This window comes from Eschscholzia californica, unplaced genomic scaffold (genome assembly GCF_041429995.1).
Source record: "Eschscholzia californica isolate CP2 unplaced genomic scaffold, dmEscCali1.0.p SCAF_3, whole genome shotgun sequence".
In the NCBI taxonomy this organism is placed as follows: domain Eukaryota; kingdom Viridiplantae; phylum Streptophyta; class Magnoliopsida; order Ranunculales; family Papaveraceae; genus Eschscholzia; species Eschscholzia californica.
The window spans coordinates 63,100,600-63,343,617 of NW_028238420.1; the positions used below are offsets into that span (position 1 = coordinate 63,100,600).

General features: G+C 35.9%; 24 protein-coding genes, 6 long non-coding RNA genes, 7 other non-coding genes and 2 pseudogenes across 61 annotated transcripts in view; 20 read left to right on the forward strand and 19 right to left on the reverse strand.

The window, feature by feature from the left end:
• Positions 1-2,421, reverse strand: part of LOC147553108 (putative F-box protein At1g32420) — a 3,864-nt gene extending 1,443 nt beyond the window's left edge. The window contains exons 1-3 of one of the 2 annotated variants that reach the window (XM_086665615.1): positions 414-472; positions 273-329; positions 1-129 (exon numbers count right to left, since the gene is read on the reverse strand). The exon at positions 1-129 is cut by the window's left edge and continues 1,443 nt beyond it. In XM_086665615.1, the coding sequence (XP_086521741.1) occupies positions 1-65 (65 nt within the window). In that variant the 5' untranslated portion in view covers positions 66-129; positions 273-329; positions 414-472. Of the gene's footprint in view, positions 330-413 lie in introns of both variants that reach the window. The other variant, XM_086665614.1, reaches the window with a different exon arrangement.
• On the forward strand, positions 1,174-1,773 carry LOC147553109 (pentatricopeptide repeat-containing protein At1g74600, chloroplastic-like). The gene has a single exon (XM_086668681.1). The coding sequence runs from the start codon at positions 1,174-1,176 to the stop codon at positions 1,771-1,773; it is 600 nt and encodes a 199-aa protein (XP_086524807.1).
• Positions 2,422-8,588: 6,167 nt separating the features above from the next.
• Positions 8,589-12,656, forward strand: LOC147553110 (transcription regulator/ zinc ion binding protein). Its single transcript, XM_086665617.1, has 4 exons — positions 8,589-9,237; positions 10,935-11,579; positions 11,824-11,922; positions 12,162-12,656. Exons 1-4 carry the CDS (start codon positions 9,082-9,084, stop codon positions 12,516-12,518), a joined length of 1,257 nt encoding a protein of 418 aa, XP_086521743.1. The 5' UTR covers positions 8,589-9,081; the 3' UTR covers positions 12,519-12,656.
• Positions 12,657-18,591: 5,935 nt separating this feature from the next.
• LOC147553111 (uncharacterized) lies at positions 18,592-23,653 on the reverse strand. Of its 5 annotated transcripts, XM_086665622.1 has the most exons (6): positions 22,538-23,624; positions 21,920-22,297; positions 20,628-20,657; positions 20,505-20,537; positions 19,424-19,494; positions 19,277-19,386 (listed from the first exon to the last, which is right to left on the reverse strand). In XM_086665622.1, exons 2-5 carry the CDS (start codon positions 22,183-22,185, stop codon positions 19,467-19,469), a joined length of 357 nt encoding a protein of 118 aa, XP_086521748.1. In that variant the 5' UTR covers positions 22,186-22,297; positions 22,538-23,624; the 3' UTR covers positions 19,277-19,386; positions 19,424-19,466. The 5 variants fall into 5 exon arrangements, with proteins under 5 accessions (XP_086521744.1, XP_086521745.1, XP_086521747.1 ...); XM_086665618.1 differs by lacking the exons at positions 19,277-19,386; positions 19,424-19,494 and adding an exon at positions 18,592-19,038; XM_086665621.1 differs by having other exon boundaries at positions 18,698-19,494; positions 22,721-23,653.
• A 3,060-nt stretch (positions 23,654-26,713) lies between these two features.
• Positions 26,714-27,985, forward strand: LOC147553112 (uncharacterized). Its single transcript, XR_015236804.1, has 2 exons — positions 26,714-26,980; positions 27,470-27,985. It is a non-coding gene; the product is annotated as an uncharacterized LOC147553112 (long non-coding RNA).
• A 640-nt stretch (positions 27,986-28,625) lies between these two features.
• On the forward strand, positions 28,626-28,706 carry TRNAL-AAG (transfer RNA leucine (anticodon AAG)). Its single transcript has one exon. It is a non-coding gene; the product is annotated as a tRNA-Leu (tRNA).
• A 7,362-nt stretch (positions 28,707-36,068) lies between these two features.
• LOC147553114 (GDP-mannose transporter GONST3-like) lies at positions 36,069-40,105 on the reverse strand. Of its 4 annotated transcripts, none has more exons than XM_086668244.1 (4): positions 39,906-40,105; positions 38,529-38,791; positions 37,268-37,691; positions 36,069-37,018 (listed from the first exon to the last, which is right to left on the reverse strand). In XM_086668244.1, exons 3-4 carry the CDS (start codon positions 37,669-37,671, stop codon positions 36,292-36,294), a joined length of 1,131 nt encoding a protein of 376 aa, XP_086524370.1. In that variant the 5' UTR covers positions 37,672-37,691; positions 38,529-38,791; positions 39,906-40,105; the 3' UTR covers positions 36,069-36,291. The 4 variants fall into 4 exon arrangements, with proteins under 4 accessions (XP_086524370.1, XP_086524369.1, XP_086524372.1 ...); XM_086668243.1 differs by having other exon boundaries at positions 39,889-40,092; XM_086668246.1 differs by lacking the exon at positions 38,529-38,791 and having other exon boundaries at positions 39,889-39,910; positions 39,950-40,071.
• A 119-nt stretch (positions 40,106-40,224) lies between these two features.
• On the forward strand, positions 40,225-42,900 carry LOC147553115 (uncharacterized). The gene is made up of 8 exons (XM_086668247.1): positions 40,225-40,400; positions 40,529-40,604; positions 40,700-40,735; positions 40,847-40,984; positions 41,266-41,352; positions 41,718-41,765; positions 41,847-41,923; positions 42,469-42,900. Exons 2-8 carry the CDS (start codon positions 40,530-40,532, stop codon positions 42,614-42,616), a joined length of 609 nt encoding a protein of 202 aa, XP_086524373.1. The 5' UTR covers positions 40,225-40,400; position 40,529; the 3' UTR covers positions 42,617-42,900.
• Positions 42,901-49,506: 6,606 nt separating this feature from the next.
• Positions 49,507-51,367, forward strand: LOC147553116 (uncharacterized). Its single transcript, XM_086670478.1, has one exon. It carries the CDS (start codon positions 49,817-49,819, stop codon positions 51,116-51,118), a length of 1,302 nt encoding a protein of 433 aa, XP_086526604.1. The 5' UTR covers positions 49,507-49,816; the 3' UTR covers positions 51,119-51,367.
• A 3,478-nt stretch (positions 51,368-54,845) lies between these two features.
• On the forward strand, positions 54,846-62,286 carry LOC147553117 (PH, RCC1 and FYVE domains-containing protein 1-like). Of its 4 annotated transcripts, none has more exons than XM_086670475.1 (11): positions 54,905-55,182; positions 55,414-55,790; positions 55,868-55,922; positions 56,604-56,707; positions 56,940-57,029; positions 57,441-57,521; positions 57,746-57,934; positions 58,034-60,172; positions 60,642-60,788; positions 61,213-61,472; positions 61,788-62,286. In XM_086670475.1, the coding sequence occupies exons 2-11, from the start codon at positions 55,743-55,745 to the stop codon at positions 61,957-61,959; spliced, it is 3,285 nt and encodes a 1,094-aa protein (XP_086526601.1). In that variant the 5' UTR covers positions 54,905-55,182; positions 55,414-55,742; the 3' UTR covers positions 61,960-62,286. The 4 variants fall into 4 exon arrangements, with proteins under 4 accessions (XP_086526599.1, XP_086526603.1, XP_086526601.1 ...); XM_086670476.1 differs by having other exon boundaries at positions 54,925-55,182; positions 56,621-56,707; XM_086670473.1 differs by having other exon boundaries at positions 54,846-55,790.
• A 524-nt stretch (positions 62,287-62,810) lies between these two features.
• LOC147553118 (U2 spliceosomal RNA) lies at positions 62,811-63,050 on the forward strand (annotated as a pseudogene).
• An 856-nt stretch (positions 63,051-63,906) lies between these two features.
• LOC147553119 (U2 spliceosomal RNA) lies at positions 63,907-64,103 on the forward strand. The gene has a single exon (XR_015239124.1). It is a non-coding gene; the product is annotated as a U2 spliceosomal RNA (small nuclear RNA).
• Positions 64,104-65,768: 1,665 nt separating this feature from the next.
• Positions 65,769-65,965, forward strand: LOC147553120 (U2 spliceosomal RNA). The gene has a single exon (XR_015239128.1). It is a non-coding gene; the product is annotated as a U2 spliceosomal RNA (small nuclear RNA).
• Positions 65,966-67,190: 1,225 nt separating this feature from the next.
• Positions 67,191-67,387, forward strand: LOC147553121 (U2 spliceosomal RNA). Its single transcript, XR_015239125.1, has one exon. It is a non-coding gene; the product is annotated as a U2 spliceosomal RNA (small nuclear RNA).
• Positions 67,388-68,267: 880 nt separating this feature from the next.
• On the forward strand, positions 68,268-70,654 carry LOC147553122 (small ribosomal subunit protein uS4y-like). The gene is made up of 3 exons (XM_086670479.1): positions 68,268-68,411; positions 68,698-69,079; positions 70,270-70,654. The coding sequence occupies exons 1-3, from the start codon at positions 68,384-68,386 to the stop codon at positions 70,451-70,453; spliced, it is 594 nt and encodes a 197-aa protein (XP_086526605.1). The 5' UTR covers positions 68,268-68,383; the 3' UTR covers positions 70,454-70,654.
• A 12,458-nt stretch (positions 70,655-83,112) lies between these two features.
• LOC147553123 (uncharacterized) lies at positions 83,113-84,081 on the reverse strand. The gene has a single exon (XM_086670480.1). The coding sequence runs from the start codon at positions 83,918-83,920 to the stop codon at positions 83,351-83,353; it is 570 nt and encodes a 189-aa protein (XP_086526606.1). The 5' UTR covers positions 83,921-84,081; the 3' UTR covers positions 83,113-83,350.
• A 7,638-nt stretch (positions 84,082-91,719) lies between these two features.
• On the reverse strand, positions 91,720-94,471 carry LOC147553124 (F-box/kelch-repeat protein SKIP11-like). Its single transcript, XM_086670481.1, has one exon. It carries the CDS (start codon positions 93,496-93,498, stop codon positions 92,197-92,199), a length of 1,302 nt encoding a protein of 433 aa, XP_086526607.1. The 5' UTR covers positions 93,499-94,471; the 3' UTR covers positions 91,720-92,196.
• Positions 94,472-101,689: 7,218 nt separating this feature from the next.
• Positions 101,690-102,697, reverse strand: LOC147553125 (uncharacterized). The gene has a single exon (XM_086668682.1). The coding sequence runs from the start codon at positions 102,695-102,697 to the stop codon at positions 101,690-101,692; it is 1,008 nt and encodes a 335-aa protein (XP_086524808.1).
• Positions 102,698-103,173: 476 nt separating this feature from the next.
• LOC147553126 (uncharacterized) lies at positions 103,174-107,144 on the forward strand. 2 transcript variants are annotated; one of them, XR_015238072.1, is made up of 4 exons: positions 103,174-103,300; positions 103,426-103,527; positions 104,165-104,202; positions 107,027-107,144. It is a non-coding gene; the product is annotated as an uncharacterized LOC147553126 (long non-coding RNA). The 2 variants fall into 2 exon arrangements; XR_015238073.1 differs by lacking the exons at positions 104,165-104,202; positions 107,027-107,144 and adding an exon at positions 103,892-104,014.
• Positions 107,145-107,810: 666 nt separating this feature from the next.
• LOC147553127 (tubulin alpha chain) lies at positions 107,811-109,729 on the reverse strand. The gene is made up of 4 exons (XM_086670482.1): positions 109,515-109,729; positions 109,193-109,427; positions 108,728-109,098; positions 107,811-108,637 (listed from the first exon to the last, which is right to left on the reverse strand). Exons 1-4 carry the CDS (start codon positions 109,605-109,607, stop codon positions 107,984-107,986), a joined length of 1,353 nt encoding a protein of 450 aa, XP_086526608.1. The 5' UTR covers positions 109,608-109,729; the 3' UTR covers positions 107,811-107,983.
• Positions 109,730-116,969: 7,240 nt separating this feature from the next.
• Positions 116,970-123,896, forward strand: LOC147553128 (ABC transporter B family member 19-like). 3 transcript variants are annotated; one of them, XM_086670485.1, is made up of 11 exons: positions 116,970-117,193; positions 117,290-117,562; positions 117,692-117,746; positions 117,828-118,003; positions 118,209-118,409; positions 118,540-118,799; positions 118,896-119,212; positions 119,295-119,518; positions 119,914-120,733; positions 120,877-121,118; positions 122,348-123,896. In XM_086670485.1, exons 1-11 carry the CDS (start codon positions 117,188-117,190, stop codon positions 123,554-123,556), a joined length of 3,783 nt encoding a protein of 1,260 aa, XP_086526611.1. In that variant the 5' UTR covers positions 116,970-117,187; the 3' UTR covers positions 123,557-123,896. The 3 variants fall into 3 exon arrangements, with proteins under 3 accessions (XP_086526611.1, XP_086526612.1, XP_086526609.1); XM_086670486.1 differs by having other exon boundaries at positions 117,175-117,562; positions 122,348-122,595; positions 122,691-123,896; XM_086670483.1 differs by having other exon boundaries at positions 117,175-117,562.
• A 362-nt stretch (positions 123,897-124,258) lies between these two features.
• On the forward strand, positions 124,259-128,743 carry LOC147553129 (RNA-binding (RRM/RBD/RNP motifs) family protein). Of its 6 annotated transcripts, none has more exons than XM_086669933.1 (5): positions 124,259-124,457; positions 125,414-125,581; positions 127,026-127,101; positions 127,878-127,991; positions 128,104-128,743. In XM_086669933.1, exons 2-5 carry the CDS (start codon positions 125,466-125,468, stop codon positions 128,533-128,535), a joined length of 738 nt encoding a protein of 245 aa, XP_086526059.1. In that variant the 5' UTR covers positions 124,259-124,457; positions 125,414-125,465; the 3' UTR covers positions 128,536-128,743. The 6 variants fall into 6 exon arrangements, with proteins under 6 accessions (XP_086526059.1, XP_086526058.1, XP_086526063.1 ...); XM_086669932.1 differs by having other exon boundaries at positions 124,269-124,457; positions 125,454-125,581; XM_086669937.1 differs by having other exon boundaries at positions 124,286-124,457; positions 125,414-126,090; positions 126,126-127,101.
• A 1,858-nt stretch (positions 128,744-130,601) lies between these two features.
• Positions 130,602-132,875, reverse strand: LOC147553130 (uncharacterized protein At3g28850-like). Its single transcript, XM_086669931.1, has one exon. The coding sequence runs from the start codon at positions 132,100-132,102 to the stop codon at positions 130,786-130,788; it is 1,317 nt and encodes a 438-aa protein (XP_086526057.1). The 5' UTR covers positions 132,103-132,875; the 3' UTR covers positions 130,602-130,785.
• A 20,485-nt stretch (positions 132,876-153,360) lies between these two features.
• LOC147553131 (homeobox-leucine zipper protein ATHB-23-like) lies at positions 153,361-155,689 on the forward strand. The gene is made up of 2 exons (XM_086672478.1): positions 153,361-154,288; positions 154,870-155,689. The coding sequence occupies exons 1-2, from the start codon at positions 153,710-153,712 to the stop codon at positions 155,317-155,319; spliced, it is 1,029 nt and encodes a 342-aa protein (XP_086528604.1). The 5' UTR covers positions 153,361-153,709; the 3' UTR covers positions 155,320-155,689.
• A 6,060-nt stretch (positions 155,690-161,749) lies between these two features.
• On the reverse strand, positions 161,750-163,375 carry LOC147553132 (uncharacterized). The gene is made up of 3 exons (XR_015236598.1): positions 163,121-163,375; positions 162,372-162,500; positions 161,750-162,008 (listed from the first exon to the last, which is right to left on the reverse strand). It is a non-coding gene; the product is annotated as an uncharacterized LOC147553132 (long non-coding RNA).
• A 7,949-nt stretch (positions 163,376-171,324) lies between these two features.
• LOC147553133 (uncharacterized) lies at positions 171,325-172,752 on the forward strand. The gene is made up of 2 exons (XR_015238508.1): positions 171,325-171,579; positions 172,342-172,752. It is a non-coding gene; the product is annotated as an uncharacterized LOC147553133 (long non-coding RNA).
• A 2,593-nt stretch (positions 172,753-175,345) lies between these two features.
• LOC147553134 (transcription factor MYB124-like) lies at positions 175,346-180,362 on the forward strand. 2 transcript variants are annotated; one of them, XM_086672480.1, is made up of 12 exons: positions 175,346-176,331; positions 176,420-176,466; positions 176,557-176,613; positions 176,858-176,930; positions 177,184-177,239; positions 177,327-177,509; positions 177,598-177,767; positions 178,014-178,162; positions 178,633-178,775; positions 178,899-179,206; positions 179,314-179,462; positions 179,607-180,362. In XM_086672480.1, the coding sequence occupies exons 1-12, from the start codon at positions 176,251-176,253 to the stop codon at positions 179,706-179,708; spliced, it is 1,518 nt and encodes a 505-aa protein (XP_086528606.1). In that variant the 5' UTR covers positions 175,346-176,250; the 3' UTR covers positions 179,709-180,362. The 2 variants fall into 2 exon arrangements, with proteins under 2 accessions (XP_086528606.1, XP_086528605.1); XM_086672479.1 differs by having other exon boundaries at positions 175,368-176,331; positions 178,011-178,162.
• On the reverse strand, positions 177,378-178,962 carry LOC147553135 (uncharacterized). Its single transcript, XR_015238899.1, has 3 exons — positions 178,876-178,962; positions 177,994-178,105; positions 177,378-177,845 (listed from the first exon to the last, which is right to left on the reverse strand). It is a non-coding gene; the product is annotated as an uncharacterized LOC147553135 (long non-coding RNA).
• Positions 180,363-184,112: 3,750 nt separating the features above from the next.
• On the forward strand, positions 184,113-185,525 carry LOC147553136 (putative F-box protein At1g32420). The gene has a single exon (XM_086668683.1). It carries the CDS (start codon positions 184,113-184,115, stop codon positions 185,523-185,525), a length of 1,413 nt encoding a protein of 470 aa, XP_086524809.1.
• Positions 185,526-186,505: 980 nt separating this feature from the next.
• LOC147553137 (UDP-galactose/UDP-glucose transporter 3) lies at positions 186,506-190,181 on the reverse strand. Its single transcript, XM_086670491.1, has 7 exons — positions 189,980-190,181; positions 189,514-189,611; positions 189,265-189,395; positions 188,565-188,595; positions 187,899-188,002; positions 187,618-187,739; positions 186,506-187,136 (listed from the first exon to the last, which is right to left on the reverse strand). The coding sequence occupies exons 1-7, from the start codon at positions 190,081-190,083 to the stop codon at positions 186,737-186,739; spliced, it is 990 nt and encodes a 329-aa protein (XP_086526617.1). The 5' UTR covers positions 190,084-190,181; the 3' UTR covers positions 186,506-186,736.
• A 3,652-nt stretch (positions 190,182-193,833) lies between these two features.
• Positions 193,834-197,066, forward strand: LOC147553138 (putative serine/threonine-protein kinase PBL3). Its single transcript, XM_086670490.1, has 6 exons — positions 193,834-194,450; positions 195,086-195,384; positions 195,478-195,613; positions 195,926-196,062; positions 196,151-196,274; positions 196,376-197,066. The coding sequence occupies exons 1-6, from the start codon at positions 194,387-194,389 to the stop codon at positions 196,840-196,842; spliced, it is 1,227 nt and encodes a 408-aa protein (XP_086526616.1). The 5' UTR covers positions 193,834-194,386; the 3' UTR covers positions 196,843-197,066.
• Positions 197,067-197,458: 392 nt separating this feature from the next.
• LOC147553139 (ABC transporter A family member 7-like) lies at positions 197,459-205,863 on the reverse strand. 3 transcript variants are annotated; one of them, XM_086670489.1, is made up of 19 exons: positions 205,759-205,863; positions 204,057-204,151; positions 203,183-203,522; positions 203,006-203,085; positions 202,644-202,788; positions 202,447-202,566; positions 202,222-202,346; positions 201,326-201,484; positions 200,848-201,010; positions 200,640-200,765; positions 200,472-200,555; positions 199,974-200,338; positions 199,667-199,867; positions 199,448-199,557; positions 199,243-199,327; positions 198,825-198,953; positions 198,617-198,722; positions 198,324-198,412; positions 197,459-197,878 (listed from the first exon to the last, which is right to left on the reverse strand). In XM_086670489.1, the coding sequence occupies exons 2-19, from the start codon at positions 204,132-204,134 to the stop codon at positions 197,576-197,578; spliced, it is 2,808 nt and encodes a 935-aa protein (XP_086526615.1). In that variant the 5' UTR covers positions 204,135-204,151; positions 205,759-205,863; the 3' UTR covers positions 197,459-197,575. The 3 variants fall into 3 exon arrangements, with proteins under 3 accessions (XP_086526615.1, XP_086526614.1, XP_086526613.1); XM_086670488.1 differs by lacking the exon at positions 205,759-205,863 and having other exon boundaries at positions 204,057-204,447; XM_086670487.1 differs by lacking the exon at positions 205,759-205,863 and having other exon boundaries at positions 200,472-200,765; positions 204,057-204,300.
• On the reverse strand, positions 205,741-209,879 carry LOC147553140 (ABC transporter A family member 7-like; annotated as a pseudogene).
• Positions 209,880-211,597: 1,718 nt separating this feature from the next.
• LOC147553141 (protein IQ-DOMAIN 31-like) lies at positions 211,598-217,059 on the reverse strand. Of its 3 annotated transcripts, none has more exons than XM_086665744.1 (8): positions 216,205-217,059; positions 215,907-215,956; positions 215,578-215,709; positions 214,725-215,015; positions 213,643-213,846; positions 213,303-213,380; positions 212,244-213,222; positions 211,598-211,983 (listed from the first exon to the last, which is right to left on the reverse strand). In XM_086665744.1, the coding sequence occupies exons 3-8, from the start codon at positions 215,665-215,667 to the stop codon at positions 211,952-211,954; spliced, it is 1,674 nt and encodes a 557-aa protein (XP_086521870.1). In that variant the 5' UTR covers positions 215,668-215,709; positions 215,907-215,956; positions 216,205-217,059; the 3' UTR covers positions 211,598-211,951. The 3 variants fall into 3 exon arrangements, with proteins under 3 accessions (XP_086521870.1, XP_086521871.1, XP_086521872.1); XM_086665745.1 differs by having other exon boundaries at positions 216,172-216,451; XM_086665746.1 differs by lacking the exon at positions 215,907-215,956 and having other exon boundaries at positions 216,205-216,780.
• Positions 217,060-218,956: 1,897 nt separating this feature from the next.
• LOC147553142 (uncharacterized) lies at positions 218,957-221,407 on the reverse strand. Its single transcript, XR_015237936.1, has 2 exons — positions 220,039-221,407; positions 218,957-219,901 (listed from the first exon to the last, which is right to left on the reverse strand). It is a non-coding gene; the product is annotated as an uncharacterized LOC147553142 (long non-coding RNA).
• LOC147553143 (small nucleolar RNA snoR128) lies at positions 220,012-220,109 on the reverse strand. Its single transcript, XR_015239073.1, has one exon. It is a non-coding gene; the product is annotated as a small nucleolar RNA snoR128 (small nucleolar RNA).
• Positions 220,540-220,638, reverse strand: LOC147553144 (small nucleolar RNA snoR128). Its single transcript, XR_015239071.1, has one exon. It is a non-coding gene; the product is annotated as a small nucleolar RNA snoR128 (small nucleolar RNA).
• LOC147553145 (small nucleolar RNA snoR128) lies at positions 220,714-220,814 on the reverse strand. Its single transcript, XR_015239074.1, has one exon. It is a non-coding gene; the product is annotated as a small nucleolar RNA snoR128 (small nucleolar RNA).
• Positions 221,408-221,929: 522 nt separating the features above from the next.
• LOC147553146 (S-protein homolog 24-like) lies at positions 221,930-222,322 on the reverse strand. Its single transcript, XM_086668685.1, has one exon. It carries the CDS (start codon positions 222,320-222,322, stop codon positions 221,930-221,932), a length of 393 nt encoding a protein of 130 aa, XP_086524811.1.
• Between the last annotated feature and the right edge of the window lie 20,696 nt (positions 222,323-243,018).

A 243,018-nucleotide genomic window follows, 5' to 3' on the forward strand; every position in this document is an offset into this window, starting at 1 on the left:
AAAAAATTATCATCATGAGTAACAACACTATTACTACTAGTAGTAGTAGTGTTGGTATTCATCATGAAAATAGAGGGATCATAATCAATCGTTGGCTTATAAGTAATAGGGTTACCTCCTCTGTTGTTGCTGCTGCCATTCTTCTTCCAAGTGTGACTTGTTTTTTTTTTACTAGTAGTACCAGCAAAACAAGGAAACTTTGAATTCATGAAAGTATTCTTCTTCTTCTTCTTCTTCTTTATCACCTCCTTATTGGGATTAAGAACAGCAGCAGCTGATGCTTTCTTCCTAGTATTGAACCCTCCTTCCTTTCTGTTAGCCATTATTGCCTGATGGTTTTCAATAGTTAGTTAATTAAATACCCAATAAACCCTAGAGAGATCTGGAAAAAGGATGTACAGAAAATTAATCACCTTGAGAGATCGTTGGAGTTGCAGTTGCAGAGAGAGGGTTTGGGCTTTTATAGATGGTTTTCAACAGAGTTTGTGCCACCTCTACGCTTTCCAAACTAGGAGATCGTGTATCTAAGAAGATAACATCATTTCAACTTCTATAAGGAAAATATAGAATTTCTATTAAAATTAGGGTTCACAAAATACAGTCTCAGTCGAAGATGTCATTCTATCCCAACGAGAATGTGCTAACAGGTTCTATGATTGTCTATAGCTAAAAACAGAGCATAAACCAACTCGGACAGATAACCTTACTTAGTCCAATGTGTAGTATATTCACTATCTTGGCTCTATATCAAAGAAAAGTGAGCCTGGCTTCCCCAGTGGAAAGAGAACTCCTAATAGTTTTAATCGAGTTTTCATTTAATAGGAGAATCTATTTGTCTTCTATGGCAGGCTCGTCTTTGAGTTAGATAGTGTTATTTACAAGTCCTTGATATAATAATGTCAACCGATCCTACATTTTCGATTTATCGCCCAAACTGATAAAATATTAAGACGTAAGTAACAACAACCCATGAAGCTTGAAGTTTAACTATTGAACTTGTACTTCAAAGTCTAAACATAAATATAGACTCATTCACACTTTCGTCACTTCTTGGCATGTCTGCAATGTTATCCAAATCCGTAATGGGTATGCAGTTTAACTATTTAACTTGTACTCCAAAGTCTAAACATAAACATAAGTATAGACCTTTCTGTGCTTAGTTCTCTTATTACAATGTATTCAAAATGTGGGATCATTGACGAATTCCGAAAAGTGTTTGATCAAATAGATAACTCAGATGTGATCACGTGGACAGCAATGGTTGCCGGATATGCTCAACACGGGAAAGGTGGTGAGGCTCTCAAGGTTTACGAGCTTCTCAAAGAGAGAGGAATCAGACCCGATTCAGTAATTTTCTTTGCAGTATTATCTGCTTGTAGCCATAGTGGTTTAGTGGAAGAAGGCTATTTTCATCTGAACTCAATGACGAATGACTATGGAATTGAACCAGGACAACGTCACTATGCCTGTATGGTTGATCTACTTGGCCGATCAGGACGACTAAAAGAGGCTGAAAGTTTTATTAATAATATGCGTATTAAACTCGATTCCCTGGCGTGGGGAGCTTTGCTTGCAGCTTGTAAAACACATGGAGATGTTGATCTTGGAAAGCTGGCAGCAAAAAGGGTTCTTGAACCTTCGGATGCCGGAGCTTATGTTTCCTTATCAAACATCTTTGCTGATGTGGGTCAGTGGGAAGAAGTGTTGGATATCAGAAGTCGAATGAAAGATGCTGGACAAGGACCCAGGGTGGAATTCTATGTGAAACTATAGTTATGCCTTCTTTAAAAAATATCTACTACGTAATGGCGAGAGGATGATCCAATGATCCGATACCCGTCCCACCCAGTCCAAGATTCTTATAGCCACGGGTACCCTCCCAGCAGGTTCCCACCCTATGCCTACCATAGTAATTCTTGCTCAAAGAAATCAGTAAGACGATCTGCCAGAACGAATGCAACACAAAGGAATTCGGACTTCAGCAATGACTATCTTCGGGGATTACTACCATCAGCAATATTCAGGCAAATTATTTCATTCCTTTTGTTTTCTGAGTACAGATAACGGTTTATTTTACTGTATATTATACTTCTTGTACCAAATTATTGCATTATTCTTCCTTTGGTGATTTGATCCTGTAAAGATTTCAGGGATCATTTATCCTTCTTGGAGTTAAGCCTATTAATAAAGTTAAGAAAATAGTTCCGATATAACCAGTGGACTTGTTCGTAAGCACGGGTTAGATTACTGCCCCTTTGTTTGTGAGTTGTCTCTGTAATTTTTTGCTTCAGATAAGAAAAAGACTGATTATGGTTTTGTAAGAATAAGCTAAGATCTAACAAATAGATGTTCTCTCCCCGAAACGTGTATAGTTGGAATAAACACTTCTTCTCACATTAACTCAAACACATGTTAATATAAGCTTGGGAGTGGATGGTGCTTAGAAAGAATACAAGAATAACATAAACCAACTGGTTTTAAACCTTTATTAGAAGGGAATGAAGGGGAAATAACACGAGAAAAAATACGGGCATAGGGATGAACCGAACGCATGTGCCACATCACCCTTTATTTTTGTTCCTAAAAAACTAGAATGAAAAAACCTAAAAACATTTTTGAATCCTTTAAGAGCCTTTCCCGAGCATTTGTATAAACCATCTTTATTGGTTTCGTGAAGTACTAGCTTCCCCGTTCGACGATCCTGAACAAAAAATGATCACGATAAAAAATGATCCAACAATCATAATCTTTAGTTATATGGGAAACAGATAACAGATTTCTCGCAATTGATGGAACGTGAAAGATGTTCTTTAAGGTGAAGGAGGATAAAGGTTTTTTTTAAGAAACATTACCAACATGAGAAATGGGTAAGAGAGTACCATTTCTAGGGGTGGGAATCGGTTCGGGTTGGGCCGGCCGGGTTCATGTCATTCATCGGGTTAGGCCGGTCGGGCTTTGAAACTCTCTATCCATTCGGGATTTCAGGTTTAATCGGACGGGTTATTTAAAAAATTTTAGTGTCCAAAATCCGTCCAAGTCCGTCAAACTTTTTGGGTTTCTCAGGCATCTGGCGGTCGAGTATCGGGTTTTCACCAAAGTTTCAAAATATCTCGGTCGAAATGACCAAAATATTTCTATTCCGATGGTACCGAAATTTCTATTGAGACTAAAATTTAATAAAGTCTCTCTTAACAATGTTGTGTGAAGGACACTCCGCACTTAGACAACTATATATGTATATATATCTATATTATACACTTCAAATACTTGTAAAATATATCTATATGTATCTATATATATATTATACATGCATAAATAAATACATACAAGCAAACATACATATAATGTGTATAGGTATTATCGTATAAATGGATGACATTATTAAGCGGGTTATGTCGGGTAAAGATTATCGGACGGGCTCGGATGGGATGTCGGGTAGCACTTCAAAACTCGTACCTGACCCGTTGATTTCATCTGGTCGGTCGGACTATACCCGCCTTCGGATACCCACAGGCTCTAACAGACTCGGGTATCCGTGACAGGTTTCGGGTCTGCGGACTTTTTTCCCAGCCCTAACCATTTCCAATAGAAATCTGTTCGGAACCGTTAGATGGATTTTTGTTTACCATTGTCGTTGAATCACTTGTCATGTGGTTCGTTGCTCCTGAATCAACATAGTAACTTGGGTCAAAGGGCACGACATGTTGTTGATAAGCAGCAAAGGATTGTGAAACATCTTGTGGCTGAGAACCTTGAGCGTAATGATAACACTGCAAAGCAGAATGCCCAAAATGACCACAAATCTGACAAATAATGGGTTGTTGATTGGAAGGTGTTGGACTGCCGAGAAGAAATTTTTGTTGAGATTGGATTGGATTAAACCAACCATTATGAGAAGGCCAACCTGACCATCCTCGTCCACGTCCTCTTGCTCCAGATTTGCCAGCTCGACCACCTCCACGAGTTGCATAAGATTGAGTATTCTGACTTCTAAGTTGCTGATGAGGTTTATCTTGCTGGATTTTGGCTACTAAAGTTGTTGACAATGTAGGACTGGATTCAACTTCTTGTTATTTGAGCCGCATTTCTTTAGTAAATAGCAAGGGTTGTAGTTGATTGAATGGAGGCAAAGTTTCCCTCGTTTCAATAGCTGTAACAAAAGAGTAATGCGATCCAACAAAAGTAGAAAACTTAACTTGCAAATTCTTCCCCAAATCAAAAGGCAATGTAAAACTACAAGCTTCAACCCATCTTCTATTATTAATACAGGAACCAGATGACGTTCTATTCATCTCCTCCTCATCATCTTCATACACATACATCTTGAATAAATCACTGTTCGTTCTAATTATCATAGCTAAACGCCCATCAACTTCTAATAAACTAACCTTCTTATCATGTGTAGGTTTTCTAGAGAATAAGAGAAACTTAGAGCAGAAGCTATGATTTTATTATTATGAAAGTTGTACATGATTGAGTTCATAAGCTCTTATTTATACTCATCTCTTAGAGAGAGAGAGAGTGAGTTCTAAGTTCTGTTATAGAGAGAGAAGAAAAACAGTTATAACAGAAAAGCCAAGACAGTCAAAATAATCTCTTGATCGATTAAGTGGATTTTCTATTTTTGTGGGTGGGAGAGTTGACCAGAAAGGTGATTCTTTTTTTAAACCAAGTGAAACCATATTTCATTCATAAGTGATACAATCACAAAGTTACATGGATGATAATTGTTATTCCGCTGCAAGCTACATGAGAGTTACTGTAAAGTGCCTCATGAAGGGAGAGGAATTGAGTAGACACAGACTCAAAGAAAAGACCTTGAAGGTCGACACAAAAGGGATCCTGAAGATCAAAGATGAAAAGACCCTAAAGGTCAACAAAATAACTGATACTCTCTCAGTCCCAAAATGAATTACCTATTTTGAAAACTAAACTTATTAAGGAACCATCATTGATTGGTGTTTGACTTTCAAAAATAACATGGTTTCTCTAATTGTATCCTCATTAACTATTTTAATTTACAATGAAAAAGTTGAACTTACCTTTAAATAAAATTGTTATTAAATTTTTAGTAATGGGTATTATTGGAAAGAGCGAAAAGTTCCTTTCTTTATTTTTAGAAATAGGACACTAAAATGAGACAACCCAAAATAAAAATTAGGTCATTCATTTTGGGACGGAGGGAGTAATACTAATAATAGAGAAAATACTAATTTACATCCCTCTCGACTTCCATTGTTGTAGTAGATTGATCATCATTGGTAAAGTCGCAAACATAACACCACCACCATCTCTTCACACTACCACCACCTTCACGGAATCACAAATCCACCACCATCACTAATAGCCCATCCATCTTCTTCACTGGTCAATACCGCCACCACCACCGCCATTGATTTACCCAACCCGCCAACATCTGCACCGCCTCTAAAACCACTTAGCCCACCATATCCGAGTACCAACAACACCACTAATCACATCACCACAACCACATCTTGCCATTAAAATCGAACCCCACCACCACCATATCGAACCCCACCACCACTACCGTTAAATACCACTAAAACTCAACCAAATCCGACCACCAACACCACTACTAAACCACCCCCACAACCAGAATCTAATCACCAAAATCGAATCCACCACAAATCAAATCCACCACCATATCCAAATCCCACCACCACTACCACTCAACACCACTGAAACTCCACCAAAATTCAATCACACCACCACAAACTATTAAACGGTTAAAGAGAATGAGGAAAAGAGACGAAACTAGTTAACAGAAAAGAAAGAAAAAACAGTTATTCTAGAGAGAGATTTGTGGGAAAAGAGAAAAAACATGAATATATATTATACATATAAATATAATACAATGTGTACATTACTACAAGATACGAAAATATAAATTAAAGAATATATTTAATATTTAATTTAATATTTATAGTTGTGTACACATTGTAATATCTTTGATATATAAACTTATTATTTTTATAACAAGTTTACCATTGAAGACAAATGGTAAACTTATAAGAAGTTATATCTTTTTTAATATAATATATATATATTAATTATGTTAAATATATGCTTTATTTATATATGATATTTATATTAAATATTAAAGATAATTTAATATTTATAGTTGTGTAAACATTGTAATATCTTTAATATTGATATTTGCTTTTTAATATATTTTTTTATATATAATTTATATTAATTGTACATTATTGTTGTGTGAAGACAAACTCCACGACCTTCAATAAAGGTAGGTGAGGGTACATCCACAAGAAAGTCTATAGAGGGCTTTAAGGTTGATAAGCATACACTAAATGAGACGGCCCCTACACTGGGGGTTGATTAAGGCGATCCTCCACACACCCGTGGAGGACCCCTACACTGGGGGTTGATTAAGGCGATCCTCCACACACCCGTGGAGCACCCCTACACTGGGGGGTTGATTAAGGCGATCCTCCACACACCTGGTGTGGAGGATCATATCCTTACTAGTGTCGACAAGGAAGGTCGTCGCACAAATGGTATTAGCATTAAAGTAATAGATTGTGAGATTGAGCAAAGAAGCGACTTTGAGGTATATCTTTTTTTCTTTTTCTTTTTATATATTTTTTATATAATATATACATATATATATATATATAATCTATATTAATTATATTAAATTTATTAAGATGTAGAAATTGTAATAAATAAAAATAATAAATTTATATATCTTTTTAGTTTATATTTTTTTTATGAAATCTAAGCTAAGTTTATATATTTTTTTAATTTATATTTTGATATTTTAGTAATGTACACATTGTAATATATTTAATATTTATATTTATATTTGCTTTTTATTATAATATTATATTAAGTTTTAGAAGTTATAATAAATAAAAATAATAAGTTTATATATTTTTTAGTTTATATTTTTAGTTTATATTTTCGTATTTTGTAGTAATGTACGCATTGTGATATCTTTAATATTTTATATTTGCTTTTTAATATAATATTATATATAATATATAATATATATTAATTATATTATATTTGTATAATATATATTCATGTTTCCAATCACCTTTTTGGTCAAGTCTCCCACCCACAAAAATAGAAAATCTACTTAATTGATCAAAAGATAAATATATTATCACTGGAACACAAGGAAATTTTCATATAAACACGCCAAACCTGTCATTTGAAAATCGACAAAAACTAAAATCAATTGCTTAAACATCAAGTTGAAGTACTTTCAACAAAAAAAAAAAAAAAAGTTGAAGTACTCAAGTAGTTTTTCGAACACCTAAGACATAAATCGATAGTCAAATAAGAAAATATAGAATACAATCATTTCCTTTCTCTTTCTTTCTTCTAAGGAAATTCTAAACTACGACAACTCTGTACACTTCACATATTTGTAAATATTGTAGTTAGTATGCATGAATCCTATTACAAAGTATACCCCAACTCTACATGATATCGCCTTTCAACACCCTGTCGCGCCCAATGGATTCTACAACCCTAAACATGGTGCCTAGTCGTTGAAATCTTTGATGGAAATATATAAGTCATGTGGTTTCATTATGTATAAAAAATAATCGTCGTTTCATATTAAGAGTCCAACTTTGGAACTCCAACCTTTTTTCATATATTATGTTCATCACGAACATACCAGTCTGTTCGTGATGAACAGACCTCCGGCGAAGGGAAACCCCCTTCGCCAGAGTTTAAAGAGAGAGAGAGGAGAGAATTAAACAAAAAGAAGTTCTTTTTTAAAGAGAGAGAGAAAAAAAGTTTGAAGTACAGGTGAAGACGATGATGTGGCGTGCTGAAATGATGTGGTAGAGAGAGAAAATGAGATGGAGGAGAGAGAGTAACGGAAAGTTAAAGATAACAAAAAAAGGAGACCGTACGAGAATTTTTGATAAAGTTAGGGGCCAAGCAGGAAGCTGGTCACAAAGTTAGGGGCTATTTGGACCCTTTTAGTTTTCACGGGTTCCAATTTGATCTCTTGGTGTTCTAAGAAGCAGAGCACTGTGGCAAGATCGAGTATTGAGGCTGAGTACAAGGCATTAGCTGATGCAACTTCTGAGCTTATCTGGGTTCAATCCTTGTTTAGTGAATTAATCTGGCTCTAGTCTCATTCTTTGGTGTGATAATTTGGGAGCTACCTACTTAACTGTAAATCCAATCTTTCACAATCGAATGAAACATATTGAAATTGCATTTCACTTTGTGAGGGACATGGTTAAGCACCAAAAGCTTCAACTTCGACACATCTCCACTCATGATCAGCTAGCTGACATTTTAACAAAACCTTTATCCTATTCTCGATTTGCTATGCTTCGATCCAAACTCAACATTGTTCCACCCATATTGAGTTTGCAGAGGAATTTTAAGGATGATCATTATTCAGCTAATACGTAGATCTAATTAAGTTGATTAATGTATAGTCAGTTAAGAGAAGTGTATAGTTTGTTAGAGAAGAGTTAGTTAGAAAAGAGTTAGTTACAAGTTAGTTGAGTTGTTAGTTATAACAACCATTTTCTCTCTCTAAACTTTTATTCATATTCAATCTCATAATGTAAATTGATACGATTGAGTAATAAGAGATTATAAAATTTTCCATCTTCTTCTTCATTTCAACAACAGGAACTTCATCCCTAAGAAACCCTTTTTTTTCCTTTCCATTTTCTTCTAAGATCTCTCTCTCTCTCTCTCCCTTATCTGTCATGTCTGGGGAGAAAAAAATGATAAACTGTTTTAAGTAGAAGAACAGAATAAAAAGTGAAGAAGTGGAAGATAGAAGGGATGAGGGATTAGAATGAGCATCAATGAATCAGCAGGAAGAAGGGAGAAGGAGATGACGCTTACGGGCCAAAAACCAAAAATGCCAAATTTTGGATTAAAAAATGAATATGGCTCCTCAGTCAAAATTAGTTGACTTGAGTCTTTATTCCCCAAAGACATTCCGTTATGCGGTGCCCCAATATATGGACCCTCTCTAAAAGGGGACTACCGGACTAGGGAGTAGGACAGAGATAGAGAGAGAAATAGGGAGTTTTAGAGAGAGAGAGAGAGAGAATGGAATCGGCAGGAGGAACGGGAAAATGGCTGGAGGAGGCGTTACTGGAACTGTGTAGAAGAAAGGTAGAGATAGAGTTGGACGGTGATCTGATCTCCGGCCTTGTCTCCTTCTGTGAATTAGCTCCTCCCGAAGATGCAAAAGAATATCTCAACGTAATCCCTCTTTTTGCTATTTGCTTTATGAATGAAATTTTCTCTCAACTCTTTGTCTACCCATTATTTGTTATTATCATTCAATCTTTTGTTTTTTTAGATCTTACACTTTTTCTTATTGTTGAATTATCATGATTATACATACATAATAGAGTTGATGAAATGAAAGTTTTAACTTAGGTTTAGAAAACCTAGTAGTAGAACAAGGTGGTGAATTGTGGAATAACTTTCTATGAAATTGATTTTACAAGTAACAAACTAATGGAAGAAGTTGAATTAAATTTCAACTTGACTTTTGCCAAACTACCAATGTCTGATAGATTATGACACAAGTTAGTTTTTCATTACTAGTTAGATTAGATATTAGTTTATATTTGTAGTTCTTGGTAAGAATTATAAATGTAAATTTCATCCAGAACCCAGAGTTGTTTACTTGTTTCAAGTATCGTTTGAACCAAGTGTTGATGGACGAGGTGATACAATTCACGTCATCTTTTAATTTGGAAAATTTGTATTACTTTAATGAGGCTAGTGAATCCTTGTATTACCCAATGAACCTGTTTTAATACCAATAACATACTCAAGTTACTCCACTACCTCTTAACTCCCAAATTTCCTAACTTACCTCTCATACATGTGGAATTCCATGGAGAAAACCCCATTGATTGGAATGACTTTTACTAATGGTTTGAGCTCCGAGTGTAGTTATAGATATTAGACTGTTTTGAAATTAGAAAGGTAAATGTGCTGACATTAGATATTAATTGACTCCCATTCTCCTTTCGGTTGATTAAGTTAATAATTCTACTCCTCTATACTATTCCTAGATATGTCTTGCTATTACGTTGATGCTGCCAATGTTTTGTGGTCCTCTCAATTCTTTTGAAGTGGTAAACCAGAATACTATCATATGTCACATTTATAACACTACAAGCTTGAGCTTCATCTTTTTGCGTACATTCCAATCTCTTCTCTTTCCTTCCAACCCATGGGTACGATCTATTTGAGCAATATATGCTTTTTCCTCAACTGCTGCAGTTTCTGCAAGACATTGTAAAGGTCAGTACTACATAGACAGGGTATAGAATGGGCGTGGATTTCGTGGCTGTTGATGTGTTTAGTTCATGGAGTCATGTTAGAAAATTAATTTATTTTCTTTCTCAGCACTCATTTCTATCTTCTCATACAAATTTCATTGATTCTTATCGTACAAATGTTCTTAAACGTAAACTTGAAGATAGGCGTTTCTAACTTTCAATATTCCGTTATGGGAGGAGTAAGCCTTAGACATATAGCATAAGAAGTAGAACATGCAAAAGAAGAAGAACCAATTCTGTGCTTTTGCTTATAAAAAATGAATTGTTAGTTGGTAAAACTTAGACACAGAATAAAACTGAAGTTTTTAAGCTGGTAAAACTTAAAATTCAGCAACTCGCCCATCACCAACACATGAATGTACACGAATATTAACAATGAATGCATGAAACAATACATGCATAAACCTACTTTAAAGCCCTAGTGGTTGAGTTCCACATCCTAGAAGTTTTACATTTTTCACATGAGGCACAGGGTGTTTAGTTTAGCCTTTCATAGAAGGCTAATTTCTACTTATATTGGAACGCATTTTCAGAAACTTCTATATGATTTTGGTGGTTGTTCTTACTTTCAAAGTAGTTAATGTTTTCTTTGCTCTGCAGAATATTGTTGGCCATGAAGCTGGTCGAAGCGTGATAGAAGAATATTTGCAACGTAGGGGTTACGTTGATAGCAGCAACACCACATCAGATGTGGCAAACGCCAGTTTGCATGCTTATGTGAAACCACCTTCAGATAAAGGATCGGTGAGTGGAAGCAAAAAACAGGTTAAAGCAACCAAAGAGCAAGTGTCGATTAATCAAGAAAAGAAAGCTCAAATTGATGGCAATGAGAACCAGAGAACCAATGGAGCAAATCCTGGTGGTTCCAAAAAGAAAAAGGCTGGGAAGGTTATTTCACTTGCAGAGGCTGCAAAAGGGACTATCGTGTTCCAACAAGGGAAACCTTGCTCGTGCCAAGCCCGTCGACACAGATTGGTAAGCAATTGTTTATCTTGTGGCAAGATAGTCTGTGAGCAGGAAGGTGAGGGCCCCTGTAATTTCTGCGGAGCGCTTGTTCTGAGGGAAGGAAGCACCTATGCGGGTTTGGAAGAGTCTGTTGTTCCACTATCTGATGCGGAAGCAACAGCTGAAGCCTTCGCCAAGAGGCTCGTGGACTACGATCGAAATTCAGCTGCTCGTACAACAGTCATTGATGACCAAAGTGACTACTATGAACTTGAAGGGAATAGCTGGCTATCGAAAGAGGTAATTAGTATGTTGCACCATGTTTAATGTCTTGTAGATTTCATGTTAATGTAGTAATGTTTTGGAAGCTAGAAGGCATTTTAACACAAGACTTTTAAGGGTAAACTAATAAGTCCTTAGCATAACACAGGTTATGGTCGTCGGGCTGAAGGTTAAGTTAGAGTGGAAAAGAAAAACATGTTGCACAGTATGGTTCTTTTATTTCTGGCAACATTCTTACCTTTTCTAATGGTTCTTATCTTAGGAAAAAGAACTTCTAATGAAGAAACGACAGGAAATTGAAGACGCAGATCAAGCCCGGAGAAGTAAAGTGGTTGTCACATTTGACTTGGTTGGTCGTAAGGTTAGTTCTTAGATTCTTTTCCTTGATCACTCGAACATTTATTTTCACCCTTCAATCGAGTCAGCTATAATTATTTTGCACCACTTCTAATTATCGTTACCCTTCCATTTATCTCTGAATTTCATGTTTTTGGTCCAAAAAAGTTACTTTATTTTCTTCATTCTCCACCTTCGGCTCTCTTGTTTAGTTTGTCTTCTTTTCCTTAAAAAGCTCCCATTTTAACTGAGAAAATTTTGCAGGTGCTAATGAATACAGATGAACCATCCGAATCAGAATCAGATAATAGAATACTGCGTCGACCTGATGAGAGAGAAACAAACAGAATTAAACCGAACCCGACTTTGAAGGTACAACCAGTGTTTGTTGACCCCGGGCATGGTCGAAGTCCTGTTAAAACAAAGCAACAAAACAAGAGACAAACTAATGGCATGTGCTTGGAGATAAGTGGGAGAGTGCAACATGATGGCAATGAACTACGGCGTCTAGTGGTAGAGGGCTCACGTGAAGTTGCTTCAGAAGGAAATAGTTGGCAGGGACCGTCTGTAAATGGTGGTTTAAGTTCGAAACAAGAAGATTACGAGTGTTCCCTAGAATAATAACAAAGTATAAATTGATATTATCTACTACTCTACTAGTTACTTCTATGTTATCATAGATTTGATATGTTCATAACATTTCAACTCCTTTGGTGTCCAATGGCAAGTTTTACTTTTATAGAATATTCGTATTTCTTATATTTCATCACCCCTGACTCATTCTACCGTTGCTCTTATTATTTTCGAGATTTTATTTGTAGTTTTCCATGAACTATCAGTAAGAAATGGTTCGATAGCAGCACACTATTATGAATATTTATGCATACAAAGTCAGAAAGCCAACTATGAGTCTCGTACCGCAGGTGGCTTGTGGAGGAGGCATCCAGAGCCTCCATCATGTGGACTTGTGGAGCTTTAGCAAAAATAGTATTTGTACTGGTTGATGCCTGTGTTGTTACACCAAACCCTGGTTTCTTCCAGACAATCATCCAAATTTCTTGGAGTTCTAGCTTTTTGCTCAGATTTGATGTTGGTTGGTATTTAAATTTTTAAATCAAAATGAAAACTGAAAAAAAAAATTAGGTGGAAAAAACAATGATAATCCTGCAAAAAAAAAAAATTATTCTGGTTTTAGAGCTCATATATGCATTTGTCATCAACAATTCAGATAGAAATAAAAACCCTGTCCATATAATGCATTTCATATCATTGCTCAATGGAAGATGCTAGTCTAGGCATAGGTAAATGTTATATTTCAATGAATTGGTGAACATAAACTACTCTTTCAAGTTGAATTTCGTTTGTTTTTCCTCTTAGGGCCCGTTTGATATGTGGGAAAATGGGGTTGGGAAAGTCGTTTTCTTACGAAAGTGGAGTTTCTGGTGTTTGATTGGGTTAAAAAGGTGTGAAAGTCACTTTTTTACCGGAAAAAAGAAAAGAAAATAAGGCCATAAATTTTCCCACCCAAAAGGTGGGAAAACACAATTCTCACCCTCCAAATTAAAAACGCGTTCTTTCTCTCTTCTTTCTAAACCCGCTCCATCCCTCTTCCTTGTTCTTTCTCTAAACAATATATGTTCTTTGTCTTTCTCTCTTAAAAGTTCATGTGAAGTTTATAACTTTTTAAACTCTCAATCAATCCAGGTGAAAAATCAATTGATGAAGGGCCCAAATAGATCCAACCTCCAAAGAAATCCAATTGATGAAGAATCCATCGGGTTTTACTATCAGATTTCTTCATCAAAGATGAACACCAGAGAAGAAAACCAAATCGGCGTCATTGGGTTTTACTACAATTGTATGGCGAGCCCCTATGATCAAAACCTCACAAGTAGTAAAACGGGTGTGCCCGTCATCAGCATAACAACCGTAGAGACAAACCAATTTGTGTACATTACTAGCAGGATCATAACCAAATCGGTAGTATGTTTTTACAACTCGATATCTATATTTGAAGCAAGAACTGTCAAGCTCGTCGTATAATATCTGTTCTTTTTGGTGTAACAATTCGGAGTGAAACCATGGTGATAGTTGTCGAGTACTTACGTTGTATACACGAACAGAACATCTTAGTTGTGTCAATGAGACATATCAAGCTGTTGACAGGTTTTCAAATCACATGGTATAAGAGCGAACCTCCCTTCCTTATTGTGTCAACTACTAGTTTAAAGGTGATTTGTTTGTGTTGAAAAAACATATCAAGTTACGCGCTTCAAAAGTGACATTTTCTTGTCACATCAAGCTACATCTTACGATTGATTGCAATGTCAGTATTTGTGTAAGGTTGATGTTATTATGGTCATGAAAAGTAAAATTAAATAAGGTCACATCAACCCTAGACAAGGTCAGGATTACCTATTTGTCCAAGGTTGATGTTAAATGTTATTATTTCCAAATACCATCTTTAAAACTTCAACAAAAAAAAAATCATTTTAATATATTTTGGTTCTCCACATTCATCCGAAGTTTAGATGGTCGAGTTGGTTCTAATGTGCCAGATTAAGGTACTGGTCTTCTAGGGCATGAGTTCAAATCTCACTCTCCACACTCGTTTTGTTGTGTATTTCACCCACATTTTCTCTCCTCCATCTCATTTTCTCTCTCTGCCACATCATCATCTTCTCAGGTAGGTCGCCGGCCGGCCAAACTTCCGGCCGGCGACCTTCAAATTTTTTTTTTTTTTTTTTATTCTCACTCTTCTCTCTCTCCAAAAAAAAAAAAATTTTTTTTTTTTTTTTTTTTTTAACTCTCTCTCTCTCTATAGATCTAGAGAGAGAGAGAGAGTGCAGCCATTGAAGGTCTGCGAACAGACCTTCAAAAGGTCTGTTCGCATACCCATTAGAGGTCTGCGAACAGACCTTTTGAAGGTCTGTTCGCAGACCTCTAATGGGTCTGCGAGCAGATCTGGATCTGCTCTCTCTCTCTCTCTCTAGATCTCTAGAGAGAGAGAGAGTTAAAAAAAAAAAAAAAAAAAATTTTGGGAGAGAGAGAGAGAATAAAAAAAAAAAAAAAAATTTGAAGGTCGCCGGCCGGAAGTTTGGCCGGCCGGCGACCTACCGGAGAAGATGATGATGTGGCGTGGTCAACATCTCTGGTCTTGGGTTAAGTTTGACCTAACGGCGTTAACTTTGCCGTTAGGTCAAATATTGATGAAGGAGGTGCTCTTTTGTAGAGGGGGCCCTATAACCAAATGGGTTATAATGAGGGGCGCTTTTAGCGGGGAGGCCTTTTAACAAAAACGGGGGGGCCTTTTAAAATTTCCCGAAAAGAAAATTACATCCTATATTACAGGATAAAAAAAAATTATACGATACATTTTTTAACTTCAGTCCATTACTTCCCAACCCCAAAATTCCATGGGCTAGAACAAAAATGTTATATTTGAATGAATTGGTGAATATAAACTACTCTTTCAGGGTTCAATTTTGTTTGTTTTCCTCTTATTTGATTCATAAAACTTGTCATTGTTTTTCTGAAAGATTTTAGTCTATGATAATCTTGAACCAAAGCATTCTTTTTTAAGCTACAAACTCCACTCCCATCTCTTAAATTTGATTATTCAAAATGGTTTCTAAGGGTTATTAAAGAATTCTAAACTAATCAATATTTGTGTTGGAAGTCGTACTTATCACTAATGGAGACTTGTTAAAGCTAATAAATATTGATGGTGAAAGCTAAACAAGGTCTAAGAGCATCTCCAATGCAACATTCAACCTTAGAAACTCTGAGTGCCGCTTAGAATTTTTAGAGTTTTTTCTTAAAAATCCTCTCCAATGCAACACTCTATTTGGATCTCTAAGATGACGTGTCGAGGGTGGAGTAGAGATATCTCAAGAGGACACTCTATTTTCGGAGTGTCCTCTTAAGATATCTCTAATTGTCCAACTCATCAATATTTGATTTTCAACCAATAGAAATCAAGTCTTCTATATAATCTAAAATAACTAATTATTTATTTACTAAAATAACTATGTCACATAAGTAAATAAGATAAGTTTAGAGTTTTGCATTGGTGACGCAAAAAAATTGAAGATCTATATTACCGCCACCTAGAAGTGAGAATCTAAATTGAAACTTGACACATAGTATGAATAGAGATTTTTTTGAGTTTTGCATTGGAGATGCTCCAAGTAAAGTCTAGAAATAAGTAAACAACATTATTTTCTCTACCCAATTTAACGGAGGAAATTTTAGAAAAATATTGGGTTAATTTCGTTTTGCCCCCCAATTGTATCCGACAGTCCGTTTTGGCCCCAAACTTTCTATTTGGTCCCCAAACTTTTCCAACCTCCCAATTCTGTCCTCCTGACATTTTTGTAATTTATTTATTTTCTTTTTTCTTTGTCCACCTCATTAACAATTTCCACATCACCTTTGTCCACATAAGAAGTTGTCGGACTACAACTTTTTCCGGCGACCTCCATTTCTTTTTTATCTTGTTCTTCTCCAATCTTTCATGCCATTTATCTCTCTACCTCCTCCTCTCTTTCTCTCTCCCTCATCTTCTCTCTCTACCTCCTCTTTTCTTTCTCTCTCTCGTCTTCTCTCTCTACCTCCTCTTTCTCTCTCCCTCATCTTTTCTCTCTCTCAATCTTCTTTGTCCGGGAATCGTCAGGATCTGGGGGAAACCCCCAGATCCAGACTCCTCTTCGTCTAGAAGTTCCAACTTGAGTCGGATAAGATTGCATACGTCTTAGAAATTATTTCTCACAGCCGGCCTTATTACCAGACAAAAAGAACTTGAGTGAGGGAAAAAAACCTCCAAACTTGAGAAAGGATTTTGGTTGGCTCTTCATAAGATGAAAGACACACAGAGATAAAGATACTAACAGACAGATTGTTTATCTTTTGTTTTCATATATAAAGAATTTGAAGAGTAGTAATCAGTGTGGGTCGGTAATTTAGGTTGTTTGTTTTTTCACTTAATACGTGAATATCACTTCTAAGTGGTGTCGAAGTAAGTGCAAAAATGTAAGCTCCAATGTGGAATTAGAAAGGTAAATGTGCTGACATTAGATACTATTTGAGTCCAATTCTCCTTTCGGCTGATTAAATTAATAATCCTACTCCTCTATACTATCTTAGATATGAAACTGTTATCTTGCCAGTACGTTGATGTTGTCAACGTTTTGTGGTCCTTTCAATTGGTTTTTGGTAAAGGGACATGTCTCTAGTGTATTGGGACACGATTAGTAAAGGGACATTAGTCCTTTTAGTAAGTAGATATTTTTCTCAGAAAAACTAAATAAATCATCATATATTCACTTTCGAATGACAATATTGAGAATAATTTCATATTTCAAATTAACCACAAAAAGATAAAGTATTTTAATAGTCAAAATCTCTTTCTCTATCTAAAAGCACGGAACAAATGATGTAATAAAATTTGACAGAAAAATTTCGGACAAAATAATTAAAATATGACCAAAATTTCGACCAATATGGTCGAAATATGCGCAAAATTTCAACCACTATTATCGAAATATGAATATTGATCGAAATTTTTGGGCATATTTCAACCACTATGGTTGAAATATGTTTAATATTTTGACCACAGTGGCCGAAATTCTGACGACAAATAAAAATAAGTAAACATAGTAGCCGAAATATTTACTTTTTGAGAAATTTAATCAACATTATACACTAATAGGATTAAATAACAAATGTCTTACATAAGAAAGAAAGAGACGAGAACAACTTAAAAGTAAATAATAATATAGTGTTTATAGGTGATGGTTGTTTTATAGAATAGGTTGTTTGTAAATGATGGTTGTTTTTAGGTTAAAAATAGGATTTTGTTTTAAGATTTGTGGATCTAAGGAAGGACATGAAAATAAAAGAAAACTGGGATACTTTTATTGTTTTAATCTTAGTTTTTATCCAAATAAAAATTAATTTATTCGATTTAAATCTCTAAAAACAATGTCTATTTTCTAATTGGTAAAAGGACTTTAAATCTAAAAATATGATGTTTTGGCCATGTCCTTATACTATTTATCCATGTCCCTATACTAACCACCTCTCAATTCTTTTGAAGTGGTAAACCATGATACTATCACATGTCACATTTTTAACAGTACATTCCAACCTCTTCCCTTTCGTTCCAACCCATTGATACGACCTTCAACAAAAAAAAAACCCACAAATACGAACAATTTTGAGCAATATATGCTTTTACCTCAAACTCACCTGCTGTTTCTGCAAGACAATGTAAAGGTCAGTACCACATAGACAAGGTATAGAACGAACATGGATGACGTGGCTATTAATGTGTTTAGGTCATTGAGTCATGTTAGAAAATTAATATATTTTCTTTCTCGGCACTCATTTCCATCTTCTCATACAAATTTCATTGATTCTTGTTCTTAAATGTAAACTTGAAGACAGGCATTTCTAACTTTCAATATTCCATCATGGGAGAAGGGGAAAGCCTTAGAACATATAACATAAGAATTAGAACATTCAAAAGAAGAACCAAACTGTGCTTTTGCTGATAAAAAATGAATTTTAGGAAAAGTTATTGCCTATCATCTTAGGAAAAGGTATGGTTAATTTTATATGGGTGTCTGTATTTTAGAATAATTAATGTTATTAATCTTGAATATCTTATTGTCAATCAAGGGAAGCTTAACTCTTGAGGAAAGTAACAAAACTAAAAATTTTAAGCTGTTAAAACTAAAAATTCAGCAACTCGCTCATCACCAACATATGAATGAACACTAGTATCAACAATAAAGGCATGCAAAATTACGTCCATAAAATTACACCAAAGCCCTAGTCGTTGAGTTCCACGTGCTAGAAGTTTTACATTTTTCACGGGGCACAAGGTGTTTATTGAAGCCTTTTTATAGAAGGGTAATTTCTACTTGTACTGGAACACTGTTTAAGAAACTTCTCTACGGTTTGGTGGTTATTCATACTTTCAAAGTATTTGATCTTTTCTTTCTTCTGCAGAATATTGTTGGTCATGAAGCTGGTCGAAGCGTGATAGAAGAATATTTGCAACGTAGGGGTTACGTTGGTAGCAGCAACAACACACCAGATGTAACAAACGCCAGTTTGCATGCTTACATGAAAACACCTTCAGAAAAAGAATTGGTAAGTGACTAAGTGGAAGCAAGAAACAGGTTAAGAGAAGCCAAGAACAAGTGTTGATTAATCAAGAGAAGAAAGCTCAAATTGATGGCAACAAGAACAGGAGAACCAACGGATCAAATCCTGGTGGTTCCAAAAAGAAAAAGGCTGGGAAGGTTATTTCACTTGCAGAAGCTGCAAAATGGACAATTGCCTTATATGATATATCTAGACCACTATCATGATTTTCAAAATTTGAAACTTCCAACTTCATTCACTTTTGAGGTCAACAATGAAACCAAAACAAAACAAATTCGAGCAGTCAAGATCATCGGGTCAACACACTTGGTCTAATAAAGAAACCATGAAATGTCTGAAAAAATAAATTTGCGAAAGGTTCATAGCACATATTGTCAGAAGAAAACAAGTATCTTATCATTTCTTCTCTAAAACACCAACAGACCTGCACAAAGAAGCAATCTAGCAATTAGTAGAGAATTCTAACGGATTTAGTGATATTAATTGAATGAACAGATTTCAAAATCGAGAGGTTTTAGAATTTAGAACAGGGAGTTAAATCCCTCGAAACCTATAACTTTTCCAGTCAGTACTAAAGCAATATGTAAGTCAATATTTCGAACACAGGAACTAAAAATGATTTAGTGATATTAAACTGAAGCTTAATAATGTCAAAAGCATATGTAAGTCAATATTTCGAACACAGGAACTAAAAATGCAGAAATAAACTAAAACATGAACCAATATATCACTATAGCAATAGAATTCATATCAATATCAAAACTTTTTCTCACTAGAAATGATACAGACATTTGAGTTACTCGACTTACACAGTAGTTTCTTGTTCACTAAACATAAAGTCTATAATATGACCTGGTACGTGCATTCTCTATAAACTGTATTCCACTGGTAAACTATGTCTGAGTCATCTTTACGATCACACTGTAGAAACGAAAACTAACAACCCCCCATAAGTTGCCCACTATAGAATGCTAATATGGAAATCTAATAATATCAACACAACCACCCCCATGACCAAAAACATATGATAGACCCAGATTTCATCAAAGTTAATGATGATAATGTCATAATCATTCATGACAAAGAAGAAGAATAGTAGCAGCTATTTAACAATTCATCACAACAAGATGAGGATGGTTTGGTGGGTCAAAGCAAAATCAAATATTGTTATAGACGGAATCAAAGTATGAAAGCATATATATTGTTCATTGTTTTATAACCAAGACAATCAAATATTGTTATGGACAGAATCGAAGTATAAAGTACTCCAAATAATTAAGGTGCTTATGCAATATCCGAGAAGAGAAGATTTGTGTGAGGTAGTATCTATTTTCGGCTAAAATACAAGACAAAACAAACTCTAGCTGTAACTGTTATTCAAAAAGATGTTTATCAAACACAAAACATAAAAGAAAATATAGTCGAGATACACACCTAAGTTTCGAGACAGAAAGACTCAAACTACTCCTGGAAAAAAACAAAGGAAATAAGATGGGATTCAAAAGGTATCGTGAAAGTATGAATATGAAAAGTAAGAAACCTATGAAGAAAGTGTACCTCAATACTCTCATGCAAAGAAGCAATAACCTGAAAATATCAGTTCACTCGTAATAAGTCCCATTAGCATGAAGTCTGTTTTTTCTTTTAATGTTTCCAACAATTTCAAAACAACTAAAGAAGGAACATTATGCATTCAATATCACAATGAAACTCAAAATAAATAGAAACTCAAGAATAGCAAAACAAACCATATGGTGTTCAGTGACATACTAAGTTAATATCTTTAAACGAATGCGTGGAGGATTACCATGGTGTTCAGTGACATACCAAGTTAATTACGCTAAGTTCTTTGATAAAAGGTTTAGATCGAATATCCATAAAATTAAAACAGCAAATCAGAACAGATAAATGATATATTGCTATTGAGGCCATTTTGAGCTAAGTAGCCGATTTAGATCGAATATCCATCAAATACTTGATGATATACCAAAACAGAAAAGATAGATGATATTGCTGACAATACAACTGCACTTGGCGTATGTGGCCTGGTAACCAAAATTTACTACCTAGTTTAGGATATCTCTTTTCATATCGCCTATAGCCCTTTGAACACCGTCCTAATATATGAGACGCCTTAACCATAAAATGCATCAGCTAACAACACCTCTTGAATCTAAACTTAAACTTCAATAATTAAACCTGGACCAACAAAGGCTGAAACGTTCTATTCAATATTCCAGCACAATCTTTCAATTCCCAACCACAATTTAGGTATCTAACCTGCACCCAAACCATAGTGCCAAATGCAGGTCTCTGAATTACAGGAATTCCATTATCTTGTACAAAATAAATTAAAAGACTTGGCTTCACTGTTTATATCAAATCCTGTTTCTTGGGCATTCCCTAATTTGATCATATTACTACTCTACAATGCTAAGACAAGAACTTTAAAGCTCAAACCATCAAAACAACCTAATCTCATAAGTTGGATAGTTGAATGATAGCAACAAAAAGAAATCATTTTCCATGGAATGAATTATAGGAAAAGTTACAATAACATTAAGCAGTCACTCATGAAGCCCCCAATCTCTATTTGCTAAATATCGTTACTTTATACAAATCTCATGTCTTGTTAACAGATACTGCAATTAAACAAACAACCATCAGCAATAATGTCAAGCTCTACAGAAACTGCTCTAACTTATTTAATGGAAGTATTATTATTATCATTAGAATTTGAAGGAAGATTGAAATTGGGTATAACAATGATAAGCTATAAACCATAAATCATCTAGCACTAGAAAAAACTAGAAAACTGTCAATATGAACAAACCACCAAAAAGATGTACCTCATTTTTTTCTTTTTTTGATCAGCCTTCCTCTTTTTCTCATTACCCTTCTTTTTCTCATTACCCTCGTCACGCTTAATCTTTTTGTCCAATTCACGCTTAATATCGTAAATATAAATTTCATCGTAAATATAAATTCCATCTGTTCGACGACGTTGCTTATCGACCGTAAAAAGGAGGTGATCCTCCCCAGCAGAAGTGTGGAGGATTGCCTTAATCAATCCTCCAGTTTCAAGTTCTTCTTCACTGGCTTCGTACATGGCCATCTTGATGACCTCAGCAACAGTTTCGATAGGTGTATATGAGACAGTGGAACTTTTTGCAGAAATATTGCACGAATACACAATACACTAAAGGGCAGAAACGTGGTACATTTAACTCAATAATTATTGGTGGGTTTGATGGTACAAATGCCGTGTTGTACCATCAAACCCACCAACAATTATTGAGTTAAATGTACCACGTTTCTGCCCTTTAGTGTATTCGTGCAATATTTCGGCAAAAAGTTCCACTGTCTCATATGCCGTGTTGTATGGTGGTTCCATGGGGCTCTGATTCCATACCAACTACAAAAAACAACTCATATCAAAAGCTAAACAACGGAAAAAAAACAATAACCCCATTAGATTTAAGTTATATAATGATACTCACCAAGAAACAATGCATATTTATTTTATATCTTCTCTATTATTTATAGAAACAGAGAAGAAATAACCCCATAGAAAGTTGATAATATAACCTCAAAGTGGTTATTGAGGTATTCATATCATTATATTTATCTTCTCTATTATTTATCTAAACAGAGATTTAAGTTGATAATATAACCTCAAAGTGGAACTACCTAATAAAAAATTAAAGAGGTAATAAAGAAAGAGGGAGAAAGAGAGAGATATTTACCAGACAGAGAGAGACACACACAGAGAGAGAGAGACCTGGTAGCAACCTTCTTCTTCGCCAATTGCTCCGAGCATTACTATCTTCATACCCAAATAAATAAATAAACCCTAGATGGATGATGACAATGGGCGGGCTCTTACCCAGCCGAGCTCCCGCCGTTAGACAACTATTATTAATTGGGCTTGGGGGCGACGAAAGATTTTTCATGCCGCCAACCCCAAGCCCAATTAATAATAATGGGAAGGCGCCCCCTGAAAAAGCTTACCAAGACGATTAGACTATCTTTCATCGCCCCAAAGCCCAATAACTAATAACAGTGGGCTGGCTCGGATGAAAAAACTTACCCACCGGAGCTCCCGCCCTTAGACTATCTTTCGGCCAGATATTCATTAATATTACATTCCATCTCTTATGTTAAAAATAAAAATTGCAAAAAAAGAGTAGGAAACCCTAAATTTATTAATAAGAAAATAGGGTAAATTGAATATATATCCCTACCATCAGGAATAACTAAGTTAATCAACTTAACAATTGAATCAAAAACAATTTTAGGCCAGTATCTCACAAAGAAATGTAAAATTTTGATGATTTTAAAATTTACAAAAAGAAAACATAAAAGTGTGAAAGAACAGATCTAGTGAGAGAGGCATAGATAGATAGATAGATAGATTTTTATACACTAAAAAAAAAAGAAAAAGAAAAAAATATGAAAGTGGGATGGATAGAACAAATCTATAAGAGGGAGAAGGAGGCAGATGAAAGTGGGATGGATAGAACAGGGGAGATCTATTAAGAGGGAGAAAGAGGCGGAGAGAGAGAGAGATTTTCCTCTCTGACAAATAGTACTTCCTTGTATCTCCTTTTATAGTGAGCTTGGAAATAAATCATATGGCTCTAGATCTAGCCCTAATATCTAACGGCTATACAACACAACATACAAACCCTAAATTGCTACCCGGACCCGTCCGGAAGGAACCGTTTAAAACCCCCCAATTGATATATAGGGTCCGTTTTGATGTGAAAGTCATTTTTTTTTCCTCTTGGGAAAGAAAACCGTAATTTATTTTGTTGTCGAAAGTCATCTTTTTTGTGTTTGACACGCAATTAGAAAATTTGAGGGCCAATATCTAACATTAATTAATAGACACTTTTTAAAAAAAAAAAAAAAACATGAGGGGGCGATGCTAATGTTTTTTACCAAAAGTCATCTTTTTGTATTTGACATGCAATTAGAAAATTTGAGTTAGTTTTTTTTCGACATGAAGGGGACGATTAGTGCAACAACGGTGGGCGTGTTTTTAAGTTCTGAAAATTTCTCTCTTATCTCCATCTTTTTTTTATGATCTCTCGTCTATCTCCATCTTTCTCATTTATCTCTCTCGTCTATCTCCCCAAATCAACCAACAAGCAACCAACCATTAATCTGATATTCAAGCAAAACCTTTACTTGGTTCTCATACTATTTAACTAAAACAAAAGGATGGGAAATTGAATCCCTAAATAAAAAAGACGTTGGAATAACCCGAAAATTATTTTACCACATAATAAATAGGTGGTAAAATGTTTTCTACCCATCACAAAACATGAACATGCTTAAATTACGTACTCTTTCTATCAACTTAAACTCTCGATCATCTTCTCTCTCTCTCGATCTACTTGAAAATACTTAATGTGAACATCTACTTGAATAATAGAGTGTCATACTTGGACAGGCGATGTAGTGGTCGTCAAAAAGAGACCAACTAGCAACAATTATGTGGGAGTAGTATCGTCGGCTACGTCATACATAGATTTCCTTTTAGTCCATTTGTGTTGTTGTTTAATTTTTGATTTCTGAATGACATGTTTATACAAATTACTTGAGTATTAATATTAGTGTGATAGACTGTGATATCTATTTTATTATTGTCTTAGTTCCATTTATTGTAGGTTAGATTCAGACTGACGCTCTTGCGTCTGCATGATCTGACTTCTATGACTTGTAGGAGTATAAAATATAAAAATACATTTATTTTGCTTCCCCTTCCCTCCCACCTGTGGGTTTCTTTAGTAGTTAGATCTATAGAAATTCACGATAATGTGATAATTGGAGATAGATGAACAAAAATAAAGGGCACCATATTTAACGAGGTTCAGTCGAACATTCACGACCTACATCCTCAGGGAAAGCCATAATGACTACATACTTAGTTAACCACAATTGAGGTGATTCGTTATAATGATTGATTAGTAATCGAATGATTTAATCCTTAGAACCCTTTCTTATTTATAGAAAAATTAGGGGTCAGGGTTTCCTAGTTTCTCCTAACTAAACTAAGAAACAATATAAAATATATCTAATAAGAATATTAGATACATTACAGGAAATATTCTAAATATATGAAACTGAATATTCTTGATCTTCACATATCTTGGAATAGTCTTGATCACCGGATCTCCTCATCTCGATTCGTCTCTTATATCACGTGTTTACACACGTATCTCAACAAGATCGAGTATCCGAGTCTGCGTACGCTCGTTAGTGGTCATTCTTCCTACGTGCCTTTGAGCAACTAGTATTGAGCAGAAGCAGATGATAAGAGGAGCATATGTTCTTCTGTTTTCTCTTCTTCCCTCTCCTTTCGAGGAATTCTTCCTCAGGTATTTAGTTTGTTCCCCGCAACCTGACCACATACCATTTACAAAATCAATCCATGTCCCATGATATTTAAAGAGAGAAAGTATTTTATTAACAACCGAGAGGAGATAAGACCCACCCCTGAAAAATGTAATTTTTTCGTCTGAAGATGAAAATGTAAATTTGAATATTCAAATAATTCATTAACAATAATATATTAATTTTTGTTATGTGTGCAGGTAGATATTTGGTTATATGGTAATTTGACTACCTTCAACAAAAAAAATAAAAAATAAAATTGGACTACAAGAAAATGTTGCAAATGACTAGGATCCTTGTCATTGAGATGTCGTATTTAACTTTTTTTTTAAGCACGATGTCCTAACCATCTTAGCTATCATACTACCAACGGAGATGAAAACCTTTGATTCCAAAGTATGATTTATGTTACCTTAATTGCAAAATCTATATTTCCTAAGAAGTTGTGGTCAATTTTGTATAACCCAAACTTGTAATTTAGATTGAAGCAAAAATCAATTGATTCCAAATATGGATCTGGAATCCCTCTCTCTCTCGATCTTCGGATGCTAGGGTAGAGAAGAAGATGAGATTAAGGTGCTGTTTGTTTTTTTATTTTTTTCAGTTCTGAAATCCGAAATGAAACTCAATTTAGATTTCAAATGTTTGTTTTTTAATTTAAAAAAATCTAAAAATGTAGCTGAATTAGATTGTGGTCTGAATGAGCTGAAAAAAAAAAAATCACATATTTCAGACTTCAAAACAAGTCTGAAAAAGAGACTCAAATGCTGAAATAGGTCAAATGACCTTCATACCCCTTTTGATTGACAAATATTCTCATCCAAATATTTTTCAACACCCCATTCAAACCAGGACCAGTTAGACCACCACCACCACCAAAGTCAAACCATGACCAAAGTCAGACCACCACCACCACCACCACCACCACCATCACTAAAGTCAGACCACCACCACTAAAATCAAAAATAATAACAGGGATATAAATGTTAAAATTGGAATTCAGATTTGATAATTTAGATTTAGAAAACAAACATACTAACTTCCAAAATAATTCAGATTAAGCCAATTCAATTCAGCGAAGTTTAGATTCAGAAAACAAAAAAAAACAAAAAACAGCACCTAAGGCCAAAACTACCAAGGGCCACATAAAAGCTAATTCTTATATCGTTTTTTAGAGGCACTCTTCTTTTTCCTACATTCTCATCAAACACCTAAAAGTTAATTTCACATAAGAAAATCCTGACTTTCTTACTCATCAGAAAAAGTTGGATTTTCATCAAACGGACCCTAAAGTCTAAAGGAGGGAGGGACTAGGGAGAAAGGAGGGAGCTTATTAGAGAGAAAGAGGGAGAATGGAATCCGCAGGAGGATCGGGAGAATGGCTACAGGAGGCGTTACTGGAACTGTGTAGAAGAAAGGTAGAGATAGAGTTGGACGGTGATCTGATCTCCGGCCTTGTCTCATTCTGTGAATTAGCTCCTCCCGAAGATGCCAAAGAATATCTCAACGTAATCCCTCTTTTTCTATCTCAAGTCATTCATTCATCTTCTTCTATTTTCTTTACCTTATCTTATTATTAATCAAATTTTCTTAAGTCTTTGTTTACTCATTATTATCTTATAAGTTATTCAACCTTTTGTATTTTTAGATCTTACCCTTTTCTTATTTTTGAATTCTGATGATTATACATAGAGATAAAGTTGATGATTGGTGAAATGACAGTTTTGATTTAGGACATACTTTAGAAAACCTAGTAGAAGAACAAGTTGTGAATTGTGGAAGAACTTTCTTGGAATTGATTTTACAAGTAACAAACTAATGGAAGAAGTTGAGTTGAACCTCGACATGACACGGATAAAGTTCATGATTGGTGAAATGACAGTTCTTCTATAGATAATTCATCTATTAGATTAGATATTAGTCTATATTTGTAGTTCTTGGTAAGAATTATTAACATAAAATTTCATCTAAATCCCGAGTTGTTTACTTGTTTCAAGTATCGATCGAACCAAGTGTTTGATGGATTAGGTGATACAATTCACTGTCATCTTGTTTCAAGTATCGATCCGAATCAGAATCAGATAACAGAATACTGCGTCGACCTGATGAGAGAGAAACAAACAGAATTAAACCGAACCCAACTTAGAAGGTACAACCAGTGTTCGTTGACCCCGGGCATGGTCGAAGTCCTGTTAAAACAAAGCAACAAAACAAGAGACAAACTAATGGCATGTGCTTGGAGATAAGTGGGAGAGTGCAACATGATGGCAATGAACTACGGCGTCTAGTGGTAGAGGGCTCACGTGAAGTTGCTTCCGAAGGAAATAGTTGGCAGGGACCGTCTGTAAATGGTGCTTCAAGTTCGAAACAAGAAGAGTACGAGTGTTCCCTAGAATAATAACTAAGTATAAATTGATATTATCTACTAGTTACTTTTATGTTATCATAGATTTGATATGTTCATAACTTTTCAACTCATATGGTGTCTAATGGCAAGTTTTACTTTTATCGAATATTTGTTTTTCTTATATTTCATCACCCCTGGCTCATTCTACCGTTGCTCTTCCTATTTTCGAGATTTTATTTGTAGTTTTCCATGAAATATCAGTAAGAATCGGTTAGATAGCAGCACTATTATGAAAATTCATGCATACCAAGTCAAAAACCAACTACAAGTCTCATACGACAGGAGGCTTGAGGAGGGGGCATCCACAGCCTCCATCATGTAGACTTGTGGAGCAGACTTGTGGAGCTTTCGCTAGAACCAAAACTTATATGTTGCAAAAGCGGAAACAATATTGGTACTGGTTGCTGCTGGTGTTGTTACACCAAACCCTGGTTTCTTCGAGACAATCATCGAATTTTAACTTTTTGCCCAGATTTGACATTGGTCGGTAATTTTTAAACCAGGATGAAAAAAACTCTTATACTGGTTTTGGAGCTCATATATGCATTTATCATCAATAATTCATTCAGATAGAAATGGAAACCCTGTTCATATAATGCATTTCATATCATTGTTCAACGGAAGATTGTAGTCTAGGCAGAGGTAAATGTTATTATTTCCATAGTACTACCAATGTGGGACTTTGAACAAAAAAAACCTATAAAATTTGCTTATAAATAGAATGTGTTTCTCATTAGTTAGCACAAGTTGAGATGGCCGAGTTGGTCTAAGGCGCCAGATTAAGGTTCTGGTCCGAAAGGGCGTGGGTTCAAATCCCACTCTCAACATTTCATTTTTTTCAAAAAAAATTTCCATCATGACCCCATCCCATATCAACTTAACTCTTTTTATTTTATTGCACTTATCAACTGAACTCAATGTTTTGTTTCACAATTAGCTTATGATTGATGGATGAACAAGTTATAAAGATCTAATTTGTCATATTCTTTCGAAATTATCTGCACCTTATCGACATTTAATCAGTCAGGGGATGCCCTAAAGCTTGCAGTTTAAACATTTATGATGTTTATATGCTTCGAAACGATTAACGTTTTCACTCGTCTCTCTAAAGACATCGATAAAATTAGAATAATACAGAGAAAACAGTACGGCCACTGCACAAACACAACATAGCATAACATCAATAAATGATCAAACCTAATCCATAATTTCTACTCCAGAAATAAGATTCTTTTTTCACAAAATTTGATAAACAAGATTAAAGGAATTAAATATTCTTTTTGACCTAAAGAAAATTACATCTTATGTTTCTCATTTACCAGTTATACATTTTTTAACCTCAATCCACTACTTCCCAACCCCAAACCTTCCATGGGCTAGAACAAAAATGTTATACTATTTCAATGAATTGGAGAAACAAACCTTAAAAACCAAAAAGAGCAAAAAGAACATAATACATTTCCTCACTTTACTTCTGAACTAGCAACTTCTTTGCCACTTGTGTTGCTTTCTGCAACATTCACCCGCATTTCAAGAAGCTTTTCTTGCTTTTCCTCGTCGCCTTGTGCCTTAGCTTGTTCTTTCACATCTTCCGGTTTTTTACTAGTTGATTGCTGATACATAACTCCTCCACTCATACATATTAATAACCCGATAGTCCCAACCATTGTCGAGTGTTTATCCCATATAAAAAGATTAATTACAGCAGTTAAAAGTTTGTTCACTATACCAAGTACTGTAAATCCAGTTGCCGATATTGCTCTACGACAAGAAAACCCGAAGAAGGAAATGGCCAAACCAAACAAGCAAGATAATCCCACTGGGAGAATAACAAGTCATAATTAAGGGGCCAAATCTGAATCAATCCTTTGTAAGTTGTAACCTGTGTAACCCGTAAAGATGCCGACACGGGATTGGAGGAGGTGGGCCCTTTGGTACGTTGAAATAAGAAGCCAATTGTCTTCATTAAGGTTCCAATTTGGGTCGTCTTCTTTTATAGGCACCGTCCACTTTGAAGGTTAAATTGTTGTGGCCTAAAGTCTCTGGAAGTCCAATGTTGGATCCCAGTAGACGTAGAATCTTTGGGGTATTAAATTGAGTTATTATACCTTCATCAAAAAAAAAATTGAGTTATTATAGTATAAATAATGTAGTTGGATTTTAGGGTATAAGTTCTTGTTAAAATTTGGTTGTTATCGTGCTTATCACTTCGTTGATGTATCAACGTCATCGTAATGACTGTCGCACATCGTAGTCAATTTCCAAAAAAAATAAAAATTTAGCTTAGTTGGCGATGAATTTGCTCATGAATATCATACCTAAGGGCACACAACCCAGACCCATATTATGGCATAGCTATTCTAAAAGTCCTCTCCAATCTCTTTCTCTGTAAACAAAAGTAGAAAACTTAACTTGCAAATTCTTCCCCAAATCAAAAGGCGATGTGAAACTACAAGCTTCATTCCATCTTCTATTATTAGTACAGGAACCAGATGTCGTTTTATTCATCTCTTCCGCATCATCTTCATACACATACATCTTGAATAAATCACCGTTCGTTGTAATTATCATAGCTAAACGCCCATCAACTTCTAATAAACTAACCTTCTTATCATGTATAGGTTTTCTAGAGAAAAAGAGAAACTTGGAGCAAAAGTTATGATTTTATTATTATGAAAGTTGTACATAATTGGGCTCATGAGCTCTTATTTATACATCTCTTAGAGAGAGAGTTCTAAGTTATGTTACAGAGAGAAGAAAACCAGTTACAACATAAAAGTCAAGACAGTCAAAATAATCTCTTGATCGATTAAGTGGATTTTCTATTTTTGTGGGTGGTTGAAGTTATTAGTTATATTAAATTTATTAAGATATAGAATTTGTTATAAATAGAAATAATAAGTTTATACATTTTTTAGTTTATATTTTGATATTTTAGTAATGTACACATTGTAATATATTTAATATATATTTTCTTTTATTATAATATTATATGTAGAAGTTGTAATAAATAAAAATAATAAGTTTTTATATTTTGATATTTTAGTAATGTACACATTGTAATATATTTAATATTTATATTTTCTTTTTATTGTAATAATCTATTAAGTTTTAGAAGTTATAATAAATAAAAATAATAAGTTTATATATATTTTGGCTTATATTTTAGTTTATTATATTGAGTTTTAAAAGTTATAATAAATAAAAATAATAAGTTTTAGGAAAACATTTCTATTGTACTGCTTGTTATTTTTTATTAGGTTTTATTATGAATATGAAGTTATTTATTCATCATCTTGATGTACCAATGATGATCTACTTGTTTTATAAATGATTTGTAATTTGATAAAGGGATTTATGTCTTGGCATTCTTGTTTAGCTTGTTTGTATGGCACCTCGTCACGGAACTACTATGATGGGATTCATTGTTGGGTCAGGATATGTCCTGACCCATTATTGTCCTGGCCCATGATGGGTATTGTACGAAGGCGTATCGCAAACGAACCGAGATCACTAAGACACATGCAACGAAATATTTTCAGCTGTCACCGCCTCCTAATTCCATCAACGCCGTCATCTCTGACGACTCACAGTTGATGTCTTATTTGTATACTCAAGTCTTGGAGAAAAACAAAGAAAAATTGGAAATCCGCAAGGGCAAAAGAAGAGGAAGAGGCACCGTCTACAAGCTGAAGTATTAAAAAAACGAGGCAAAAGTGAAAACCCGCAAGGGAAAAGGAAGAGGCACCGTCTCGTAGTCCGATCGAGTTGGTTGCTAAAGTTATTAATTATATTAAATTTATTAAGATGTAGAAGTTGTAATAAATAAAAATAATAAGTTTATATATTTTTTAGTTTATAATTTTAATATTTTAGTAATGTACCTATTGTAATATATTTAATATATATTTACTTTTATTATAATATTGTATGTAGATATTATATTTATAAATATAATAAGTTTATATATTTTTTAGTTTATATTTTGATATTTTAGTAATGTACACATTGTAAAATATTTAATATTTATATTCGCTTTTTATTATAATATTATATTAAGTTGTAGAAGTATAATAAATAAAAATAATAAGTTTATATATATTTTAGCTTATATTTTTAGTTTATATTTTCGTATTTTGTAGTAATGTACGTATTATGATATCTTTAACATTTTATATTTACTTTTTAATATAATATTATATATATAATCTATATTAATTATATTATATATAATCTATATTAATAGTATATTATATTTACATGTATAATATATATTCATGTTTCCATTCACCTTTTTGGTCAACTCTCCCACCCACAAAAACAGAAAATCCATTTAATCGATCAAGAGATAAATATACAACCACTGAAACACGAGGAAATTGTCATATAAACACACCAAACCTGTAATTTGAAAATCGACAAAAATTAAAATCAATTACTTAAGACATCAAGGTTGAAGTACTCAAGTAGTTTTTCGAACATCTAAGACATGAATCGATGGTCAGATAAGAAAAAGATATAATACAATCATTTTCTTTCTCTTTCTTTCTTCTCAAGAAATTCTAAACTACGACAACTTTATACACTTCAGATATTTGTAAATATTATAATTAGTATGCATTAATCTTATTAAAAAGTACACACCAACTCTATTCATGATATCGCCTTTCAACACCTTGTGGCGCCCATTGGATTCTACAACCCTAAACATGGTGCCTGGTCGTTGAAATCCTTGATGCAAATATATAAAAGAAAGTGGAGCGTTAGTCATGTGGTTTCATTATGTATAAACAATAATCGCTGTTTATATTAAGAGTCCAACTTTGGAACTCCAACCTTTTTCATATATTTTGTTTTTCCATTATAAAAAAAATCCTAAATTGCTTTAGGCTGACGGTGAACCCAACCCCAAACAAGATTTTCACGTGAGAAGTGTCACTGACCCACCCTAACTCCCTAAGCAATTGATAAAAGGAAACCTACTTACCTATACCTAATTTCTCATTTTATTTTATTCACCTAAACCTAACTATATTTAATTAATTTCTATTTGCTTTCTCTCACTCTTTCACTGTGTTCTCTCTTTTCTCTTGTGTTTTTTCTTCTTTCTCTCCCGTCTAACACAGCCACATCCCACATGTGTGTTTCACTTCTATGCATGGGCGGATGTAAGTGGAGACTATCCCTGGCTGCAGCCAGGGATAGTATTTGCAAAATACCTCACAATGCTAAACAATTATTAAGGCAGCCAAGGATGGACAACTACCGTATGATAGCTTATTGGTAAAGCATTAAGCCTACACACATGTAGTCCAAGCTTCAAATCCCCCTCTAATCATTTTAGTTGGGTATTTTGTTTTCTCTTCTCAATACTTAGAGTGCATTGGTTAGTCAATTTTCGTTTTATCGTAAAGTTTGGCTTTATTTGTTCTCGGCGATATTGATTATTTTACGTCTTAATTAAAATTATAGGCATCTTATGAAATAAAGTTGTACTACCTTTACCATAAAATTATAAGGAAGACAAATAACATTACCGATAATCTCTGCAATTTAAATTATTGTTAAGAAATCCATTATTCTTATGGGTAATAAACGAAGTCTATTATTTTACGGCTAATAAAAGTTTAGCTTTCTAAATTGTTGAGTGCCTTTGAAGAAAAAAAACATTAAGGTACATGTTCGTCGGATAACATAGTTAACTAATTGTAAGTAAATTAAAATTCCGTTCCTAACAATAGTTCTATGGACAAATTTTTTTTTTCTACCATTTATTTTATTTAAACTTTAGGCTAGCCGGGTGTGATTTCAAATCTTGGCTCCGCCCTTGCTTCTATGCCAGATTTTATTGTCTTGTGCTCTCTCTCTCTTCTAGTCCTTCTCTCTTTCACTTTGAAGGTACAACCAGTGTTTGTTGACCCCGGGCATGGTCGAAGTCCTGTTAAAACAAAGCAACAAAACAAGAGACAAACTAATGGCATGTGCTTGGAGATAAGTGATAGAGTGCGACATGATGGCAATGAACTACGGCGTCTAGTGGTAGAGGGCTCACATGAAGTTGCTTCCGAAGGAAATAGTTGGCAGGGACCATCTGTAAATGGTGCTTCAAGTTCGAAACAAGAAGATTACGAGTGTTCCCTAGAATAATAACAAAGTATAAATTGATATTATCTACTAGTTACTTTTATGTTATCATAGATTTGATATGTTCATAACTTTTCAGCTCATATGGAGTATATTTTATCACCCCCCACTCATTTTACCGTTTGCTCTTTTACTATTTTCGAGATTTTATTTGTAGTTTTCCATGAAATATCAGTAAGAAATGGTTCGACAGCAGCATTATTATGAATATTTATGCATACAAAGTCAGAAAACCAACTATGCGTCTCATACGACAGGCGGCTTGAGGAGGGGGCATCCAGAGCCTCCATCATGTGCACTTGTAGAGCTTTCGCTAGAACCATAACTTATACGTTGCAAAAGCGGAAACAGTATCAGTACTGGTTGCTGTTGGTGTACGTTGATACACCAAACCCTGGTTTCTTCGAGACAATCATCAAATTTCATGGAGTTTTAGCTTTTGCCCAGATTTGATGTCGGTTGGTAATTTTTAAACCAGGATGAAAACTGAAAAAGTTTACGTGAAAAAAACAATGACTAATCCTGCAAATAAAAACTTATACTGGTTTTAGAGCTCATAGAGGTGCATTTATCATCAACAATTGAGAGAGAAATGGAAACCCTGTCCTTATAATACATTTCATATCATTGCTCAACGGGAGATTGTAGTCTAGGCATAGGTAAATGTTACATTATTTCCTTAGTACTACCAATGTGGGACTTTGAACAAAAAAACCCATAAAATGTTCTTATATATAGAATGTGTTTCTCATTAGTTAGCAGAAGTTGAGATGGCCGAGTTGGTCTAAGGTGTTGTTTGTTTTTATTTAATGTCTGAATCTGAATTGATTGAATCTGAATTAGCTGAACTGAATAGGCTAAATTGGAATTGGCTGAATTTTTTGTAAGTTAGCATGTTTGTTTTGCACATCTGAATATTTAAGTCTGAATAATAATTTTGACATATATACCCTTACTAACAAAAAACTCTAATTTTTCCCAATATCAAAAACCCTAATTTTTTCCCCATATGTACAAACACAGAAAACCCTAATCACTCTTATCCTTCCTTTTCCTGCCCACTCTCCCGATGGCTGCCTGGTAAGGGCTCATCTCTCTCTACATCTTTGTATTTCTTATTGAAGGAAGGAGAAGGTGGTGGTGGTGATTCTGTTTGGTGGTGGTTCTGATTGGCAGTGGTTCTGTTTGGTGGTGGTTGTTTGGTGGTGGTTTTGGTAGCTGTGGTGGTTTTGGTCGGTGTGGTGGTGGTGGTGTTGGTGATTTTGGTCGATGGTGGTGCTGTGGTGGTTCTGGTAGGTTGTGTAATAAGTTGGAAGAAAAGATTTAACAATTTTTGCAAGGGTATTCTCGTCTTTGGTTGATTTCAGATGGTGGATTCTCATTTCAGACTTGTTTTAAAGTCTGAAATGAGTGGGCATTTATTCAGCCCATTCAGATGTTAAAATAATGCAGTCAAGATTTCAGATTTTTGTAAACAAAAAAACAAACATTTGAAATCCGAATTGGACACCAATTCAGATTTCAGATCTGAAAAACTAAAAAAACAAACAACACCTAAGGCGCCAGATTAAGGTTCTGGTCCGAAAGGCGTGGGTTCAAATCCCACTCTCAACATTTCATTTTTTTCAAAAAAAATTTCCATCATGACCCCATCCCATATCAACTTAACTCTTTTTTTTTATTGCACTTATCAACTGAACTCAATGTTTTGTTTCACAATTAGCTTATGATTGATGGATGAACAAGTTATAAAGATCTAATTTGTCATATTCTTTTCGAAATTATCTACACCTTATCGACATTTAATCAGTCAGGGGATGCCCTACAGCTTGCAGTTTAAACATTTATGATGTTTATATGCTTCGAAACTATTAACGTTTTAACTCGTCTCTCTAAAGATATCGATAAAATTAGAATAATACAAAGAAAACAGTACGACCACTGCACAAACACAACATAGTATAACATCAATAAATGATCAAACCTAATCCATAATTTCTCCTCCAAAAGAAAGATTCTTTTTTCACAAAATTTGAAAAACAAGATTAAAGGGACTAAATATTCTTTTTGACCTACAGAAAATTACATCTTATGTTTCTCATTTACCAGATGAATTATAAACCAAAAATTATACATTTTTTAACCTCAGTCCACTACTTCCCAACCCCAAACCTTCCATGGGCTAGAACAAAAATGTTATACTATTTCAATGAATTGGAGAAACAACCCCTAAAAACCAAAAAGTGTAAAAGAACATAATACATTTCCTCACTTTACTTCTGAACTAGCAACTTCTTTTCCACTTGTGTTGCTTTCTGCTACATTTACCTGCATTTCAAGAAGCTTTTCTTGCTCTTCCTCGTTGCCTTGTGCCTTAGCTTGTTCTTTCACATCTTTCGGTTTTTTACTAGTTGATTGCTGATACATAACTCCTCCACTCATACATATTAATAACCCGATAGTCCCAACCATTGTCGAGTGTTTATCCCATATAAGAAGATTAATTACAACAGTTAAAAGTTTGTTCACTATACCAAGTACTGTAAATCCAGTTGCCGATATTGCTCTACGACAAGAAAACCCGAAGAAAGAAATGGCCAAACCAAACAAGCAAGATAATCCCACTGGGAGAATAACATTGAAAGACTGCCAATCTGATTCATCTGAGTCATGCTTTATCTTCTTCAACTCCCCCATTATAAGCAACTCCAAGGGGAAGAGGAGGAGGGCTTCGAGATTGTTATATAATACTAGACCCCATGTGTTAAGCCCAATTGTCATTACTACGTGTTTTATGTAGACGAAGTCTATAGACATGCTGATGAGATATGCAATAGCCCAGCTATAGGCCGTCAACGTGAATTGGTAATCTGTCAGAACGTAAAGCACGCTTCCTCCAAATATGGTGGCGAGGGAGAGCCAAGTTTTGATTGACGGCCATGGTTGATGCAAGTAAAGGGCCTCACCAACTGCAACAAAGATGGGAACAGCTGATCTGTAGACAACAAACATAAAATACAAATTAAATTTACATCAGGTTCAGGGAAGGTCTTGAATTAATCAATTTGGGCCAAGCGAATACCGGGTGAACCCGGTGGATTCAGTCCAATGAAATGCCTTCCTTGAGGACTGACTTAGGATTTCATTAGGTCCCTATAACATTGTTGTTATAGTTGCGGCAAGAATCGTGACAACAATCTCTGGAATGTAAGAAAAACTGAAAAGGTCATCTGGAGCAGCTGACCTGAAGACAATAAAGGTATCAACGTTGGCATGGAGAAGAAGTTCGCTGTTGGTGAAAAGAGAAAGATAGAATATCACTGCTGCAGGTAGAAATCGCCACATAGTCCAAAAGTCAAGGCGATCATGTTCCAAAAGCTTTAGTTGCCCGAAGAGAAGGACACCAGCAGCACTTGTGAAGTACTGCAGGGCAGTCAAAGCCCCAGGGTACGGGAATTTCATAACTGCCCATTTGTTGATGATTGAAAGAAGGGACGCCGAAATGCAGTATCCGGCAGCTATTCCATAGACAGATGCCTGCTTAACAAAGAACTCGTACCAGGTTGATTGAACCCCGATGCCGGGCAAAGGGGTTTCAATATTTTTCTGCGCCTCAGCGGGTGTAGGGTTTTCCTCGTCTTTCGACATTTGTGAGGTGGGGATGATTCCTAGCACATGGAAAAATAATCAGTAGACCGATTCATAAATACTAGTTTAAATACATTTAGGATTATTCTCCAACAGATCGGAATAGCATAAATTTCATCTAAGTCAGTGCAGCGATTTGGAACTCTAACCATACAATACTTAGAAGTAAAGAAGAAGTTATAGGAAAACGACATTGCGGACAAGAAACCATCCATCAAGAAAAAAGATAAGGACAAGTGGAAAACATAATTCTCAGTATATGAAGCAGTTGTGAATCAATTCACTTGGGGTTTGAAACCATTTTAAGTGTCATAATGTTATCTCGTATATAACTGTTGAAGAAACAATATTTCCCTGTAACACCAACTAAAAATCCAGACAACATTTTCAGAGAAACCCTACAAGTATTGGGAAGGACCGAAGAATAGAAAGGTGAACAAAGCCATACTGGAATACAAGAAAAAAAAAAGTTTTAATAGGACTTGACAATTATGCAGTGCAACGGAAGGAATAAACTCCATCAGTATGAACTAGGAAGTAAAATAGTATGCCTATCAAATATGAATGGGAAGTCGATAACCATGTCTTTTGCCCTGTTAAAATACATTACGCTTTCCAAACTAGGAGATCGTGCATCTAAGAAGATAACATCATTTCAACTTCTATAAGGAAAATATAGAATTTCTATTAAAATTAGGGTTCACAAAATACAGTCTCAGTCGAAGATGTCATTCTATCCCAATGAGAATGTGCTAACAGGTTCTATGATTGTCTATAGCTAAATAAAATGTTTTATGTTGTGTAAAAACCAGTAAAAACAGAGCATAAACCAACTCGGACAGATAACATTGACTCACCAAATAATTAAGTTGTTTAACTGTGGATTGTGATAACCTTACTTAGTCCAATGTGTAGTATATTCACTATCTTGGCTCTATATCAAAGAAAAGTGAGCCTGGCTTCCCCAGTGGAAAGAGAACTCCTAATAGTTTTTATTTTTGAAAACTAAGAACTCCTAATAGTTTTGATCGAGGTTTTTATTTTCTAGGAGAATCTATCTGTCTTCTATGGCAAGCTCGTCTTTGAGGTTGTATGTTTCCCTGAGAAACACTGAACATCCCTGTAGAAAAAAATTCAGGTTAGCAGTGTTCAAAATTAAATTCCAAATATTTTGTAAGATAAATGCCAATGATGAATTTTGTACGTTCAATGTAGTTAAAGTCCGAACCCGCAAAGGTCATTCTAGCGGAATTGCAGAACATCGGGAATTATAGGTTTATTAATAAATATATAGAAATCTACAATACACAACAATGTAAATCACATGAATAAATAAAATGTAGAATTATAAGATACTAAGACTAAACAAGTAAATATATCAACAAAGTAATAAATAAATAGTAAAGATCCAACATCACAAGAACAAAGTACATAGCGATAAAAAACCAAATGAATGAATTTAAAACTACTTGTAAACCTCGACTGTCTCCTACTGCCCCGAAAAGCTACAAAATAGACAAATACAACATTATTGTCAATAAATCACTATATCTTTTCAACTAGCCTTGAAGCATTGCCCCTTTACCAGTTTTTCTCCAAATTTTATTCGACCCATTGAACTAGTAGCCTTGCCGGTTAGTATCCTTACTAAAGTAATTTATTAAGACTAACAGGTAGGTACCTAAGAGTTCGATAGTGTTATTTACAAGTCCTTGATATAATAATGTCAACCGATCCTACATTTTCGCCCAAACTGACAAATATTAAGGCGTAATTAACAACAACAACAACAACACATGATGCTTGAAGTTTAACTATATAACTTCTACTCCAAAGTCTAAACATAAATTAACAAATGAATTGTGATTTACCCAAAAGTATGAAAAGGCAAAAAAAAATATTAGCATTTTTTACATATAGATATGGGAACTGGCAAGACACAATTAGGTTACAAGCTTGAACCAGTACTTGATAGGGTGAAAATGACTGGTTTCATTATCATCGACCCTTTATAATAACCCACATACAAATTTCTCTTATTAATTTGTATGTGTTTATTAGATACAACTATTTAACCTAAATGAACAATCTTTTAGTTTTCCAAATCAAGTATTCTTTTTTTTTTTTCTCATAACATAGCAAAATTTGAAAAATTTCAAGATCTATATTGACATAAGAAGATATTTTAAACATCATGAAAAAGAGTTTGAGGGTTACCTGTATAACTACTGCACTCAGGGAGATAACTACTGCACTCGGGGAGAGAGAGAGAGAGAGAGAGAGAGAGAGAGAGATCTGAAACTAAGAGTGATACTTATTATCAATTGATTTAGGGTTACTCAAGTGATGAAGGGAGAGATGCTGAGAGTTACCTTCTTTTTCTGTGTAATAAGAGTGAGTGAGAGAGAGAGAGAGAGAAGCAGCCCAAAACCCGATCACGGGTCCAACCCGATGATCAGGAGGCGGACTCACCCACCCACCAAGAGACCAGACCGGGGCAACGGTTTGTAATTCTGTTACATAGTTAGGGGTGATTTTGTAATTTCGTACCCCTAATTGAACGTGAGCGTTCTTACTACGCCAGTTGGATTGATTTTATAGCGTGCGTTCTAACTACGCCGGCCCGGGAGAGGTTTACCGACTGAATCAGTACGCGATCAAAACCTATAAAATTCCAAGGCCATCATACCCTTTTCTTCGACTTCAGATTTTATACCCTTCAAATTCAAGTAAGTACCCATATTCTTGAAACTTTATCTTTTGATAAATTATGTGTTTTTTTTATTACTGATTTTTAGATAGTAATTTAAGAACTACTAATAAGTTGTTTTCTTTGAATATACTTATTATGTACTAGTATGCAAGGAGATAACTGTGTTCAGAGATCACTATTTGGTGGTGCAATATCAACTACTTTCCCTCTTAGATTCGAGGTTATTATTGCTTTTTTTTAGTCTCTTAATTTTTTTAAATTTAGTTTGGGTTTGATTTAGAATGTTCATATTTTTTTCAACCCAATTTGTTTTAGGATGTGAGTAACGTGAGAGAAGTTCCTGATCATCAGGTTAGTTGAAGCTACTTTTTTGTTTTGTGAATTTGTGTAGTTCTAATAAGAGTTGTGATTTTTATGGCTTGGTTGAATATTGATAGTACTTTTTGTTTTATGGGGTTGAAGGAAGCTTTTGTAGATCCTGCACGCGACGAAAGCTTGATTATCGAGTTGTTGGATTTGAAGCATGATGTTGAAGATAATGGAAGTGCTACCTGGTTTCTTCAAGACCTTGCCAATGAACAAAGCGCTGAAGGAAGCACGGTGAGTTGTAAATTTGGGTCTTGAGTTTCATTGGTAATTACCCAACTTATGCCAGTGGTGGGGGGTTTTTATTAACCCTAAACTATGCATAAAGATAATGCAGCCAAGAATCTCTATGACTCATTACGATTTTAACCGTATCATGATGAGAATCACTCGAGCTTTTCTATTGATATTTGTTATTATGCGAGACAAAGATTGTTCACAATGTTGTAGTTTCATTCGGTGGACTTTTCTCCAAGCAATGATGCAACTAGGTCTTAACTTGTTCATATTTCCAGGTGCTTGAGCAGTCGGGAGTTTTCGAGGTAAATGGGTTACGGTTCCGTAACACGCCAGCAATTATGACAACTGCTGTTGGTCAGATGGTAATTAGCTTTTTTATCACATTTATGCTGCAATTTTGTCATTGTTGATTGAGGTTTTACTTATATTTGTTTACTCTGTAGACAGAGGGTTCTTGTTAAACATCTGATATTTCTCAAAGCAATTGTTAACCCGACGTATTTAAATAACGTTATACCTTTTTTTATATAATGGGTCTTTATTGGAACCAAATAATGGAGGATATCAGATTTATATCTTAGCCTTTAGGTCAGGCGAAAGATATAATATAGATAGAGTTCTTCCGCAACTCTAATTTATGTTGATGTACTTCAAATGCGTTTCCCTTTAAATGTTGATACCTAATGTATGTGAACTATCACTGACGTCTACGATATTTTTCCCTCAGGCGATCTCTAAGGGACGGCAAGGAAGAGAAGCACAAAACATTGTGAAGGTTAGTCTCTTTCGTGCTTTATGATTTTAGTACAAAATTATTAGAGATTACCCAGTCCCAAGTTATCAACTACTTTTGTAGGTTTATTTGGCAAATCTCCGCCTCAAGGAAGTCGGCACTGATGTTCTAATCACTGCCTATGAGCCGATTCTAATTAGGTAAGTTCTAACTAATGTGTAGATCTAAACTTCTAGAACTTTCAGATCTATGACTATTACAAACATGAAGGAGCATTTTCCTAGATATTTCTGTTATTGCTTATGTTTTTTGTTTTTGACTAACTTCATACCCGTGAACTACGTGAGGAAGAAAATCTAGTCGCTGTGATAAACTATTGCCAATGTAAAAGGTGACATACAGTTTGTACTTTGTATTGGCCTTCTCAAGTCTAGAGAATTACAAGATTTGCAGATAAACGAGGGTGGGGGAATATATCTTGTACATTTTACATTTCCTAGTAGTTTCCTTGAACCTAAGCGATATCAAATTTTTTCGGCTTCCTTGTTTGCTACAAGCTTTGCAGAAAAAGATATCCCAGACTCCCAGTTAAAAAAAAAAGAGTTATCACTTTGCTGGCTTCAACAACTACCCATTAAGAAACTGCAACGGAAAATTTTTTCCAACTACTTTTTTCCTTTCGTATACCATAAGATTCTTGTCACCCAATTTATACCCCTAATGAGTTTCTTGTTTGTGATTATAGTCCTTTCAGTGAAAGTGCTAGGAGTGTGGGAGCTGGCTTAGCTGTTCCTGCTGTGGAATCTGGGCGCATGCCGATGGCTGATATCTTCAAGCTTGCTGTCTCAAATTTCAAAGTTTATGACTGGAACCTTTTCGCCGGTGGAGCTTAATGACTAAAATTCATGGGTTAAAAAAAGTTCTCTTTTTGTCGTTTCTTAATTTCTATTAAGGTTCCATTTTAGAACGAAAACAGTTTGCAGTGGCAATAGGAATTGTAGTTTTCGCTAAGCAAGGACTCCCAAAGTATGGTATGGTCAAGAAATCACCTTGTGCGCTTCGTTCTTTATTAAATGTTGAATATCAGTGAGTCGAGTACTAAAAGACTGAATTTATCCAGTCAATGTCTGTGTTTTTAAGACTTGATTCATTAGAGTATATAAATCTGATTCATCCACATCTAATTCGTTCAGCGAAAAAAAGAAATACAAGTTTTGGTCACATATGTCATGATTCATAGTACGTCTTGTTTTATGTTAGAGCAAGGCAAGTAGATATCTTAAAGTCACGTAAAATGTAGTTTGTTCAAAAAACCAAGTCTCTAGTGTGAGCTTCAAAACCTCGAGCTCGACAAGTTAATTGTGTGGTAAAATCTGTTGTATTATAGGAGGGAAACGAAAGAGAAACAATAAAACATGAAAGCAATTTTGGAAGGTTAAAAGTAGTTTCTAACCCACATGGACAAAGCCGATGGGAAAGAAAGCCCAACACGAATTCACAAAAGAAGAACACAAGGGACCAAAAAGAAACTGGTAAATTGGGAAGGGGGCAAAAGGACCTAGACCTATTAATTATTACAAAAATAAATAATGATTTAAAAGAAAATCTTAAAATTAATAAATAAAAAAAATAATAAACAGTATATATGAAAAATAAAACAGTAGGAGTACAGAGACGTATCAAATCAGTGGAGAAAAGTAGTAGGGTCTATACAATAAAGAAGTCTACATCAAAGAGAGACAAGATGGTTCATTTATACATTAAAGGCTGTGACAATGTTGGCATTATTTTTAGGTTCATTATTATCCTAAAATGACTTTCTTCAAAGTGGAGGAAAGCTTCTCGTATTTAAAATAATGTTCCATTTAACAAAAAAAATAAGTAGTTTCAACTAGCATCTAATTCTTCAACAAAAAAAAAAAAAAAAACTAGCATCTAATTACATATAATATATACACACACACGAGGGTATAATTCATGTTCGATGGCTCGGTGGATACTGACAGTTATACAACCTCAATTTGAAAGGTGTAATTTTATCTCACTGGAAATAAATGTAAAAGATATAATCTCAACTTTTAAATATAAATTTTAGAAGGTGAACTACAGTCATTGAAACGAGATAATAATAGGTTATAAAATGGTTGGAGAGTTGATAAATCTTCTAATGGGTGGATTTGAAGTCCTATAATCCCAAAATAGTGAGAGAAAGTATGTACATGTAATGCGAGTGATGATCATACCTTCTAATAAAGGGCTACATAAACAATACTTATAAAGGATAATGAGGCCCGTCTGATTCAATCTTGTTCCGACCATCTTGTCTGAAAATGATCATTGCTAGCTAGCTTGATATTTGTTCATTGAGGCAATAATACTGTTAGATGCTCCAATCATTCATTTAATTAGAGGCACCAAAATATTTTTTTATCATTTTTGTTGTTTTTGCATACTAGAGGATATTACATAACGGTCGTCATCTTGGGTCACCATGTTTTGACACATAAAATGTTTCGAACTGTATTTTCAAGAGCATACGGAGAATTAAATTAGATATTGACTTGTGGGTCAGCCTTAAATTCTAGTTTGATTTATAAATCAGTCTCTTAAAATTGAGCATCTTAACGACTTAACGTAACATAACGTGCTAGTACGATTACATTGAATTATTTATGTAGGAATTGTGGACTACTTAAAATCAAAGTCAATGTTAAATTCCAACCATATATCATGTATCTCTAACATATAGTATATTAAACTTTTATAGAAGAATGCTTGTGATAGTCAGTAGTCGTATGATTGGAAACTTTTGATATATAAGTAATTGTTGAAGTTTGGTGTTGTTAGTTAATACAAGGAAAAAATGAAAAACGAGTTCAAACAGTACTATCTTACAGTGAAATGATTAGTTTACATCAGAAAAAAATTAAAATTAGTCGAAAAAATTATTGTGGGTATCAAAGGGTCATCTTCAGGTGGTTAAGGTGAGACTCAAACGTGAAAATATCACATTTCAGGGGCTAAAAAGTAAATAATATCATAAACGCGTAAATTTATGTCAGAGGCGCATATATGATATCAGATAATTTATGCACATTTTGAAGATGTTGTATACAACAGTGTTGTTTTCTACAATGACATGTATGCATTGTAAATGACCAACTTGAGTGTGTATGTTGTAAAATTGATAATGTTGAACGTATACTTCTTTTAACATTTTGGGGTATACAAGCGAAAATATGTTGTATACAAACTTTTGAACCTTTGGCTGCTCGGAAGTTGACTCTTTAGAAGTGCCCCTTCTTCCCCGTCTTGGACCTCACCCTTATTAACCTAATCCGTCAGACCTTTTGCGGAACCATTTAATATGGTTAATATGCCTAGCTCGCTTGGCGGAAATTGTACTTAGAATAATAACCATTTTTTCTCAACATCCACAATTTTCTTACGTCGCGACTTTAGGGAATAAAAAATAATCTCCGGAGAATAAATTCTCTAGAAAATTCATGTTTTTTTTTGTATATTTTCGGAAGCATATTTGTTTTAGTCCAAAAAATCACTTGATCAAACATTGCCCCCTAATCTTCATCCTTTTTATCACCTTCAATCCTTCACCACAACAACTTCCCACCACCACCATTCTGGACACTACCATTGCCACCTCTTCTCTTTCCTTTCATCTCCTCTTTAACTCATTGTTACCTCCTCTCTCTTGTTGCTTTCGTTCTTTCACTCTCTCGCTCTCATTGACCATCTCCCTGTCATTCTCATTCTCAATCTAGATCTTTTTCTCTCTCGTTCATTGTAGATCACTCTCATTATTTCTCTCGTTGTAGACATCTCTCTCTCTCTCTCATTATCTACATCTCTCTCGCAGTCTTTATCTCTCTTTCTCGCAATCTCTCTCTCTCCCCTCTCTATCTCTCGGTCTGTATATATCTCTTCGGGGAAATCACAGAGTTCGTGGCCACGAAATGGTCAGGGCTACAAATTGTTTAGTGGCCACGAAATTCTTGAGGAGGATTGACAAACAGGCAGAGATTAAGAGAGAAACAGTGAGAGATCGAAAAACATAGATAGTAAGAGCAATAGAGAGATAGTAAAATATAAACAGTGGGAAATCGAGTGAGAGAGAGAGAGACTGAGAGAAGAAGAGGGAAAGAATAAGAGATGGTGCGAAACAGTGGGACAGAGAGAGCAATAGGAGAGAGCGGTAGAGATAGATAGAGATAAGGAGAAACAAGATGAAGACGAGGGGGCAATGTTTGATCCAGTCAATTTTTTGACTAAAAAAAAATATGCCCTGAGTCAATATTTATTGACTAAAATCTTTATTCCCGGAGAATTTTTTTTGTTCTCCAAAACCGCGGTCCTTCCTTATTAGTACCTCACATTTTTCATGTCATTGTTAATACGATAAATTTAGCTCCATCTTTTCAAGTCGATGAACATGACTAATATTTGACGAAGTATTTTTTTTTAATAAAATAGCATTGGATAAATAATGAACCAAAATGTAAAACATTCTCTAGAAGTTTTAAAGATAGGCAAATCACATGACATATGGTTGAGAATTTGTATGATTAGGTTAGCTAGTCCCTGGAAGATAAAGAGGAAATTCAACAACCAGCACCCCGGAAATTTCTTTTCTTACAAAAACAAGAAAAGGCCTGTGAAAAGGTTGGGTAGTTAGTTTTCTTTTAAGCTTTTTAAAGAAAGTGAGGTTCAAGCAGACCTTCCTGGAAACGTTTTAGGATAGGATAGTATCTCGCTCATGTTTTAACAAATGTATTACAACTACATATTATAGAAATTAGTCGCAAAATTCCTTTCAGAGAAATAATTTATGTCATAAATCACTGTATTTGAAAATTTGTTGGGTACTTTGAGAAACTTTCAACATTTTGATTCAAAGTGGACAAAATGCTTATCTATTGTCATTTGGTAACGTATGATTCATATATATCACTACTTTTTTTCTAAATATTATAACTGACTAATTTAGAAGTTGTGATGAACATCAACTTTGTAACTCGAGTGGGCAGAATGATAAGAGAGCGAGAAAGGGACAAATGATAGGAGTCGAAGGATAAGAATAAGAGAAAGAAAGACAGACAGAGAGAAAATATGTAATCTAAATCGAAAAAAAAATAGAGAGAATATTGTGTAGTAAACGGGAAGAAACGAGTTCTCGAAAGTGGTATTTTAAGAAAACAAATTCTTTAAGGTTGTGTTTGATATCATGGAAATAAAAAAAAATTCATGGAAAGTCTTCCACGAAATTTATTCTGTGGAAATAAGAGTTTTTTCGTAATTTGGTAGTCATTTATTATTCTGTGGAATTACGAACTATGTTATTTGGTTAACAACTAACTTCTACGAATATAATATTAAGAGTTTTTATTTACTCTTTATGTAGTCAAAATGACACTTTTGCTTTTATGTTGTCAAAATTACATTTTCGTCCTTATGATGTCTAAATTACATTTTTACTCTTATGTTTCCAAAATTATATTTTTACTCATATGTTGTAAGATTATTAACCTTGTGTCACTTTGCTAATTTAAGTGTAAGAATGTCAAGCTATGAATAAAACAAGATAAAAATGTAATTTTGACAACGTATGGATAAAAAAGAGATTTTACTAATATAAAATGGTAAAACTGTCATTTTAATGTAACAATGTAGACATACCATTTTTACAAGATAAAGGTAAGAAAGTCATTCAGACCACATATAGGTAAAAATGTCACTTTGATATTATACGAGAGTAAAAATGTCATTTTGACAACATAAGGTTAAAGTATCGATTTAATATTATATAAAGGTAAAAATATAATTTTGGCTATATAAAGCCAAATATCATTTTGACAATTCCATAAACATGTCATTTGGTAAGAAGGACAAAAATGTCATTTTGCCCAATGTATAAGTAAAGTTTATTTTGCTAAAAATTTTGGGTAAAAATGTCATTTGAACATATATGGAGATAAATATTAAGTTTCAAGTATTCGAATGTATTAAAATATTTTTCTTTTTTGATTTTTCACGAAAATTAATACCTAGGAGATCAAGTAATTAAAAATAGAATATTTCACAAAAATAGATTTTCTAAGGAATTAAAGCTATAGAATTATACTTCGTATCAAATGGTGGAAAAAACTATTTCTATGGAACTAAGAAATGTCAAACACACCCTAAATACTTATATTACAAATCATCCGAAAGAATTTTTAAGAAAAAAAAAAAGTTCATGTGAGAGATTTTTTTTTTTATTTCTCTAAAGTACTTATAAATAAACAAATGATTTTTTATTTTATTTTTAGATGTAACAAAATTCTTTTTTTCTTCTTTGCTCCATTGATTTTTCTCTTTCTCTTTTTTTTTCATTATTTCTTGACTTTATTTAGTATTGGACCCACCTTTGCCATGACTGTCTATTATGTCGAATACTAAAGGGCATTGCACGTGGAGTCTGAACCAAGGGAGAATTACACTGTCACTCCACAATAAAAGGAAGAGTTAATTCTTATATGGCCCCCTACTTTGTGACTAGCTTCTTTTATGGCTCCCAAATTTTTGTAAATTCAAATATGGCCTCCTATTTTCATGGAAATGTCATAACTACCCTAAACCCTCTAAAAAAAATTCCGGCCGGCGACCTTCAATAGAACAGACCGGAAATGTCATAACTACCCCCAAATTTCCGACCCGCTAAATAATTTTTTTTTTTTTTAAGTTTGAAGGTCGCCGGCCGGAAAATTTTCCGCCCGGCGACCTTCATCGGAGAAGAGAGTGCTGACTTGGAGAGAGAGAGAGAGGTGAGTTGGAGAGAGAGATGAATGGTGGAGAGGGAAGTGAGGTGGAATTTAGGTTTTTGTTTTTAATTTTATTTTGAAAATATATTAATGAGAAGGGTAGTTATGACATTTCCATGAAAATAGGAGATCATATTTGAATTTACAGATATTTGGGGGCCATAAAGAAAGTTAATCATAAAGTAGGGGGCCATCTAGGAATTAACTCTAAAAGGAAAGCAAATTGCAAACAAGAATATTAAACAACACAAGAAAAAAAAGTTTAAGGGCTAATTTTTGTTTAGCACCCAAGTTATGACACTTGCCTATTTGAGTCCCTATTTTAACCAGCTTTATTTTTTACTCCGTTTTAACTAAAGTAAATGTTAGTTATGACTTCTTTTTTCCAATCGTACCCTATTAATTTTAATTAGTTTTAATTTTGGCTCCTTTTTAACCAACTTTATTTTTTTCTCCGTTATTGGTCCTAATTAGAATAAGGTAACCCTTTCGTCACAAAAGGAAAACAAAATATCGATCTCGCAGAGGCCTAACAAATTTCCTCTTCGTATCTTTCTTCAACTTTAAAATGTGCCAAAATATAAGACCAAAACAAAAAAGTAAATGGTTATTTATTTAGCTAGTGGTAAAGAAAAATGTGTGCCGTCAAATTATAAGGGACCAAACAGACCACTTGGTTCCTTCTCGAAGGGTAAACGACAATTACTCTTAAGTTAAATAAACGAAAATCATGTCAATCCCTCCATTTTGGTCCCTGCCTAGCCCTCCGCTGATGTGGCGACATATCACTGGAATATATTTTCTCATCATTCTCTCTCCAATTGCTCCACATTCAAGTGATATGTCGCCACATCAACGGAGGGTTAGTGGACGGACCAAAATGGAGGGACGAATAGAATTTCTCATAAATAAATAAGACTCATAAATTTAAAAAAAAAAATTGAAAAATAAAAAATGCTTTTAAAACTCACACCCATATATTTCCTACTCACTTTTGTTCTTGCTTTAAGCTTGTCGCCAATTCCCCATCCTCTCTTCTTATCCTCTCAATTCTCTCTCTGTCAATCAATATCTGTGTAAGGATTTGCTGGCGAAGGAAGATACCACCACCCACTTTCAGACTTGAGATATCTAGAGAGAGAGACCCACAAGTGATCATTGAATCAAGGGTTATCAGCTACTGTTATCTGAATTATCAATACTTGTTATACTTCTAAATTCTATCTCATCAGTTAGCTAAATTGGAGCTAGTTAGTTGTTCTATCAGCAGCAAACATGGCAGATAGAGCTGATCAAAGTAATATCAGTTGGCCTAATTTTCCCTTACAATTGTTAGAAAAGAAAGAAGATAATAATTCTCATGAAGATCATAAAGTTTTCAGCTCATCATCAAGATCTGGGTACCCATCTGCTGAAACAAGCTCAACTAGAACTGAATTAACAAATTCCACTACTACTACTACTACTCCATTAGTAAAGAAACCAGCACCTCCAAAGAGAGCTTCAACGAAAGATCGACACACTAAAGTAGACGGTCGTGGACGTCGTATACGTATGCCTGCTGCTTGTGCTGCTAGGGTTTTTCAGTTGACTAAAGAATTAGGTCACAAATCTGATGGTGAAACCATTGAATGGTTACTCCAACAAGCTGAACCATCTGTTATAGCCGCTACCGGTACTGGTACCATTCCGGCTAACTTTACTTCTTTAAACATTTCGCTTCGTACTTCTAGGTCTAGTCTTTCTGCCCCATCACAATCTAGAATGAACACATATTTTAGTCCAAATTTTTTTACACCTCAATTGAGAACTAGAAGTGAATGGGAAAGAAATATTTTCGACGACTCTTCATTGCACCAACGTCAACTATTATTCTCAATGGGTGGCGGTGGTAGTGGTGGAGGTGGTGGTGGTAGTGGTGGAGGTATTGGTGGTGGTGGTGGATATTCTTCCGAGAGCTCGTCATCTAATTTATTGAATTTCCACTCTAGCAATAATATAGTGATGAATAATTCCATTTTACATGATACTAAACAAGAGATGGATGATAATCAACCAAGCCAAGATATGTTATCAAATAGAGATGAAGGAAATATAGAGATGAGAAAGTTCATGACAACATCTCAACATCACCAAATAATGGGAAGTTACTTGTCAAGTTCCGGTCCAACGACACCATCTTCGAGTCATATTCCGGCAGCTTTATGGATGGTTTCTAACCCTAATAACCAAGTAATGGGTAGTCATCAAGAACATTCTATATGGAATAGTAATGTCACAACAATGCAAAGAGATCAGTCTGTGAATAATAGTACTAGTACAACTACTTCTACTGGATTACAATTTATGAACTTCCCAACTCCATTAGCTCTATTACCTAACCCACAATTTGGTATTGGTTTGGGCACTGGTACGGGTATCGGTGCGGGCACGGGTGAAACCCAATTGGGAATGTTCGCAGCGCTTAATGCCTACCGGCCGCTTCACTCGGCAGGTGGTTCCGATCATCATCCTCAAATAAGTGACAGGTATGGACATAATGAACATCAAGAGAATAGTAGTAATCACCACCCATAGATTGTTTATTCTAAACACAAGTATGGGTTGGTCTTCCTTTGATTTCTTTCTAATAGATTGCAAGTTGATTTTTTCATTTATTTATTGATGTTTTAGATTCAATTATTTTATGTTTGGTTAGTATATATATATGTATGATTTAGGGCTTGGAGTTTGAAGACTATAATCATTGGATGATTAATTTACGGTTTATACTGTTAAAATACAAGTAATTTATGTATGAATTGGAATCTCCTTGAGTTTATTATACATGTTGGTTAAATTAGGTTATTGGTTAGGGTTTTGCAAACAATGAAGTAATTGGAGTACAATATTGTACATGTTGATTGAGATTCCATAATATTAATGGCAGAGATCATGATATGCATATAAATCAATTTTTGTGTAGTTGAGTAATTATATTTTTATGATGGTTTAGTACTTCTATAGTTCTATGTCATGTATAATTAACATGTGTTTCATATTAATTAAAAGAATATAACTAGGGCTACTTAAAATGCATGTAGACCAATTAGAGCTAGCTTAAGATCTCTTAATTTCTTTGTTTCTCTCTAGATTGACCTTTCTCTTTGCCTAAAAACCTTATCCCCAACATTTTATGTAATCGGCCAAGGAAGCTAGCTTGGATAAAACTGTATATTCTCCACATATAAGATTTGGGTCAGGTGATATTTATCATATCATGTCATTCTATAAACAGATCATGGGGTTGTAGCCTGGGAACACCATTCCAATAATAGAATGTACAACCTATATATATATATATATATATATATATATATATAGTATGTAACAAAATTGATAGAAAATGCTAAAAACAAAAAACACATAAAAAAGTGAGAACGTTCCGTTTCGTTTAGGTCTAGGGTAAGCTTTACTTTCAACTTTTACGGTCATTCTTTTATATACTGTAGTCCATGTTGCATTAGTGTGGGTATTACTATTTTATCAGTGGAACGAGACACCATCTCAACATTGGTGTTTTCTGGGTGATCTCTGTCAAACTTCAAAATTAAACAAGAAAGAGGAGAAAAGGAGATTGAACCGGACGGGTTGGAATGGGTTACAAAATTGAGATTGATCGCCAAGTCACAATTGTGCTCATTAGCTAGGTTTGGGAAATTTAAACATGAGAAAGTGGTTGAAAAGGCTACACTCTAACATGTGTGGTGACAGGTGCGCAATATAATTTGCAAAATAGATATGTCTTGCGCAATCTTTATTCGTAAGCCGGTTTTTAAGGAGAGTTAGGGTGGATTCTAACATGATACCAAAACTAGTATCTGAGGGATGAGTTTGAACTTAGCAACTAAACCCTGAGTACAAGGAGAGTGGCGAGTGACTTCAACCCTGACATTAAACCGTTGAGAAGAGGTATTAGTATTTTCTCACATTGTCTCTATATTAGAATTTGCGAAGTAGATTAATTTTATACGATAATATTTTCCTTGCAAGCCCGTCAATTAGCTCTAACCTTGGGATGCTACCTGAAAAGCATTTCTTCTGTTTAATTCTAAAATATAATATTCTATGTATGCACACACACAGCATCTCTTAGAGCCTAAATTGAATAATTTAGTAGTAAGGTGGTGGGACACTCAGCTTATCAGTTTTCAGGTACTGCCTACTGGTACTGCTGTTCCCAGATGGTGAGTGACCTTTAATCCCACCTGCAACTAGCCATGCTCCCTCAGTCCCTTTGCCTTGCTTTGTCTATACAAAAACAACAACTCTACCTTTATATTTTAGAAACAATTATGCTAAATATAATACAAAAAACAAACAATTATGCTAAATAGCTGGAAAATTGGGTCTAATCAACGGACAAAAGGTGTTGTGACCAACCCCAATTGGTCTGGCCACGAGGAGAGAGAAATAGCCTGAACAATTGGAGCCGGCCACGTCACCTTTCGGTCTGTGGTCGTCCCCAATTTTCGGGCCTTGGCATTTTGGAAAGAAAAACGAAAGGTTAACTCTCTTGATGACGCTCTTAAGAACCTGTGAATGTTAGCCACCCAAATCAATTTCGGCTCCTGCTCTTTCTGAAATTTGGGTTGTTGTGTCAGCATTGTTATATTTTGTCCATCTTCCAAATTTATGCAGCCCAACTCGACTATTTCATCTCTTAGATTCTAGATATTAGCCATTTATTGTCTCAAAATTTATATTAAGATCCACAGATGCAATGGTGTATTTGAACTATATAAGGATGTACTGATAATCAACTAGATCGAAGTTGGGTTTGTTCATAAAAAAAAAAAATGTAAGTGTATTATACGTCTTATCTTATTTGAGAAACTTAAAGGATATCTGATTTGAGTGTACTTGGAGATTCAAAATGCTACTAATTAATGATCTAAAAGGGTTCATCTCCTAATTTACAAGTTTAAGTTCTTTTTTGTTGGAATAGTACAAGTTTAAGTTTATAGGGTTACCAATTTGTTGATAAACTTTTGCGTAGAGTTCTTTTGGAACAGTAAGATTCAAATTTTAATTTGTGAATGGAAAAGCCTAGATATTACTATTAACCAAGGGATTAGTCCAAGTGAGGTACTCTAATGCTAAGCAAAAAGAAAGAAATAAAAAGAGGATTTGGTTCATTATTGAGTGGGTAAATGAAATCAGAGGTTATGCCCATTTCATGTCAAAAGAGTACCATAAAAAGTCATGAAACCAGAACAGTGGTACAGTAATGGGGTCCAAAGTTTTTTTTTTCCTGAGCATGTATAGTTAGGGCTCTGAAAAATCTAAAACATATACTAGAATTTTAAAAATAACCTGCATGATTGAAAACCCGAGATTGGACCGCCCGAAATATTTAACGGACTTAGACGGCTTTTAGATACTAGAATTTTAAAAATAACCTACATGATTAAGTGCGAGGCCTGAATGGACAGAGAGTTCCAAAGCTCGACCGAGGCGACCTGGACCAATTCCCACTCCTATGTGCAGTAAAACTTGAACGAGAAGTTTAAAACCCCAATAAGTGCTAAATGCGTCTCCTTCACTCACATGCTCTCCACTAATTTTGCTCCGAGCGAGGCACCTTTGGAACTATCCAAACTTACAAGGGTAATTTTAAAGGCACCTCCCAAACTGTGTTATTGGAGCCCTCACCAAAGCAAATTTTGGAGGGAGAATATGAGAAGGGCAGCCAGTAACATTTTTCATAGTTACCCAAATTTAAATTTGGGTGCTAGCTACTTTGTGGATTACCCAAACATGAATTTGGGGGCTAACTATTTTGTGTACTAGACCTGTACAAAGAGAGATGCCAGCTTTATGCAGCATTTCAGCAAAGAAGGTTATATAGGCACTTTTTTTTTTTTGAACTGTTATATAGGCACTTTGTTGGACTAATATTTTGTTTGGAAATTGGCTACGATGACATTGATACATCAAAGATGTGATCACGTCTAACTCGACCTCTTACAACGTGTCTATAGCTCAACTAAACTATGGCTAAAGCCAAACAATATTATTTATATCTTAATAACTCAAATTCAATAAACTATGAAATCCACTTCATCTAAAAATCGAACCTCAAACCTCTAGAATTTAGAGTTTATGTCAACATTATCCACCGCCTGGACTATACCCAATCTCAATTAGAAATGGATTTCTCCTTCCTAATCAGGAGGATTCCACATACTTGACAAACAAAAATTTTCTATGCGGAGACTCTTTGGTGGACAAATATTAGGAATGCACCAATGTTTCACAAAAAGTACCAAAAAGGTATCATCCCCTCGTGTGTACAAAACAAACAGATTCAGTTGATGACGTGTAACTCAACAGAAAGAAATGGAATATGACGAAGAAAACAGTTAAAATAAGAGGAGGAGATACCAGAAGAGAGAGAAAGTATATACATAGAGAGAGAGAGGCGCACGTTAAGGCGCATGTTATTCCTTCGTTCTTCTTTTAAGGAACCTCCATTTTTTCTCAATCTTTTTTTTTATTGAATCGATTCTGTTTCCCAATTTCATTCAAATCATTAGACCTAATCACCATTGAATCTGTTCGACCAAACCCAGATCATTAACAACTTTATCGGGTACAAGGTAAACAATCACGACATTGTTCTATTTCTACAAGTTTCTAGGGTTTAAATAATGGCGCTTTGAGGGTTCGTTTGCCTGAATTTAATAATTTCAAGCTTTGAATGGAATATTTGAATCTCTAGGGTTTTTATTTCAGCGGTTTTAAGCTGTTTACCATCTATATATAAAAAAAAAAGTTGAAATTTGAAATAAGGGTTGTGGCAGTGATTATCTCTCTTTTGATGTTTTCAGCATTTCAAGTTTATTAAAGGAATCGAGGTTAGAGTTGCAAGATTTTGTGTTTAAGATCAATTTTTTATTTGAAATTGCATTGAGAGTTGAAGAAAGAGAATTTCTACTAAAGAGGAGTCCTTTTCAGTATTAGGGGTTTTATTTTTTGCATGAAGAAACCTTTTGTTATGGACTTCTACATTATCATGAGATGATAAATGGTAAATGATAAATGATAAATGAAGAACTTCGCGTGCCATATCTTAGCACGGAGCTGGCTAAGAGGTTTTTTATGGGGAGACAATATATTATGTGTTTTAAGTTAAATGGATTCGTGAGTTTGAACGTGAATGGCGGATCTTCCGAGGGGTATTCCAGGCGAAAGGGATGTTGAACAGGTATTTTGTTTATTTGAGCTCATTCGTGTTCTTATGAGGAAATGTGGGCAGTTTATGAGATTGGTTTATTTCTATAGGGTAAGCTCTGTGTTGGCAAAAAGATGGAAGTATTGGGAAATGCAACGTTACAATGTAAGAACTTATTGGGACTTTAGGATACCTAAAATTGCTAAAAACTCATAAGAACCATGATGTTGAACTACACAAATTCGACTTGGTTCAAAACAATAACACCCTCACCCTCAAAATCCAATACCTCTTTGCTCGTACTTTCTTGATTTTTTAGATGATGCATTGATGTTGTACTTGGAAATTACTACCTGTTTCCCTTCGCAGTATGATATTTCTTGAATGTGCTGAATGATGTCGATTTTTTTCGAATGAGATTGTGTGGGAAGAGGTGGTAGAGTTAAGCATAAGTGTCGATGATGGATTATAATTGGTTTTGTTCTATGAATGTTTCTTATATCCAAAAATGGTACAACACATGAGTAGAGATTCAACTAAAATGAAATTATGAAAGTTTTCTCTGTATTGTTTAACTAACGTTAATGTATTGATTGATGACAAAACTCAATTACAATTTGAGACAGAACAAACTTAATACATCGATTTTTTTCTCACTTGTGTGTCCTTCTGTATGTTTGAATAATCTGCAACATGGAATCAAGTAGTTAGTTAGATGGTACTGAATTTCCTAGGTACTTGTCGATTTATTTGGTTCTTTTGTATTAACAATATCAATGGAAGTCATAAGTTACATCATTAATGGTTTTGTTTTGCTTTACTAGTTTCTTAATTTTTATCCTTCAGATTTTTTGGATTTGCAGGCTATTGTAGCCCTTAAGAAAGGAGCATATCTGCTAAAGTATGGGCGCAGAGGGAAGCCGAAGTTCTGCCCGTTCAGGCTTGCCTCTGTAAGTTGCATTGTATAAGTACAAGCGTGTCTACATGTTACTTGCTTATATATTAATATTAGTAGTGTTTCAACATGTTACTTTTTACCGTTACATGAATGTGTGATCTCACAGTTTCAATTTACATTCTATCTCCATTTTATGTCATAAAAAATCGTTCTTGTTTCTTTAGTTCTTTATCAATTTTTTTTTCATAGTTTTAATATTTAGTTCGCTTGTCCATCATGTTCAGGATGAATCCATATTGATATGGTACTCCGGTAAGGAGGAAAAACAGCTCAAGCTACGTCATGTATCAAAGATCATACCTGGACAACGCACAGTTAGTATCATAACCATTCCCTCCTTTATTTTCGATACTCAAGCAAAATAACATTATTACCTATATTTGGCTTGAGAACCTAGGAACTAGGAAGCTAAGTACTTTTGTCGGGTCAGTCGAATTGGGGCTAGCAACTAGTCGGAGACCAGTTAAGAGTATCTGGGGACCCTACATCATAGCCTTAAAGTAGGTACACCTTGAACAAGGTCTCTGTATGGGTGCTGCCTGACAAGTTCTTGTGGAGAAGTTGCATTATTTTTCATTCTTGCGGTCTAATATTGTGCAATCATTAAATTCTCCTGTCCCCTTTTCCTACTATTTGTTCCTTTTCTCGTAAGATAATTATTTTATTCATCTAATGCTGCAATTTGAGGTGACGAAGAAAGAAGTAATATTTGCCCTCTATTTCAGGCCATATTTCATCGGTATCCACGGCCTGAGAAAGAATACCAGTCATTTTCTCTTCTATACAATGATAGATCGTTGGATTTGGTGAGTGCTTCTTGTTCTTCTAGCTTTCTGAAGAAAGATTTATAGGGGTAGAGTTTCAATCATTTCGATAAAGCTTTAGCACATGGAAAGATATGAAGTATGTTCTGGGCTTGTTTGGGTTTCCTCTTGTTTTCGTGCACTATTTCCAGTCTATACTCGAGATGGATTAATACCTATATCTTCAGTAAAGTGACGTGTTCGTTGCACAATGTTGCCATTTTCAGATATGTAAGGACAAAGATGAAGCTGAAGTATGGTTTGTTGGTCTGAAGGCATTAATTTCACGTTGCACGTACTGCGAGCTGAGATCGGAACCAAGAGCTGATAGAATTTCATCGGACGGTCCAAGCACCCACTCGCGAAGGCCATCTCCATCAATTGTACCATTTGGAAGTGGCGATATCTTGCAGAAGGTTTCTTATTGTGATGCTATACACCTAATTTAACCATTAACAATAAGTGTTCTTTCATTCAAACAGTTTTCTTCTCATTTTCTTTGATATGTATATCAGGATTTTGAAGATATCCAGCAAACTCCTCCTACTTTTGATAACCCTTCAAAAAATGGTATTGGAAAAGCGTTTTCTGATGTGGTTTTATATACCGCAGCCGCCAGGGCTTTCACGCAGTCAGTCTCAGGTTCAAATTCCCTCAGTTCATTGTCGTCTGCAATTGCAGATAATTCTAATGGTCGAAGCTCTGCAGCTGAGACTGTTCGAGTTAGTTTGTCTAGTGCGTTAAGCTCATCAAGTCAGGGATCTGGTAATGAAGATATTGATGCTTTAGGAGATGTTTTCATTTGGGGAGAAGGAGTTGGTGATGGAATGCTGTGCGGTGGTATGCATAGAGTAGGAAGTGTATCCCCTGCCAAGATTGATGCACTTCTGCCTAAGGCACTGGAATCAGCAGTTATGCTTGACGTCCAGAATATAGCTTGTGGAAAAAGGCATGCTACTTTAGTAACCAAACAAGGAGAAATATTTAGCTGGGGGGAGGAGTCAGGTGGTAGACTGGGGCACGGGGTAGAAACTGACGTTTCCCGCCCTAAGCTCATCGACACTCTCAGTGGCATGAGCATTGAGCTGATAGCATGTGGGGAATATCACACATGTGCTGTAACATTTTCAGGAGATCTTTACACATGGGGAGATGGTACTCACAACTCCGGTCTTCTTGGGCACGGGAATGAAGTTAGTCACTGGATCCCCAAAAAAGTAAGTGGTCAAATTGAAGGATTACGTGTTTCATCAATCTCTTGTGGCCCTTGGCATACAGCGGCTGTAACATCAGCTGGCCAGTTGTTTACATTCGGGGATGGAACTTTTGGTGCCCTAGGTCACGGCGACCGAAGCAACACAAGCACTCCCAGGGAAGTTGAATCTTTGAGAGGACTAAGAACAACGAAGGTTGCTTGTGGTGTTTGGCACACTGCCGCAGTTGTTGAAGTCACAGTTGGGTCTTCTAATTTGGAGAGCTCTTCATCTGGGAAACTTTTCACTTGGGGTGATGGAGATAAGGGTCGATTAGGACATGCCGATAAAGATATTAGACTAGTTCCTGCATGTGTAGCTTCTTTGGTTGATATAAGTTTTTCTCAAGTAGCTTGTGGATATAACATGACAATCGCTCTTACATCTTCTGGACAAGTATACTCAATGGGGAGCACTTCTTATGGACAGGTAGGGAGTTCTAAAGCTGATGGAAAGCTTCCAACTTGTGTTCAGGCTAAAATTAACAATTCTTTTGTAGAAGAGATAGCATGTGGTTCTCATCATGTTGCAGTTTTGACGTCAAAAGGAGAGGTTTATACTTGGGGGAAGGGCGCAAATGGTCGTTTGGGGCATGGAGATAATGATGACAGAAATACCCCAACCCTTGTTGATGCTTTGAGGGATAAACAAGTTAAGAGTGTAGTTTGTGGTTCAAATTTCACTGCTGCCATCTGTCTCCACAAATGGGTGTCCAATGCTGATAACTCCATGTGTTCTGGTTGTCGTAATCCATTTGGCTTCAGAAGAAAACGTCATAACTGTTATAACTGCGGATTAGTTTTTTGCAAAGGATGCAGCAGTAGAAAATCTCTAAAAGCTTCTTTAGCTCCAAATATGAACAAGCCTTATCGGGTTTGTGATGAATGTTTTAATAAGCTTAAGAAGACCATTGATTACGGACCTGGTTATCGATTCACCAAGAATCAAACTGTGAGTATGAGTCGTATTTCAAGCGAGATGGCAGAAAAAGATATCATGGATGCTAGATTACATAGACACCTATCCAGGCTCTCCTCTGCTGAGTCATTCAAGAATATTGAAAACAGATATTCCAAGCACACCAAGAAGCCGGACTCATACAACAGCCGGTCCCCTCCTCTTCAAGTAGGATTGATAGGAAATTCTCAATGGGGAAGCTTATACTCGTCGAAATTGCCAACTTCCTTATTTGTATCCTCAAAGAAAATAGGTTCTGCTTCTGTTCCTGGTTCTAGAACAGTGTCTCGAACATCATCTCCTGTATCTAGAAGGCCAAGTCCCACTCCTTCTGCAACTCCAAAGCCAATGGTTAATGTACGTATGTCTACTGAAGTTGATAATGGTGGTTCAAAGCGTATGAATAACAACCTCAGCCAAGAAGTTGTTTTGCTGCGAGCTCAGGTATTTCGTCTAAATTTTTGTAAGAAGAAAGAAGATTAGTAGCCCAAGTTGATAAACACCTTTTTCTTTCTAATTGAATGATATCATGTTCCGAGTTTCCAAAAGCTAGTTTAGCACTGATGTTTTGGAAGTTGAAAAATGGACATCCTGAAACAACAGAAGAGCAGTCATGGAAAAATGGACCAAAACTGTATATAAACAGAGTACAACGATACCGAAGAACAGATATTAGTAGTAAGATAGGATATTCTCTTCTTACTAATACTATTTTGTCTTAACCATTGTTGCACTCTGTTTACATTCCTTACAAAAATACTGGTTCCTTTCAGTCATCACTAAAACCCCAAATGAGATGTTGTCATTGGAACTGCTTAAAAGATATAATCTGTTTACATTCCTTACGTGATTACAAACTTCTTTTTGTAACAAATTGAGTCCTGAAGTGTATATTTGCTGGAATTGTTTATAGGTACTGGAGCTTACGCGCAAGTCTGAACTTTTAGAAGCCGAACTCAAAAGAACTTCAAAGCAATTGAAGGAAGCAAATGCAGTAGCAGGGGAGGAAACAGTGAAATCTAAGGCTGCAAAAGAAGTGATTAAATCTCTTACAGCACAGGTGAATTCTGTTCTTTATGAAAGTAACACAGCAGCTTTACTAATTTTTAACAAAACTGACAAATCCCCGGTCTACTGTTTCTTGCTCATCGCCTGCTAACGTCTCCAACTTTGGTTGATTAAACTTCATCAATTGCAAACTTTATTATATCCGCCTTTCTAGCTTCCAAAAAATTTACCATTTATAGTGGGGTATTTAAGATGGTATCTTTGTGAATACATTAGGAGCAAACCCAGTGGGGAAGGGGCGGGGCTCCAAATTATGTCTTTTTAACATTCCACACGTACAAACACAAATTAAGTTTGAGTTTGGAGCCCCTCACTTAGGAACCCTCGTTGGGTTTGCTCTAACTATTCATGGTGTAACAAGTGTGTGCTAGTAGTATAATTTCTAAAGCCCATTCTATTTTCACCTTTTTTGACAGTTGAAGGATATGGCTGAAAGAATGGCTCAAGAATCATCTGGGCAAAGGAATAGTCCGAATCTGGTTACTACGGAGAACCATTTGGACAACCACAGATTTCCAGAATCCGAGCCCGATGGGAACTCACAAACTTCGCCTTTGAATCGCCCCAAAGTGCGAAGTGAGCCAGCAGAGTGGGTTGTTCAAGATGAACCGGGTGTGTATATTACTGTTTCCTCATTGCCGGGGGGTGGTAAAGATTTGAGGCGTGTACGGTTCAGGTAAGCATATCTCTGACTTGTCTGAATCTGAATTGGGATAACATTTATTTCAATTTATTTCAGACAACGACTCTTAACTTAGATTTATTCTTCTCAGATACACTCATAATCAGACATGACACGAGTCAGATAAAAAAACAAACATTCTGAAATTCGATAACATAAGCCAATTTAGATCTCGAGTCAGATTTGAGATCTGAATTTGAAAAATCAAAACTCCACCTTAGTTCCTAGTATAATCTGGGTAAAATATTTTGAGCCATATTCTCGTGGGTTCTGCACATAATTTTCAATGACATTGATTTTTTTGTTCAGTCGAAGACGTTTCAATGAGAAACAAGCAGAGGCTTGGTGGGCAGAGAACAGAACAAAGGTCCACGAGAGACATGACATCCGAAGTGCAACAAGATCCGTCACTGCTAATTCCTCTATGCTGCCTCCACCACCACCACCACATCTGCCAAAGGACAATGATTCTAGCGACTGATGCAAACTCATACGCAGAACTTTCTCGTCCCGGAATTGTATAAAGAAATTTTGTTTGCTCGTCCAGCAAGGTTTTTATCACTCCAAGGATCATCGGTTGAAGACAGATCCAAAAGATATTGGAAAGGAAATTGTTATACGGTGAGGAATGTCTACGGTTGGGTGCTTTATTCTTTTTGGTGCAAATTTGTGACATTCCTTACGCTTTCATAGTATTATTAGGTTTTCCGGACCTTCCATTACTTTGGGAGGCTCCTATTTTACCCTTTCTTTAGTGGCAAGTAGCACAGCAAACTCCGACGAAAAATAAAAAGAAACAATTCGTATACCTCTTTTTTCACTTTCTTTAGTGGCAAGTGGCACAGTATAACTTCGACTAAAACTAGAAACGTGTTCGTATACAGCATTTCTTACTTTTCATTGAGGCCTAGGGAACAATGTTTCTCTTGTTTAGCCATCTTTCTAGGGCCCATAAAACTGTTGCAATATCCAGATGCCCAAAGCGGCTGCTTCGGCTGTTTGAGGTTTGGTCATATCCAGATGCCAATGAAGATTTTTTTCTTTGTTGCAGCCCAATGAAGATTGAATCTGCTAAATTTTAGCTCATTGGTTTGGTTCCGCCTTTAGTGTCTAAAATTACATTCTCGGGTGTCGTTTTGGGAAAAATCATCAAAGTGATATTGTTGTCGTAAAGCAACCACAATATGGGCAGTTTGATGTAGTTCAAAGGAAAATTCATCAACAAAGCAGTTTAGACTAGAGAAGAAGGTATATTAGAACCACATTGTCAACTAAGAGAAAGCGTGTTACGTGAATTAGATATAAAATAGAAAGAAAATCATTTTTAAAAGCATACCTTTCTCGGCCTCTTGGCTAAGATCAAGTGTAGTATGTGTTCTTATCAGTTTAATATCTAATATGTGAACCAAATATCTAATATGTGAACCATTGGCTCACACGATATTAAATTAATTTTTCTTTTGGGAAGATCCACAACAATGGCTTGCCATTGGGGTACAACAATGGCTTGCCATCGGGGTCTTTGAGTGTCGTTTGTGTGTTGCACTATTACCCGAACTTGGTACCCCCTTTCCATAACTTAAATCCTACTAAAGTTGTTACTTCTCATCATAGGTTGATTTCAAGATATGTTATGGAAAGAGTTTAGAATATGAAATGAGGGCTCCTGGGCTGGTGAGCAGGTCTCATAGTATATGCCAAGGAGGCCAATGGAAATCTGGCGGGGTAATGCCACATAGAAACGAAGGTAATACTAAAGTAATCGTCGATTGCTTGGAGAAGTAGACAAAAATATCCTATAGGATATGGAAACTCCTGTTTTACATGAACGCATTAGAAAAGATTAGTGATGATTGAAAGGATACACCGAATATTAACCAATTTCAGAAAAGATTGCTGCTGAGAGTTCTTGAGATTGCAGTCATTGATGCTTACCCGGGTACCCGATACATAGAATGAGTTATAATATATGCTTCTCTCTTCAATCAACTTATCAAAGTCCAATAAGAGTTAATTATCCTACATTTCCAATTAAGCCACAGTAAAGATTAAATAAGTAAGGCCTTCAGTTTACCATTTGAGCAACGACTTGAAAAGCATAATGTGGAAAAAGTTTCCATTTTGTCTTAATAATAAATGAGAGGAGTATGAATGTATGAGCCCTTAATTTTTTTCTTATCAAACTTGAAGCAAAACACTTAGTCCAAGGAAAGTCCATTAAACCAACCTCTTTTGATTGGATAATGAGATGATTCCAAGCCTTAATGGGGAAGAAAGTTGTTAGTTGTCTTAATAGTGATTTCGTTTTTTTGAATGTTAACGTTATTGAGTTATCAGTTTATGAAGAATATTAGCACCACATCTTCAAAGAAGAGAAATGATGTTAGTTGAATTAGATATAAATGGGAAAGAAACTCTGTTTGAAAGCATACCTTTCTCGGCCTTTTGGCTAAGATCAAGTGTAGTATCTGTTCTTATCAGTTTAATATCTGATATGTGAGCCATCGGCTCACACGATATTAAATTAATTTTTCTTTGGGAGAAGATCCACCACAATGGCTTGCCATTGGGGTCTTCAAGTGTCGCTTGTGTGTTGCACTATTGCACGAGCCTGGCACATCCCTTCCAAAACTACAATCATAATATTATGACAATCTTATGTTACCTAGTTTCTATCTCAATAATCTATGACAATCTTAAGATTGCCGTCATCGGTGCTTACCCGGGTACCCGATATATAATTATAATGATTCAATTACGTAGTTTTTGATATATAATGATTCAATTACGAAAGTTTCGGTCGAGATTGGAAACCTAGACTTGGAAATATGGACCTAGCCCATCCTTAATACATGTATATTATCTAATAGCAACTCTGTGTTAGAGTCCAATTAGAGTTAGTTATCCCACATTGCCTATTAAGCGATTCTAAAGTTTTAATAAGTAAAACTTCTTCAATATATAATTTGAGCAATGACTTAAGAAGCATAATGTGGAAAGGGTTCCCATAATTTCTCAATAATCTATGGTGAGAGTATGCACATATGAGCTCTTAATTTTTCTAATGTAATTTTTTTTTCTATCAAACTTGAAATAAAACACTACAATCCACATAATTGAGCTAGGATTCTGTGAAAATTACTTTAGAGTTCTTTGTGAAGTCTTCATATTGTGTACACAAAAATGGGCCTCCATGGAAACGACACTCTTAGTCGGACAATAGGGCTGTGGGTCTTTTGTCCATTTGTGGACGCCAAATAGATGGTTTGTTCACGCTTAAAAGTTAACAGTCGAGAGGTCCACACATGTGGAGCGTCTGAAGACACGGTACTAGGCACTTCAATAAGATAGATGAAATAAGCAGAACCAGAAAAATGAAACAATTTTGAGATCTCAAACAGATTGTTTTCGGTATATGTTATAAAAAGAGTATAGAATATCGATATAATGATCTTTGGTGAGATTTTTAACTATCATCTTGATAAATTATGGATAAAGTAGAGATAACGACCTTAGTTAACAACTAGTTTTGTGTTATTGACTGACCTAAAGGGTGATTCTTATACATGCACTTTACCTAATAGCTACCATAAGCATTAGTAATCCCACATTGCCTATTTGGCTAAACTATAGAGTAAATAAGTAACAACTTCTTCTATTAATCAAATAAGAGCAATGACTTAACAGGCATTATGTTGGAAAGGGTTCCCATGATCCTCACTATAAACTGAGGAATGTATGCATTTATGAGCTCTTTTTTTTTTCAAAAGAGAAATATGTGGAAATCTCTTCTCTTTTATCCCTATTATCCATATTAAAGTAGACTAATGGAGACTTTAATGTTATCGGTCAATCTTCATTTTGATATTAGTCTATAGTTTAGGTCATTAGTGGACTCATGATAAAATTTGAATTCTAATCGTTGATGACTACCATTGTCTGTTAGTTAGTTTTCTTCGAGAGAGTATTATTATCAAGACGATAACCTTGTATAAACCCAACCCACTTGGAAGCTTGGAGCAGATGGGACAGATGGGTTGACAAGTTCATTCATATCTTTTTTCCATATTAACTCAGAATATATCTTTCTTCTTATATAACTTAGCTTCTGGCTGACTTGTCGATATTGTCTCTGATTAACCGTGAGTGTGTGACCTATGAAAAACATGAGTGCATGACTATGAAAAGCGTGAGCATATGAGAAGGCATATATAGTACCACATCGTGAGAGAGGAGACATGATGTTAGGTGAATTAGATATAAAAGAGAAAGAAATTTATATTTCAAATCATACCTTTCTCGGCCTTTTGGCTAAGATCAAGTGTAGTATCTGTTCTTATCAGTTTAATATCTGATATGTGAGTCATTGACTCACACGATATTAAATTAATTTTTCTTTGAGGGAAGATCCACCACAATGGCTTGCCATTGGGATCTTCAAGTGTAGCTTGTGTGTTGCACTATTGCACGAGCCAGGCACACCCTTTCCAAAACTTTAAACCTAATTTTTTATTTTGGTGCAATAACATTTTCCCTAGTTTCTCTTATCAACTTATAGGAAAGAATATACAACGATTACAAAAAAAAAATGTTGTGAGAGTTTCAAGATTGCGTACCGATACCATGACTATATGCTCCTCTCTTATCAGAAAAAAAAAAGATTAGGTGTGGAATATGATTATAATGATCCCGTGTGGCCGTGTGCCTTTTCTAATACAGTAGCAAGTTCGTGTTAGAGTCCAATAAGAGTTAATTATCCCACATTGTCTATTAAACCCATCTAATGGGTTAAATAAGTAAAAATTTCTTTCAATTGTCATTTGAGCAATGATTTAAAAAGCATAATGTGGATAGGGTTCCCATAATTTCTCACTAATCTATGAGTAGAATATGCATTTATGAGCTCTTAAGTTCTCTAAGGAATTTCTCTTTTTATCGAACTTGAGCTAAAATACTATTTTTTCGTTGTTGAAAGAGCTAAAACACTATTTAGTTCACACACACTGAACTATAAGTCTCTCGAGATTAATTACACGTTTGACAGTTAGGTCTTGAGGTTTTCTTCCGTTTTTGGACGGCAACTAGATGGTTTGTTCAGACCTAAAACTTGGTAGTTGAGAGGTCCAAACTACACGATAGACTTATGGAGGGCAATTGTAACATTGAGGGCCAAAGCGACCGCTTTGACTTTTCCGAGTCTAGTCTAGTCTCACCTCGAAGCCCAATGAGATAAAATACATGAGTTGATGTCAAAGTTAGTTTTAGTTTGTTTTGCATTTGGTTTTGCTTTTAACATCTAAAGTTCCTTTCTCTATGTCCTTTGCCAAAAGAATATCCAAGTGATTTTGTTATTGTTATGGAAAAAAGAAAGTCTTTTGTTGTGGTTCAGTAATGACATAAACCAACCAAGATAAGTGCAGTTTGATGTAGTTGAAGGAAAATCCGTTAACCAACCTCTTTGGATTGGATAATAGAATGATTTCAGATACCGAACCGAAATGATGATAAAAAAAAAAAAACACTTGCACAACCTAACATGTACCTTGATGGGGGAGGAAGTTGTTACTTGTTTTAATAGCGATTTGGTTTGCTTGAATGTTACACGTTATTGAGTTATCGGTTCATGGAGAATATTAGCACCACATCGTCAAATAAGAAAAATGATATTAGGTGAATTAGATATAAAAGGGAAAGAAATTCATGTTTGAAAGCATACCTTTCTCGGCCTTTTGGCTAAGATCAAGTGTAGTATCTGTTCTTATCAGTTTAATATCTGATATGTGAGCCATTGGCTCACACGATATTAAATTAATTTTTCTTTGGGAGAAGATCCACCACAATGGCTTGCCATTGGGGTCTTCAAGTGTCGCTTGTGTCTTGCACTATTGCATGAGCCTGGCACATCCCTTCCAAAACTATAATCATAATATTATTATTTTCCCCAGATTATTTTGGACTAATTACATTTTTGGTTGATCTCCCTCTAAATAACATTTTACTTTTACCTAGTTTCTATCTCAATACTCTATGACAATCTTGTTGCAGTCATTGGTTCTTACCGGGTAGCCGATATATGAATATATTCAATTACGTAGGTTTTGATATATAATGATTCAATTAAGTTTTGATGGAGATTAGAAACCTAGACTTGGAAATATGGACCTAGCGGCCTAGTGCAACTCCTTGTTAGAGTTAGTTATCCCACATTGCCTATTAAGCGAGTCTAAATTTTAAATAAGTAACAAATTCTTCAATATATAATTTGAGCAATGACTTAAGAAGCATAATGTGGAAAGGGTTCCCATAATATTTCACTAATCTATGGTGAGAGTATGCATATATGAGCTCTTGATTTTTCTAATGTAATTTTTTTTCCTATCAAACTTGAATTAAAACACTATAATCCACATAAATTGAGCTAGAATTATGTGAAAATTACTTTGGAGTATTTTGTGAAGTCTTCATATTGTACACAAAAGTGGGTCTGTATCCATCGGAACGACATTCTTAGTCGGACAATCAGGCTGCGGGTCTTTGGTCCATTTGTGGACGCCGAATAGATGGTCCGTTCACACTTAAAAGTTGATTTTGTATTTAATTTTAAAGATGTTGAAAATAAGCATGGAAAGCTAATTCTCATAGGTTAAAGTAGGAAAGTGGGATAGCCCCCTACTTTATAACAAAAACCCAATTCTCAAAAAAAAAAAAAAATGTGTTAAAATTTTCCTATGAAGAAAATGGGCGCTTTTAGTACTCCATTACTTTCATAGCCCACTTATATATGGGCCTGAACCAGCCCAGCTCTTTGGGGTGTCACAGTGATTCAGTGAAATTAAGGGTTAGGGTTTTATAAGAACTTAAAACTTTCTCCGCTCTCTTGTTTCACATCAAGCAGAAAGAAAGCCATGGTTCACGTTAACTTTTACAGGAATTGTAAGCTCCTTCTCTCACTATATTTTTATCTGAATTTATTCTTAGATCATATGATTTTCGATTAATGGTGGGTAATTATTATATTTTTTTATCTGCCCTTTAGTTATGATCTTAGTTTCATTTCTTTTCATTGTTACAATATGGATTATCTCATTTAGAACTAGTTAAATCAAGCAAAAAGTTAGTACTTTTATGAAATCTTCCATTATAACAAACATAGATTTCATGTTTATTGCTATTTTGTTGTGGATATGAATTATGAACCCTAATGGATGGATAATTTTAGATGGAAAGACTTTCAAAAAGCCTCGTCGTCCATATGAGAAGGAGCGTCTCGATGCTGAACTGAAGCTCGTCGGAGAGTATGGACTCCGATGTAAAAGAGAACTCTGGAGGGTTCAGTATGCTCTTAGTCGCATCCGTAATGCTGCTAGAATGCTTCTAACCCTAGATGAGAAGAACCCACGTCGGATCTTCGAAGGTGAAGCTCTTCTTCGAAGAATGAATCGATATGGGCTTTTGGATGAGAGTCAGAACAAACTCGATTATGTTTTGGCCCTAACTGTCGAGAACTTCCTCGAGCGTCGACTCCAGACCTTAGTGTTCAAGTCTGGTATGGCGAAGTCTATCCACCATGCACGTGTTCTCATCAGGCAGAGGCACATCAGGTATAAATCTTGTAGCTTTTAACTGTTCATCATTTCTTAAATTTAGTACTATTTTGTTCTTGTTTTGTTCTTGCATTTGAATATCATTTGTTCTTGCATCTCTGATTCCGATGTTATTATCTTGCTAATGCTCGGGTAGGGAGTAAATCGGTTTGATGTCTAGTGCGAATTACTATTTTTTTTTACCAACTGTTGCTTCGTAAAACCTTTGATTCCATTAATTTGAACAGTCTAGTTGCTTATATAATGATATACGGAAACACATTTGTTATTTCAAATTCCTGGCATTTTCGAATTTATAAATTACAGGAACCTTATATTGCTTATTACTTTTCATTCGTTATTTAATATACCCTTAAGTTTTGGGGTATGCTTTATATTGTAGCTTAGATACTAGTTGGCCAACTAAAAACTATGATTAATGGAGGACCAGTATATCATATGGCGTGGATACATCAAGAGGATGGAATTACTTCATAAATTTCCATTGGAACAATGTGAACATTATGAATGACCTAAATGTCATAAACACTAACCCTAAAGGGCATCAAGAACTACATTTACTTTAGTTAGTATATACACACCTATAAATTACATGAGACAAATCTAGACGGTAAAATACGACCCTCGAGACTTGAACTTACAACCTCTTGGTATTTTAGAGGGATGCACAACCATTGGGTTATAAGCCCATGGGCAACGACCATATATTCTTGTAGGCTAATGGTGTGTACTCCTCTAATAATACCAAGAGGTCTTGGGTTCGAGCCTTGTGGAGCGCAACTTACTCTCAAGATTTATCACATGTAATTTATAGGTGCTTAAGAACTGAAGTTTAATTCTAGTTGCACTGCTTGTTTAGGGTTCTTTCTCATTGTCTTTAGGGCCGATATCAGTGTTTGTTGTTGTTTCATGACAGTTATGTACAATTCCGTTCCTATGATGTATCAATTTTCCAAGCCATATGATGTATTAAATCGTTAAAGAAATAGGAGGATAATATCTTTCGCCTTAGTCCTCCATCCACTCATACGAAACTATTTGAAGCCTACGAAATGGACTTGTAGAAAGCTAGAAATGTACAGATAGATTTTAATCCGTCACAACCTGGATCTGTTTTTGGTTGACGTTTCGGTTGTTCTTTTGTTTAGATCATTCCGATATGAAAACTTCTGGTTTGCTTGACACAGGGTTGGAAGGCAGGTGGTAAACATTCCATCTTTTATGGTGAGAGTCGACTCTCAGAAGCACATTGACTTCTCACTCACTAGTCCCCTTGGAGGCGGACGCGCAGGAAGAGTGAAAAGAAGGAACCAGAAGGCAGCTTCCAAGAAGGCTGGTGGTGGAGATGGCGACGAGGAAGATGAGGATTGATCTCTTAATTCACAGGTGTTTGAACATTAGAGTTGTATTAGTCTTGGACATGGTGGGTTTCTCTTCTACTGTTTAATTTTGTAGTGTTTTAACTTTTCTGATTTCTTTCTTCCAGAAGTTAGAAGTTATTTTGCTTGCTTTTATATCATTATACCTTGATTGTTAACTTTTATCTGTTAAGAATTTTATCCGTAGCTTCAATACTTCTTGGTTTGGTATACATGGCTTGGCCACTTTGGAAGCCCATTCTGAATTATTAAAATTCTGGAAGCACCTGCAGTTGAAGCCCGGTATGTATGGGATTTTGTCCATTAAGGTTGAGCAAACCCTTTCGCAATGCCACCAAATTGAGCTTGAGCATAAGCCTATAGCAGAGGCTTCTGACACTTCCAGGTCTTGGTAAAACAATAAAAAACTGTGTTGCTTATTGGACGGGAGAGAAGTCTGGTTATATCTTGTGGTGGCCTTTAAGTTGAGCCTGGCGGGCTAGTCTCGCCTGGACCGTTTTGGACAGAATTTCGTTGGGATTGGCCGCGTGGCCGCGTCTGGGCACATTGAGGGCGGGGGTTCTGACATTTTTTACCCCCAGCTAGCTGTTTTATATTTGTCAGGGGTAAAAATGTAATTCTATTTCTGCCTCTTACCTATTTGAGCTCGGGCTGGCCAGGCCTGGCCGAGGCGCGGCCTATCCGGTTCTCTCCCTTAGTCGCGCCTTTCCGCCCGGCCGGATAAACAACACTCTACCCCAACCCATGACCTGGTAATTTTCTCAAAATAATCCTCCTATTTTCATGGGAGCTATTCTCCCACCTCTAACAACCAAATCACTTGTGCCAAAGATAAGAACTAGTGGCATTTCTATTGATTGCCAATAGCATTATCCTCCAACTTGCACTAGACAAATAAAATGGTCCTTCTGAAAAAGATAGAATATACTTGGTTGAGAAGGAAAGCCTCTACTATTATTCCGTCTTAACCTTTTTCGTTTTTTTTTTTCAATTTCATTTGCCGTACACGCCTTAATTTTCTTTTCCTAAACGTCTCTCCTCTTTCTTTCTGTCTTACGATTGATTATACATAACTTAGTCAGCAGTGGATCAACTTGAGTTGAATTTGGTTCCCACTATAAGAGAAGATATACCAATAGAGGAATACAATTTGAGTGATGGTGATATGAATAAGTAACTATGAGTATAGTTGGACGACCTAGATGCCATTTAACTTTGGGTACCGACTGTTAGGCTATCATGATCAAATGTCGTAGTCAGAATCAGCTTTAACTCCACATACATTTCAAGTAATATTACCCTCTTTTGCTCTTGAGAATTCATTTTGGTCTTACCCATTATATAAAATGTAATAATTACCTTGAATATTAATGATACCAAACAAATGAAATAATTGAATGAAATCACCCACTCTTTCCTTTCCTAAGAGCATCTCCAACAGGGGCCTGGAGGGGCTATAAATTCCAGGTTGGAGGGGGTTGTAAATTTGAAATTTTTACAGTCCCTCCCCCCAGGTCTTATCCCAGCCGACCCTTAATTAAGGATCGGTTGAGGTCCCCAACGGTCTTGTTGAGGCCTTAATCGAGCCGTTGGATGTGATCCAACGGTCTAATTTTTTTTTTGACACAAATATTATTAAAAAAAGTTAGTTACTTCTTTTTAAAGATAGATTACTACTGATTAAAATACATTAATAATCCAACTTTTACATAGATAATACAACGATCCAAAATACATTTCTAATAATCGAGCGACCAAAATCTATTCATTGTCATTGTTCGATCTCGTATTCCACAAGTGTTCAACAAGATATGCCTTCAACTGGGTATGGATTTCCTGACTTCTAACTCGACCCATACGTTCAAGCAATTCGTCCGGTAAAGTTTCTCCACGATGTATCGGACTCATTTCACATCCCTCGACATTGGTTGTAGCATTTGGTCCTTCGATGATCATGTTATGCATTATGATACACTGCCTTCATAATATCACTCATTGTCTTTACCTCGCACCAACGTGACGGTCCCCGAGTAATTCCCCAACGAGCTTGCAGTACACCAAAAGTTCGTTCAACATCTTTTCGAACCGACTCTTGTCTTTTGACAAAGTATGTTTCTTTTAGTTCATAGGTATTAGAAATAGTTTTGACTAAGATACCTCATTGAGTTTGTAGAGGAATTTAATATGGTTGTTGGGTGGAGCATCAAATACAAATTTTAGGACCTCAAGATAGGCTGAGGTTATAGCTTAATTTTAGGGGCTGCGCTGAGGCTGTAAATTATGAGTGGAAAAATGATTTTAGGACCTGAGACAGACTGAAGTTGGAGATGCTCTAACTTTTTTTTTTTATGAGAAGAGACGCTCTAACTTGAAATGATATTCTATTTTTTCTTAAACAAATATGAAGTAATTGAACCACTTGAAATTTTGAAAACAAAACCGATTTTTTCTAAGGTGATGTCATTAGAGATCCAGAACATTTAAATCTGATACAAAAAGATTGTTTGTTGTTTCATTTAGAAGAGTGATACATCATTACGCGACTTAGATATTAAAAAGGAAGTATCGTCTGGTTCCGAAAATATCTTCTTGAGGCTGTCACGACACTAAACTACCATCGACTCATATGTCACATGTATGATGCCCTCATGGGCATTATAGAGAGATAGATGAGACATACTATTAATAAGTGACACTGATCTCTTCAACAGATATCAACATATACTAGTACTGCCTCTCTAGCAAGTTGTGTTTCTCAATTATTGGGCTCTTCGTACTCTGACAAATTGTCCGTCCCCTTCACTCTTTCCAATTTTACCCTTTCTTTTTTCTCTCTTCGTTGTTTCTAGGGTGGTCGGAATGCAGCAAGGCCCATGGATGACTGATTGCTATTGTCCTTGCAACAAATTGGGCTACTTTATTATCAAATTTGTTTTCGACAGTGTGGACTTCCCCCATGGCCCTTGATTTGATATGTTATAATCAGTCACGAGAGCCACGCCTAATGGAAATAATGTGCCCAATTATCTCTCTCATGGCCCATGGGTGGTCCACTGGATTTCCAAGTCTTATCTATGTAGATTTTCGGGGTCTCATTGTGTTCCTCGAGGTTTAGTCACTTTAACAAGTAATAGATGTTAGAATGTACCACTGTCTTTAGGGCAATGTGGGGAGTGGGGACTGTTTAGAGTATTGTGCCCTCTTTACTAGTGTCATTTTCTATAATGGAATATGGACCCCAGGCCCAAGATATCCTGCACAATAATTGAGGTACCTTATAAGTTAGTCTAAATCACCACGGTCGTAAATATATGCAGTCAAACTCGAGAGGGTAACAACATTTTCTTCGTAGGAAAAATAGACCCCCAATCCATGAAACTTCTTGAGACAAGTGTAACAATAAATGACATCGCCGGACTTCTTGAATGACTCAAGATTTTACCGTATATTTTTAGTTTAAAATTTGGAAGAGTTTTCCCTTTAGTTGGATGAAAATCCCTATCAGTGATATTCTCGACTAAGGATAGAAGAGAGTAGAATAAAGAAGATGAGGGAGAGAGAAAAAATAAAAGAAAAAGAGAAAACAAAAGTTTGATAAGGGAGGACGGAATTAGAGGAATGAAAAAACAAGGTTAATCTGGGACCCAAAACCGCAAGTTGGTCACAATTTGATATCAAACTGGAACTAACCCAAACTTTATAAGAGTACACCGGAAACGTAACGGCTATTCCTACCGTTATCTAAACGTTATAACAGCTGGGAAATCCAATTAGAGCGTTGAAAGTTAATTGGAAATCTTGAAACACTTTCCAGCTATGGCCCACCAAAGATTGTACTCATAACCATACCTGTCCCATCATGTCTCACTAACAACCGTTGGATATTACAGATAGGCAAAATCAGTATATCCAAAGGTCCATAATGATGACGTTGATTTATACTAAATTTTAGAAAAAGGGGCCCACAGAAATGGGGAAGTGGTAAACTGAAGCAGAGATAGACAAAGTTTCTGACTTACGTCAGAAAACAAACAGGGAGGTAAAGACAATTTAGACAAAGACACCGTCGGCGCATTTTAGAGATCAACAGTACCTTCCTAAAGATGCGCCATTCAGGCGCATGATAGCAAATACGACATGTAGTAAGTTTTTATTACGTACCTATTCGGTCTGTCCTTTTCACCGAAAACAAATTACCTTTTACCAACCTAACTCCACCACCACCACCTAGGGTTTCAACAAACAAACAGAACTCCACCTAGCTAGGGAGCTTATAATAAATAAATGCTAGTATATAATACCAGGTACTAACAATTTACAAATAAAAACAGACACCTAGGTACCTAACTTCATTATATAATTGGAAAAAAGGAGGCAAAAAATTAAATGACTAGGAGTACACAGTCATAGGGTCAAGGTTAATATAAAAAAGAGAACACCCTACCACATGTTCATCTTCGGGACCGATTCCTGTCATTCATACTGCCATTGGCATACACATGCCCCCCTTTGGATCTGTCCATGCCGTTGGAAGAGGGAGGGAGGGAGGCCTGTCATTCATTTTCCCATCCGGCCTACACATGCCCTTTGGATCTGTCCATGCCATCCATGCTACCTTGTCTGCCGACTAGAAAGTGGCAATTTTTGTGCCATCCGTAAGTCCAAATAGTATCCAATCGAGAGCTTTGAAAGTAAAATATTAATTATTATTAGTTGAGAGTTTAGCAAAAAAAAAAAAAAATTACCGAGTTGATAGAGGAACTCTCTGTAATCCCTCTATAAGACAAGGTAATTTTAGTGTTTTTTTACAGTGTTTTCAAACACTTCAAGATCATCTTACTAGCCAGCTCAACGATAAAGTACGTCTGAGAGTATATGGGAAAGTCGTCTAATCATTTTTGGAAAATTTATCACCTCAGTTTATCACTAAAGTTGGAGTTGTTTGGACTCAAAAAATAACGACTAATTTCAAATAAAACTACTTCCAACATAGCTTCGCTCCCATCCCTTTAAAATGCACGCTCCTACATGTGGTTGTCGTTTTACATGTGTACATACTTCTAAAGTCGAATGTTTTGCTATTGACCTATCGTGTGAGCCGATTTCTTCAACTATTACATATAAATATAATACCAAATAAAACACATAATTTTTGAAAATAAAATATTAATTATTATTAGTTGAGAGTTTAGCCAAAAAAATTACAGAGTTGATAGAGGAACTCTCCGTAATCCCTCTATAAGACAAGGTAATTTTAGTGTTTTTTTTTACAGTGTTTTTAAACACTCGTGATCATCTTACTAACCAGTTCAACGATAAAGTATGTCTGAGAGTATATGGGAAAGTCGTCTAATCATTTTTGGAAAATTTATCACCGTAGTGTTAAGTTTGTGGTCATCCAACTCAAAACTAATTGGCAATGAGGGGAGAAGACCTATACTTTATATTCTTGGTTGCTAGTTACCTGTTCTCCAATGTAACGTGTGGCTTTTAACCCTATCACGTGTTGAGTCTAGCTCTGATACTATGTTAAGTTTGTAGTCATCCAACTCAAAACCAATTGGCAATGAGTGGAGAACACCTATACTTTATATTCTTGGTTGCTAGTTACCCATTCTCCAATGTGGGACTATTCTCACACGTAGTTTATGACTAAAGTTGGAGTTGTTTGGACTCAAAAAATAACAACTAATTTCAAATAAAACTATAAAGTTTTGATCTTAGTGTAGTTGCAAAACCTATATGCAAATATTTGTGATGTAATTGCATTGAATTTTCCAACTGCTTCCAACATAGCTTCACTCCCATCCGGTTAATATGCACGCTCGTACATGTGGTTGTCGTTTTACATGTGTACATACTTCATTTGTCTAAAGTCGAATGTTTTGCTATTGACCTATCGTGTGAGCCGGTTTCTTCAACTATTACATATAAATATAATACCAAATAAAACACATAACTTTTGTAGCCCCCACGTTAGTTTCTATAACTTTGAAGTACTGTTCACAACGTTTAGAGTTGTTAATATTGCTTTTGTTAGAGTATAAGGATCGAGATGAATCGAGATCCGAAGATATCCAAGATCAACCGTCCAAGATATATGAAGATGAGACGGATCGACATCAAGAGATCCGACGATCAAGATGAGTCCAAGATATTGGAAGATATGAAAGATATCGAAGATATATTTAGGATATCTCTTGTAACTATTTAATAGTAATATTGAGTAGAGATTATATTGTTTCCTAGTTTAGTTAGGAGAAACTAGGAAACCCTAAACCCTATAAATAAGAGATGGGTTCTAGGAGTTTAAGCATTCGATTGTTAATCAATCATTGTAACGAATCACCACAATTGTGGATAATAAAGTATGTAGCCGTTCTGGCTTTCTCCGTGGATGTAGGTCGTGATCCTCCGACCGAACCACGTAAATTATCGTGTTCTTTATTTTAGTTTGTATCTTTTATTCTACCAACTAACATGAACTTTCACATGGTATCAAGAGCAGGTTTGTTAATCCTGTGTTCCTTTTTGCTTCGCACTTTCCCGACGATTTTTTTTTCTAATCGTTGTGATTCCGTCATCAATCAATCACTTGGTCTATCTTTCCACTCTAGTGTTTTTTGGCTCATTTTCTTTTGGATTTTCAAGAAGAAATTATATTCAAGAGTATCATTGATTGTGGTGGATTGGGTTGTTTAGACGATCTTGTCTCATCTCCCTTCATCTTCCATACTCAATCTAAATCTTCTTCTCCAATATTCAGTTCAAAGAATTTCACAACAGTTCTCTCTCTTCTTATCCATCCGTCTTATTGGTCCTCATGACCTTTCATAGATCAGAAGATACTGAATGAGATGTTATTTCATGTAAGGAAAGGTACTCTGTCAACATAGTATTGCTTCCTTCTTTTCCAATCTTTCTCTCTCTACCTACTGCGGCTGATTACCCTTGGGATAATTATTATAGTCTGTCTCAAGTTGTTTTACTTGGAGTTGTGAATATGCAAATTACCTAATCAATGGCCATGGGATATGGTTGATGAATTTGTTTGTCAGATTCAATCCTTTATACACATTCAAGTATTGAACAACCCACCCATTCTTCTTCAACTTATCTCTCTCAGTCGATCTCGATCTCCCTCTCGGTTCCAACCCGAGTTCACATCTTTCCATCGCTCACTCGGGTTCACCGAGTTCATCACCATATCACTCGGCTTCACCGAGTTCATTAATCTCTCACTCGGCTTCACCGAGTCCATCCCTCTCTATCTCTCTCGACCTCATCCGAGACGAACATCTATAGAGGTTTATACCTCTTTACCGAGTTCATTATTCACTTGGATCTTTTCATGGGCAGTCATCTTTCCCGATGCCACCAGCTTATGTAATGTGGTTGTAAAGTAGTAGTCAATTGGGTATTGTTTTTAATATCACTCAAGCTTTCTCTTTTCCTTCTGCTTGTGGTGTTCATGCTCCTTTCATCAATCATGATCCCTTTGTGAGTCCATCAATCAATTTGTTTTTTGCTCAAATATGACTTATGAAGATTTTTTTTTTCTTCGGTACATAGTAATCAGACTATGTCTTTATGTGATGGTAATCGAACCATCTCTTCACTGTTAGAAGTGATGCTTATCTTAATCAAGACCATGGAAGAGACCTCCTCCGCAATAACTTTCAAACTTCCGCAATTCTTGATTTTTTATTTGGATCGATTAAATTGTCCTGAGCAGGTTCATCAATCCTGTTTCATCAACTTTTTTTAGCTTCCATATTATCGACGATATTTTCGTTGTGATTCAGTAATCGATATATTAGTTTGTTGATATTCTTTTTTCCAAGTTCATCTTGTGATTCTCATGAGCGGGTTTAACAATCTTGTTTCATCAACTTTTTTACTTCCGCTATCCCAATGATTTTCTTTCGTTGTGATTTCACTTTTCAATCACTTATTGTTTTTTTTTCGACTTTTGCAAAACATATTTGTCGTTAGATGCAAAGAAGATCTTCTCAATGGTCATCCATCCCAGCTAATACATTAAGCTTGGTCATCCGTCAACAATATCAACTGTGTCTTTTGTTCCTGGATCTCAGGGACGTGCTCAATCAATCATCTCTCTTTCTCACAATTCTTCACGTGAGATACTCGTTGGATCTTAACAGGGTTATTCACACAACTCAACCTTGTTTGGATGGCATCCACAAATCAACCTTGTTTTTCTAATCCTCAAGGCTATCAAGTTCAGTAGAAAATGGCATACACTCATCTTTTTTCTGTTTTTTTCTAATATCAACAACATACCCTCTATATTCATGATATAGAGAATCAATTAAGGACTAACCAGTTCAGATCATTATCTCTGGATGATCACATTCACACGAGTGATCCATCATCATCCAACAATCATCTTATGATTCTTTTAAGCGGATTCAACCACTAAACGAGTCGGTTTCCAACAAACCACAGAATATCTCGTCCCTTCCTTAATGTTTATCGTTGGACAAATTCCACTGTCCCTCTCTTCTCAAAACGGTCTTTGCCGAATCGTTTTCTTTCATCCGGATTCAAGCTTCCGCGAGTTCCAACAATTTTTTTGTTGTATTTATCGTTCAATCATCACTGTCGTGGATTTGTTAATGAGGAGTCGCAAATTTCCACACATCATTGATGGTCGCTCTCTAATCTCATCAATTACACCACCTTCAAAATCATATTTAGTAGGATATACTACTATAATTTTTGCTTCATCTTGATATTCCTCGTATTCAATCTCTCGCTTCTTGTTTGATGTATTGAGTGTTGTGTTTTTTTCTTTTCAAAACCAATTGAATTTTGGTTTTTCGAACTTTGTCTCTCTAGCTCACCAGAAATTGGATTGAGAACTTTCTTTTTTTGCCGATCGACTTTCCCGACCTTTACTTCGACCAATCGAAATCCTTCATCTATTCAGACATCACCTTATTAGCCACCACTGATTTCTTTTCAATTTATGAGTAATCGTCCCTCTTCCTCTCGGTTTGTAATCCGACAAGCTTATCTCTCTCTCCCGATCATTCAAGATCGATAATTCACATGGTGTAATCTCTCTCTATGTCATCTCTCTCTCTCTCTCACCCATAACCCCCTCTCTCGGCTATATCTCTCTCCCTCGCGATATCACTCGTGGATTGTAATCTCTCCCTCATGGTTTCTCTCACGTGAGTGTGAAATTTCACATGGTTTCGAGACGCTATCTTTCTGTCACCTCACTTCTTTTTGTGACACTATGTCTTCATCATCCTCTTCATGGATCCGCCGGTTACTATCTTCCATCATCAACTACATATGGTATCGTTTCCTCCTTCGTTTGTTGATAAATTTGAAGCTGACCTCCCTCTCACCAAATTTTATTCAAGCTCGAGAAAGAAAGAAAGCAAAGAAGAAAAGAATGAGATTCAAGCTTACGAAAGACAAAAATATTATATCAAGTTTATGTGCGATTACAAGTTCAAGTTGCAGACAAAGAATTCAGCATCATTGGTAATTGTTTGACATTAAACAAAAGTTAAAATTCAAGTTCAAGTTCAAGTTCAGGTTTGAATCCGATCATATGCGAGCAACATTCATCTTTTCCAAGTTCAATCTTCAAGTTGGAAACTTCACAAGCTCCGTATTCCAACTTGAGGGGGAGTGTTAGAGTATAAGGATCGAGATGAATCGAGATCCGAAGATATCCAAGATCAACCGTCCAAGATATATGAAGATGAGACGGATCGACATCAAGAGATCCGACGATCAAGATGAGTCCAAGATATTGGAAGATATGAAAGATATCGAAGATATATTTAGGATATCTCTTGTAACTATTTAATAGTAATATTGAGTAGAGATTATATTGTTTCCTAGTTTAGTTAGGAGAAACTAGGAAACCCTAAACCCTATAAATAAGAGATGGGTTCTAGGAGTTTAAGCATTCGATTGTTAATCAATCATTGTAACGAATCACCACAATTGTGGATAATAAAGTATGTAGCCGTTCTGGCTTTCTCCGTGGATGTAGGTCGTGATCCTCCGACCGAACCACGTAAATTATCGTGTTCTTTATTTTAGTTTGTATCTTTTATTCTACCAACTAACATGAACTTTCACAGCTTTAGTGACAACTTGTAAGCGTATTCTAACTTATTGATGTATATCATGATAGTTATACCCTAATACCCACGTTTCACCTTCAAAAATACCTCGCATGTACTATAAGAACTTCAAAAGAATAAAATAACATGGACAATAAGAGACATTTACATGGGAGAATTAACATAACAATGGAAAGTGGGAAACCATAACATAGAAAATTTGTGTACCTTAAATATAAATAAATATAGTTTTTTATTTCTAATAAACTTTATTTATTGCAATTTCTCAATAAAATTTGTTAGGGTTATTTGGTGAAAGGAGCAGATATAAGTGTCGAGTGATGAGTTTGGGGCATGAAGATGTCATTTTTTTTTGAATTTGGGAGCATGGACCAATTTTATCATCCAAAAAGTAACGGCATCAAACAACAAGTAACCGTTAGTCGAAAAAGTGAGCCGCCCCGAACACTAGTTTTATTTAACTTTTTATGCCTCAAACATTCATTTGTCAAATGTAAGTGTCTTAACACTATTATTGCAATTTTTGTGAGAACTACTCAAAATAAAAATAAAAATTTAATTACATCTATAAGTTATATTTATGCATACCCATCATTTTTCTCTTCTGACTGACGCCATTTTTTCTCCCTCTCTCTCCCCCTCTCTTTATTTCTCCCCTTTTCCCTCACTCACTATTTCAGTTCCTTCGTCTGAACTCACCTTCGTCTCAGATGAAGGGAAAGGCTCATGTGAAATCCTAAATCTCTCGATGTTAATCCATAACTCTCTCAGTTTCTCTTTTCTAATTGTTTCAACACAGGAGAAGAGTTTCGCTTGAAATCTTAAAACTCTTCATGTGGGTAACGAATAAGGGTACCCTTCTTTGTTTTGTCGGAACAATGAAAAGATGGAGAGAGAGACAGTGGTAGGGTTCATCTTAAACCACTCAAAACTCGCATTATCCTGATACAAAACGTTATTCTCCAATTTATCGTTGTAGATTCAACATTCTTTTGTAATAACACCAAGTTAGTCAGAATATTGATAGAGATTATTTTTTACATTAAGATAATTTAATATCAATGAACAAATGAGTATTTATTGATTTATTAATTTACATTAATTTTGGTGTGAATGAATGGACGAATGCATACAATTAGATTTTGTGGTCATACTTTTTGTGATATATAGGTTCGTACACGAGATTTATTAACATATGTGAGCGCCTAGATTTATGTGAATATGGTCAATGGATGTAAATAAGTTATTTTGTTTTTAATTTGAATATTTCTAAAAGATTGCAAAATTTGTGGTAGGAGCATTTGTATCTAAAAATTTTGGTCAGCGCTTTGGGGAAAGCTAAATAGTTTCCGGAGTGTGAAGACTTGGTCAAAAATTGGTCAAATTTGTTTGACAATTTTATTTAGGGGGAAAGCAAAATAGCTTCTCCACCTCACCTCTCTCTCTCTCTCCACCTCATCGTCTTCTCTGTCGAAGGTCGTCGGCCGGAAAATTTTCGCCGGCGACCTTCAAACATAAATTTTTTTTTTTTATCTCTCCCTCTAAAAAAAAAAACTTTTTTTTTAAAAAAAACAAAAATCTCTCCTCCCTCTCTAGATCTGGTGAACCAGATCTGATGCACCAGATCTAGGTCTGTTCGCAGACCAGATCTGGTGAACCAGATCTAGAGAGAGAGGAGATAGATATTTAAAAAAAAAAAATTACAGAGAGAGATTAATTTTTTATTTTTATTTTTTTTTACGTTGAAGGTCGCCGGCCGGAAAATTTTTCCGGCCGGCGAACGTGTCGGAGAAGACAGATAGAGAGTGAGGTGAGGTGGAGTGTTTTTTTTATTTCCCCTTAAAAATTTTTCCCTGGAAATTTTTTCTAAAATTTTATATATTCCCTTTAAAATTTCACACCCCGGAAACTATTTAGCTTTCCCCAAAATGCTGGCCAAAATTTAGTGTCCATGTTTTAAACTAGTACAAGAGTCAATTGACGTTAAGGGTTATTAGAAGACATTATTTTTTGGATGATAAAGTTAGTTCTTGCCACCAAACTTAAAAATGAACATATTCATGCTCCAAACTCAGCGCCTGGTACTTATGTTTGCCCCTTTCAGAAAATAACTCAAACTTAACTTGTTATAGTTGGTCTTTAGGATTGTTATCCATGATTTTTTTTATTTTTTTTGAAAGGTTGTCCATGATTTTTTCTTTTTTGAAAGGTTGTCCATGACTTAATATGACACTTCTATGTACTATGTAGAGTATATAGTTTTATTTAATTGCTGATTATATTAGTATTTTTTTCCTATTCCAATCTAGGAGTCAAGGTCTCTAATTTCCAGTCACAGATATTTGAGTCTATATCATTTTATTTTTGACGAAGGGCACATATCTTTTCTACCTTATGACCCGACCCTAATAAGGTAATGAAATATTTTACCAAAATAAAAAAGTTAATTTGGGGATCGAATATGAAATAAACAAAGACCAGCTCCTTAACAGGAAAGGTTAAAACTTCATCAGGATTTAACTAGAAATAAGTTGCCTTGTTTTAAAACTAAAAATTTCGAGGAGCCAGACATAATTACAAAAGCCACAGTGGATACATTCTCAAGGGTATCAATAAAATATGAAAACCCCCTTAAAAAGGTAAAATCCTTACTACCTCCTCCATTTCTACTAATTTTTCTCTTTACTCCCTAGTTCCAATTTCTTTCCTTTTTGCCCCTCTTTTAGCATATCAGAAAAGAGGGTCTTCTTCCCTCACATGAACAGTTCAGACTGTAATAATGTGTAGTAATTAGCAGTTTCATCTTCAATCTCCCATAACCCATCAAACATATCAAACCCATTTCTTCTTCCATCATAGATTTCTTCTTCTACTAAATCATATCTAATTTCAGGAATTCCAAGTTCATCATCAGAAGCTTCTAGAAGATGCCTCATAATCCTTTCTTTATCTTCTTCTTCTTCAGTAGAAGATGATGAAAGAGAAGATGTTTCTTCAAGAAGGTTAATGGAAGTATCCGGGTCACTATCAGAAACTAAGTTATTAGGTTCGGGTAGTAACAGGTTAGAGTTGAGGTTAGGTTCTTCAAATTCATTATGTTGAGGAGAGGAAGAAATTTCTTTCTGAAGAGTTGATATCATAGAAGATAAATCTTCAATGGGTTCTTCTTCTTCTGATTCAAGAAGAGAGAGAATCTGGGTATAAGAAGGAGAAGAAGAAGAAGAAGAAGAAGATCTGGGTCTTTTTATTTCTTCTTCTTCATCATCAACTAGTAATTGGGTTTCTTCCCTGAGACGTTTAAGTGTTGTTGTTGTTTCTGCCATTTCTAGAGAGAGAAAATGAAGATGAAGAAAAACACAGAAAGATGAATAGGAGGAATAGCACGAGGGAAAGAAAGAGAGAATAGGATGAATGTGAGGAAAGAGAATGGGATAGGGGAGGATATTTATATAGGGATGAAAGGTAAGAAGTACTCGTACTAGTCAAAACAAGCAAGAGAATTATTATTTTAAACAAAAAGTTTGAAGAGAGAGAGAGAGTGGAAAAGAAAAAGTGAATGGTATAGAGAGAGAGAGAGAAAGAGACAGAAAAGACAGGTTAAGAGGTGGAGGAGGGAACAATCTCCTAGGTGCGGTATTAAAGTGCAGGGGTTTATCTCTTTCTTTCTCTCTCCTCTATTTTTCTCATCTTTTTCTCTTTCACACTTATCGAGATAACTCAAATCATCTTTTCGTGAGAAATTAGTTTTCCACCTTTTTATAATACTCCTCCCCCTCATTTTCTTTTTCTCTGATTCGATCTAAAATCTGAACGGTTCGTTTCTACACAGATCTCAATAAGATGATTAAAGTGAGTAGATATGATACTATTTAAAGAGAGAGGGATAAAACGGTAAAATGAGTTAAAAAACAGATATTTGGGGTGTGGTGGATCTGAGTCGGATTGATAGGATGTACTACTAGTCTGCCACACCTAACTTATTTTATAATATCGAGGCGTGTGAGAAAGCAACACCTCTTTCTTTGAGGGGTATTATCGTCTTTATGGGTCCTGCTGGCTCGTGTATTTCACCGGTCAGTCAGGGTTCGTGTACAAACCTAGAGATCTGCTACACAATTATCAAACAACTCCCCCGTTCCGCCTTATTTCCTTTGAACGACTTAAAAGAGATAAATTGTTTACTTCCACTCTAATTTTGTGTCGATGTATACTCTCATTAAGATTCAGTCGAGATAATAGTTTGTCTGAGAGACTATTTCTTTTTGTTAATATAGTCTACTAATATTTGGTACAGTGGTTAGATCAACCTAAATTCTAAACATCTTTTCACGTAATAGAATCCATTTATCTTTGTATATATTGATAGAACAATTTATATATTCGATTTTAAGTACTTCCATTGTTAGGTGTTAATTGGTGAAATGTCGAGAAGAATGCGACAAACTAGCTAATTTTGAACCCAACTCTAAATACGGATATGAACGAAAGAATTATTTTTGAAGATCGTTGTTCCTCTAGTAAGCCCGATCGAGATCAATAATGTCTCTCTACCCCTTCTTAGCACAGGAGAATTGCAATGTAAGAAAGATGAATTTTTGAGAATTCTTATCCAGAGTCGCACAAGATTATTTAAAAGCCAAATATATTTTTTAAATCAATCGGTTGCTTGATTTAAGTGGAAAGAAAGGCTCACCCTGAACCACTTGTCTTTATATATTCAAATGTCACGAACTGTGGATCCGTGTTTCTTACATGTTCAAGTAGTTGTACCTCTTTGATGTTTTCCTGTGCTAATTATGTATCTTGTTTGCAATTAATGCTTTACCATTTAAATAGAAATCATATAGTAGCTTGTAACGAGTGGAGACATTGGATCCGTTTGGCAATAACCTCATATTTCAACAAATGTAACCCATAATTTCATACCTAGTTAGATAAATTTGCATCAAATTGTTTCAAAGAGAGTTGACGCCTTGACATATGCCCTTAATTTGTGGAAATCTTGAATAATAATTACTCCATATAGAAGACGGTGGAGAACTGTTTCTATGTTAATTATTGGTCAAATGCTAGGAACATCACCAGAAAATGGCAACGGAAAATTCATAGACTACAAAATTAATACTTTAGAGAGAGAATTTTATATGTATACAAGTGCATAGAATATGTACTTCAATAATTTTTCAAGTACAAAATGCTTAGGCCCCATCCCTTTGATTATTTGTTAAACTTCAAAAACTGTTAACCTAATTGAGAAAATGTTACCTACAGCCATGTGCAAGGTACAATTTATCAAAAGCTTTTATCACAAGCACATGTTGGCAGTTGGCTTTAGTCTTGAGACCAACCCTTTTGCCCTACCTCCACGCTCTCATGCACGAGTGAAATGAAGAATTTCTTTAAAAGAGACTAGTTCATTTGGTTACAACACATCAAAGTAGCCCACTAGTGTTTATGTGTTTTCTCGCTAGTAGTATGTCTTTCATACAAATAGGAGATGTATTGAAGTAATGGAGTGTTAAATTCACGATTATGTGATTGTCGGAGAGATAAATTAAAATAGTCAATACGATAATTTAACATGGTTTGATCGGAAAATCACAATCTACATCTACAAAGAAACAAATAAGAGATTTATTAATAGTCACCACAATCATAAGTTGATTCGTTACATCAATCAGACATAATTAAATGAATAAACTACTCATATTTATAGAGTAACTTTTGGTTTCTTACTTTCCCAATAACTTTCCTATCCCCCAGAAGGGTCCTCCTTTCGCCGGAGCCCTTTTATGTTTCCTTTTGTAGTTTGTTTTCCATGAGTAAATAGTTTATAGGGATTATTTTATGGACTCACCACATATCGATTCTTTCAATTTGGTATAGGATTCGAAAGATTTAGTAACAGATTGATGGAGTGAGAGAGAAAGAAAATAAGAGAGATTTGAAATTTTTAGGGTTCAACAGGAATTGAAACAACAACATCTGAGTGATTGAACCTTCTTGAATCTTTGGATCTATCAAGTAACAAGTCTAAACAGAAGGACTCAAAGACTTGTTCGGCAGTGATAGTGGTGGTTGGCCTTGCGATTTACATTTATCGGCGGCGGTGGTTCTCTCGGTTGGAGCAATTTTAGTATTAATTTTATATATTTTGTCGACCTTTAGGGTTTTTTCATTCTCGATCTTCAGGATCTTTTGTCGACCTTTAGAGTCTTTTGTTTGAGTCTGTGTCTGGTCAATATCTTTTCCTTCACGAGGCACTTCACATTTGAAAGTTCTATGGTTTCGCTTGGTTTAAAAAAAAATTATCATCCATGTATTCGCAAAGAATAAAAATTATCATCCATGAAATATGGTTTCGCTTGGTTAAAAAAAAAAACCTTTCCCATCTAACCTATGTGATTAAATAAATACATCTAATAATAAATTGTATTAGATTATTACAAGAAATATTATGAATAAATGAAATGAAATTTTTTAGATCTTCAATTATCTTGAATTTTTATTGATCGTCGGGTCTTTGTCTTCTCAATCTGTCAAGTCATTCACGTATTTTATTATGGAGCATCAAAGAAATTATCCCTCTCCCTCCCAACCATATCTTACCAAATTTGTCATTGTAAAGAAAAATTCCAATGGAAAACCTTTTTTTTCATTTTAAATACCTTGTGTTTTTCACTTTTTTCTATTAGTTTTCATATGAAATTAGGCAGGTGGTTTTCAATCCAATTAAGAACAGTAAAAGTTAATTCGATATTAGTCAATAAAATTCCATGTATATGGAAAAACTCAGTGCAATTTAAATACGAAATAGCAATGCCATGGACATCCTACTATTTGATATGCTTATAATATCGCCTCCCCAAATCTAGTAGAACAGTAATACTACAAACACATAATGGTCCATCACATAAAAACACAAACTAAAAAGAATATAAGTAGACTAGTTAAAGGTGGTGGTGGTGTTAATATGGGATGGATGATGATGAGATGCTTAAAATAAGCTTGAAAAGAAAGATTATGCAGTTTCCAATTTGGGGGGTTCAAATTTAAAGGGAGTAAAAAGGGTAAATCTCTATTAAGGCTGATGAGAAGAATAAATAAAAACAATTGGTACTCTGGCTAGTTAGGGGAAGAATGATATATGTCTATAAATCTATGTAGAATAATGGAGAGAGAGAGAGAGAGGAAGATCTATTCATAAAGTGTTTATTATACTATGATGTTGGGTGATGATGGTGCAAATAAGGAGACAGACACAAACACATTAGAATATGAGGCAGAGAGGGAAACAAGAGAGAGAGAGAGAGGATTTGCCTTCTTTTTCTTATAATTCCTTGTCTATAAAGTTACCAATTGAACAAAATTAAACCCAAATCCAAATCCAATAAACTTCAACCTGGCATTGGACTTGATGCCTTTGACCTGTCCCATGGACCCCATCTCTCTCTAAACAACTACTAATTTGATTTAAACTAATTTTGAAAGACAGAAATATAGAGATGTTAATATGAAAAATGAACAATTTGCATATAGGTGAAAATTATTTAATGATATCAAATCTAACTTTAACTGCACTAACTAGAATAGTTATTGGTTAATCCCAAATTGACATTTGAATAGGATTGATTTGAATTAGGTCATTTCCAAATAACTTTAAAATAAAAAGAACTTTCTTTTTTCCTCTTTGTTCCATTGCTTTTACCAGGGCATTTATGAAAAGAAAAGAAACCACTTACTACTAGAAAGAGGGAATAAATTCAAAAACTCAATGGCTAATCTTCAAAGTCAAGAGTGTGAAGTTCATCTGTTTTTCTACTTTAGAATTATGCAATTCCATTAAAAATACCACTTTTTAGACCAAAGATACTTGGTGAACTTCTCATATGATGAGGTGGTACAAGTTTTTTTGTTTTTGTTTAAAATGGGTGGTAGAAGTTTTTGTTGGAAATGGGTGGTAGAAGTTAGTTTATCTATTCAATTACTTCACTAAGCATATCTTTTCTCGCCTATCTTTGTTTAATATGGTATTTCTTTTTATATGAACCATTTTTCTTTAGGTTTTCCTAACATGTGTTTTTTCTCGCCTATCTTTGTACATGATGATGTGTAAAACATTGGGAGTAAATACTAAATATGTTAAAATTGGTTTGGTGGTTGAGATAAACTAAGCCAAAACAATTTAATTTAGTTTTTTTATGAATTGGTAAGCGTGTGCCTCGAACCCTTGACCTCTAAGTTGGAAGACTTACCTCTTACCACTTGAGCCAAGGGTTGTTGGCAACAATTTAATTTAGTTGGTGTCAGCTTAGATACTTTAGACTGAATGAAATTGAACCGACTAATAGTTCCAAGCTTAAACAATTGAGATGAACGACTCATCTGAGTTTCTATGTAATGTATTGATATTATACTTAACCAACAAGAATAATTCATGATAAGTTATTAAGTACTCGACGAAATTTAAAGTGGTTTCTATTTTAAAGTAGTTTATTTGTATTTTAATAATTCATGAACATGTACTATAAACTAATGGAAATTCAATCGAGATCCAACTGCACAATGAATTTATTATTAATCTAGTTCCGAGAGGGGAGATATTTCCTTTTTGCAAATAAACTAAGGAGTACCTTAATTCTTAAAACAATATTATAAGTTTTGTTATTGAGTCTAAACCGACTCCATAGAATAGCAAAACAAAGTACAATTTGAAATTTTAAAAATTGAACAATAATAAAACCGAAAACGCCTAGAGATACCCCAATTAATATACTATTATTAGATTATAACAACAACAACAACAAACAAAGAGCTAAGTCCCGATCCGATCTTTTCTTAATTTACACGATTAAATACTAAACTAACAATTTAAATCGATGATTACTTTGGCTTTAACCCAAGCATAAATCGTCAAAAGAGGAAAAAAAGAGTTTAAAATGCAAACTACTCATTCGATTAAATAAGTGAAGATCGAGAGGGCAATTATTAATTGATTATTAGATGTTAATAATGTGAATGAACATGTGCTATATCTTTAGTGATATATTCTGGTTCACAACCAATGCGTCCTTCATATTCGCTTATCCTCGTGGTTTTGTCTGTCCCAAACACTTTTTGTTTAGTTGTAAGGACTTTTTTCTATAGTCTATGTCTGTTGGTGAAGGTTTAGATGTTCATGCTTCTAATTTTATTTATTCTTTGGGGCTGATTGGACTTGATTAATCATGGCAAAATTCAATCTGAGGTGGTTTCACTTTTTTTAATTGGTTTTTTAATCTAGAGATGTGTTGCTTTATTTTGTAGATCTCCAAGTTATTTTGCCTCCTCTTATTCATCAACCTTACTGAAGACGCCCCTTTCGTTAGATCCTTCAAAGAGACAATCACCTGAAGTATAGTTTTGGCTATAACCCGATTAATTGGGTTTAGGCTCGTCATAACAGTCTTTAAGAGCATATATATATATACACATTTAGTACTCGAATCAGACAATTATAGAGCTCATTTAATTCATGAATCTTGATGTATCAATATCTTGTAATGATGACTCTTTTTGTAGTCCATTTCCAAAAGAAAAAAAAATGCACACCTCTTCTATTACGTGCACACACTGCAAAGTTTTTGTCCAAGTCAAAGCAGATGCGTGCATATAACAAAAATAGTACGAGTGTACAAATTTTACCGTAACAAACATGAGTAGCGGATAAATTTTATAGGCACTACCAGTTTCTGGAACCCCCATACCACGTTCTTGACTTGGTCCACTACACCAAGTCATATTTTAGAACTCACACCATAGAAGAGAGAATGCAAAAAGAAGAGAGAATGCAAACGGCCGTTGGCTGAGGGATTCCTCATTGCCGACCACCATAGAGTCCAGGGAGGGAGAGAGATCAAGTGAGTGAGACAGAGTGGGCGAGTGAGAGAGTTAGAGAGGAAAAAAACTTACAGAGAGATGCGAGACAGGGGGTGAGTGAGATTGAGAGAGAAAGAGCGAAAGCGAGACCAAGAGATAGGGAGAGAATCAGTGGGAGAGAAATCAATCAGAGACAGAAACATGCCCGGGGCAGAAAGGAACCTGCCACCCGCCGTTCACCTTCATCTTGTTCCTCTGTTTCAAAATGGGGTTTGCACAATTGCACACACACACACACGCACAGAAAGAGAAGCATGCACCTGAATATCTCCTATCAACTGTAGCTCCACTCATTTATGTAACTTTAAAGCCTCATATGAGTGTCTCACCAAATTTCACAATACAAATCAAAAGATCATCCAGATCTTCTGTAAAATATAAGGATTCCGGTCCAGCAAGAACCTTTAAAATGTCGAAAGCTAACCAAAATTTTTAAACTCTTGACAAATACCATGTCTGAAACTACCATAGCATGTAAACTGGTTAAGATGGGAGTGCTAAATCTGAGTTAGTAAGTTCAACAAAACTGCAGACTAATAAGAAACTCCGAGGATACGAAGACAACTTCTTAAGATGTTTCCAAGTTGCCATCTTTTGTGTGGTTAAGCCAAAACACGAGTAAATGCATGTACTATCCTAAGCAGTTGGGGCAAGAATTGGCTTGAGATCGGCCTTGATCTCTATTGATCGAACCCACGTTACTCAGATACAAAATGTCACTAACTCCTACATATATACTCATGTATATCAATATGCACCACATATATATAGATACTATTTTTTTTTTGGAAGACGACTAAGATCTACGTTACTCAGATACAAAATGTCACTAACTCCTAATCAAACTATTTTTATTCTATAGGACACATGCTCTAATAATTACCAACAATTCGAAGTTTCAAACATAAAACCAATAGAGGTTTCCGATTGGGATCAAGGAGGCCAACCTTATTGCCGAGTTATTCGGTTAGGAATGCCTATCGTAACTGTTTAGGTATGACCCTTTCGATTTTTGTCTTTGTCAAGAGAGGATTATATGTCGAACCAAGGTGTCAAAGTAGCACTAGAAAAAAACTGACCTAAGACATGGCGGCTTATAGATATATTGTGAAAAGAAACTATCAGTAAGATGGTAACTAAGATTAGAACAACACCAAATAATGATAACATCCATATCGGTGTAATAGATAGAGTGAGACACAGATGGTTATCAAAGTTTTGCATTGAAATGTAACTGATAGAAACAGAAAGAAATATCATACCAATGTAACATAAGCATTACAGAAATACTATAGTTTCGAGAAGAGAACCTCCCAGAACCTATTTACTCTTTGTGATAACTGAGCCAAGCACATTAAGGAACATGAAATCTATACCACCTTTTTCTTATGATGCCTAGAAAGCTTCCAATATCCTTGACATCCTACCAATGTTCAAATTTATTAAAACTAAATTCACTATACTACACGATGCCAACCTTCGAAAGCTTCCATGTTAACAAATGAAGGAGAAGATGCAAATTCAATGACAAAATAAAATAGAACGAGAAAAAAATAAAGACGACAAAGAAACGCCAAGCCTCCTTCGAACAAACTACTAAGAAGGTAAGAATTACCCAATAGGAGGATCTCTGCCCTCTTTGAATCATTCTTGTATGTTCCTTCTACTGAATCGAGACACGTCAGCACCCCATCACAGCGCAGTTGTAGACGAAGCTCCCCGAATGCTTGCTAGCGAGTAGGTTCCATTCTGGTGGGCCTTCTGTTGGGACCCAAGAGTTTACCTCTATAATCCCTCCACCCATAGCTCGAGGTCCACCAATAACAATAAGACGTTCCCCACACGCTCTAAATGCCAGCCCCCAACCATTCGTTGACACCGCTCGCTCGGGCAACCTTCCTATTGTGTTCCACGAGTTCCTTTCTTTGTCATACTTTCGTAGCTCCTTCTCGGCATAATCAGCAGCAAATAATTCATTGTTAGCAACTGCAACCAAAGGAGGAGCTCCAGTTGGTCCATTCCGGCCTGGAAACATATTAGGAATTTCACGCCAAGTTCTCGTCTCCAAATTATACTCCTCCCCGCAACTAAGCAATTCCGAATTTATTCCCCCAATAACATAAAACTTCCCATCCATGAATACCCCAGAACACATTTTCCTCGGTTTATTCATGCGTGGTAGAGTAACCCAAGTTCCAGTTTCCGAGTTATAAAGCTCAGCTGAACTCAAAACTCTTCCCTGTGAATCACAACCGCCAGCTAGAATTGCAATATTTCCAAGGCTAGCCGACCCAAACAAGCATCTAGGTGAATTCATCCTCATGCCAGAGCTCCAAGAATTTGTCAATATACTGAACTTCCATATAATATGAGATGTTATTTCTTTCCCTAATACAAGAAGTTCAGTTCCCACAGCACAAGACTCCTTATCAGAGCACATGAAGCATTCATTGGAGGGCATTTTGGGTAAATGCATCCACCGGCGATGGTTAGGGTCAAAAGCCTCCCACTCAAGAAGATGGCAAGAGAAGAAAACCCAATGCTCAATCATACCCATTTTCTGCCTGAGCTTATAGAGTTCCCCTTCACGAATTAAATTGCGAAAGCTTGAGTTTATGGATGCAAGTGAGTTATAATCAGACCTAGAACAACGGAGGAGGCAGTTGATCGAGATATCTCGACCAAGCGGCTGGATTAGGGAATTCAAATCAGATTGATCTCCACCATTATTAGCATTCTTACTATGACCATGGTGATCAGTAGGAGATATGTAAAAATCATTCAATGTTCTAGTAGTCTCATCTCCCAATTTCTCGATCAATAGCTTGGATAACTTGCTTCTTCCAACTTCTTCTCCTTCATCTTCTAACCGACGCTTACCGTTAGAAACCTCAATCAGATATTTCATGTAAACCCACTTAGTTTCTTGATCAGATGAGTTTGACAAAACCCTTGAAACTAAACAAGACTGTCCTTCCAACATATCTTCCAAATTCGAAAGCCAATGAATAATTACAAATGAAAATTTGGATTCTTCTTCCTCACCAAAAGACAGCCAGAGCTAAACAATCAAGAAACAGAAGCTCTGGTACTCTATTAGTTCTCTTACTAGCCCAAAACCACCATTTTTAGAGTAAAAATACCATCTTTCGGAGCAGAAGTTGTCTGAATAAGCCCTAACTACACTTAATTGAGACAACAAAAGCAAACAAAACACTAAAAATAGAATCTAGGGCTAAAACATAAGATTTGATTAGCTTCCGATCTGGATCAAAGAACCATCGATCGAAATCAAGGGAGCTAGAGAGAGAGAAAGAGAGAAACGGAACCTGCTGGCGGAAACAATCTTTCTTAAGAACTCATCGAATTCATCAACATTAAGAAACCCAGAAACAATTTAGGTCAAAATCAAAAACCCAGAAATTAAGATCAATTTCGTTGTCGAATTACAGGAAATTAGGGTGAAATGAAGGAAGAAATCATTCGATGTGAGAGTAGAGAGAAAACTGAAAAAAAGGAATAAGATCAAAACTACTAAATACGTTTCTTTGTTTATCTATAAAGAGAAGATGAAGATCCGTTTCATATCTATCAGTTATAAAAGGAAAAAAAGGTTGTAAATTTATTTGGTATATCTACTAGTAAAATTTTGTTCTAATCATAGTTAGATAAACACCAAATGAATTTGAAATCGAAATTGAAAAGAGACAGAGAGAGAAAAAGAGAAAGGTTTGTGAACTTACGGATTTGGATTAGAAGAAGAAGAAGAAAGATAAGTAGATTTGGGAATTTATCAACTTTTTATGGTGTTCATCTTCTTCTACTACTTCCTCTTCGTTTTCGTCCGTCGTCCACTCTCTCTCTCTACTTTCTCTCACTAGAAATCACTATCTGCTGTGTTGGGCTTTGGGGCTATCTGGGCCGCTTTGACCTTTTCTCTCTCTCTCTATAATCTTTTATTTATTTATTCGTTTTTCTTTTTCTTTTTATTTTATTTTAATTAATATTTTATTTATCTTTTAAAAAAGGGAATAAGTGGGACCCAACAAAGCGGCTAAGAGACCACCAAAATGTACGAACTCCCATATGGTCGATCATACCAAACTGTACCCGAATATAGAATCCAACGGCAGGTAATATCATCATATATCTTGGAACTCCGTACAGAGAGATGTTGTTATTATCAGCCGTTGGATAAACAAGATGATGTGACTAATAATGTGGAAGTAGAAAACGGCGGGGCTAAGTTAGTTACGTAACTTCAGCAAGTACAGGATAACGGTGTGAGTTTGGGTGTTTCTTCTTGGAGTTTGTATCGGACGTGATTCGCACGTGTTAACTTGAAAACGGAGTTTGACGAAAAAAAAAACAGACAAAAGTAAAAGGAAGCCGTTCTTTTCACGTCTCTCCGTTATCTGTTCTTGCCCCTTTATGGTGGGTGGTTTATCCACTTTCTCAAGTTTTTCCTCACACCCCCTTCTCCCCATTACTGACCTAGAATACCCTAGTCATTCATTCGTACACTTTGTTTACACTCCACATATTTTCTTTTGTAACTATGAAGTCCAAGTGGAATTCTTCTACCAAATTCGTAAAACAATATTTTTTTAGTAAAAAATATTATATTTTCTCTGCAAATCATGTGTGGATATGGTTTGAACGTTTACGTGGTAGGCTATGAGTCGAAAATGAGTATGCCACGTCAGAACTTGGGTCACATGTCGATATGGTTTTTGGGCTACATAGCATTGTTTGTTTTTCTATATTCTTTTGTTGACATTTGTTTGTGTTTTCTATTTAATATTCTCATGTTCTACTTACCTTCTCTTCTTTGATTATTTCTAATCTTGAAGATTAAGAGAATGTTTTCATTTAATGTATTGTTAAAGGTTACTTACTGTTGTATTCATATTCTTTTATTTGGCTGTTAGATTTCAGCGAATCCTCGTTAGATCTAAATTACATTTTCGTACTCACTTGCAGTCCTATTTAAAAGAATAATACAAATTAGGGTCAAAAGACTTTATAATAAGGTCAACTATAGTCAAGAAATCAATTTTTTTTTTGTTGGAACATAGTAAAGAAATGTTAGTATATGTTATTTTGTTATGATACGTATATAGTAAAGAAATCTTATTTTCTATACTATTTTGACCTATATAGAAATTACCCCTAATACCTTGTCTTATTTTCTTTACATCTAATAATATATTTATTTTTTTTATTTGTTTACTCGAATTTTCTTGTTATTTGCTTTTTTAGCTTCTTTATACTTGGTTTAAAAATTATTAAAGTATATTTTACTTTAGGAAAATAAAGCAAGCCAAAAATAAATAAAAATGAAACACTTGCATGTGCACACATCATCCAACTCGACATACTTTGGAACTTTGAAGGATGAAATTGATTTAAATATACAAAATTAATTAATTTAAAAAAGAAAATCACTAATTTCGAAACGACAAAAGCCACCGAGTATCCAATTACAAAAGATTTTAGCACGCAATTAATTAATAAAATAACCCTCCCAATCACTAACACATATTCTCCAATAGTGGTACAACACATGTCACATAATCATCTAATTGAAATTTATTAATAAAATAATTTTATCGGAGTCTTTTAAATTAACAATAGAAAGAAAAAGAATGAGAAGAAGAACAAGTAGAAAATGACTCAATTAGAAAAATAAATAAATGTGTTTGTGCATTAAGTTTAAATTTTTCTGTTTTGTTTTACTTTTTCTTCCTAAGCATCCAACCAGACTCAGTACTTTTAGCCTCAAGCACTATACATCTTTAAAAAACAATCATACATTAATTCCACCAAAATCCGCAAAAACCGTGTCGTTTATCGCTCAAACTCATTCATTTTCTTCAAAAGTTTAGTCGTATTTAGTGGGCAACAAATAAATTAGTGGGGATAGGAAGATCAAGTGCTGCTAAAGAATTAGTAGAGGGGTCCCTCTATAGCTAAGAATGACAATGACATGTACTATTTCATCTCCAATTCCGTTCAGAAAATAATTCGGGCACGAGTTGAGACGAATTGCTTCATCTAATTAGTTCTAACATATGCTTAACTCACATAACTATAAGTACCAAATCACATTCTTATACTAATAGATCAAGATGTTCATTTGATTTGAATATGATTCTATCGATTCATCATATCATTTACAGATTCAGTACGGTTATTTCTATTAAGAATGAGGGCGAACGAGGGTGAACGAGGGTTGGTCATTCCTAATAGTCTTATTTCAATGAGATGGACATGGTCGGCTAACCCTCTCTTTTCTCTTCTTTTACTAAAAATGTAGTTACTCATTTCATAAGTGCATGACAATCTTATGCAATATAAATGTGAATAAATTTATCCACAGGGAATTAGATTTCACAATCTTAATGTCATATTCAAGTAATTGAATTCAATTGGAACACGTTCCCGTGAATTTTGGTAAATTAATTAGATCAACTTGAGTAATTTCCATGTACTTGAAGTTGTTGTTTTTTGCAAGTCTTTTTCATTGTTGAATTTGTTCGATCAAGTCTTTGTTTTTAAGTCTTTTTCATTTGGACTTGAAAGTTTGAAAATTATAACAAAATGAAAGTAAAGCATCTTTTTCTTTTACTTTCTCTCTATAGTTTTCTTTGCTTCTAACTATCAACTAGCTTTGATGGCTTTAGTTTCTTCAAAGGGAAAGCTTTTTTCTTTTATGTGAGGACATAACTTGGGTTAATACTTGCAAATAAAGTGATACCTCAAGTCCCTCTCACAAGGCACAAACTTCTCTTGGCTTCTTCATCAAAACCCAATTAATTAATTTAGTTATACTTTTATAGTTTGATATGAGATTGTAGCCGATTCCTCCTTTGCTCCTTTTGCTCCTCAGTTTACGGAGTAGTAGGAGCCGTTTTTAGTTGTTGTTCCTCTCCCAAGGACAGGTTCTTAAGACTATTCGCCCGTCCGTTATTGGTAACCCACTTCTCGTCTGACTTCATGTGTTAAGCCTGCCACCGACGTCCATCCTGAGCCAGGATCGAAATCTCACTGAGATTCATAGTTGCATTTATTTATAGCTTTCTTGTTCGTAGATAAAGCGGATTCAGAATTGTTTTTCATTCCAATCGTTAATTTGTACTCATGCGCTTCATTATTGCCTGGAGTTCACTCCAAAAAATACAACCATTAATTGTCAATGGTTAATCTTTAAGCATTATTCACTAGGAGTATTTTCCGAACTAATATAGTTATTACATATCTTGGCATATTCGAGACGACTGCTTGCCATGTGTAAGAGACGAGCTTGAGTCAGAAGATATAAGCAGAGCAGAATCGTTGCTTTTATTACAGACAAATGTGTATTAATCACTTTAGTCTAATAAGATGATTTAGTATTTGCATTGACTTCATTATATATTATTTTTTCACAAAATGTAATTCAAGGACAATTTCCTTCTTTTTTCCGTCCTAATTGAATGACAAAAATGACATTAAAAGCCATGGAAGGGACCATTAAATCTTGTTTGTGAAAGGTTGGTATCAAACTCTTTCCATGAAGGTGGGTATTTCAACTTGACACGGCTTTTCTATAACTAGATAGGCCTTATAGCTAAATTGACAGAATGAGATTAGATCAATCCCCCAATTTTCTATTTAGTCTGCCAATTTCTTATTACAGTTCCTTCTCATTTCCTTTATGGCATTATGGTAGTGACATGAAAAAGATAAGAGAACTTACCATCCACTTTTTCTTAATGGTCTGCCTCAATATTAAGATTCGAGGTTAGCCTACAAAATTCAGTTTTCCTTGGATTTCCATTCACAAGGAAAAAATTGGGGCACCCATATTATTGCTATTGGTGCCCTTCTTTAGAACTGCCCAAAAGATTGTGGGAGAAGTTGTTAATTGAACCTCTAAATCTTCTTCAATGGTTCGGATACATCGTATAATAGAATATGGACATAACGGTCACAGAAAATATGGAAAGGGCATAACTGTACTAAAGACCATCGCAACCCTAACTAAACATTCACAACAACCTTAGACAGACTATGACCTTGAGAGTAACAACATCGTCAAGACTTGAACCAACAACATCTTCGATTTCGAAAGAATGCAAAACTTTTGGGATACAGTGCAATCTGCTGTGAAGAACAAAGTTGCAAGTGAATAGATAAGGAAGGTGTCTTTAGAACTTCCAAAGTTGAATATACAAGTTACAAGTGATGGCCCACTCTTATTTAGTTACCCATTAAATAAATGGGTTGTTTCCCAAATGACCCTCTACCTTATGACGAGCTTCCCGCGTAGCTTCCTACTTTATCGAAAATATCCAGATGACCCCCTTTCTCCGTTACAGTCACATGTCCATTGAATTCTTTTTCCTTCTCCCAAAACTACCGTTCCGCGTTGCCATCTCTCTCACCACCTCATCATTTTCTTCAATAAGGTCGCCGACCGACCAAAATTTTCGGCGACTGGCCGACGACCTTCATATTTAAAAAAACAAAATTGAAGCTTCAACAGATCTGGTTTGGGTTTCCCCAAACCCTAGTGGAGAGAGAGAGAGAAAGACGGAAAGAAAAAGAAGAAAAAAATATGTTTTTTTTTTAAGTATGAAGGTCGTCGACCGGTCGCTGAAAATTTTGACCAGTCGACGACCTTATCGGAGAAGATGATGAAGTGGTGAGAGGGATGACGTGACAGAGAGAGATGTTGACAATGCCGGAGAGGGGAAAAAAATTAACAGACATGTGACTATAACTGAAAAAGTGGTCCATCTGGATATTTTCGATAAAGTAAGGGACTACGCGGGAAACTGTTCATAAAATAGGGGGCATTTGGAAAATAATCCTAAACAAATCACTCCTTTGGTAAATAATAAAAATTTTTGAAGTACAAACACTTGAGTGATTTTCTTTCAACAAAAAAAAAAAAACACTTGAGTGATTTTCTTTTGCTTTCCCCCAATATTTTTTTCTAGACCTTTTTTAAGATTTTTTTCTCTCTCCTCCGACCACTACTACTATCTCTCCCTCTCTCCAACTCTTCTCTTCCTAACACTTCTGTTTATCTTGTTTTTATCTCTGTTCCACCCCGTATTTCTTTCCTCTTCGCACTCTTTATCTGTTCCGGCGAAGAAGACAATTCTCTTTCGTTCAAATACAAATTTAGTTTGGGAGATCACCCCAAACTTGATCGGCTACGGGAGACTCTCCCTTCGTCAGATCAAATAAAAAGAGGAAATATGAGACAGAGGGACAAGGAGATAGAGAGAGAGGAAGATAAAGAAATTATGGTGGTTGTCGGAAATAATAGTCGTAGATAAGACGAGACGAAGAAAAATAAGAAATTTGGTGCCCCAAAAATATCTGATAAAATCTACACTCCTTTAAAGTTTTATAGGGGCCCTCCATTTTTGATAAAAGGGCCCTTCCTTTAAAAGCGCCCCCAAAAGCTCTCATTTTGGTTAGAAGTGCCACTCTTGAAAAAGGCAGTCTTCCTCTAGTTTGACCTAAGGGTAAAGTTTTCATCTTCCTCATAACCTCTTCTTCTTCTTCTTCAGTTTATCTTTTCTCTCTCTGTATAATCTATCACCTCTATCACGTACTACCACCATTTTGATCTTAATCTCTCCTTCATTCTCTCTTGGTTTCTCTCCCGTGGCCTCTTTCTCCCTCCTTTCATCTTCCTCTTTCATCTTCCTTATAACCTTAGGTTTAGTTTGTTTTGGTTTTTTGAATACATTGTTTGAATACTTGAATCTACTGGTTAGCAACACAAGGAAGAAGATTTGCGGACCTTATTTGGAAGCATTTCGTCTGGAAGTGCGTGAAAATAAAGAGAGATAGAAAACCTCCAAGTGAGCTTTTCGGTCGCACCAAACCGAAAAGATACTGGTGGCAAATACGGTGGGCTCGAGCCGTAAATATTGCATAATTCGCCCTGAGCCCAGTAACTACTGGACCAATTTTCGGTGGGCTCGAGCCGAATTATGCAATATTCACGGCTCGAGCCCAACGTAAAATGTTGCATAATTTGACCAGAACCCACCGTAAAATGTTTCATAATTCGGTCTGAGCCCACCGAATATTGGGTCAGTAGCACAAGTAGTTCTGTTTCATCTTCTTTTTCAGGTTATCTTCTCTCTCTCTCTCTCTCTCTCTCTCTCTAAAATCTATCACCTCTATCACTACCGCCAATTTCATCTTCATATCTCCCTCATTCTTTCTCAGTTTCTCTCTTCTCTCTCCCTCTTTTCATCTTCATCTCTTCCTCTTTCATCTTCCTCAAACCCTAGGTTTAGTTTTTTTTAAAGTTTGGGTATCAAATAAGTGGAAGAAGATGAATGTTGAGGGATTTGAGTTTTGAAGAGATTTAGGGTTGAGATACACTCTTAAAGTGAGATTTTTTAAAACCCTGCATGGAGGGGCTTTTAACCAAACAATGTCATTGACTATTTACCAAGTCAATGAATTCATGGGAGGCCTTTTAACAAAAATATGAGGGCCTATAAAACTTCCCAATTTTGTGTCCGGAACAAAAGGAGGTCATCAAATAAAGATGGGTCCACTAGGCCCAAAATTCTCTCAAGACTTTCTGTATACGCCTCGTATAAATCGAGCTGCGGTTTTTTAATTAGTTTCGCGGGAAAAAAAGAACTCTTCATTATTTCAGCAGCTGAAAACGGAAATTTTTTCGAATCTTTCGTTAAAATGGGAATTTGATTTTCTCTCTCTTCTTCTTCTGGAGTCCACTATGATGATGGTTTATGAAGCCCTCGTCGGATTTTTTTCGCACAGGTAACATTTTGCTCCATCAAAATCATTTTCTTGTTCGAAACATTTGGTTTCATTTTTCCTGCTGATAACTTCATAATATTGATTTCTAGCAGATTTTTATTGAATTTGAGCAATTTGAGATTCTGGAAGAGGGCGGTGAAATCCCTAGATATTAATTATGTAATTAGTCCAAATTGGTATTTCGTATTTAGAGGAAAAGACAATTTGCTTTATGCATTCTGTGTATTATATAATAGTTGATCTTCAATAATTTACAAGATTATTGATGGTCCCCAATTTCCTTCTACAACAAAATCTAAAACTAGGGTTTATATTCTATTCTAAATGTCTAGGGATGGAGTTAGGGTTTGAAACAATCTAATTAAACCCTAGAACAAGATTGTCTCACTACATATTCGAAATTGGAACCTACTTGGGTGTTGAAAGTTGAAAACTGCAAGTTTGTAAGGAACCATGACCATGTCGATCCCGGCATTATTCCTGTTAACCAAGTCATCTATACGGGTCATTGGCACAATATTCCTGTTAACCAAGTCGGTGAGTTCGGTAATGAACTCGGTATAGTTGTAAGGAACCATGACCATGTCGATCCCGGCATTAATACCTTGTTCAATAGAATAGCTGTAATTTTCATGCATCGGATAGGTAATCTTGTCGATTCCTTGCCAATCTGAAATAACAAAACCACGAAAACGTAGCTTCTCCTTGAGAAACCTTGTAACCATATCGCGATTAGAGTGCATTTTTACACCATTCAGACTCGAGAAGGAGACCATCACGGTCGAAACTCCCTTGATGATCGAAGCATAGTATGCAGGCATATGAATATCACCTTGTAATCCTGTAACAAGGTCTGTCATGTTCTTAACAATCTGGTAGTCCTCGCTATAGCTTTCGTAGCACCGACCCCACCTAGGGTCACGACAAACGGCAATACATGGAGCATCTCTAGTGACTCCTAAACCAACATTGTGAGGAAATATTGTGGCTTTATACACATTATTATGGCCATGTACTGCATCAATTCCATAAATCATCGGTATGCCAAGACGGGTAGAAAGAGCTCCGTTTTGGAACTCATTTACCATATTTACCCATGTCTCGGGCGAAGCTTGTGGAACAGGAACGCTACCTCCGGCACTCAATAGGCTACCGATAAAGTAGTTTTTCATTATATCAGCAGTTATATTAACTCGATCGAGTTGGGTCATCTGACCAATTTTCTCTGCTAAAGTCATTTGCTTCATAAGATCTTTAATTCGAATACCCATAGGCTGTTTAGGATCTTTGTATTTCATATATTCTTCAGATCGTGCCATGGTTGTGTCAGTAGATAAAAGCAATATGGCCACTGTGAGGAGCAAAATTTTCGACATCTTTATATGATTATATTATTCTTTAGAAAATTAACCTGTGATTATGGTAAAGGAGATATTTCACTGATTCTTTGAGGATGAAGTTAATGGATTAATAGGAGGTATTTATACCTAAAAAAACAGTTAGTTTTAGATTATATTCAAAGAGATAAGAAAGTATAAAACTGAAAAGAGCCCAATTTAGTAAGTATTAGCTAAGAAGATTTCCATTAAATTTTGACTGATAATTATCCAAATTTACATCGAATATTTTGACACCCAGTTTCCTAATTTATCCAAATTTTACCTAAGCACAACTATGTTTAAACCCTTCTTATTTAGAATTTGATTCCATCACTCCTGCAAATGCTCACATGAACCAGTAGATCGAAAAGTGTATTATTATGGAGCTGTTGACAAAGTTATTTTGTATGTTGTTATTTTATTTCCATGGATAAACATTTCGATGGTAGTAATTTGATGTATCTGACTAACAGTCACCAGGTAAGATGTTTCGTACTGGAGAGATGTCTCCTGGAAAGCAGCAAGCAAGCAAGGCTGCCCAGTGAACCCCACTACTGGTGGGAGTGAAGAAGACACCATCGATACTGTCCAAACCCATTAGTACTGTCCTGAAACCATCACTATTCACTAAAAAATTTTAACGCTGCATCTTTAGTTGCTTATTGGGAAGATTTGCGAAGGACTTCAAGACGAATTTGCGGCCTCATGCAGTAGTAACAATGCAGGAAGCACCACTAAGCTTTTTTTAAGGCAAAACCTCGGGGCCAGATGGCATGGAGGGCCAGGGATGGAAGGGTTGAAAGTGATGAAGTATAAGAATTAAGAAGGTGCATTTTTCTCACTTTCTTTTTTCTAGTATTGTCAGTGCATGAATTTATTATGACTAGGTTGGTTGTAATTTGTAGTGATATTGCTCTTTTTTTGTGAACAAGATTGGTGGTTGTGACGTTTGATTAGTTCAGGTCGTAGTTCGGACTTTGGAGTGACATACGTTTTCTTGTTGGGTAAACAAATACTTCTGTTTGAAGCTGTTGAATTATTGTCATTTCCAAGTTAACTCGGAAAAATAAAACCAGGAGTTCATCAAGGTCAAGACATAAGGAAAGATCATGTTACTAGTAGCAATACTGCAATAGTAGTGGTAGCTGATTGAGTGCCTAATTCAAAACTAACTTCTGGATTTCATTTCAGTCTTGGAATTCCTAACAAGGGGAGTAAAATTGATGTACAGAAACCAAATCATAACAAACAAACAAACAATCTGCGAGATTAGAAGCAGATTAGCCTGCATGAAGACTTGATGATTTAAAAGGGTTCTTTCAATCCCTTATTCTTTCTTTGCATTTATTGAAAGCTTTAGTTCATGTCGATTTTACCTTCTAACATGGGTTTCTCTCTATTCTTTGTGATCTTTATCTATATACCTGACTGATGATTAAGTTGCAGAAATATTTATTTTGTCAGGAGGGTCTACTTACTTGCAAGACAAAATGCTAGCGGAGGTAAATATAATTTCATTTTCTTGAAATTACTATGTATCTTTTCTTTCTTGTGTACCATGTATCCTATATTACATGTTTAGATTTCCATAGTTTGTTTGACTCTTTGATTATAATTATACTTTAGGGTTTATGGTAATTTCTCACCCAAAACCTAAATCTATTTGCTTATAGGTGCTACTTGATAACGGTTTTGCTATAGGTAGGAACGCTTATCACATATTGACACCCTACCAGTAATCATATCCAGTTAAAATTAGAACAAAGTTCAGACAGAAGACACTAAGTTTAATGAGTCATCGGTCAACCGACAGTAAATCGTGCCAGTAAAAGTTAAACAAATGAACATTAGGGTTAAACGTCTGATATATTGACATAAATATCTCTCAACTAACTATTACTTTGTTAATTTCGAGTTTGCGGGTTTATACCAGAATCCATAGACATATTTTTTATACAGAGGAACTAAACTAATAGTCGGAAAGTTTACTAAAGAGGGATGTTCTGAAAGAATAAGATCTCCTTTTCTAGTTTGTCTTTCTCGACTTAGTCTCAAGCCCAAACCCAAACGGGAAGAGAGGGTCATAATGTGAGTCCCCCACGTTCATTGGTAGTTGATCGACGGATTTGAACCAAGTTCTTGCTAACTTGCCTGTGAACCCATAATCGCCAAATAGACCATCAGCCACTCCTTGGCCTTCACTGCCAGGGAGCCAAGCAGCCACAAGAGCATCCATTGATGCAACATAAGGTTCAATCACGACCGGACGCCCTGAGATGACGACGACAACACATTTAGTCGCTCCACAAACATTGGTAATTGTGGTTGGACCTGGCTCAGGGATTGTGAGATTCAAATTGTCGCCCTTTGTCTCTGCATATGGGTGTTCTCCAACTACAACAATGGCATAGGAGAAGTTGTTTGACTTGATGAAGCTAGCATCTGGGTTCTCATTGTAGACAACTTCGGTTCCTTGGTCGACAGTGGCTCTGACGGCATCGAGGATAGTTGTTCCTTCGGTGAGGTTATTCCCGCTAAGTCCTTGCCACTCAACGGTCCAACCACCACATTGATAGCCTAGGTTATCCGCATGAGTTCCTGCAACAAGTATCTTTGGAGCTTTCTTAGGAAGGGGCAACAATGCTTGATCCGACGATTTGCCATTCTTCAGTAACACAAGCGACTTACGGACGGCTTCCCTAGCCAACTCCCTGTGCTCCTTGCATCCAACCTTATCAGCAAGCTCAAATCAGCCAGGGGATTTTCAAACAGACCCATGGTAAATTTAACCCGCAAAATTCTTTTTACTGCATCATCTATACGGGTCATTGGCACAATATTCCTGTTAACCAAGTCGGTGAGTTCGGTAATGAACTCGGTATAGTTGTAAGGAACCATGACCATGTCGATCCCGGCATTAATACCTTGTTCAATAGAGTAGCTGTAATTTCCATGCATCGGATAGGTAATCTTGTCGATTCCTTGCCAATCTGAAATAACAAAACCACGAAAACGTAGCTTCTCCTTGAGAAACCTTGTAACCATATCGCGATTAGAGTGCATTTTTACACCATTCAGACTCGAGAAAGAGACCATCACGGTCGAAACACCCTTGATGATTGAAGCATAGTATGCAGGCATATGAACACTAAGTAAATTATGCCAACTTGTAATCGTATTGTTCTCATTTATTCCATTGATAGTTCCACCATCACCTACATAGTGTTTCGCGCAAGCTGCAACTTTGTCTTTTCCACCAACATAAGGAACGCCTTTCCTAGAATTGGCAGGAATATCACCTTGTAATCCTGTAACAAGGTCTGTCATGTTCTTAACAATCTGGTAGTCCTCGCTATAGCTTTCGTAGCACCGACCCCACCTAGGGTCACGACAAACGGCAATACATGGAGCAAAAGCATACTGGATGCCCGTTGCTCGAACTTCCAAAGCAGTTGCTACTCCAATCTTCTTGACAAGATTAGCATCTCTAGTGACTCCTAAACCAACATTGTGAGGAAATATTGTGGCTTTATACACATTATTATGGCCATGAACAGCATCAATTCCATAAATCATCGGTATGCCAAGACGGGTAGAAAGAGCTCCGTTTTGGAACTCATTTACCATATTTACCCATGTCTCGGGCGAAGCTTGTGGAGCAGGAACGCTACCTCCGGCACTCAATAGGCTACCGATAAAGTAGTTTTTCATTATATCAGCAGTTATATTAACTCGATCGAGTTGGGTCATCTGACCAATTTTCTCTGCTAAAGTCATTCGCTTCATAAGATCTTTAATTCGAATACCCATCGGTTGTTTAGGATCTTTGTATTTCATGTATTCTTCAGATCCTGCCATGGTTGCGTCACTAGATAAAAACAATATGCCCACTATGAGGAACAAAATTTTTGACATTTTTATTGGATTAAATTATCCTTTAGAAAATTAACCTTTGATTAAGTAAAAGTGATATTTCAGACCGGTTCTGTGAGGATGATGAAGTTATTGGATTAATAAGAGGTATTTATGCTTAAAAACAATTAGTTTTAGCTAATATTCAAAAAGATAAGAAAGTATATAACTGAAAGGAGCCCATATTTAGTAAATATTAGCTGAGAAGATTTCCATTAAATATTGTCTCATGATTATCCAAATTTACATGAGAATATTTTGACACTCACCTAATTTTAGCTAAATAAAGACTATGTTTAAACCCTTCATATTTAAAATGTAATTTCATTACTCGTGCATATGCATTGTTATTTTACTTCCACGGATAAACATTTTGATGATAGTAATTTGATGTATCTGACTAACAGTCACCAGGTGAAGATGTTTCTTAGAGCGATGTCTCCTGGAACGCAGCAAGCAAGGAAGGCTGCCCAGTGAACCCCACTACTGGTGGAGCAAAGAAGACACGACTAATACTATCTTGAAACCATCTCTGTTCACCAAAATTCGTAAACGCTGCATGTTAAGTTCTTATTAGGAAAGAGTGCAGAGGACTTAAAGATGAATTTGTGGTCTCATACAGTAGTGGCAATGCAGGAAGCACCACTAAGCGTTCTTTGAAGACAAAAGCTTGGGGTCAGATGGCTTAGGACCAGGGTAGGTCTACCTTTGTAGCCTCCTCTATACTTAGTTCTGGAAAAACGTCAATAAATTTTTGTGATAGTCGTCGGTTTTGTGATACTTTAGTAGTAGCAAAGGTATTTTTGTTATGGTACAAATCACTTGTCTCTGTAGTTTGATGATTTGTTAATTCTGACCAGTTGTGAAATCTTTTTAAGAAAATTCTCATTGTGAAATCTTACCATATTATTGTAGGTTACTCTGATCCGATAGTCGGTCTTGGGAAGCACCTCATTTTGGTCGAGACTCCGAGAGGTACTACTATCTTAGTGACTTGCCAATCAAGCCTCCCCGGGACAGAGATATAACCCGGGATGGCTTGGCACCTCTATCATACGGGCCAGGTCTGGACCAGTTCCCCTGCCAATCCAGTCCTATAAGCACTGTTAAGCTAAATTAATAAGGGAAGAATCATTAAGGAAGTTCCTTTCATTCATAGAAGCTAAATTTTTGAATGAACTGATATAAAGATCAAGTCTGAAAACAACTACATAATTCATTAATACCAACACAGACAAATCTACCCACAAGAAACTAAAAAACAGAAACAACATAAAAAACAAAGATTACTACTAATCATTCATTCTGAAAACCAATGAGTCCATTGATTTTCAAACAAAAAACTTCATTTAAAACTACTAAACCAATCCACTAGTACTCATCAGCGTCGTCATCATCTCCTTCAGCAGACTCAGCTCCAACTTCCTCATAATCCTTCTCCAAAGCAGCCAAATCTTCACGAGCTTCCGAAAATTCTCCTTCTTCCATACCTTCACCAACATACCAATGAACAAATGCCCTTTTCGCATACATAAGATCAAACTTATGATCGATCCTCGAAAACACCTCAGCAACACTAGTCGAGTTCGAAATCATACAAACAGCTCTCTGAACCTTAGCTAAATCCCCACCAGGAACAACTGTGGGTGGTTGATAGTTAATTCCACATTTGAATCCAGTTGGACACCAATCGACGAATTGGATTGTTCTCTTCGTCTTGATGGTTGAAACAGCTGCATTCACATCTTTAGGAACAACATCTCCTCGGTACATCAAACAACATGCCATGTATTTTCCGTGGCGAGGATCACATTTAGCCATCATAGATGAAGGTTCAAAGGCACTGTTAGTGATTTCTGCAACTGATAGTTGTTCATGGTAAGCTTTTTCTGCAGAAATTACAGGAGCATATGAAGAAAGCATGAAATGGATTCTTGGGTATGGGACTAAATTAGTCTGAAACTCTGTAATATCCACATTCAAAGCTCCATCAAATCGAAGCGAAGTCGTCAATGATGAAATAACCTGAACAAAGAAAAAACCCATCTTAGTATCAAGTTTATAAAGTTTATAGGTCTAAAACATTAAGGTACACAGTAATATCTACCATTTTACCTGAGATACAAGCCTATTGAGATTGGTATAAGTGGGTCTTTCGATATCCAAAGATCGACGACAGATATCGTAAATAGCTTCATTATCAAGTAGAACAGAGACATCAGTGTGTTCAAGAAGGGAGTGAGTTGATAAAACACTGTTATAAGGTTCAACAACAGATGTTGAAACTTGGGGAGAAGGGTAAACAGTAAACCCTAGTTTTGATTTTTTTCCATAATCAACTGATAACCTTTCAAGAAGTAAGGATCCAAGACCAGATCCAGTACCACCACCAACAGCATGAAAAACCAAAAACCCTTGAAGCCCAGTACAGTTATCGGCGAGCTTTCGGATCCGATCAAGACACAGATCTACGATCTCCTTCCCAACTGAGAGTAAACAACAATGAAATCTGAGTTAATAAATGATTAAAAAGAATGAATCTAAAAAAGGGGGGGTTTTAGATTTGAAGTTTGATCTTACTTGTGTAATGGCCTCTAGCAAAGTTGTTAGCTGCATCTTCTTTCCCACTGATGAGTTGTTCAGGATGAAACAACTGACGGTAAGTACCGGTACGAACTTCATCGATGACAGTTGGTTCAAGATCTAAGAAGACGGCACGAGGAACGTGCTTTCCGGCACCGGTTTCACTGAAAAAAGTGTTGAAGGCATCATCTCCTCCACCAACAGTTTTGTCACTAGGCATCTGTCCATCAGGCTGAAAGTAGAACAAAAAACCAGAGTTAGGGCAACCTTTAGATCTACCAAAGAACACAAAAGAGAAGATGGGGGGTTAAAAGGGTACCTGAATGCCATGTTCAAGACAGTAAAGCTCCCAACAGGCGTTTCCGACTTGGATTCCAGCTTGACCGATGTGGATTGAGATGCACTCTCTCATTGTTGGTTCTGACTGTGGAGTAGTAGAGAGAGAGAAAGTTTAGATAGAGAAAGAGAGAGGGGGTAGCAGAGACGTATACAAAGACGTCTAGGGTAGAGAGAGAGAAGGATAACAATGTTGGTGGGGTTTGATGGGAGATGAAGTTGTTTAATATAGGGCAACAGAGATGGGGAATGAGCCGTTTCAGATTTTGAATTTTGAATTTTGAAAATTGGGGGGGAAGGAATCTGGGATAGTGGGATCCCAGCTGGCCACTCTGCCGTTATGGTCAAGAAAATTAACCTCGAAGTTTGAATTTTTGAAATTTTTTTTTTTTCTTAGGGCGGTTTTGATGGGGGTTTACTAATGTGTATCACCTAGTTATGCTACAATACATTTGATGGTGTTTCAACATTTATTTAGGGCATACGATAGGAGACTTGAAGTTGACACCTCAAAAACTAGGGCACAAGGCAGGGAGAATTGCGAGTTGGTTCAGATGGTTCGAAATGCCCAGGTTCGTAGTGCTTGTACAGTCGTAATAGCCGACCCTTGGCTATGGTATGGGCGTATGGTTGAGTCTGTCTGGCTACGAGACATAGTGAATCATAGGACTTTGAGTCTCATTTGAGTGCTAGCTCCCATTTATGTCTGAGTATCGTTGTAAGTTTGACGGACTAGTTAGTAGACGTTGATTATGCGAGATGTCGTGGGTTTCTTTCAAAAGTATGTGTTACAGTAATCCGAACAACTTTGAATTTTGACCTATTTTTGTGGATTATAGCTTATTCGAAAGAGATATATATTGGTTCAACAATATCTTTTGATCAGATGTCTATTCACTCTTATAGGTAGCTAGACAAAATTTGTTGTTCATGAGTTAGTTGTGGGCAATTAATTTATTTTATCTTCTTTTACCTAGATCCCACTCTGATATATGCAACTCAACTTTTTGCCCAATATGGGCGTTAGGTGAAGCTAATACTTATGGGTACACAGAGTCATCTTTTCACACTTCTTGAATTTTCTTTGCCATTTCAATAGAAAACACCACTCATTTGGTGTCTATTGGTTCATTTAAATTTTTGTTATTTATGGGGTTCCACCAAAAGCTTGGAGAATGGTTGTTATCTTGCTTAGAAATTGGTCCTACAAAAAGAAAATATTAACACATGAAATGTCGCTCCGTGAAGGAGCAAGAGCTCGCTCCATGAAGGAGCAAGAGCTCCACTAATGAGGATCTCTCTTTAAGTGTAAAGAGCACCATTGCGAGAACGTTCTGTGTTGTTTGAGGCCTAAGATTGGGCTCATGGACTTTTCGGCTCATCTAGGCATGCCTATAGCCTCTCCTATGGAAAGGCCGCCCACGTGTCTCTAGGTCCCTCGAGGATATCATGTGTTTGTATTACATACAATATGTATTTTGTACCTTTATTTATGCAAACTATACTGTGATTACACAAATATGATATTCAAATTAAAAGCATTGAAGTGGAAAAGAAAAGGGATGTACAAGTGTCCAATCTTCCTCTAAATTTTTGAATATGCAACTCGAAGATAGTTGAATCATAATTGGAGTTTGTATTTGTGATGTACAAGTGTCCAAATTTATTTTTAATTTCTTACTACAAAAATATTGACTTCAAACTTCAATTGTGTCAATCATTTCTTTCTATAACAAAGAAAGAGAGGAAAATAAGAAGTTGAAGAAGAACATAAAAAAGTTCCCAAAAGATGAAAAACAAAATTAAAATTTTAAAAAATGAAGTGGAGTTAAACTAGTCATAGTTGGGAGAGGGTTGCAGTCCTTTGGGAGGGGCTCCCAACCTCTTGGGGAGCTCAGCGCCCAGCCTAATGGCTATCTTCTTAGAGTATCCATGCTGGCGGTTGGGCTTCCAAATATTTGGATTTGTGTCATCCAAACTTAATATTTGGAAAAATATTTTTGATGATCCTTGAGCACAATAAGCTTTCAAAACCTTTGGAAAAATAAACTTTTGCTGGTCTTTGAGCACAATAAGCTTCCATAATCTTTGGATTTGTGTCATCCAAACCTAATATTTGGAAAAAGAAACTTATTGGTGGTCCTTGAGCACAATAAGCTTCAATAAGCTTCGAGAATCTTGGCCTTGTTTGGTTTGTGTCATCCAAATCAAGACTAATAAGCAATAGTTTAGATGATCTAGACATTTTAGATGATCAATCTTTCTTTGATTGCGTATTGTGTCAGTGTTTGTGGTAACCAACTCCAAATTTGGAGGAAAATAATGAGAAGATGAAACTTATGAAGAAGAACAAAGGACAAAGAAGAGAAAGGAAAAGAGAAGACGAGAAGAAATTTGCAGGTGCCTATAATATTTTGGGCACCCATAGTCCATAAACAAAATGGCCATTTTAGGTGGTCCGAGTAACAGAAAGGCCTTTTGAAGAATAATGGGTCTGCAAAATCCCCCCTCCCTAGAAATAGAGAGATTTTAAATACACTCACCATTTTTGTTATGTGCACTCACATCAAATGTAGTAATTTTTATCGAAGTCAAAGAAGATGGAGAGTGTGAGTGCATTTAAAGTTCCCCTTAGTACAAACTACTGCTTTCTCACTATAAAGCTATAATATATGGTCGGTTGAAGTTATGCTAGATAACGACTTCTTAATTCAGATTTCAAATAAGGCATCATGGGTCTGTCTTATGAATTAAAATAACATTCTAAAATCTATTTCGAGACAATCAAGATCTTGAGTTAGAGCTCATAATCGAATTAGGGTAAAAACAAACGCGACTTAAGTCTTATTGCATCATCTCGTTTAATGATAAAAACAAAACACAAAGTAGAAGGAAAAAAGACCCTAGCTTTATCAAGAGATGAAATCATCTAAAAGGTCCAGCCATATCTGGCTTGAGTCCTTTATTAGGGCTTTTGCATGACAAGCTATGGACTGTCAAAGGCCAAACTAATCACTACTATCTTACATGTAAGATAATCTATATGTTGAGTTGGGTAACTAATTACCAACATGCATGCCAGGATAATGATTAGATCTAATTTGCTTTTCTTAGCTCATCACTTTATTTCTTAATCATAACAATCTCTTCTTCTTCTTAATATATGCTTATTTAACACTCTATTAAACCTTCTATTGTGGGTCCAAGACCCATCCAACTCTTAATTTGGATCTCAATTAATTATTGCATTGAACCTTAATTAATTATAGCTTGGGTTAACTAGAAAACTATGCTAATTAATGGTTGGGACTAGCTTAGGGGTTTCTAAATATTTGATTATTATTCATGTGATTTCACAATGTTTTAAAGTCGGAGACGAGTCCGAGTCACACACATTTGAAAATAAAGTAGTAATTTGAGCTTATTCAGATATGTAGAGTTATTTCAATTCATAATATTTCATTTGGGGATTTTTTTGTTATTGAGGCGGGTCATAGATTAAAAAAAATAATACTACAGTATCTTAATTTTGTTTGCCTAAATTAATTAGGGCATCACTTGTATTGCATAAAAATTACCTATAATTAAGTGATACATGTGTAAAAGCTATTTCACTAATTGTGCATTTAGCTAGGATTATCAAGATACTCTCATACTTAATGAGCTCAAGGATTTCCTACCATATGATTCAATAAGAAATCATAATGATAACAATGTTGGTTGTAAAAGTAAAAGTTTCTTCCTAAGCTGTTTTTTTTTTTTTTTTTTTGTTGAAGTCCTAAGCTGTTTCTTGGTGGTCCTAAAGAGCTTTCAATGGACTTTAATTGGTCCCATAAGCTTATTTTGTAGCTTGGGTTGATGATTACTCATTAACATGGTTAATTAGAGCTAAAATACACATAGTATGCTAGATTGATTTAATTCTAAAAAAAATGTGGATTTGGGGAAGAACCAATAATCCGAAAAAGAAAAGAAAAGAAAAGTCATGCATTCAATAAAACTACTTTAACCATGCAAGAACTACTAAAGCTAATATTAGCTCCTAAGTACTAAACAACATTATTTTTCTAGCTCCTACATTTTAAACAACTATTTAGTAGGTAAGAATATAGCTCAAAGTTCACATAAAGCAATTAAGTTATCTATTCTTTTTTTTGAACTTCCCCACCAAGAATAGAGGATAGATTTATTCATTTCTAGGTTGTGTCTGATTCGTCTTTCGTTAAGAAACGCCATCTTTTTAATTAGGATTCTGTTCCTTTAGTAGTTTTTTTAAAGATCGATATATTTTTTCAGTGACTAACTATTTCTTAGTTGATATCTTTTTTTTTTTACTGATTAGTTGATATGTACTATACGAGAAGAAATTGTAACCAAATTCTCGGTTTATTTCTTTATTGTTCCTCATCATTCATGGTCTCTATCTAACTTAACCAAACATCTAGAAACATTTTAACTATACTTCTAGATTTTTGTAAAATAACTCTTTCTTTTCCTCAAACTATAGGTGATTTTACGTGGTTTATGGATAATAGTCGCTTAGATATAACCCTGGAATTATGGATTTTGGATCTGGATCTTATCAAATTATGAACCAAACAATCATGGATTAGGTAGAATAACTTAATTATTTTTATCTCCCTATACTTGAATATTCTTTCCATATTTTGTTAAGTAGGTGGGGTTTAGATTGAAGAAATTAAGTGGTCCAATAAAGGGGATTCTTTGTCCATGATAAAAAATAATAATTTCGTCCAGTGGATGTTGTTTGGTGATTATTAAATTCCATAATGTCCCTAACAAAAATATTTTCTTTGATGTGATAAATAAATTCACCAACTTAATTGGCGGGATATATATATATATGTTTCTTTTCACCACAGTATATCAGTATATGTTTTGATTTGAAATGTCATGCAATTGATGCATTAAAATCGACCAACATTAAAGATTTTGTGTTTGAACGCCAACCGACCAATTTCCTCATATTTGTTGCTAATTTAACTATTAAAACGTTAAGCATCTTGTCTTCGATTTGTTATTTTACTTCACAAGTTGAGGAAATTGGACGCTCGATCAATCTTGTTAGTTTTCTGTTTGTAAAATTTTCATCATCTTTTAAGTTTGAATCACTAATAATTTTATTTCTTATTATAATCTTGATTGAATGATGAGATAATGGTTTGCTCAATTAGTCAATCTATAGGGTTTTTATAGGTAGAGCTACAAAATTCTAAGGGACACTTCATCCTACTCAATTCAATTCTAGTTTTATTTTCAATGTCCTAAGTTTAGTTTTCTAAGAGTCAGTCAGATCTGAATTAGTACTATTGTTATAAGAAAAATGGCCGAAGCATCTCAACTACCCAATTTTCGTATCACAATACTATCTTTTTAAACATAACTCAAAGTCAGACTCTCAAGTAAGATTCTAAAATTATTTTCTTCTCGCTACTATTTTTCATCGATGTTAAATAGGGTGAGATTTAATAGGGCAATCCTAGTCAATATGTTCACATGATTTACAAACAAAATATCCTTGATGGAACAAGTTTCTTGTCTGGACTAATATTAATTCACACTAAATGGGGACTAGACTTGTTTAGGCATAGGAAACACAAACATAACTTTGGTCTCCTACTTAGTATTGTTTTCTCTCACTATGTACACATATCTTTGTCAAGATTTTTCATGATAAAACTATAAGACCATATTAGTGAGAGAGAGAGAAGGAGAGAGTTGTTATATTCAGCTAACAAATAAATAATCTGCCCTTGAAAGGAATGAATGGCAATAATTTGGAAGATAGATCGAGAAGAACATGTAGGTTGGTTAGAAGACTCAAAATGATTTTATATGAGGCAGATTTTTTATGGATTTAATCTATGTTTGACCCACCAAGAAAAAGGGCATGCTGAAAACCCTAATCATTTTGTCTAGTGACCGATTATTACTTATCAAGGATAATCATCTTTCTTCTTCGAAAATCTGATGATTATTACTTTAGTAAGATAAGCAAAAAAAAGGTTTATAAATTTTCATTTGTAACTAGGACTTTATTTAAGTAACATTGTTCTTTACTTTTTTTGTTGAACGAAGTAACATTGTTCTAGTGTATGAATTTTTACCAAACATAAGTTTTACGCTTTGGTCCTCTTTATGCAAATGGCATAAACGAGTGGAAAAATTTCTACATGGTTCTAATTTTATTCAAAAAAAAAATTTACTAAATTTTGGATAGTTCCTATCATCGGTAGATCAGAACCCATCTTTTTACTGGCACACTACAAGAACTTCTGTACATTTACAATAAGAAAAATGAGAGAAACAAAAAACTTTGAATTTACACATATAACTGATCATATCTCAGACATCAAAAAATGAGAGGCCTAATGACAATAAGAAAAATGAGAGAAACAAAAACCTTAGCTTGGAACTATCACAAATCCAAGCTAGACTCAATGAATAAATGACATGACATGCTTCTAGGCCTAAATAATACTCCAATTGTCAAGCTATAATAAAAAAATCCATCTAAGGACAAAAAAGAATCAAACTAAGATCAGTAGTGAAGCTAAATAGAGAGGTGGGGTGGGGAGTAGCCCGATTGACAATAAATGGGGAAGATGTCCTTGAGCCACCATTTTAAGTTTGCTTGGACCAGTATTTAAAAGGGTTATTTCCCTAATGGCCCCCTACTTTGTGACCAGCTTCCCGCCTGGCCCCCTACTTTACAAGAAATACCTATATGGCCCCCTTCCGTTATGACACCGTCAGTCTCTCTCCTCCATCATGTTTTCTCTCTCTGCCAACTCACGCCACATCATCTGTTACGCCACCTCATCACCTTCTCCGGCAGAGGTCGCCGACCGGCCAAATTTCCGGCCGACGACCTTCAATTTTTTTTTCTCTCTCTAAAACAATTTTTTTTTTTTTTTTTTTTATTTCTTCTCACATCTCTCTCTCTCTCTAAACACCGGCGAAGGGGGTTTCCCTTCGCCGGAGCTGTTCGTGATGAACCATAGGGAAACCCCCTTCGCCGGTGTTTAGAGAGAGAGAGAGATGTGAGAAGAAATAAAAAAAAAAAAAAAAAATTTTTTTTAGAGAGAGAAAAAAAATTTGAAGGTCGCCGGCCGGCGACCTCTGCCGGAGAAGGTGATGAGGTGGCGTAACAGATGATGTGGCGTGAGTTGGCAGAGAGAGAAAACATGATGGAGGAGAGAGACTGACGGTGTTATAAAGGAAGGGGGCCATATGAATATTTCTTGTAAAGTAGGGGGCCAGGCGGGAAGCTGGTCACAAAGTAGGGGGCCATTAGGGAAATAACCCTATTTAAAATGTTAACTAGATTCTAGGGCTAGTACTAGTATTTTACTAAACAACAGTGTGTAATTAACCATGGTTAAAATTCTCATCTACCTCCTTCCTTCCTTTCCTATGGTTCGTTCTATAATACTAACGAACTCACCCGCCAAGTCTTCCTACTTAATCATTCATTCTTTCTCTTTCTCTTCTACCTCTCACCCGGCCCTATAACAACAACAACTCTTCCATCTTCTTCTTCTCCTTCAACACTAATACACAGTATATATAGAGAGAGAAAGTAGATACTAATTCCACTCTGTTACTTCATTTGACACAGACAGTACTAAGTTAATGGCAGCAGAAACCTATTATTAGGCCAATCTGTGAATTAGTTTTCATCAATTCTCTCTCTCTCTCTCTCTATATATATATAAAAAGGTTTTTGAAATGGAGGAAACAACAGAATCAACAACGACAAGAGTAGGAGTAGAATTGGAGGAGGAGGAAGAAGATGATAAGAAGAAAGAAGGGAGTAGTAGTATTCCATTTTACGAGTTATTCTGTTTCGCTGACAATTTAGATAAAACATTAATGAGTATAGGAACAATTGGAGCTATTATTCATGGTTCAGCTACTCCTGTTTTTTTCTATTTATTTGGTCAAATGGTTAATGGTTTTGGTCAAAATCAATCTGATCTTCACAATATGACTTCTCAAGTTTCAAAGGTACTTCTATTTATAAAACCAAACTTCCTTCATTTCATCACTATAATCCTTATTATACTACTCCTACTAGTATTGAAATTTTCCAAATTCTGATTATGAATTTTTCATTTCATTTCATTATAATGGCAGTACGCTTTGTATTTCATTTACTTCGGAATCGTTGTCTGTATATCATCATACGCAGGTATAATCATCACAATCTCTCTCTACTTTCTCTATCTAGTTTCTTTCTCTCTCTAGGTTTTGATAAATCATGTTTTTACAGAGATTGCTTGTTGGATGTATACGGGAGAGAGACAAGTGAGTAAATTAAGAAAGAAATATCTAGAATCAGTTTTGAAGCAAGACGTTGGATTCTTTGATACAGATGCTAAAACTGGAGACATCGTTTTTAGTGTTTCTACTGATACTCTTCTTGTTCAAGACGCCATTAGTGAGAAGGTCCCTATATCTTTCTCTCTTTATCTTTTCCCCTAATTTTTCTTTCGCTTCCGTGCATTTTAGCAAAACTGCCTTAAAATACGCTTTTTGTCGCGTGGGGTTTCTTATGATTTCTTTTGTTCAACCAAAATGAGTAATGAAACATGAATTGATCTTTTTTGTTGTTATTGACTTGTTTTTTTGGGGGGATGTGGTTTTGGTTTAGGTTGGGAATTTCATACATTATCTATCAACATTTCTGGCTGGATTAGTTGTGGGTTTTGTATCAGCATGGAGACTTGCATTACTAAGTGTAGCTGTGATTCCCCCAATCGCTTTCGCCGGTGGTTTGTATGCTTACACTCTTACCGGTCTTACTTCCAAGAGCCGAAAATCATACTCAAATGCCGGTTCAATCGCCGAGCAGGTAAACCTAAAAATCATCTCTCTCATCATGTTTGTTCTTAATTTTGTGTGAAAATTTACTGTCCATCTTTAGGCCATTTGTTATAGAAACGATATTGTACAAGTTCGGACTGTTTATTCGTTCTACCCAGGTTATTGTACAAGTTCGGACTGTTTATTCGTTTGTGGGAGAGAGCAAAGCCCTCGATTCGTACTCTGATGCAATACAAAGCACATTGAAACTTGGTTACAAGGCAGGAATGGCTAAAGGCCTCGGAATTGGATGCACATATGGGATTGCTTGTATGTCTTGGGCGTTGGTTTTTTGGTATGCTGGAGTTTTCATAAGGAACGGACAGACCGATGGTGGGAAGTCATTCACTGCAATCTTTTCTGCCATTGTCGGTGGCATGTAAGATCAGTTAGTTTATGTAACTTCTTAATTCGTCCAGATTGAAATAAAACTTTTTATGTATCATTCCTTTAATTGTCTGTCTGATTTGTGTAGGAGCTTGGGACAATCATTTTCTAACCTAGGAGCATTTAGCAAAGGCAAAGCAGCTGGATTCAAGCTAATGGAAATAATCAAGCAAACCCCATCCATAGTTCAAGACCCCACCTACGGGGTATGTCTGGACGATGTTAAGGGGAATATAGAATTCAGAAACATAACCTTCAACTATCCATCAAGACCAGATGTCATCATCTTCGAAAACTTTTCCATCTTCTTTCCTGCTGGAAGGACGGTTGCTGTGGTGGGAGGAAGTGGGTCTGGCAAGAGTACTGTTGTATCTCTTATTGAAAGGTTCTACGATCCAAATGAAGGTAATTGGGAATTTCGTCGCTTATTCGCTATAAAAGTTTAACTTTAGTTTTATCAATAACTTTTCCACCCATTGTTTTATAGGACAAATTTTGTTGGATGGTAAAGATATAAAGACCCTACAACTGAAGTGGCTTCGTGATCAGATCGGTTTGGTGAACCAAGAACCAGCTCTCTTTGCAACCACCATACTAGGAAACATCCTCTATGGAAAGCCTGATGCAACCATGGCAGAAGTAGAAGCTGCATCTGCTGCTGCCAATGCACATAGTTTCATTTCTTTGCTTTCCGACGGTTATAACACACAGGTGAGTATTTTACAGTTTAACAAGTTCAAATTCCTTCCCAGAATGTAAAATGATGAATTTATGGGGTAGTTTAGATTCAAGTGGTTCCTTAAAATTTCTCCTATCTTACTACATATAAATAAAAGATAGAATCAGAAGTTCAACAAAACCTATCTGTCACAGTAAATGGATCCAGCTTTTGTACATAGTTTTCGTTGCTATAATCCATTACCCGTTCAAAAAGAAAGAAAAAGTAAGAGTGGTAATTTTTTGTGTGATATCGAGGTCATATCGATCAGGGCATTAGGAGCATGGTTTGTTGAAGTCAAACTATTCTTAGTAAAGGTCTACTTCAGTTCTGAAACTAGAAACATGAGTTAATATATGTACATTTTTTTTATATATGGAATCATCAGGTGGGAGAACGCGGAGTCCAATTATCTGGCGGACAAAAACAAAGAATTGCCATAGCAAGAGCTATGTTGAAGAACCCGAAAATTCTCCTCCTTGATGAAGCCACGAGTGCTCTAGATGCAGGCTCCGAGAGCATTGTCCAAGAAGCTCTAGACCGCCTTATGGTTGGCAGAACAACTGTTGTTGTCGCACATCGCCTTTCCACCATAAGAAATGTTGATAGGATCTCCGTTATTAACCAAGGCCAAGTTGTTGAGACTGGAACGTACGAAGAACTGATTGCTAAATCTGGAGCCTTCGCCTCCTTAATTCGATGTCAAGAAATAGATAGAAATCGAGACTTTGGTGCTTCTTTAACTCTCCGTTCACTTTCATCACGTTTAAGTCATTCACTATCAACCAAGTCCCTGAGTCTTCGATCTGGAAGTCTAAGAAACTTGAGTTATCAGTACAGCACAGGAGTAGATGGCCGGATAGAAATGATATCTAATGCTGACACTGACCGGAACAATCCAGCACCTGATGGTTACTTCTTCAGGCTTCTTAAGTTGAATACGCCTGAATGGCCATATGCAGTCATAGGGGCTATTGGAACAATCTTATCAGGATTTATTGGTCCAACTTTTGCAATTGTCATGAGCAATATGATTGAGGTTTTCTATTATAAAGATCTTTTGGCTATGGAGAGGAAATTGAAGGAGTTTGTTTTGATATTTGTTGGAGCTGGGGTTTATGCAGTAGTTGCATATCTGACTCAATACTATTTCTTCAGTATAGTTGGGGAGAATCTAACCACTCGAGTAAGAAGAATGATGCTTGAAAGTATGTATCCTTTCATTCTTTATTGTAACTAGTATGCGACTTTTGGCTTCTATAACTAAAAACCTTCATGCATATATATCCTATTTGGTTAATTTCTAGTTTTTAAAGGGAATTTAGTTTGGTCACTGTTCTGTTGTATGCAGCAATCCTAAGGAATGAAGTGGGGTGGTTTGATGAGGAAGAGAATAGCTCATGCCTTGTTGCAGCTCGTTTGGCCACAGATGCTACCGATGTGAAGTCCGCTATGGTTGAGAGGATTTCCGTTATACTTCAGAACATGACGTCACTTCTCACGTCGTTCATAGTAGCTTTCATAATTGAATGGAGGGTCTCTCTCCTCATTCTAGCGATCTTCCCTCTTCTAGTCCTTGCGAATTTCGCTCAGGTATGCATCTTTGCTCTTAACTTTGAAAATATTGATCAAAGACTGCTAAAACTTTCTTGATAATTATTATCTTCTAGATTCCGTGAGACACAATATGGTGTGTGTTTCCACACATACTGACTTGCAAATATTTAGTCTACGACACATATTATTGAGTTCCTATTCCTGAGGGCTGGTCATAGCTATAGTTTTACATACACTATAACATTCACTCGCACGTAAAACACAGGACAGAAGTGTCGAAACTAGGCAGAATCTAACCCGAAAAATCAAAAGTCAAAGACCAGCATTGGCATTCCTTCAAAATTTCTATAACAATGTCTATATTCCCAACTACACACATTCACACTCATCAGATACTGACTGAACTCTTCTGTCCTTGGTAAAGTTGAGCTTCCACTGCTTTTGCTGTCTAATCTTAATCCCAGTCTGTGTGTGTGTGTCTTTTACTGATGAACTTGGGTTACATTTATCTATGGACATTGATTTTGGTAGTTCTTGCTACAGATGGTTAGGTAGATTCACAGTATAAGTACCTAAACTGTTTCAGTGTCTTTTTTCCACTTTTTTCTTGTACCCTGCTAGTTGCTACCTTTCTGCCACTACCAATCTAAGCTTGAATATCTCAATTACTTTTTCTTTTTTACTTACTTTATCTCTTCTTTACTTGTCATTTTTATGAGGATATGTATCAAATCAAGCATGACTGCTGAAATCAGAATTGTACTCTGTTTGGAATCTCAATCAGCAAGAGAGAAATTGAATGTGCATTCACCACCCCAGTCCCAACCTATATGTCCTACTGTCCTAGACTCCTAGGTTAACCCTATACCTTGTCTTTTTGTGCTTTAAAGTTCTCTCTCAACTGTGAATGACAGTTTCCTAGTTATTACCAGCCTAATATATATCCTAAATCTTGTTTAAAGGCTTCAAGTCTAGGGCTGGTAGGCCGTATAAAGATTAACCTGTCAACCCACCTATTCATATATATGATAATTAACCAACTTGGAAGTTGGAATAGATCTGGTACTGTTGTTGGTACAAATTATTGATTCAAGTTTATTACTTTTATAAGTGCACATTTCAAACAATCATAGAGGAAAAATGACTAAAAAAGCAGACTTGTATGTTGAGGATTCTATGTGAATAGTTTAGGTAAATCTTAACAATGAAAGAGTTACAGATGCATTATTCTGACAGTGATCCTGTTGTTTAACTTTACCACGCAGCAACTTTCTTTGAAAGGGTTTGCTGGAGACACGGCTAAGGCGCATGCCAAAACAAGCATGATTGCAGGTGAAGGTGTGAGCAATATCCGAACTGTGGCAGCCTTCAACGCTCAAGATAATATCCTCTCTCTCTTCTCTAACGAGCTAAGAATCCCAGAGCTTCGAAGTCTTCGTCGAAGTCAATCAGCTGGCCTACTTTTTGGTGTTTCACAACTTGTCCTCTATGTATCAGAAGCTGTTATTCTCTGGTATGGTGTTCACCTTGTGAACAGAGGTATCTCAACTTTCTCAAAAGTAATCAAGGTCTTTATTGTGCTCCTCATCACCGCCAATTCCGTTGCAGAAACTGTTAGTCTTGCCCCTGAAATTATCCGAGGCGGAGATGCTATCAGCTCTGTTTTCTCTATCCTCGACCGGTCAACTAAGATTGATCCGGACGACCCAGAAGCTGAAACTATTGAATCTCTTCGAGGGGATATTGAACTACAACATGTTGAATTCTCATACCCATCGCGGCCTGAACTCATCGTATTTAACGACTTACACCTCAGAATTCGCGCTGGAAAAAGCCAAGCTCTTGTTGGTGCTAGTGGTTCGGGAAAAAGCTCGGTCATATCATTGATTTCGAGGTTCTATGATCCAACATCAGGTAAAGTTTTGATCGATGGGAAAGACATTAGAGGTCTAAACTTGAAATCTCTTAGACTCAAAATCGGGTTAGTCCAACAAGAACCAGCATTATTTGCAACAACTATTCTTGAAAATATTGCATATGGGAAAGAAGGAGCAACCGAGACAGAAGTAATTGAAGCAGCAAGAGCAGCAAATGTGCACGGATTCGTGAGTGGATTACCTGATGGGTATAAGACTCAAGTTGGCGAAAGAGGGATACAACTCTCAGGCGGACAAAAGCAAAGAATAGCGATAGCAAGAGCAATACTAAAAGACCCAACGATTCTACTACTTGACGAGGCAACAAGTGCATTAGACGCCGAGTCAGAAAGTGTGCTACAAAAAGGGCTTGAGAGGTTAATGAGAGGAAGAACAACGGTTCTTGTAGCTCATCGATTATCAACTATAAGAGGGGTGGATAGTATTGGAGTGGTTCAAGATGGGCGAATTATCGAACAAGGGAGTCACTCTGAACTACTAAGTCGAACCGATGGTGCTTATTCTAGATTATTGCAGCTACAACACCAATTTAGATAAAGAGTTTTGATTGAAAGGGGTGCCTCCAGCAAATTTGGGTATTGTTTGAGAGATACTCTCATTTTCTTTTCTTCTTTACAAAAGTTTTTATGAAATGAAAGCATCAAAATTATCAAATTAGGTGTAGATATGGGAGGAGTTAGTTACTTAAGATGATATTCATGAAAGAATATTGATATCTCAGTGTTTGATCTTTGTGATTGTGAGGGGAAGTAGAAGAGAGGAATGGGTTCATTTTGTAGACCTAAATTGGTCACTCTGACTTCACCCATATTAGGAAAAAAAAAAACAGAACAGATCTATTGCTATAAATTTGATAATCTAAAAAATTATCATGAAAGTGGAACTTAGAAAGCAAATTCATTTGAATGGGTTTTTACTATTAAAACAACTCATAATGGGCCTTACTAGGCCTATGTTTTTACCGTCTCTATCACCACCACTACTATCTTTCTGATTCATTTGAATGGGTTTTTACTATTAAAACAACTTCGGAAGCGAATTCATTTGAATGGGCTTTTACTAATAAAACAACTCATAATGGGTTTTTATTTAATTCTTGTCGTCGACAGAGTGGAGTTTCGGCTTACACAGACAATAGGAAAAATGTGTGTGCCCCACACAAATTTGACAATGAAGTCACCCAAATATGGTGATGGAAAGTGACGTATAGTTTTGTATGTTGGAAAATGATTTCCACGCACCACAAACCAAGGAAAATAGGACAACTGGGGAAGAATTCACTACTACGCCTACTCCTACTACTTTACTCACCAATTCCATCACTTTTTTTCTCTCTCTTTCTTTCTTTCTTCCTATCTCGAAGAATCCATCACTACCTATTTCCTCTCACTAGGTTCTTGATTGTTTTGCTTTTCAACATCTCTCGTTCAAATTCAAGGTATGAAGAAAACCGAAATTTCCCTTTCTTTATTTCAATTGTGTAAGTTTCTTTAATTTACTTAGGGTTTCATTAACTTGTTTGAACCAATGATTGTTTGTTTCTTCTTTATGAGTCTAGAGGCTCAATTGCTTAGGGTTTCATTAATTTCTACACAAATTGATCAATCTTAACTAATGAGATTATTATACTCTTAATTAATAAGTTCATTGATTACTTAATGCTTGAGACTTGAGAAGGTATTAAATAAATACTGCTTTGATGAGATAGACTTTCTAGTTGTGTCCCCTTGATTATAGCCCCTTTTGTTAATTGTGGGGGAAAAAATAGTCATTTTGGAGTTCATGCTAAACTCTTTTTCTATGGGAAGAAATGAAAAACTATGGTAATTCATTCACATAAGATGTCAAGTTTTTGGCTTCTTTTTTCGGAAAAAGATTTTGTAAGAAGTGCCAAGAATCTCGCCTAATAACTAATCTTTTTCCGACGAGTTAATCTTCCAGATTGTTATTGAGAAAATTGAATAAGCCAAATTTAGAGTACTGGATCACCAAAGTACCCAAAAGCTACACGAGGAATGCGAGTACACAGTAAGCTGGGGGTAGAATATCTGGTAACAATGGTTTTGTGGTGTGAGCCATTATATCTTTTTGACACTTGTTGTTAAATGTTAAAGCATGGAATGGCTCTACTGTTTTCCTCCCATTTTCTTTATTCTGTAAAGAATGGGTCTACTTCCATAATCCACTAACGGAAGTTTGGTGTCGTCGTATGAAAGCTACGAGTAAAAAGATTGACTATAATTTGCAGCAAACAGGGGATGTGAGCAATACTAATGTTGCCTAGTCGATCCAAGTGATCAAATCAAACTTTTTACTTGTTTGAAACAGTAATTGAGACATTTGTTTTTTATTTTATTTTACATGTTTGTATGTATCTCTACTTTTCTTTTTCAGTTTAGAAGAATTTACGTCAGTCATTTGTATTTCATAAAAGTTTCAGAAAACAATGACCCAGAACAGCTATACAGTAGAAGTTACTGGTCTATCACCGAATGCCACCGAGAAGGATGTTTATGAGTTCTTTGCTTTCTCTGGGACAATTGAACATGTTGAAATTATCAGGTATTATCTGTTCAAAAAATTACTGATTTTAGTCGACATTTTGTTTACATATCTCATTTCCAATCAGTTCTTATTACCTTGGTTTTATGGTAGAGTTATTCCTTTCATAGCAAAGCTCTCGTGTTATTATTTATGATGTGATCAAAATATGGTGGAGTTGTAAATCTCAGTACGGTTGAATATTCTTATTTCTTTTTGTAATCGATCAGTTTGTTTGTGAAATTTCAACTAAAACATAGTTCAAATTCAAATTTGCATGACCCTAAGATTTCACGTAATGCTAAGTATGTATATATTCATTTGTAATTGGGCAATCAAGCAGCAATGTATTAGGACCACACTCTTTAGTGAATTCATTTGTGATTGGGATGCCGTAACCAAGCTGTAAGCTTTTCATTGTAAAATATGAGTATTGTAATTTTGATAGTAATGACCAGCTTCTTCAGCTACACTCCTCGACTACCACTCTGTTTCATCAATGAAACTATCTTGCTTCATCCAAGAAAATGGTGTATAAATTCGGCAGACATGATGATGTGAATAGACCCTATGGCCGATATCTTTTATTTCATTTTAATTATTTTAGTATGTTTTCTCCTTAATTAAGGCATGATTTAAGCGATGGTTGTTACATATTTGATCTATAATTACTACAGTTTCCTTAGTCATGTACAAGCTGTAGATAGGAACAGAGAAATACCAGGGTGAATGAAGAATTTGAGAGAGTTTTTTAGTTGTGTTTCTATGAAAACTTTGAGTTTTAATAAATTGTTTAGTTAAGTGAATGTCATTTGCTTCTGGTTAGGAAATTAGAAATTAGTATTATGTGCGAACTTCTGTATAAGTTTCGTGTACTCATTAAAATCACTTGAGTATGACACTAATAAAGTAATGTGATGCATAACGTACGAACTAGATAAATTACTTAATTAGGCATTCCATTGCTCATTTCATCTCATCTTTTCCTTTATAGTTGCTGACTTACAAGTGACTTAGCATTCGGCTTTCAATGGTTTCCTTTGGTTGAAATCATAGTGACAGCCTGACATAAAATTTGAATGTTGAATCATCTTGCAATTACTCTCGACAACACAATCTCTGCCTGTTCCGCCAGTATCTGTCGAAAATCTCAATTTTTCAAGTAATCAGCTCAATTTATGATTATGCCTGACCAATATCTCACTGCAGATCCTAAATTTGCTCATCTACCAAAGGAATGCCTAAAATTTCGGAGATTCAACTTGTGCAGTTAAATTTCTTTCAAAAGAACATATAGTCGATTGATTTGTCTCTTTCATTAGAGTTTTACTACTTTAGAGTTCACTCTTAACGTTAAGAATTTCAATAATATCCGCGTATAGTTCCGGTTTCATTTTCATGTGGATAATTTTTATTTTCATTGTGATTTGCTGGATATGTTATTTTTCTTATCTTGTTCAAACAGATATGGTGAAAGTGCTTGCACTGCTTATGTAACATTCAGAGATGCCGTTGCCTTGGAAACGGCTGTCTTGCTTAGCGTAAGTTTGTCACTTGACTCTTAACTATGAGCTCGTTGAGTAACTTCATTAGATTATGAAATCCAAAACAAGGCATCCTGTTGTACTTGTTTTTTATCAAAGGGATTTCTTTCTACATAATCTGTTTTCTTTGATCACCAAAAGGAAAAAGCCACAATTTACTGCTGGAAGGCTCACATGTATTGAACTTGCACATTTCTTTTGAAAACTTTTGGATCTAAGTTAGAAGGTGCACCTTGTCTTACACATCGGCTATGCCTTTTGGGTAGGCATAGCACCTATGCTGGTTTGTGGGGTGTGGAGAAGCCTGAATTAGTCTAAGAAAGGCTTATCCTAAGGAGAAACTTTGTACCACAAGGAACTCGGACGAGTGGGCCTCAATGATGCCTAAATCAGGGATGGTGTGGTTAGGATTAAGACGGGTGTAACATTTACACTAGGTGGTGAATTGTGCATAATTTGCTAATAGGGTATATAACAAATCTGTCTCCCCTTCTCCATATGTATGAACGTCTCTTCTTTACAAAAGAAAAATGTATGAATGTCTCGTGAGTCGGCGCTTCAAATCAACTGAAGAATTCTTTTTTACGCATGCGAATGTATAATTAAACATTTGTCTTTAACTGTTGTAACTTTGCAGTTCCATCTGTACATTTTTCCCCAAGTACCCAAGCTCAACAATTTATCTTTCTTCTCTCCCTACTTAGCCGTCCTTTCCCAACAGTAAACGAAGGAGTGAATTTTCTTAACATTACCTTCCGATTTCAAAATCTCAGGGAGCCATGATTCTAGACCAACGCGTGTGCATAACTCGCTGGGGACAGAGCGGAGACGAACATGATTTCTGGAATAGGCCATCATGGAAGATTGAAGAAGAATATGGTTCAACTGTAAGTATCTTTCCCCACTCTAGTAATTCTTCTTCTGATGTGCTTTTAACTTTGTCAAGTTCTTCGAAAACGTCGCAAGTTTATGATCGATAAATAATTTCCATCGTGACAGAATACCACAAGCGATAACCACTTTGTTCCAACTGCTGGGGAAGCAGTAACAATGGCCCAAGATGTAGTTAAAACTATGTTGTCCAAGGGATATATTCTGGGAAAAGGAGCAGTAAGCAAGGCGAAAGAGTTTGACGAGTCTTATGAAGTTTCAGCTACTGCATCAGCCAAGGTAGCTGAAATGAGTAGCAGGATTGGACTCACTGACAAGATTTATGCAGGAGCTGGGGCCGTCAAATCTGTAGACGATAAATTCAAAGTATCAGAGACCACAAAATCAGCCATTTTTGCGGCCGGAAGAACAGCTTCATCAGCTGCAACAACTGTGATTAACAGCAGTTATTTTTCCCGTGGAGCCCTCTGTGTTTCTGATGCTCTAAATCGTGCAGCCAAAGCTGCAGCTGACTTGGGTAGCCGAGGTAGTAAGAACTAAATAAGTGAAAGGTACTGTACTTGACTCAGGATATATCTTAGTTCATAGTATTTGTATATCGATCCCAATCAGAATAATTCTCATTATAAGTGTTACGTAAGTGTAAGTATAAGCATAAGCGATGTGTACTCGTACTCTTGGGTTCATAACATGTTTTGGGGGAAGAGAGTTGAAAGTCTTAGTTCTTATCCATGTTTATTTTACTAAAGGAACCCAACTAACCCATATCTCAAGTCTACTTCTTGTCTGATTCTCGATTGGTCGAGCCTAGGTCGCTAGACGTCTTAGACGATGGAGTTCGATTTTATCAACTTATTCATAAATATAATTCTTTTTTTTACCTTCATCAAATTGTGTTTCTTGTATGTGCATACTGTCAGTCGTCAGATGACTTTTATCATAAGAGCAATGAGAAAGAAGTATGCATCTATGGGGGTATTCATCATCTCTTCTTTACCCAAAACCCATTGAGATGCGTATAGTAGGAGAAATGCTAAATGGCCTGACCCGTCCAGCGGGAGCCTACCACATCAGTGTTCCGCATGTGGTCGGTCCCATTTTGTGGGGCCATTGAACATTTCTGACATGAGGAATGTCCAAAATAGAAAACAATTGAAAGAAATGTCAGAATCTGCAAATATGATGGACCCTATGAGCTTTTAATGTATTTAACCTAGACATGATCTCATAATGCCTTAGTTTTTCTATTGTTTAGAGAACATGTGTTATTGTATATTGGGTGCAGTATTGTAGTGAAATATATACCTTTTAATTTGCAGAAATGATGATGGGCCATGATAAACCTTTTTTTTCTTTTTCTTTAAAGCCTCACAAGTTTTGAGGACTAGCTCAAATAAAATGACCCATATCATTATATATCTGGCCCATACTCAAAAAGAAATTCATTGTAAATGTCTCCACTCCTCGTAAACACAAGTTCAATATCTCTTGAAATCAGTGAGATTCGCGTCTGGGGCTTAAACTTGACGGCCTTGTAAATTTATAGACATGTATGTGTGTGAACTGGTGTTAAATTTTTATAATATCAATCCGTTGATTATTTATAGAAGAATAAATTTTTTGCAGATGCATATTATTGAGTAGCGAGTGGAAATCAAACTCCCAAATAAAACTTACCAGTACACTTTGATATTTTGCTACAGAAAACAACACATAATACCACCCAATCACTTAGTGTTGCCAATGGGGTTTTGGGTCCTTTGCTTGGGAAAGATGACAGATAATAGTTGCCTTTTTGCACACACTCTCTCTGTGACTAACCTTTTCTCTGTCTAGTTATGTTTGGTCTTTTTCTATGGAATGATGAGAGATAATGTATGGTCATCATGAATAGGTTTGTATGTTCATAATTAGAATAGAATTTCTCTTTCTTTTGGTTTTCTACCTTGGGTGCAAATAGAATGAGAATCCAATTAGGACAGTTGGAGAATTAGGACAAAGGAGTCCCTTTCTTGTTTCGCAAAAGAGAATTAGTAGTTGTTTTGAGTGAGTCCTTTCTAGTTGTTTTGAATAGTGAGTTATTTCTTGTTAATTGATAATGAAAACCTTGTTCTTTAGTCACTCTGTCTTGATTCAAAACCTTGTTATACTCTTATCATGGTTTAAAGTGATGTGACCTATGTAGATAGGTTTTGAGACCCCGTCTCTATTAATGAAAGAAGGTCCACTAGGAGTTACAAAATATCATGTTTTAGAAGAAAAAAAATACTAACCTGAAATATAGCTAAATTTAGGGAAAACGAGACTCGGTCAGACCACAACTCCGACGGAATCCCCACCAGAGTGGTCGGACATAATTAAAAGATTATCTAAATTCTGGTTGGCCAGCAAACTATCTCTCTTGTAAATTTCACGTCACTCTTATAAATTTCGAGCGAAGGGGAAACATAGAGGAATAAATCTTTGTAGTTCTCTAAGACACTTATGTCTTTACAATAGTCTAATATTGAGCTAAGTAAATCTTTAATCTTCTTCGCTTTTATTAATCTCTTATCTTTCATGAAAAATAGTAATTGAACGAGAGATTTCCACATTTCTCCCAAGAATCAAAGGTAACAAGTATAGAATTTTATTACCCAAAATTGGAATCCAAAAAAAAAACTGCAACCATTTTCACTCAAATCACCACTTCTTCTATGTTTATATGAAAGTTCTTCACTGTACAACAAACAACAAAAAAACATACACTTGAAACCTTACTGATCAAAGATAAGCTTTTCTTCATCTCTTCTAGTAACAACAAACAGGACATCTTATAATACCATTTTCATTACAATCAGGACATCTATGAAACCCACATCCATTTTCTTCTCCCTCTTCTTCTTCCTCTTCTTTCTCGTCATCACTATCTCCTTCATCATCATCTTCTTCTTCTTCATAGTAAATCTTACAACTACCTGAACAAGTCTCACAAGGCACAAACCTCACATCCCCACAAGCTTCACAAACACCATCATCAAAATCACAACCTTTTAACAACTTCTCTAGCTCCCCATCTTCATGTAATTGTTTTACTTCCTCTGCTCCACCAATATATTCGCCTTTTACGAAAACTCTCGGCAACCCACCTCTATATTCACCTCCTAATAACTCTTTTAGCTCCTCTCGGAAACCACTATGCATCGATACATCTCTCTCGTCAATCTTAACTCCAAATCCCTTTAATATAACCCTAACTTGACAACAATCTTCATATGTTTTTCTCACTCCTCTTAAACTTGTAAAGTAAATTACTACATTGTTCTCACCATTTGGCGGACACGTTTTTGGTGTTCCTTTCTTCAAGAACAAACAAGCATCACCAAGTTTCTCATATTTTGGTGATTCAAGATTAATTGGGCTCGTAGGGGATAGTTCTTCGGTCGGTTTTCTCAATGTGAAAATGCTCTCTTGATCAAAATCTTTGACAACTCCATTCAAACTGGATATTGTTTCGTCTTCTACAACTTGAACCCACATTGGTTTGAGTGAATCAGAGCCATTTTCTTGTAGATTTAGCTTGGGTGGTTCATTATTGTCTTCTAAATTTGAGACTAATTGATCATTTTCTTGTAATCTTTGTGTGGGTTGATGATCTTGAGTGGTGGAATTGGGAACCCCGTGATAAGAGAAGCATCGATTTAGATGATCGGGCACTCGAAGTGGGCTATCATCTTCTAGTCCTGCCATTAATTCCCATGAATTGATTGTTTCAGGTTCACCAGGAGGTGTTCTAATGGGTGTTCTTGGCATAACCTTGGGTATTTTTTCGTTGATCATATCCGACCACGTCTTCGCTTGATTTACCCCCATTTCGAATTCCTCAATCCTACTCTCATTGTTGTTGCTCTTACAATCTATATAGCTTCCATTCATGGAGATCCCATTTAAGTGAGTTTCATCGATCGAATCGAGTTTAAGAGAACCCAAAGTTGAAGAGGTTAAGGCAACAACATGGTAGCTATCACCTTTACGATTAGCTCGATGATGAATCGGCTCGGAATATGTTCTAGAAATGTTGTTTTTACAATTTTGGCATCGCATTTTCTTCGAACTTGCACAACCCATCTCTAAGAGAATTATACAAAACAAAGAGGGGAAAATTTTCGATGGATCGAAATCAATGGAGAAACAAAAGAAAAGTTTAAACTATGAAGTTTGAATCAAACAGTTTTTGTTGAATTTCCAAGTAATAGATCTAGGTAATGCTAACTTCAATCTCAAGCTTCAATTGAAAACAGAGTTTCCAACAAAAAAAGAAGTTGAATCTTTGGGAAGATTGAGAAGAATCAATAGAAATGAAAATGGAAGATTGAATTAAATAAAAAACAAACTAAATACCTTATTGATCCTTCAAATCAAACTTGTCCCTGAAACCATGAAATTGAAGATCTATCTATTGTAATTGGATTGCTTCAATAAGATGATGAAAAAGAAAAAGAAAAATAGTAATTGTTTTCATCCAAGAGAGAGAGAGAGAGAAATGGGTTATAAGTGATTGTAATCTCTCTTTACCTAGAGAGGGAGAGAGAAAAAAAATGGAGTTGATGTGAGAAGAAAGTCATTGAAAATTTCAAAGAAAAAGCTAAGAATCTTCTTCATATACAAAAACAAATTCCAGTTCACAACCGAAGGTCTACAAAAAGAAGGCCCTCCAAATTTTACCAACCCCTCTCTCTCTCTGTTTCTACAAATTGATGTATCAATTGAAGCAAAAGAGACAAGAGAGAAGTTGATTTATAAAAGTTAGGAGTTGGGTTGGTTGTGAAAATCAATGAAGAAAAAGAAGCAGACACTGTAATAAAAATGAGGAGTTGAAACTTGGATCAAATCTCTCTCTCTCTCTCTTCTCTTCTCTCTCTTGAAGTTACTTCCTACTTTAAGACTTTTCAGTTTTCATTAAAAGATGAAAGTGAAAAAGGGTAGACAATTTTGGGTTGTAATCTACTCGGTTACTGTTTTTATTGATTCACCATATAACAATATGACAATTTGGCAAATAAAATGAGGTGCATTTAGTGTATCAAACTAATTTGGCCTGGGTGAAATTATTTTCTTGTGAAGTGGGTAAGGATCACCATTCACCATGATCAATTTGGAATACGACATTACCATATGATTCTTGGATCCTTTGGAATACGAGTGAGTATCTAGTTCATCTGTAAATGTGCATTGTCTTGGAATTCTGACATTGGAGGTAGTCATAGTCGTTTAAAGACTGTGAGAGAGAAGGGGTATTTAACAACTAAGTATATAATGTCTAGGTCCTCTCTACTCATTGTCGATTGGTTTTGGGTTGGATGACCACAAATTTAACATGATATCAGAGTTAAACCAAAGGGAGCGTGTGGTAATAGTCCCACATGGAAGAAGAGGTATCAAGCAACCAAGCATAAGCATATAATATCTAAGTCCTCTCAACTCATTGCCAATTGGTTGTGAAACTTTATTCTAAATCTTTCGATGCCAAATGTTTCACCAAACCGCGAAGTAACCGATTGAACTATGCTCTTAACAGTGTTCGATATTTGGAGCTTCCACGTATTGGAAATATATCTCAAAGAATTCTATGAAAATAAAGTCATAGAATTATACTTCTCATCAAACTGGGGAAATACCTATTTTTACGGAAATTCTTTTATTTACATGAAAATTGGTGATATCAAACACACCCATATAGGAAAAGTGGCAAGTGGAAAGCAAATGTAATGCATTCTCTTCAACTTGCTAGCAAAGATAACGTCTATTGGGATACTGAAACCTTCTCCTCTCTACCATGTCAATATCCGAAATAGATTCTAGAATGGTTGGTACTAGTTTAAACCATAGCTTTTTATCCGAAAAAACCTTGAAATTGATTGTCACCGGAAATACCATCAACTGCAAATTTTATGATGAAGATACCATCTTTTACTAGTTTTTATTTTCGTAAGTCTACATCTTCGGATAAGTTCAACAAAAAAAAATACATCTTGGGATAAAAATGAGATTTCCTTACATTATATAGCAAAAATGGAAGCAAAGAGATTTCTTCATCCCCAGTCGAGCTAAGGATTCTTAAATCCCAAACCCTTAACACACCTTAACCATTGACACAATCTCCTAAACTAGAATTATTTTTTGATTTTTCTCGAGAGATTTGATAAAGTGTTTTTCATATTCATTATGATCTTTAACAACGAAAGAAGTATTTACACTTACGTAGAGCCCTAGTGACTTCCCTTCACATGTTGTGTTTTTCCTCTTTTTCTAACCACATTCATATTCATATCTTAATAATAACGTGATACTATGCTTGACCTTCCTGATCCCGATTTATGGTACATTTACATTGTTTACATCCGTTATCCCCATCTCGATATGCATTTTTTTTTGTTGTTCTATCACCCTAAAGAAAAATCTCTGATAATTCTTTCCATTTTCTTGTTTGACTGCCAAAAAAATGTCACAACCAGTTGAAATTCAATGCCTCTAACCTTAGAGGTATGTTACCTTCACCTACATTACAATGGGGTGATGCAAATCTGCAATAGCCAGATGTACTAGCCTGAATGGCTAACCAGCACTATAACAGCAGACTCTCTCTCTCTCTATATCACTAGTGGGCAGACAAAAGTCAAACAAAAATAGAAAGTCCCAATGTACAGGAAATTTGATGAGAAACCAATAGATGATGGCCACGTATGCACGTTAGTGGGGCTGGCAAGATCATTTTCGACTACTTCATTCTCCTACTACCCTGATTGAAGGGTACCTTGTTATATTGATCAATGTTATCATTCAATCAAACTCAACTTCATTCTTTTCTCCTTCTACAAATCCTTGTTTTTATTGGTTCAACAAAAAAGAAGTTCCTTCCACAAAAATAAAATAAAATAAATAAGTTCAAAAATATTTTTGACCCAAAATTAAAGACGGACTACACACTAAACGTTAATATAGCATGACTCAAACTGGTCTGAGTAATGTGGAAAGGGAAATCACTTGACTTGTGAGAGTTGAATACATCAATTTTCGGCTTCTCGAAAAAAATTACAATATAAACATATTTTGGCTTACGTTAAGGATCGTGTATGATATTTTTTGTTAAATTAAATTTAATATGGAAAGTGTATTCGGTCAATTTCGACCAAATCTATCCCAAGAAGAAGTCTCCCTAACATAATTTATTTTTTATACGTGTTGGTTATGATTTTGTGGATTAGTTTAGATGTAATATGTATGTACCAATACCACTTTTTTTTGTTAGAGAACCTACTTCATCTGGGTTATTTCCCTAATGGCCCCCTACTTTGTGACCAGCTTCCCGCCTGGCCCCCTACTTTACAAGAAATACCCATATGGCCCCCTTCCGTTATAACACCGTCACTCTCTCTCTTCCATTTCTTTTCTCTCTCCTCCAGCATGTTTTCTCTCTCTGCCACCTCGTTAACACCAGCCAACTCATCATCTTCTCCGGGAAGGTCGCCGGCCGACCAATTTTCCGGCCGGCGACCTTCAAACCTAAAAAAAAAAATTTATTTTTTATTTTATCTCTCCTCTCTCTCTCTCTCAAAAAAAAAAAAAAAATTTTTTTTTTTTGAAAATCTCTCACCTCTCTCTCTCTAAACTCCGGCGAAGGAAAACTTCGCCGGAGTTAGGTCTGTTCATCACGAACAGACCAGATCAGGGTCTGTTCGTGATGAACAGACCTAACTCCGGCGAAGTTTTCCTTCGCCGGAGTTTAGAGAGAGAGAGGTGAGAGATTTTCAAAAAATTTTTTTTTTTTTAGAGAGAGAGAGAGGAGAGATGAAATAAAAAATATATATTTTTTTTTTTAGGTTTGAAAGTCGCCGGCCGGAAAATTGGTCGGCCGGCGACCTTCCCGGAGAAGATGATGAGTTGGCTGGTGTTAACGAGGTGGCAGAGAGAGAAAACATGCTGGAGGAGAGAGAAAAGAAATGGAAGAGAGAGAGTGACGGTGTTATAACGGAAGGGGGCCATATGGGTATTTCTTGTAAAGTAGGGGGCCAGGCGGGAAGCTGGTCACAAAGTAGGGGGCCATTAGGGAAATAACCCTTAAAGTAAATCATGAATTCTAACATGATGTGCCGAATAAAGTCAATATTCCTCTCTGAATGAAACTCATATATTAATTATTTAATTTCATAATGTTTAATGAAATCTTTGCCTAATTTACGTGTTTGTAGTTTTCTACCGTCTTCAAGTACTACAAAATTTTGAGAAAGACAGACAAGAATAAACACATAAAAGTGAAACTCGATAGATTTAATTCTACATAGTCACACTTAGTCTAATTAGTGACACGGTAAACATTTTTTTTTTTATCTTAAATCAGATATTTTTAGAAAATAACTAACAATTATCAGAGTGATAGTAATACAGTTCGTAAATAAAATCCTAGGATTAATAAAGATTTTTCCTATTAAAATTAGTGATTAATCTCTGATTATCTCTCATTGTGGCAAACTAATTAGTCCTCGTGTAATGTCTTTAAAGTTAGATTCATTGGATCGTGTAGTTTATGAAACTTCTATAGCAAAAACGACGTGCTTTCCAACTAATCTTTTAAAGAGAAAAAAGTGGATTAAGTGATTAATTAATCAAATTTAAAAACACAAGTACTTCTTGGAAGGTGAAGAAAGAAGATATAATATTAAGAAAAGTTAGATGGATGAGATTGGCCGGTGGATGGAATGTCTGTTTGCTTAATAACTTATTTTTTATATCTTCATGGTAACCACCAAACCATATATCCTATTTTATTTTCTCTTTTACTAATCAATCTTGCACCAAACCCTAGTCAACTCAAATTGTCAAACAATAAACTTGAGTTGACCATGAAATTTTGTTTTTGACATTTTCCATTTTCTTCTTTTTTAGCTCCAAGTAGTATCTGAATTCAATGGCTAAAATTGACTAATCAGCTTAAAATAAAATAAAATTCTAAACCTCTAGTCTTTATTTTAAAAAATACTAATGGTGTATTTGATCCAAAGAAGCATGAATACTACTATCTAAAATTCCATAAGAATAATTATCTTAATTTGTTGTGTCACTACAAAAAAGAATACTTTTTAGGGACGGTCTTTAGACCGTCTCTTCTACCATGATGAAGAATTGAAGATACATGTATCTAATAAGAATGAAAGTAATCAATGAAGGGATGGTAAAAGTCACAAATTGAGGGTTAGCAAAAGATGTATCTTCAAAACATTATGGTATTAACACATCTAGCCAACTAAAGGTGTTTTTAGGGTTATAACGGACAACTGAGTTGGTGATGGAAACAAGTAACCTAATGGCATTCTTCATGAATCATGATGTTAGTTTTGAGTTACTTCTTGCTTTTTACCTAAGCAATGTTAAATGCATATCTAATCCCATCATTATGGGATTATCAATCTTGATGTAACATCTCAAAATAATAAATAAAAAATAACTTGTCCTTAAATCGAAGATTAGCCCATCATCGGTCATCTTATCGTTTCAAGCGAAAACTGATTAAATATCAAGGGTTCGGGTTCCCCAATTTTTCCAAGTAGACAATATGACGGATGCCTGTCAATTCATTTGCCATTTATTTATTTGAGGTTAAATATGAGGAAGTTATACCCCGCCCAACCATCTTTAAAACTTTGCATTGCTATTTGGAATGCACACTCAAACAAATTTTAAGTGACCTCAATTTTTTTTTTTTTTTTTGAATTGTTCAGCGTGTGCCTCGAACTCTTGACCTCTAGATGGAAGATTATACCTCTTACCATTCCAACCAAGGGTTGTTGGCATGACCCCAAACTTAACAGCGGGTTTATATGTAAATGGACGGTGTTTAGACCTTTCCGACGAAAGCTTTATGTGATCCAAAATTAAAAGTTCCAACTACACTTTAGTAGAGTAACCATTAAAATGAAGATAAAACTTGAGAAAGAAAGAAGAGAAATTAGGAAGAAGAGATTTAGAGACAAAAAGAGGTGCCTATAGAACTCAATTTAATGGAGTATCGAACTTAAGAGGCGACGATAAAACACAAAACTCTAAAGAGGTTGACCCACGTCAATAGGTCTGGGCCTGTTGGTGGCTGCTTATATCCTAATTAGCATTGCCTATAGAATTTTTGTTTTATCTTAATTTGTTATTAGGAATAGGATTCATCCAAATCGAACTCAACATGAAATATTTAGATACCCTATTAACTGTTATGTTGTAATCTGAAGTAGATTAAAAGTGTAATTATAAAGACAATGAGGACAGTGACAGTGATTGATACGCAAATCTTCGTGACATAATTATATCTAGTTGAATGTGGAACTAATGTTTAATTTAGTGATCGTCTAATATATCTAACCGCCTGGTCAACTCTGCAAATTGACTAATTAAATTGATATTATGTCGCTTTCCAAAATTTAAATGACAGTCGAACTCATGCGTTTAAACTTTGAAATATACTATGTCAAGGTAATAGTTATTTATATTAGGATGGTTCACCGGTTTGATTTCTCTGATTTTATGATGTCATTACTATACATAAATAGTATTAAGAGATCACTGTATTGTGATATTTTGCGCGATCGTAGGTCTAATGTTTGTCAGATAGTCTAGCGCGAACAACTATGATATTAGGTCGACTATTGAACCGAGTATAGCTTTGAAAAAAATATCTATTACTATATAATATCATAAAGATTGTGGAGTACATGAAATTTTATAAATGGAAGATTTGCACCATAGATAAACTAATTGTTGAATCCAACTATAGAGCAACAGTTAACATGGATACGAAATATATAGTACTAAATCTAACTTAACACTAGTCTAATAATTGCTCAATTTCAATTTCTCCATAAATATTGGGACACTATCATGTCAAGAAATTTGGTTAGAAAATGAACTTGTATTATTTTTATAAGCGGGTAATAGACTTTTTTGGCCAGATAAACAAAATGAAATCTTTTAAAGATGAAGAAGCAATTGAACATCACAATCAAGCCGCACCTACTAATCCTTTCTCCTAATCACAACGAGATCTTCTCGTGTGACATTGGGATTTTGTAGCACCACGCAATTGTTATTGATTTTTTTTTTCGCCTACTCCACGGTAATAGGTTGGGCTCGAAAACTTAGATTCGGGTTCAGGTGCTATGATATCCATACCTCTAAATCTAGGTTAAGTTACTACACATAGTTAAATTATAAAAGCAAAAGTTTTATCCATATGATCCTCATTGCATATGTCTCTAGGCTTAGAGCAGCCAGACATGGGATCAAAGAAACATAGAATTAGAGAATAGTGGAGAGATAGAGAGAGAGGGGAGTATGAATGGAAGGGATCATCCCACCCAATTTTAGTTTAAAATCTCCTCCTCCACTTAATAATAATATTATTATTATAATATTATTTACACCTAATAAACTCATGTGGATCCACTGTGGGTTTTATGACAGACAGACTAAATACTATTGATGTGGGTCCCATACTCCCCATCACCTCCCCCCAGACACTGACCCACTTCTCCTCTTCCCCCCATCCTTATTCCTATCTCAGTATGCTTATGAAATGATATTCATGATCATATCACCACCTAAATGTCTCTATTTTCTTGCTTTTATGACATATATTTTTCTCATACCATGCATGTATAAGTGAAGGATAGACAACACCTAGATGTCTTAGATAATGACACATTGCAAGAGTACAATTCTCCTTCAATTCTTTTTTTTTTTGAGAAGATAAAATAGTATCATTAATGAAAAAACAATGCAATGGCAGAAGTCTAGATGGCTAACCATCCAATACACAGACAAAAGACAAGAAAATATAGATAGCCTAGCATCCCAATTCCTAATGTATTGGCTAAAAGGGGTCGACTTGCTCCATAGTTGATTGGTTGCCCAATAGTGAATTAGGCTCTTAGCTTGAATGATGATATTATCCCGTGTAGCTTCTCTGTCACTTTCTATCTCCATAACTCTATAATTACGCTCTAACCATATGACCCAAATGATTGCCGGAGGGGTACAAAGATGGAGGAAGGATTTTCTATCTGTTACTTTCTTTGGTTTCCATTCTATCAAGAAGTTGGAGATTGATTGAGTGCTACTGTTTGTATCATGAGAGGGGATTAAAGCTTGCCAAATCTTAGAAGTGAAGGTGCAATTAAGGAATAGGTGATCAGATGATTCACAATTGGACTTGCACAAAGAGCATCTGTTTGGAGTTATAAAGCCTCTTCGAATAATCTTGTCCATGGTTGGAGCAGCTTTATGGATGATAGCCCAGAGAAGAAAAGAGACTTTCGAAGGAATACATTTGTTCCAAATCCAACTTGCAACTGGCTGTTGTGAGGATGCAACTTGATGTTCTAGCTCTAAATATAAAGATTTGACCGAGAAACCATGGTTCGAAGGGAGCCACTTACGTGAGTCAATCGAGGAATTGAGGGAAGATGAAGCTTCCGTTGTGGACTCAAGGAGAGAAGTAAGGGGATTAATCTCTGATGTTCTATTGGCCGAGAAAAATGAAGATTCCATGAATCATCGACGAAAGCGCCACCCAAATTATCCTCTATAGATGCAAATTTCTTCTTGGTAGCTCTCCATAGGGTAGGAAATCTAGACTTAAAAGACCCTCTGCCCGTCCAGTCGTCCAGCCAAAAGCTAAGCTGACGACCTCTATTGATCTCTAGTTTGGTTTTCTTCATGATAATAAGGGTCAGGGAAGATATTCTTCTCCAAGGGCCAGCATTTTTGGATGTTATTTGGTCGCTTGGGAACCACGGAGCAGCACCTCCCTTATATTTTTCATCAATTATCTTCCTCCAAAAGCTATGAGGTTCTTGTCCATACCTCCAAACCCATTTGCCAATAAGTGTTTTGTTCATCAATGCCAAGTTTTTAATACCAAGTCCACCTGATTTCTTGCTGATGTTGATTTTAGACCAAGCTACCCAGTGATATTTTCTTTTATTTGCAGTTGTTCCCCATAAAAAGTTTCTGATAATACGATCAACCTTCTTACTGATAGAGACTGGCATCAAGAATAACGAGAGATAGTATATCGGAATGGCTGTTAATGTACTTTTGATAAGAACCATTCGCCCTCCTTTAGATAAGTATTTGTATTTCCACGTAGCCAATCTCTTTTGAATTTTATCAATGACCGGATCCTAGAAAGCCTTGCATTTGGGAGATTTCCCAAGAGGAAGACCCAAGTAAGAGAAAGGAAGGGTCTCTTGACGACAATGAATAATGCCTTTGATTTCTTCTAGCAATTCAGGTTCCGTATTAACACCTATAACTGAAGTCTTGTCTCTGTTGATGCGGAGACCTGTTAAAGCTTCAAAGCGATGGAGAGCTATGTGCATATGCCTACCATTATCAAATGTTCCTACCAGCATTACACAAACATTTGAATGGTCTATGCATGAGTTATTCATCTTTCTAGTTACTATGTTTGTTCTTTAAGAATGTGTCGAGTTGGACACGATTGTTGTGGAGACAGAAAAAAAAAATGTATCACTTTAGGGCAAATACTCAAATTGTGAAATTATTAGAATGTTATATCAATTTAGTAACTATACTTTCGCCAAACCTTGTTCATTACAAAGGGGATGTGCTCTTTGGTTATCGAAATGTCCCAAAATTAACAGTCATATAAAAATTCGATTGGTCGTGCTTTAATTCTAATTTTGAGACTTATATATAGAACAACTAGGAGGTGCTCTTGTTGAGATTTTGTTATAACTAAAAGTCGCGGAAGCTATCGAACCTATCCTAGAAATTGATCCGATTATGAAGATTAATCGAGAAGCTAAGTCAAAATCAAATATGCGAACAGAATTTAACGAGGTTCGGCTTTAAAGCCTACGTCCTCGGGCGAACAAGAAATCTTTATTGAAGGATAGATGAAGACGACTAACACAACCCGCAAGTTCGTCCCAAGATGGTACCGTATAGTAATAACCTTCTATACTAAATCTTCGACGACCGAGAAATTTAACACCGCTCAAAAACTATGAAAAATTTCTCTCACTCTTGCTCTCTCTCTTTAGCTCTCTCTAAAGAAGAGTTGTTGTTGCTTGTGTTGGTGTGTTTTTAGATTGGACCGAAGACCCCCTATTTATATATTATTATAAGCCAAAATTTAGAAACCAATTGAACCGCCTATAGTCATGAATTGGGAACAAGGGAAACTGCCAATTCCAAAACCGCCATAGCCAATAGCCATCTAAACCGCCTCTTGATTTGTTTGAAACCAAACCGCCTCTTTTGAATTGGACTTGGACACTGACTCTCACAATTCTCCACCTCGTACACAATTTGATATACTTCAAATTTTGGACGAATACCAGGATACTCCTTGTAAGATATATCTGCTTCTTGTAACTTCATCCGACTGCGCCATATGACCATGGCTGCCTACGTACCCTTTTACAGGATCAAGCCTACCGTAGTTCTACCAACCCTTCACATGGAGATTACCTTGTCGCCATTACGCCCTTTCGGGCAACTTAACACGAGTCGATTTGCAGCAATTCCAGACAATGCTGAAACTTGCTACACGTCACCACTTTAGTTAACATGTCCGCGGGATTCTCATCTGTGTGTACCTTCATGAGAGAAAAATCACCTTCCTCTATGACATCTCGTACAAAGTGATACCTGACATCGATATGCTTAGTACGAGCATGATGGACCTGATTCTTCGCCAAATGGATCGCACTTTGACTATCACACCATACATCCACGCACTCCTGCTTAATCCCTAGATCATCCAGAAGACCCCACAACCACAATGCTTCCTTCACACCCTCGGCCATAGCCATATACTCGGCCTCCGTAGTAGATAACGCAACTGTAGATTGTAACATCGATCGCCAACTAACTGGAGCACCATGTACCTTAAATACATAACCAGTAGTAGATCGTCTTCTATCTAGATCGCCAGCATAATCCGAGTCAACATAACCGCTTACCTGACATGTGTCTCCACCAAAGCACAAACCCGTATCAACGGTACCCTTTAAGTACCTCAACACCCACTTCACAGCTTCCCAATGTGTCTTCCCCGGGTTTTCCATAAACCTACTAACCACACTGACCGCCTGTGAAATATCCGGACGAGTACACACCATAGCGTACATCAAACTGCCAACTGCACTAGCATACGGTACACGATCCATATGATCCTTCTCCACCGTAGTAGTGGGAGATTGTTTTCCCGAGAGCCTGAAGTGTGGTGCCAAAGGTGTTGACACCGCCTTCGCATTCTGCATCCCGAACCGAGAAACTACTCGTTCGATGTAACCTTTCTGATTCAAGTACAGTTTCTTACTTGACCGCTCTCTCTTAATCTCCATTCCCAGTATCTTCTTTGCAGCGCCCATGTCTTTCATCTCAAACTCTTGACTGAGTTGAGATTTCAACTTATTTATCTCCACCATGCTTCGAGAAGCAATAAGCATGTCATCCACATACAAAAGGAGATAAATAAAGTCACCTTCGCGAAGCTTCTTGATGTATACACAACAATCATAGTCACTTCTGCGAAAACCATGCTTTAGCATGAAAAAATCAAATCGTTTGTACCATTGACGAGGGGATTGTTTTAATCCGTAAAGAGATTTCCTCAAACGACATACTTGATTTTCTTTACCCTCAACCTTGTATCCCTCAGGTTGAGCCATATAAATTTCTTCTTCCAAATCTCCGTGCAAGAAGGCGGTTTTAACATCGAGTTGTTCCAGCTCAAGATCCCTGTGAGCAACAATACTCAATAGCACCCGAATAGAAGTATGTTTCACGACCGGTGAGAAAATCTCATTGTAGTCGACCCCTTCTTTCTGTGCATAACCCTTGGCCACTAGTCTTGCCTTATACCTTGTACCCTTGATTTCGGAAGAATCCTCTTTCTTCTTGTACACCCATTTACAACCAATAACAGACTTACCTTCGGGCAATGGGACAACCTCCCATGTCTTGTTCTTGTGAAGAGACTCCATCTCTTCTTGCATAGCAACCAACCAACTCTCTCTATCCTCCGCGGTAATAGCTTGTTTGAAGGTGACCGGCTCGTCGTCTTCCACCGAGAGTGCATATTCAACAAGATTTGCCTGCCCATAATGCCTAAGAGGTTTGTCTGACCCTAACCTCTGTACCGGCTTATATAACCGTTTCGGCCTAGTGTGTACCGAAACATCCTGCTGTTGTTGTTGTAAAACTTGTGTACCTTCCCCTTGAACCTCCTCATGATCGGGTTCATCAATTTCCTCATCCTGAGTATCATCCTGATGCTCCACCTGATCATGATTCCTAGAAACCCGTTGGTCTTCGATTTCTACTTCCACTACTTGAGCTTTAGTAGACCCAACATCACCACAACTAGGCACCGTAGCTTTCGCCATAGCTACAATAGATGACTCATCAAACACCACATCTCTGCTGATTACAAACTTCTTGTCTTCCGTACACCATAGCCGATAACCCTTGACTCCTGTAGCATATCCTAAGAAAATTGCCTTCTTTGCTCTATTGTCAAGTTTGTTACCTTTAACATGGTAATAGGCCGTACAACCGAAAACCTTAAGTCTCCCGTAATCTGCATGTTCACCTGACCACACCTCGTAAGGTATGCCGCCATCTAAAGAAGAATGTGGAGACCTGTTCACAATATAACAAGCTGTAGCAACAGATTCTGCCCACCATTCTACGCCTAATCCCGAATTGGAGCGCATACATCTAGCCTTCTCAAGTAGTGTACGGTTCAATCTCTCTGCGACTCCATTCTGCTGAGGTGTGTTTACTACTGTCCAGTGCCTCACAATGCCTTCCTGATTACAAAACTCCTTGAATGCCCCATCCGTGTACTCGGTCCCATTATCCGACCTTAACGTCTTCAGCTTTCGACCAGTTTTGTTCTCAACCATTGCTTTCCACACCAGGAATGTGTTGAATACCTCATTCTTATGCTTCAGAAAATAAAGCCAGACAAATCTCGAATGATCATCAACGAATGTAACAAAATACCTGGAACCACCCTTGGAAGGTAACTTTGCCGGTCCCCAGACATCGGTGTGTACGTAGTCTAACACCTCTTTGCTCCTGTGCTTGCTTGTAGAGAACGTCACCCTGTGTGCCTTCCCGAACACACAATGCTCACAAAACTCCATGCAAGGCTTCTTCATGTCCTTCAATAAGCCTTTCCCGCACATCAAAGATAGACCCTTTTCTGACATATGCCCAAGGCGCATATGCCAAAGCCTCGTACTAGCCGTTGGATCCCTTCCACTGATTCCTACTGCTACATCTCCCGTAATTGTTGTCCCCAAAAGTTTGTATAAATTACCGTAACGAGTACCTCTCATTACCACCAAAGAACCCTTAACGAATTTTATGGAGCCATTCTCTATAATTATCTTACAGCCGTTCCGCTCCAACACACCAAGGGAAATTAGATTTTTCCGCAAATCGGGTATGTGTCTTACGTCCGTCAATGTTCTCACCACTCTATCGTGCATCTTGATCCGTATTGTTCCGAGTCCCACAGTTTTACATATACTATCATCACCCAGTATAACTGTACCACCATCTATACTCCTATAGGTAGTAAACCACTCCCTATTTGGGCACATATGGTGTGACGCCCCTGAATCAAGCATCCACTTATCGAAGATCTTCTCAGACACCTCTGTCACCGAGAAACATTCGTCCGCCTCTTCTGACACATATCCCGCCTCTTGCATCTCTTGTTTCTCCTTGTAGCCTTCGTTCTTTTGCTTCAACTTTCTCTTTGGACAAGCCGCTTTAAAGTGGCCAAGCTCACCACAACTAAAGCACGTTTTCTTGAAAGAGCCTCTAGATTTGGATCTAGATTTCCCGCCCTTTCCCTTTCCCCTTTCATTACTCCTCCCCCTCGTTACAAACAACCCTTGTGCTTGTTCTTTGTCTACTCCACCCGACGCCATACTGCTAGTAGCAACCTTACGAAGGTCATCCGCTAATAGCGAATTTCTCGTCTCTTCCATGCTTAGACTATCACCAACAAGCATCAAAGTTTGAACAAGGTTCTCATAGGATTTAGGCAATGAAAGTAACAATATGAGGGCTTGGTCCTCATCCTCAACCTTAACATCAATATCCTTCAAATCTGAGATAATCCTGTCAAACCTATTCACATATTCCTGAATAGAAGAACCCTCTTCCATTCTACATGTGAATAATTTGGATTTTAAGTAGACCCGATTCGTTAAAGTTTTCGTCATGAAACTGCTTTCTAGTTTTAACCACACACCCGCCGCCGTTGTTTCTTCGTCTACTAGGAACGCCACGTCCCTCTCAAGACACAACATAATGGTAGCCCGTGCTTCGAGATCTAACTCTTCCCAATCCTCATCTGACATATCTCCTGGTTTCTTTCCCGTCAACGTCTTGTGTAATTTCTGCGAGATTAGCAAATTCTTCATCTGCATTCGCCAATAAGAAAAATCGTTTTTCCCATTGAACTTCTCTATCTCATATTTCCCTGCTTTGACCGTACCACTTCTCGATCCCATCTTCTCTTCGTTCAATCTCAACAAGGCTCTGGTACCAATTGTTATAACAAAAGTCGCGGAAGCTATCGAACCTATCCTAGAAATTGATCCGATTATGAAGATTAATCGAGAAGCTAAGTCAAAATCAAATATGCGAACAGAATTTAACGAGGTTCGGCTTTAAAGCCTACGTCCTCGGGCGAACAAGAAATCTTTATTGAAGGATAGATGAAGACGACTAACACAACCCGCAAGTTCGTCCCAAGATGGTACCGTATAGTAATAACCTTCTATACTAAATCTTCGACGACCGAGAAATTTAACACCGCTCAAAAACTATGAAAAATTTCTCTCACTCTTGCTCTCTCTCTTTAGCTCTCTCTAAAGAAGAGTTGTTGTTGCTTGTGTTGGTGTGTTTTTAGATTGGACCCAAGACCCCCTATTTATATATTATTATAAGCCGAAATTTAGAAACCAATTGAACCGCCTATAGTCATGAATTGGGAACAAGGGAAACTGCCAATTCCAAAACCGCCATAGCCAATAGCCATCTAAACCGCCTCTTGATTTGTTTGAAACCAAACCGCCTCTTGATTTGTTTGAAACCAAACCGCCTCTTTTGAATTGGACTTGGACACTGACTCTCACAGATTTTTAGATGTGTTCGAATTGGATTCTCAGTGATTCGAGGTGGTCCGCTGTTCACTTGATTTAGTTGAGATTTTTATGTATAATCTTTAGAAAAAAAAAAAAAAAAGCAAATTAAATTTTAGGAGAAGTTTATATGAATACGACCAGCGTACTGTATATATAAGAATGTTGAATTATGTCGTAGTTACATGGGTTATGTCATGTCTTGAATATGTCAGTCCGACAATTGTATTTGTAGTGCAAAATCTCATTGTACTTCATGTTTACTCGGTTCAAATTGGTATATAAGTTACTAAATGATGAGGATCAATCCATGCGATATAATATTGGGAAAGGATATCAACACCACTTTCGTCAACAGTGGCACGAGGGGAAATGTGAAAATTTAACCTAATTTTCATCCACACGGACCATACCTCTCTCTCTCATCCATGATACTTATAGGTTTGTTAGGTAGCAACACTTCTCTACAACCCCAATGGGTCCAACCCAACCCAATATTCCGGCCTTGTTTTTCTCTCTTTCTCCTCTTTATTTTAGTAATAAAAAAGTTATTTATTTTGGCCCCTTATTTATGACCAACAACCATTTTGATGTAGAACGCAGCGGAATTAAAGAAAACGATAAAATAAACGAAGAACGATAAAAGAGCGATAAAATAACTGCAAACTTGATTAATGTCAATGGGGTTTTTCTCTTCAATATGCATCATAAAGACAGACTGGACATCCTTTTATAGGATATTGGACTTTCCTAGATAGACTAAAACTGGACTTTCCTAAATAATAGAAATACTGAAATAATGCAACTTCCTAAACCTAGATTCATTATGAATCTTGCTAAACTAGGACTCTTTCTAAACTAATCAATATGGCCGGTTGGCCTACGTGGCCGTTAGGTCCACGGGAAAAAGTGTCCACGCCGGGTGCCCCTGCATCAGCTTCCCCTTCTCCCACGAGGTTCGTCCCAAACCGTTTGGATGAAAAAAACAATGTGAGCCGCCCGTATACGCTGAATTCCGCCATGGCGATCCGTAATTCCCACTTCGAACGAAATTTGCAGACAATCCGTAGAAGACAATGATGGACTAACGAACCCAATATAATCCGGACCCCTTGACTCGACGAGATTCGTAAAATCCACAGTAGCGAAGAAACATCCAACAAATTGTGACATTGGTCGTCATCTTTTAGTGGGATGAAGAAGATTGCACACACCCAAATTTCCTCTTTGAAAAATCGGACCTCCAAAATCATCTTCCAATACATCACGGTTTCGCGTTCACCGGAAGTTAAAAATTGAACTGGTGGCGAGATACTTTTCTTTTTCTTCACATTACTCTTTTCGGTTAATACCAGCAAAGCATCAAAACTAGTTCCCGGATGAATAACACAAACAGTTTCAACTATCTCGTATGTTGGTACAGTAGTCTTGAAGCTGTAGTTACGCATGTCCCACAAGTTCACTACCTTGTCTCTTCTATCGCTGACCAAGGTCCACTCATTCTCATGTACCACTAATGAAGCTACAGCCAGGAATTGCTTTTCTAGCACAACCCCACATATCTTTCCTACAAGACCCCAAACTCTAATTGTTGTATCATCATTTCCAGAGAACAACATAAGATGAGGATCAGGATGGAACATAATACTAGTAACACCCCTCTTCTGACCTTTGAAATAAGGTGTACTAAAAACTCCATCAACATCCCAGACAAGTGCGTTCCTATCAACTCCTGTTGTTGCAAGGAATCCTCCTAAAGCATCACAAACCATTCGCATCACAAGTTCGTCATGTCCCTTCCACGTACCAGCATTCATCTCAAAATTCTTTATTTCCTGTATAACTTTTCGTGCTTCATCAAGCTCAAAATAGCGAACAAGAGTATCAACAAACATCTGCAAAGTCATAAAATCATAAAAACTGTTCTCCTTCGGCATAATATGAAAAATCCTCTTTGCTTTTTCACAACTACCGTCAAAGCAACACCCTTTAATAAGATAACGATAAGTTTTTGGAGTAGGTTTCAATCCATGTGATAACATTTCCTCAAAAAAATAATTCGCCATTGAAGATCTATACAGTTGATATAAACTCTTATCCCTAAGTTCATAAATACTAACATCTTGTTGTTTCACAATTTCTAACATTGTCTCAACATCAATTAACTTATCTTCCTTGAAAAATCGGCGAAGTATAGTTCCAAAAGTAGCAGTATCTGGTATATAGTTATTCTTCCGCATTTCAAATAAAAGTGTATAAACAGAACTAGGAGAACCAGAGATACAAAGACCAACAATAACAATATTATAAGTATCAAGATCAAGCTTAAGATTATAAGTGCTAGGGAATTCATGAAAACCCCTATTTACCTCATCATATTTATTTGCAAGATCACAAGCTAAAATAAGAGAACATAGGATTTTAGATGAAAGAGAAATGCCCAGTTGTTCTTCATGCTGAAAAGTCGTGAAAGAATGGTCTACAAAACCGGATTGACCATATAAACTAATAACTTGAGACACAAATCGTTCCTTGTGAAGATTAGAAAAAGATTTTAATTCTTCAAGAAGAGAAGGAATTCCATGAAAAGGTTTGTGATTTTTGAGTTGTGACATTGCAGTCGAAGAGGTTGTTCGATCGAGGTGACCATTGGGATGGAGAAACGCGGTTCGGAAAATATCGAGATTTTTATTTGGATCATCTTCATCATCGACTAGTGGATCAAAATATTGGAGTTTTTCAGTAGTAAGTTCAGTATTCGCCATTGCTGGGTTTTTGGTTGACGGTTGAAAGGAAGACGGCGGTGATTGGTCTTTGGTAGGGCTTGAATTACAACCAATCTCATCTTTGCTTCCGTTATCATTGTCTTTCTCTTCTTCTACTTCGAAGGAAGATTCATCTTCTTCTTTTGCAACTTCTTCGTAATCTTCTTTTTCTTTTTCTTTTTCTATTTCCTGATGGAACGATAAAATAGGCGAGAAAGATGGTTGACGTATTACTTCAGTGAACGTATCTTTGGAATGAGCAAATCCTAATTCTCTCAAAATAGTGGATTGTAGTTGAAGAGATTGTGGTGTACTAGAAGAAAATAATTTGTCCAAAGTGTCAACTGATTTGAGAGCTCGTTCAGTGGGTATTTTTATCGAATCTACTATCAACCAATCATCCTCTTTCTTCTTATTATCAAGAACTTTTTCTTCGGACAACGACATAGATTTCTTCAAAAGTGTTGGTTGCGCGGAACCGTCAAGCGAAGATGGTTGTGTTGGTGTCGGTGGTTGTGGTGAATAATAAGTGTATGAAGGTAGAGGTGCTGAAGATGGTAGAGGTGGGGAATACGGTGGTGAATAATAAGAGTACGGAGGTGGTGGTGGTGGTGGTGATTCTGGTGTTGGATAATAATAAAATTGAGGTAATGGTGTATAACAAACTGGTGGTGGTGGTGATGTTTGGTATTGATAAGGGGACGGTTGTGGTGTATAATTAGAGTACGGAGGTGGCGGTGGTGGGTTTTCTCGTACGGTTTCTCCCGGATTCCAATGATAATTGTACGAATCTCTATTCGCATACAAACATGATGCGCATAAGCAGCGATTCGTTATTCCTTCATGAGTATAATCTGATGGATTATAATCTTCTTGAGGAATAGAATATGATTGGTACTGATTTAACTTGTCTGAAAAAAAATTTCTAGAATCATTCACCCAAAACTTTGGTGGCTCTGAATACCACATGATGTAGAACGCAGCGGAATTAAAGAAAACGATAAAATAAACGAAGAACGATAAAAGAGCGATAAAATAACTGCAAACTTGATTAATGTCAATGGGGTTTTTCTCTTCAATATGCATCATAAAGACAGACTGGACATCCTTTTATAGGATATTGGACTTTCCTAGATAGACTAAAACTGGACTTTCCTAAATAATAGAAATACTGAAATAATGCAACTTCCTAAACCTAGATTCATTATGAATCTTACTAAACTAAGACTCTTTCTAAACTAATCAATATGGCCGGTTGGCCTACGTGGCCGTTAGGTCCACGGGAAAAAGTGTCCACGCCGGGTGCCCCTGCATCACATTTTGGCACCTTATCTATTCTACAAATCCATCCACAAATCGTCACTAATTTTTATTATTTCCATGAATTGTTCCTAGTTAGTTTCTTTCTTCTTTTCAGTAAATTATCTCTTTCAGTTCACTTTCAAATCTTCATAACCTCCATTAATGGAAGTCTGTTTTTTCGTATGAAATATAAATATTTTTCGTAAGAATTGAGAGGAGCAATAAAATATCTCTACCCCTCTTGATAAATAGGCGATGAGAGACAAAAACACTTTCTCTTCTTCTGTAAACCAGAAGGGAGAAGAGAGAGTTTCTCTCACCTCTTTTTCTTTACATGAGAGGATAGAGAAAATTTTGTCTCCGCGCCCATGTAAATGAGAAAATGAGAGATATTCTCTCCTCTCTATATGATGTACGGGAGAGTATAGAGAAATTACAGCTCTTTTCTCCTATATACAAAGACGAGAGATATACTTTAGAGATTTGTGGGAGAAGAGAGAAAGAAAGTTTAATTCTCTCTTCTCCCAAAAACACAAACAGTTAATAAAGATAGATATATTTTCACAATTTTTCGTGTGATTTAAGCGAAAGCTCCCTAGTTTTACCAACTTTCTCTCTCCCCTCTTCGCCTAATTTTTGGGAGAGAGAAAAAGAATTCTCTCTCCGCTTCGGTAAACACAGAGGGGAGAGAGTGTATTTTTATATTCTCTTTTCCTATTCACGGGAGAAATCTCCTTGAGAAAAAAAATAGACCTCCACTGATGGAGGTTTGGAAGGTGGAGACTTGGAGGTGAAGGACAAAGATAAAGACGAGTTAGAGAAAAAGGGAAAGGAATTAATTTGGCCCGTTTATGGAAATAGCAGAAGTTATAATCGGTCAGTGGATGGACTTGTAACAGAAGGGAAGCACTAAATATATGAAAAATAGAGGGGCTAAAGAAAATTTAATTATAAAATAAGGGTAAAAAAGTAAATAACCCATTAGTAACAAATTCAATTTGTTAACTGTGGTCATCTAACTGAAGGTCAATAAGAAACAAGTAGAGAATGCCTAAATATATTTTTTTTTTTCGGAATTTGACTTCGATGTACCGTAGTCATTACAATGGCGTATAAGCACAGTAACTGTCAGATTAAACTATGACCTAAAGCCCGACTAACTATGGCCTAAAGCTCAACTATCTATGGCCTAAGCCCATCTACATTATTTATGTATTAATAATTCCAAATTCAATACTCCAGAGATTCCACCTCCTCTGGGCTCGAACCCAGAACCTCCAGGGACCTTTGGAGTATATGGCCTAAGCTTTCTTAAAAAAGTCTCAATCTTATTGAGGTCATCAAAATGACAACAACAAATAAAACTTACAAGGATTGTACTTACAGGATAACCAACGCATCCTATGTAAAGATAGTCATAAAAATTACATGAAGAATGTCGAGATTAGTTTGAAACTCAGAAATACAAAATCTAATACAAAATCATAATCAGGCCGAGACACGATAACTTCAAGAATACCATGCACGTTCTTCATGTCACTTGGTAAAAAGATATTTATAAGCAAAAATAATTATGTACAAAAATGTCAGTGTAAGGTGTCTGAGATTAGTTCGACATGTAAAAAAGGTAAGATACTTTATCAAGTAAATAATATGTTATCCTTGTTTCAACTCATTGCCAATTAATTTTGAGTTAAATATCTCTGCTTTAAAAAAACGCCCTATTCATCTTTGAAAATGTTTTAACAAAAATATCTCACATCCACTTCATTTATTTTCTTGTGAAATGTTGATTTATTTGACACCTCCACTTGCTTACCCAAGATAAAAACTAGTCCATGTTTTAGGAAAATCCATAAAGTAATCTACTAATAGATTAGTCCAGAGAAAATCCGCTCTATCCATTGTTCAAAACAGTGTTAGTGAAAGAGAAAGAAATGATGGAGAAATTACATTTTATGTCATATTCTCACTTAAAAGATACTATTTATTATTAAAAACTAAATGAATCAAGTAGGAAACTCCTTCACTTTATGTAAATAGAAAAAATATAATTTGGAATGGATCTCTCTCTCTTTTTTTTTTTTTTTTTTTTTTTTTGTTGAAAGATCTCTCTCTCTTTCTATGTGTAACATTTTATAGAAAAAAAATATAAATATTAACATTTTTTAATAGTTTATGCAGTTTATAAGCTTTATTCCCCCACAACAATTCTTTTCCAATTGAACACTTGGGTTCAAATTTTTTTTATCAAATTATTTTTTCCTGATCTAAAATCATCACATCTCTCTTTTTCTGACTCTTCCTTTCTGATCACTGTAGTACCTGTCTCTTAGACAGTCACCATGACTGTCAGATCATCTCATCAGCATCAAATCTTTTTCAGATTAATTGCCACATAGTATTATTAGTTAACCTAAAAACATGGGGAGTTGCAATGGAATGGCCTTCTTCCCTTCAAATTTCATGCTTCAAAATCTTCATGACCACCAAGATGATCACCACCACAACCATCCTCCCTCATCTCTCAATTCATTCCTCCCCTCATCCTCATCCTCATCACCTCATCATCAATCTAACCTTCATGTAGGTGTTGCATCTACACTAGTAGGGAATAAGAGACCTAATATGACACAATTTACAGCTGCAGGTTATAATGAAGCTGCAGTACTTGGAGAAGATCATCAGGGTAATGGAGAAGATGAGTATTCTGATGATGGATCACAAGTTGGAGAAAAAAAGAGAAGATTAAATATGGAACAAGTTAGAACACTTGAGAAGAATTTTGAGTTGGGTAATAAGCTTGAACCTGAGAGAAAAATGCACTTAGCTAGGGCACTTGGTTTGCAACCAAGGCAGGTTGCTATTTGGTTCCAAAATAGAAGAGCTAGATGGAAGACTAAGCAATTAGAGAAAGATTATGACATTCTTAAAAGACAATTTGAAGCTATTAAGGCTGATAATGATTCCCTCCAATCTCAAAACAAGAAACTTCATCAAGAGGTAATTATTATTAATAATTTATAACATTAACCTTTTATTTATTTTAATTTATTTGGGTTTCATCTTAGATGCATGATTTTAGAGTCCGAAAGATGTATCTCGATTTTATCGTCTTGAAACTCAATATTAAGGAAGTTTCAGATGAATTCAAGAGTAACCCCTTGTGCGGCATTACAACTTAGATAGGGAAACCTCTCTACCGTGGATGTGGTATTTAACTTTCTTTGTTCTAACTGGTCATGAGTTTCTCTCATCCTAAAAGCTGGTTCATTAATCTCTTTTCTAACGCGGGATTACTCCAATAATCTTATCAATTACAATTCCTAAATATTATTGGTTATAGCATTGGTCATTTGACCTAGTTTCTTCTTTTCAGCTTTTAGGTGAACAACTAAAGTACCTAATGAGGAGACATGATAACAATCCTCAAATTTGCATGAAAGTCTTGTTAAATTATGATCTCATGTGCTCAAATTTGCTTGATAGCTAGCTCAATTTTGAATTATTATGATAGACATCATATGAAAAGACTATATCTATACAATATATATTGATTGGTGGATCCAATTAATGTGTTGCAGATAATGGCACTGAAAAGTAGATCAGAACAAGGAGGAGGAGGACATGAATACATAATCAACCTAAATAAAGAAAGTGATCAACAAGGTTCATCTAGCAATAGAAGTGAAAATAGTACTGAAATAAACTTAGATATATCAAGAAGTACACCACCATCAATTGATAGTCCTTCTCTCTCTTCTCCTCGTAATCATAATAGACCTCCTCCTACCACTACCACTACTACCACTCTTTTTCCATCACCCCATCTCAATAGGCCCACAGTTGTGGCCCAACTCCTTCCAAAGTCTTCAAGCTTATCATCAAACCATTTTCAACAATATCACCAAAATAAGATGGAGCCCACTACTGTCCATCAAGATGATCAATCCTTTACCAATATGTTCTGTGGTATTGATGAAGATCAACCCAACTTTTGGCCATGGCCTGAACAACAACAGTTCCATGAATGAATCAATATTCCTAATTTACCCAAAGTTGTCATTATCTTCTTGGAATTATTATGAGCTAAAAAAAGGGAATCAAAAAAGAAAGAAGAATAAGGAAGTTTGGCCTAATTGATATCCTTGTTTTGGATTAGATATTACTATTGGTTTATAAAATAGAACATTAATATCCAAAGTTGGGCTGAAATATCATGTTGGGGTGGGGGGGAAAAGGAGAATAAAAGATTGTGTTATTGGATATGATCATATGAACATCAACTCATTGTCTTTTCCAAAATTGTTTTTAGGGATATTAGATGGAGTATGTTTTTTTTTTTCTCTTAATTATGGTAATTTAGAATCAATGAATATGAAGCAATATCTTTCATTAGTTAAATTTGTTAATGGTCGTTGGGTTTTATTAGCTTTATATTTTTCATGAGCCATGAAATAAAAGGGAAACTCACCACTACTACTAATAATACAAATTCTATTTGTATAGACTTCTAGTTATTTTTTCAACTAGTGTTTTGTTATTTTTCTCAAGGTGGTCGTATGATAGGGACAACTTCCACCTTTTTTTTCTTATACCTAGATGGAAAAAGTTTGTAGAAACATACTGATAAAAGGAATTCTTTCTTTAGGCATAAAAAGGTAGTCGTCCAAGAAGAAAAGTAGAAGCGATTATACATGTCTAGTTAGTACTTTTTTACGTCTTTTATAGACTGATCATGATGCAGGGGCACCCGGCATGGAGACTATTTCCATGACCGGACCCGGTCATGGACCAACCGGCCAGAGAGAGTAGAATTAGGAAGTCCTTATTTTAGTATGATTATTAATTAATTTAGGTTTAGGAATTATGCTATTTTAATATTTCCAATAATTGGAAAGGTTCGTATTTGAGTCCAAGTTATTTAGGCAGTTGCAGTATTTAATTATTTAGGAAGTCTAATTCAAGTCTATCTAGGAAAGTCCAGAATCCTATAAAAGGATATCTAGTTTGTCTATTATTCTCAGATTGAGAGAAAAACCCCATTGAAGTTTTAATCAAGTTTATTATTTAGAGTTATTTGATCTTTATTTTCATCGTTCTTACTTAATTATTCATCTCTTTTAATTCCGCTGCGTTTCTACATCAAGTGGTATCTAGAGCCATCAAAATTCTGGATTTTTTTTTTATCGTGAAGGTTAGTTTTTATATCAATGGATTCTTCGTCCTATAGTGATGAAAGTTTTTTTGAAGATCGATCGAATTACGAGGAAGATGATTTATCTTACCAAGATATTTATTTCAATGATCAACAAGAAAATAACTTCTCCCACTATGGGGCAGAAAATTTCGATGAGTCAAGTATGGATGATTTTGGATACGAATTAGACTATTCAAAACACAACTCCGTAGACAAAATAAATACAGAAGAAAATCATCATAATCCAAAAAAGCATTCGGCATGTTCATATGTTTGGAAACCCGGAGGCAAACCTAGTACGTCTTATCTTTCGTATCATCCTTCTTCATCTTCTTATATCTCTAAGGAACAACCACCACCCACCGCCATTACTTCTATGTTTTCACAAAACACGGATATTTTTTTCACTCCATCCATGGCTATATCTTCACCATACTCTAACTTTAGTGAAGCTCCACCATATACACCACCACCACCACCGTATTACCATTCTTATTTGCCACCAAGCCATTCACCACCGTATTCACCACCGCTGATGGAACAGCAACAACAATGGGGTATGTTGCAACCTTACCAAAATCAAGCTACACCTCCTTTTTGGAACCAACAACAACCACCACAACAAGCTCAACCTTACATGATGCCTCAACAACAACAACAACATTCGTATCAAACCTCTCCACCAACTAGTGTCGATGAGGTTCGAACTCTTTGGATCGGTAATCTGCAACCTTGGATGGAAGAGAGTTATATTCATGGTTATTTTGCTCATACTAGAGAGGTTGTTAATGTGAAAGTAATTCGTAATAAGCAAACGGGTCAATCTGATTGTTATGGTTTTGTTGAGTTTATAAGTCATGATGCAGCAGCAAGGATTTTACATACTTATAATGGGGCATTGATGCCTAATGTTGAGCAAAATTTTAGAATGAATTGGGCTTCTTTTGGTTCAGGAGAGAAACGTCAAGATAGCAGTGCTGATTTCACAAAATTTTTAGGGGATTTGGCTTCTGATGTTACTGATTATACTTCACAAGAGACTTTTAAGAGTCGTTATATTTCTGTCAAAGGTGCAAAAGTTATTACTGATAGGACACTTAGACGATCGATAGGATATGATATTGTCGTACAAGAGGAGGATTCCGACGAAGAAGAAGAAGAGAAAGCCGAAGATACGTTCACTGAAGCAAATTCAGATGATATTAAAGAAGAACGCGATGAAAATCGCAGCCCTAATTCTGATCATTCTTCTACTTCGACATCCAACCCTACTACTTCAATCGAACCTATTGTTGATCAGAGGGAAGCTCAATCACAATGGGAAAAACCTATTTTTGATGAGCATAGAGTCGAACCTCATGTAATGGGAGAGAATATTGAAAGTGAACCTGAAGAAGAAAAAGAAGATTACGAAGAAGTTGAAGAAGTCGATCACGAAGAAGTTGAATACGAAGAGGTTACTCACACCCGAGCAGCTCCTTCTCAAGCCGATTTGCTGTTGCAAAACTACACAGTTATTAAGGAGAAGTTTCAATCCAAAAAAAAGGCCAACAACATGGATCCTCACAACCCTCATCTTTTTGCAAGCCGTGCCCAAGCTAACATCATCATTAATTTCGCTGAAGTTGTCGCTGATTCAAATAGAGCAATTGCGTTGGATCCTTCAAGCTACCATAAGCCAGAGGACGTGGCAGTGACAATATTTGCTAAGGGAATACCAACCATCAATGTTGGTGTTGGATTTGGTGAACATATATTAGATGTTAGCAGTGAGATCCTTGCTCCTCTTCAATCTCATCCACCTAATCAGTCTTCTCTTGTCTTGGTTAATGATAACATGGACCATTCCTTCCAATACCAAGCCTTAACATATTGGAATTTGATGAATAACGGTGGTGGCAGCAAGAGAGAGGAGATTAAAGCTATCGGTTCGAACTTTTGCGATGGAAATTCAAGTGGTTTTCAAGGGTTTTATCCAAACCAACCCACACTGCTTCATGGACTAATGCGTGTGGGAAATTCTTCTTCTACAATGGGAAGGAAGTGGAGCTCTGGCAATGGTTACGACGAATCATACTTTGGTAGTAGAATCTCTATGGCTATGAATTCGCCGAGTAGTGATAATTTCATAAGTTGACAAAATATGATAGAATTATGTTCTATAAACTTCATGAAGATGAACGTGGGAAGGAGGATTTTGGGCGTCATATCAACACTACACGTTTCCACCTCGGTAACTTAATTGAAGTTGGTTACGTTTATACTTTGGTTGTTGACGACGAATTTTATGAAGATGTCGAGATGAAGGTTCTTCATTCACTCAAGATAATTTTGATTCAATCATTGGCATATGAGATTGAATATGAGGTTGGCGTTTTCTTACATATTAGTATCCATCACTTCCAAGACAACCTTCGTTCGAAGTGGGAGTTGCGAATCGCCTTGGTGAAATTCAATCTTATGCGGATACATCCAGTTTTTCTTAATCAATCGGTTCGGGACGAACCTCTTGAGGGAAGGGGATGCTGATGCAGGGGCACCCGGCGTGGAGACTATTTCCATGACCGGACCCGGTCATGGACCAACCGGCCAGAGAGAGTAGAATTAGGAAGTCCTTATTTTAGTATGATTATTAATTAATTTAGGTTTAGGAATTATGCTATTTTAATATTTCCAATAATTGGAAAGGTTCATATTTGAGTCCAAGTTATTTAGGCAGTTGCAGTATTTAATTATTTAGGAAGTCTAATTCAAGTCTATCTAGGAAAGTCCTGAATCCTATAAAAGGATATCTAGTTTGTCTATTATTCTCAGATTGAGAGAAAAACCCCATTGAAGTTTTAATCAAGTTTATTATTTAGAGTTATTTGATCTTTATTTTCATCGTTCTTACTTAATTATTCATCTCTTTTAATTCGCTGCGTTTCTACATCAGATCAAGAGAAGATAAATGGTTGAAAAAACTTATTACCACTTCAAAATCTAGGATCTCATTGTGAGATCAATGGACAAATTCCTTTTACCAATCACTCTCCTACTCTTTTGTGGTTACAAAGTTTTAATTTTGCAAGAGAAAGTGCAACTATTTCTAATTAATTAGCTTGATTGAGCTAAAAATTGAAAATCACAAACAATTTGGGAGGGAGAGAGAGAGAGAGAGAGAGAATCAAGACACACATATCAAGGAAGAGAGATGACAAATAGAAGAAGAAGTGAGTAAGAAAACAACAAGGATGGAGTTAGAAAAGGTCAAATTTTGTGAGGTGAAGGTGACGACTAGTGTAACACACTCTGTCCATCTCTTAAAAGTGACAAGAAAAGGGGAACCATGTACTCCCTTTAGCCTGACAAAACTTTCCCCTTTTTAACTCTTCTCCATCTTCATTCTTGCTTACATGTGACCTAGCAGCTACTCTCACATTTCTCCCTCCTAACATTCAATTCTCTCTCTCTCTCTCTCTCAAAATGCCCTCTAAAATCTAATTCTGTTTATGATTCGAGAAATCAGACTCAATCAGAAATTTTTATCCGACCTATTTACTTTTTTTTTTATGAGAAATCCGACCTATTTACTTGTGTTTGTCCTTTATATATAAACGACTGTTGTCGATAGAAAGATTTACATCTGGTTATCAATTTCAAACCCCGAGTAATAGGCCCATTGGCCCATAGAAGACATGGCAGGGTAACTAGGTCCAACTTCAAACCCCGAGTTTACCAGCGGCTTGTACGAATGTAGCGATGGTCCTATGGCGTTCATTTGTTGTGCTTGTGTTTGGTTTTTCATTTCCTGCTAGGACACCACCCAATTTCTATTTAAAGCATTATAGTTCAAATGTTAAATTTTTTTTTTCGGTTTTTCAAATTTAGTAGAATCTAAAAGAAATTAAAGGGTTCGACCAGGGGTAAAAATTGTATGTACTATGAACCGTTAATTCCGAAATGGGAGGCACATGATCAAAGGCTAGAATGTGCTCAGAACATGGGATTGATTACCTAAACAAATGAACTTTATAGTTTATAGGACAATAAAATTTGATTATTAATTAACAAAATTTAATAGTACAATTATAGAGGAAATCAGTTTACCTATATCTTAATATACTAGATAAGAAACTTCAATACAAGAAATTAAGTATATATAAAAGAGTTACATGAGACTTGATGTTTTAAGTGTCCAACTTAAAGTTAATTGGCAGTGAGTTGTGAGGACCGAGTATTTTATTTTGGCCAGCGCTTTGGGGAAAGCTAAATAGTTTCCGGGGTGTGAAATTTTAAAAAGAATATGCAAAATTTTGAAAAGTTTCCGGAGAAACATATTTTATGGGGAATAAAGCTCAAAATAAAAAACTCTCCCCCTCACCTCCCTCCACCTCACATCACCTCCCTCCACCTCATCTTCTCTCTCCCTTCTCCGATAGGTCGCCGGCCAGAAAATTTTCCGGCCGGCGACCATGAAAAAAAAAAAAATTTCTCTCACATCTCTCTAAACTCCGGCGAAGGGAAACCCCCTTCGCCGGAGTTTAGAGAGATGTGAGAGAAAAAAAAAAAATTCATGGTCGCCGGCCGGAAAATTTTCCGGCCGGCGATCTATCGGAGAAGAGAGAGAGAAGATGAGGTGGAGGGAGAGAAGTGAAGTGGAGAGAGAGAGAGCTGAGGTGGAGAAGCTATTTTGCTTTCCCCCTAAATAAAATTGTCAAACAAAATTGACCAATTTTTGACCAAGTCTTCACACCCCGGAAACTATTTAGCTTTCCCCAAAGCGCTGACCTTTATTTTTAGTTATGAGAGTAGCTGTTAGAGGTAACAAACCCCTATGGGTCGGTGAGGGGAATCCTAGATTTCTATTTCTTTTCCTCGAGATATGTAGACTAGAGGATAGGTGGTTCTGTTTTGGATCATATATCTAGCTCGATTCATCTCACTATACATGGAGTTGAACATTTTTTTGTAGGTTGATGATGAAAGGATGAAGATGATCTTTCTGCAGGAAGTTTTGAGTTTCTTAATCGTGCTTGGTATGGTGTGCTCGAAGATTTATGAGATTAATTAAGTACACAATGAAATTTGAAATTACTTACAAAATCAGCTGACCTGTTTATTGATAAAATGGCACAATAGAAGCAGAAAAGTGGCACACACAACTGTTTAGGTCAAATTAAATCTTAAGGGCCTGTGTCCGAGGCACGTTGACATTACAAAAAAGAAAAAAAAAACGGAAGTGCCAAACTAAGTTACTTTGTATCGAACCATTATATGTCCAGGCATCCGTGAGCAAGATGACTTTTTCATGCACTGATCTAAGTCTATAATCGTGTTTCCTTTAGCCCCACTCAGTGTTCTCTATATCACTCTGCGCTGATCGTAGGTAAAACAATTGGACCAAGGTGTTGTATCAACAACATACAAATAAAGGCACACAATTTAGATTCAGTCTTTTTCAATCGCCACTGTCATCACCTAAAGCGTTACCGTCTTACCGACCACATTTGAGGGGTGTTCCTCCCTTGGGCACAAAAGTGCCTGTAGACAAAATACATAGTTGAGGTGTCAACTCCAAGTCCATTGATTAGCCCAAACTAGAAAACCCAATAACATTATCAAAAGAGAAAGTCGGCCCAATCAACTACCATTCAGGCCCAATGAGTACTACTACTACTACTATTACAAGATTGTGTAGTTGATCTACTCTAGGACCTCCTTAACTTCCCCATGTCATCATTTGTGTGAGTTCCATGCCCATAGTTGTGGGCTCATAGCTAGGGTTTTCAAGCTTGATTAGTGTCATCTAAAGCTGAAACTTAAATACTGAAAAAGAAAAGTTCAAACTAACGTGCATCTAGCAGCTGGTTTGAATCATAGAAAGAACTCAATTGATTGATTCACCTGCTGCTGATACAAAGAAAGTGAAGATGTGACCTTTAACCCATCCCTTCACTCTGTGCTTTTGTTTTCTCAGGTATTGGAGTTAATGATCTCAATCATCTGTCAATTGTCATCAAGGAGGAGGAAAACCTGACATATATACTGCCATATGTTAGAAATTCATTTAATAATCCAATGGATTAATACAAACACATAAAACAGTAAAGACTTTATCGTTTTTTTTTTAATGAAACTAATAGCCACTTTATCGTATTCATTCTATTAAACATTTACTTAATATGTACTTACGATGTAGTAGTATATAATAATAATAATGTCTAGTGTGGATGGTCTTATGCTTATTCCGAATAATGGAAGTTTCTAATAAGAGTACTATACTTTGTATCTCGAACTAACCGGTCTTTGGGAAGTTCACTTTGGTTGGGTGGTCACAGATATATCTACCGACTGAAGAGACCGAGGTTCGAATTGTACCATTTTCTAAAAAAAGAAAAGAAAAATTTACTTGGAACCAAGATACTGCGTAAAACTTATTTGGCAAGGACACAGTAGACGTCGAACACAAATATATAAACAGTTTTTATTATTTATTAATATTTTTAGAAAGATAATATAGTATTTATGTCTGGAACCCGAAACCGAAAGGGTAGAAACAGTTAAATGAAAATGGTCAGACAGATGGCCCATGGCATGGATGGGAACACATAAATTGTGGGTCGTATCAAAGAGTTGGAAAAGGAAAAGATTACCAGACATAGCATGAAAGCCTGTATATACATCAGACTAGAACTGTTTAGTTGAATACTTCTCTTTTGACTCCATATGGGATAGCTGTGAACAAGGGGAGCAATCAAGAATTGTGGTTGAGTTATAAAATGAGTTTGATGTGCAAATATTAATTAATGTGTTTTCTTGTGGTAGAAAGAGAATAAGTAGAGCTAGCTAGGGAAGGGAACTCATCTTTCTTGAAAGATTTTAAAGAGATAGTGATAAAATGGGCTCTCCCCTCCCTTGCCTCTTTCTCTCTGTCTTATTTCTTTGCAGGATGTGTTCATTCAAAGGCCTACCACCCCTTCTGAGACTCTTTCCAGTTTCTAGCTAACCTCTTCTTTGAAAAATAAAAAAATGTGTTCATGATCAAGTTGAGTGAGCCCTATATATCACTATCATAACAAATAATAATTATTAAAAAAAAACTCAATTTTCAACATCAAATAGAGTTGATTTAGAGAAATGTGTATATGGTTGCCCAAATGGAGCGTGACTACTTGAAAGACAAAACCCTACAACAATAACTATTTGAACTGTCCTTTAAAAAATTAGAAGAATTCAAAAAATACAATCTAATCACTTATTGTCATGTCCTTCTGTTGAGTGTTCTTGATAATCCTATATAATAAATATGTATATAATAAAAAATATCAAATCACAAGTTGATTAACTTGGTTTACGTGTTCACTGCTTCTTAGATGACATCAATGAACTGATGGAGATAAAAGCTCTATATGGGAAAAAATGATCTAGTAACTAAAAATATAATGTCTATGACATCTCCATCCGTGCCAATTAATTTGGAGTTTCATGACCACAAATTGAACATGGTACAAGAGCTAAGTCTACACATGATAGGTTTGAAAGTAACACATGCACCAAAAAAGAAAAGTACATGTACATGTTATGCTCAAATAACGTCACATGTGTGCTTAAGTCTTGTCTACTCATTGTAAATTGGTTTTGATCCGTTGAATGATCACAAGCTTAACACTTATGTTGTCGTACTAATTGTAAAATTTACAGGATAGTTTTACTTGTACATAAATTAACATTTATTGTTACTATTATTAGAAAAATTAATAATTTATGCAAGTTAAAATTATCATGCAAATCCAAGAGATGGAGATGGAAGTCCAATTATAAAAAGCAAAACGCGTATTTGACTAAATAAAGGGGAGCCTAACATGGTCTATGTATAGATTTCTAAATATATTAAGGATCCCACAACGATATTAGTTGCCCTAGAAATCAGATATTTTATCATCTTATTATCTATATATATAATATTCAAATATTAGCGGGATAAGGAGTTCTAGGAGTAGCATAGATTCTACTATCCAAAGAAAGAAGAAGAAAAAAAACAAGTCTAGACTTCTATGCATGACTTATTTGAAATGTAATCTAATTTATCCCCCATACTTGTTGATTTCATACTAGTTGATATTTGCAAGTGAGCAGTGTTCAATATCTCTATCTCTCTATTTGAAAAATATAATAATTGGGATTAGAGAGATGAAGCTTCGAGTCTCGCATATTTATAGAGAAAGAAATGTTGTTGTTGATCAGCTGACAAATGAAGGATGCTCCTTGACAAATGTTAATTGGTAGAACGTCACCCCTAACTTTATTTTACCCTATATCCCTAAAGATCTAAATGGCATTTCTTCATATAAATTTAGGTGATTTTAATTTTTTAATTTTTCAGGTTCCTTGAGAAATCTCTTGATGTTAGGATCGGGCTTTAAGCCCCTCTCTTTTATTTGTATTTCGCTTTCATTTATTAATAATGTCAGGTGATGATATCTAATGATAGATGCTTTGAGATGTTGACATTGTTTGGGGTGTCATGTGAAGCAAAGTGAAGATATCACATCTTTCATTAAAAAAAATCTCTAGCTCTCTCGATATATGAATATTTATAGCTGAAAAACTCACTCTAGTTGAGTGTTGATAGTGTCACATGCACCAAAATTCGAATACAATTTTATTGTTTTCACAAAAATAACCCATCAAATTGTTGTTTATAATAAGGATTTTAAGTTGCCATTAACAACAAAATAAAAAAGTAGATTTAGTGAATCTACATTAATATAAGAATCGAGTACTAATGTTACATATAATATGGAACACTATAGATCCTGTCATAGCCTTGTGGTTATGACTTATGCATGCCTTAATAGAAGTTTTATGACAATTTATGTACTTCTTTTTTTTGTTGAAAAGACAATTTATGTACTAAGTCTATCCTCATGATATGTCAAAATGATATTATATTGTAAGCTAGGCATGAGTACTGTTCATTTTATATGATGGGATGATGCTAACAGATCTCTTAATTGTTGGAATTAGGAGAATATATTTTATATTTCTATATATCCTCATGATATGTCAACATGATATTATATTGTAAGCTAGGCATGAGTACTGTACATTTTATATGATGGGATGATGCTAACAGATCTCTTAATTGGCACTCTATTATTTAAAAATATATAGTAAGATAGTCTAGAATGTAATAGAAATTAATTTGGAACCTAAAATGAGAGAAATAACATTGGATTCCAAAGACATTTCAATCCTCTCTAGCTTTTTCTTACAAGAGTGTCTTTGTTAGAAAAACAAAGAAAAAGTGACTTGTAGAAGAAAAGATGGAACCCGTAAAAAAGGGTAAGCTCAAATATCAAAAAAATGGGTATATACCCCACATTGATGAATGTAGGAATCCCAAGTAATGCTAACCCTAACATTCATATAAAGATAAAAGAAATAGAATATTATTGTTTCTACGAATAAAAATATATTTATTTCCACACGTGGGTCCTTTCATCTTAACTTTTACATGGATAATGGAATACTTCCCCACAAAAAAAACACTCAAGAAAATTTAATAAAAGTTATATCTAAAATTTATTTTAATAAAGAAGGGCTACTTTTATATGATTTTTCTCTACATCAATCTCTTTTTTCTTTTGATAAACTAATATTGTTTCAGTCTATTAAGAGCCTCTAACTAAAACACCAATTTCAAACAATCTTTCCGAAAGAATAAAAAGAAGGATTATCATCGATATTAATGCTGAAAGTAATCAACCCGACCACAATTAAAAGATAGAACTAAAAAGAGAATAGTATGTACTTAGACGAAGAAGAACACTTAGGGGGAGGCTAAATTGTATTTTTATCAAAAAGTTAAAGTTAACTTCTTCTTGACTAATTATTTAGCTTTTCGCGAGAAAAACAGGATAGATTAAGGTAACATTAGAAAGGTAGTCCAAATATTAATTCCACATTTACGGTACATGTTTTAATAAAGTTAAAAGTGAACTTAATCGTCTTAGATATATAAAACATTCTTTCTTGTGAAATCGAACAAGAAATCTAAATCAGATTAAAAGTGAAAAACATGTTCTTTCACGCTTGAATGTGTCACTTGAAAAATCTCATTTTCTACTAGGAATATATTTATCATTTAGGTTGTATTAGCTTTAATAGGTCGAAATTCAGCTATTTATGGATTCATACTTTACTTCTCTGTTATGAACTCTTGTAGGTTGTTTCTTTTACAAATTCAAATTAAAAAATATTCATCGGAGAGGAAGATTTCTTATATTTTTTTTGTTGCAAATATACTAAGGGATGAACTCACACTCAGGCAAACAAGCAAATCTTCTTGATCCCCTTCTTTAAATTTGAGGCTGATTCTCTTTTTTGTTATACAAATGTTAGTACAATGAAATGGTGAAATTTGTCACGAGATATATCATGTTAAGTTTGTGGTCATCAATTTCAAAATCAATTGACAAAAATAGAGAGGATCTAGACTATTGGACATTATATGTTCGGTTGATAGATAATTTTTCTTTATGTGAGACTATTCTCACATATCGTATTAATTTTTACTATAGAAAAAAATATATTGTCTTTTTTAGCCATTCCTTTGCTACCTCAGTCTTAAAAAAAAAGTAAAATTAAGCACTTAATTAGTGGCCTAAAATATGCAATAGTTATTTGATGAAAACTAATTATAGTAAACATGTAAATGGTCATAGAGCCCAACAAAAAGGTAAGGTAAAGCTTGACTTGGGTGTCTCTTATTTGATGGTTTTGTTGATTGACTAATTAAATTTATAGTAATTACTAGTAGTTGTTAATTAATTAAAGTTAGATTAAAAGTTAAGATAGAAAGGCCCACGTGGGATTAAAATTTGTTTCATATAAAAAGCAAAAGGGAGATGGGAGCGTATTTATGCACTTTGGGACTGTTCCATTAGTTGGGTTGCTGGCTGGACCTGGAGCTGTAGTGATGATGATGAGGTCGCTGAAAAGTTAGACTCTCACGTAAATTCCACCAACTCTCCACCACATCTCTTTTGGAACTTGGGCCTCACCTCTCCCTCTCTCTCTCTCCAACACTCACACACACACACACACACTCTCTCTCTCCAACTCTCACACATTATTTCCTCTCTCTATCTCTCTTTTCTCTCTATGCATATAAGAAGCATTTATAGCTTGAGAGCTCAATCTTTGAGTGATAAAAAATGAGGTTAAGATGTCATTTATTTTACTAATGCCAAATTTGAATTAAGATTTGAGTTTATTCGAGTCCAGACTATAAAATGTTGGTTTGCTTTATCTAAATAGAATGTGTCACTCTTCTACCTAGTTAATCGAGTAATTAAGGATGTATTGTCAAACACATTATATGACTGATTTATTGATGTTATCTGCATAAACAAATATTACGTATAAGTTACAAGCTAAATTCTGTCAGAGAAAAGTGTGTCGACGAAAGTGAGTGACTAACTATCTAACAAGGAGAAAGAGAGATGAAGTGATAAATATGAAAAATACTGGAGAAACAAAAAAGAACTCGGGCAGACTCTATACAGAAATCTGACGTGGCTTCCCATGATTGGAGCAGAAGTGAATACAAATCATCGGAAACTCCACTTCATGAAAGCCAAATCAAATTGTAGCTAGAGTCTACTCGAAATTTCTTGTTCTCCAACACTACTCCATAAATATTCATCTAGAGAGAGCGAGATGAAATTATGAATGTAAGCTCATTATGGACTATAGTCCATAACAATGAATTAATAAAACTATCATTATTGTGGTGAGGCAATCGTGTAATAATCTAGACTTCGCAAAACCTAGATCTCTTAACCTTTTAAACTAAATCTTACCCCAATTTGTAGCTAAAACATTTATAACTAATTATTCATGGACTACAAGAATTGGGAGCCTCCCTTCCCTGGGAGGTATGATATAAAGCAAGGGGGTGTTGGTTTTAAATTAAATACTTGTGAAATTTGAGTAAGCTTTTGCTTTTAACACTTTCAATTTTAGCGATTTAGATGAGCATCGATTAGCCTAAAAATGCTATATTTTCTAGACTTCAACGGCCCCATAGTTTAAGTTATTCAAAACCCAATAATATAAGTTATTTAAGCCACTATATTAACTTTTTTTTCTCTCTTTTTTATTTCTTAATGGGATTATCCCCGCGACATCCCTTATCGTGAGCACAATTAGCGATTTGTAATAATGCTATATATTAATGTCATGACTATCGGGTATAGACGAAAATCTATTTCTATCTAGTGACACTACATATATCATTTACTTCTTCGATATATAAAACAATGAAAATAAATTATAAGGTGGGTTTTGAGCTGGTTGATCACTTCGATTTGTTCTAGAATTTTGGAAACAATATTCAACCAATTGTTTTTCAAAGTTGATTTTGTTTCGAAAAAAATTTGTAGCAGTCAACCAATTATCTATCTTTCCAGATAGCATCTCTCCCTCAATTTGTGCCAACAATTTTGTGTAAATGTTATCATATTTTTATTGAAGAACTTTAAAATTTTCATTAGAGAGGAAAAGAATTGGTCATCTACGTCAAAAAAAACCTAATTTATGTGAAAAGTAGACCCACATTTTATGACATTATGCAACACTAGAGACTTTAATGAAAAATTAATGAATAGTAAGCCAAAATAATAATAAGTCTACTAACTCTTTGAAAATCAAGGAAGGCTAGGGTTTTATTTTAATCAAATTAAAGTTGGAATTGTGGTAGCTTTTCATGCATAGGGTTCTAAAATGGGTCTGCCCTTTTAACAATGGGTGTTTGAAGAACAATATTCTCTAGTTTCACCACCCCACAGACCACTGACTTCTCTGACCTTTCCCTACCTCTATCCATCACATCATTCTTACTAATCGTATCTCTCTAGACATTTTCTCTTCAAGAGACTTCTTTCTATATTCCCTAATCCACCTCTCTACCTCATTTAAATGTTTCTCAAATTACTAATGTGTCCATGAATGATAGTATTCCTACATGAGTGATTGTCGGATTTTGTCTAGACTGAATGTCATTTTTCTTTTCTAAAATCTAAAACAGTTTTTATCGTGGGCATGAAATTTTGTATTTGTGTCAATTTTTTTTCTTATTGAGTTAGGTCTTAATATTTGTGTCTAAAACAGTTTTTTTCTTATTGAGTTAGATATTTGAAGAACACATACTAGTTAAAGTGGTTATTTAGTTATAACTAGTGAACCACTTGATCTAGCCTATTAACCGTTGATGCCAAATTTCCAATTGTCCCGTTGGAAAGCTACCAAAATCAATTGAGAATATGTGTGAAAATGAAAGATTGGTGCCTTAGTGGTGTAGTACTATAGAAAAAATGAACTTCATTATTAAACCTATGTCTAGTTTTTGATATCTAGGTATCCAACCGACCAATACATTTCTAACTTTGATCATCATTGAAAGCTGATAAAAAATAAAGGCATATTACAAAAGTAATTTAAGAAAGAGTCATTTTTCTTTCAACAAAAAAGAAAAAGAAAGAAAGAGACATTTTACAAAAAATGAAATAAGAAAAGACATTTTCTTTTGTCTTTTAAAAGAGGAATATATTCCTTTGCTACTTAAGGGCTTACAAATTTCAAAATTTAGTCTTTACCCATTAGATTTGTTACTCACCAAATGTGTATTCGGGTGGATACATAGATTGGCAACTCCCATGCATGGTTAAAGATGTCGAATTATAAAATCTCTCGTTCCTATGTGCTGTTAACATGATACAGTAGAAAAACTACCCGATGTTTAACTTTTCAAACTGTTGGTTGTTTGACTATCGTGGAAGAACTTAAGTTTACTAATGCCTCGCAAAACAATACGCGGATTAATTCTGAAATATGATTCAAGTCATGAAATCATCTCTAACCGAAGAGCTAGTGAAAATAAAATCTTCTGACACAACAAGACAAAAATTTACGCGTGATAATTATCATAATATATTCTCTTTGACAAATGCTTCATAGAAAAATTATCCAAATTATCTATTATGGTTCACAAGATTCAAAATCAACAAAATAATTTCATTTTTTTAATTGAATAAATTAACAAAAAAAGTTACAATGTAAACATTAAAAATATAAGTAAACACTAATGTTTGTCATTAGTGGACTATAAATTCCAATTAGTCATGCAATTTAATAGATGTATTAATATGGACCCAAATATGAAAGGTTTAGTCAACAGTTCCTCCAAAGTTCTGAAAAGGCATCCAATGGTCAGGATGTAATAAGGATTAGGTCATCCTCAGTATTACAACTGCAATATTTATTCAATTTAAAAAACAGAATAACTGTTCAGTTTTAGGTGCCACCTAGAAATCGAAAGTTTACCGTTAGTTTCGAAATAATTACACAGTGGCAATTGCAGTAAATTCAGTACTTCAGTAGTGTCATTTCCGTACACTGTTAAGTTCACTTGTATTTTAGCTTTCGACCCCATCTAATAACTGTTAACGGAAACGGTACGAACTCTAGGTTATAATTTAGTAGGAGGTGGTCCTTTCTTGTGACCTCTTTTTTTTTTATATTTCACGTGCAATAGACTTGTGATTTCTATTGGAATTTTTGGGCTTATAATCCAAAAAACGGGCCCTAATAGGACTTTTAGTCCTCTCTAATCCTATAAAGGGTTTCAAAACCAAAAAAATAATACAAATGGATATCTAGTCCATTTGGTGTCATCTAGAGAGAAAACACAAATCCCTAGAATACCAAATAATTTATAATACCTAAACTAACCTTCCATATATATAAAATCTAATTTAAGCTCAAATTAACCAATATTCGTTTTCCTATTTTATCTCCCCGTTTCTCTCTCCAATTACCGACTCTAAAGGAAGAAAGAAATCTTTATCTTCCTTAAATTTGTAACCGAAACCTTCTCTTCCTATCTTTCTCTCTCTCTCTCTCTACATCTTCATCTTCTGAAACTATCCTCCATTAAAACAAAAAACTTTGTAACCGAAACCTTCTCGTCCTATCTTTCTCTCTCTCTACATCTTCATCTTCTGAAACTATCCTCCATTAAAACAGAAAACTGAGTTTCTAAGTTCAGGTAAAACTCAAACCAAATTTTATGTTTTCTGATTATGTTTCGATTGAAAATCTTCCATTAACTTGTTTCATTATCATTAGAGCTATTCAAAATCATCATCTTAATTGTTAATCAGGTAAACAATTTTCTTATTTGATGATTTGTTTCAGATCAAGAAAGTTATTATTGTCTTTCTCTCTCTAAAGTTTGTATTAATGATCACGATCTTCATGAGATTAATACTTCATTTCTAAATCTTATAAATCGAGTTTACTTATTGTTTTCAATCAATCGTCATATCAGTTATCAATAGATTTGGAGTTTATGCAAAGTATGATATTCAAATTTTCTCCAGATCTGATTTTTTTCCGTACAGATTGATGAAACGTGATTCTGTCACACGGTTACTCGTAACAGAATTAACATTATATATACTTTAGAATAAATTACCATAATGTAATGTAAATTATATAAACTTTTCCCTGCGATGTATATCAAATTGAGAACATGATATATGTTCTGGTTCTGCAAATTTTTCACGAATAACATTAACATTATATTATTTTGTGTAAATCATACGTAATTTATGGAACATTATGTATGATTTAATATCAAAACAGTTCTCGTTTCATTATTATAACATCTTTGATTTACATATGTAAATCCTGTGTACTTTTTTGTAAAGTACATGTAATTTATTCAAATGTTCATATAATTTACTGCAAATAATATACTTGTATATATAATTTATTTGAATTAATCTATCTCACTTTGTTATCACAGATGGAGTTCCAGGCAGAATCATCAAATCAAAATAAGAAAATCAAACTGAAATCAGATGGTTGGGATAAGATATTTACAGAACTAGGACAGTTATTTCCTGGGGGTGCAAAAGCTTTTCGATATGCTCTTAGGCAATATAGCATCAACACCGGGCATGATTTCAAATTCATAAAGAATGATTCTAAGCGTGTTACTGCTGTGTGTCCTGTTGAAGATTGCAAATGGATAGTGCATGGATGGGCACCATTGAAATGCGATTCCATGTTCATATTGAAAGACATGGAAAGGAAACATGATTTCATTATTTGTGATAAATGTCTCATTATTTTTCATAAAGTTTGCATAATTTATTGTAAATTATACATAATATCGTATTTACAGTTTAGGTATATAACGTTTAAAATTATACTTTATCATTAGTATATCAGAATTTGTTGTACATCATTAAATCCCATTGTAAAACATACTTATTGTATATCAGTATACAATATAAATTCCTTCATATAAATGACCACTATCAGAAATTACAAGGTTTGATCAATTAAAAACTTTTAAATTTTTGCTGTTATCATTGGTTATTTATCAAAAATTACCAAATCCTGTGGTAAATCACGGATACTTGTGAATAAATTATACATACTTTACGGTAGTTTAAGTTATACCAGACAGAAATTGACATAATTTATCAAACAGATCTCTAAAAATTGATTTATGACGAAGCTTTGAACAACTATGTCACAACAGAAAAAACCATAAAAATCAACCCAAAATCTCACCATAACGTTGAAACAATCTTCTTTATGATGAAAAATAACCATGCAAAAAAAACTTGTGAAGAAATTATACATACTTTACAGTAGTTTTGGTTAGGATTTTTGTTTCTGATTGATTCGGATAATAGGAAAGAGAAAATTGATTTGGTTTCTAAATCTGTAAAGAAGAGAGAGAAAATTGATTTGGAAATATCCGTGGTGATGACGTTTCGTTTTGGTTAGGATTTTTGTTTCTGATTGATTCGGATAATAGGAAAGAGAAAATTTATTTTCCAAATCTGTTTAGAGGAGAGAGAAATTATGATTTGTTTCTATCCATTTTTTTTTCCTAATAAATCTCCATATTTTTTGCTAATAAATCTCCACAATTTTTGCTAATAAATCTCCACGTCAAATTTGAGCGTGGGACATAGACGGTAATGTGTTTAGAAAGTGAGGGTTTTTATGTCCATAATGTAAAAGGACTAAATATCCATATTTTGAGAAGATTGGATCATAAACCTTTTTTGAACATTATTTTGGTCTATATACCCACCGACCCTTTCTATTGTACAACTTTTTTTCTTAAACACTAGTAAGGCTAGGAGAGAATATGAAAACGTCATGAACATCCTATCACGTTCGAGCGTGATGCCATTCGAATAGAAAGGCATGTCCAACTTGACCGACTTGATGAAATAAATGAGTCAGGTTTAGGTATTAATTTGAAATGCTACCCAACACTCCAGTTCGAACCCGACTCAATAATATTTGTCCGACATCACCAACTTATTAATGTCTATAGATTCAAGAATATAGAGAGAAAAGAAGTGGTTTAATCATATGTTGTAAAACGGTAACACATGCTTGGATGACCTTTATTTATAATGGTCGAGCTTCTCAAAATCTCACCAAACTCAAGTAACCTACTGGTCCGTGACATTGATGCGTTCATGTCGACAACGTCTGAAGGTGCTCTCCTCCTCTCTTGAGTAGCGCGTAATGGGTCCCTCAACTTACAATAACTTTGAAAGACTTGACCGATGTAGACGAGTTTTAGAGACTACAATAAGATTTTGAAAATTACTCGTCCTAAGTCTGCCGATAACTCTAATATGCAACCCGCCCATTTCGACCCTTAGGGGGGTAGTGGAGCAAGACTTTCGCGGACTCTAGGCATTCAAATCCAGACATTTGAGAGTCCACGAAAGTCTGAGGCATTCAAATCCAGACATTTGAGAGTCCACGAAAGTCTGAGGCATTCAAATCCAGACATTTGAGAGTCTATGAAAGTCCGAGGCATTCGATTGTAGACAAAATATGTCCCAGACTTTGGTGGACTTCATAGTTTGATGAATTTGTGAAGGATTTGGGACAAATTTGGAAGCCAAAATGTCTTTCAAAAAACAAGAGACATTTGAAGTCCATCATGTGATCAAAAAACAATAATAATATTAAAATAATAAATGTCTACCAAATGTCCATCAATGTCAACAAATATTCACAGATGTTTACGAAAGTCGAAAAATATATTTTTGAAATGTTAGTATAAATATATTATTTCATGTGATTAAACAATAATAATAATATTAAAATAATAAATGTCTACCAAATGTCCATCAATGTCCACAAATATTCACAGATGTCAACAAAAGTCGAAAAATATATTTTTGAAATGTTAGTATAAACATATTATTTCATGTGATTAAACAATAATAATAATATTAAAATAGTAAATGTCTACCAAATGTCCATCAATGTCCACAATATTTACAGATGTCTACGAAAGTCGAAAAATATATTTTTGAAATGTTAGTATAAATATATTATTTCATGTAATTAAAAAATAATAATAATAATATTAAAATAATAAATATCTACCAAATGTCCATCAATGTCCACAAATATTCACAGATGTTTACGAAAGTCGAAAAATATATTTTTGAAATGTTAGTATTAATATATTATTTCATGTGATTAAATAATAATAATAATATTAAAATAATAAATGTCTACCAAATGTCCATCAATGTCCACAAATATTCACAGATGTCTACAAAAGTCGATTAATATGCATTACACATTTTGTCAATGGACTCAAGATCTTAAAATGTCCCCAGGACATTTTGTCTATGGATCAAATGTCTTGAAATGTCTATAAAGACATTTTGTCTACAAACTCTCAATGTCTTGAAAATGTCTATGAACACATGTTGTCTATAATAACTCATCCGAAATGTCTTGAAATGTCTACGGGACATTTTGTCTGTGAAAGTCTGTGAAAGTCTGTGAAAGTCCCGCTCCACTGCCCTCCTTAGTAATTGGGAACCCTATGTGAAAGGGTATGAAGTTCAAATATTCTTTGAACAGTTAAAGAGAGAGGAGCGGACATTTTGATGAGGAGGAGCGTTGGGGTAGAGAGAGAGAGAGAGAGTCACGAATAATGTGATATGTCGTTAAAAAAGAAGAACAATACGTATGATATGATTTCAGCAGTTGGTTGGGGGGTGAATGGCGATAATCATCTTCCTACTACTGGAGTATGTATTATTATTAATCATCTCTCTATCTCTCTCGTGGGTTTCAGTGTTTTCAAACTCCTCTTCCTCCCCGCCCAAAACATAACCCTAGACCTAGTCTCTCTTTCTCTCTCTCTCTCTTGACTACAAATTCACTCTTTCTCTTCCATTACTTTCCGACTCAATAAGGAGGAGTATTTCTTCGTATCCATTTTTTCTTTTTACCTCATTTTCATATAAGATGATGATGATGATTCATCTCCCACTATTTCACTGACCAAAAATTTCTCCGATCTAACACTCTCCTATCTTACAACAACAACAACTACATACGTATTAAATCTCTCCATACCCAATCATCATTTCAAAAGAGTCATTACCCCAATCAATCAATCAATTTCTTATAAATCAATACTCTAGATCCCATCCATATCAATCGTTGAAAATCCTACTTCTCTATTCATAAAAACAAGTTAATTTGAAGAATCAGAGTTCTGGGTATTATTGTTCTAATACAATTTATAAGTTTGATTGAAAGTTAGAATCTGATAAGATCAAAAACTCATTGATTTTAATATGCCGGCTGATTTTAATGGAGGAAGAAAGTTAGAGAGAGAGAAAGAAAAACAATATCAGATATGAAGAAGGAATCATCACAAAAGTCATCAGAGATCATCAAAAAGAATAAAGAAAGACACATAGTTACTTGGTCTCAACAGGTTTTCTACTCCTCTCTCTTTCTTTTCTTCAAATCTCATCAATTAGTTTAATCAAGACCCCTTAATCAAATTCGGATTTTAAATGCAGGAAGATGATATACTTAGAGAACAAATCAGCATCCATGGAACTGAAAAGTAATAATGGTTTTCACATTCAATACTGTTCTCTCTCTATGTATATATCATATAAGAACATAGTTAAGGGTTGGGTTTTTCTCTATGCAGCTGGACGATCATTGCTAGTAAATTCAAGGATAAAACAACCAGACAGTGCAGAAGAAGGTTGATAAACTGATCCAACACTTCAAATTCAATAAGAACTTCTCTCTTGTTTTGAGAATAGTCCCGCATAGGCTAAGGGTGATCTAGTAATCAAGAATATAAAGTCTAGGGGTTCTTCACGTCGATTGTGTTTTGAGTTGGATGACCTCAAATATAACTGTTCTAAATCCCCTTTTCTCCATTTTTCGAGATTCTTCTTTCACTTGATGGATTTATAACTCAATTTGTTTTTTCTTCTTTGAAGATGGTACACTTACTTGAATTCAGATTTCAAAAAAGGAGGATGGTCACCAGAGGAAGACATGCTCTTATGTGAGGTAGTAACTAGTGTTCTTCTATGAACAATTTTGCAATTTATTAAGTAAGATTTTTCTCTAAGCACTTTAGACGAAACTTGATTACTTGTTAATTGTGATGATTTAATCTGAAGAAAAGGGTTTGTTTTGATGGATCATTCCTTTTCTTGAGCATCTTATACTATTCTCATCATTTTGACTGGTTAAATAGAAAGAACCCATTTTTGATAATGATGTTGTTGTTTGGGGCTAACAGTGAAAACCTTGTGTGCAGGCTCAAAAGATATTTGGTAATAGATGGACTGAAATTGCTAAGGTAGTTTCAGGCAGGTAAATGAATTTAAACACCTTATCTAGTCTCTAATTTTATCGATAAACATCTCGCTTTTATTTATGATTATTAATCTTCTAATGCAGGACGGATAATGCAGTGAAGAATCGGTTTACGACCCTTTGCAAGAAAAGAGCTAAGCATCAAGATACTATATTAAAAGAGAACAAAAGTTTTCGCATCAATCAAAACAATAAGAGAGTTATATTTCAGAATGGATTCGTTAAAGATGGAGCATCTGAATCTGCTGCACCTCTAAAGAAGATGAGGTATAAAAGTTTCAAGTATTTTTATAGAAGAAAAAGTCCCAAGATTATATAGATCTTCGATACGACAGTTACGATTGTTTCGATGTAGGACCCATATCTCGGACGTCACTGAAGTTTGCAATCCGAAAGGCAGGTTATTCGAGGGTAATAAGCAGTTAAGACCGCCTTTTGCAGTAATAGTTCAAAACTCTCAGAGTGTTTGTGACTTGCCATCTCAGCAACATGTTAGCAGCACCACCAGCACGGGCTCTAATGATGGTAAATGCCTTCCCGTCTTCAGCTTCACAGAGACCTAATTAGACACCTTTTTCATGTGATGCAGCGATGATGTTTGAGCTGAAACATTAGAAATGAGAAAAATTAAAGTTAGCACATTTTGGTTATTTTTGGACCTTTGGGCTGGCATGTTACAAGTGCTCATTTGATCCCACTAAAAATGTTTAATTGCTTCCTTGATTTGTTATTGAGAAGGAAATTTACATACTCTGTCTCTTTGTTCAGCAGCAACGGGTAAAAACAACGATCAGGGGATGTTTCTTAAGCGAGATGATCCAAAACTCACTTTTTTGGTGCAACAAGCCGAACTTCTTAGCTCGCTTGCAGCAAAAGTCAATGAAGAGAACAACAATCAGAGTCTTGAAAATGCTTGGAAGGTGAGGAAAATAATTTGCTGTTGTATTTTGATGAAAGAAACTTCAATGATATATGGCCATGAATAATAACGTATCGACAACACACATACAGAGAATGGACCCAAGTGTTGGATGCTCTTAATTGTCAGTCCCTAAATCTCACTAAAACAATCAAATTTTTTTCATGAACATAACCGTGAAAAATATGGACAAGTTACATTATGTATTATAAGGTAATACAAATGATCTAAATATCACAAGTTGAAGATTTTGATAGTCTAATCAACCAGAACTAATGAGACTTAGGAATAATGGAATGTCATTTTAGGCATTATGAATGACGTTCAAAACACTTTCATTGAGCTGTCTGAAAGCTAGTTATAATCTTTGAAATGGGAATTGAATGCATACTAATATTTCGTTAAAAACATTCAAAGTGACACAGAAAATATTTTTGGGCTATCTTATAATGTTGTTGAATCTACATTCAGGAACTCCATGGTTTCTTAAACCGAGCCCACGAGAGTGATCTACCAAGAAACAATGTCTCAGAAGAAGATTTCCGCCTAGAAGACTTAAAGAACTTGATAGAAGACTGGAAAATTAGTACACCTGGATCTCACCTATACTGGAGGTATGAATACTAACTGCATGCTTGTTATTCCACATTCCTCCTATATACAGAAAGAGGTGGATTGAATCTAACATGGTCTATCTATAGCATTGCAACTTACCGATGGCTACCTTTACTATTTAGGGAATCTGATTTCCACAAGGAGTCTCCACGTAGTCCTGGATATAGCACTGAATCAACTCTACAATCTGATACAATAGGCGAGATAACAGAACAACCTGCACCTGAGGTGTGTTCATTACAACAAAGTAAAGATGTCGAGCCACAGTCAGTCCGTATATTAGTAGAAAACTATGGTGCTTATAGTTGGGACGAGTTCTCGGGTACAAGTGATGCCAATATTAGGGCACAGTTGATTCATACAGAGGAAAAGAGTAAAGATAATGCTGATCATTCGGAAGGATTTGACACCGTGAAGAATGTTTCACAAGGTACAAAGCCTGTTCATGTTCTATTTCACTTTCAACCCAATTACCCAGAATTCAGTTTGCTTTTATAGGTGATCAGAGTAAAATATAAATTCTCTTCGCCTTTTCAGTTGTGTTATTGCCATCCATGGATGAACCAGCAGACAAGGATACTTTCACTTCTTCCCTCCCAAATATGGAATTCAGTTCCCCGCTTCAAGTAACCCCACTTTTCCGAACATTAGCAGCAGGAATTCCAAGCCCGAAATTCTCAGAGAGCGTAAGTTTAAATAAGAAATTACGATTCTTATATTCTTTCAAACTGTTAGCGATATAACCCCACATTAGTAGAGCAGAACTCGACATAAAAGAATCCTTTATAAACGAAACTAACAACTATATTTTTCTAATGTTTGTTTTTCAGGAAAGGAACTTCTTGTTGAAGACGCTCGGTCAAGAATCACTATCCCCAAACCCTTCCCAACCACCTCCTCCTTGCAAAAGAGCTCTCCTCCATAGTCTCTAATTTAACCCGTCCCATCTCTCTCAATACCTATAATCATGTCTGGGGAAGTTTTTACTCATCTTCTAGTACTCGTTATTCGGGTATTGCCTTCGTTTATTCTAGTTTGTTTTTCATTTTTTGCAGACAATTCCGACTCAATTTTACCACGAGTCGTTATAAGATCTGCGTCAGTTTTTCGTGTTCTTTGCTCTATGTTCTGTTTCGGTTACAGATACATAGACCAGTCCCCATAAAAACTCCCCATCGAGTTTCATCGTGTTCACCGAAATCCCAAATTCTTTCCTCTTCTCATAGGATTGTAGTTTGGGACTTGTTCCATTTTCTTCCAATTCAGTATTCAGTCATGATTTCTCATCTGTACATAACCACCATTACAAAACCCTAGTTTTTTTTTCAGAGTGTAATTAAACATAGTCACCTCCCATATAAAAACATAAACAAAAAAAAGGGAGGAACAACAACAACAACAACAAGAACAACAATCAGTTGAAAGTGGAGATTCATATTGATTTTAGTATGGTGTGTAGAGAAGTTATAGAAATAAATAAGATATTAGGTTGGTTTTGGTTTTGGGTTTGTGAGAAAATGTTGTGAGTCAGAAAGATTATGCAACTCTCTATGATTTTGAAAGGAATATGTTGTTTTTTGTGTGTATAAGGATAATGGAGTTCTTTACATATCTTCTGTTCTTAAATATAAACTAAAGTAGATGATGTCTAACAAGTAACTAAAAAGGACCACAACAATGACCTATATTTCATTATGACATAGAGAAGATTAGGTTATAATTTACTTACAGAGGTAACAAGAAGTTCAATGGTTGTTGCTTGGATTTGGAAGGTCTTCTTTGTTCATGGTGATTGTGTTTAGGGAGACGAAGGTTTTCTGAGAGACTTGTTATTTGGTGGGTGGGGGGGGGGGGGGGGGGGGGGCAATTATTATGGAAACAAAAGCTTTTGGTCAAAAGTTTGTGAATTTCTTCTTGGGTTCAGAGAGAGAAGGGAGGCGGGAAGGAAACACAAATAAAAGTAGGGGTGGGATTTTGGCCCGAAAACCCGGAACCCGCCCACGACCGTCCGAGTCCGAAGGGTACGTGACCGTCCGAGTCCGAAGGGTACGTGACCGTCCGATGCCCGAATCGGTCCGTACCCGCCCGACCAAAAGATCTTAACGGACGGACGCGGGCATAGGTCTTTACCCGGTGGTCCGCCCGCTTATATCGTCCGCCTGACCGAACCCGTCCACACCCGTCCGTTTATCCTACCCGTTATACGCGCCTGCCTATATGATTGATTTTAAGCCTTTAGATTTGTAGAGTTAGCTACAACCATTAGATTTCAAGAGTAAAAATAAATAACCCTAGAAATCACTTTTCTTAATCTTGTCTTCGTCGTTCTACTTCTCTAGTCTCTATCTCCTCCAAAATCTCAGTATCTCATCAATAACCCGAGAATCCACAATAAATCAATCGCAATCCATGAGAAGAAGTATAGAAACCGATCATAATCCATGAAAAATCTCAATGCTTATCTTGCGATTTTGAATCATTTACTTTTTAGAATTGCAAAGTGGGAGTAATAGAAAGTTGTATTTAGCGACTAAAACATTTTAAATTTCGAATAAAAGTTTCTTTATTTGTTCATTAGTGACCGGTGTCCGCCCGACCGATACCCGACTTGCCCGACTATCAAAACGGTCACGGACGTGCACTTTGTTGGAGAAAAATCCGAAATGTCCGCTCGTTTTGTCCGGATGTCCGAGTGGACACTTAGGACTCGTGTCCGCTCCCCCCTGACCGGTTGAGTTAGTGTCTGTTTCCCGCCCGTCCGGACCGATTCCCACCCCTAAATAAAAGTAGAGTTAATTCCTATATGGCCCCCTACTTTGTGACCAACTTCCTTTATGGCCCCATTTTTTTCGTAAATTCAAATATGACCACCTATTTTCAGGTAAAAGTCATTACTACCCTTCTTAATCCGTGGGTATATAGCCCAAAATAATGTTCAAAAAGGGTTTAGGGTCCAATCTTCTTAAAAAATGGATTTTTAGTCTTTTTGCTCTTGGGACTAAAAACCCTTAATATATATTACATAATTCCTTCCATGTCCCGTCGTTTTTCGCGGGATTTTAATATGTGGGCGGTGGGCCAGGACAAAAATTTAAAACGGTTTAATGTACCTTGATTTTAGGATAAATTAAGGAAAAAACAGATAGATTCTCACGAAATTTTCTCTCTCTCTTCTATAATCTGTTTAGAAACAAAATCTAAACTTTTCCAAATCAATTTTCTCTCTCTTCTTTACAGATTTAATATGGAGATTATTAGCCAAAAATATGGAGATTTATTAGAAAAAAATGGATAGAAACAAATCATAATTTCTCTCTCCTCTAAACAGATTTGGAAATCAAATTTTCTCTTTCCTATTATCCGAATCAATCAGAAACCAAAATCCTAACCAAAACCAAAACGTCATCACCACGGATATTTCCAAATCAATTTTCTCTCTCTTCTTTACAGATTTGGAACCCAAATCAATTTTCTCTATCTTACTATGTAAATTTTTTTTCGATTCAAAACAATTTTCTCTCACTTAACTTTCAGATTTGGAAATAGTATATAATCTAGGATCAATTCAGCGTGATTTGGAAATAGTATATAATCTAGGATCAATTCACCTCTCTCTCTCTCCAACTCACCCCTTTCTTCTCCGGCAAGGTGGCCGGCCGGAAAATTTTCCGGCCGGCCACCTTCAAGCCTAAAAAGAATAAATTCTCTCTCTAATTTTTTTTTAAAAAAAAATCTCTCCACTCTCTCTAAAACTCCGGCGAAGGGGGTTTCCCTTCGCCGGAGGATCTGTTCACGAACAGATCTCGTGATTGAACAGATCCTCCGGCGAAGGGAAACCCCCTTCGCCGGAGTTTTAGAGAGAGAGAGTGGAGAGATTTAAAAAAAAAAATTTAGAGAGAGAAATTTTTTATTTTTTATTTAGGTTTGAAGGTGGCCGGCCGGAAAATTTTCCGGCCGGCTACCTTGCCGGAGAAGAAAGGGGTGAGTTGGAGAGAGAGAGGTGAGTTGGAGAGAGAGAGAGGTGAATTGGAGAGAGAGAGAGAGAGAGAGGGGTGAGGTGTAGGGAGAGATGAGGTGGAGAGAGAGAGGGGTGAGGTGGAAATAAATTTTTTTAATGTTTTAAATTTAGAATTAAGAAGGGTAGTAATGACATTTACCTGAAAATAGGGGGCCATATTTGAATTTACGAAAAAAATGGGACCATAAAGGAAGTTGGTCAAAAAGTAGGGGGCCATATAGGAATTAACTCATAAAAGTACTCTTAAATCCATATTTAATCGATGACTCTAAGCCATGTTTGTTGGGCGGTAATCGGGGACGGATCCAAAATTTGGACTCAGGGGTGCGAAGTATATACTAAAAGCAAAAAAAATGCAAACACAATAACTGCCGTAAGACAAATTATCAACACAAACACATTATATAGTATAGATTATTATGGATGTATATCAAATTAGAGGCGGAGCCAAATTTTACGTTAGATAGAGCTGACTATAGATTAAAACGACATGAAAGAAAAATCGCTTCATATGACTAGTTTTGGAGAAGACAATTTCTAATGTGAATACAATCGTTTAACTATAGATGTTATTTGTCAAACAAATTTTTTTGTTTCTTTTTCAAAAGGAGGAACAACAACAACAATCGGTTGAAAATGGATGGACCTCTCGTGCTTAAACTAAAACAACAACCACTGTGCTACCACTTTTTTCATGATAAAATAATACGCTTACATGAATATATATATATACACAATTTTTTTTTCTGACTACAATATATTAAAAGAAGATGGGTGCAGCCAAGGGGAGCGATCGCGCTCCTTGGATCCGCACCTGACGGTAATAGAATGCGATGAGCAAGGGATAGTGTTTGTTGTCCAAGAATGCACCAGGAATCGCATCCTGAGGGGAAATGTTAGTGAATAGGTTTGCGATATTCGCCTTTGAATTGTGAATTAAACAAATTAAAAAATAAAATTAATCTCTACTAATCATATTACTTAAACAAAAGTATACAGTGAAGTATTCTGATTACCAAGAATCGCACAAACGAATTGTTATTCATGGTAATCGTATTGAATAGTTCAAATAAGTTAGAATGATCAAAATCTTATGATAGAAAGACACTAGAGAATATCTTTTTATAAATCCACGTCAGTTGCTGACCGGACTGAAAACTACAAGTGTAAAGATTTTCTAATCCTAATTGGATTCTGTAGGGGACGTGCCCTAGGGTCTGTCTAACTCTAAGGGAAGAAACCGTAGGGAGGGTTTCCTTATTACATTCTTCTACTACTACTACTATTTATTTATCTAGTACGGCTCCTTCCGGTCAAGATGAAGAAGATGAGAGCTTTTCACTTTCCTGTTAAATTTGGTCTCAAGACCAAATTTATCATCAAGAACAAATTCAAGAAGAAGAAAAGCATAGGAGGAGGTAATAATAAAAGTAAAAGTGGTTTTGGTATTGATGAAGATTTTTTAATATATGAGATATTAAGTAGACTACCAGTGAAATCACTTATTCGTTTCAAATCCGTCAGTAAACTATGGTTTTCTATAATTGGAAAAGATCAAAACTTCATTGATTTACACCTTACCCGATCAAAATCACGTAACCCTAGTCTCTTTATCATCCCTTCTGAAACGAACAACCCCCGATGTTATCCAACCCAGTTATTTATGATAGCTGATTTAATTGAACAAGGAAGAGGAGGAAGATTTGGAGCATCCATCAACACTACAACCGAACCATCCGAATTGTTGTATAACCGTCGTTATTATACAATTTTAAACCCTGTTAATGGTTTGATTTGTATCATTGGGTTTAATCGTCATCGATATGCTCAAATTTACAATATCAGTACCCGGCAACAATCACCACTAATTAAGCATATACCCGAGGAAGATGAGAGATTTATCTATGATTCAAAATATCAGTTCGGATATGATCCTGACACTAATCAACACAAATTAGTCTGTCTCTACCGCTTGATATCTCAAAACGGTAATCCTCTTCTTGTCGTTTGTGATGTTTTGACCCTTGGAAATGGTGTTCATGGAGGAGATGATGATAGTAGTAAACTTAATGAGTGGAGAAGGATAGATGAAGTTCCACCACAATCACTGAAAAATCCTTCTGTTTACGTGAATGGTTCAATATACTGGAGCACTAATGAGCTTAACAAAGGTGGAGAATCTTGGAGCAGAGAACATCGTCCTCTATATATAGTTGCATTTGATGTTGGAATTGAGAAGTTTAGAACTATTCAAATCCCTGATTTCATACTTGATCAGCCCGGGGAAAATGGCGAGGGTGTACTCTCAAACGAACAATTTTCTATAGATAGTCCGGAGGTTGATTTATTAGAAATAGACGGACATGTAGCTCTTCAAATTAGAATGAGTATTGATGTCGTAAAGTTATGGATATTTGATGATGATAAGAAGAATATGACAACAACTAGTCAACAAACTTGGACAGGATTGACTATCAATTTACCTTTTTGTTGGGTGAGTGGTAGATATGTACGTATTCATTCGGTACTTGATCAAATAATCTTAACAACCCACTTTATTGACGGGGAAACTTATAATACAAAAGAGAGGAAAAAATATTTCTCTTTTTATTCTTACAATGGGAAGAAGAACATCTTGGAGGAATTTGAAATTATTGGAATCCCAACTCATATGTGCTCCATAAGTCTATTTACTAAGTTTCATGAAAGCCTTTTGTCTGTTTCAACTTGAGCACATTCCCTATTAAACTTAAAGAAAGCAAGATTCCAAGGAAGAGTTTAAGAAGAAGAAACATATTTCCTCTCTCTATTACTTTGTTGGCAAAAGAAACTAAAGTGAAAGAGAAGAGAGAGTGTTGATCAAGAGAGTTGCGTAAGTGTGACGGTGAGAGAGAGTTGTAGTGATATTTTGTAACCGGAAAGTGTCCTAAACTTTGTGTACGGTAAGTCGGTTATGTTGTAACTTCAAGTTTACAGTGGACTAACTTTCATCTATGAGTTATTTCCTTTTGGCCTCTACTTTGTGACCAACTTCTTTCTTGGCCTCCTATTTTTCATAAATTCAAATATGGTCACATTTTTTTTAATTTAAATGTCGTAACTACCCTTCCTATAAATATGTTTTTCAAAATAAAATTAAATAAAAAACATGAATTCCACCTCTCTCCACCTCACATCTCTCTTCACGTCACCTCTCTCTCTCCACCTCAACATCTCTCTTCACGTCACCTCTCTCTCTCTCCACCTCACTTCTCAATAGAAAGATATATATATTTTTTATGTTTGAAGGTTGCCGGGCGAAATTTTTTTCGGCCGGCGACCTTGGTCGGAGAAGAGAGAGTGAGTTGGAGAGAGAGAGAGGTGACGTGAAGAGAGATGAGAGGTGGAGAGAGAGGTGACGTGGAGAGAGATGAGAGGTGGTGAGAGAGCTGAGGTGGAAGTGAGGTGAAATTCATGTTTACTATTTAATTTTATTTTGAAAAAAATATTTATAGGAAAGGTAGTTATGACATTTATATTAAAAAAGGGAGCCATATTTGAATTTATGGAAAATAGGGAGCCAAGAAGGAAGCTTGTCACAAAGTAGGGGCCACAAAGAAAATAACTCTTCATCTTTTTGTGTTGTTTTCCTATTTTGAATTGTTATTCTTGGTAATCGTATTGAATAGGTCCAATCAGTTGAATTATCAAAATGTTATGATAGAAATACACTGCAGAAGATAATTTTATAAATTGAACGTTCTCCAACAAGTCACAAACTTTGTCACATATTGCCCGTGATCGGCTTACACCATACGTTAATAAGTATAAACGTTCGGACAATTTGTTACAGAACTAAAAATATCAAAATCGTATTCTTTTACATTTTCTTCTACATCAAAATCTATAATAAACAAAATGATCTAAAATTTAGGTTTTTGAATCATAAGAAGAAGCATTTTCTCAAGTTGTCTTCTTCTTTTTTTGCATCTTCTTCCATTTCAAGTATATTTGGTATGACAGCCCTGAGAAAACCATAACAACACTTCCCCATTGCTTTCCTGACAAAGGATTTCCACTTACTAATGAAGAAACTACGATGCTTACGAATTTACGGGTAGTAGTGATGGTGGTGTTGGCTAGTGAACCGAAACGGCTTATCGTCAAGAAGATGAAGTTTTGACCAACTGCTCCACACAAACAGAATAGGAAAATGTCCCATGCTGCTTCAGGATATTTCCTGCAGAACTCAACTGTCTCGAACCCGCTTCCTTGTGGCAAACCGAACATGTATATCATGTTGTATATGGTTCCCCACAGATTCATCCCTAACATTATATCCCAAGCACTTGTTTTTGGGTACCTGTTAAAAGGTACATTATCTGGTTTAATAGCAGTCTAAACATGGTTTATGTTGATTGGTTGATGTATACATCTCATCAAATCTAACCTGAAACATAGAGAGTTCAATTTCGATAGTACAAAAATCTTATCGTCCAATTTCATCTAATAGTAACCTAAGGTTTCATTTATGGTAGTCATGAGATTATATACAAAATATCATACCATACTCATTAAAGTGGCTGCGAGCGTCCACACCAAGTAATCAAGTACTTAACACGGTAAAGATACACAGACAATAGACGGACCATTGACACCCATAAATTTGGATTAAATATGGGTTGATCCATACCAAATACCCAGCAGTCAGTAGTATGACTTCTTTTAGCTAGTTTCGGTAAACGGGCAAGAAAATTTATGGAGGAAGTAATTCCGTCGGATAAAAAACTTCTCAGGCAGACACGACCGAAAAATTCACGTAGCTTTAGAACAAGGAGCCATACCTTGAAGTGATCGAATCTTGTGTAGCATTTGTAAAACCATCAAAAGCTAAATTGAGGAAACATAGCCCATATCCGAGTGGTGCATTTGGGTGAGCTAACTTGCTTATGGTTTTTGAGCTAGTCTGGAAGAGAAGAGAAAAATCAAGTACTATCCCAAAGGCCATTTGATCTAGGACTATTTTAAATTACTCAAATCTCTCTTAATTGATTAAAAAGATTCGGGAGGAAAAGAGAAAATTTCGTGGTTAACCATGAATCCGTGACTACGACTCTTAATTTACCTTGGAAAGTGCAAACGCAGATACCCCACCAGCAACGAGAAGGCTGCAAACATACTCGGGCAAAGTATATTTAATACCATAAATCAGTGTTCCCATCAACATTACTGCATGGAAATCAAGTTTGTGTCGTTAACAGAGTGATAAACTATTTTCCACGAAAATGGATTGAGTACAATAGATAAACCACATACAGTAAAATATATTGATTTAACAAAAAAACAAAGATCTGGACTAAGTTATCAACTTTAGATCCCAACAACAAAGGCCTAGCTTTCAAAACCCATTCCTAGATTATAGTGTTCTTCTCTTATGTTACTTCTACTCTGGTGTTTTCCACTGTTTTAAAGAAACTAAGAAAGTCTAAAGGGAATTCAGTTGTAGAATTGATTGTAATTAACTAATTACTAGAGCTTTGTCCACCAAACTGCGGAGCTTTGCTTCTCTGACTATTAACCTCTTCAGACATTTAATGCTGATTTAACTAGGATTGTAAACCTCTCGTTCAGTACTGATTTTTTTACGTCGGTGGGGTTGCAGGGAAATTTTTGTTCCCAATTTGGATTTCACCAATAAACGACATGTATCAAGACAAATATAATCTCCAACTACGATCACATCCATATACGACAACAATTCTCATTAGCATAACGCATCCAAAATTCTTACCTGGAATCATTTTCGAGGATTTAGCTAGGACCTGCAAAGTAATAAGAGAACTTTATTATAAGATTTTGTCCATCAGCATTTCCAACAAAAATGCAGAATTATGAAGAAAAAAATTAAATACCATTAACGTGATTAGTAACAATTATAGACATATATGTCTTTTCCCTGTCTTTATTTCTTTATAATACGTCAAGGGGGTTTTCCTTGAAAGTACCTAGCTAGGAACTCTTTTGAGAACAACAATTAAATCATCAACCAATAACATATTTGCAATGTTTTACAAGACTTTCAAGGCGTATGCATTGAGGCGAGGCGGTCACCTGTTGCCTCGAGGCATACATATTTGAACTCGAGACTAAAACATTTGCATCTAAAGTCACCAGTTATGTTTGAGTTGTCGGGCAATACAAAAACATTAGTATTTTGTTTATTAAACACTTGGGACTTTATATTACAGTAGTAAAGTATGAAAACTTAGCTATACTTTTACATAAATGATATTATTTTCCTTAAAAAAAGCATATAGTTTACGTCTTTTACACAACAATGCTTATGCCTCGAGGCGTCGCCTAGTCTTGTGAGAGTAAACCACCTTGGGGTGTAACAATGTATTTTAAAACATTGCATATTTGTAGTCTCTCGCAGTCAGATGAAAACTAAATTTGAAACATATGAAGAGACAGTGTCAAAGTAAACATGCCTGGGCAGGGTAACTAATGTACTTCAAAGCTTCAATCCCCATAGCCGGACCTATTGTGTTAGTGATACCGGCAGTCCAATAACTCCGCCATGGAGCACCACCACTACTATTTCCAGGCCATAACTTCAACACTACACAAACCAACATAAATCAATCGAAACACTCGAAGTAGCTCGATCAAATAATCTTAGAGGAACCCAAAACCAGTATAAACCAAACTAAGAGAAAGACAAAAAAAGTGGAACTTACTTATAAATGACCATAATAAACAAACAACATTTTGTGCTAGATTCAGAAACGAAAGATGTTCAAACCGTTCCCCATCCGGACCAAATCGTTTAGTAGATCTGAAATGTGTACAAACGAAATGTCATAAACCCTTCGATGGTTAGTTAAAAACCCCTTTAGGGGTGCTAAAGAGGAAATCAAATTATCCATCCAAATTCAATAACTCTGAATTTTGTCAATATTTTTAGGGTTTAAGACTAAAAGCCCCATTTTGTTTCAGTTCTTTACCTAATTTCAACGAATTTATTTCCTACCCTCTAAATTTCTAGATTTATACTACCTCAAATTGTAAGATATGATAATAAACAGGCAAAAAAAAACTGAACTTTATCAAAAATCAGATCTTATTTTCATTCTAATTCATAAAATCAAAAGATGGGTAATCTCTAAAGTGAGAGAAACTGGAAGATCAAAAGGGTAAACTCACAAAGTTTCTTGAAGAACTCCTTGAGTTATATAAGCTGACCAAATACCAGCAATGCAGAAACCTAAAACCAGAATCCTACTCATTCCTCCGGCGTGACTCTCCATTTTTTCAGACAATAATCACCGGAAATCCTCAGATCCGGCAAGAGTTCGTAGAGAGAGAGAGAGTTAATAACGAACTTTTGAGAAAGAGCAAATTCGGTGGGAGTTTATGTCAGACCGAGTGGGATCGCGAAGTCTGTGTCAATTTCCGACGTGGCAAATTTTGATTGGATGTGACGTTACATATTGCAATTTGATTGGTTACTTAGACGCGTTCACTTCAACTAAAGATGATTCAGTGTATATGAGTCTATTATAGTAAGGGGGGTTTTATTGAGTCAAACTCTTCTATTCTGACCTTTAGACTCATCCTGTGCTCCATCCAAGTTAATGACTTGTGAACCTTTGATTTCTAAGAGGGTGTTTGATTTTTTTAGCACTTATAAGTGCTACCACTTACTAGTGATAATCACTTAGTAAGTGATATCACTTGTAAGTGCAACGACGTTTGTTTTTCATCACTTCTAAGTGCTTGATTTTCATTTTTATATTAATTCTAAATGTCATAAAAATGAGAAATTGTCTATTTTGACCTTAAAGTATTTACACATTAGCATTTCATACCAATTCATTATGCTCATGAGTTTGGATACAAGAAAATTACGGTTTATGAATATTTCGTGTTGAAAATATTAATCTCAAATAATCAAAAATTATGAAGGAGAAATAACGTACGTTGCATGATGGAGTTTGGGTGGTTCCGTGATTGATGAAAGAAGAGATGTTTAAAAAATTTAAAAGAAAAACTTAGGTGAATGATGAGTGAAGAAGGAAAAGAGTCATCGCTAAAGTCATAAAAGATTTTTTTTACTTATCAATTGTTTAAGATTTTCTTTTTAGTTATAATTATATTGGTAATTATTATATTCGGAGAGGATAAAAATGTCCTTCTTAGCACTTAGAAAGTAAGTGCAAAAAAATAAGCTCCAAGTTGGAGCTTACTTTTTTGCACTTACTTTGGCCCCACTTACAAGTGATATTCACTTATAAGTGAAAAAACAAACGGCCTAAACTTGCCGGCCCACACTTATTAAGTGAAAATCACTTAATAAGTGCAAAAATCAAACACCCTCTAAGTTGAAGGCGTTCGGATGTGCCTATAGCTCAATTTCGAAGTGCTTATAGAATTTCTAATATGAGGGTAACTTTTTAAGGTGGCCAATACGTGGACAACTACTTTTTTTATATGGACAACTATTTTTGGGTCCGGTGCGAGTCAATTATGCTTGACTTAGTTGACTTTGATTTAATAAGGGGACAACTCCATACAGTCTTAAATACTAACAGTTACTAACTCGTGGACCATTAACAAAATAATAGTTCAAAATTGAAAACCTAAGTTGTCTTCTTCTTCATCATCTTCTTCTTCATCATCTTCTTCTTCTTCCTTCTTCTTATTCTTGTACTGCTACTAAAAGTAAACTATAGTTTCTACCACTTCCTTTTGTTTTTTATCAAACCCTAGATGAATGAAGAAGATAAAACTCATCAATCTCCACTTCCCTTATTTTTTTGTAAACTATAATTTCTATCACTTTTCTTTGTTTTTTTAGTGAACTATAGTTTCTACTACTTCCCTTTGTTTTTTATCAAACCCTAGATGGGTTTTAATCAAACCTTACATTGATGAGGTAAAACTCTAACTTTTTTTAATTTTATTTTGTGTTTTCGTTTGGGTAGTTTGAAAGAATACAAAACGATTTCAAGGCAAAAAATCGAAGTGAAGAAGAAATTCCCAGAATTTCGTGGGAAATCTACGAAAATATGCTAGATTTTCGTGGCAAGTTTCCTTCTGTCTTGTCAAATTTTCGTAGGAAATCTACGAAATTGGCAAGACAGATTTTTTTTTTTTTTTATAAAAACTCAGAAATTAAGATCTCTCGTGTTTTGTCGATTTTCCACGAAGCACGAGCAACTTTACTTGTTTGTAAAAAAAATTTAGGATTTTGAAATTTTTTGATTTCTAGGTTTTAAAAGTTTAACGGGTTTTAGGGTTTTTAGATCTGATCTTTCTGGTTAGGAATATCCTTCAACAATTCCCTTCCCTTTGTTTGATGTCATAATCTTCTCCATAAAAATTCTCTCTCTAGAATTTTGGGTTGATGATGAAGATGAAGTAGTAGAAGAACACCTAACTTACTTAGGGTTTATGGAGAAAAGAGAGAGGTTTTAAAATAATACATCTAATTCTAAGAGGACTTGAGTGAAAATAATAGAGAGTTGTCCCCTTAGAAACTGGTGTCCATATAAAAAAATTAATTATTTTGGTTGTCCACATAAGATAGTTGTCCATATAAGAAAAACGGTTGTCCACGTATTGACCACCCTTTTTAAAGGTGTCCCAAAGTTTTATTGGAGTCTTTTCCCTCACACTTCCTTTGTGAAATTTGCCTTGAGGAGGCGCCTTTTAAATTTTCTATGGAGAAATACTTCTAACCAAAATTTTGGGTGGAAGATGTAGAGAGGTATCATTTAAAAAGAGAAGGAAAAGAGATGACCTAACACGTAAATAAATGTCGGCCTAAACCCTATATTAGATTGAACCCCAAGGGGAGTGAACACCCCACCTTTATAGTGTTTTTGGTTTTTTTTTCGAGAAATGGACTACGATCTACGTTAGTCGTTACAAGGTATTGATACGTCATTAAAATGTGATAGACACAATAACTGTCTAGGTTAAACCAATAATTAAAGAGGTCTAAAGTCCGGCAACAAAAATCCTAAAGTCTGACAACATCTGCTTTATTTAGTGGCTAAAGTATGAATGATTTCTTTCGTTTCATTCTCTTTTATAATGATAATTAAGGAGGTATTCCTCCCCCCCCCCCCCCCACCCAATAAGGAATTCTTTCTTCAACTAGGAATTCTTTTTATATAAGGAGGGATCCCAACCCTTTTAACTTCACGTAAAATATCAAAAGAATTTAAGATGGTACAAACAAACTTTTGAAAACGGAAAATTGGTAGGGGCATTAACATTGACTTCCGATTTGCACTCATCATCAGGAGAAACTTGTGCTACTCATTTTTGTGTTGGAGTCCCCTTGGCACAAACAACCAACCAATTTTAGGCTTATGTGAAAGGAAAAAAAAGTGCTATTCCAACTTCATTCTATACCTCCATCATTCAATTGGAATTCACATTTAACATTTTCTCTAGATGCTCATTTCCGGTGTTTATAACGAAAGTTATTTTCATAAATATAACTTAATTGTATACCTCTTATGCAATAAAATTTTGGAGAATAAAAAATATCTCATATTTACGCACATTTTGTTTTTATTGAAATATATATACACACGTTTATAAAATATGTTTTTTTTCTTCAACAATTTTTTTGTGTGAAGCCATTTGTAGTTTCTGAACGTATGAACTTTTAGCCCAAACTCTGAAATGATAAATGGTGGTGATTAACGTAAATTTCCTCAATTAGTTGCTTGGACTTTAAGAGTCGTTCTAAATTATTTAATATTATAAACGCTTTAACGAAGTCATTCGTGGAAGTTGTTAGATCTTCTTTTCCTTAACAAAATTATTTAAAAATGATATATTCCTTTCTCTTTTGACTTGCAATAATTCTTTTAAAATTTGTTATTGTGTAAGTTGTTTTTTTATTATTCAACCCGTATGATCCCCTTTTCATACTTAAGAAAGAAAGAGTCTTTTGTGCATTCTTGTGCATACAGAAACGATGATAATTTCCTCGTTTTTACACTATGTGGACATAAAAGTAATATTGCGCATTGATGATATGGGCATAATGAACAATAGTATAGTAGTATAATTTGTAATCTTATTTGTCTTTGTTTTCTTTCCCGAACAAAAAAATACTTTGTTAACAAAAAAACAAAAAAAAATAGTAATTGTTTTCTTTACTTGGTAAAATCATTTTGAGAAGCATTACTTTGTTATGCTCATGCTAATGGTGGTGAACTAGCGGTGGTGGTGGTAGTAGTAGGAGGTGGAAGGAGACGAGGAATAAGAAGTTTTGTTGTGTCAGATAATTTGATAAAATTCATAATTGAATTTTTTTTTTCTGTTTCTCAAAAAAAAGGGGCTTCCCCTTTGGGTTATTGCTCCCCAGTCCCCACTCTCCACCCTTTTCATACTTCAAAAGTCATTGTCTTCCTTGCCCTCTTATATTTCTTCCAATTCTTCTAGTTTTTATTTTTGTTAGTTTTCCCTTAATTTGCAGAGGAAACAATTGATAGTTTTTTCTCCTAGTTCTCTGTAACTTTGGAGTTTCTTTCATGGTTGTTTCATTAAAAGAGAAAAAACTCTAATCAGTTGGAACTGAGATCGATCATGGGTTGTTGCTTAAGTTCTTCTGTGAAAGTTAATAGTGCTCAAATCCCTCAGACTACTTCAGGTCACTTCTTCTTCTTCTGAGTTGAATATTTAGTTTATAAAAGATAACAACTCATGGGTTCTCTCTTAATTTTTCTTCTGATTCTGTTCATGGATTTCCTTTTACTAGCTTAGTTTGTCTTTAAAACCTCAATTTCTTCATGGGTTTTTTCTGTTGGAGATTTTGGGCATTTTTTACTTGTAGTTTGTTGATGATTTGGTTTCATATCTGGGTTGGGAATTTTTTTGGTGATTGTATTCATCTTAACTCATTTTTGAGGAAAAAAAGTGGGTTATTGTTTTTTGCAAATTACTAGCTAAACTTAGCTTTCTTGATGCAAATAAAGAATAATATAAATGTTGGTTTGGACTTGGTAAATTCCTAAGTAATATTCAGGATCAAGGGTAGGTAAGTAAATCCTTAAATGTCTGCCAAGAAAGGCAAATCCAAACTGAAAAAGAGTTGTATTGGACTGGATAGAGTAAGACCCTATATTGCACAATTCGATGAGTGCGAGTTTGCCGTTCTTTTCGGCATCCGATGAACAAAAATGATAGCTTTGGGAATCCTCAGAGTTCAAATACATTGTGTTTTCTTCTTAGAGAAAATGTCTTCTTTGTATACCAATAGACATACTAACGTTCGCTCTATTTCAGGAACCACGAAAAACTACAATAAACGAACCGTATCTTTAGTTCCTACTACTCTTCCAACTCCGAGATCTGAAGGTGAGATTTTGTCATGCCCATACTTGAAGGCGTTCTCGTTTAGTGAGCTCAAGAGTGCTACAAGAAACTTTCGTCCCGATAGTCTTATAGGAGAAGGAGGATTCGGTTTAGTTTTCAAAGGATGGCTTGACCAACAAACCTTATCTCCTTCAAAGCCTGGGTTAGGCATGGTTGTTGCTGTCAAGAAGCTTAAACCAGAAGGTTTCCAAGGCCACAAGGAGTGGTTGGTAGGTTTCTTCTTTCTACATTTGCTTTGACATTTTTCGCTCTTGTTTGATATTTGAGCTTCTCAAAACTTACATTTACTTAGCTGTTCGCAGACAGAAGTGAACTATCTAGGCAAACTTCATCACCCCAATCTAGTTAAACTCATCGGTTATTGCATGGATGGTGACAACCGTCTTTTAGTCTATGAGTTCATGCCTAAAGGAAGCTTGGAGAACCACTTATATAGAAGTAAGTATAAGGTTTCTAAGATTCATGCTCTACACTGCAACAATTATGTCAAGAAGAATGCCAAGAGCAGCACCTGTGAGGCCGTGACGGAGTTGTTTATTGGTTTTACTCGGAAGCTCCTCCGACAATGAAATTCTTTCACTTGTACCGTTTATTCCCAATAAATATAGAGAATCAAAAAACGAGGCTGGCTGTTCAGCAAAAAGAAACTTTTTTGTCTGCAAACAACATGTAATATCCGTGTCGTGGGTCTTCTCTTTATGAATCAAATTCACATATGTTGTAATTGGTATATTGGTTTGCACTTTGCAGGAGGACCTCAGCCACTTTCTTGGGCGATAAGGATGAAAGTTGCCACAGGTGCTGCTACAGGGCTATGTTTCTTGCACGAAGCTGAATCGCAAGTTATATACCGTGACTTTAAAGCTTCTAACATCCTTCTAGACGCGGTATGTCGCCAAGACGCCAACATGAACAATTAGAAAATGGAACTTCAAAAGTATTCTCAACGTATAACTGTATAGTTTCTTCGTGCAGGATTTCAATGCTAAACTTTCTGACTTTGGCTTGGCGAAGGCAGGCCCAACTGGTGACAGGACTCATGTTTCGACGGAGGTCATGGGTACTAAAGGTTATGCTGCTCCTGAATATGTTGCTACAGGTTTGTTGATTCTCATTACTTCGTATTTAGTATAGTTTAGTTGGTTATTTATCCCACTGTCACGGAATCACAACATATACGAATGAATCTAAATTGAGCAGGACGACTATCGGCAAGGAGTGATGTTTACAGCTTCGGTGTTGTATTATTGGAACTTTTATCGGGGCGAAGTGCCATAGTGAAAAAGGCAGGTTTGGAACATAATTTAGTAGAATGGGCAAAGCCATATATGGACGATAACCGTAAGTTATTCAGGATTATGGACACTAAAATGGAAGGTCAATACCCACAGAAAGGAGCTTTCATGGCTGCAACCCTTGCCTTACAGTGCCTAAACAGTGAACCCAGGGCTCGACCTCAAATGGCTGAAGTTTTATCAAAACTAGAGGAAATCCAAGTGCCGAAAAATGTAAAAAACATTTCCAAATTAGAACGAAGAAGTACATCAACCACCCCTAGTAGATCACCGATGAGACATCATCCTTCGCCTCTGAATCTCAAGCCTCGTGGGTCACCGCTTCCCTCCCCACCACTGCCCACTTTCAGGCATTGTCCTAAAATACACTGATATGAGATTAGCAACTGCATCAGATTGACTATATCTGCTAAAATTTCTTCAGTACGAGAAGAATTAGTCTAGATCTTGTTTAAGGAATTTACGGCTCGTTATCCTCTCTATTTGGTGTTTAGTTTTCCCTAGTTTTAAGCAGTCTATATTATTTTCACAGAGATGGGTTTGTTCACTTTGTTGTATCTATATGATAATAGAATAAAAGAAGATAAATATGATCATCTAGTCTTTTTTGGTACTGTATTGATACCACCGACTTCTCTATTGATCATCTAATCTTTTATACCCTAAGGAGTTGTGCCTCATCATTATAATTGTATAATAGAAACAACTACTCTTTGTCGGGCCAAATTTGGCTTGCCTGGTATCCGACACGTTCACCCAAGTTCGATGAGGCTCGTGCACGCCCAAACCAATGATGGGTAACACGTCCAGATGGGCTCAGACACTAGAGGTTGTCCGAGGTCCAGCCTAGCACGAACCTAAGCATCAAACAAGCTTGAAAATAATGGGGATTGAAAAAATTTGACAAGGAAAGGAAGTATGAAATTTACCTCAACTAATTGCAGAAAGCTCCATGACTCAACAATAAAATGTAAAGAGAAAAATCAACTTTAACAAGTCAAGTCAAATATTTTCTGTATTGAAACTTATTTTATGTGATTTTCGAGTTGTATAGTAATAATCAAGAACCATGAAAATCCACTAGGAACACATGACCAAGGAGTAATTAGGAGAGTGTTTGAAATGCTTGGGCACCTCGAGCTACCTTAATGAAGACGTCCTCGAGTGTAACATCAGCCAGACCCCACGCGTTTATTGTGAACTTCTTCTTTGCATTCTCTACTGATTGGAAAACATCTGCAATTCTTACTTCTTCCTTTGGTAGTTCAAATTTTTGGGTTCCTGATATGTGGTAAATCTTGTTTGCACTCGGAGAGAGTTTTCGCACTAGGTTTTCCACCTCCTCTTCATCTCGATTTGAAGACGTTGTAATTGTAAACACGTACGACCCTCCATATCGTCCCTTTAGCTGCCATTCATAACACGTTCTTACATATAAGAATTGGAAAAAGCTAATAAAATTTCAAAGTGACTATTTAAGATCAATTTGTTCAATTTGATATGCTATGAAGTCTGAGCTAAAGAATCCATTTGTATTATAGCCCCCCAAACCTTAGCAGTTATCGATATTGTCTCAGCTTTTGATATCTAGGCTCAAGCCCAATGGGTACGGGGTTTTGGTCTTGGCAAAGAGCCAGACTCCACGAGCCCACCCAAAAAAGGCCTCGAAACTTGCTCTATAAGCTTGAGCGAGCACCTATAGCCTAGGCTCTGTACCTTCTCTTAAGCTATGGAGGACAATGGTCAAGACAAGTCAACAATAGGTCGAGAATAAAGTGCAACATAATGGAACTTTAATCCATGTTTTTAGCTTAAAAAAGAAAGATCTTGATGAACTATGTCAAGTTATTTACCTCCGTTGGATTTCCGATGCACTGTAAACTTCCGTCTACGAAGATCCCCAATCGGTCACATAGTACCTCTGCTTCTTCCATTGAATGAGCTGAAAAATAAGTGCCAATTGACTTGTGAGTTTTCAAGAAACTTAATATTCAAACATAATGATCCTTGTGCCACAAGTACTTGACATAAAATGCAAAATTGAGTCATTCAGAATGTGCGAAGCAAGAAGAAGATAACATGTTTCTCATAAGATCTTGCTAAAATCTATCGAGAAGTTAAAAGCAGAAGGAATGAGTTAAATTACTTGTAAGAATAATAGCTCGGTTTTGCTTCGCACGTTTCACCACATTCCACAAATTGTTTCTTGAAGCAGGATCGAGTCCAGTACTAGGCTCATCCATATAGACAACCTTTCACAATGGCAAAAGAGTGATAGCATAAGACTCATTATAGGAGATCTAAATATTCAAACATGAGAAGTAAAGAATTAAGTAATAGAAACTGAGACGTACTTTAGGATCACCAATTAGAGAAATGGCAACACTAAGCCGCCTCTTCATTCCGCCACTGTATTTTCCAGCTTGTTTATCGCCAACACCCCCGCGAAATAGGTTTACACTCTTCAGAGATTCTTCCACGGCCTATTAAAAAAAATGAAGCACAACATGCTTATTTTATTTTTTATTTATTTTCTAGTGACCCGACATACTCAGGGTTAGATGAAGATTAGATACATATATGAAATCATCCAATTTAGGTTTACACTCTTCGGAGATTCTTCCACGGATTATTAAAGACGTTAAATTCTTATTGTTGGATATGTCTTTTACCTGAAGCTCACTTAGATTGGGTGGTAACCTAAATTCCCGATATCCATTAATTTACACGTATATTACCTCAATGACTTTAGTTATAGCAGTGTAAACTTACTTGTTTTAACTCGGCGCCTTTGAGATTCTTCAGTCTCCCATAAAACAGTAAGTGCTCCCGCCCAGTTAGTGTTTCCCAGAGCAAGCTTTTTCATTGGCAAAGTAACCAAAAAATGTCAAAAGAGAGGACCACACATCCAAACTATTTATTAGCAACCCATGATCAGAGGCCTCAGTAGATGGAAATAGAAAGTATGGTTTCTTACTCATGCTGGGGACATACACCCATGCTAGTGTATATCTTGTTCATGTCAGTTCGTATGTCCATGCCCTCGACAAATGCACCGCCAGAGGATGGAGTTGTGAGCCCAATCATCTTCGACCAGAGACGAAAATTCGTTGAGGTTTTCATATAAGTGATCAGTTTTATGAAATGCATTCTCCATATTTATAATTGAAAATAGCTAGTGGGGTTTTCTACTCACCATACTAATGAAAGAGGTTTTACCAGCACCATTAGGACCAAGCATACCAAAACATTCCCCTCGAGGCAAAGCAAGAGACAACCCTCTAACTGCAAATTTTTCAGGGTTTCCATCCATTCCCGGATAAACCTTTTTTAGGTTATCACAGACAATGGCATGACTTGTACCGGGTTCAAGCAATAACCGTTCAACCTTCTCCCTCTGCACAATAATAAAGGTGAACTTCATAATATATACGCACCACACAGACATATACGTGTGTGTGTGTAGGGAATAAGAGGCATAAACTTTAATGAACAAAAGATACCTCTTGGGAAACATCAGGTTTATCTATCTCAACAAAAATGTTCGGCTCCTGCCTCTTCATATCAAGCCTCTGAAATGAGGGCGACTGCTTCTTCAAGCACTTCAAGAAAAATAAAGGATGTCTTTTGACACCACTACCTGAGGACATAACTTGATCAAAATAATATGCAACCGATAGCACTATAAACCATTCTATGGCCATGAGGATTAAGAGCGTTTTCATCCCATTTTCTCTATCATTCAAATTTGTCCAGCGCATGCCATCACTTCCTATATTACTTTCTGTCTTGGCATACTCTGCTAACTCATAAAGTCCGCGGAATAGAGAAAATCCAGGGAAAATCTCCATAACGACAATCCACGCCCCTAAAACAACGTAACACACAGATCCGAAGTAATTAGAGACTAGAGAGTTGCAAAATATGTCGCTAACGATAATTTTGGAACATGTATAAATATAATAGCTTTTAAAACTGATTCACCAAGGAGATCAACTGACTTGAGAAGGATGAATCTTCCACAAAATTTTGGAACAGAAAGCGACCCAAGAGCCCTGATCCAAATACTGATATGTGTCCGATTACTGTCATCATCAAAATCGAGTTCTTAAGATATGATAAAAAATCTCGTAAATAAATAAAAAGTTTTAGTAAGATAGACTGCAAACCTTCAGTGGTCTTAACACTCGAAAAAAGTGTTGCCACTAGAAAAGCAAATGAAATTTGCAAGTTTATATACACGAAATAGAAAACACACTGTACGCTGTACTCGTTCGATGTGAAAATTTTCAATCCTGCATAATAGAAAAGAAACAATATGAAAGCCAGAACGCTATATTTGATGTGGAGTTCTGTTGGTGCGTCATAGTTTCTTACCTATAAGTGAACCGAATACCATAAAAGATATCATATAGACCGAAGATATTAAGAGAAAATACAAATATGAAATCATCCAATATGGACCATCTCCAAGTCCATGCATTTTCATCATTATTCTCAAGTTTTGCTGTTTTTCATAAACAAGAGATGTTAATATTACCTGCATCAAGATGTACAATGTTGGTTAGATTTGACTAACTAAAATGAAGTAGTATTTGACAAAACTTTAAACTACTTAACACATCGAATATAACATTTAATTGTTGAAAGTTCATCTCAAGGAGATAACTATTGGCATTAAAGCTTAAAACAATGTCAAAATACAACAGAACGCCATTCGCGTCAGCAGTTTTACCGCCGACTGTGATAAAGCCGAGGCAATTTTTCCGTAGGCAGAGGGTATTTTTTATTGCCGACAGATTTATACTGGCAGCATTAACTTGAAATTTTGTAGTATCAAATTCCTCATACTTACAGGAAAAAGTTGCAGAATGGCCCAAGAAAAGAAAAGTGGACCAAGAAGAGAAGATAAATCCAGATTGAGCTGTAATTCATGTTTGGGCATTTCTTTGACAAAATCCAAAAGCATCCTCACACCAGCGCCTCTGACGAGCTGGATGAAAGCATTGGAAGCCTATATTCACATAATATGAGCCTTTTCTGTTTAGTTAATGTCAAAGTTGAAATCCGAATGAAAGCCAAAATGCTTATAGGTGATTTACGTATTACTCTAGTAACAAACTGAATGAATTGAATGCAAAAACTGAAATGATAGATGGTACCTATCTTTTTCCTCCCCTTTCAAACATCAAACAAATAGGAATGATTGATGTTTTAATATCTGGAATTGTGTTAAAGTCTAATTCCTATTACTTTGGTTGCATCGTAATACCCAATAGCAGAGAATGTCTAAATTCGATAAAGGCAACCAGACAACTAAATTATTCATGCAGTTTCAAAGCCAAACCCAAATATAACCCATATGGATATCAAAGGAGATATTCATTTCAATAGTCATAAAAATTTAATCTTCCATTGATACGTTAACCCTATACGGATATCACAGAGGTAATAGCTTGTGACTATTATTTCAGACGTGTTATTCGAGCACTCTATGTCAAATTAAACTAGTGACTTCATATGATAAACTATGAACACCGCTAATAGCGTTAGTAGCTTCAGATGTCAGACCTCCATACCATATTCTTTATGTTATTGGTGTACGAAGTAAAAGGTATCTGATGGGATAGCCGGATAGGACACTTTTCGACTATTCATGTATGTCAAGAATCTAGGTAAAATGCTTAAACTATTTTGTATGAACTAATATAATAATCAAAGTAACAATTTTTTGAAATTTGGGATACGTACCACATTAATAGAGCGTAGAACCCGCACCATATGAAATCCTTCTTCCGAAGAAAACTCTTGATAGCTTGAGTTATACCAAATATTTACATTGAATTGATTCTCATTTGAGTTCAAGAAATCATAAGCTGAAACAACAATTCAGTTTTTGTATCTGATTTATCGTCTAATGTAATACCAAATCACATGAAGAGCACAGAGAAGTGACATAGTTTGAACAAAACCAACCTGCCATAATCTCATTAATCTTCCTCTCTGCATTTCCTTTCCTATATCCCTTGAACAACTCATCATTTATTGTCGAAGAACTATTTCGCCAAACGTTCAAACCCTTAAGACATCTTATCTCTGGTTCAAAATTTGAACAAGTTATGAAAGTAAGAGCCCAAATAAGAAAATAAGAGATATTGGTCAAAATAGACTACCTGGTGGAGTTGTATCGGCCGGTATCGTGAAATTAAAAGAAAAATTGAAGTCCTCTGTGCAATTAGGTTGGAGAACATATAAAGGACGACTAAAGAGAAAAGTGTGTTCTATAAAATTATTCGATGAGGTAGCTGCATCCGTCCCCTGGAAATTAAGAAAACCCACATCAATATCAAAGCCAGCATAAACTTCAATGGTAGGAGTAATCCGTGAAAGTGTATTTAAAGTGAATCCGTTAGTGCTTTGCTTATCGTTTTTAACGGATATAGTCATCTCCATGTTAAACCAATAAAAGTATCTTAAATCTTAATGATGAATGGAAGTAAACGAGAGCACTGAAAGTGAAAGCGGATATACGCACCAGAAGATGATTGGCAATAGTATTCAGAATGTCAGTTGAATTGTAAAACAAACCTTGCGGGAAGAAATTCCTCGCCAAACCTGTTAAACATTTTAAGTAGTAGGATTCGAATGAGTACAAGCGTCGCTTACACTAGTAGTGAGAACTGAATATAGATAATGAGAGAATCTAATTTACTTTGTCCAAGAGTTTGGTTAAGCCCGGTGAGAAGAATAGTCGCCGGACAGGAACCCGTTCTTTGGCATGATTCATCAGGCAGATCCGTGAATGGACTAGAACCAGTGCTGACAGCCCTATATTTGGGGCCAGGTACTTGCAAGAGAGCAGGCCATTCTGGAGGTTTAGGAACCGGACAAATTTCAATTTGGTCTGAAGTAGGCAGGTCAGTTGGGCATTCGTTAACACCGATCACGGTCTTACTTAATTGTGAGTTCACCCAAGTTTGGATTAGAACCATCAACAAACAAATGATGACAGGGAACAAAACAAGTCTAAGATTCGTCTTGTAATTACGTTTCTGCAAAATAAATAAAAATTTCTATCAACATATACAAAGAAACCATTGTTTGATATAATAGCCCCTAATAACAGAGAATTACCCTAAAATCCCATTATGGCAACACTAACAGCAAGGTAGTGTCTATATTTTTAAAGTCAGATCTGAAATCTGAGTCTGAGGTCTCAATTGAGTCGACTAAGAATTCAGAATGTTTTTTGTTTGATTCGTGGTGGCTGAGTGAATGACTACTAATTTGGACTGATTTTGAATCCATTTGACTCAAAAGAATTAGATTCAAACAATAAGAAAAAAAAAAAACACCACCTAAAAGATTAATTAACAAACGATTTGTTACCCAAAATCTGGGATTCTATTAGCAAATTCGTTTATTTGACTATACCTTTTTTTTTAATTATCTCAATAATAACCTTTTCAATTACCCATTTCTAATCGTAAAGAAATTCTCCAAATTTTTACTAGAAAAATATAAAAAGAAAACAAAGAATAAGAGTTGGAATTTGTTCTCCATTAAAGAAGAGATAAATGGAATACCTGAAAAGTAAGATTCTTTAAGAACAGAGCATTAGCCTGCGTGAAGAAACTTGAAGGTCCATTTGATTCATTCGCCATTAATGACCGCTTCTTTCCTAACAAAACTTAACTCACTTGAAGAATGAAGAATGAAGAATGAAGAAGAAGAAATCTCTCTCTCTCTCTCTCTCTCTCTCTCTCTCTCTCTCTCTCTCTCTCTCTCTCTTTCTAAATCTCTGTCTGAGTAGAAGAAGAAGAGTCGGACAGAATTTTAAGATTTTACTACAAAAGTTAAGTTTTATATCCTCTACCTATCTAATATGTCAACACTATTTCTACTTGACATATTTGCCCTTCTACTCCCCCATTCACTGTATCCTAATTTCATCCCCTTTTAAGTCTTAACTATATATATATTATCTCCCGTCACTATCTTGGTTGAATCTATATTGGAATATGATGTCCAACAAAATTTAAAGATCTCTCTGGCTGGAGACCATGTTGGATCACCGGGTATAGTAGCTGGACATTGGGTTATTTTCCTAATTTAAGAGTTTTATGTTTAATATAATTTTGCCAAGATTTGAATGATTTAATGGAGTATCAAATGTGGGATTTGGAAGGGGGGGTCTTCGATTCACCGGGCACGATTTCAAGGATTTGTTGAAGTAGTATGACAATGTGAAAATATATAAGTCGATCAGAAAGCAATTCATTTATAGTGATAGGGACAAGGTCACTGAGTTATGTTCCCGCGTCACTGCCATATAACATGGAATTGTAATTAGTCTTGTTTACCTAAAACTTACCTAATAAGTATAAATAGTAAGGATTTATAAAAAGAAGAATAATTTGTTTTCTAAGTATGAAAAAGGTAAACAATCAATAGAAGATTCCTTGCTTTTTTTTTTTTTACTTTGGGATGAACTTTAGTTAGGTTTTAATGGAAATAAAACTTTGGTTATAGGTTGTAGAAACAAGAAAAAAAGGAAGGAACTGAGAAGGTTAGTGAATGATACAGGGATGGAAATATGTGAAAGTTTCACATTTGCAACCTTCAAATTCATCAAACTTTTATTGACACATTTAGCCCCCGCCTCTTCAAATTCTTTCATCTTGGTAGCCACAACTGCTACAAGGGTATTTTCGTCATGTATCGAATGTGTTATTTGTTAGCACACCCCCCAACTTGGTGAGATTTACAATTTTTGTCCAACTAGGGACGTATACCATTTGTTGCAAAGAACAAAAAGATTAGTTGCACCTCACTTAACTGAGAACTAGGAATATTTATCATTTGTTTCAGAAAAGGAAAAGATTAGTCCCCATTTAATCAAAGGGAGGATGAGTTTTAAGTCCAAAATCGAATGATCAATGAGTCTGTGCTAAAGAATCCAATTTGTATCTATAACTCCCCAAACCTCATCAGTTATCGATATTATCTCAGCTTTTGATATCTAGGCTCAAGCCCAATGGGTACGGGTTTTGGTCTTGGCAAAGAGCCAGACTCCACGAGCCACCCAAAAAAAGCCTCGAAACTTGCTCTTCAAGCTTGAGCGAGCACCTATAGCCCAGACTCTGTACCTACTCTTAAGCTATGAAGGACTATGGTCAAGACAAGACAAGTCAACAATAGGTCGAGTATAAAGTGCAAAAGAATGGAACTTTAATCCATGTTTTTAGCTTAAAAAAAGATCTTGATGAACTATGTCAAGTTATTTACCTCCGTTGGATTTCCAATGCACTGTAAACTTTCGTCTACGAAGATCCCCAATCGGTCACATAGTACCTCTGCTTCTTCCAATGAATGAGCTGAAAAATAAGTGCCAATTGACTTGTGAGTTTTCAAGAAACTTAATATTCAAACATAATGATCTTTGTGCCACAAGAACTTAACATAGAATGCAAAATTGAGTCATAGAGAATGTGTGAAGCAAGAAGATAACATGTTTCTCATAAGATCTTACTAAAATCCATCGAGAAGTTGACAATGAGAATAAAAGCAGAGGGAATGAGTTAGATTACTTGTAAGAATAATAGCTCGGTTTCGCTTCGCACGTTTCACCACATTCCACAAATTGTTTCTTGAAGCAGGATCGAGTCCAATACTAGGCTCATCCATATAGACAACCTTTCACAATGGCGAAAGAGTGAGCATAAGACTCATTTTAGGAGATCTAAATATTCAAACATGAAATGGCAACACTAAGCCGCCCCTTCACTCCGCTACTGTATTTTCCAGCTTGTTTATCGCCAACACCCCCGTGAAATAGGTTCACACTCTTCAGAGATTCTTCCCCGGCCTATAAAAAATGAAGCAGAACATGCTTGTTTATTTTTTAGTTTCTAGTTACCCGACATACTCGGTTAGATGAAGATAGATAGAACAGTTAAAGTCTTATTGTTAAAAATGTCTTTTATCTGAAGCTCACTTAGAATGAGTTTTAACATATATGTCTCTCCATTGGAAAAATTAGGGTTCAAATCTTACCATTACGAAAAAAATGTACTCAAATGTTCGATGTCAAATGTTCGATGTTACGTTGAGGACAAGATTATCTTTTTCTAATTTTTCCTCAACCTTTCCTTCCTATTTCTTGCATTTTATCGATGTACTCACCATACTAATGAAAGAGGTTTTACCAGCACCATTAGGACCAAGCATACCAAAACATTCCCCTCGAGGCAAAGCAAGAGACAACCCTCTAACTACAAATTTGTCAGGGTTTCCGTCCATTCAGGGATAAACCTTTTTTAGGTTATCACAGACGATGGCATGACTTGTACCGGGTTCAAGCAATTATTGAGATACGTGTGTAAACACGTGATATAAGAGACGGATCAAGATGAAGAGATCTGATGATCAAGACTGTTCCAAGATATTTGAAGATATATTGAAGATTCAGAATATTTACTTTAATATATTGAGAATATTTCTTGTAATATATCTAATACTATTATTAGATAGATTTTATATAGTTTCCTAGTTTAGTTAGGAGAAATTAGGAAACCCTAAAACCTAAATTCTCTATAAATAAGAGTAGGATCTTAGAGTTTAGTTATCGAGTTATCGAGTTATGTAACCGACCAACCCCTCATACAATTGTATTGGTGATTATTAATAATGAAGTTATTTCTCCGTAGATGTAGGTCTTGAGTGTCAGACAGAACCACGTTAAATATTGTGTCATCTATTTCATATTCATCTATCTCCGGTTTATAATCGTGAAAATTTAACATGGTATCAGAGCGAGTTATCAATCATGTTTCATCGAAAAAAATGTTAGGTTCATCAACCTTGATTCAAACTTCCGCAAAAATTTCGACATCTTTATTGTTCTTTGAGATGTAATAATCGTTCAATTACTTTGACGATTTTTTTTTTCAATTCCCAAGTTATTCTTGCGACTATCTGATTCCAACATCATTTTTATTGGTTGTGATTATCTATTGTTTCATAACTTTTTTGAAATTATGATAAAAGGTTATTGTAATGATAAAAGGTTATTGTAATGAAATTTGAAAAAAAAGGGTGTCGTTGGATTTTAAATGGGTCCATTATGTTGTTCTTATTTAATGGTGGTGGTGTTCTTATTTAATGGTGGCACTGTGCAGCAATCTATATATTGGTCAAGATAGTGAAAACTAACCAAAGCTTCATTAATCCAACATGAGATCTTACCGGTGACACTTTGCTCCTTTATTTCTCGTAAACCAGGCATTCCAGTCCAAGCTATTTCTATTCATGAAGATGAGAAATACTTTTCTTTGGCCGATCGAAGTCGCAGTTATTCAATCCAATATAGCCGATTCAAGTAAGACGCAATTGTGTTTTAGATGTGATTATTTCACTCTTTTCTCCAAGTCGGACACTTCAAAAGTTTCGTGTTCCGACTTGCGAGAGGGTATTGGGATACGTGTGTAAGCACGTGATATAAGAGATGGATCAAGATGAAGAGATCCGACGATCAAGACTATTCCAAGATATTTGAAGATATATTGAAGATCCAGAATATTTACTTTAATATATTGAGAATATTTCTTGTAATATATCTAATATTATTATTAGATAGATTTTATATAGCTTCCTAGTTTAGTTAGGAGAAACTAGGAAACCCTAAACCCTATAAATAAGAGTAGGGTCTTAGAGTTTAATTATCGAGTTATGTAACAACCCCACATACAATTGTATGTGGTGATTATTAATAATGAAGTTATTGCTCCGTGGATGTAGGTCTTGAGTGTCAGAACAAACCACGTTAAATATTGTGTCATCTATTTCATATTCATCTATCTCCGATTTATAATCGTGAATTAAACAGCAATAACCGTTAAACCTTCTCCCTCTCCACAATGTTAAAAGTGAACATCATAATATATACGCACCACACGCACATATACATGTGTGTATGTACATGGATTAAGATAAACGTTAATGAGACAAAAGATACCTCTTGGGAAACATCGGGTTTATCTATCTAAACAAAAACGTTCGGCTCCTGAGTCCTGCCTCTTCATATCAAGCCTCTGAAATGATGGCAACTGCTTCTTCAAGCACTTCAAGAAAAATAGAGGATGTCTTTTGACACCACTACCTGAAGACATAACTTGATCCAAATAATATACAACAGATAGCACTATAAACCATTCTATAGCCATGACGATTAAGAGCGTTTTCATTCCATTTTCACTATCATTCAAATTTGTGCAGCGCATGCCATCACTTCCTATATTACTTCCTGTCATGGCATAGTCAGAGAAATTGAAGGGAGGGAAAAGGATAAAGACAGTAGGGACCATTTTCATGTCCTCCAATGTCCGTGTTATTAGTTGGAGACATTTCAAATAGTGACGTGATACACTAATTTGAGTTGTGTTTAAATATTTATTTAAAATAAATAAAAGTATCGACTTAAAAAAATCTTTTTAAACGTCGTGAAACTGATTTGAACTAAAAAAAAACAAGAAAAGAAAAAAATATAAATAGTGTGTGTTGTGTGTTATGTGTTGTGTGTTGTGTGTGTGCGTGTGGGTGTGTGAGAGAGTTGTTATGGTGGTGGCTGAAATCCTAAGTTTAAAAAAAAATTAATTAAATATTATGTGAAGGACGATTTTTAATGTCAGACATTCTAATATTTTATTTAGGATAATTTCGTCCATAAATATTAAATTAAATCATTCCCGGGAATGGGAATCACAAACCCACCCCCACCCACCCTCTCTGGATTTGCTATTACCCCATTCCCGCGAATTCTTTCTTAGAATGAGTTCTAACATATATGTTTCTCCATTGGAAAAACTAGGGTTCAAATGTTACCATTACGAAAAAATGTACTCAAATGTTCGATGTTACTTTGAGGACAAGTTTATCTTTTTCTAATTTTTCCTCAACCTTTCCTTCCTATTTCTTGCATTTTAAAGAAATGAAGTAATTTTCGACTTATGGTGGCTACAATGATCCTAAATTCCAATATCCATTAATTTACACGTATGTTACCTAATGACTTTAGTTACATTAGTGTAAACACACTTGTTTTAACTCAGCGCCTTTGAGATTCTTCAGTCCCATAAAACAGTAAGTGCTCCCGCCCGGTTAGTGTTTCCCGGAGCAAGCTTTTTCATTGGCAAAGTAACCAACAAAATGTCAAAAGAGAGGATCACACATCCAAACTATTTATTAGCAACCCATGATCAGAGGCCTCAGTAGATGGAAATAGAAAGTATGGTTGTTTACTCATGTTGGGGACATACACCCATGCTAGTGTATATCTTGTTCATGTCAGTTCGTAAGTCCATGCCCTCAACAAATGCGCCGCCAGACGACGGAGTTGTGAGTCCAATCATCTTCGACCAGAGATGAAAATTCGTTGTGAGCCCAATCATCTTCATGTTATTGGTTGAGGACATTTCAAATAGTGAAGTGATACACTAATTTGAGTTGTGTTTAAATATTTATTTAAAATAAATAAAGGTATCGACTTAAAAAAATCTTTTTAAACGTCGTGAAACTGATTTGAATGAAGAAAAAACAAGAGAAGGAAAAAATATAGATAGTGTGTGTTGTGTGCTATGTGTTGTGTATTGTGTGTGTGAGAGAGTTGTTATGGTGGTGGCTGAAATCCTAAGTTTTAAAAAAAATTAGTTAAATATTATGTGAAGAACGATTTTAATGTCAGTCATTCTAATATTTTATTTAGGATAATTTCGTCCATAAATATTAAATTAAATCACAAACCCACCCCCTTCCCTGGGTTTGCTATTATCCCATTCACGGGAATTCTTTCTTTTAATATTTATGGAACAAATTATCCTTAATAAAAATTTAAAATGACTATTATTAAGATCGTCCTCCACATAATATCACAACTAAAAAAAATTGAAAATTTATGTTTAGCCACCACCATAGCAACTCTTTCTCTCGCTTGAACGTAACTCCCTCCCATCTCCTAGTTTTTTTTTCCTTTTCTCTTGTGTTGTTTTTATTCTAATCGATTTCATAATGTTTAAATTGAAAAGTTTTTAGTCAAGACCTTTATTTATTTTAAACTGAACAATCATGAGAATTGATTTATGTAACAAAGTTGACGTTTTATTTATGTAGTTTAAGGATATAATAGGACTTTTACAAAAATATATATTCCGATACTACACGAACCAAATACTAAGTTAGGAATCTGTCGAGAATCGAATTTCTATTCTTAGTCAAACCAGACATCAAACTGAATGATCTGATTCTCAGAAATAGCGTTATGGGGATGCAATTCCCGGGAATCACATTCCATTCTCGCGCGTCAAACATGACCTTAGAGTAATGTTATGTTCAGGCAGCATTGGCATGTGTAACATGGAGTAGTAAGAAGTCTTATTTACCTAAAACTTACCTAGATTAATACTAATAAGTAATTAAGTATAAATAGTTATAAGGATTTAAAAAGGGGAAAATTTTGTTTACTAAGTATGAAAAAGATAAACAATCGATAAAAGATTCCTTCCTTTTTTTATTACTTTGGGATAAACTTTAGTTAGGTTTTAATGGAAATACAACTTTAGTTAGGTTTTAAAACAAGAAAAAGGAAGAAAAAGAGAAGGTCAGTGAATGATACAAGGATGGAAATATGAGAAAGTTTCACATTTGCAACTTTCAAATTCATCAAACTTACTTTCATCAAAAAAAAAATTCATCAAACTTTTATTCTCATTGACACATTTAGCTCCCTCATCTTCACAGTTTTTGTCGAACTAGGGATGTGTATCATTTGTGTTTTTTTTTTCTTGTTTAAAGGATGTACATCATTTGTTACATATAAGAAAAAGATTAGGCACACATCACTTAACTTTTATTTGACATTGACATTTAACCAAGTGGTCAAAATATTAGACCCGAAAAATATTTTCGTCAAACAGGCACGATACCAAAAAGTCTGATCGATTTCACACCAACTATTTAATACTCTATTGCTAGATCCAGACAATAGAGGCATGAGATTAGGTACACAACACTCGTGTGAGAGGGTTGTCAGTACAGACACACACAAACGCAACATTTACTTGAAAATAGATGATTGAAATCAGAAGTGAACGCCTCGTGTGATATAAAAGTTACTGTAAAACTCACAAGTTTATGGTTTTGACATCGCCAAACATATCAGAAATAAATAAACTGAAACGGAAAGCAAGACCGAAACCTAATGACGCTAAACAATATAGGAGTACCTACAGCTATAATTACATACACTCAAAACAACATCAAACACAACATAGGCGAAAAACACGGAAAGAAAAGGGAAAGGCACCCCAGATACCAAACATCTATTATGTACCAAACCTAGTTTCAGGTTTCCAACTGAACTTTACACCATAAGAGAAGAACGTCGACAAGTACTCAAATTTACCAAATTTCGATAAGCTTCTCTAGATCATCTTTTCCAGTCTGCTTGGACAACCTTCTCTGGAAATTATAAACACATCAACCACCAATGAATTAGGAACCTCAAAGAAATTTCATCCATTTACAAAAACGAAAAAATTAAGCATTTCAGGATAGTTTTTATGTCATTCATATGTTCTGATCAACTATATGGTTAAATTTTGTTCTTTGAACTCCACCTGTGGAGAAAACAGTTCTCCGCCAACCCATGCAAAAATTGAAACATAAGAAAATTCTAATCATCAGATAACAACAAAACTGAGAAAATTACGATTACTTACCATCTCTCAATGGCAACGGAGATCTATCTTTTTTAGCTCCCCCTTTTCCATTTACTTGAACAAGTTTCTGCTTTCGTGGTGACTGGGAGCTCAATTTGTCATTCGTGGCAGACGTCAGAGAAAGCCGCCTGATGAAACCAATATCCTCTTCATCTTGACCACACCCCTGTGAGCTTTGCAGGCGGAGCTTTGCTTTTGCGGATTCAGTTGCTTGCATATAGCTTGGTAGAGTGGGAGTCTTTTGTGGGCCATTCTCCGAATGTTCCTGCTTTGCTGGGAAAGAAGCTCTTCTGCTACTGCCTTTGTGGTCCCCATTGGTAGCTTGGTCTTCCTCCGATTTTAACTCCCCATTTGCCAAAGGAGTACTTTTCTCTTTATCGTCGCTCTCAATGGGTTCTAACTCGTGGGATACATTTTCCTGTCCATTTTCTACCATTGAAGTTGCCATAATATCTATTGCTGCATCTTCTGTAACCTTCCCGTTTAACTTCCCGACGCCTTGTTCTGAGGCATCAGGAGCAGTGGAGCTTGATGTCTTTTTCACATTGCGCTTTGATTTCTCGGGTTCAACCTGTATTTGGTCAGTAACCTCTTTTGTGGAGCGAGAAACCTTTCTTAAGTTGCTTTTTACCTTGTCAACTTCACTTTGTGGTCGTTCGGAGATTGGATCTACTGGTTGGTTTGGAAGTTTTCTTCTATTATGCTTCGCTTTTCCAGATTCTGAAGAAGATAGCACTAAGCCAGTACCAGCATGTGAAGTGGATACCTTTCCGACACCTCGTTTTTGTCGGGTTGTTTTTGTTTCTATGTTACGGCAATCTGTTTTTTGAGATTTTGAATCTATAACTTTCTTCTCTGGTGGAAGAAGTCCCCAAGCATGAGAGTTAGTCCACCGCTCGAGCCAGTTCCAGGCTGAATTTGGTTCCTCCGGACTATATTGGAGGCGAAGAGGGGGTGCAACTTTGAGATGTCGAAGAAGCTATAGGCAATGGAATGTGCATTAGGGGCAAACTCAATTCAGAATGATGGTGAACAAACAACACATAAACCTTGAGTTACCTCACTAACAAACACAATTTGAGATGGCTTCTCCCTCTGAAGAGATGTTTTAGCTTCAGTTGTCAGACACTTGGCATCCTGATGAAAAAGTGAGAAACAACAATTAGCTGGATATAGATGATGGTAACGGTAAGAACAGAGAAGCACGGTAATGGTAAATAGCGGACATAATTGTAAATACTAAATAGACGGAAACCATGACACATCATACGCTAGTTTTAAACGTTGATTTATTTATAACCAAATTCGAGAGAAATGTTCAGCACATGCTTCTATTGTAGACAGGTAGATAAATGAACTGAAAAAATGAAACTAGTGAAGGAAACCTTGAAGAAATTACCAGAAGCCGATGATTAATGCATATTTTATTCACTTCCAAACCGGTATCAGAATTCCGGATTCGTTGACCACGATAAAGGGCCTGTAACTTCACAATTCCTCGCACACAACAAAAAGTAGCAATAGCTTGCCTCCTTACCAAGTGCCCGCGAATAAGTGCTTGTAGCCTTATGATGCCCCTAAGGGCTCTAAATGCCCTGCGAGCCTTTAAAATAACATGCTTATGTCAGCATAGGTTGTTAGATACATGTATGCATCAATCACCACACTTGCCAAATACATAAGTAATAGGCTCATAGCAAGACCAAAAGATAGAGAACATCGCAAATAATCTCAAGAAAGTAAAGGACACTAGTTTCGTTAAATTATTTCTTGGTCATCTCTAGTCAAGGTTCAGGAGTACGAAAGAAAAACTTAACACAGGACAACCAACAGAAGCTGCCAAGCAACAGGTCCATGAGGCACACATGCAAGAAAATGGAGCGCATCCACGCTAATTGTCTAGAATCTACCACACAAGGGCCTCATATCTTTGGTCATCCAAAGCGCACAAGTTGTTCTTCTAGCATGTTTACTCTTGCATGTGTGCCTCATATCTTTGGTCATCCAAAGCGCACAAGTTGTTCTTGTAGCATCTACGAATGATGTAAAGCTTGTTGTTTCTACTGGTCACTGGAACAGGCCTTGATGTAATAATACAATTCTTTCAGAAGGACAAGTATTATTATGTGAAGATCAAGAAGAAAGATTTACAGCTTCCCTTTTTCTAATCTTTTAAGATCATTGCACTGTTAGCCCGTACTATGGTTTGAGTTCCTCATTCACTTCTTGAATTTTTTAGGTCATTCACCTTTTCACAATTACTCCATAGTTTTATTCATACACAAATTTGAAGTCCAATGGGTAATCCTAAGTTTCAATATCCATTCATTTTGGCAGGCTTTCAGAGTTACCTTATCAGATAAGATCACCATGTTTATTTGTTTACTCGGACTACCACAGTAAATAAAAAGCTTAAAAGTGAAACACGCCTATTTAAAAAACTTCATCATTTCAAGTGAAACTCTAAGTGAAAAAGTTTACCAAGTAACCCCTAAATGCGGCCTGTGCCTTCGTAGCAGCATGCTCTTCCCTAAGTCTTTGTGGATAAGAACTAGATTCATTTGTTCCCTGTTTATCTGCGACTTGGATTTCTTCTGTTAACACTGCTCTATCACCTGGTAAAATGTGTGGTGCACCCACCTCTGGCTGTGCACATCCTGCATCTCTATCAGTCGTAGCATACGTTGGCTGTGAAATAGAGGGAAGACCCACAGCCGTATCAGCATTCACTGTCTCAGCAGCAACACATGCTCCTGTATCGCTTGTGTTTTTCTTCACACGAAAAATTAAGTTTTAATCAGAAATACACGAATATGGGAAACTCAAGAAGTAGATTCTGTCCATAAAAAGGACAGTATTGTACAAAACTGAGAGCAATGACCACTGAATGTATGTGTGGAAGGCATGTATAGTAGGCAGAGACGGTGAGTCTTGTGTCTGTCTATCTGCACAGGGCCACAGGGGTGAGACAGAGAGATCCGCCTCTTCGGATTCTTAGGTTATATTAGATTACGAGTATAATTGAAATATCCTTAGCGAATATATTCTTCTGATACGGATCAAGTACAGCTGAAAATTTGAAATATCTTGAATGAAAAAAAATACAAGCGAAAGAAAAATATCGTCGGTTTTATATGTAAGCCAGACGCGCAATCTGCTCTAAGTTAGCTTGAGAGATGTTTGAGAAGGAAAAGATTCCAAAGAGTACCGACTCTCCGTCGGTGTCTTGACACTACATCCACTATCGCGAGACTAATAGGAGTAGTAGTAATGTAATAGTTACTATTGATAACAGCATAATATTCTAAATTCAATTGGGTAAAGAAGAGTTTACCTGAATGTCTTTTCCTTTTGAGAAACTGGACCTAGATGACTTCTTCCCTAGTAGTAAAGTTTTGATCCATTTTCCTGGTGACTTCCCCATTAAAACCAGCAAGTTTTGAACTTTCCACCAAGTACTATTCTTCTATAGATAGATTCACAACACACCAAAAAGAAAAAGAAAAAAACAAACAAAATCAGGTCAAAACTATACAGTGTGAAAGTAGTATATTCCTACTCACAAACAGTGAAATTGTATTACCTAAATCAACATCTATGATACACAAACAACCCATATTATAGAGTACAAACAAAAACAGAGAAAGAGATACAGCTCCATACCAAGTAGACTAAAGAAACCCTAGAACTGGAAACCTCCTCAACTCTCCTTCCTACAAACATAATTGAATATAAACCCAGATAAGGGATAAGGGTTAAACCCACTAAACTAAACTCAAAAAGGAAGTTGAAGGAAGAACACAAAATGCAATAGCTGAAACAATTAGCAAAGAAATCAAGCAGATTGAACCAAGTAAAAAAAAAAAGGAAATTTAGCATTAAAAAAGACTGAGATCTACTTCAAATGTAAACGAGAATTAAGAAGTACCAAAACAAAAAGAAGCACTAGATCCAAACTTACAGACAAAATACACAGTGAATTCAAACCCCCAATGCTCTTAAACTTGAACACTTTTTTTGAACTTTAAGATGAAGAAGATGAAAAGAACAGTTCTGGTTACTACTCCATTTCCCTCTCTCTCTCTCTCTCTCTCTACTTTCTCTTTATCTCTCTCTACTTTTTCTCTCTTCTGTTTGACACCAATCTCTCTCCTTGTCTCTACTGTCTACAAGACTACAACTACTTCAATGAGGGAAAAGGAAACTGTAATTGTTTACCTTTTGGAGGGTAAACTAGGAAGAAAGGAGTTGTTGACACCAATTTTAGGTGGCAAATTACCACTACAAATGATATGTTTTAGAAGTTCATTGACTCATATCTTAGAAGACTAGAACTGAAACTCACCAAGTCCAAATGTTTCTCTCATTTGGTGGTGTCTTTCTTTTTCTAATATAATAATTTTATAAGTTCAAATTGATTTAAGCATGTAAGTAGTGCTCTGTCAGAAGCACGATTTATTCACTAAATGATTCTGTAACTATAAGACCGCTATATCTTCTGTATAACATAGTCTCTATATCTCTACATTGAACTTTCGTGTAATATTGTACTAAGTTAAAGATTATAAAAGGGAAATAAAACAATATAACCCAAAGTTCTTCGAGAAGGCCATTTTTTGGGTAAGATCATCGGCGGAATAGTCTAATACAATTTCTTGAGGATACTAGAAAGTAAACAAATCCCAACTTTGGGGGAAAGAAGAAAGAGACAAAATAAAAGGATGAGTTGTGTTAATACCCAAAAGGGTAATTGAATTGTGGAGATAACTCAAATAAAGATGGTGATGGGCAACCAACTCATAGGTTGAAATGTAACATCAAAGATGTATTTCTCCCAACGGCTATATTGGATGCTGCTGCTAACACCTGGTTAAAGTCTTGAACACAGGTAAGTCTCAAGGACCCACCTATCTAGTTATTTGAAGGTACATTTAGGAATCGAGACTAGGTTTGTATTAACAGGAAATTGGGCTGGAGACTCAATTTTTTGTTTTTTTTTTGTCAAAAAGACAAGTTATCTTTTTTTCCTTCTAGGCACCATGAAAAGTTTGGAAATAGGCTTGAAGGACAATTCTAAAAATCCCTTAATTTTGTATACCTGAATTGACCTTTGTATAAAGGAAAATTTTAGAAACACCCTCAGATTTTCCAAAAACCCTCACATTTTATATAATCTTACTTCTTAGTTACTTATTTTGTTAGGGTTTGATTTTGCGAAGCTTTGCAAACTAGTTTGCAAACTGATTTGCAAACTGGTTTGCACTACTTTGCAAATTGGTTTGCAATCTGGTTTGCCTTGCAAACTAGTTTGCAAGGCTTTGCAAATTGGTTTGCAAACTGGTTTGCAAACTAGTTTGCAATAAGGTCAGTTTTGTCTTTTCCCTATATTAGATAATTTACAAAAATGCCACAGGGAGCTGAAGCCCATAAAAAATTGTCCAATCCTTTTTAACCAAAGGCCAAAGTTTTTAGGGAGTTTTGGCCAAATTTCCCTTATATTAATTCATTCGATTAGACTGTACATAGTTGTAGGTTCACCACATCAAATTCCCGGACGTCGACACTTCTCTCACTTGTTGTTCCGAACTCTTGTTCCTTCGACTCTTCTCTCGAATTTTTCTCGCCCTCTTATTTTGATAATCTAGTTAGTTTTAACCTATGAGTTGGTTGCCCATCACCATCTTTATTTGAGTTTATAAACCCCCCCCCCCAATGTAGAGACAAATGATGAAGGCACCCCTTGGGTTGTAAATGAAAACCAAGCCCAAACCCAAATAAGAGAAACACAAGGAAGATTTTTATGAGCACCACCCTTTAAGTAGTGAAAGTCAAGAGGAAGACCAAGTCTTGGTCAAGGGTTTTAGTTGTTAAGGAAAGGAAATAGAAGTCTCGGGTCATCTTCTATCTAGGATTCTATTCTAAATCAGATTGGAAGAGAGCGAAAAGCTAGGGTTTGAGGGTTGGTGAGATTTAGGGTTTGAAAGATAGACAGGAAAAGAAAGAGAAGGAGAGGTCCGGCCAAGCTAGGCCTGCCAGCACCAGCAAAGGGCGGCCATGAACAGCCACAAAGTAGCAGCTCGGGTTCACTCTTGCTCGAGTTTCTTCAAGGCACGGGAGAACAACAACTCGACATCACAGACAACAAAGGGGTTCGACCTTTCATAAAGAAAGGCTCGTTTTGAACTCAAATCTTGGCCAAAAAAAGCAGGTGTATAAAGTTCACGTCACATAGCAAAATACTGCAAATCACACAGCAAATTACCTCAGACTAATTTCACACATAATCTAACATTTTCCTTATAAATGTAATAAATGTAATTCTAATATCGTAGATCACTCTAATGCAAAATCTGGCGGGTTTCTATTTTTGAGATCATTCATTATTTTATCAGTGGACGAATTTATGAAAAAAAAATCTACTAGACCATGTTAAATCATGGAAATTATTACTTGTTCGTGATATAACAAAGGATTGATCGGTTCAGTGATATAACAAAGGATTGATCGGTTCAGTATTTAGGGTTCTAAAGTGAAATCAAACAAATTCAGTCTGGCTCCATTAAACTCAGTTTAGATCGTCTACTATTGGTTCAACCAGTTCAGCCACTTCTCGCCCGTCCCTTACCTACGGCTTACGGGAACGAATGAGCTAGATCGAGTGACTTGCAACCACTAGATAGCCAAGTATTGATAAAATAAATAAAGAGAAAGTGTACTCTGATTACGGTACTATCAGATATATAGTCTAAATTCTGAACATTTTATGTCCCTGAAACTGGAAAAGAGCCCGGGTTTAAGCAACAAAAATTGGATATCCCTTATGCTGATATTCCCAATGATCTGCTTGTTGGGGGCTTGGGGCCTTCTAAAACTGGCAGACCACCAATATGGTTGTCTTTCATGCGCTTAAAGGCCTCCACAATCAGTTCATCACTGATAACCTGACATCGTTAAACAAAATGACAGAATCATGAACTATCTTACTAACATGTGTGTGTAGCGAAACAGAACTAACTTCGTTACTAGGCATGAAAGGAAGGCCGTAGTCTGAAAGTGGACGTGATGCAATACGATCAAACCAGTCCCGTCCTTTGCACCGCTCAAGACCACCTTTATGACTGCTGATTGTGTAATGAAACTCTTAATAGGAGGACTTCCCGTCTCAATTACAGGGTCACTCCTCAATCTATACTTCAACAGGAGTAACAACACACTCAACATCGAACTATCTGTTGTGACAGGAAGGAAAGGAGCCCAACGAAAAGATTTTGTTATTTGTCCCACCTGAAATACATAAATCAATAACCTAAACTCTTCAACAAAAATACCGAAGACACGCAAAAAACATTTACATAAGGTTATGGGAAGTGAAAAGTGGTTGCCCCGGAGCAGGATCAAATATTCTTAGAATTGGAAAGACTGGATAAGTTGCTCAGTTAACCGCTCAGATCAACATGGTCTCCACCATGTTGAGTTCACATCAAGCACAAACACATGTATGTAAATGCTCTCAACGAGTTTAGCTTCATCATTGCAACACTTTCCAATACAGGATAATAACATGCTTTGTAATGCACCAGGGAACAAAAGTTTATTTAGGCAAAATGAAATCATCACCGAAACAATGACTAATGGCATATTTCCCACAGTCACACTTTCTGATGCAAATCATATTGGGCCTCTCGGCCAATTAGTTTAATTACTTGTTTCAATTCCCACCGTTATAACATTGACTTGAAGATGCAAAACAAGTGATGGATAAACAATGCTGCTCTGGTAACCGCTCAGGAACAACATGATAATCATGTTGATATCACATCAAGCATTTAAAATGCTTTCAATGATCTGAAGCTCTCATCATTGCCAAAATAAATCAATTACAAAGACAATAGCTTAGTAACAACCTGTTCATAACAGAGAGCTATAACAACCTGTTCATAACAGAGCTGGAAAAACCTGTTAATAGATAGAAGTTGAAGCATGTTGCCGTGAACAATATGGTAACGGTATTGATATCAAATTAACAAAGACACCAGTTTCTAAGATGGACCTCTCATAAACTCAATAGCCAACCTGAATACGACGCCAAGCACATATAGACATGCTTTAGAGGACTCCAAGGCTCTCGTTATTGTATAACTTCAATGCTACAGGATATCGCCATAACTTTATCAAAACGAACACCTGAATGAATTTATAAATAGCTCGGCAATAGCAGCCATTCTTCTAAATAGCTCGGCGATAGCAGCAATTATTTTAAATAGCTCAACAAGTCTAATCATCAAAGATAGTTAAGTTGCTCAGTTAACCGCTCAGGAACAACAAGGAGTAACCAGGTTGTATCACATCAAGCACAGAAATGCTTTCAATGAACTGAAGGCTCTCATCCTTGCAACTTTTCGCGTCTAAAGACGAATTAATAACCTAAAAAATAAAGGAACTGATATTTGTAAGTATCAAATTAAACATGTTGCTCAGTTAACCGCTCAGTATCAACATGGTCTCCACCATGTTGTATCACATCAAGCACTTAAAATGCTTTCAATGATCTGAAGGCTCTCATCATCGTAAAATGCCTCATACAACAAAAAACCAAGTAACTTAATAGCTAAATCAATTATAAACTTAACATTAATGGTGAAGAAAAGCTGAATCTATATTCAACTTGTACAATCAAACTAGCAACAAAAAAAATGTTTTTTGAGGCATCTCAGGATCCACAAAGATTGAGGATTAAAAAAAACCAGTACGATTAGATAAGCTAAGGTCTGATTACGAAGCAAAGATATCAAAGGTTTCTGATAACTCAGCCATGATTACTAGATATGACAAGCAAATAAGAGATAGATCTAGGGTTTCAAATAAAGCATCCATGAATACAAAAACAAACTTATAGCAGTAAACAAATCAAACGAACGGCATACTAAAAAAAGCCGAGCAAGAAAGTAGTACACCTCAAAGATACTATCTTTATTTAGTCCGCAGCTGATAAGTGATTTCTAGGGTTTATAAAGAGAATTAGGGTTAGGGTTTGGACTCTAAGGAAGAGGTCGTTGGGAGCCGCCTCCCGCAATCTCTTTATCTCTTCCTAATTAACCCTTGGCGGATTTTGTATGTTAAAGATTCTCTTCACTTTGTGCACTTGGGGAACAAACTCACACCTACTGTTGTGCATCCCATATCTATCTCTCTCTCTTCAGACGTACGGAATTACATTCAGAGTACCGAGTAGTTTTCACAGTTCCTCTACTGACTGCGTCTATAGGCGCCTCCCGAAACGGCTGCCGCGGCCTCCCGACTACTAGCGTCTAAAGGAGCTTAGTTTATTGAATAAAATTTTTGTTTGATCTAATCAATCATAGAGGAGCGATCTCTATACTTTAATCTCTTGCCTATTACGCGTTGCATCAGGAGTCTATAGACCCCCCTAGACCTAGTATAGATCTGCCACTGTCTCCATTAAATAATTACAATATCCCTACAATTATATTTAATATTACGGTGTTAGTTAAGAGGGGTCTATCGCGTCCGTAGGACGCGGCGGAGACCTAGTTAATTAAAAGACAAACATGTAAAATATCAATTTCTAAAAACATTTTAATTGAATCAAATTTCATTAAGGCCAATCATTATTACATGTAAAACAAACATCACCATATCACTAGAGATGCTTATACTTTTCTCAATTAAATAGTAGAAGGCCACTCATCAACGAGTTCACCATTCTCATTATAAATTCCATCAGTCTTAACAAAAGAGTGACAATATCCTCCACACCGTTCATAATCCCTCTCAGCAACGTATTCATCAAAATTTGCTTCCCTAAAGTGACCTAATTTTGTATCCATATACCCAATACGACACACAAATAAAGTTGTAAACCTGAAGTTGATTCTAAATCTCCAATCAAAACTTTCATTATAACCGATCCAGTGCTCCCCAAGATCATCGTCTTTCGAATAGCAATGGATTTTCATACTTGTATCTTTATCTAATAAGTTGGTGACCTCTACATGTACTTTCTTGAAGAGTCTCCTTTGTACTGAAGCACTCGAAACCGGTTTACATGCAAACGACATAATTATAAGTAGCGCAACGACCCAACAGATAAGGGTGTGAGTGGTATTATTGGGACGACTCCCTGAAGTACCCATTGATGATGAATGATATGTAGACACGGAAGGGAATTAAGAACAAAGTAACTGAACAAAGTAATTGGAATACTAAAATCTATAGGATAACAAGTAAAGAAGGACTTTATATAAGCAAATAGCAAGAGAGAAACTATGCGTGAAAATAGACCCAAGCTACAATCTCCGTTAGATCTTTAAATTTCCAGACTAAAGATACTAACACAAAAGGGAAGTATCTCGGCTCATATCAAAAGTCTTGATTATACCATTATTTTGTAATCAACTTTCGCACTCAATTGGTCCAGCTACACTTCCTTTTAGTTCCCCAATTTTTTCTAGTTTCGGGCTTGTTCCGTTAGTTTATCAAACAAAACAAGATTTTTTTAATCCAAAAATACATTTACTACCTTTTTATCCAATAATACCAAACAAAATAAGATTTTTTCCCTTATATATATGTTAGAATATTAATCTTTTATATTTTAGAAATGAATTACTGGATAAGATACAAATTTTCTAATATATATCTCAAAAATGTTAAAATACTTGTTATTTCCACTTTTAAAATGAAGAGTTGAAATTACACCAATATTAAGAAAACTTGAAATTTTACTGGTTAAAAGTATAAATAATAATAGAAATTTTGGGCTTATAAAAACCGGACCCTAAACACACATTTAGTCCTCTCTAATCCTAAAAAAAGTTTGTAAAACCAAAATATTAATGTAAATGGATATTGATAGGCCTAAAATAGGTCTATTCCCGCAAGTATACGGGGTCCAGTTATAGTATAATTTGTAAATCGGGAAACCGTTCCAAGGAATAGGTAGGTACCTTCGAATATTGACGGCGAGTTTAGCCCAATAATCAAAATGTCAATAGCTAACTTAGACTAACACACACACACAGTGAAGGATTTATCCGTTCGGTCTGAAGGAGATGTCCTTCCGAAGGAGTGTCCTTCGACCAAGGTGGCAATGCGATCAATTTGTCAGTTAGGATAATGATGACCACACGTAAAGATCATCCAGTCCGGTCCAATTAGGGGTCGTAATGCTTTGCTAGAAGCCAACTACGATCATCGGATCAAGGAGTTGATTCGAGGCTAACATAGACCGGATCCTACAACGGGTTACACATAAGAGTGGTAACTTGATCGGAGAGATTTGACTAGACGGGAACTGGCTAAAGTTGGATGGGATTCAACTGGAAAGGCCGAAAGGGTCCGAATGGAGATTCGGGACAAGATAGAAAGGAGGCTCTTTGGGCCGGCCATGAGATGGCCGACCAGAGTAAGTGGGCCGGCCATATAAGGCCCATAGTGGGCTGCCCTGGCCGGCCACACTTAAGGGGATTATCAAAATACCCCAAAAAGGGTATTTTGGTAATTATCTTTTCTGTGACCCAGAAAATAGAAAACCTAATCTGAATGAGATTCTAATTAGGGTTTGTCTATATATTGGGTCAGTTGAGAACAGAAAAGGTGTGGATTTTTCTCTAAGGAAAATTATACAGCTCTCTCTCTCTCTGAATATACAGCTATTGGAGAGAGAGGAATATAGAGAAAAAGTTCCCATTCTATCAATCTAGTCAAGAAGAAGAGTTCTTCTCAACCTTCTACTAAGTCCTAGCAGTCTGAAAGGAAGGGAGATCAAGTCTATTCACTCGGTGTCTCAAGTAGAGGAGCTACAGTTGGAGCTCTCGATCTTTGCATGCGATTGGAATGGTTCGAGGGAAAAACGCGTTAAGGTATTTATCCCTCTCTAGTTCATTGATTAGTTTATGCATATAGGTCCTGGGCAATCTAGTGTTAAACATGAGATGTTTGAGATTCCGCTTACAACACTAGGTAGTGTATAGGATACACCAAAACCCTACAGTGGCATCACGAGCCGGTTGCATGAAACTATCTCTGACTAGTCGAATTAGATTCGAGCTTGATTGATTAGATGATTTTATGTTTAAATAGGGATTTAGACATGAAATTGATTAGTTTAAATTAGATTTAGACTTAATCGGATAGAAAATTGAAAGAGTTTCAATGGGAAATCTTTAAAATTTGGTGTTTTTGAAAAGAGTTTTCAAAATAAAATTTTAAAGTGGATGGTTTTTTGAAAAAGAGTTTTCAAATTGCTGAGTTTTGGATGAAGAATCATCAAAAACAGCAAAAAGTTGGAAATTTTTTGGAAAATTGAAGAAAACAGGGTGCTGTCCAGGAGACCGGACTGACCAGGACGCGTCCCAGGACGCGTCTGGCCAGTCGCGGACGCTCTGGACGCGTCCCAGTCCTTCCCGGACTGGGAGTCCGAGAGCGTCTCGGATTAGGACGCGTCCGAGCATCTCGGACAGAAGGACGCGTCCGAGAGCGTCTCGGACTGGGAGTCCGAGAGCGTCTCGGACAGGGATCCCGAAGGATCCGCGTCCAGCACCTGAGGTCGCGTCTTCCAGACGCGACCACAGAGACTAGTCCGGACGCGTCTTGATGGGCCTAGAAAGGTTACCCTAAATAGGTCACCACCCGCAAGTATACGGGCGTCAAGTAATAAATTCCGGTAAGACCGGTTCGTTCCTCAGAGACTAAGTGAAACCTATTCTAAGACTTGGAAGTAACTTGGTTTTTGGTTTTGATGAGGTTTTGGTAATAAAATAAAATAAATAAAATATTAAAATAAAATTACGGAAAGAAAATAATTACAAATGATACAAGGAACTCAAATGGGGGAGAGCCTAGGGTTTTCTGAATCCGTCTTCCTAACAATTCTAACGACAAATTAATTTTGGTCTGATTAGATAGTTCTTTATATAACTCAGGTTTTTAGTCCATGAACGGTCTAAAAACCCGGAAGATTTTATCGTTAAAATGGTAAAAACTTTAATAAATTGTCGAGAAAATGATTATTACGACTTCATCTAAACCCTAAATAGAAAATTAGTTCTTCATGATAAAGGATGGAAGCTTAAATATATGGAAAAAGGAAAGAAAAGTAGAAAAGTTGGATTTCTTACTAAATTTTCCAGCCAAACAGAGCCTTAGGAAAGTAATTTCCTTCTGATTTTCCACTGCTCTGCCAAACGCACCCTCTGGGAAAACGATTTTCTCGTCTTCCCGGAAGTATTTTCCCCGTGAGAAAATTCTTTTCCACGCCTTTTTCTCGTCTTCTCCAATTACTTTCTCTCTCTAACCTTCTGATTTATTTTCTCTTAGCCTCTTTCTAGCTTTTACTTTCTGTCTCTTTAACTTAATTAACCGGAATCAATGAAACAAATCGAAATTTATTTAAAAACCGAGAATTGATCTCACTGTTAATCTCTCTCTCTCTACAATCTCTCTGTCTTCCTCTCTAATTCTCTCTCTTCCACTGTAATCTCTCTCTCTTTCTCACTAAGAACTTGAGATTACAAATAAAAGAAACAAAAACCAGAAAAATAAGCTTCTCGGTTCTTTCTCTCTCTACTGTTCTTATCTCTCTACAACCTCTCTTAATTTCTCTCTGTCACTAAAAGAAATTCAGAAAATGAAGATGAAGAAGATGATCCAATGAATTATAGCTCTCTGGTTTTTTTCCTTTCTCTCTCTAAGTCTTTTTTTTTCTTTCTTAGCCGTGAGCTCTTTACATCACTCTCTCTCTCTCTAATATAGTCGGTTTTGGTTGAGCTACCAGAGGAAAACTCTCCAGTCGAGATGGTGATTTTTTCCGACCCCAAACCGAGCTACCATCCTCTCTGTTTTAGCTGCCATTATATAGAAAAAGAAGAAGAGAAAATAAAAGAATCAAATCTTTCTCTCTAGCAAATCTTCAACTCCAGCTCACTGATCTTCCTTACTCAATCTTCTTTCCTTCTTCAATCTCTATCTCTGTTAAGAATCCAGCCACCATGATTATCTCTTTTCTCTTTATTCTTCCTTCCATCAAGTTCACACATCAAAGAAGATAAGAAATCCCCAGCTCTCGGTTCTCTCTGTATGGAAAAGAATCAGATTTCCTTCTTGTTTGAATCTTCTAAGATCTTAACTTTCCATCTCTGTTCAATCTTCTTTCCATTTCTAAAAATGAAACAAATTATAATAAAGAGGAAGAAATTTTGAATTTAATCTTCTCTATATCATCTTCAACCACATATAATCTTGAGAAAAAATCTCTCAATCAATTACCAAGTCCAACCAATATTCATGATTATTTCTCATTATCTCCTTCAATCTCTAGAGATTTCCTGTTTTTTTTAATCCTCCATCTTATTTCCTTCTTCATGCTTTCTCTCTCTTTAAAGAAAGATATTTGAATAATATCTCCCTCTCATTTCCTTAATAGTAGTAGGCTAGTAGATAAGAGAGAATAAGAGTGAAGATGAGTGAAAGTGGGAAGAGGACTTGCCATAAATTTGGCACCAATTAACGAGGATTTGCTGGCTCATGCATTAAAGATTGATTCCATGCTTCTGAGTGTAGTGAATAAATTAGCAAAGAAATTCCAGATGCAGCCACGTGAGTAGATAAGCCCACAGACGTCCAAGTCCTTCAGATTTGCATGGGGGAGTATTGAAGCTCAAACGTGCAATGCACCGAATCATTAATCATCCTGAATCTGGAAAGTTGTCCCGCACTGCCCTGTAGTATACCGAAATTTCTTGTTAATGCTTGGGTGTGCGCCACGTGGCACTGGAGTTGATTTGGTCAACAAATTTTTCTCCCAACCTCGACTTGCTCTATCTTTCTCGTCCGGACTCCGATTTGACTTTAGTTTTCGCCTCTAGGTTCGCCATGAACTCTTCTTTCACCCTAGCATCAACAATGCCCAAAATGCATAAATGACAAAAATGCCCCTAATGTGTCTTTTACCCGTTTTTTAACCATTTTTCGCACCAAACTCCATAAAAGACATCTGAGAAAGAAAACACAAACAAATCATCAGAGTAACCGCTCGAATTGAACTAACTAACCCGAGTTAAGAGATTCAGATGGGACATTTTCATGTCTCATCACGTCTCGGATTGGGAATCCGGACGCGACCAGGACAGAACCTTCCAGAACGCGTCTGGGACGCGTCTGGTGAGACCAGAAGCTGTCTCGGACTGGGAGTCCGAGAAGCTCGGACTTGGGCAGAGCGTCTAGGACGCGTCTGCAAGGTCAGGAAGCGTCTGGCCTAGGGCCAGGACGCGACCACCCGAGGGACTTGGCACGGTCTGGAACGTGCCAATCCGGGTCCGGCCTTGGTTCGGACCTTGACCGAGACTTGACTAGGTCTAGTCAAAGGGTCCCTTGACCAAGTTTGACTTAAGTCTTTTGAGTTAGACTCGGGTCTTTTGGGCCTTGACTTAAGTGGGAGGGTTCGGTTTTCTTCTTCCGACTTTGACCATATTTTTTCCGAAAGCGACCCGGGCCCACCAAAGCCCGAATCGGAGTTTTTCCAAAACGATTTCAAAATCTTTTGAGATAAAACCAAACGAGCCATTAGTGGGACTTAAGGCACGTTAGACATAGAGATGTCGGTAGTATCTCCCGAATAGCTATCTAGAACATAGCAAACCTAGATTCGACCTGAGTAAGCGAATCTCATACATACTTGGGTGTTTTATGAATGTCATATTATTATGTGTGTATGGATGTGAATGCGGGTTCAAGTATGGCCATAGAATTGTTCTATCTTGTTTTTAAGCACGGATGGGTGCCCGTTGTAATTAATTTAATTTCAAGTTTTATACGATCTGCGAATCGTTGAGTCTTGTAATTAGAGTTTAAGGGTACAATTGAGTCCATTGAAGAGCCAAAGGATGAGATCGTGGTTCGAGTGGGAGAATTCAATGGATGTTCGAGGATGGAGATCCAGGCGAACGGAGGCTAAACAAGCAAAGAACCTAAGAAGATTAGATCTTTTAGGTTAGGGGCCATACTAGGATCATATCTGCTTGATTTATTTTCTCGCGCGCATTTACTTATTTACGTTTTGTGTGGTGTATGATTATGTTAGAGTTCACAGTAATGCATGCAAACAAAAACGTAAGAGTCCCCAAAAAGAATTTTGAGTAATGCCTACCCAGATTAAGACACCTGTTGCGCCCTTGTTCATCGATGGTGGGTCATGCCAAAGCAGGGTGCCATCTTTTACCTCGGGACAATACGGGTAGACCTATGAAGAGGTCTACATGTCTAAATGGTTATTCTCAAACGAGTCAGCAAAAGAGTTTTGGATTTCGAGGCAAAAGGATGAATTTAACACATAAGTGTTATTCATCAACCAAGAGTCATATGAGATATGATCAGTAAGGAGTTACTCACCCAGGAGGGTGAAGTTAAGGGCAGTGCCAAAGTACGCTTAGCTTCACAGGAATGGGGTCTTGGAATCGTATTATTCATAGGGGGACGTTTTTCATTGAATAATATGGCAAAAAGTGTTTTTGCGTAAACATTGAATGTAGTACTTAGCAAAATCCTTAATTTTGTTTCTGTAGAGTAGAGATGGCAAATAGGATTAGTTCACGTTTAGATAGAGATCTATACGACTTTCTAGATTGGGAGGAAGATCAGAGAAGAGTTCTCGATGCTTCAAAGAAAGAAAGCGTAATAGAGCTACCAGAAAGGGAAGTGGAAGTCGGTGCCTATGTTATAGAGGTCAATTTGGCAGATATGGCTGACTCTCCCTCATGGGTATATGATACCGGATGTGGAGCTCATATAATTTCAGAATTAGATGAGCTCAAGGAGGTCAGGTATCTGACAAAAAGCGAGATGGTTCTACGAGTCGCAAACAAGGCAAGAGTTGCTGCTGTGGCTGTAGGAACTTTCGAGCTCAGTTTAGAGACTGGGTTGATATTAGTGCTACGTAATTGCTATTACGTACCGACTATATCGAGGAACATCATCTCTGCGTCGGTGTTAGACAAAGAGGGATATCACGCTATAATAAAGGACAAGAGTTGTTCTTTATACAAGGGTGAGATGTTCTACACCAGTGCTAAGCTGCGTAATGGTCTTTATGTTGTGAACATAGAAGACGAAATCCTGAACATAGACACGAAACGGCTTCGTACTCATGATTCTAACCAAAGTTATCTCTGGCATTGTCGTTTGGGTCACATTAACATGAAACGCATGCAGAAGCTTCATGCAGATGGACTTCTGGGATCGTGTGATTTGGAATCATACGATACATGTGAGCCATGCTTAGTGGGCAAGATGACAAGATCGTCCTTCAAGGGGAAAGGAGATCGGGTGAGTGAACCCTTAGGACTGATACATACGGATGTATGCGGACCTATGAGTACACTCGCGAGAGGTAACTATGGCTACTTCATAACGTTCACTGATGACTTCACTAGATATGGTTACGTGTATCTAATGAGGCATAAGTCGGAATCGTTTGAAGTGTTCAAACAATTCCAGAATGAAGTGGAGAATCAGCTTGGCAAGAAAATAAAAGCCATTCGATCGGATCGAGGTGGTGAGTATTTGAGTCAAGAGTTTGAGGATCATCTTCGGAGTTGTGGAATAGTTTCACAACTCACTCCTCCAGGAACACCTCAGATGAACGGTGTGTCCGAGAGGAGTAATCGAACATTGATGGACATGGTTCGATCGATGATGAACTTAGCCGATCTTCCTAACACTTTCTGGGGGTATGCTCTAGAAACGGCTGCTTTCACACTTAACCGAGCTCCGTCAAAAGCTGTAGAAAAGACGCCACATGAGATGTGGACTGGAAAGGTTCCAAAGTTGTCTTTTCTCAAAGTCTGGGGTTGCGATGTTTATGTAAAGCGTTTACAAGGAGATAAACTAGCACCAAGATCAGACAAGTGTCTCTTCGTCGGTTATCCGAAAGAGACAAAGGGGTATTATTTCTACAACCCGTCAGAGAACAAAGTGTTTGTTGCTTGTGATGGTGTCTTCCTTGAAAAGGAGTTCCTTTCCAAGAAGACAAGTGGGAGAAATATAGAGATCGAAGAGGTTCGATCTGAGCAACAAACTGGCACCGTTGCACCGATGTCAGAAGTCGCGATTCCTAACTATTATGAGCCGATAGAAGAGGAAAGAGGGGATGAGATGGTAGATCTCGGAGATCCTCCCGCGCAGAGCGAATGTGATTCGCAAGAGAACCCTCAAGGAGTTGAGAGTGTCTCACCTGTTGTTCAAGCCCCGCGTAGGTCCGCAAGGCTGATTGAGTTGTCTCAACGACAAGAGTTGTTGTTGGTAGAGGATAACGAACCCAGCACCTACGAAGAAGCTATGACGAGCCCAGACTCCGAAAAATGGCTGGGAGCCATGAAATCCGAAATGGAATCCATGTCTGAGAATCAAGTTTGGAACTTAGTTGATTTGCCCGATGGAGTAAAACCCATAGGATGCAAATGGATTTTCAAGATGAAAACAGACAAGGATGGAAACGTGAGCGTTTTCAAAGCTAGACTGGTGGCAAAAGGTTACAGGCAAGTCCAGGGTATAGACTACGAAGAAACCTTTTCCCCTGTCGCGATGCTTAAGTCCATTAGGATTATTCTAGCAATTGCAGCTCATTATGATTATGAGATTTGGCAAATGGATGTCAAAACCGCCTTCCTGAACGGTAAACTGGAAGAGGATGTGTATATGACACAGCCTGAGGGTTTTGAGGATTCCGGGAATGCTGGAAAGGTTTGCAAGCTTCAAAGGTCCATCTACGGGTTGAAGCAAGCAAGTCGGAGCTGGAATCTTCGATTCGACGAGAAAATCAAAGAGTTTGGTTTTCTGAAGAATGAAGAGGAATCTTGTGTATACAAGAAGGTTAGTGGGAGCAACCTAGTTTTCTTGGTCCTGTATGTGGATGACATACTGATCGTTGGAAATGACATTCCTATGCTTGACTCCGTGAAAGAGTGGCTTAGGAAGTGTTTTTCAATGAAAGACCTAGGAGATGCAGAATACATATTGGGCATCAAGATCTATAGAGATAGATCGAGGAGGATGATTGGACTTAGTCAAGAGACTTATATAGATAAGGTTCTTGGGAGGTTCAAGATGGAAGACTCTAAGAGAGGATTCCTACCCATGACACATGGTACGACGCTTAGCAAGACTCAGTGTCCCCGAGATCCTGATGAGCTAGCACACATGAAGAAGGTGCCTTATGCTTCGGCAATAGGATCTATCATGTACGCCATGGTCTGCACTCGCCCAGACGTCTCATATGCTTTGAGTATGTGTAGTCGTTACCAATCTAATCCAGGGGAGAAACACTGGACCGCAGCCAAAAATATCCTGAAGTACTTGAGAAGGACTAAGGATCACTTCTTGGTGTATGGCGGGAAAGACGAACTAATCGTGGAAGGCCATGTGGATGCGAGCTTCCAAACGGACAGAGATGATTTCCGATCGCAGTCGGGTTATGTCTTTTGTCTAAACGGAGGAGCAGTAAGCTGGAAGAGCTCAAAGCAGACTACTGTAGCAGCCTCTACCACAGAAGCAGAATACCTTGCCGCTTCGGAAGCAGCGAAGGAAGGAGTTTGGATAAAGAAGTTTATCTCCGAACTTGGTGTAGTTCCTAGCATAGAAAATGGGGTTACTCTATATTGTGACAACAATGGAGCTATCGCCCAGGCTAAGGAACCCAGGGCACACCAGAAATCCAAACATATCCTAAGGAAGTACCACGTGATTAGGGAAATCACTGAGCGAAAGGATGTGGTCATTTGCAAAGTCGATACGGACGACAACGTTGCCGATCCGTTAACTAAACCACTGCCTCAGCCCAAGTATGAGAGTCATAGAAGGGGCATAGGTATAAAGCGCATCGATGAATGGCTTTAGGTTGTAATTGGATTAATGAAAAGGGGTTTTCATGTAATCAATTAGCTACATTCAATAAAAAGAAATAAAGGAGTTTATTTCTGTCGTTAAATAATGGTTTAGTGTTTAATGACGGTCCAAAATAATGAGGAATTCCAGGTAGGTTTATCAGATACGTGATCTGGTAAATGGAACTCTACTAAGTGAACGTGGAATAGATTCATTATTGAGTCCCTAGTCCAGGTCATTGCATGGACAACAATGACTCAAGAAGACTAACATGGGAGTTGACTGATAGCGCAGTTCCATGGGCTATAGGAATATAGTATTTAAGTCAATTACATGGATGTAGATTGGGGAATCTACATTGGATTAACCCAAAGATGAGAGTTTTTTCAAGAAGTTGAAAAAGGCGTCACAAACTCTCATAGGCAAGATTGGAGAGATTCCGTAAACATGAGTGCTCCACTCATCTTATGTAAGGAATGTCGAGCTTTGGTACTGTCAAACGCCGCGCCGTAAAAGGAGGTTATAAAGGCAGCATACTGGGGGAGACAGGATAGACATGAAGTTAAGTGGGAGTACAAGACTGGATGATGTCCTCCTATTAAGTTAGGAATAAGTATCTCCGGGCCACTTGAGGAGAAGCAACTGTGAAATGTGTGGCCGCACTCAAATGGATTAAGAGTTAATCATTTGAATTGACAGTTGTTCTCTGGATCAAGAAAGTCTGAAACGTGTGACGTATCAGATGGGATACTAAGCGACATGGGAATCGAGCATTGCACTTGTTCTAAGCACAAGTGGGAGACTGAAGGATTTATCCGTTCGGTCTGAAGGAGATGTCCTTCCGAAGGAGTGTCCTTCGACCAAGGTGGCAATGCGATCAATTTGTCAGTTAGGATAATGATGACCACACGTAAAGATCATCCAGTCCGGTCCAATTAGGGGTCGTAATGCTTTGCTAGAAGCCAACTACGATCATCGGATCAAGGAGTTGATTCGAGGCTAACATAGACCGGATCCTACAACGGGTTACACATAAGAGTGGTAACTTGATCGGAGAGATTTGACTAGACGGGAACTGGCTAAAGTTGGATGGGATTCAACTGGAAAGGCCGAAAGGGTCCGAATGGAGATTCGGGACAAGATAGAAAGGAGGCTCTTTGGGCCGGCCATGAGATGGCCGACCAGAGTAAGTGGGCCGGCCATATAAGGCCCATAGTGGGCTGCCCTGGCCGGCCACACTTAAGGGGATTATCAAAATACCCCAAAAAGGGTATTTTGGTAATTATCTTTTCTGTGACCCAGAAAATAGAAAACCTAATCTGAATGAGATTCTAATTAGGGTTTGTCTATATATTGGGTCAGTTGAGAACAGAAAAGGTGTGGATTTTTCTCTAAGGAAAATTATACAGCTCTCTCTCTCTCTGAATATACAGCTATTGGAGAGAGAGGAATATAGAGAAAAAGTTCCCATTCTATCAATCTAGTCAAGAAGAAGAGTTCTTCTCAACCTTCTACTAAGTCCTAGCAGTCTGAAAGGAAGGGAGATCAAGTCTATTCACTCGGTGTCTCAAGTAGAGGAGCTACAGTTGGAGCTCTCGATCTTTGCATGCGATTGGAATGGTTCGAGGGAAAAACGCGTTAAGGTATTTATCCCTCTCTAGTTCATTGATTAGTTTATGCATATAGGTCCTGGGCAATCTAGTGTTAAACATGAGATGTTTGAGATTCCGCTTACAACACTAGGTAGTGTATAGGATACACCAAAACCCTACACACACACCCCACTTCATAGATTTGATGATTGATATTTAAGAAATAAGAAAACGATTAAAACTAAATAAACTAACTAAGAGAGAGGTAAGAAGATATCTAAGGTTATAAAATCCACCGCATAATTTCACTTTATAAAACAAGCACTTAATTACTTAAATCTCTTTTGTATTTACTCGAGATCCAATATAATGAACTATTTGGATTCCGGATGATGTTCTAGATAAAACAATTTTATAATTACTAATTCTAATTGTCTTCCTTATAGAGATTTCGGATCGCTTAACTACAATTCATCATCTAAAAAGCATACTCCATCTAACAACTTAACGAAAGTATGAAATATCAAATTATGAGGCATGAATAATGGAAAGAAAATCTAATCCATATAGACAAACAATCAATAGACATTAAAGCACATCAAGGGATTTAATTAATCAAGAACAAGTATTACAAAGATCTATTATGGGTTCATCTACAACCTTAGATTGCTAAATTAACTATACATGAAATCTAGAGTACATTCATTGACATTGTAAAATAAATGAAAATACTAAGAAATAATGGAAAGAAATCACCAAGAATGTTCAAACTCCATATTCCCATGTATCTCCATTTTATCCAAGATTTGCTCCATTTATGCTCAAGAATTTTACTCCAAAAAATCTAAGTAATAGCTATTTTATTGCCACCCAAATAAGAAAAAGAAAGAGAAGGAAGAAATTAGATGTAGAAAGAAGTTGGAAAGAAGAGATGAAAGGGGATAAAGATGATAGAAGAATATGGAAGGAAGAAGGAGAAAACTATTAATGGAAGAATAATAGTGGTAGAGAAGAAGTAGTAGTAGTAGTAGTAGTAGTAGAGAAATATAGAAAAAGAATGGAAAAGATGGATTTAGTAATAGAGAAGAGAGAAAGTATGGGAATAGAGAAGAGGGATTGAGAGGGTTTGCAAGTCTAAAGACAAATGAGGGAGGTAAAGATTTATTTATAGATGGGTTGATGACTAGGGTTTTAGGAGTTAATTGGGAGAAAATGGGAGAAAGAGGGTCAAAATAGGAAGTTAGGGTTTCTTTCTACACAAGAATTGGATTCGTATTGGTTGAAAATTGAAAAGGACAAAAAGGAGGTGCATAAAAGTAATTTCCGGAGGGCTTAAAAGTGAAAAGAAGGAGCCACGCGTCTTCTGTCCGGTTGGGTCTTAATTCGGATGATACAGTGCAACCGGATTCATAGAGTTAACATGCGGGACGTACAGAAGCCGCCGGATGGAAGGTTTCACGAATCTGGAGGGTTGGGAACAACACACGCGTCCGGGAGCATGGAGGTTAAGTTGCTACGGGCTACACAGAAGCATTAGATTGAGAAGGACGCTCAGCAACCGTTAGATCTTCATAACGCGGCAGGGAACGGATGAGATTAAAAGGTGGATATGGGACTACGGAAAATGTTGCAACGCGCTTCACTGGATCGTGCTCGATGGCCCCACTTCGCTGTTGCGCGGGTATACAGGACTTAGATGAAATGGCCTCCAGAATTAGCCACGTGTTCAGCGCAATACCGCATGCCAGAACGTCTACCGAAAGTGTCCCACTTGGTCAACAACATTTGACCCAACTTTGACTTTGGCTAATTCCTTCGTCCGGACTCCGATTTGACTTTCGTTTTCTCCTACGGACTCGTCTCGACCTCTACTTTTCAACCACTCACTGACCTTGGCCAAATTACCAGAATGTCCTTGACTCCGAATGACCAAAATGCCCTTCATGCATCTTTTCCTCGTTTTTAACCGTTTTTCACACCTAACTCTGCAAAAGACACCTAATCAAGAAAACCAACCATTTTATTATAATAAAGACTCGAGACCGACTAACTTGGCTAAATTAAACGACTTAGAGGAGACATTTTCATGACCCATCAAACATCCCCAAACTTAGATTTTGCTAGTCCTCGAGCAAAACAAAATAAAAGAAAAACATAACCGATTTATGATGTTAATGTTAAATCCTTGTTTTACTAATTCATTATCTTCGATTATGTTATGTTTGTATCCATGTATTATTTTATTTTTCATTAGATTTAGGTTACAAACCTTGATGTTTAGAACATCTCTTGATATCAGATCCGGTAACGATACCATATTTGATCTACAGAAGATTAAGTACGTTTTTTTGGAACAGAATGTAAACGATTTCCGTACGTTTTTTGTAACAAAATGTAGACGATGTGTAATTTACATGAAAGTGTGTGCATTTATTGAACATCACATATTTGTACCAAAGAAGATTCCTTACGATGTTATTGTAACAGAATGTAAACAATGTATATGGTGCAAAAAATTATATGTACTTTATTGCGCTTTATACATTTGAACCACTAAAGATTTCGTACAATTATACAGTAACAGAATGTAAACATTGTGTAATGTTCCAAAAATTATATGTAATTTATTGCACATTATACATATTTTTTCACATAACAGTGACCTTGTGATTCAAACTAAAGTTTTGTTTGCCTCCCAACAAATTATGAAGTTTAACAAACAATATGCATAATTTACTCCATTATACATGTCGTTTCTAGTAAATTATATGTTTTGTTGACAAATGTATATGTTTTTCTTTTTGTAGTTTTGTTGTTACTTATGAAATTTCCTACAGAATCATCCAATCTAATTATCTAAGTAAGACCACAAAACCAAAATATGATGGCCGGGATAAAATCTTTACTAAAGTTGGTTAGTTATTTTCTGCTGATGGAAAACCATTTCGATATGCTCTTCGACAATATAATATAAATGCAGAGCATGATTTCTAATTCATCAAAAATCATTCAAAACATGTAACTGATGTTTGTCTTGTTCAAGACTGCAAATGGAGAGTACATGGAAGAACACCATTTCTGAACTAGAGAAGTTTTTGTACGTTTTTTTGTAATAGAATGTAAACGATGTGTAATTTAAAAGAAATTATGTGTAATTTATTAAACATGACACATATACAGTTGATAAATTACGGTATATACATGACAAATGATGGTTTCCTCGTCATAAACAACACGTAATTTACGAACTTGTTTCATAATTTGTATTCGATGTGTGGTTATGTATGAGTAAAAACGAAAACAAATGTTGTTGTAATGTTCCCAGAAAAATATACTTTTTCCAAATCTGAAAGTTAAGTGAGAGAAAGTGATATATACGTTTTGTATATTAACCCCCAAATCACCCTAAATTGATCCTAGAAAATCTACTTTTTCCAAATCTGAAAGTTAAGTGAGAGAAAATTGATTTGAATTGAAAAAAAATTACATAGTAAGAGAGAGAAAAATGATTTAGTTTCCAAATCTGTAAAGAAGAGATAGAAAATTGATTTGCGAATATCCGTTTTGGGGTTTTAGGGTTCTGATTTCGTTTCCAAAACCGTTTCGAAGAGAGAGAAAATAGATGATTTCGTTTCCTTTTTAAAACCAAAAATCACGGTAGAAATTGCCGTTTGAAATTTCGTCTAACCCCACATTAATAAAATCGCGTAAGTTCAGTTTGGGACATGGACGGTATATTGTTTAATATATTAAGAGTTTTTGGTCGAAATGCAAAAGGACTAAAAACCTATTTTTTTGGAAGATTGGACCTTAAACTCTTTTTCAACATTATTTTGGGCCTTATACCCATGGACCCATAATTATATTTGATTAATTGAAGATGGCAATTGAAACACATCTTTTTTTAAAACAAATTAAAATACATATTAAAAGTATAAAATATTGTTATATTTCTAAGGGTACTCTGTTTTTAATAAAAAAAACGATCCTTACAAAATTTCTTTTCTTTTTGAATTGTTCAGCAGATAAAAATTTCCTTCCACTTGGTAAATCCTTCACCTCTTTAACAGATAAAAGGTCAAATGTCCACATCGATTTCTTCTTCTTTTGTGTTGGAAGAACCACATTGATTTCAAGATACCAATATCTCATATATATGAGAAATACTTCTCGATAAAAAGTCAAACATCAACTCTTAGCACTAATTATACTAGAAATTTTTTTTCAACGCACCACTCAATTAGGATCTCAAAATGATGTGGTATCATTTACAGAGCCGTGACTGGGAACTTAAGAGCTCCGTGCAAAATTTGTTTGGGGCCCCTTATATAACCAAATGTAAGGATTTACATGAAAAATAAGGAAAAGTTCAAAATAATTCGAGACTGTAAGAGGATAAAAATCATTTATTAATCAACTCACAATGTATTTTCAAAAGGTGCAGTGACAATTATATTTTAAATTTTTCTCTGTGTATACTTTTTGAAGCAAAATCATCAATTAAACCTTCCCAATCAATTTTGTCTAGGATTCGACTTTTTGTTTCTTTATTACTCCTAAAAAAAATACAAGCATAAAAAAATTTTGGGTCAAAAAGTTATCAACGAACTATAAGATGAAATAAGTTGAACATCATTTCTTAGTTAATGCTTAATAATTAATTACTATAGATAATTCAAAAATAATAAAAGATTGTGGGCCCCGTGAGGTGGAGGGCCAGGGCTAACACCTTGTCTGCCCTCCCTTAAACTCGACTTTGATCATTTAATGTTGAGATATCTCAAGAAGAAACTCAATATTTAAGTTTTCTTTTTAATATCTCAAATGTCTTGGAGTCTTGGTTAACCCACTTTATATTTTAACCAATAGGAAGTTTTTCTTCATGTTTAATTTATTTTTATCGAACGTTTAAAAAATATATTTTTATTGAATCAATGAATGACATGTGTATCAAGTAGAGTTCTTTTTGAGATCTCTATTGGAGACATACAAAGTTTAAAGAAACTTAATATAGTCAAGTAGGAAAAAAATCTTAATCGAGACTTGACACATAAGACTAATTGACTTTCTTTTTAAGTTTTGAATTGGAGATGCTCTAAGGACTTACCATCCAACTGTATACATGTTTTTTTTTATAGAAAATAGTTGTTTGGATCAAAATTATGCATAATAACTAAAAAATCAAGCATATTTTTTTATTTACTAAAAGTTGTCACAATATGATGAGTAACAATACATAAAGTTTAAAATAATATAAGAAATTAAGAATCATGTCATTTTCTATTTTTTCCTTCCAAAATATCCTTATTCACTAAAACTCACTTTCTTTCTCTAAATAAAGCTAGAAATTTCTAGGACTTTATTGCCTCTTCTTCTTCTGATGCAGAGAGATTTTCAGAAGGTCTTCAAAGAATATTAGATATTAGGTGTTTAGTTATTTTAGTAGTTTTCTATCTTTTTAGTAGAGAATATTTAGTTTTATCAGTTTTATATTTTTAAGAAACTTTCTAGGTTTTAGATTCAAGTATTTTATTTTGGAAGTTGTTATTAGAAGTTGATTAGATTTAGGAAACTAGTATTTTATTTATTAGAAGTTGTTAATAGAGTCTGTTTAGGTTTAGGAAAACTCTAATGCTATATAAAGGGGATTCAGTAGTTGTTATCAGGACGAGGTATAATCTTCCACCTTAGAGGTCAAGGGTTCGAGGCACACGCTGAACAATTCAAAAAAAAAATCAAGTTTGATAAATAAAATTTAGTATTTCAGTTTAATCTTATTAGTTTTGGTTCTACAAGTTTTAAGACGGAGATCTAAAGGTTTTTTCTAGGTTTTAAAAGTTTTAGACGAAGATTTAATTTTTTTTCGGAATTTTCCGCTGCGTCAGTTGGTATCAGGGCGAGGATTCACCTGGTTCGATAACACCTACGCGAATATCACTTTAGAACACATCAACGGATTTGCCAAAGATTCATCTAAAGTTGGTTAATAAAAAATCCACATTATTATTCTATTACCAATTTTGTTATCAACAATATGAAGAAATTTTATCATGGTAACAATCTTTCAATGCAAGTGCACCAACATAGATGTTATAATAAATACAAGATGAAGGCAGAAATACCAATCCTTGATGGATATTTCCCTATTTAAGGAAGAACACAACAATTTCAACATTATGTTAACAATTCAGGAGATGAAGGTACTAATTTCCCAACTCAAGTGTACCCACGCAGAGATTATGATGAGTACAAGATCAATGAAGAGATACCAATCTTTGATGCGTATTTACCTATAGAAGACTTTCTTGATCGGCTAAATAAGGTCGAACGACAAGTCAATATGTCGACTACTATTCTCAATGAACAGATAGTTAAAATTAATGCTTGTAGACTTAAAGGGTGTGCCGCAAATTGGTAGGATCAATTACAACATCTAAGAATGAGACAAGAAAAGACACCCATCATGAATTGATCGTCTATGAAAGAGAACTTGAGGGAGAGGTTCTTACCTCCTAAATATCAGCAACCACTTGGTCAAGATATACCAGAACTGCAGACAAGGTTGCGTTCAGTGAGTGAGTACTATGAAGAGTTTTCAAGATTGGCTCAAAGAAACAATATGGAACTATTTATGCAAGCATAAATGATCTCAGGGATTAACTCCAAAGAAGTACGACAAGCACATGCATTCTTAATTTGAATGAAACTCTATACTGTAACATACTATTTGGATGGAACATCCTACAAACAAATCGCACTTTTGGTGGCTTGTCCGGGTAGTCCTCCGTAAATTGAAGTACCAACTCAAACGTACCTGAAGGGTGGAAAATGGGAGTTCAAAACAGTTGACGCTATGAACCACAATAAAAATATGTGATATGAATGCCACATGCTATTATTAGCCGAAATGCTTTCACTCTGAAAGGGTTGTTAGCATGAAGAAAGCAAACCACATAAAATACTTAAATACATCATTCGAACACATAATGATGCAGGCGCATACGGGTCAAGGCTGCAAACCCATGCGCCCTTGCCCTAGTCGGCCACGTTAGTGGTCCTAGTTAGTTTAGGATTAGGAAATTACCTTATATTGGTATTTCTATTATTTAAGAGTTTCTATTTTTTAAGTATCTTTAATATTTAGGAATCCTAGTTTGAGTTTATCTAGGAAAGTCTATTATCCTATAAAAGGAGGTCTAGTCTATTTTGATATTCAGATTGAAGAGAAAAACCATTGATATTAATTAAGTTTTAGTTTATTTATCGTTTTCTTTACAGTTCTTCGTTTATTTTATTGTTCTTTATTTTAATTCCGCTGCGTCTACATCACATAATCTACCGGCAAAATGATGAAGCTAATCAGCCACGCAAATTAACATCCTCTTCTAAGATGAAGCTTTGGTTCAGGACTTGCTTCCATTGCAAGGAGTATCATCTGAGCTACAATGAGACATATTGTTATCAGTACATTAAATAACTATGGCATATCAAAACACACAAAAACCGTAAGCAAATAGAAGGTCTACTCTTTCTGCAACTTTACGAAATATAACAGCGTTCGAAAGAATCATATTATTGTCCTGGGATGCCCCGCCTATTCCAGCAGGCAGAAGTGAACATCCTCAGAGCCTATGCTTCAATAAAAGTAAACCAGAAAGCATCAATTTGCTTCTTTAACTAGATACACAAATAAGTGAAATAGGCCAATTTATCAGTAAATAAGGTTATGGGAAGTGGAATGCGGTCGTTGGGAGCAGGATCATGTACCCTTGGAATAAGTTAAGTGCAAAGACTAGATGAGATTTTTCATCCAAGTGAAAAGACTAGATACGTTGCTCAGCTAACCGCTCAGTATCAACATGGTCTCCACCATAGTTGATTTCACATCAAGCACACATACATGTATGTAAATGCCCTCGAGGAGTTTAGCTTCATCATTGCAACACTTCCCAATACAGGATAATAACATTCTTTGTAATGCACCAGGAAACAAAATTATATTTAGTAAAAATGATACATAATCGAAACAATGACTAATGGTATATTTCCCACGTTTTCAGCCCATTTTTTGTACGAATAACCACAACTTGGGAAACACTTTGAAGTCTGAATGATCTAAATATATCGCCATTCTAACTTCCACTTGAGGATGCAAAACAAGTTTTAGATAAATACAACATTGCATCAGAAATACTTCAGCCTCAGGAATATATTAATTTGAAGCACACCAAAAACACATTTGTAGGAACGAAAAAATAACAAGAATACGAAAAACATAATCCATGACAAACAATTCCAAGAAATCATCCCAACACCTATAACCATATAGCACAGTAATATTGCTTGACCATTCATAATCAACATGGAAATCTCCATATGATATATCACATCAAACAAGGAGTAAAATTTCGGTTCCAACGGAATTATGGAAATTTCGGTCGATCCAAAAGTGGAAAGGTTTCGGTTAGTGTGGAAATTTTACAATATTGTGGGAATGATAGAAATATGACGCAATTGTGTATAACAAGTCTCTTTGACCATAAACATGTCCATTAGAGGGCTAACCTGCAACAACTTTTGTTAATTATGGGGCTAATCTACAATAAACTGTCCATTAGAGGACAAATCTGGGATAAATAATTAATTAAAGGGCTAATATGCATATATGTTAGTTCAGGGGCTAAAATTAAACCAAAAGTAAAATCAGGAGGTTACTTTAAGAAAATTAACTTTTGATTTAGTAATAGTATAAGTTAAAGAATGCAAACTTAAAAAAAAACCAAACGTAAATCTCGATTTACCTACTTAGTAACTAAATAAGGCCACTGTTTTGAGGAAAGCAGAAAAGTTTCCGGAGAACACGGTGGAAAAAAAAATTAAACCAAACACACCTTTTAAATGTCGCCGGCAAAAAGTCGTCGACCGGATGTTGCCGGCGACTTCATCATCTTCTCTCTATCTTCTCTCTTCTGTTTCTCTCTCTTCTCTCTTCTGTTTCTCTCTCTTCTCTCTTCTGTTTCTCTCTCTTCTCTCTTTCTTCTCTTGTTCTTTCTTTCTTCTCATTGTCTGAAAACCAGACGAGCTCTTACGAAGGGGCTCCTCCCCTTCGTCGGAGATAGAGAGGAGAAAAAAAAATTGTCACCGAAAATGGTGGAAGTTGTCGGAGATGGTGGTGGTAGGTGAAAGGAAGAAGCTGAAAAAGTAGAAGGAGTTGGTTGTTTGGGGTAAAAAGAAAATCCTATTTTTTTTTCCACCCAAAACTTCAAACCCCGAAAAATTTCTTTATA

Excerpts from the sequence above, each read along its gene's own strand:
- LOC147553109 (XM_086668681.1), top strand. The coding sequence starts at position 1,174 with ATGTATTCAAAATGTGGGATCATTGACGAATTCCGAAAAGTGTTTGAT.
- LOC147553110 (XM_086665617.1), top strand. The coding sequence starts at position 9,082 with ATGGAATCGGCAGGAGGAACGGGAAAATGGCTGGAGGAGGCGTTACTG. Across the intron at positions 9,238-10,934 it reads ATGCAAAAGAATATCTCAAC|AATATTGTTGGCCATGAAGC; the intron begins GTAATCCCTCTT and ends TTTGCTCTGCAG. Across the intron at positions 11,580-11,823 it reads ATAGCTGGCTATCGAAAGAG|GAAAAAGAACTTCTAATGAA; the intron begins GTAATTAGTATG and ends TTCTTATCTTAG.
- LOC147553111 (XM_086665618.1), bottom strand. The coding sequence starts at position 22,185 with ATGGCCATGTACGAAGCCAGTGAAGAAGAACTTGAAACTGGAGGATTG. Across the intron at positions 20,658-21,919 it reads CAAAAAAAGAAAAAAATGAG|GTTATTGCTTCTTTGCATGA; the intron begins GTACATCTTTTT and ends TGATATTTTCAG. Across the intron at positions 19,039-20,504 it reads CTTTCTGTCTCGAAACTTAG|GTGTTTTCATGTAAGCATGC; the intron begins GTGTGTATCTCG and ends CTTTTTCTGAAG.
- LOC147553114 (XM_086668244.1), bottom strand. The coding sequence starts at position 37,671 with ATGTCGAAAGACGAGGAAAACCCTACACCCGCTGAGGCGCAGAAAAAT. Across the intron at positions 37,019-37,267 it reads GATACCTTTATTGTCTTCAG|ATCAGCTGTTCCCATCTTTG; the intron begins GTCAGCTGCTCC and ends TGTTGTCTACAG.
- LOC147553115 (XM_086668247.1), top strand. The coding sequence starts at position 40,530 with ATGCAAGGAGATAACTGTGTTCAGAGATCACTATTTGGTGGTGCAATA. Across the intron at positions 40,985-41,265 it reads AAAGCGCTGAAGGAAGCACG|GTGCTTGAGCAGTCGGGAGT; the intron begins GTGAGTTGTAAA and ends TCATATTTCCAG. Across the intron at positions 41,353-41,717 it reads CAACTGCTGTTGGTCAGATG|GCGATCTCTAAGGGACGGCA; the intron begins GTAATTAGCTTT and ends TTTTTCCCTCAG.
- LOC147553116 (XM_086670478.1), top strand. The coding sequence starts at position 49,817 with ATGGCAGATAGAGCTGATCAAAGTAATATCAGTTGGCCTAATTTTCCC.
- LOC147553117 (XM_086670473.1), top strand. The coding sequence starts at position 55,743 with ATGGCGGATCTTCCGAGGGGTATTCCAGGCGAAAGGGATGTTGAACAG. Across the intron at positions 60,173-60,641 it reads TTGTTTTGCTGCGAGCTCAG|GTACTGGAGCTTACGCGCAA; the intron begins GTATTTCGTCTA and ends AATTGTTTATAG. Across the intron at positions 60,789-61,212 it reads TTAAATCTCTTACAGCACAG|TTGAAGGATATGGCTGAAAG; the intron begins GTGAATTCTGTT and ends CTTTTTTGACAG.
- LOC147553122 (XM_086670479.1), top strand. The coding sequence starts at position 68,384 with ATGGTTCACGTTAACTTTTACAGGAATT. Across the intron at positions 68,412-68,697 it reads CGTTAACTTTTACAGGAATT|ATGGAAAGACTTTCAAAAAG; the intron begins GTAAGCTCCTTC and ends GGATAATTTTAG. Across the intron at positions 69,080-70,269 it reads ATCAGGCAGAGGCACATCAG|GGTTGGAAGGCAGGTGGTAA; the intron begins GTATAAATCTTG and ends TGCTTGACACAG.
- LOC147553123 (XM_086670480.1), bottom strand. The coding sequence starts at position 83,920 with ATGGCAGAAACAACAACAACACTTAAACGTCTCAGGGAAGAAACCCAA.
- LOC147553124 (XM_086670481.1), bottom strand. The coding sequence starts at position 93,498 with ATGTTGGAAGGACAGTCTTGTTTAGTTTCAAGGGTTTTGTCAAACTCA.
- LOC147553125 (XM_086668682.1), bottom strand. The coding sequence starts at position 102,697 with ATGTCGAAAATTTTGCTCCTCACAGTGGCCATATTGCTTTTATCTACT.
- LOC147553127 (XM_086670482.1), bottom strand. The coding sequence starts at position 109,607 with ATGAGAGAGTGCATCTCAATCCACATCGGTCAAGCTGGAATCCAAGTC. Across the intron at positions 109,428-109,514 it reads GTCTTGAACATGGCATTCAG|CCTGATGGACAGATGCCTAG; the intron begins GTACCCTTTTAA and ends TTCTACTTTCAG. Across the intron at positions 109,099-109,192 it reads TGCTAGAGGCCATTACACAA|TTGGGAAGGAGATCGTAGAT; the intron begins GTAAGATCAAAC and ends GTTTACTCTCAG.
- LOC147553128 (XM_086670485.1), top strand. Across the intron at positions 118,410-118,539 it reads CCGGTTCAATCGCCGAGCAG|GTTATTGTACAAGTTCGGAC; the intron begins GTAAACCTAAAA and ends CGTTCTACCCAG. Across the intron at positions 120,734-120,876 it reads AAGAAGAATGATGCTTGAAA|CAATCCTAAGGAATGAAGTG; the intron begins GTATGTATCCTT and ends TGTTGTATGCAG.
- LOC147553129 (XM_086669933.1), top strand. The coding sequence starts at position 125,466 with ATGACCCAGAACAGCTATACAGTAGAAGTTACTGGTCTATCACCGAAT. Across the intron at positions 125,582-127,025 it reads GAACATGTTGAAATTATCAG|ATATGGTGAAAGTGCTTGCA; the intron begins GTATTATCTGTT and ends TTGTTCAAACAG. Across the intron at positions 127,992-128,103 it reads AAGAAGAATATGGTTCAACT|AATACCACAAGCGATAACCA; the intron begins GTAAGTATCTTT and ends CCATCGTGACAG.
- LOC147553130 (XM_086669931.1), bottom strand. The coding sequence starts at position 132,102 with ATGGGTTGTGCAAGTTCGAAGAAAATGCGATGCCAAAATTGTAAAAAC.
- LOC147553131 (XM_086672478.1), top strand. The coding sequence starts at position 153,710 with ATGGGGAGTTGCAATGGAATGGCCTTCTTCCCTTCAAATTTCATGCTT. Across the intron at positions 154,289-154,869 it reads ACAAGAAACTTCATCAAGAG|ATAATGGCACTGAAAAGTAG; the intron begins GTAATTATTATT and ends AATGTGTTGCAG.
- LOC147553134 (XM_086672479.1), top strand. The coding sequence starts at position 176,251 with ATGAAGAAGGAATCATCACAAAAGTCATCAGAGATCATCAAAAAGAAT. Across the intron at positions 176,931-177,183 it reads AAGACATGCTCTTATGTGAG|GCTCAAAAGATATTTGGTAA; the intron begins GTAGTAACTAGT and ends CCTTGTGTGCAG. Across the intron at positions 179,463-179,606 it reads GCCCGAAATTCTCAGAGAGC|GAAAGGAACTTCTTGTTGAA; the intron begins GTAAGTTTAAAT and ends TTTGTTTTTCAG.
- LOC147553136 (XM_086668683.1), top strand. The coding sequence starts at position 184,113 with ATGAAGAAGATGAGAGCTTTTCACTTTCCTGTTAAATTTGGTCTCAAG.
- LOC147553137 (XM_086670491.1), bottom strand. The coding sequence starts at position 190,083 with ATGGAGAGTCACGCCGGAGGAATGAGTAGGATTCTGGTTTTAGGTTTC. Across the intron at positions 189,396-189,513 it reads TTTATTATGGTCATTTATAA|TGTTGAAGTTATGGCCTGGA; the intron begins GTAAGTTCCACT and ends TGGTTTGTGTAG. Across the intron at positions 188,003-188,564 it reads ATCCTCGAAAATGATTCCAG|TAATGTTGATGGGAACACTG; the intron begins GTAAGAATTTTG and ends ATTTCCATGCAG.
- LOC147553138 (XM_086670490.1), top strand. The coding sequence starts at position 194,387 with ATGGGTTGTTGCTTAAGTTCTTCTGTGAAAGTTAATAGTGCTCAAATC. Across the intron at positions 195,385-195,477 it reads AAGGCCACAAGGAGTGGTTG|ACAGAAGTGAACTATCTAGG; the intron begins GTAGGTTTCTTC and ends AGCTGTTCGCAG. Across the intron at positions 196,275-196,375 it reads TCCTGAATATGTTGCTACAG|GACGACTATCGGCAAGGAGT; the intron begins GTTTGTTGATTC and ends TAAATTGAGCAG.
- LOC147553139 (XM_086670487.1), bottom strand. The coding sequence starts at position 204,134 with ATGGCGAATGAATCAAATGGACCTTCAAGTTTCTTCACGCAGGCTAAT. Across the intron at positions 203,523-204,056 it reads TAAAGAATCTTACTTTTCAG|AAACGTAATTACAAGACGAA; the intron begins GTATTCCATTTA and ends TTTATTTTGCAG. Across the intron at positions 198,413-198,616 it reads CCGAGCTATTATTCTTACAA|CTCATTCAATGGAAGAAGCA; the intron begins GTAATTTAACTC and ends CTTATTTTTCAG.
- LOC147553141 (XM_086665744.1), bottom strand. The coding sequence starts at position 215,667 with ATGGGGAAGTCACCAGGAAAATGGATCAAAACTTTACTACTAGGGAAG. Across the intron at positions 215,016-215,577 it reads CAAAAGGAAAAGACATTCAG|AAAAACACAAGCGATACAGG; the intron begins GTAAACTCTTCT and ends TTTCGTGTGAAG. Across the intron at positions 213,847-214,724 it reads CCGCATTTAGGGGTTACTTG|GCTCGCAGGGCATTTAGAGC; the intron begins GTAAACTTTTTC and ends GTTATTTTAAAG.
- LOC147553146 (XM_086668685.1), bottom strand. The coding sequence starts at position 222,322 with ATGTCGTTTGCATGTAAACCGGTTTCGAGTGCTTCAGTACAAAGGAGA.